The sequence below is a fragment of the Amia ocellicauda genome, chromosome 16, assembly GCF_036373705.1.
Source record: "Amia ocellicauda isolate fAmiCal2 chromosome 16, fAmiCal2.hap1, whole genome shotgun sequence".
Classification (NCBI taxonomy): domain Eukaryota; kingdom Metazoa; phylum Chordata; class Actinopteri; order Amiiformes; family Amiidae; genus Amia; species Amia ocellicauda.
In genome coordinates, this window is record NC_089865.1 from 8,748,429 (window position 1) to 8,991,585 (window position 243,157).

Below are 243,157 nucleotides of genomic sequence, written 5' to 3' on the forward strand. Positions count from 1 at the left end.
CACAAGTAAGCTGTTTATCAGAAGAGTTTCCCTCCAGGCTATGGCAACACGGTTAACTTCACTGTGGAGACAGGAAATTACAAATGAAGAAAATGAGAAAACACAGAAGCGCAATCTTGTGTTAGTCTTTTATTTTTCTATTTAGTTATAATGGGTCTAGCAAGAGCCGGTGTCTTTTTAGCTAATGCATTTTATAAACATACATTTTATGAAACATCGTTTTTGTCTTTTGACTTGCAACAAGCAAATGATCTGTGCATGTTGCAATTCAGATTTACATAACATACACACACATCTTTATACATGTAAACATATAATAAAAAAATACATATACACATGGTAAATATTTCCTAGTGACTCATGCAGAATCTCTCCCTTTAAATATGACCTTGTTGGCAAGCTGTGAGCATCTTGAATGCTAACCCTTAGGTACCTGAAAGAGCATTAAACAAACTGGGATCAAAGTAGCACATGATAGCTATGAATGGGGAGATGATCTTGTTTCTATATGCATTAAGTTCAATTACAAAAACTCTATTATTCTCCATAGATCTGTAGTGAAGACAACTGATTAGTATAGTGCAAAATATATTTGCAAGCTGGTGAATGATACTCTCTCTCCTGAAGTGACATGGGCTTATATGACCAGGACTCATGTTATTATGTGTTTCTCTGGAGTTATCTGATCCAGTCTGTCTGGCAATAGCTGATAAACAAAGATGTTCATAAAATATAAATGACAAATCTAGTACTTGTAATTCATGGACTGACAGGAAATCTTCAGGCAGCTGGAGTTATGAAAGTGTTTGCATATTCGACTACATTGTGTTTGTTGGCTTATTTGATCAGAATACAATGACATTTATCTTAAGAGTCTTTCAGTCATAAGGAAGGATATAATTGTATGAATATTACTCCATTTCTTATCCAGGGTGAATTACAATTGTGATATATTGTAACATTTTTTTGTTTTGTTTACAGCAGTGTCCCCCACCGGGGATTGAACCCATGACCCTCCACTACAGAGTCCAAAGCCATATCCACTACTCCACACTGCTAGTTGTCCTGCTCTTAAAAGCAATGTCTACAGTATATTTTAATACCAGTATATCCGTATAATAAGTTGTATACTTGAAGGGGCCATGCAGAACCCAGCAATAAAATGGATTAATTGACTGATTTTAATATATTGTTTTAATTATAATGAAGGACTGATTTGCCAAAAATCTGCTAGATTCATATCAATATATATTTTATTATATATATTTTGTGAAGTGAATTATTAGCCAAAAGACTCTTATTTCCTATCTAGTCATTGTTTGCTTTCACTTTTAATTTCAGGAATTTTCACAAATTCTACTTAATAATAGGGAGGAGGTCTAGAGGTATTACACCTTCCCAGGGTCATCCATTTATGCTCGATTGTTGTGCAATTTTCTTGATTACAGCAATTATTGGTTCATGGACAACACAACAACCCCCCACCCCCGCCAAACAAAAAAAACCATAAACAATTTAATCATAAATGATGATTGTTATTGCAGCCACAACTAAAACTGATTGTTTCTCGTTAAGATGCCTTTCAGAGCAATTTTTTCTCCAGTGCAGAATTTGGTCCTCTTTTAATCTACAAATGAAATTCTTAAAAGCAAAATATATTAATATTATGCATCCCTTTTCACATCTCTTTCTAGATGTGCAGGTTTCGAAATCTCCCTTTAAATGCACTAATTCTGAACAATTGAATGGCTTTAATCCTCCAGTAAAATCTAATTCCTGCTTTTTTTTAATATAATGTTTAATTTACTTTGATAACATGTTTTATCCCCTTATTACTTTATTCTATTATACAAACCATCCAAAATGGTCAAAATTGAAAAAAGCACCTGATTCTAATGTGAAGTTAGTTTTTCATATTGTGAAATAATTTAAATAGTTAGCGTTTCAGCAGCTTTAGTATCATACTTGAATGATTCTCATGACAATGCTTTATAATTTAATTAAACCACTGTCAATTTATAGTGAATGAAAACACAAATTCAGAACATGACTGAAACCACTTGTCGCTGTTTAAAAACATAAAACAATATTATTGATGATAGTAAACAAAGACAATGCTGTGTGTACTGTTTGTAAAATCTGTGGGACAGGCAGACAATTTGAATTTAATTTTATGAAGCACTACAAACACTATTTTATATGAAAAAATACTGCTACATGTATTCCGGAGCTTTAATAGACACACATTTGTTTTTACAAAAATATCTCAATTTATTGGCAATCAAATGGTCATCCTGGACATTCTGGCATAAAGCTTTAATACTATAGTACTGTCTTTTCCATGGGTTATACTATGTTTTGAGAAGGTTGATACATTTGCATACTTTTCATTATAAACAGTAAATGCTGGCTCTGTGTTGGTTTTTCAGTACAATACAGTGCCTTTAGAAAGTTGACACCCTCTATCAAAATCAAAGGACTTGAATATCCATTGGAGCAGGGTCAAGAGGATTATTACAAAGTCAAAGGTTTATGGCACCACCCAGAACCTGCCTAGATCAGTCCATCCCTTCAAACTGGAAAACCAAACAAGAAGGAGACTGATCAGAGATGCTAGCAAGAGGCCAATAGCAACTTTGCAAGAGCTACAGGCTTTTACGGCCAAGACTGGTCAAAGTGTGCCTGTGACAACAATATCCTGAGCACTCTACAAATCTGGCCTACATGGTACTCAAGAAACCCCACCTTGAATCCTGTTTGACGTATGCAAAAAAACACTTAGCAGACTCTGTTGCCATATGGTCTGATGATACTGAAACCGTTTTTTTTTTTTTTTTACTTAAATGCGAAGCCTTATGTTTGGCGCAAACCCCACACAGCGCATCACCCAAAGAACACCATCCCTACTGTGAAGCATGGTGGCAGCATCATGTTATGGGGATGTTTCTCATTGACAGGGACAGAGACACTTGTCAGGATAAATGGGAAAATGAATGGACCAAAGTATAGAAAAGTCCTTGAGGGAAACCTGCGGCCATCTTCAAGAAAGCTGAAACTGGAATGGAAGTTCACCTTTCAGCATGATGACCTGAAGCACACAGGTAAGTGTCCTTCAGTGGCCCAGTCAGAGCCTTGACCAGCATCCAATGAAAAGATTTGTGGCAAGATTGCTGTTCATAAATGCTTCCCAAGGAACTTGACAGATCTTGGACAGTTTTGTAAAGGAGAACGGTAAAATAGTGTTAAATATTGATAAAGTTGATAGAGACCTACAGACTCACAGTTATAATTGTTGCCAAAGGACTTTACACCAAGTATTAACTCAGGGTGGTGGAGACTATCTAATTATCTATTATCAAATTATGATATTTGAGTTTATTTTTAATATATTTTGTTTTTTCACCAAAAAATACAATTCCCCTTAATAGTGCGGCAAATGGTATAAAAGTAAGTAGTTAAAAAAATCCTTGTTTAAATGCCTGAAGCTGAGGCACTGACACAACAAAATGTGAAACAAGTTCAAGGGGGTATAGACTTTATAGACGCTGTATATTACTGTCTCTATACATGTTTAGTGTATTTCCATGAAAAACACCCATCAAATAAATAAATAAATATTACACATTTTACACATTGCAGGAATATATTGTTTATTAATTTTTAATTAGCAATTTGTACTTTGTGTGTGGACTAGGGCCAGCAGTGCAGTGCAAAGAAAGAAATATGCTTTTTTTAAATCCTCACTGCCTCCTCTCATCTGTACTGCTCACTGGTTCTCTGTATGTCTGTGTTTGTGATTTTATGTATTTTAAACCTTTTAAAGTAATTGTGTTTAAATTGATAAAAAACACGAAAAAAAAAAAAAATCCATGTGAACGGTCTGGCTGCGCCGATGCTCTTATTCTCATCCTGCAGAAACCCTGCGAGGTCCCGGCTGCTACATAGTTTAACTGCACACAGAGGCATTGATGTTGTGTGTGTGGTTCATGACAATGCCAGCAATGTAATATTGTGTAACTTACACTGGTATTTCTTAATGTATTTTGTTATTTTCCTGGCGAGCTATGCAATTGCACGTACACATTAGTTGTTTTCTGTCAGACATGAGCGTATTGTTTGAACTAATGATTAAAAAAAAAAAAAGTAACGTGAATATTAATGAATAATTATCAAAGGTTAAATAATTAAAGTTAGTAGTCGTTCTACCCCTAGTGTGGACAAGACACAGTTGTGCACTTCCATCAGTGAGACAATCTGTATGTTGGTTCTCTACAACTCTTCAGTGGACATCTGATGCTCATGTATTGCAGTACTATGAGCTAGCAATAATAACACTAACTCATATTTTGAGTTAATTCAAGTTTTTGACAAGCCAGAGGATCATCTTCACAACGTTTGTGTTTAAATGCACTATACCACACACAGTATTGATGTAATACTGCTACTATTTATAGCTAGTTCATATTATCAGCATCTTACTCTGCACTGTGAATAAAACATCAGTGAGTTGAATAATTTAGATATGGTAACAAATAAAAGCCATCCTGTTTTATGTCTGGTTCATTTCTCCTGAAGGAAAAGTTCAAGTCATTTGACGAAACATTTCCAAACTGTAGTGTCTTCCAATTTTTTGGTTAATCTTGTTCCACTGCTTATATGAAATATAGCACTCATGAAAGATAATGTTTCAGCACGGATTAGAAATTCTTCAGGTGTAAACTGATCATACTTGTTTTGACTTTTGGATTGAATTTTGCTATCCACCTCTTAATGTAACCTACTTCAGTAAACAACATACCAGGTTAAATATGAGTAATAATGAAAAAGTGAAGACTGTAAAAAGCCATGGCATGTAAAAAGCACAAAAGCACCTTTTAAGCCTCTTTTACTGTACAGTTTCTGATGTGCTTTGCTTTCATTTGCTCACCTGACACTTGAATCTGCCTCTGACACATTGGTGGAGATGTATTTATAAGACTGAAGTTCAAAGTACACCCAGTGTGTTGTAGTGTGTGTGTTAACTTTGAGTAAAACAGCCTTTACAAATATATGCAAATCTTTTCTTGTTCTAATTTAAATTGGAATGTTTCCAACCCACAGAAAAAGATTTATAGCAATGAGCTCTGGGATTTTTGTTTAATTCCACAAAAAATACAACATGCACCATGTCCAAATTCAATTAAACATAAATCATACATTAATTGAATTTTTCCTAAGTATGCTTCCTTTTGTGGAAGTGAACAAAACAGCTAAAGAAATAAACATATTTACGTTAGGTAAAACAGTCTAGATCCCCATAAAAGTTTTATTATTTAATAATTAATAGTATGAAGAATATTGGAAACATATTCAGTACAGAATGACATCTTAAGCAGTTTTTTTTGTACTGTATTAGTTTTTTTTGGTAAAATAAACAGTTCTCACTTATACTTTTTTATCTTAAACTGTACATAATGTCTGCAAACATTAGATATGTTTGTTTAATTAGCATGGTTAGGCACTGATCTTTGATCTTTAATGGAGGGTAAGGAACATCAGAGGCATGTTTACAGTGTTTAAGGTGTTTTTTTATTTTTCTGTCATATCATACGTCTTTAGTATTCTGTTGTCTCTTGATTCTGAATCTGCTGGTGTGCGTACTGAACACAGCTTGAAAGATGTGATGGGTCATTCAGGCACCTCTGTAGACTGCGTGTTACTGGTTTTTGATGTGGATGTTTCTGGTGACACATCTGTGGAAAGATTTAAGACAATACTCTAATCACAGTTGGAGCTGCAAAATAGTCTGTTTTGCAGAGACAAGACCATTCTTTTAACAGGGCGGCATAGGAAAGGGTTGGGTAAAAGTAATTTCAGAAAGCTAATGTCAATCTTATTTTAAAAGACCACTTTCCACAACATAGTTAGAAGCTATATAGATGAAGCAGCTTTTTATCAATTCAAAGATTTGGTATTTGAATAATAGTACTTTTACTAGTAGAATGTGGTGGTATTATTATTATTAGTAGTAGTAGTAGTAGTTGTTTAAATATATTAGCTTTGTGATGGTTATTGCAATGGATGTTGATCAGAATCTCAGAATATATATATATAAGCAAACAACTGATGTTGAAAACACAAAATTGTTTGGTAAAACATCTGCCATTTGTCACTCACCAATTTTTATCTTCATAAACATAATCCACATTTCATAGTAGTAGTTAAATAGGAAGTTATCTCAGCATCATGGTGTACATAATTCCTGCAAACATTAGATATTTAATCTCTATTTTTCATGATGCTGTAACATTGAGTGAGGTGGAATCATTCTGTGTATGAAATCAAGCAGACAGTGGAAGGCGCTGACTTCTAATATAATCATGAGGGGAATGTGTGATAAGCAGAGACTACAAGCATGGGGTTCAGAGAAAATCCTCCTTACGATCCCACCGGGAGCCATTAAGTGCACAGCTCATGCAAGAAACTGATTCAATACGTATAATAATGCTCCTGAATAAGTAATGTAATTGGTTTTAAATGTACACAAATACAATGACTTTATTATACAGGGTGCAAGAGGGGCTGTTTTTACAAATGCTGTGTTCAAAGTGGGCAACGCTTGACAGAGTCTGTTCAATGGAAGATGCTCAGTTAGGATTTAGGAAGGTCTCAAAACCTATATACATTTTTTTTTTTTTCCAATCTAGTCATCTCTGCACCTAGGAGAGAATTAAGCTTTGCCTTTTTTCTTGATTTTATTTCCCTTATATAATTATATTGTTTTCAATTATTTAATTAAATTATTGCAATTTATCAAATATATATATATAACTGAAATGATAATATACATGGGAATGTAGGTTCTATGAGGGTATTAGTTAGTTATTATGTAAGATCTTATTACCAAATTCATGGTGATACTAAAAAATGAGAGGCCAGTCCTGGTCCTTTAATGCCACACCATCTTAAAGTTTTCATTCCGTACAAGCCCATAACTTCTAATTGAATCGATTATTTGCTTGCTTGTTCCTGGAATATAGACATTGGCTGTGTGACATGCCTGACAGTAGAAGCAGTGTCATGACTTATTTAAGGGGGTTATGGTTGCTGACAGCTTTAAATAGTTTTGGTTTATGCTTGAATACAAATTAACCAAAAAGCTACTCTGCAAAGCGTTAAGGTCAAAAGCAGGATTTTTTAAAATGCATGCTTTATTAACTCTGAAATTGTAATCCAGTGGTACCACCTTAAATAGTCATGACACCACCTCTGCTGTCATGACTTTTTACCAGCATGTCAACACAGACAAGATTTAAAGAAACCTAAAAAAGATTGTGAGGTTTGTGGTACTTGAGGACTAGGAGATTAAACATGAAATGACACCCTTGTGTGTGTGCTTTTTTAAAAACTTATGACGTATAATTTTTCTATGCATTCTATTAACCACGTGCCAGTTTAAATAAAAATTTGACCCACCAACTAATTGCAAATTACAACCCAAAAAGCCACTGCCAAGTATTAAGGGATTATAATTTATGATAAAGTTTAATTCCAGACTAGATGTAGACTGTTACTATTTACCTAAATAACATAATAATAATTTTGACTTCAATAAATATCTTTTGAAATTCCTATTTTAAAATCATTATTTTTTATTTGCTATGGTGCAAACTTTGTACTGGCTTAAAAGCTTAGTGAATGTGATCTGTGGATTGTTCCTGCATGTTTGCTTTTAGAAATTAGGTCAGTTGCTTGCAAAGTTTCATTTACAGGGTATGAAGAAGGCTTAAAATACACAGTCTAAACAAAGAAAGGAGAAGGATTGTCAACTTTAAACACAGACCTTTTTTTTTGCATTTTTTGTTTAATTTCATTTATTCTGCTTCTAGGTTTAAATTAATATAAAAATCCATATATAAATGTCATGAAATGACCTTTTGAGTGCCATTCATATTTTAAACCGTATTAATGCAAAGGACACTGGTAACACTATAAGTTTCAAAGACCACTTTAAAAATGTATAGCATGAAAATGAACTAAGTGGTACCTCATGAATAGAAACAAATTGCAGTCCTAAAATATGTTGCTTATTTCTTTTAAGAAGATCCAGATCCAGAACTGCGGAAATCCAATTGACCTTTTAAGGGATATATTTTATGAAGAAATGCTGCCATTAAAAATATTTTTAATAACACCATGCAGTAATGTTTTTTGGGGGATTTTCCTATACAACTAGGATTTACAGATATCACTGTATTGCTGTAAATGTTATAGCCTCATGCTTATTCCTTATTTCCAGCAGTTATTTCTACAGTTGTCTTACCAATTGAGTTTATCAGTTGCTTCAGCCTGATATTAAACATAACCCTACCCAAAAAAGTTTTATTTAAAAAATAATATACCTTATTATATTTTTAATGTAAATAATATTTGTGTTACTCAGATATATTATGTAAAAATGTTTTCTTTCATGCTGAAAAACATAGAAGTTTGTCATCTGACCTTCATCTGCACTATGCCATGGCAGATTGTGTTGTCTTAAATTGAAAGATTAAGTTCATGACCACTTTGTCTATTAACACAACCATCAGATTTCATGTCTTTCTTGTTTTATTGAGCATTTCACGCAGTCAGCCATTTTTATCTGCACGATTGGTACAACTAAAATTGCTACAGCCAACAGATGTCATTTTCTCACACTCTTCCTTCACAATTGAAAATGCCTTAATCTCTTGAGTTATAGGATTTGTATCTTTCGGTGAAGAATGCATTTCTTATTGATGAATGCCAAATTCAGCACCATAGTGACATTTCCAAACACACCCACACACCTCCCCTGCACTCGCCAACTCTCTGACCAATGTGGTGAGTTGGAGATGGGAGGATATAAATCTGTTAACCTATCTCTTATCTCGTTGTATATATACTTGGCCACAATAATGGGGCTACCCAGAGGTGCCTTACAAAAATACATCCAAGAAAATATAATTAGAATAAACTTGATGCATTTGAAAATGTATTTACCTTTGTGAAAGAGAGTATATCAGAGTAACTATACTACCCTGCTTTATCCATCATTTTACCCAAAAAAGGGCTAGTATGCAGTTTTTAATTAAACAGAGGTATATTTTGATACTGCTACAGTTGAATTGTTAAACCAACCCTTCAAAGCATCAAGGTCAAGTAAAGCTGCTTCCATATAATGTTTTATTAAATTTTAATTACGTAAAACAATGAGCAACATAGAACTTGGATATCTACTGAAAAGTATAGATAAACAGATGAGTTTTTTTTTTTAATTCCGATTCATAAAGCTGTCTACACCAGCTCACAATTAGCATTTCTTTTGAAATGGTTCCCACTCCACTATGTTGCTATTGCCTGGCTCTAATATGTTGGCTGAAACATGTCATAAATTATAATTTTTCAGACGCTAACTGGTGTTAGCAACTAGAGTTCAGTATGTTCTGTAAGATATTTAAAACTTTAGGCCTAAATTAAGACCTATTTAGTTTGCGATATTTCATGACATTGCTAGCATGCATATATAACTTTGTTTGCTGTAATTACCTAACCTTTAGTTGATTGCTCTCCTTTTCTAAGTTATTATAACAACATCTTTTATGATTAATTGTGGAAGAAAACAAAATGCAGCTAAAATAAACTGAGCTGTCAGTTCCTGTTTCAGAAATCTATTATTTCAAAAAGGTTTTAAGACTGTAGCGACTGAATCAATTTTGTTTAGGCACTCTCCATCCAAGTAAGTATGTTTACACACACCACTGGGTATAGAACTTGTTACCAGCTGGGAAACAGGAACTTGACATTTATTACTTGCTGTGCACTTTTATCCAGGAATTCTGCATCACAAGAACGGGTCTGAATTCTAACCATTTTCACATACTGGCAGATACAAAACCGTAGAACTGATTTTTAGTGTTCACTGTAATGTTTTTACACTACGAAATATCAATTAAAATATTATGACAGGTAATATAACAATGCTATCACAAAACAATAACAAATACTATAAAGGCATTCATTTTTTTAAAGAGGTTGTCATTACAAGCTCAAATCATTAGTAAATGTAATCTGCAAATAGTTTATTATTAAGAACTGAATATTATTTTATAATTGTAAATAAACTGCTTATATATCTTGATAATTGTTTTCAGTGTTTACAGGAAAGTGTTATTTCAGCAGTGAATACTTGTGTTGAGTTATTGAATTGTCTGAAGAGGTTTCAAGGTTGAAGTGTATACTCTTTCTTTTATAGTAGTCTTTATAAGCTGTTGGCCCCGCTGGTGATGCCAGTAATTGTTTTAGATTATTTTTCTTTTTTTCTTTTCTTTCTGTATAGGATGGTCCTCTTGAGACAAATCAATATTCTTTTAAAGAAAACAATAAACTTGAGAGATGTGACCCACATTAATTTAATACTGTAGGGTAGTTATGTAATTGAAAACTAAACCAAAAAATAAGAAATCTGAAATTCATGGAAGGGAGCTTTTTAATGGAATACTTCTTACCATAAATGGAGCCCCGTGCCCATCAGCTCAGGTTTAAGTGAATGTCATTTGCTGAATTTAATTTGAGGAAGTGCTATCGGTCCAGATAAGCAACTTTTACCTCTGCTTCTGTGAAGAGCTTGCTTCCAATAAAGAAATGTGTTGTTTTTACATCAATTCCTGTATTTTGGCCTTGTTTCTGCGGTTTATTATAGGTTTTACAAGAGTCAGGAGATCCAGAAGATGCATGAAACCTGGTGGAATAGGAAGACCAGGTGAGAACCATGCATAACTACAGTGAGGGAAAAAAGTATTTGATCCCCTGCTGATTTTGTACGTTTGCCCACTGACAAAGAAATGATCAGTCTATCATTTTAATGGTAGGTGTATTTTAACAGTGAGAGACAGAATACCAACAAAAAAATCCAGAAAAACGCATTTCAAAAAAGTTATAAATTGATTTGCATGTTAATGAGGGAAATAAGTATTTGATCCCCTATCAATCAGCAAGATTTCTGGCTCCCAGGTGTCTTTTATACAGGTAACGAGCTGAGATTAGGAGCACTCTCTTAAAGGGAGTGCTCCTAATCTCAGCTCGTTACCTGTATAAAATACACCTGTCCACAGAAGCAATCAATCAATCAGATTCCAAACTCTCCACCATGGCCAAGACAAAAGAGCGGTCCTAGGATGTCAGGGACAAGATTGTAGACCTACACAAGGCTGGAATGGGCTACAAGACCATCGCCAAGCAGCTTGGTGAGAAGGTGACAACAGTTGGTGCGATTATTCGCAAATGGAAGAAACACAAAATAACTGTCAGTCTCCCTCGGTCTGGGGCTCCATGCAAGATCTCACCTCGTGGAGTTTCAATGATCATGAGAACGGTGAGGAATCAGCCCAGAACTACACGGGAGGATCTTGTTAATGATCTCAAGGCAGCTGGGACCATAGTCACCAAGAAAACAATTGGTAACACACTACGCTGTGAAGGACTGAAATCCTGCAGCGCCCGCAAGGTCCCCCTGCTCAAGAAAGCACATGTACAGGCCTGTCTGAAGTTTGCCAATGAACATCTGAATGATTCAGAGGAGAACTGGGTGAAAGTGTTGTGGTCAGATGAGACCAAAATCAAGCTCTTTGGCATCAACTCAACTCGCCGTGTTTGGAGGAGGAGGAATGACCCCAAGAACACCATCCCCACCGTCAAATATGGAGGTGGAAACATTATGCTTTGGGGGTGTTTTTCTGCTAAGGGGACAGGACAACTGCACCGCATCAAAGGGACGATGGACGGGGCCATGTACCGTCAAATCTTGGGTGAGAACCTCCTTCCCTCAGCCAGGGCATTGAAAATGGGTTGTGGATGGGTATTCCAGCATGACAATGACCCAAAACACACAGCCAAGGCAACAAAGGAGTGGCTCCAGAAGAAGCACATTAAGGTCCTGGAGTGGCCTAGCCAGTCTCCAGACCTTAATCCCATAGAAAATCTGTGGAGGGAGCTGAAGGTTCGAGTTGCCAAACGTCAGCCTCGAAACCTTAATGACTTAGGATCTGCAAAGAGGAGTGGGACAAAATCCCTCCTGAGATGTGTGCAAACCTGGTGGCCAACTACAAGAAACGTCTGACCTCTGTGATTGCCAACAAGGGTTTTGCCACCAAGTACTAAGTCGAAGGGGTCAAATACTTATTTCCCTCATTAACATGCAAATCAATTTATAACTTTTTTGAAATGCGTTTTTCTGGATTTTTTTGTTGTTATTCTGTCTCTCACTGTTAAAATACACCTACCATTAAAATTATAGACTGATCATTTCTTTGTCAGTGGGCAAACGTACAAAATCAGCAGGGGATCAAATACTTTTTTCCCTCACTGTATGTACCAGTTTTTCAAATGCATATGCTTTATATGATTTTTGCTGACAATTAATGTTCTGTTTTAAGAATGTGAAAATGTTTCAATCTGTAAAGCGCACTGTGGGTACCCTACAGAGGGTGCCATACTAAATAAAACTTGATTGATTTGTAATGCAGGTTATATGAAAATCAGGCTGCGCCATAAATATGCAGGTGTATACTGGACAGACTTTTTGCCTTACTAAGAAAAAAATACAGAGCTTAATGTGTTATATTTCCCTGGGTTTAGATTTCAATTATTAAGACCAATGATATTGCACTGCTTAACATCAGTCTCATAAGCTATTGTAGGTGGAAAAATATTTTTTTCCATATTACTTTATTTTTGAATGGTGGCACACTTCCAACTTGCATAAACCTGCTACCAATGCCATTTATCCAGTCTTAGAGCACAGTCTGTTTTATAGGCACTTCAAATAATAATGTAACGCAGTAAGTCATTAAATGCAATCAGCCAAAGTTTAAGCGTTTTAAGAGCTACTGTTTTATACTTGTGAATTACAATAATAATAATAATAATAATAATAATAATAATAATAATAATAATAATAATACCACTTTCTACTACTACTACTACTACTAATAATAATAATAATGTGAAAACGGAAGGAGACAATCTGGGGAACGGAGTAAAAACCAAACAGTCTAATTCCTAATTCCAATTCTAATTTATGATGATATTTGACAAATATTAGTTTCTTTGTCTTCTGTATTAGAAGCTTACTCTAGAAGAATACTCTTTGGTATACTTTGCCCCAAAAATTGAGAACTACTTAATGGAAAATAAGTTTGAAAGTTTAAGCTAAACATCTAAATGTGAATTATGTCTGCCAAGAAATAAATAACAATAATTATAATAATAATAAAGCACTCTTAAAGCATCCATAACATTACCTTGTGACAGTTAAAGCAAATAAGAATCTTAGTCAAAAAATAATAAATGGGTTAATATATCGTGTTTCGTGACATTTTCATTTTTTTGTATGGAATTTATTTTTTTTGTAGAACAAAATGAAGGACAATAAATCATTTGTTGTATGTTATTTTTATGCTACATCAAGAAATGTTTGCCATTAAATGCTAAGTAGTTATTTGTTGTAATTTGTAAAATAAAACTTTTCATTTTGTCATTTTGAAAATCACCCATTTTTGCACCTTCCACTTAATGTAAGAGCAGTGGCATAGGTTTGGTTTCAGAACTGGGGGGTACACAGCCACTATGCCTATGGAGCCAGACACATTATTGGGGGCTATTAAACGTTCCCTCAACATTGGTGGGGAACTATGCCTATGTGTAAGAGTAAAGCAGTTTCAGAAACGGACAAATTATGCAACATAAGAACATGAAGTTTACAAAGGAGTGGAGGCCATTCGACCCATCATGCTTGTTTGGTATCCAATAATAACTAAGTGATCCAAGGATCCTATCCAGTCTATTTTTGAATGTTCCCAAATGAGAATTTTTCTTTCAATACCAGCAATAATATTTGATATATCTACACTAATGCTTAAATTATAGCTTTGATAAATCACACGGTGGAAAACATGGTCTGAGTGATCTCTTCATAGCCCGAAACAGTGGCAGTACCGAAAGCTCCCTGATTTAAATGGGGATGCACCTAGTCAATGCAAGAAGCCAAAAGCATGAATTGAGTCTTCTAGGGGTCAGGTCCTTTGTGAAAGATTTCATTTTCTCCCTTTTTGCCAGTTGTGCACATGTGTTGCTGCTGGTAGGCCTGTTGGTAATAGCTATATTCTGTGACAGGTGTTCTGTTGATTACTGTTGCTGAGTGGTTATTCTCATGATCATATCCTGGCCCAGTATTTGCAATCATGCATCACCCAAGTGTTTACCATATACTGGACATTGGTGGTGGTATGAGTGTTGAGCAGACACATGCTATCCTAGTTATGGTGCTTTTCTTGGCACAGGGGTGGTGGGTGGACAATGACCATCTAGTGGCAAGCCAAGATGGCAAAGTCAGTGTGCACATTTTTCATACATTGCCATTTCATACCCTATACTTCCTAGACTAATAAGAACATGAAATTCATATTTAGAGAAACACAAATACACAGTTATTTTGCTGTGGCTCCTGAGAGCTTTTCAATTTTAAGTGCATTTTATAGTAAATACAGCTTGTAACTGTAACACTTTAACAGCATTTAACTGTCTGTGGCACCGATGTGGCTCCAGAGAATAAGAAGAAACTCAGAGGACTCAAATTGTCTCTCCTTGTTTAGGGTGTAACTATCAGAATAAATCTGTATAGGCAGTGCCAGTTTTTTAAATACATGCATGTAAATGTATAGTTCATATAAACACTCGTGTGGTTTTGGGTGTTTAATTACTTGTGATGCTAACAGAGGTTCATAAGCAGGTAGGCTGATTTCAGCAGTGATTAGAGATAAATACCATTTTGAAGATGATTAAATTACAGAATTATTTATAGGCTGTGCATACAAGATCCAAACATAACATTGATTATAAATAAATACATAAATAATAGTTTTAATGCATTTTGCTATACATGATGATACTTTACTATACTGTAACCAACCTCTCATGAAACGGAGGGCTATACCTTCAATTTACATTGGATTAATTTCAAGGCAAAAATTTTCCTCTGTTACTAGTGGAGGTATGGAGAAGATATCACATTTATATTCTTAGATACCCATATTGGTTGCATTTTATATTATTTATTATTGGTATATTTACTTCAGTATACATTTATTAAAAAAAACTGTAATTCAGGTTTTGCATTCAGTCATCCAGTAGCATTGTTATATACGTTAACTGAGATTAATCTACAAAATGTAAATATTTTAGTTTTAAGTCCAAAATACAGCAGCTAGTAGTAGATGAAAACTGTGTAAGACCCCAGTGTAGCCTTGGATTTTCAAAAAGCTTCTTAATGAGATGACTTCTTCAACCTTTACTTCCCCCCTGTCTGCTATGTTGATTTTCTTCTATTCACAATATCAGTCATTTAATACATTTCTTCATTATACATCATTAAAATTCCCCACTGAATTGGCCACCTTAAATACATTATTCATTACGTTTATTTTAATAACTAATCTTAATAACTTATGCTATTGCTGCAAAATGAAAACATCTGCTTGTGACTTTTATTTTCTGAAAATGCTAATGTGATCTGAGAGCTTGAGATCTTCAGTGTCCTTCAACATAAGAATGATTGCAAAAACATAAAACAAATTTGTAGAATTTGAATATCAAATATTTGCAGTCAGTAGAAATATAGTTACTGTTAAGGCCACAACCATACAAAATCATATAGCCTTTTGTATACTGGAGGCAAATTGTTCTACTTTTGAATTGTTCTTTTTTGATCTTGATTTTTTTTTGTTCTTAAACATCCAAATCTTCAGTTAATACAGGTACAACTATAAGCCTAACACCTAAGTATTATTCTGATTCTTTATTCTGAACTGTGATGCTTTTAAATGTCAAACCCTTTAAGGGATGTTAATGAGTGATACTGGAATTCATTCTGTGACTAATATTAAGTTATAATGAATGACTGCAACTGAATGCATGAGATATCACTATAACTAAGTAAAACTATATATACTGAACACAAATGCAACAATTTCAAATATTTTACTGAGTTACAGTTCATATAAGGTTTTCAAGTCTCACGTTTTGAGGGAGCGTGCAATTGGCCTGCTGACTGCAGGAATGTCCATCAGAGCTTCAGTGAGGTCAAGACCCTGGTGAGGACAACGAGCCACAGATGAGCTTCCCTGAGACTGGTGGCTGGTCTCAGATGATCGTGCAGGTGAAGAAGCCGGATGTGGAGGTCCTGGACTGGCATGGTTACACGTAGTCAGTGGTAGTGAGGCCGGTTGGACACACTGCCAAATTCTCCAAAATGACGTTGGAGTCGGCTTACGGTAGAGAAATTAACATGCAGTTCTCTGGCAACAGCTCTGGTGGACATTCCTGCAGTCAGCAGCCAATCGCACGCTCCCTTCAAACTGAGACATTGAGTGACAAAACTGCAAATGTTATAGTGATGTTTGATTGTCCCCAGCTCAAGGCGCACCTGTGTAATGATCATGCCATTTAATCAGCTTCTTGATACGCCACACCTGTGAGGTGGATGTATTATCTTTGCAAAGGAGAAATACCCACTAACAAGGATGTAAACAAATTTGTGCACAAAATTTGAGAAAAATATGCTTTTTTTTTTACTTTTTTTTATAAAGAAATTCTGGGATCTTTAATTTCAGCTCATGAAACATGGGACCAACACTTTACATGTTGCATTTATATTTTTGTTCAGTATGTATGTATGAGAATAGATTTAGGGCCGGATTCAATCAAAACTTTGACCCACCCGCTAATAGAAAACTACAGAACTGTACTCAGTTGCGGCTTCATTTTTAGTTAGATGCCACTTTCTTCTAATCATAAATGTAACTGCTATGATGTACAGGTTTGTAGTTTGCTATTAGCGGGTGGGTCAAAGTTTTGATTTAATCCGACCCTTAGTCATGGAGCAACATTTGTTATTATGTTCTCTTTTAAGATTAATCTTCTACTGGGGGTTGGTAGCAGAGCATGGTATATGAGAAGGGGACTCAAAATCTTCTTTCATCTCGGCAGGCTTGTGGTGATCTCAGTTCAGTATAGATTGCACTTCACCAAAACAACTCACACAGCCTGGTGCAATGTGTCAGTTCTCTTGGCAGTGCTCCAAATCTGTATAGCTGTAGTTCATGTCAGCAGAAAGAGTTGTTGGCAGGAAAAAATTGTGTTTGTGGTACCAAAAAGCTAATAACTGTTGTTTTAGTTTGGGGTCTGTACAGTTTATATGTTAATTGAAAATGTATATTTTTAACCACTGTAGCCAATAGGTGATGTGAGGATTAAAAGGAAATGGATACAAGTCGGCAAAATACCAAATACTCAATACTCAACTACTTAATTTTTTAAATACATCTATATTTATTTTTAAAGATTTTTTGTATTTAAATTTTTACAAAATTACATGTAGGCCGTCCCTTTGTAGACTCTTGTGATGAGCCGCTTCTGAAGGCTGCATACGTTAATACAAGGTTAAAGTCGTTAAAACTACACAGGAGAAATTACTACTGTGCCTAGTATCGTAGATCTGAAAAACTTACAGCATTAGGAATAGAAACCCAGAAAACCTAAAGATGACTGCAGCAATTACTGTTTTCATGCAAAAGGGCACAATTGCTGTGTCCGAAAAAGAAACGAGAATGATGTGCTCTCTACTGTCAAACTTAGACCAGTGTGTGTGTCAGAATATATATATATATATATATATATATATATATATATAATTATTATTATTATTTTTTTAAATGCTTAAATTGATTGATTGGATTGGACAGACTATGGGAAATTTGTAGGACAACATTGCACTGGTAGCCCAGTGTACACAATGAGTCTTGTTAAACTCACCTCTTGCTATCCTCCATTTCAATTGATCCAAATCCCAGTGTGATGTATGAGGTCAGACCTTGGATTTGAACCCCCCTCACAGGCACAGCTCTGACTGGCTAATCCATACAGCCCAGGACAAAGGTAGAAATTGCTACCCCAAAAGACCAATGCTCTACTGTTGAGAGGTCATCTCTAATGTGTGCAGAGGAGAGACATCAGCGTAACAGGCCAATGTACACAATGATCCCTGTGCTTGAATATGTGTCAGACTTTTAAATATTTTAATTACTGAAAGTGTCTTTTATGAAAATCTATCATTCTTGGAGCACTTCTTCCAAACCTTATTTTAATGCTTTGAGGCAAGGCTGCCAGTCAACCAGCCGATCAATGAGACCTCTTGCCAATTCTCCAGAGCATCATGAGGTTGCTGGGCTATTAGAAGATACCACTGCAGTGATATTTTTATATTTTACATCAACATTAAAAAGAAAAGGCTTTTATCTGGTGTATTGCTAGCTCATTTATTTTAATTGATCTAGATATGTGTTTGTGGTAAAGTAATTCTCGGGAAGTTTCTGTTTTCTCCATTTCTGGTAGTGCATTAGAATGGTATCTTTTTAATTGAAAAGTTAATACATATTGCACATGACCTTTTTATGTTTTACAACTTTGCTGTTGATAAGAGTTTAATACTGAATAGGGAATATTATATAATTGATGAGCCCTGCCTACAATCACATGGCATGTGGTAGAATGCTATATAAACCCACGGTTTGGTGTGTTGTAAGTTTTCATTCTTGCTTTGACTCCAGCAGTAGCAATTACAATGGCCGCAGTGTTTAGAAGAAAAACCTTTACCTTACCTGATTGTCACAGCTTTTTTTCAAAAGCCAATTCCAAGGAAATACCGCATGGGACAAGACTGACAAGCCTAGAGGAGTTTGCTAATAGTTCTTCTCTCCACGGTCTTTCACAAGTAGCCACCCCTGGACCCTTCACTGGGAAGCGGTGCATGTGGATAGTGGCTTTTATTGTATGCCTTTCTATTTTGATTTACCACCAAGTTGGCGTGGTCTCAACGTACTTTACGTATCCTCATGTCACCAAACTGGAAGAGATAACTGATGGAGACAAGGTTTTCCCAGCAATAACATTCTGTAACACAAATTCAGTCAGATTTTCTCAGTTACAGACATGTGACTTTAAAGCCCTTGGTTTTACAGAAAGTGATCTTGATTTTTCTATCTTGGATGAAGAGGATGTAAAACGTCTTACTGCGTTGTTTTCTGTGGAAAAAATAAAATACTGTAGATACTGTAATTATAACTGGACAGAGTTTTACGAACGGACAGGCCCTGACCTTTCTTCGATGATGATTCATTGTACATTTGAAAACCTCAAGTGCAAAATGGAAGATTTTCGAGTTGTAAGTAATATATGCATAATTATTACTATTATGGAAAATTTTATTTAGCTGTTGTAGCACTATAATAATAATAAAACAATAATTTACAGGATAAAATATGAAAAAGATTAATGTCAGGTTTTCTCTAAACAATGTCATTGTTCAGATCATATTTTTTAATAGTATATATGAATAAGACTGGGATTAGTATTCATTTTCCTCAAAGGATAAAGCAATCTAACATGAGCTGCAGGGAGTGTAGGATATGGTAACTGTTATTTTCTCTTTTCAGTAGAACTTTAGTTCAGTTAATGAAATGCTACTCAAAAGTTCTAAAGCCTATTGAGAGGTTTAGATATGAAAATTAAGATGCTTCTTAAAAGTTCAAATGATAAATAAAGGAGATGTGGTTTTAGATTAAAATGTAAAGTGTCAGTGAGCAACATAAAGCTGACATTGGAAAATTGCAGATGTAGGCCAGGTTTTATGATTCTTTCGAGAATGACTTACATGCATTTCAAATACAAATATTTAACCTATATTGGAATTCAGCAGTTATAAAACAAATAATCCTTTCTCCTTTCTCTACTGTTTCATTTCAGCCAAAGTGCAGAGACTGCATTTATCTATATTGTTGTTTTCCCCTAGAATCATGAATTAATTGAGACTACATTAGATTATTAAAAAGTACTTGTGGTTCGATTTTCAACATGCAGTCTATGTAAAGATTTTTGTTTAAAATAGCATTCACCCCACTGCTTCCAAAATGTCAGAAACATCAGGAAAATACCCCATGGTGGAGGTTTTGACAAGGACGTCTATTGAAAATACCATGACAACCTCTCTTTTAAATTGCTGCTTTTGTTATCAGAATGTCAAAAATACAGTGAAACATTACATTTTTATGACAATTTTAGTCAAGGCATTTTAACAACTCTGACATAAAAATGGTTAAAAGACTTTTATTCCTAAAAAGTTTGACATTTATACTTTTTGACCAATAAGTTCCATTTACAGTTGATCACATAATTTGCCAAGTTTGAATCCAGACATACAAAGAAAATATGCCTACTTTTATGCTGTAGCTGTAGTTATATTATGTGATTTCCAAAAGCTGAATGCTTGGGAGAAGTCAATTCAATATATACTTGCATATGTTAGCATTTGAAATAGTCAGGCTGACATTTAAAAAATATATAGGCTGGAAGTTCAACAAATACATTAACTGTCCGTGGATTTCTTGCTTTGATCATGAAGAATCCAAAAAGTCAGTTTTATCATTGAAGGGTCTGGGGCTGTTGCCCACCTTGAGCAAGCCTCCTACATTGAACTGTGATGCTTCCAACAAAATGCATGTAGGAACATTTTATATACAGGAGATACAGGTCCAGAAATATTTGGACAAGGAAACAATTTTCATGATTTTGGCTCTGTATGCCACCACAATGGATTTGAAAGGAAACAATCAATATGATCTTTAAGTGTAGACTTTCATCTTTGAGGGTAGTTGCATCCAAACTGGGTGAATGGTGTAGGATTTACACCCATTTCTATATGTGGTCCCCCTAATTTCACGGGCTCAAAAGTAATCTGACAAACTAACATAATCATGAATTAAATTGTGAGTTTCAATACTTGGTAGCAAATCCTGCCCCAAGAACAAGCAGGAACTAAAGCAGGAACTAAAGACAGCCACAGTGCAGGCCTGGCAGAGCATCACCAGGGAAGAAACCTGCATCTGGTGATGTCTATGGGTTCCAGACTTCAGGCAGTCATTGACTGCAAAGGATTTTCCACCAAGTATTGAAACTCAATTTAATTCATGATTATGTTACTTTGTCCAATTACTTTTGAGCCCCTAAAATTGGGGGGACCACATATAAAAATGGGTGTAATTCCTACACCGTTCACCCAATTTGGATGCAACTACCCTCAAAGATGAAAGTCTACACTTAAAGGACATCTTGATTGTTTCCTTTCAAATCCATTGTGGTGGCGTACAGAGCCAAAATTATGACAATTCTGTCACTGTCCAAATATTTATGGACCTAACTGTGTGTGTGTGTGTGTGTGTGTGTGTGTGTGTATATATATATATATATAATATATTTTGTTGAAACTCTGAAGATAGACTTAATTTTGCATGCTTGCTTAATTGCTTTCTAGGATCAAGTAAGGTTTCCTCTTTGTTGAGCTTCAAGACCGAAGGGCAAAGCCAGCCAAATAAATTTTGTGATGAGGCATCACTAAATGGCAGCACTACACCCCACCTCTAAACACACATTTTAAAGTATGTTTTGATATAGAATTAATTACTCAGCATCAGTGAAGTAGAACAGGTTTTAGAAAAATGCAGCAGATGTAATTACTGAAAATGTGAAGCTTATTAATTTAGCATGCTTCAGAAAAACAGCTTTCTAGGCACTGATACTCAAGTTTATGGGGAGACTTGGACAATCTTACTGAAAAAAATATAATTTGGATGGCAGTCTTAAGAGAAAATGCAACAGAGAACATGTTTTCTGACAGTTTACTGCATCCATTTCTAATCAAAATGCACATTCAGTCCTTAGAGCACATTAATGTTGTTAGCACATTTCTTTTGCATTTCCAGTGAAGCTCATCTTATAAACACGTCAAAGGGGTTTAAGTTAAGCGACCAGGGAGGCCATGGATCAATTTCAAAGGCTTTAGTTCTTTACGATTTACCGAATTTAGGATGAGGTCTGGCTGTTTGTTTAGGGTTCCTTTGCATATGAATTTTAAAAATATATATATTTAAAAAACAAATGTCCATAGGTCATTCAAACAAAAACCCTTCAAGTTACAAACTAAATGTTTTAGCATAGGCTCAACACATCAATGTGTTTGTCGATTTTACATACGTTTCCTTAAGGAGAGATGATAAGTTTGTTTTATCCAACAGAAATTGTATGCTGATCTGGGGAATTGCATTGCAGTGCAGTGCAGAATGGAGAAGCTTTTCACTATAACCCATTGTGTTACATCAGTATGCTTAATTCTAGGCAACACCAAAGTTTCATGCCAGGCCAATACAAATATACACTTGATTAAGTAATGTCAGTGGAAAAGTAACTCAACCTTAACCTTCAGTGTATGTTTACCAGGGACCCTAACCCAAACCCTAGCCTGGATCAAAAAGTATCCCTAATTCCATAATTTATCTTAATTTATATGCAGAATTTAGATGAATTTCTGTAAATATTGCACTCCAAACTGCCTGAATGCATCCACTTTCCAATCCTACATAGATTTTGTTTTCCCAAATGAAAACTGATTGATCAAATTTTTTTTCTTTCTGGTAAGGTTTCATAAACATCCAAATCTGCAGTTAATACAGATTGTCGAATTATTTTGCCTTACATCAATAATATTCAGAATCTTTATGCTGAATTTTGTTACTGCATTGTAGTGCAGATTTATTCAGTTTTTACTCCTTTTCACTATAAATAATTTTGAAGTATGTATGTATTTCATTAATGTTTTTTTTCTTTCTACACCTCATTTTCAATGAAATACCTCTTGGCTGACGTCTGTCTCGATACTGGATTACAAGATCAAGATGTTTCGAAATACCTTTTTTAATTAACTAGACATCTAACAGCATCAAAGCAGATAAAGTTTTCCCCAGTGTAAATTACTTTACCTAGTCCTCCATCTCTTCCCAGTGAAGAATCTGACAAGGCATTAGCTTGTGAAGACTCTATCTGCTGTGGCAGTGTGTGGAGTTTAATTAAAAAGTGAACATAGATACAATAGATTGTCCATAATTATATATATATATATATATATATACATATACAGATACATCGAGGGAAAAAAGTATTTGATCCCCTGCTGATTTTGTATGTTTTCCCACTGACAAAGAAATGATCAGTCTATAATTTTAATGGTAGGTGTATTTTAACAGTGAGAGACAGAATAACAGCAAAAAAATCCAGAAAAACGCATTTCAAAAAAGTTATAAATTGATTTGCATGTTAATGAGGGAAATAAGTATTTGATCCCCTATCAATCAGCAAGATTTCTGGCTCCCAGGTGTCTTTTATACAGGTAACGAGCTGAGATTAGGAGCACTCTCTTAAAGGGAGTGCTCCTAATCTCAGCTCGTTACCTGTATAAAATACACCTGTCCACAGAAGCAATCAATCAATCAGATTCCAAACTCTCCACCATGACCAAGACCAAAGAGCTGTCCAGGGATGTCAGGGACAAGATTGTAGACCTACACAAGGCTGGAATGGGCTACAAGACCATCGCCAAGCAGCTTGGTGAGATGGTGACAACAGTTGGTGCGATTATTCGCAAATGGAAGAAACAAAAAATAACTGTCAGTCTCCCTCGGTCTGGGGCTCCATGCACGATCTCACCTCGTGGAGTTTCAATGATCATGAGAACGGTGAGGAATCAGCCCAGAACTACATGGGAGGATCTTGTTAATGATCTCAAGGCAGCTGGGACCATAGTCACCAAGAAAACAATTGGTAACACACTACGCCGTGAAGGACTGAAATCCTGCAGCGCCCGCAAGGTCCCCCTGCTCAAGAAAGCACATGTACAGGCTCGTCTGAAGTTTGCCAATGAACATCTGAATGATTCAGAGGAGAACTGGGTGAAAGTGTTGTGGTCAGATGAGACCAAAATCAAGCTCTTTGGCATCATCACAACTCGCTGTGTTTGGAGGAGGAGGAATGACCCCAAGAACACCATCCCCACCGTCAAACATGGAGGTGGAAACATTATGCTTTGGGGGTGTTTTTCTGCTAAGGGGACAGGACAACTGCACCGCATCAAAGGGACGATGGACGGGGCCATGTACTGTCAAATCTTGGGTGAGTACCTCCTTCCCTCAGCCAGGGCATTGAAAATGGGTCGTGGATGGGTATTCCAGCATGACAATGACCCAAAACACACAGCCAAGGCAACAAAGGAGTGGCTCAAGATGAAGCACATTAAGGTCCTGGAGTGGCCTAGCCAGTCTCCAGACCTTAATCCCATAGAAAATCTGTTGAGGGAGCTGAAGGTTCAAGTTGCCAAACGTCAGCCTCGCAACCTTAATGACTTGGAGAGGATCTGCAAAGAGGAGTGGGACAAAATCCCTCCTGAGATGTGTGCAAACCTGGTGGCCAACTACAAGAAACGTCTGACCTCTTTGATTGCCAGCAAGGGTTTTGCCACCAAGTACTAAGTCCAAGGGGTCAAATACTTATTTCCCTCATTAACATGCAAATCAATGTATAACTTTTTTTAAATGCATTTTTTTTTTTATTTTGTTGTTATTCTGTCTCTCACTGTTAAAATACACCTACCATTAAAATTATAGACTGATCATTTCTTTGTCAGTGGGCAAACTTACAATATCAGCAGGGGATCAAATACTTTTTTCCCCCACTGTATATATATATATATCATATAATATATAGTGGGAGTGTGGAGGTACTACACGCACTTCCGGGAGTCTAAAAGGCAGGGCTCTTGAAACTCAAGACATATTTAGGTGTTAAAATGGTTATTTATTTACAAGACACAGTGCTTGTGAAGCCAAATCAACACAGATAGACAAAAATAAACACCTAGCTTCTCGAGCCTAACTGGACATATAACAGGATCCCTCTCTACATGTTTTAAATATAAACATGAACACACAGCAACCAAGTGTAATTACTTTCTCTTGTTCTCTCTCGCTCGCTCACTCTCCAAGGCTTACCTCCTGTCTTCCCAACCCAGGAAGTCCGGCGCTGGCTATTTTTATGGAGGAGGGGAGCCAGTCATGTAGGGAAAAGCGAGTCCCCGGTAATTCCTTCCCCCAGGATCCAAGGAAGTGCAGGGCAGTTTGGGGTTGTGCCTGACCACCTTTCCCAACACAACGTCACAATATACACTACATGGCCAAAAGTATGCAGACACCTGCTTGTCAAACAACATCTAATTCCAAAATCATGGTTATTAATATGGTGTTGGTCCCCATTTTGCTGCTATGACAGCCTCTACTCTTCTGGGAAGGTTTCCACTAGATGTTGGAACATTGCTGTGGGGATTTGCTTCCATTCAGCCACAAGAGCATTAGTGAGGTCGGGCACTGATGTTGGACTATTTAGGCCTGGCTTGCAGTTGGCATTCCAATTCATCGCAAAGGTGTTTGATGGGGTAGAGGTCAGGGCTCTGTGCAGGCCAGTCAAGTTCTTCCACTCTCAACAAACCATTTCTGTATCGACCTCGCTTTGTGCATGGGGGGGCATTATATGCAATGCAGGAGAGGGCAAGTTGGAAGTGCAGAATCATCTAGAATGTCATTGTGTGCTGTAGCGTTAAGATTTCCCTAGCCCAAACCATGAAAAACAGCCCCAGACCATCATTCCTCCTCCACCAAACTTTACAGTTGGCATTCCCCTGGCATCCGTCAAACCCAGATTCATCCATCGGACTGCCAGACCAGATAGTGAAGTGTGATTCGTCACACCAGAGAATGCATTTCCACTGCTCCAGAGTCCAATGGTGGCGAGCTTCACACCACTCCAACTGATGCTTGCCATTGTGCACAGTGATCTTAGGCTCATGTGTGGCTGCTCGGCCGTGGAAACTAGGGCTGCGACAAACGACTATTTTGATAGTCGATTAATCTGTCGATTACTACTTTGAATGATTGATTTAAAAAAAAAAAGGGTTTTATTCCATACAGTGCATATAGCAACAGGTAACATTGTTCTCAAAACCCAAGCTATTTTACTCTTCACTTTGAAAGGTGCTAAACTTTTCATGAATAATTAAAAATATAGAAAACTCATTAAATTCAGTGTTTACAGGCTTCTCTACATCAATGGCTTCAACAGCAGTCCAGTACTGGACTATGGAGGTAGAATGTTTTTTTCTGAAATGAGAGACAATACGAGTATGCATAGTAGCACAATATTTACATTTCCATGCACACTGGATCTGATGCATCCAATTTTTGCATGAAAAGAGAAAGAGATGAGTGTGTGCATATTGCCTTTCCCACCTTGCACACTGACTGTGAAATTAGTTTGATTCAATCTGATTTTACGTGTGTTAAAAATGACATTGACCAATGAAACACGAGAGAAGGATGTGGATTGGATGAAAAGCTTATCATCTGAGTGTCTAACCACGAATAACTATACAACAGAGCAAATCAATACAGATAGACAATATGGTAAGCTATCACGGAGAAGCTGGGCATGAATGGTACCTACTGTCTGATGTAGATAGAATTCTATAAAGTGGTAGAACAGATAAACAACAAAAATGTGACTTAAGCCCCATTTACACTGAAATGGCGGGAAATTGCATGCAACGTTTACCTGCTTTTTTTCTGTTTCCCCCCATTCACACTAGCTTTGAATGCCGAAAATTGCTGGCAGGGATCCATTCACACAGAAAACCAAGATTGCTGGCAAAAGCGCTGTAGCCATAGGAATGAAATGCTATAGAAGCCTGTGGAGTCGGGAGAGGAGACACGGGCCCATATTCTAGGAATATTTATAAAAGTTCGATCATTTCCCCGTTTTGCCAGTTTCCTTCCATTGTGTTTACTGGTCTATTGATTCTAACCAGGGCAGCGGTTCGGTTCGGACTCACTACTCACTATGAAAATATCCTTTGTTTTATTAATACAAAACAAACCAAGTTCACTTGATCTGAGTCCTGAGAAAACATGGAAGTGAACCACAAAAACAAACCAGAGTTAGTTTCCAAATGAACTGAGCACGTTTGTACACAAGACAATTGTGAACAGCCAGCACACTGATACATTGTTTCAAAACTATCAAATGAAACCGATTTTGTTTGAAACAAACCCAGTGTGAGGGGGTAACACGTTTTCCTGTATAGAGAATATATTTTGCATGGTTTATTGGTATATAACATATGTGTGACAATAGTTAGCATTACATTGCCAACCTTTTGGTTCATCAATAACACTCAGAATTGCTGCGACTATATTATTTTCAACCTCTGCCATTTCTAACGACCCGTTCGGTTTCTTGTTACGGTCACAAGTTCTTGTTCAAAGGTGTCTTAACCTTGTTGTGTTGTAGTCGCAAAAATGCGCCCCTATTCTGATTGGTCACGTCAGTTAGCTGACGCAATGCATGGACAATGCAACGACTTGACGCATCTTTTGCCGGCAATCATTTTCCTGCTCCATTCACACAGACCCGATGCCGGAAAATTGCCGGTAATTTACTAGGACCCTAGTCCGATTTGCTGGCAATAACCCATTCACACAGACCTTGCTGGCAACAAAATGCCACAAAATTGCTGGCAATTGTTTTAGTGTGAATGGGGTTTTACATTATTTACAAAGACTTGCACTTTCATATAAATAGTTTAAAGTTGAAACATGCACTCACCTTTTGTGTCTTTACGGTGAGGTCTTGTAGTTCATATGCGATATATACACTCACCTAAAGGATTATTAGGAACACCTGTTCAATTTCTCATTAATGCAATTATCTAACCAACCAATCACATGGCAGTTGCTTCAATGCATTTAGGGGTGTGGTCCTGGTCAAGACAATCTCCTGAACTCCAAACTGAATGTCTGAATGGGAAAGAAAGGTGATTTAAGCAATTTTGAGCGTGGCATGGTTGTTGGTGCCAGACGGGCCGGTATGAGTATTTCACAATCTGCTCAGTTACTGGGATTTTCACGCACAACCATTTCTATGGTTTACAAAGAATGGTGTGAAAAGGTAAAAACATCCAGTATGCGGCAGTCCTGTGGGCGAAAATGCCTTGTTGATGCTAGAGGTCAGAGGAGAATGGGCCGACTGATTCAAGCTGATAGAAGAGCAACTTTGACTGAAATAACCACTCGTTACAACCGAGGTATGCAGCAAAGCATTTGTGAAGCCACAACACGTACAACCTTGAGGCGGATGGGCTACAACAGCAGAAGACCCCACCGGGTACCACTCATCTCCACTACAAATAGGAAAAAGAGGCTACAATTTGCACAAGCTCACCAAAATTGGACAGTTGAAGACTGGAAAAATGTTGCCTGTTATGTTATGTTCTAGTTGAATTTTTGCCTAATTGAACTAACTTTTTATGTAATTGGGGCTTTTTAAATGTATTTTACCTTCTTAAACAGTTTGAACCAAAGATGTAAGACACAAAAGGCAATTTTTTCCCCCCAGTAAACCATGGTCAAAATTTTCATCTAATTAATTTAGAATGAGGTTGGTAGTTTTTTCCATAGTTTGTACAAAACAAAAAAGGGCAGCAGTATGTTCTTAGTTTTGGCTTTAAGAGGCACAGGGTTATTAACAAAAAAAAAAGCATTACTAGAGCCCAACCATATTCTTGTGAGCCTTCAGATTCCAGACCTAAACAAATAAAATTGACACTATCTTTCCTTCTTTAGCTTTGATAACATTGTGCTTGTGAACTGCTTTCTTCAGTTCCCATCTTTGAGGTCTGGATATTGTGATGGCCGGTCCCTTAACTGACTAACCGTACCATATTCCTAGAATATTAATTATGTTTTTCCTTTTATAAGTTCCTGATGTTCTTTATGGGTTAAGATAAACATTTTGGATTGGTTTGACTTTCCACAACACGGCTTTTGTTTGGAACCAGTCATTGCAAAACAGTGCAGGATTAACTTTTCATTGTAAACCATATCCTAGATTTTTTAAACACAGGAGAGCACTGTAAAGGCAGAACACCTGTATCCAAGCATATTTAATGTTGCGATGCCTTTGGGGAATGCTTTTCTTTTACTGTAACCTTTTTAGCCTTGTGGAAGGATAATTGGTCTCCTGATTATTTTATGTTTGTCACTCAGTCTTTGTACATGTACCTTTGGAGTTTTTAATTGAGGAATATTAAATATTTATTTTGACTATTTGACTTATTCAGCACACACCAATTTACATTGTATAATATTTGTTGGATCCCTTTCTTTGACAGGGTTTTGAGTTTAAGTTGAGTGGAAGTGGTGCAGGGGCACAATTTTGGGAAGCATGGCCAACAGTGCAATCCACTATCAGGGCTTGTACGTTTTTTTTCCTCCATCTGTTTTCAAACACCTTCACAGGAAAACACATTGTTAAGCCTGCCATTTGTACATTGTTCTGTCTGATTTATTAGTAACAAAACAGAAGTGAAAGGTGTGATTAATGCACATATTTACTAAGGAAAACAATCCCCAGGAGACCGAAGCACTTTCCTTACATTATGAATCCAGTATATCATTACAGCAATTAATGTTGAATTCTCTTGCATTTGCGCAAATATTAAGGACAAACCAGGCTAAAAGGTTACAGATTGGTTTTAATTATATTGTACCATTATTAATTGCATCCACTTATTGTAAATGTCATTATTTAGAATTGTTCAGCATCTTCTCACGTCGAGAGGTGTGATCAAATTACAAAAACTGCAGAAGGATATATTGCATGGACTCTTCAATTAGTATAACAAGAAGGATTGATTCTGAAACCATGTTTTATTTATTTCACAGTTTAATAGAAGGGGTATTACTCACAGAGACAACAAAGCCTCATTTTCTGTAAATATCCTGAGGTAAAAGAGTAAGAGCTGCATTAAGAATGGTTTTATCAAAATAATGGCAGCAGCAATTTTAAATGGTAGTAGATTCAATGAAATTTGGTTGCATCTGTCACTGCTATAAATGTATAATTATTCCTAGCTGTTAATCCTAGAGATGATTCTGTATAGTGAGTTGAAAAAAATTTCATACTAACTTTTAAAATTGCTATAATTTCATACTAACTGAGGGATTAGTGTTGGCTGACAATATGTCCTAAATAAGCAAAACATCCTTACAAAACAAAACAAAAAGTATGTACATTATAACTTCATTTGTTAATGTGCATTTATTTTTACAATATTTAATTTAGTACTTTATGCACATAAAAATCTGGCATTCCCTGTCTGTCTTTAGAATATGAATTTAAATGAATATGATCTTAATATAACTAACGGCAGTATTTATATTACACTTTTTTAAAGACTTTTCTTTTTCTATTATGAGAGTGTGCAATGATCAAAACGAGTTTCATGAAAAACTGCAAAATCCATTTGTAAGGAATCAAGAACTTCAGCTTGATTTAAAATTTGACCTCAGACTTTCAGAAACTTTCTGAAGCTGTTTTGTTTTTATTATTTTATGTTGTGCAATGATGCATTGCTTCTCCTGTAAGCATCCTAGTAATACATTTGAAAAGTCACTTCAGATCATATTTCTACTGGAATAATTCTATATCATGATGAATAATAAAATATTTCTCAAACAAGTAGAGGATTCAGATATAGCAAAGAGCAGCAAACTGTAAAGATTCATGTGAATTAACTCAATTTACTCAGTTAGCATGTCGAGCAGGCAGTCGGATGTGCATATAGTTTCTGTAAACCCCTCTGGCCTGTTTTGTGATTTGGTCTTGCATAGTGACCAGTGGTTGGTCCTTGTAGCATATGAAGCTGCTCACAGGTTCATCACACAATAAATTACAACATTTTCAGTTAATTGGATTCAAAGCCATTAGCTGCTGATGAGCAATGACTTATGATAATGATGTGAAAAATTATTCAGAAATTAAATGCTGTGAAAGTGAAGTTAATACAGACCACTGCATAATCACAAGATATTTAACAAGAACAAAACAAATGTGAAACACTTACATCTTTCATGATACTCCTTTAATTTAGGGAAGAATATCTTCAAGGCTTTTGCATTTAAAACGATACACAATAAATAGTATCCTTGGAGAAAATTTGTTGATCGACTGAATGCGAAACACGTCTCTTACTTTATTTAAAAGTTAACTACATTAAAAATAAACTCCCATGTATTTTGGCATATTCACTTCCTTTATTGTTTCCGCCTGAAATTGTGTAATGATTTTGAAAGACATTTACGCTAATTGTTGCTTTTTAAACACATGACTGTTACATACTGTTCTTGATGCAGAATGGTTTAAAGAATTGTTTTTAATTATGTTTTCATTTTGAATGCACCTTTTGTTGCTTATTATATGATTGAATTTGAAAACGATGAACATTCTAAGTAATTTTGTCTCTATTCCGTGTATTTGTTTGTATTTAACATTCTGCAGTGTAGGTTAAATGTGTTATATACACCGATCAGCCATAACATTATGACCACTGACAGGTGAAGTGAATAACACTGATAATCTTGTTATCATGGCACCTGTCAGTGGGTGGGATATATTAGGCAGCAAGTGAACATTTTGTCCTCAAAGTTGATGTGTTAGAAGCAGGAAAAATGGGCAAGCGTAAGGATCTGAGTGACTTAGATAAGGGCCAAATTGTGATGGCTAGACGACTGGGTCAGAGCATCTCCAAAACTGCAGCTCTTGTGGGGTGTTCCCGGTCTGCAGTGGTCAGTACCTATCAAAAGTGGTCCAAGGAAGGAAAAGCGGTGAACCAGCGACAGGGTCATGGGTGGCCAAGGCTCACTGATGCACGTGGGGAGCGAAAGCTGGCCCGTGTGGTCCGATCCAACAGACGAGCTACTGTAGCTCAATTTGCTGAAAATTGCTGAGATTACCTATCAAAATCTCCCATAGGTGTTCAATTGGATTAAGATCTGGTGACTGCGAAGGCCATAGCATTTGATTCACATAATTTTCATACTCCTCAAACCATTCAGTCAGCCCTCGTGCCCTGTGGATGGGGACATTGTCATCCTGGAAGAGACCACTCCCATCAGGATAGAAATGTGTCACCATAGGATAAAAGTGGTCACTCAGAATAACTTCGTAATGATCTGCAGTGACCCTTCCGTCTAAGGGCACAAGTGGACACAAACCATGTCAGGAAAATGCCCCCACAGCATAACAGAGCCTCCGGACCCCCTCACTGTAGGGGTCAAGCAGTCAACCATGTATCGTTCTCTTGTTTATCCCACTCGTCGAAAACACTAACCAGTTGTGCAGTATTTGTGACTGAAATTCCTGCCATTCATGCCCCAATAATGACCCCCTCTTTCAAAGTCACTTAGATCCTTTCCTCTTGCCACCTTGATCTAAAATATAGGTAAACTGGGCCTGCTTAGCATTTTTATACATGCCACAGAGCATGATAGGATGTTAATTTCTTAATTGTATCATGCAGTACAACTGTTTGGAGGCATCTGCATTCGTTATGTTCCGCCACTCATTTATTCAGGTTTTTCCTTACATTTTTAACCTGTCTGTATATATGCTGAGTGGTTAAATATATAGAATAAATACAGAATATATAACTTTTCAATAGCTAAATGTTAAGAACTGTTTTATTTTTCACCCCTTTTAGTGATGAAAATCAGTTCTATATATACAGCAAAACCTCTAAACGATAATGGTTAAACTAACTGATATTCTTGGTAAAGTGTACTGATATTGGATTTATGTTGTATAGCTGCTTTAGCATTTACTGTAAAGTGTCTGTTTTATGCAATGTTCATGAAACATTTCTAGGAACATGTATTCCTAGGTATGTACGAAAGTACGGTCTCTAAACCTAACCGCAGCAATTGTTTGCTTTCAAATGTAAAATGCAAAAAATGTCCAAATATATTTATGTCTGAAGCATTCAACAGAAGACGGTGTAAACTTGTTTAAAAATTGTCCCTTAGGAAGTCCATTGTTACTTTTCCTGGTTCATATTTGATTTACCATGCTTTTATGTTTTTATCAGTTGCTTCATATAAAGGTGCTAGACAGATTCATCAATAATAATTGTTATAATAATAATCATAGTAATTTGCTGAAAAGCATGACAGCTGCTTTAATATGTTGTATCTTTTATTATCTGTGCTGATGAAAACTGAATTGTAATTAAATACATTCTGACTATGCACAGTAATACAGTGTTCTTTCAGAGGAGTTCTCAGCCTCCAGATTGGTAAATACTTGTGTAATGAATAAATTCAGGACTTTGTCATGCTGGGGAACATTCCTATTACTAGCTCTGCAGGTTTCCATGGTAACCCTAATGCTACAGGTACAGCCAGACAGCTGTTGGTAATTGCTTCAAACTGATGCATACTTTTACCAAATTAACCTTTATCAAAACCCTGAGCTATGTTAATCTTCACTTTTGTCTCCATTAGCCCAGCTCTGCAAAGTCATTCTATTTATTGTAGTAAGCTTGCTGTAGGGGTGGAACTGGAATTTCTTTTTTCATTATTTTAATATAGTTTTCAGGGAAGCTTCTCTGGATGAGAAAGGAAAATCTTTGTTATAGTTACATGTTGGTCAGATCTTTAAGAAAACCTTATGCTGCATAATGGACCTGGAATGTACACCGATCAGCCATAACATTATGACCACCTGCCTAATATAGTGTAGGTCCCCCTTTTGCTGCCAAAACAGCCCTGACCTGTCGAGGCATGGACTCCACTAGACCTCTGAAGGTGTGCTGTGGTATCTGGCACCAAGACGTTAGCAGCAGATCCTTCAAGTCCTGTAAGTTGCGAGGTGGGGCCTCCATGGATTGGACTTTTTTGTCCAGCACGTCCCACAGATGCTCGATTGGATTGAGATCTGGGGAATTTGGAGGCCAAGTCAATAACTTGAACTCATGATTCATCAGACCAGGCCACCTTCTTCCATTGCTCTGTGGTCCAGTTCTGATGCTCTGTGTCCATTGTATGCGCTTTCGGCAGTGGACAGGGGTCAGCATGGCCACCCTGACTGGTCTGCGGCTACGCAGCCCCATACGCAACAAACTGCGATGCACTGTGTGTTCTGACACCTTTCTATCAGAACCAGCATGAACTTTTTCAGCATTTTGAGCTACAGTAGCTTGTCTGTTGGATCGGACCACACGGGCCAGCCTTCGCTCCCCACGTGCGAGTGGGGTCAGTGAGCCTTGGCTGCCCTTGACCCTGTCGCCGGTTCACCGCTTTTCCTTCCTTGGACCACTTTTGATAGGTACTGACCACTGCGCACCGGGAACACCCCACAAGAGCTGCAGTTTTGTAGATGCTCTGACCCAGTCGTCCCTTGTCAAAGTCGTTCAGATCCTTACGCTTGCCCATTTTTCCTGCTTCTAACGCATCAACTTTGAGGACAAAATGTTCACTTGCTGCCTAATATATCCCACCCACTGACAGGTGCCATGATAACAAGATTATCAGTGTTATTCACTTCACCTGTCAGTGGTCATAATGTTATGGCTGATCGGTGTATTTAATCTTTTGGTGTAGATCAATCCTTAGATTTTTTTCCCAGTATATAAATAGCAGTAATAATTTAAGTATTTGCAATGTATTTAAACCTAGTAATCGGGTAGACTGATGCTACGTGATGACAAGTTCAGTTAACTCCACCCCCTGCTTGGCTCTGAGAAAGTAATAGGTAAAATTCACGGCCTGGTTCAGGGTCGGCTCAACAAAATTGCCAGTGGGTAGCGTGCCGCACTGCGCCGGCCTGACTCCGGGTTGAATCAGATATGCCAATGTGAAAGGGGTATTAGTTACAGTTTCCTAAGGAGTGTAGATTCAAACCAGCAAACTCTGGATTTGTAGCGCTCTAATACCCCATCTCCACTGGCCACGTTTTGGTTCACTTCCGCATTTGGCAACCCAAATTATCATTTAGAGATATCTGCAAAACATTTACAGATCTAAAAATGACTTCCTGTATGTAGTTCAAGATTATCACTTCCTGGAAACTTGTTCATTAATTTCTATGTAACTGAATGAGGAAACGGGAAGTGATAATCTCAGCTAAAATACAGGAAGTAATTTGAAGATATCTCTAAATGATTTGTAGATATCTTCAAATCCTTTAGAGATATCTGCAAATGATTTAGAGATATTTTTAAAAATATTTAAAATATGGTGTTTGTTAGAAAAAATAAGTGTTAATTTCCACGCTCCCGTTTCATCTAGTAATTCTTTTTTGAGCAGCGCGTTTACATAAAATAAATGTTTGACTACTCCCTGTATCATGATCTGGTTAACATTGACACTATAACAGTGCTGGAACTTAAGTATTTGTGGCACTAGCCAGCTGACTAGTAGCCTGAAATGTTTACTAGCCGAACACAAATTTTACTAGTCCAAATTATTTTCACCACATTGTGAGAAAAACTACGTAAAGTAAATCAGTGCATTTGTTAAAGAAAGGTTTATACACCTGGGAGTCCATAAGAACCACTACATTTAGATAACGCTGGTACTGAAACTACTACCGCCCACCACTAGATTAACGTCATTTTTACACTTCTTTGTGGGTGGACTAGAGAGACTTGGGGGAAAAAACGATGCATCTTTCATGATTTAGCAAAAGTTAGTTACCTCGTCTCACAAGCTGAGAATCCCTAATACAGAGGAAGACTGGGTGAGTTACCGGTAATGGAGTTACAAGGGAAACAAAGGGAAAGCTAAAAACGGGATTTCAGTCCAGGAAATATGGCCACCCTTGTCTTTTATGTTTGCATGTATTTATATTTATAAAAAAAAAACGTATTTTGTCACTGCACACTGTGTTGCAGTCTAATGCAGTCCTTTCTCCATCAGGATTTTCACAATCTTTTCAAACACTTTTTAAATGTCTTTCTGCTCCAAGCAGTTGATCCTGTGTGGGACTTTCCCGTAGATGAATAACTGTTCAAATGTAATAGTCTTCCCAAGGTAAACGCACACATTCCTTCTTGGGGAAAGTTTCTACCGCATCTCTCGAATCGATAGCGGCTGCCGTTATTGTAGTTACAATTTCAAAATGCAGTGACATAGCGTCTGGCTATGTAAGGGGACATAACAGTACATCCCCTAGACCAGTACGGGACTCAGCCGGTACAATGTTGAAAAAAGTGCCTCCTCTAGTTCAGGCACATGCGGAGGTGCACCTGAGCCACAGTGGAAACACCCACCTAAACATGGCCAGTGGTAACAGGGCACACAAGGGGCAGACTTGTGAGTTGTGAGTCTCCAGCAGTCCATGCTTAGATGGAAGAGATAATGAAAGACTATGTAAACCAATCAACTACTGGCTTAGAATGGGTTAATATAATACCGTTTCCTTTAAGATGGTGCTTTTCTGTTACAGAACACTTTTCCACTTTGGAAATTAGATCAGGATAGCACAGCTAGCAATATATATTCCTCAAATGTATGTATGAAAATGGGTGTACAAAAAAAGATTTCAGTTATTTTTTTAACTATGAGGTTTTTTGTACTACAAACAAAAAATCACACTTTACATCTGTTTTATTTCAAATAGTCTCTAGGGTAGGAAGGTTCTAGTCAGGTCATTAATCATTTCTTTTTTTAATCTTTGTGGAGGATTTTTACTGTTTATTTACATTTGATTATTTTCTTAGCACCAGCCTTCCAAAGAACATTTCTCATTTGTGTTTTTATCCTGCAAATGGCAATATTTTTTCTTGAGGATTTAACTACATTGTGGGCTTATTTTAGTATTATCAGTACGATTAAAATAAAGGCTAATTTACTGTTGTCTTATACTACACATTTTGAAATTCTATAGTAAACTTGTATTTTTATATATAACATATAGACAATAAAACCATTACATTTTAGATTTTCTCCTTTCAATTTATTTTTCCTAATAAACATATTTTAGGTGCACCAGGTCAAAGGTTTTCAAGCAGTTTTTGCTCATTTTATCCTACTGTATGAGAGAAACTATTGATAATTATTATTATAAGACTTTTGTCAGCTACTGTTTTTGTCCCCTTTCAAATAAACGAATGGTTGTGGACTGCTTTGTAAAGGAGGATGTTGGCAATAATGAGTTACCTGACTCTGGACTAACTTAGCACATCAGCATATCAGCTTGAGGATAATGACTCTTGTGTACACACCAATTGCTGAATCAAGACATTGACATTATCCTTCTCCTTAGCACCTCTCTGTTTTGATGTTAGAGGTACATTCACATTAGTAATGTCTGGCAAACCCATTTAACCAGCAATGTTTGATCAGAAATTACTACACTGTGTTGTTGTGTTATCTAATGAGATCTATGTGGTTGACAAATCATGCTGTTTAAACATTGTCAAATGTCAGCCAAGAGGGCTGATAGCTTGTTTATAGATAATGATTTTCAAATATTGATGCTGTTATTAACAACAATTCACAAGTTTTTAATGTTATACTCACAAACACCGTGTTCATGTGGCTATAAGGTGCATTTGGCATTTTATTTTTCTTGCTTAGCTTTGACCTAATGCTCTTTATGAACGAGAGAAGTCAAGAAGGGATTCAATTTGCAGAAATAACTTGTTAATTGCATTTAATGAGCTGTGTTTTGGCATGCTGATGTTTTGTAAAGCTTGATTTGTTGTGGGTGGTGATCTGATAACTTCCTTGTAACCTCTGTACAATACTTGCTATGTGACAGGTACTAATCAAGCTGCTTAAATTAGAACTAGCGTAATGAGCACACAAGGCTTCAGTTAGCTGGAGACATATATCACAGTGTGCCACAAACATCAATATGTATTTTATTCTCCATTCCTCCACTTCTGATATCATTCACCCTCCAAATGTACAGCCTATTTAGTATATAACAAAATGGTATAAACTGCTAAATATTAAGACCAATGTTATATAAAGATTGCTCATTGTATGCATTTTCATTTTTTCTGCATCTAGAGGATATTTGAAGTCACTGTCAATTATAGGATTTCATTTCAAAAGTAATGAGCTTGACAGTATGTTCTGTGTTCTGTGCTGAATAAAATTAAACTTTCTATTTTTCTATTTTCCTTAAGAACATGGCACAAAGGGTACAAATCAAAGGAGGCCATTTGTCATGCTGTGCCCATGTTATTGATTTTAGTTAATTGACATAAGAATCCAGCTGTTTTCTGAAGTGAGTCTGCTTCAGCAACATGGCTGGGCACTTTATCTCAGATCCCTAAAACTTTTTTCCTCTAAAATTGTATTAACATTTAAGGGTCCGAAGCAGAGCTCAGCTTGATACATAATATTAATTATTTGAACAAAGAAAAATGTACGTTTCCAAGGGCCAGAATTAAGAATCAATCAGCCACTAGGTTTACAGTTTGTCATTGAATTGTGATTTAATCCACAACAGGTTTTGAAATTGATGCTTAGCTTTCCCCTTTTGGCTTGTCTTAATGCACATGAAATGTTATGATGGGAAATGTTTTAAGTAAAATGCTACAAAAAGTTATTGTTGTTGATCTATTTTGAACAGTTAACTGCTGTTCTTAGTGAATTTGGTAATGTTATTTTATTTAACAAGGGTACTGTAGTAATATTTAAATGATTAACAATTATGTAAATTGTATTCCCCCTAACAGTGTCTTACAACAATTCACTCTTTTGTGAGTAGTTTTTAATATGGGCTGAATCACTCTGCAAGTGCTCACTAAAATCCACTAAGTACTTCTGGGTTATTATATACTTATTCCTTTGTCCTTCTACCCTAATGCAAAACTTGGCCTGTTTGTCAAGTAATTAGAAGTGAGACATATTTAAACATGATAAAATATCTAGTACGTCCATGATTTGTTTTAAACTACCATGAACTTTCAATTTAATAAGCTATTATCAAATAATCTGTGTTATAATTAAATGCAATAACTGCCATCAAAAAACTAATGAGGTTTTTGCATGACACATAGCCTTTCTTTTATTCGGTTCCATTTATAACTGTGGAAAATTGATTTGGCAGATATTATTACATCTACAGGGCCATTGTTTGTGTAGTAATAAAAATAGGATCACCGTTTCTATTACAATGTATCAATACTTAAAATACCTTTACATTTATTAAAGTGACTCCTCCTGAAATCTTTGGTTTTTATTTATTCTCATGAAATGAACATTTTAAGAACATAAGAAAGTTTACAAACAAGAGGAGGCCATTTAACCCATCATGCTCGTTTGGTGTCCATTTATAACTGAGTGATCCAAGGACACTATTCAGTCTATTTTAAAATTTTCCTAAATTTTCAGCTTCAACCACATCGCTGGGGAGTTTGTTCCAGATTGTGACAACTCTGTGTGAAGAAGTGTCTCCTGTTTTCTGTCTTGAATGCCTTGAAGCCCAATTTCCATTTGTGTCCCCAGGTGTGTGTGTCCCTGCTGATCTGGAAAAGCTCCTCTGGTTTGATGTGGTTGATGCTCTTCATGATTTTGAAGACTTGAATCAAGTCCTCAAGTAGTCTCCTCTGTTCCAGGGTGAAAAGGTTCAGTTCCTCAGTCTCTCAGTAGGACATTCCCTTCAGACCTGGAATAAGTCTGGTTGCTCTCCTCTGAACTGCCTCTAGAGCAGCGATTATCTTTCTTGAAGTGTGGAGCCTAGAACTGTCCACAGTATCCAGATGAGCTCTAACTAGTGCATTGTACAGTCTGAACATCACTGCCCTTGTTCTCAATTCTACACTTTTGACAATATACCCTAGCATTGTGTTTGCATTTTTTATCCACATAGACTCCTAGGTCTTTCTCATGCGTTACTTCATCTAGTTCTATTCCTCCCATAGTGCAATTATAGTGGACATTTTTGTTACCTGCATGTAATACCTTGCACTTGTCCCCATTGAATTTCATCTGCCAGGTGGCGGCCCACAACTGAATATTATAAGTCCCTTTGAATAGCCTGTGCTGCCGAGATTGTATCTGCTGAGCCACCTATTTTAGTATCAACTGCAAATTTGACAAATTTGATAACAATCCCAGAGTCCAGATCATTAATATAGATTAGAAAAATTAAAGACCCTAATACTGATCCCTGTGGAACTACACTAACAACCTCACTCTAGTTAGAAGCGACTCCTCTAATCGACACCCTCTGTTTCCTATACATCAACCAGTTCATAATCCATCTACTTACATTACCCTGAATGCCTACAGCTTCCAATTTGAGGATCAGTCTGTGGTGTGGAACCTTATCTAAAGCTTTTTGAAAATGTAACTATATAATATCATATGCTTTCACATGATCTACAGCTGCAGTTGCATGTTCAGAGAACTCTTAATAGATTAGTAAGACATGATCTGCCTTATCTTAACCCTTGTTGACTATCTCCAAGAATATGGTTTTCATTAAGATGCTCCTCTATTTTCTGTCTTATAATTTTTTCCAACATTTTACAAGTGATGCAGGTGAGACTGATTGGTCTGTAATTTCCTGGCTCAGTTTTGTCCCCTTTCTTGTGGATTGGTATGACATTTGCTGTCTTCCAGTCAGTTGGCACATCCCCTGTTCTAAGTGTCATTTGGAATATTTGAGTTAGAGGCCTATAAATAATTTCCCTCATTTCTTTAAGTACTGTTGGAAATATACCATCTGACCCAGGTGATTTGTTTGTTTTTAATTCTGCTAGTCCCTTTAGTACTTCCTTCTCATTTATCCCGATCTATCTTAGGGTTTGACTGGACTGGTTGTTAACCTGTGGCATGTTATCTGTTTTTATTTTGTAAAAACCTCTGTGAAATACTAGAATATTTGCCACATTTTAGAAACAATTGCTAGCAGTGTATACTTTGAAATTGCAGTGGCTTGCTTTTTCTTATTGAACTTGATAGAGAGTGTGGCATAGAAGCTGCCAGAAAATGTTTGACGGATCAATTTTATTGTTCTCTGACAATATAACAAGATTCAGAAGGGACAAGTTATTTTTAAACTTTTCATCAAAACTGAAATGTTCTGTTCACTTACTAGTCTTTTTAAGTAATCTCCACATATATATCTTTTATTTTGTATTTTATTTAGTGATGACAAATTTTGTAAAGATGTAAAGTCACAGGGCCTCTTTTTAAAATATAATGTGTTAAATATTTAAGCAGTTTAAAGCATAGACATGTTTCTGTTGTAAACTATCAGAGTTTATTTAATCAAATAAACACACTAGACAGCACCACTCATTTCTTATTTTATAAAGATGAAAAAGTCTCTAGATGAAAGCATATGGCATTCATTTCTCAAGCAGCTTTTCTGTCAATAATTTACCTGTCTTCCATATGTATGTGGAACTAAGTGAAGTCTAGTTTCAGCAACCTGGTCGATACTCCTTATCTCTGCCTTGTTTTAGCAAAAGCACCCATCAAGCCACAACACTGAATAACAATGTTGATAATAACAGATATTGCTGTAAGGTTTCGCCCTGTAATTCTAGCTGATGGATGCTAATGATGCTAAAAGACTCCATCAGTGACATCTCACTCTTATCTTGATGGATACTGTCTGCATCACTGAACCATTATCACCAGCCTGTCATCATTAACATCAGTGTGCTCATGGAGCATCAAGCCCATTGAAACACATCAGTGACTGTGAATTATTTAGCTGTGGTTTTCTTTGGACATGGTGAAAATTGAACATTTCACAGAGTTCATGTTGGAAAAGTAAGACTGTATCATCTGCACAAACTGAGAAAAACGACCATGTTTTTTTTTTTTAACATTGTTTACAAAAATTGCAGTATGAAAAAAGCAAGGGGTTCCTGTCTCTGCTTGGAAATCAGTTATCTTCCAGCCTGGCTGTTCTGACTCTCATACATATGGAGATTGCATGCTCTGAACTGGGCAGCAGTGGCCACACTGTAATATAAACACTCTTAGGTTATAGGAAGTTTGCACATTCGCAACAGTGTTGTGATGCATTGAGATGAGAGTTGTGTTAGAGGGGGAAACTCTGCTGGTCTTTGTGGTTCAGTGGGTAACAATAATAGTTTGTGTCATGTAGATGGGTAACGCACAGGATAAATATGTAATAAGGCTCCAATAATTTGATGTGGTTTCAGTTATTTGGATTTAGTTGTTTGGAAGTTACTGAGTTTCAGTTGTGTATCTCTCTTTTTTTTCCAGTTAATTTTAAAGATGGAGATTTATTGAACATATAGTATAAATTGTGGTAGAATATTGTATTATGTTTTAAGAATAGAAGTCAAATATCCATTTGTAAGTAAACACGATTTCCAAAAATAATAATACTTCATACTAATAACATATACTACACATTTTGAAAGAACTGGTTTGGCCTAATCTGTCCAATTGAAGTGTGCTCTTTTTAAAGAGAAGCAAATGACAAAATATGCGTTTTAAACAAACTATCAACTGCACAGTAGGAGTCTGCTGCAAAGAGAAATGTGCAGTGATACATAAGTTATCGTGAGATTTCTCTAAACCTGCAATACTTATCTTAGTCTTCCTCAAAATGTGTTTTTTCCCATTTGCTAGTATGGTTCAATCCAACTGCAGAGTGTTCTATTATATACAAACACAGCTGAGAATATCCCCAGGGGGTCCAACATTTTTGTTCAATTATTCATCAAAAACACAGGGGTTAAAATAAAAAACAGATGAGAATGTGTAATAAACGAACATTTAAAGAAGAATTCAATCCACCGGTTATGGAAAAATTACTTTAGTATATATTTTGGGAATATGCTCAGTATTGAGCCTTACATTTATTCAAATTAAATATGCAATACCATGTATGTATGAAATACAATACCATGAATTCAGAACACAAAAACATTTTACACTTTTGTAAAATTGAGAGAGATTAATAAAATCTGGGCAATGAGTCTTGCCGCTTAATAACATTTCATATAAGAAGTATATTTTTGCAACTTTTAGCAGTCTGAGTTGTTTGATCAGCCAGTAGTAGGGTTTTGAAAAATATTCGTAGTTATGCATGACCTCATGTTACTTTTAGTATTTAAGTTACATGCCTGTAATTTTGTATGTTACTATTAATATCCGGCTAAGCTAGTGCTTTCACTTTCAAGATGGGAGCATGGATTTGTTCAGGGGATGAGACCTCCAGGCTGTCCGATATCTCTAGCAGCTGCTGGAAAACAACAACTGCTGAATCTTGAGTTAAAACAATTTGGAGAAAGATGTTGTTATTAACAGTCCACTAAAATTTCACCGTTAAGCACCCTATGACTTACCTAATTGAAACCAAGGTCCAAAAAAACCATTTTCATTCTTATTGTTCTTACCAGGTTGTCACTGCTGAAAATGGAAAGAAAAGCAATGACAAACCATACCAAAATCAGACCCACATGGTTTTGGTCTCACAACTGCATTGATTTGCTTTGAAAACTTGACATGGATTTATCATATACAGTAACCTGTGATTTGAAGACTCACTCACCTCATAGGAAATTAGACAGATTTACTGGAGGTAGTGAATTTTCCAACTCGGATACCCAGTCCAATCTTGGTACTGTTTAGGGTGTGGGGCTTCCATGTTTAGGTGATTTGTCTTTTTTGTAACTTTTTTTGCAAATTAACTTTTATTATTATAAACGACATTTATATTCTATTACGAAGAGATTTGTGGCTAACATTACACCAATTGACAGAAATATGAATGGTCTGCTCCACTAATTGATTTGTGTATTTTGATAGTTTAAGGAAATACATACATAAAAATAATAATACATAAATAAACATTAAATGTAAATCAACTTTCTTCTCTAATTTGAAAATCTATATAATCTTCATTGTATATGCTTTATTTATAATATATTCACAGGACATGAAATTATCTGCTTCATAACACTGATACTATACTAAAGAGTAATAGTTTTCTTTCTGCATTTATGTTAATATTTTGCCCTTAGGAAATTTACTGTGCATTAGCCTTTGCATAAACAATCGTATAATTGTTCTAGTCTGCTTGTTCCGTTATTACCTTCCGATATTATATTAAAAAATTCACCCCCAGTTTAGATTTTTCAGAAATGGTTAGGAAAGGGTGACGGCTCAATAATTGCTGAAATGTAAAAAAAAAGGAAAAAAAAGCCAACTCTATACCTTATCTTAAATATACTTAAGTACACAATTATAATAGAATTATATTGCAATTATACTAATGCATAATATAAAAGAAGTAATTTCATAACTAATTTGCATTTGAAATGGCCTGCTGTTTCCATGCTTATGAATTCTAAAATTGCTTGGCACTGTGCTCACTATGTCTGCAAGGAAGGGCTATGCTGGAGCAACATTTCTACAATGCCATTTACAGTATACCATTTAGTTATTAAATATAGATATGAAGTCATGTTGCAGTGAAGATGGAGAATAGAATCACATTGCAAAATAATAGAAATGTGCTGGTTTGAGACATTTAAAAAATCTGGAGCACATCCCAATATCAAGCAGGATGTTATATAAACTGACAATTCATACATTTTACAAGTTAAGATAGCAAAGTAAATCTTCAGAATCACTTACGATACCATTCTGGCAGCTTACTTGGAGACCATCAGTACTACACCGTGAATACTGGCAGAACTGATAACTTGATTTAAGGTTCCAGTACTTCATTTATAATGTAAAGCACAGTTTGGGTACCTCAAAGAGGTTCTTCCTCAGAAGCCTAAAGATGTTAAAATGATCAGTGATGGGGAATAATTCAAACCATAATGTACTTTGGATTCTATGCGATTTGTGACCCACGATTACTTTGGTTTGTATCCTGAAGTATAGAAATGAACACAGTATAAATACCCTCTCAGAATAACCATGTTATTGAATATCCTTTGAAGAAATGTATATGAATTTCTGTTAATGTCGTTTTATTGTGATTGTTACTTGCATTATAAATTCCTGAACAAATATTTAATTATGGGGAAGTATGGTTCTGAAACCAGTCTTTGCATAGCTTTAGTATGCATTGCTTTACCATTTGGTTTCAAATCTCCTGTAAAGCTTATTTTCTTTCCTACCATATGTCACTTACATTAAATCCTGGAAAATATTGTCAAAAATTGTTATTATTGGCAAGGCAACGTAGAATGTTGAGCAAGAATTTAAACCACTAGCAACCAAACCTATAAATCACCCTTTAATAACTTCAGAAATACTTAGTTACCTTTCAATTCGAAAGACAGCCATTACCTAATGGGAATAGACTTCTGACCTGCCAGTCATTGAAAGCATGTACCAAAGCTGCCCAATAGGGGCCCTGCTGGCAGGAGGAAGACCTGCCTCTGTCCCTGGGTGCAAACGACGATGACCCACAGATACGCCTGACAATTCCACTCTGCCCCCCCCCCCTCCACCTTCAAGGGGGTGCTGACCACTACTCTCAGATGTCCTGAAAGGGCTCAAGCTCTCTCGGTAGATCACTGTGATGCGGGAGAAACAAGAAATACGACTAGTGGCCAATGAAGACTCTCGAGCAGGCTTCTACTCGGGTACTTCCTGGTGCCAAAGAAGGACAGAGGCTTCAGGCCCATTCTCGATCTGAGGGGCCCCAACATGTTTCTGAAGAAAAGACCCTTCCGCATCTTGACGGTGCAGCGTATCTTCCAGTCCCTCCGGCCGGGTGACTGGTTCACGTCAATCCACCTCAGGGACGCTTACTTCCATGTCCCCATCCTCCCGGCACAAAGGGAAATACCTGCGCTTCGCCTTCCGGGGCCAGGTGTACGAGTTCAATGTGCTGCCGTTCAGCCTTTCACTGGCTCCCTGCACATTCTCAAAGTGCATGGACGTAGCTTTGGCCCCCCTCAGGATAAAGGAGATAAGGATCCTGAACTACCTGGACGACTGGCTGGTGTGCGCAGACTCCAGGCTTCAGGTGGAGGAACATACAGCGGAGGTCATACGTCACGTGACTGCACTGGGTCTCACAGTTCACATAGAGAAATGCTCCCTCGAACCCACACAGATGGTGGGCTTCTTGGGAATGAAGCTGGACTCTCAAAAAATGCTTGACTACGTGTCCAGAGACAGAATCGAGTCGTTGGAGAAATGCCTGATGTCATTCAGAAGGGCATTGACTCTCCAGCTGGCCAAATTTTTAAAACTTTTGGGGCTAATGGGGGCCCGCCTTGCATATTCTCCCCTTGGGCCTTCTGCACATGCGCCCATTGCAACACTGGGTAAATGCCCACAAGCTACACCCTACGAGACACAAACACCACCCACTGACAGTGACCTCAACGTGCTGGCAGGCACTGTCCTGGTGGAGAGATCGAAACAATCTGCACCTCACCTTCCCCCTTGGATGCCCGCACAGACGGGAAGTCATCACCACAGATGCCTCTGGAACAGGCTGGGCTGCTGTTTGGAATGGGATGGGAGTTCAAGGAGTGTGGAGTGGCCTCTGGTCAGCCACACACATCAACGTACAGGAGCTGCAAGCGATGCGACTGGCGCTGCACCATTTTCGCCATGGTCTGGCAGACAGACACATCCTGGTTCGGACGGACAACACGTCAGTGGTGGCCTACATCAGCCAACAGGGAGCCCTACACTCCCGCAGACTACATTGTCTACTTCTCCTGTGGGTGCAAGACAATCTCCGCTCCATACGGGCAATACACCTGCCGGGCGTGTCCAAAACAGCGGCGGACATTCTCTCCAGGGGAGGTCCGGACAGCTCCGAGTGGAGACTGAATCCACAGGTGGTGGAGCAGATCTGGAAGAGGCTGTGACAAGCTCAAGTCAACCTCTTCGCCACACAGTTTACGACCCACTCTCCTCTGTGGATCTCTGTGGTATGGACGCCTTTGCTCACCATTGGCCACAGGAACTACTGTATGCCTTCCCCCCACTGCCTCTTCTTCCACTGACAATGGAGAGGATTCGCCAGGAAGGAGCTCAAGTTCTCCTGATTGCCCCCTGGTGGCTGAGACAATTGTGGTTCACAGTACTGGCACAGGTGATCAGCATGGATCCATGGCAGCTTCTGCTTCGACGGGACTTGCTGAGCCGAGCAGAGGGACTGTTATGGCATCCCAACTCAGCACAGCTGCAATTGTGGGTTTGGCCCCTGAAAGGCACTGCCTGATGACTCTGGGGCTGCCTGTTAATGTCGTGGAAACGCTGCAGTTGGCCAGGGCCCCCTCCACCAGGGCCCAATATACTTACAAGTGGTCAGCTTTCCAGAACTGGTGTCTACAGAGACGTGTGGATCTGGTGTCGTGCCCCATAGCGACAATCCTGTGCTTCCTGCAACAGCTGCTTGAAGACGGGAAATCTGCATCCACACTGAAAGTTTATCTGACTGCCATCTCAGCTGGCCATGATAAAATTGACAAATGTCTCACCATGAGCCCATTTCCTGGCGATACAGTTTCTGAAGGGTGCGAGACGCTTGAGACCACCAATAAAGGACACAATTCCAGCCTGGGACTTGGAATTAGTGCTGACAGGACTGAGCGGTGCTCCCTTTGAGCCCATCTCAATGGAGCTCCGCTTCCTCTCGCTCAAGGTAGCTTTCCTGGTAGCGATAACGTCGGAAAGGAGAATTGGGGAAATTCATGCTTGGTCTGTGGATAAAGCCTGTCTGATCTTCTCGGGAAGCAACAACAGTCACTCTCGGGACGAACCAGGCCAGGTGTTCCATATAAACCAACCTATTGTCCTGGAGTCTTTCTATTCCCCTCCACATACATCGGATGAAGACCACAGACTACACACACTTGCCCTGTCCGGGCCGCAAATCCGACCAGCTGTTTGTCTGCTACGGTTCCACCACCAGAGGGAGGTCAGTTTCGAAACAGTGACTGGTGCACTGGGTGGCGGACACAATCCAGCTTACCTATGAGACTGCTAATGTTCCCATGCCTGAACACATCTTAGCGCACTCAACGAGGGGACAAGCCAAGTCGTGTGCTCTTATTCACGATGCCACACTTGGAGATCTGTGCCATGCTGCAACCTGGTCCAGTCAACAGACCTACACAAGGTTCCACTGCCTTAACGTGGCAGACCGGCTGTGACCAAGCTTGGGCTCCCAGGTACTTCAAACTGCTAGCCCTCAGGCGCTGTGAGGCTCTGCTATCCTTGTCATTGTGGGTTTAGGCTTAGTGAGGTGTCAGGACACGCGACAGCTCTGGTATAGTCTTCCCATTAGGTAATGGCTGTCTTTCGATTTGAAAGGGAACGATAGGTTATTATCATAACCCCAGTTCCCTGAAAAAGAAAGACAGCCATTACTCTTCAGGGGTTGCTCGACCAGACGACCTTCCTGATGGAGAAATGGCAGGGAGCTGCAGACTTTTCACAGACGCCAGGGGGCGGGTCTTCCTTCTGCAAGCAGGGCCCCTATTGGGCAGCTTTGATACATGCTTTCAATGATTGGCAGGTCAGAAGGCTCTTCCCATTAGGTAATAGCTGTCTTTCTTTTTCAGGGAACCAGGTTTATGATTATAACCTATCGCTTTAGTGAATACAATCAATAATGTCAGATACCGAGAACTCCAGTAATATGCATTGTGGTATCTCTTGGGGTTGTCTCTAATCATGCAGTAAGTTCCTGACCTCTTTTACCTTGACACTTAGTCACACAACATAATGGCAGAGTGTCCAGGATAGACCAACAATGTGTCAGGAGCTGTCAGTAATCACATGTTTATTTATAGACAGGGGCACTTGATAGATGGGTTTAGCCTTTTTAAAACTATTAATTAATTTATCAGTTCAAGGTTTCCTTAATGTTGGACTGTGGTTTGGCTGGTTTTACGCATACATGTGCACCTCAGTTAAAATATTGCCCTCCTAGCAATCCTAACTCAACCTCACTTCTTTATTGTTATTTTTATTATTTAAGGAAAAAAAATAGTTTCAAAGTGATTTATTGTAGCTTCTGGACACTCAATAATTACTTATGTTAAAATACACACACACATATATCACCTTTACTGTATTTCTGTCATGCTGAAGCAGAGGAATGAAAATGACATGTGATTGATTGCAGGAAGCAAGGGCCTCACCCAAGGGAGAAACCATGCAAGGTCTCACATATAAAAACATCAATCAAGCATCTCAGCCCCTTGATAAGAAACGGAAATGTAAAACACTGACGTTTCATGAGACTGTTGTGATTTTTATATCTCCAGATTGTGCCCCATGAGTTTCCCTGTGTTATATGGCACTCAGACCTGTTTATACTTAAGGCATTTTAATCAAGAGGCTGAGCTGCATACATTTGGCTTTGTGTATATTTTAAAACAGGATTATTTATTTATTAATTTGCCTGGTGCATTCATTAAATAATACATATATTAACTTTTTATTTTTAATATGTAATAAAGTACTATCAACTCACTGGTAGTGTACTTACTAGGTACACATACTAATACACTATGGGAACCACAACAAATAAGGTAAATGATTAAAATACAATATATTTGAACAATGAGCATATAGTACCTCAACAAAAGGTGCTTGTGATATAATCTTCTATAATAGGTGGTGTCAAGTAGGGTAGTGCTAGTGATAACCATTTATAGCTTGCAATTCAGAGAGAGAACATAAGATCTAAAGGAGCATTCTGAATGGGTGTTTTTGAGTGGGTGATGGATGATGGTCAAAGATTGTGCAGATGTTGGCAGGTAATTGTTTCATTCTCATAGGTGCATTGAAGGAGAATGAATGGGCATAGGATGTAGGCCGGGGGATCCCTACTCTACGCTTTCACTTTTCTCCTTTTCCTGTCAAAAGCTTTTGTGCAAATGGGTTGTTCCCAGCTGTCCACCCACATCAATTACCACTCCCTTGCTTTCGAGATGAAGTTTTCAGTGCCATTGGTTTGTTACTTGAAAAGTAACTATCAGTTTCCTATTTTCTATGTCAATGTGCTGCTCTACAAGCCGTCTCATTCTGCATATTCTTCAAACTCATCCTCTACATTTAATTTAAGAAATATACTTCAAAAGGTCAAATGATATTGTCACAATTCTCCAGTGATTGTTACACGGATGTCCTCTGTCTGTCCTGGTTGTTTGAAAAGACAGGATCAATACAAGCACTATTTCTCACTGTAAAATTCACCAGCTCTGTGGTCTCTAGTGGCTCTACAAGGTCCTCCCAACTCATTCTGCATGGCGGTCTCTTGTTGTGGTAGAAGGATATTATGGCAGTGATCACACTCATACTTTAGCTGTACTGACCTGGACACCATTGCGTTGTGAGGACATCCTGTTATTGTTGAAACAATACATAACCCTGACAAACATGGATAGCAATACAAGTTAAAGCACTGCCCTTGACCCTGTGGCGTCGTTAGACCTGGGCTACAGGGGCTTAATCCCCGGGTCTTTTTGTACTAGCCCCGGGTCTTTTCCAAAAATATATTTGTACTCCAATTATTTACCATAACGGCATTGCAGTGCGATTAGATACAGACGTCTACTTGTGTGTCTTGCAATCATACGAAAACACCATCAGCACCCCGCTTACCCCCCCCCCCCCCTCTTAGTGGTGAAAACACTGTCTGCAAAAAAAGAAAATAAATTGAGATCAGGGGATATTCATAAAACATTCGGGGCTGTAGCCCCCCCTAAATCCTGAAGTCTAGCCTTAACCAAAGCAGTATCACACATCGGTTTAAGAGTTTGCAGTCAGTCCTGGTTAAGAATGTGTCTCGGGTAGTCCTGGAAAGTTTGATTATTTGACTTTCAAACATTGCACTGCCTTCCATTACTCGTTTCATGTTCCTTTGATAATGAAATCAAATGTTTCATTTTTCAGTAAAGATGTGATGTAGTTTTATCTCACGCAGCCACCCTCACTAAGCCAGAGATTTATTTTCTGTGTACAGTATACTAAACAGGCTTAGATAAAATATGTACCATAGCAGGTGCAAACAAATGTCTTCTGCAAAACCATGGTGATAACGTCTAATGATACTCTGCCTAGGTCAGCACAGGCTTATTAGACGCATCTCCCAGTGTCGAACCCTGTCATGGCATTAACTGTTTAGCCCTGAAAGGATCAATGTCACATTCACTTCCATTTTTTTTTCTGTTATAGGTTGTGTTCCACCTAAATGCCAGGATAGGGAAATATTTCAAACCTTTTATATATATATATATATATATATATATATATGTATATATATATATGTATATATATATATATATGTGTATATATATGTATATATATATATGTGTATATATGTGTATATATATATGTGTATATATATATGTGTATATATATACACTCACCTAAAGGATTATTAGGAACACCATACTAATACTGTGTTTGACCCCCTTTCGCCTTCAGAACTGCCTTAATTCTACGTGGCATTGATTCAACAAGGTGTTGAAAGCATTCTTTAGAAATGTTGGCCCATATTGATAGGATAGCATCTTGCAGTTGATGGAGATTTGTGGGATGCACATCCAGGGCACGAAGCTCCCGTTCCACCACATCCCAAAGATGCTCTATTGGGTTGAGATCTGGTGACTGTGGGGGCCAATTTAGTACAGTGAACTCATTGTCATGTTCAAGAAACCAATTTGAAATGATTCGACCTTTGTGACATGGTGCATTATCCTGCTGGAAGTAGCCATCAGAGGATGGGTACATGGTGGTCATAAAGGGATGGACATGGTCAGAAACAATGCTCAGGTAGGCCGTGGCATTTAAACGATGCCCAGTTGGCACTAAGGGGCCTAAAGTGTGCCATGAAAACATCCCCCACACAATTACACCACCACCACCAGCCTGCACAGTGGTAACAAGGCATGATGGATCCATGTTCTCATTCTGTTTACGCCAAATTTTGACTCTACCATCTGAATGTCTCAACAGAAATCGAGACTCATCAGACCAGGCAACATTTTTCCAGTCTTCAACTGTCCAATTTTGGTGAGCTTGTGCAAATTGTAGCCTCTTTTTCCTATTTGTAGTGGAGATGAGTGGTACCCGGTGGGGTCTTCTGCTGTTGTAGCCCATCCGCCTCAAGGTTGTACGTGTTGTGGCTTCACAAATGCTTTGCTGCATACCTCGGTTGTAACGAGTGGTTATTTCAGTCAAAGTTGCTCTTCTATCAGCTTGAATCAGTCGGCCCATTCTCCTCTGACCTCTAGCATCAACAAGGCATTTTCGCCCACAGGACTGCCGCATACTGGATGTTTTTCCCTTTTCATAGAAATGGTTGTGCGTGAAAATCCCAGTAACTGAGCAGATTGTGAAATACTCAGACCGGCCCGTCTGGCACCAACAACCATGCCACGCTCAAAATTGCTTAAATCACCTTTCTTTCCCATTCAGACATTCAGTTTGGAGTTCAGGAGATTGTCTTGACCAGGACCACACCCCTAAATGCATTGAAGCAACTGCCATGTGATTGGTTGGTTAGATAATTGCATTAATGAGAAATTGAACAGGTGTTCCTAATAATCCTTTAGGTGAGTGTATATACACAGTGAGGGAAAAAAGTATTTGATCCCCTGCTGATTTTGTAAGTTTGCCCACTGACAAAGAAATGATCAGTCTATAATTTTAATGGTAGGTGTATTTTAACAGTAAGAGACAGAATAACAACAAAAAAATCCAGAAAAACGCATTTCAAAAAAGTTATAAATTGATTTGCATGTTAATGAGGGAAATAAGTATTTGACCCCCTATCAATCAGCAAGATTTCTGGCTCCCAGGTGTCTTTTATACAGGTAACGAGCTGAGATTAGGAGCACTCTCTTAAAGGGAGTGCTCCTAATCTCAGCTCGTTCCTGTATAAAAGACACCTGTCCACAGAAGCAATCAATCAATCAGATTCCAAACTCTCCACCATGGCCAAGACCAAAGAGCTGTCCAAGGATGTCACGGAAAAGATTGTAGACCTACACAAGGCTGGAATGGGCTACAAGACCATCGCCAAGCAGCTTGGTGAGAAGGTGACAACAGTTGGTGCGATTATTCACAAATGGAAGAAACACAAAATAACTGTCAGTCTCCCTCGGTCTGGGGCTCCATGCAAGATCTCACCTCGTGGAGTTTCAATGATCATGAGAACGGTGAGGAATCACCCCAGAACTACACGGGAGGATCTTGTTAATGATCTCAAGGCAGCTGGGACCATAGTCACCAAGAAAACAATTGGTAACACACTACGCCATGAAGGACTGAAACGCAAGGTCCCCCTGCTCAAGAAAGCACATGTACAGGCCCGTCTGAAGTTTGCCAATGAACATCTGAATGATTCAGAGGAGAACTGGGTGAAAGTGTTGTGGTCAGATGAGACCAAAATCAAGCTCATTGGCATCAACTCAACTCGCCGTGTTTGGAGGAGGAGGAATGACCCCAAGAACACCATCCCCACCGTCAAATATGGAGGTGGAAACATTATGCTTTGGGGGTGTTTTTCTGCTAAGGGGACAGGACAACTGCACCGCATCAAAGGGACGATGGACGGGGCCATGTACCGTCAAATCTTGGGTGAGAACCTCCTTCCCTCAGCCAGGGCATTGAAAATGGGTCGTGGATGGGTATTCCAGCATGACAATGACCCAAAACACACAGCCAAGGCAACAAAGGAGTGGCTCAAGAAGAAGCACATTAAGGTCCTGGAGTGGCCTAGCCAGTCTCCAGACCTTAATCCCATAGAAAATCTGTGGAGGGAGCTGAAGGTTCGAGTTGCCAAACGTCAGCCTCGCAACCTTAATGACTTGGAGAGGATCTGCAAAGAGGAGTGGGACAAAATCCCTCCTGAGATGTGTGCAAACCTGGTGGCCAACTACAAGAAACGTCTGACCTCTGTGATTGCCAACAAGGGTTTTGCCACCAAGTACTAAGTCGAAGGGATCAAATACTTATTTCCCTCATTAACATGCAAATCAATTTATAACTTTTTTGAAATGCGTTTTTCTTTTCTTTGTTGTTATTCTGTCTCTCACTGTTAAAATACACCTACCATTAAAATTATAGGCTGATCATTTCTTTGTCAATGGACAAACAAAATCAGCAGGAGATCAAATACTTTTTTCCCTCACTGTATATATTATTTTGTATGTTTTTGCAAACCCAGTCATCCCCCGTCTCTCCCAACTCATTATAGTTTATAGGTTTAGATCTGTATGTTGCTTCATGTTGTGGGCTATTCATCTAAAATGTTTTGTCTAACAATTTAAAACAGCTATACACTGGTATCATAGTCTGACTCATGGTGCTTTCAAAAAATGATTTATGCTTAATGGAGCATCTGCATCTCGGTTGTGTGTAATAGTTTGCAGAATGTATTTTCCTCAGATTGTAAGGCTTGAGTTTGGTGGGCATAGACTGTTTAATCTACAAAGATATAAATCTAAAATGGTCTCTCTCATAATAAGTCCCAGGGTTTATTGTGTCGGACATTGGTATATTTATGACCTGCAAATGTTTTATTTTTTGACAAAGTTAAACAAACAAACAAACAAGAAAAACACCGGCACGGTATAAAACTTTCATGGAATGACGCCATTCTCTTCCATCTGTAACTTTAAGACATGCATTCTTATGAGTCAAACTAATTAGTTTACCTGAAAACACTCTTGCAGAAATATTCCAGACTCATATTAATTTGAGTTGTTTGTTGTGATCAATTGTGCATGTCATTAAGCATCAGCACTTACCGCCTGCGTTATCAAAGTTTCTCTGCAACAGCGGATGTGTCAAAGTGCTGCACTATGTTTGTTTGCTTCTCATTGCTTTGCATGAGATGATGATACAGTAAGAGAAGGGAGAGCTGTGTCAATACATATTTTTATTTATTTAAATTCTAAGCAAAACCACATGAAATTGAACGTGATTATTGCCAGTCATGTCGTTCTTCTGGATTTAAGATACTTTTTTATTATTTATTTACATAGTCTTAATGTTTTGTGAGGTAATGAAACTGAATTCCCAACTAATGTAAAAATATAGTCATTTCTACAGTGGCATAAGAATCCTTACATGTTTCAAAGAAGTCCTACATGGCTGGGGTTATAATCTCCCATTCATCCACTAGGCCTATATAAATGCATTTGGTTAAAATATTTTTTAGAGAGATTCTGACCACCACGGACAACAACAACCACCTTTTCATTTAATTTATAATTATGTCAGTTTCCCTGTGCAAATAACCACATGCAGGGAGAGGTTCTTTACAATAACCTGCTTATTATTTAATTTATTGTGGTTTCATAGGTAATTGTCACATATTAATGTAACCTTTACAAGACCATCTCCTGTGAAATTAACCTAACCCTCAGCAGTCAGAGCACTCTTCTGTGTTGTACTTAGCTGCTGGACAAAAGCATTGTATATCCTGAATTTATAATGATAACAAACCTTGACATTGCAGGATGGGATAACATTGTTTGAAAGAGAAAACAAAATTAAACAAAACATCTGTCTGAGAGATATATTTTCAATCAGCATTTTGGATAAAAGAACATTATATATTTGTGCTTTCTGGTCCAGTAAGCTTGTTTACTGTTAATATATGTGGAAAAAACAAACAACCAAAGGCTTGTGGCTGCTTTGATAAAACGCTGTCATTACTATGATGAATGTGCTTGTCAGATAAAAGACAATTTTATCAAACTCCTTGTTTCCTGTTATAGTTTTCTTCAGTGTATTATATGCACTGATGCAGATGGACTAACCAGCCAGACAAGACAAGACGTTTGCACTGTGTGAAAAAGTGGGACCTTGGGTTTGCGAATGGTAATTATTCTAAATGTTAAGTAGAATTCTATTTTAACACAATTAATCACAGAAGTTAGGCAGACTGCAGTTTTCTCTAGTTCAGTTTGAAGATGTTATTTTAATTTCCCCTGTAATTCAACTGACCATTCCCTAGAAAATGAAGCGGAAGGGCAATTAGCCCAAAGGGAAAATCAGGAACATTGTGCTTTCTGTGTGCTGTTCCTACTGAGTGCCTGATTACTTAATTAAACCTTAAATAATAATGTATCGAGTTAAATATTATAATTGATTTTAGCTCATTATATTTGCTGTTTAAATGAACTGTTTATAAAAAATAAAAACACTTGGGAGACCATTTAAAAATAATGTTTAAATGTTTTATCTATATTTATGAGTTTTGTCCATTGTCTTAATTAGGGTAGCTGTTTAACAGTATTTCACACTACGTGATGTTGGTGTTGGTTTTAGGAAGAAGGAAGAATCCTTTGTCAAACAGCTAAAATATATTGAGAATCTAATTAGAATGTCTCAATTATTACTTCCATGTTAAATCACCATTTCTGTGTTAGATATATTCCTGTCTGGGTCAGTTTCAAAAGCTTTTTTCTGATGACAGATTTTGTTAGATTTGGCATAATTAGTAATATTAATGAATTAAATAATATATTTAATTGTGAAAAAATGTTTTTATTAAGCAGTGTGGGCTTTTACTCTAATCTAATTTGTATTTCTTGACCTTATATTTGTCTCCCTTTTGATCTACTTTTTCATATTTCTAACTGAATTAAATACGAGTTTGTTCTTCAACACATATCTTTGTATGGCTTTAAGCATATCCCCATCTGGGAATTCAGTCACTTGAGGCAACATAAATCTTTATTTTCCCATTTAAAGTTATGCCATGCTGGACAATAACCTATACAAAACTCTTTCAAAAAGGGCCACTTTTGGCCATTACCCAAAGTAATCAGATTCCTCTTAACAATAAATGCTCTTCATCTACAAGGTGGAGCTGTTGTATTTGTGATGGGTTTCACATTATTAAACCTTATAAATATTGAACTTGTCTTTGTGTGGAATTGCTGCTTGACCCTAAGTAAAGACAAGATAAATACTAATAGGGTGCCATTATATGAATTTTGATTAACTGTATATAGATATTAAGGGATTTTTAGTCATTGTTGTTGGCACTGTTACTTTAATGCTACATAAAAAATAAGAGTATAATAGAAAAACAGCTACTTTAAGTTTTATTAAAGCTAGGGTATGCAATCCTGAGAGGCCAGCAGTTAGCAAGCTTGTTTTGAAAGCAGTGTTGCCAGGTCCTCTGCATAAATTCCCCCCAATTTGGTTGTGAAAATCCCCCAAATCACGAATTCATCCCCCCAATTATGATTGCTGGTGAAGTGAGGTCCGGGGGGGAGAAATCGATTGGGCCAAACCCCTAAATTCCCCCAAGTTCAAAATAATATCCCCCAACATTTCCCCCATACAAATGTTGCCACCAAAGTGCCCCCTGGGCTCTTAAAAATCCCCCAAATTTAGGGGAAAATCCCCCGATCTGGCAACAGTGTTTGAAAGCATAGAGCCCGCCCTCGCTTCAGAGGTGCACCAAAGCCACGCCCCCTCTATCACACATGCGCACACACGCAGCAGAGTCTCAGCGCCAGGAGGAGAGTCTCATTCACAGGTCAGACATTACAATAATAATGAACGTAAACATCTTATTTACGGTTATTATGTTTTTAAAAATAGTAGCTGCGGCTCGCCTTCCATTCTCGCACTCACTCTGCACAGCGTCAAGGTTCCCGCGCTGATGACGTGTGATTGTCTGCGTGAACAAGTTGCGCGGCGGTATGCAAATATAGATTGATAGACAGGAAGGACATCCTATCATTACATTCGGACCGAATGCAATGATTGGTCGATCCTTTTTTAGTCCTGTCCCTTCCACAGAAGATATATATATACATACACATTTAGACCACTTAAATTATTGATTTCTATCAGGATGTGAAGAGACTTTCAACCAGTATAACAAAAAATGTTTCTGGAAAAGATTGCATACCCTACCTTTAACTAAAGTATGTTTGCTTTAATTTATATAAGAAAACAACATCAACAAAATCACTATTTTTATCTCACCTCTAGCATTTATTACCATGTTCAAATATAAAGAAATCAGGTATAGGCAAAATACAAAATAAGGGTCCAGATTAGGGCTGGGCGATATGGCCAAAATACAGTATCATGGTATTTTTCACATGTTTGACGGTATGATGGTATTTTTAATGGCCATTTTATACTGTTCGTAAAGCAAAAATAATAGGACACAACTGACATTGAATTACGTTTCCCTGTTCTGTGTCAGTTGTCTTGAAACCAAATCATGTCCACACTCTCAACAACACACCTTTCTTCAGGACAGATTCAATGGGGTCACTTTGCTGTGAAGTTTCACCCACACTACTCTCCTCCATCTCGTCTTCATTCATTGTGCATTGATCACGTTTGTTTGTTTGTCAACACGCAATACACATGGACTTTATTTTCGAGATTCACAGATGCGCGTTCTAGGAGTGTTTCTGCGTGATGCCTCTAAGCCCCGCCCACAGAAATCTGCGCAGAATCGCACAGCGCAGCACAGCTCTGAGACACTGCTGCAGGAGGCGAGTTGCGGCTGTGAGACCCAAGATTATGCAGAAATCAAGAGGGAAGTTTTAAGCAGAATGAAAACTACTACTGCCCCCCCCCCTTGTTAGCGGAGGCGAATGTCAACTTGCATTACACAATGAGGCTGTGAACAGCACTGTCAAAACCATAGATACAGAAATCTAAATCTACACTTTAGCATATGCATTTAGCAATGCTTTATTAAATAATTACATCCATTATTTTTAAAAATATAATGTAAATCTATGATGCACAATAATTAAGTTGTTACTTAAATGATTGGCATTTCTATTTTTTTAATAAAAACTAATGTAAGATATTATTTGTTAGAATGTATTTTTCTATGGGAAATTCTGTTCTATCTGGTTCGGTAGAGGAAACAGACTTCCTCCCTTTTATCTGGTAGCCCTGGTAACCCCTGGTAACCTTATCTGTATGTCCAGAAGACCAAAAGGGACCTGTCCTCTTATTGGCTCCTAGCTAAATTCAAAATGACCCCCACTTCTGAATTACTTTAGCATAAGGCACCCAAGTCATGGTGGTGGCAAAATGCTATTGGTTGGAAGGAAACCTTATAAAAGGGAAAACAAAGAGAAATTTAGTTCTCTTAACTTCTTCATCCTGCAACGAGACACAAGAGAGAGCTGGAGGGAGACAGAGAGACACACATCGCTTCCTGTCTGACCAGACTGACCTATAAGCTGTACTGTGAGAAGAAAGAAGAAAATGGGTATTATCTGTTTCTTACTGTAATCCAGCTTAATATTACTTATTTTCAGTAATATAATTGAATGATTATAGTTTCCTATTTTTGTCAAAATAAATGATTATTGCACATCTGTGACTTGACCACATCTTCCCTCTAAAAAGAATCTTCAAAGAGAAACCAATTGACCTATGAGTTTTTAGTTCAACTATTTATTTAGATTGACTGAAAAACCAAGCATATCAAATTATCTTACACTAAAATCATATAAAAATATCAAATTAAGTCTTCTAATTACATTGATTTCTGCAGGGTTCTTGTAGCGCAGATTTGCACAGTTCTGCGCAGATCTGCAGGATCCAACCGATCCCATTGGTGGAGCCGTGCAGATCTGCGAAAATGTGCGTTACACATCTATTGGCATTCTTTGATCAGATGTGTCTCATGTCAGACTGCGCAGTCTTAAGCAGCTGGCGCAACAAGTTGTGGGATACACGAACGTGATCAAGTTTATTGGTAGCTGAATGCTATGACTGAATTACACAGTAATTACACAGTAATTAGCATAGAAAACTTTAAAATACCGATATGAAGATATAGTAAAAGTCCAAACCGGTCCGTAAATAAACACCGGTATATATTTTTTCTTGGTATACCGCCCAGCCCTAGTCCGGATTACACCAAGAAATTGACACCTCTTGCAAGCGATAGTAATTATATTTCTGAATCGATTAAACATTCATTTCACAAAAAATTAAGCAACCAATGAAAAAAGTTTTTCTCTTAGAAAGTGGGTCAAAGTTTGTTTTAATTTTGCCCAATGATGGTAAGTTATAATACCCATCAACATATACCTTTTACCGTTTTTCCTGATTTTGCTTTTTAAATATGTTTACTAGTTCCCAGGTGGGGGCACACAGCTGGCTGAGCACTGCTGGAAGAGGGTAGGTGCAAACCAGCTGAGGACAAATTGGGTCACCTGCAGGTTCAGAGAGTTTGCTGTTCTATCAGAATGAAATCCTCTGAATGGTGTAATAGGTATTCTGCAATTGCAAGGGAAACCAATTGGGAATGGCTTTACCCGGGTGTGAATGGGGGATATGAGCTTTGTCTCATCTCTTCTGAATCTGCAGATGTTGTAGTGGTGAGCCGAGTTTAGTCATTGACAAACTGAGGAGAAAAATGGGGGAAATAGTAGGAGATTGTAAATGTATATTTAAAAAAATGCTTACTTTGTTCCCACGTTTCATTCTTTGTTTATTTGAACTCAGTTTGGAATTATGTTAATTTTCTCCAGCAGTACTTCTTATGTTTACTGAAATCTGGTAGATAATACAAGCTGTACTTCATGGATATGGACTACTGTTTCTCTTTGGTAACTGCAAATGTCACATAATTATGTTTCCATTTCTTCATTAAATGATTAATTGTTGAACTCCCATGATTGGATTATAATTTAGTTTTAGTTAAGTGTACCAGTAGTCTTGTCTCTTTGCCGAGTCATTTGTTGTTTACCTGTAGTTTCTGAAAGACTTTGAAAATGCTGCTATGTGATGGACAATTAAGTAGTGCAGAATCACTTTGCTGAGAGGCTTGGAGTGTACTTAGCTGGAGCCAGCACGATAGGATGGTACTCATGTCCTTAGAAAGTGACTGTTAGATGAAACCTTTTTTTTCCTCTGCAATGAAAAACTGCATCTAAAGACCTGTTTTTGGAAAAGAAACTGTAAGGAGAGATGGATACACGGTATAATCTTGATCCATTAGAGCTCCATGTTTCAAAGATATCCAGATATGAGCTGATATATTTAGGCCAATCTACAGAGAAGAAAAAGCACATCATGACATTGACAATGTGCCTGATTGTCTCGAACTCCACTGCCATCATGCTATGAAACATACATCACAGGGTATCCATTTGTAACTGTAAGAAAATACATGAAACAAGTGAATGTACTCTATACAGTGCTTTGAAAAATGTTCTATGATTGTACTGTTTTCTGACACAAAAAATGACCTTGATTCATAGCCAGTTATTATTATGTATTAGCACGACCAATTTTAGATTTTAATTGTACACAGTTGTAGGTATAATGTATTTTCCTCAGCCAAGCTGCACTAGTTTGTTTTAAGGGACATACTATCTAAAGATGACAGCTTCTCTGAGAGAAACACAGTTAGCAACATGTTCAAGGTACTGTCATCTGGTTGAGGAAAACTATTTCTGTTCACAGGCACTTTCTTTCTTCACTAACTATGAAAATGGGGACATATAAAACAACTGACACTGCACTACTTTAGTAATTTAATAAAAACCCAGCTACAGAGAATTCGTGCCAGCAAGTCTGGGAGTGTTCTCTCAATTTACACATGGGTTTTAAATCTGCAGAATAGACATGTGTCAGGGTTAATGAAATATGGCTTCATTACAGACATATTTGATTAGTGGAGCCCAAAGAGTTTAGGTCAGTTTATAATGGCCAATCAGAATTGACAGAATTTCATAAAATATTAATTATAACTGTGTGGGATTGCTGCCATGGATTATTTTTCTTTTCCATGCCTGTCCTTTTTCTTACTTATCTGTGCCAGTGTTTAAGTGTTATGTTTTTGCAGCCAAAAAGAAAATGCACAGGAGACACATGGGTCTATAGACTGTAATATCTTCAGTTAAATGGCAAGATATATTCTGACATTCCTATTAAACGCCTTTCAAACATTGGCAAAAACAATTATGTAAGTTGTATGAGAATCCTCTTTATAACACACCTCTACCCCGATATAACGCAATCTGATATAACTCGAAACCAAAAAGCCACGCACATACACAGCATTTTAAAACTTTCACTCAGGTCTTCATTGCATAAAAACTGCAAGATGAAGAAAACATGAAGATCCAATGATTAATGTATGATGAAACTGAGCCCACATGGTTGCATGTAGTTTAGTACCGGTGCTGTTAGTACACTGCATCTTTTATGTAAGCTTATACAATTGTTGTAATTAAAAAAAGGAGATACAATTTAACCATTGTGGAGCAAATGTATTTACTGCATACTCTGTGTCAGCTCTAAAAAACATATTTGCTGACTGGTAATACCGGAAATGCAAGTTCTGCATTATATCAGGGTAGAGGTGTAATAATTAAAGTTTTTATGGTTTTATATGTATGCACTTTCTTGTCTGTTGCAGCTGAAGACCGAAAACCAAGCTACTTTATTATAACATAAATTATTTTCAGGTCAGAGTTCACCGAAAACACTTAACTGTGATGGTTCTTGAGAAAGTGGTGAAAGTATCAATGTGTAAAGCAGGATTTCTGTGCTGCAGAAACAAGACTGGAACACAATGTGACATTTCTGGAGTTTGCATTTAGTGGACTTCAACTGCAGTGCTATCGACTGAAGAAGTCATGCATGTTTGAATAAAAGAGAGAGAGAATCAGGTTTGCAGCCTCACCATAAAAAAGGCCACAGAGAAGTAAAACATGATGAAAACAATACCATAAAAATATGGCATTTACTAGTATATGCTCCAAGACAGCAGAGCAACGAGGACCATCAATTTAATTATAAAATGGTCTCGTGTCACTCTTCTCTGTGCATGTAAACCACCCTGTCCAACTTTCTCCCGAAACAACAGAACAACAGCTCTATGCACGGCTAATGTGTATATTAACTGGTCCTTTCCCCTTAATTTGCACAACATTGGGTTAACAGCTGTTCTTCCTGAGTAAAACAAATGTAGCCTATGTAAACCCTAAGATGGACAGGGTAATGTTGTCTTTGGCTCCTTACATTACTCTTTGTGAATTCCTTACATTAATCTTTTCTTATTGCAGTCTTTATAGTCTGTCATCTCAAAAAACAACATTTTGGCTATCTACAAGAAGAACTGAAATGACTGAATGATCAATATACAGCTTTACAGTATTACAATCTAATTAGTGTGATAATCTTGCCATCTTGCATACAAAACTTGGACCAGGGATGGTGGTGAAACTCTACTTAATTACTTTAACATAATTCAGGTAACTTAGTACAGACAAATCTAATCATGCAAATTTTACCAAAGTTTTTGTCACTTACTCAAGAAAGCAGACAATAGATAAGAATACTAATGATTATTATAATAAAATGAATGTTTGATTCAGTTCTTCTAAGGGCGTAAGTTATTTCTGACATGAAAGTCATAGTTTTGATACATATTTTCTTGGCATGCATCTAGACAGATGTACACCGTTCTTTTGAAGATGCTTGTTTTTCTTGGCACATTTAAAATTATGGACACAGTGTATTTGAAGACAAGTTTTTCTATGCTTACATTTAAAAAAAATGTAGTGTAGCAAGAAAATCCCATTTTGTTTTTAAAGAAATCTTTTTATTTTTTATGCATTGAAAAAGCATCAGTCTTAAAAAAAATTACATGTAACAATACTTGAACATGTGCACTACTTTTTATGTTTTAGTGGTGCATATCAGGGTCAGCATATTTTATGTTGTGAAATTATCACCCACAGCAGTTTTTTCCAACCAGTGCACCATGGTGCACCTTCAGGCATTAAAATGTGACCCAAAATGTAACCCTAATTTCAACACTTGACTGCGTATTTAGATGCAAACCTTTGTCAAATAACTCAAAATAATGCTCTTTATACAAACTAAACATAACTATAGCTAAATTTCCTCAAATTGGGGCTGGTGTGCCACACAACATTTTATGTTAAGAAGGTAGGCTTCAAAAGGTTGTGACATACAGTACACTGTGCTACATGCCAAATCCCAAATGCAGTCTGTTTCAACATCACAGAAGGTGTCAAAATAGGCGTGCAGGTGGAGAGGAGGTCAGGATTAACGTTTGATCATTGAATGGATGCTCTCATCATGTAGTCTAACCAGATGGAATTGTGTCTCATCTTTCATAACAAGCAAACTTTTAGCATCCCTACTAGTTTTAGTGTCCTCGGAGTGACTTCTCAAATGATCATGTACGTTAAATTATATACAGGTAAAGTCGTCAGTAGTTTTGTATGCACTAACTTATCAACCTCTTCTAAATCGACTTGTTCTCATTATTATAGATGGTCTTTGTTAGTCCATCAAATCTCCAAACTGCTTTTGTCTACTTTTCATAACGCCAGTTAAAGGATGGATATGCTTTTTGTTTTTCGTTTCTGAAATGAAATATGCATAGCAGACAGAAGCTGTCATTTACTCCATTCATGTTTCTGACTTGTTGCTTTTAAAGACTATTCAGTTGTCAATTTTAAACATTGCTTTGTTATATCTTTTTAAGTCTTCTTGGTACCAATTATGAATTATTCCAGTTCGTTGCTCCTGCTACTTTGTAAGTGCCTGACTTTACCATGTTTGTTTCTGTTATAGGATGGAGTTTGTTAGCCATAGTTATATGGGTGGATGGAATTTATAAAGTGTGTTAACATAACATATGTTTAAAGTTAGGTCATTGTGATTGTTAAGCTTGGATTTAAAGTGGTCAGCAGTGCAATATAATACTAGTCCATGAATATGTAGACTGGTGGTGGGCAGGTCATTCATACAGAGAAGCAATAAGAGTTGGCTGTGGTAGGGTGCTTGGTGTTTTCAGGAAGGGTGATACATCAGGACACAACTCCTGAAGCCTGTATAAGGGAATTGCACCTTGTAGTTTTTCATGGCAGTTAAAAGACTACAGATCCCAAGATGCAGCTGGATAATGCAAAACACCTGTTGCTGATTGGGATGAGGTTGCTTTATAAGGAAGTGTTTGGGTTTAGATCGGTGAGTGAAATACAAGTAAGTCCTGTGCTTTGTATGTATTGTTGCCAGTGGATTAAGTTTTGTGTATGAGATCACTAATCGAACCTTTGCTATGTGACTCAGACTATGAACAGTGTTTAACCCAAAATAAAGAAACGGGCTGGTGCCCTGCTCATGATAATGAACCTAGTATGGGTGTATGTCAATTCTTATAGAAGTGTAGAAGAGTCTGAAAATAAATAAAATGACTTAAAGTGTGCAGAACAAGGCTGCTTTCCTACAAGGCCTAATATAGATCCTTCAGGAACATCAGTGGAGTTGTGGGGTAGTCAGATATTACAGTATCTATTTTAATGGATAAGGATCAGTTTGTTAGAAAAGAATGCAATGGAAAAGTGAAAATGTTGGAGTTTGGGTAGCAGAAGGCTTTGATTCTTGAAATGTATGACTATATTAGTCATTAGTCAAATTAGTCATTAAAAGATTAGCCTAGATAAACTCAATAAAAAAGACAAACCTGTATCAGTTTTTCCAGATGTCATTTAAACTGCAAGGTGTCATATTAGAACAGAAGAACATAACGAGAGGAGGCATTTGACCCATCGTGCTCGTTTGGTGTCCATTAATAACTGAGTGATCCAAAGATCCTATCCAGTCTGACTTTAAATGTTCCCAAATTTTCAGTTTCAACCACATCGCTGGGGAGTTTGTTCCAGATTGTGACGACTCTGTGTGAAGAAGTGTCTCCTGTTTTCTGTCTTGAATGCCTTGAAGCCCAATTTCCATTTGTGTCCCCGGGTCCGTGTGTCCCTGCTGATCTGGAAAAGCTCCTCTGGTTTGATGTGGTCGATGCTCTTCATGATTTTGAAGACTTGAATCAAGTCCTCACATAGTCTCTTCTGTTCCAGGGTGAAAAGGTTCAGTTCCTCAGTCTCTCAGTAGGACATTCCCTTCAGACCTGGAATAAGTCTGGTTGCTCTCCTCTGAACTGCCTCTAGAGCAGCGATATCTTTCTTGAAGTGTGGAGCCCAGAACTGCACACAGTATCCAGATGAGCTCTAACTAGTGCATTGTACAGTCTGAACATCACTGCCCTTGTTCTCAATTCTACACTTTTGACAATATACCCTAATATTTTTTTATCCACATAGACTCCTAGGTCTTTCTCATGCGTTACTTCATCTAGTTCTATTCCTCCCATAGTGCAATTATAGTGGACATTTTTGTTACCTGCATGTAATACCTTGCACTTGTCCCCATTGAATTTCATCTGCCAGCTGGCGGCCCACAACTGAATATTATAAGTCCCTTTGAATAGCCTGTGCTGCCGAGATTGTATCTGCTGAGCCACCTATTTTAGTATCAACTGCAAATTTGACAAATTTGATAACAATCCCAGAGTCCAGATCATTAATATAGATTAGAAAAATTAAAGGCCCTAATACTGATCCCTGTGGAACTCCACTAACAACCTCACTCCAGTTAGAAGCGACTCCTCTAATCGAAACCCTCTGTTTCCTATAAATCAACCAGTTCATAATCCATCTACTTACATTACCCTGAATGCCTACAGCTTCCAATTTGAGTATCAGTCTTTGGTGTGGAACCTTATCAAAAGCTTTTTGAAAGTCTAAGTATATCATATCATATGCTTTCACATGATCTGCATGTTCAGAGAACTCTTAATAGATTAGTAAGACATGATCTGCCTCATCTAAACCCATGTTGACTATCTCCAAGAATATGGTTTTCATTAAGATGCTCCTCTATTTTCTGTCTAATCATTTTCTCCAACATTTCACAGATGATGCAGGTGAGACTGATTGGTCTGTAATTTCCTGGCTCAGTTTTGTCCCCTTTCTTGTGGATTGGTCTGACATTTGCTGTCTTCCAGTCAGTTGGCACATCCCCTGTTCTAAGTGTCATTTGGAATATTTGAGTTAGAGGCCTATAAATAATTTCCCTCATTTCTTTAAGTACTGTTGGAAATATACCACCTGACCCAGGTGATCTGTTTGTTTTTAATTCTGCTAGTCCCTTTAGTACTTCCTCCTCATTTATCCCGATCTCTCTTAAGGTTTGACTGGACTGGTTGTTAACCTGTGGCATGTTATCTGTTTTTTTATTTTGTAAAAACCTCAATGAAATACTCATTTAGAACATTTGCCACATCTTGTTCATTTTGCAAGATACTTCAATTTTTGCCCTTTATTTGTTTCACTTCCTCCTTTATTGACCTCTTGCTGTTGTAGTATTGAAAAAACCTCTTAGCATTAGTTTTAGATCCAAGAGCTATGTTTCTTTCTATTTCCATATTGTAATATGTAAGCTAATTATTGCATATTGTAATAACTTACATATAACATAATTAACTTACATATAACATTTTGTAATATGTAAGTTAATTTACAGAATTATTGGAGGTGCCTAAATAACATTTGTTAAGAAGTTAAATAATATTTAACATCAAAAATGTACTACTGAAACTTCAGATCAGTTCTGTCTGTTTAGAAGTCACTTTAGCACAAGATGCTGTTTATGATGTTTATGGGTCGAATGTCTACATGACTAATGCATTCATCAGAATTCTTCACAGGGTTCACTCATGCTGGTTCTGGCATTAATGCTCTGAAATTCACATAGCAACTGAACACTTTCTTGACAACCAGATGAATTGACCAGAGAACACATTTAAAACTCCTATTTGTGCTATTCGGTTTCAAATTCCCCCCAAAACATTCTGTGCATATGAGGCTCATGAAAGCTGAATTGTTATGGTATATACCACAGGGGCGGTTTAAAAGTCACAATAATATACAGCTGACAGAACAAATCACAAGAAAAATTGCAAATCATTTTGTTCAAATTTGCTTGGGATATCATTATCACCCACATACTGTGTTTGTTAGATAACGGAGAAGTAACAGCACTTGAATTCGCAACCAGCCATGAAATATTAAAGCTGTGATTCCATAAAGGTAACTGCTTTAATGTCACGCATTCAGAATTTTGAATTTCATTCAACGTGAAGAAAAACACAAAATCCCTGAAGGAGAGGCTTTTTAATCTAAGCTGGGCCAGGCCGAACATTTTTTGTTTCTTATCTCTGGGCTGCAAAGATCAGGTATAAAATGATTTAACACTCTAACTAATAAACAAGAGTAGGCATTAAACAACCAGTATTAAATCTACCATTTGGCAGGCCTTTATATGCAACTGGATTGGAATTTAAAAAAATTGCAAATATGTACTGCTATGATTACACTGGAAAAATACTTGATTTCTTGCTCTATAAATCTCTATAACTCTCTGATTACATGCCTGGAGCAAAATTACTAGGCAATACTTCCTTTATTTAAAAGATAATGTTTAAATACAAATTTAGAGGACTACAACAGGAGGGGGCAGTTGAAAACTTGTACCTCATCACAGTGATGCATTAAAGTCTACTATCATAGAAAGACAAATGCAAGAAGCAACAAACGCTGTGGTGCTTAATTGTAAATTGTACCACTGTTCTTGCATTTATAATGTATTTAGGACTTTTTAGATGTTTTGTACTCAGGCTATATATACACACTGCTCAAAAAATGTTTTGGGTATTGAACTATTTGGCACTGTATTTCCATGAGTGTGTAATTACTGCCAATTGAACTGAAGCCCATTGGAGAAGCCCTGGATCAGATGTTTAATGTTTCTTTTTTCCTCGACAATCTACAGTTTACAGCTGTGAGCTTGATTGTAGAATAATTCCACAATGCAAAATGCCACTAAGTAAAACATTTTTTTTTTTTTTTAATGAAATGCATTTAAATACTACTTAAGGATTAAGCATGCATAGAATTATTTTAGTAGAATGCTGCATTATATAGGTGACTTTTTTTTAATTCGAATCCACATGCTGCCAAGTGGCTAAGTACTTAAAAAATAGATCACAGTCATGGGAGGGGAAATAAAATGTTTTTAAACTTCTAATAACATTTTGACTAACTACCCTAAACTGATTAGTAGCAGTGTCTTAGCAGCAGTGTTAAATCAATGTTCCAAAACACATTGTGAGGAAAGAAATCAATTATTGTTTAAATACTAGCTCGCTTCTGTATCCAGGGATCAATAGAAGAGATGTATTACATTGCACAGAGACTATACTACTAAAAACATTTTTTTGTTTAAGAGTAAAGAAATTGCCCAACACAGGTAAAGATTTGTGTTACAGTTATGAATACTATTATTGTAAGAAACGTCTGTCTTTAATGATTCAAGCTTAAAAACAGTTTAAATGGCTAAGACAGAGTACAAGTTGCTTGGATTGCTTTCAGTTGACAGTGTTTATTATATGAAGGTGAAGTTAACTATTCCCTCAATGTTACCATCTGTGATTTTACATTCACTAAATTAAGAAATAAGTATATAATCGCCAGCCACTGAACTGTTAAACTTACATTTTATGTTTCGATAAACCATCTGTCAATTTATGATGTTTGATACTTTGTTGCAGCAAAGCTTTGACACCAGTATAACACAGTTGCTTGAACATGCTTTGCTTATACATCCTGTAATCAGTGAAATATAGACATATTTTACCTCTAATCTGAAATGATAGAATTTCATGGTTCATTTCCCTACACTGTCTAGCAAAAATAACTTGAAATGAAAATGTAATCTTAAGTTTTAAATTAAAGTTGGTTTGTTTGGTGGACAATACTGCATGTATCTCAGCCATTTTTATCTCTGCAGGAACAGCATGGCTCAATTTCTTGTTCATCACACATATCTAACATTGCTTATGTATTAAGGAGAACACATTTGATGCCTTTATGCTTTGGTAAACTCAAATATGTAACATGGGGACAGTAGACCCTTTCACTAGGTCCTTATTCTGTTTCCAGCTCTACTTGCAGCTTATACAGTATTGGGCTCCAGTAAATGAGTAAAACTGATAAGCTGCATTCATCAGTCTTTTACACTAGTGTAACGTTTGACATCGTTGTAAATGAGAATTGGTACTCAATTGACTAACCTGGCTGAATAATGGTTAAATAAATACAATTAATCTAAACTACACATTTTCAAGAAGTAGGTGCATTGAAAATAATAATCACATGTTAAGGAGGTCTAAAATTCCCCTGTACAACATGTAAGTGCTTACACCCAATAGATGTTTAGCCACTACTGCAAATGAAGCTTTAGAATTAGGCTCTCATGCTATACCCCTTCAGAAGTGCTTACATCTGCTTTTGAAAATCTACCTCGGTGTGTCTCACATGCAGTGGTGTTAAGATTCTAACTATAGATGCAGAATTATACAACATTTTCTCTTTTATTTTAAGCCCTTGCATTGTCTTAACCCATGCCCCAAAGCCATCACATTCTATAGACATGAATTCCAAAACAGGAGGAATGAATCCTACTCAACCAATGACAAAATGGTGATTGTACCATGTGTAGGAGCCAAACGCCTTTCGAATTATGTTTACAAATTATTTATTTATAGATATGTTGTTATGAAGGTCACTAATACACTGAGATAATATTATTAAGGTCATGAAAAGATCTTTGATATGGCTTTGAAACTTCTGAACAAAAATTTAAAAAATTTCAAAAATCACGGAATCATAAAATACTGCATTCAGTTAATAAATAATGTATTCTTTTAGCGAATAAGCATAAACGACATTTTGCCTGAAGCTCTGTAGAATGAAGTGATTAACTGCGAGGAAGAGCTAATGACACAAATTGTGCCCGAAGGAAGGAGCATTAAGTTGTACATTACATTGTAATTCTCTGCAGTGGTCAACATGCTTTTTTGGTATTTCAGTTATATTTGCTAGTCTATGAGACAAGGCAGGGTTTGATAGCATTAGGTTTATAATTTATTATTTTCTGGCAATGAGTGGTTATGTAAAGTATCTTTATTTTAAAAAATCCTAATGACATCTATTAAAATCATGTATGCTCAAGAGAATGCTCCATCAACTAAATCATTTTAAACAGACCATGATTTTTGCGTCTGTAGCAATTTGAATTTAGTCAGACATAAATTTTGCTTGGTTTTCATGTTTGCTGCAATTATGCCGTTGCTGACTTGAGTCAAGATTTTCACTTGAATGGTCTTCTATGATGACCCTAAGATGCTAAGAGTAAGGCAAATCTGAAAGAAAATAAACGTAAGTCAATGTGAATATTTATCTGATTGTATAGTACTCAATTTTCTTTGCAATTCAAGGTCCTCTCCATATCGGTGCCTAGTGTTGTTGATATTCTTTGGTAGGATCAGATGTGCAAGTTCTGATTAAATAAAATGAAATGATGTTGCACAGGAGCCTTGGAGACTCAACCAAAAAGAAAAGTACATCCAAGTATTGTCACACAGGAAAGAACAGAGCCCACTTCCAGTAGGATATCACCCTGTGCTTAAAAATTAAAACCTCTGATATTATTACACTGCTTTTTGTCTCTCTTGTACCACAATGACTATTATCAAGTTACATTTTCCATCTCTGTAGTCTGATGGAAGTCTGTGGCTTATTCTAGAGTTCAATTTGAAATTGAACGATGGCTTTTCTTCAGAATGTATTAGGCTTGTCAGCTCTGGTAGAATGGAGTCTGGAAGGTTTTATTATATGACATTATTGGACAAATCCATGAAAGTTAACTGTCATTTCCATCCGGTAAAAAATAGAATACAAATAAAATGACACGCGTGGACAAAAGTATTCACATTCAATTCTTTGGGTCTTCCGCAGAGTCTGAAAGTTCCCGCCTCCGTTCTCAGCATCTGTGCTGTGAAAGCTTTGTCCATTCTTTTAAAACAAGCAACTTTGACTGCGTTCAGATTGGTGGCTTTCCTAACAGCCACACATTCCTGTAGAGCAATAACACTCCAGATTTAAGTAACATCATTGTAAAGGCCAACACCCCTTTTAGATCCTTCATCCATTACTGATCCTGTTGTTGACTTTGTGCTTGGGTTGCTGTCATGTTGAAATGTGAATTTATATCCAGGTGGTCAACAATCCCCAGCTACTAGCATTTAATACTCTAATAGTTAAATAAATAAAAAGGCTTGTTTTGCACATAGGAGAGCAGATTCTTCTGTTATCTGTATTTGTGATTTTATTTATATTAAAATTAATTATATTCTTATATAAAAAAAAAAAGGTTTGTTTCGAAGCAGCTGTCATATTGTAAGCCTAATTAATTTACGGTACTATTATATAATGAAAAATCTGTGGGTGTAAATTGCTAGATGTGACATTATGTGGGGTTAGAATACATCTCTGACGTGGAAAGTGACTTTTACAATGCAGGACGGAGCCAAGTGACCCAGTGAAACTTACAAAAACTATAATAACTCATAAATAACTACTGATTTACAGAAAAAAATAGATGCACTAAAACAAATGCAGGTGTTTTATGCCTGGTACTTGGATTTGGAATAGCATTTCTTGTAGTCTCGAGAAATAGTGGACCTTTGAAACAAACACAGGCAGCTTGTTTGGTCTAACTTGGTAAATGGAGTTAAACGAGGAGCATGTGTTGTACGTCTTGTATATGACCGATAACATTAACTCTATCAAGTAAAGGTTCCTGCCCTTTCCTTTATACATATACTACTACTGTCAATCTTTCCTCATAGAGTTAACACTGTTTTCTGTTTAGCTTAGATTTGTGTTCATGGATAACCAATAGAAGTTGATTTTTTTTTTTTACTGACTGACATTTTGAGTTGTTCATCGCTCAAAACAATCTGTCAGGTCCCACTCTTTGTCCACTTACAAAGACAGCTGTAATACTACAGGTAAAAATGAACTGTCAGGTTTGAACAAGGAACAGTCACTACTTGTCACTATAACTTGCCAATGTTTCTGACTTGACTTGGTAGGTGTACATAAACCATTGAAACACAAAAGAAAGTGCCCCTAGAATATTTGCGAAATGATTTTATAAGGTTCCATTGGGATGAATATGCTAAATTTAATTAAACAACTAACCAGCATATATAATTTTGTTTGGTATACACTGCTCAAAGCTGTGTGCCTCAGTAACTATCATTAAAATTACATCAAGCTTCCTCTGCAGTTTCATTGACTGGGCAGATACTCCAGAAGAGAATTTAAGTTGTTTAATTACCAATTTATAAAACTGCAAGGTACACTTATTTTCCCTTTCTCCCCTCCTCCCATGTACTGCTTCAGCACTGATATCTGGGCAGGATTGATAATTTCCGAACACAGAGGGCTGTAGCTTATAAAGAGTATAGAGCTCATAGAGTATTTTAATGTATTATTTTTAATATTACTGCATCAACAGCCCCTAATTAGATGTTCTTTAATGCACATCTGCTGCTCAGCTCCATAAACAGCAGGAGGTGATCTCCTGCACCCACTCTTTCCAATTATAATAAAGCTAGTAAGCTAAATAATTAGTAGATCCAAATTATTAAGAGGATGTGGGGGGTCTTCCCCTGCTTGCTGTGAGTTCATTGAGATGAGAGCAAATAAACTTAGAGCAATGTTAGACTGAAGCCACATGCCAATCTATTTACAAATCTGGGTTGATGGCATGTTAATAGGTATGGCTTAGACTCTGCTTCTTTTGGATTTAGATACATCACAAACCATGATATAGTCTAATAAAATACAGTGTGTGACATAACCTGTGAGGAAGGAGATATCCTCCAACACTTAGTGTGATGAACCAATAAATCAGGGTTAATGATGAAGATTTTGACAAAATGTAATGTGACAGATTAAATGGCTATGTAATGGCCAGGGTAATTAAAGAGTACTTTTCTGTAACAAAATTATTTCTGATCTAGACCTTAAGGTGTGTGTGTGTGTGTGTGTGTATGTATGTGTATGCGTGTTTGAGTGTGTGTGTGTGCACGTCTGAAATGAGTTTAATGTTTGAAGAATACATGTTACCAACTTAGGCTAGAGAAACCAGGTGTAAAACCTGTCTACACTGTTTATGATAGATTAAAAATAAATAAGTAAATACATGCATGCATGCATACATACATACCCACCTACATTTGTATATATCTAAACAAACAAACATTAGTTAGGCTAATAGTCAGTTGTAAAGCTGCCAGCAATCTCTAAGCCTGGTTGGATAAAGAAGGAAACTGCGTCTGGGGAATGTGGCTAGAACATTTTTCATGAAACTGAAATATATAGTATAAAGATTCAAAAATGCATTTGGCTTGTTGTGCAATGTTGAAGGAGGTATTCTGTTTTTTTTGTTTGTTTTTTTTCCCCCTCTGCAGCCTAGAGTTTGGAACAATACACAGCCCAAGACTTTAAATATTCCTTCATCTGTAATTTAGGCACACCTTCAAATGTTTTCTATTTGTTAGGAAGTTCAATGGATTCCACTATGAATGTGAATCACACAATGACTGTGCTTTTTATTTTTTTATACTGGGGGTGTTGGAAAGGGCATATTTTGTAGATTTATGGAAAATACAGTAGGGAAATCTCAAGGAAGAATTATGTTAGAATTAAGATATCTTTTAGAAGCAAGAGAACCAGTTTAATGCAATTAATATTTTTTAGTAAACCACTAATAATTGTGTCTGTAAACAGTGACCTGAAGTTCAATATTTTATATTGTTTCATAAGATCTTCCCATAACATTACATAACAGGTCACTTGGAAAGTATTTAAAAACATTAACTGTTTAGCAAACATGGAGCATGATAAAATGCAGCAGAAACGTCTCATTCTTATTCAGAAGGTATTTCTGACACTGAGCTATTATTTGCTACATGAATCATAAATTACTTTTTTAATTGGATTTGCAGTATAGTATGTGGCATTCAATCAGTACATGTACAATTCATTCAAACAGTCTACTTGACATAATAACCCAGTAGGATTAGGATAAGCAAAAATTAACAAGGCTAAAATGAAGTTAAAGACATAGAAGTGAAAACATAACAAGCATATTTAAACAGACAATATGTACCAATCAAAGAGATGTTAAACAAATGCCATATTTATGGTGGGATTTTATTTCTGCACTTCTGGCGCTCAGTTTGTGGTTTGTATTTTAGAAACCATGCGTTTGATTCAGTCATTTTAGTCTCTCTTGTCCCTTGCTCTCCAGACCTACAAATCAGTCGTGGCAGGAGGCGCCCTCGGGAAAGTTTCTTGTGCAACAGCTGGTTCCCGGACACACGGTCCTGAGTGGAAATGCAATAACAGAGACATTGCTGTGTAAAGGTTAATCTTCTCGGGGAAAAAAAGCTGGAGTCGCTTAGGTGACCGTCCACCCCCTTTTCCTCACCTGTTTATGTGTAATGATTTGCAAAACAAAATCTTACCTCAGGCAGCACTGTCTTAGGTACGTCTACTGGAGTCAAATCAAAACAAATAGATGGCAGTTAAAATATAACAACATGTAAAAACAAATTATAGAATTCAAACCTTTGTATTTAAACAACAAAGCAAATCATGAGTTTTCTGTACAATGTTTTTTGAACTAGTTATTAGTTTTGTAATAACCTCCTTTCTCAATGCAGGATAGAATTGCATGTTGGAGTGAAGAGATAGATATCTACTGTTCAGTTTGTTCTCACAGGCATGCATCCAAGAATGTTGCTTGTGAATTTCAGAGTCTCTGTTTACAACTATGGACCAGTGTATCAGGGAATGCTGTTCATAGGATTTAAAAAAATTGTATTCCTTTATTCTTTTTAGCATTCTTAAAAAAGAACAAAAATCAGGATTAAAAGAGAAATGGTTTTACTTCACACTACTATTGCTGTGCTCCTAAGAGTCAGGCTAGAAACCTGTGTTTAAGGACCTTTTTTTACTTGAGGTGTACTTGCAAACTAAAAGTGTAAAAGGTTAACGCAGAACACTACTTGATGTTGCTCACTTCTGGGTGATGTAGTCTTTGTAAGGTACACTTCAGTACCAAGATGTGTCCATGACCAATTGTCATCACTTTGTGCCCCTCGGGAGCACTAAAGCAACATATGTGCACAGTTTCCAGCACTCTAGAATCCCCCCTCAATTAGCCTAACCTCATCTTAATCAGTGTATTTGTATGCTCTTTAGAAAGCTAACATTAAGCTTGTTAACCTGTTAGATTTTATTTTTAATACTGGTGAGACTTAATCTTGGGTATTGTAATTGCATGAAAGCACTATGGTTTTATTGAATTGCAATCAGATATAGAATGCTCTACACAATTAAGACAGTGCTTTTGAATGATCTATAATTAATTTACAGTATCCATTGTCATAATTATTTTTTGCACAAAACTGTTTTATAGATTTAAAAATGTATACATATTTTGGTGTGTGGGGGGATGCTTTTCAGTGGATTATTATTTTGTTTTTCTTCAGATCTCTCTTAAATTAAGTTGCATGTGTTGATTTAAGCTGAAAAAGCGCCCCATGGTGGAAACAGATACTCCTGCCACCTAAGGGCAACTTTAAATGCGTCGCACAATTTATTTAGGAAAAGAGCTAATTATAACAACAGATATTACTTATTGTTATCATGTTCGCTCTGTTGCCACAACTTTTTTAACCAGAATGCTAAATATGTCTAAGGATTTAATTAGATTCAGTGAACAGATCAGTAAGGCGACACATCACCGAAACTTAATGACTTAAAATAAAAGCTAAAAATAAATTAAAAACAAGCTGTTTTCAAGGCAGTTTGCTTGAGGTTTTGGGCAAACAGCCACTTGTGTCTATGCCATATAACTGCTTTAGATACACAGTATATGTTCAGTGGAATGACTTTTGATATAAGGAGAACTTCAGATAGCGGTTTCAATTTGAATCGGACAGTCCACAAATACTGCCCTATTTATATACAGTATACATTAAGCTAATCTGCTACTGCTGAATGTTTCTGTGTTGGAGTTGCTAATCTATTCACATGTTTATGTAATAATTTCTGGTACAGAACCTTTTGAAGCTTTCATTTATGACAATTTATAAATTAATCTGTATCTAAACCAATAATAAGATTTGATCTACGTTTAGCTCACAATTAATATGTATTATGTTGTAGTGTGGCAAACCATTTATATCTAGAAAATGTTTTAAATTAAATTACTTAACAATTTGTCTTGCATACGAAATTTGCAACATGTACCATTTCAGGAGGTTTACTGAATGTATTGTCATTCTTCACTTTTAAATTATTTGCTTGACCATTACTGTATGGCCATTGTTTTGAATGTATTCATAAGCACACTGGCATGCCTTGCTTTCTTAATTCAATCTTTCATTTATTTTTGAATGTCAAAAATGTTACAGCTCCAAGCACTCATAAACATAGTACATAAACTAATCTCAATGAAACCAACCAACAGAATATGTAAAATGCAAGAGCATGTTAACTACACCCTTTGTTTTTACTTTGTTTTTACAATATTTTGAGAGGATTTTCAGAGGGGTTACTGCACTAAGGGATAGAGCAATTCAAAATTGGACCCATCTGTTAATTGCAATTTACCAAGTTATACCATATCACACTTTGGTTTATAAATAGTACTATTTAGAAGATGATAGTGGCTTCTAACAATCAATTAAACTGCGATTTAATTTGTACCTTGTGATTTGTGGGGAGGTCAAAGTTTGATTTGGTCTAGCCCCAAGTCTTCAGTCAGCTTGACAAGGGTGCTGTGCCCTGTATGATTTGAGGTGTTTGTGTCTCTTCTGACATATACATACTGTATATAGTCTGACATCACGTTACTGGCTGGGGCACTGGTTTCCATTTGAGAGCCTTCTTACTCGTTCTCATAATTGCCGTAGTGTTGTTGCCACTGTAGTTAAACGGCTAGAAGTGCCAATGTTTGTTAATGGGATTTGTGGCATAAACTGTTTGCAGAGCTTTTCGAATGGTGCTTCATTGCTTTCCATTTACACTTGAGGTGTATGCATATTTATTACATTTTTATTTTGTCCTGGAATGCAGTTCACATATTCGTAAACATCCCAGTTCTGTTTTCAGGAATGCTGATCTTTTGGCTTATAAACAGATTTAGTTTACACTCTTCTGAGACGTCCTGCTGGAGAAATAAACTTGTCTAAGTGTGTGCTATTTACAAAATTAAATGTAAACAAAATATAAATTGGACAAATATCCAAAATAAGCAAGCAGCTACTCCTACTAATTTCAAAGTAGGACAATTCAAAACCTGACTGAAATAGGTGTCAGCAATCAACCTTCAAAAAAACAATTCTTGGCTGCCAGTTAAATTAATTGGATGTGATGGGAGATAAAGATTGATTCATCACACTTCTCACAGTTGTACATATTAAACTTTAGATTCTAAAGGGTGACTTGTAGCTGGAAATGTACAGTATCACTGGACCTCCCTAATCATAACTTGCTTTGTGTGTGTGTGTTAATTGTGTGACTAAGTCATAACATTTAGCATCTATTGTAAATGGGTCTCTGATTAAGCTACATAAGTACATTATCTTTTTCAAACATACACAAATTCTCTACTTAATTAAATGTAGATATCCAAACAGTCAGGACAGCACACTGAGCCCCACACTTGAAAAATGACTTAACCTCACACATTTTGAAAGTTTTTAACTTTGGAAGAAATGAGAGATGTATTTCTCTAACTTCTTCTTAGACATTCATCTTTAATTTGAGGCTAATTACATCCAAATAGGTTGAATGGTGTAGGAATTACACCCATTTTTATATTTTAGGGCCTCAAAAGTAATTGGACAAACTAACATAATCATTGTTTCAATACTTGGTTGCAAATCTTTTGCAGTCAATGACTGCCTGAAGTCTGGAACCCATAGGCATCACCAGATGCTGGGTTTCTTCCCTGGTGATGCTCTGCCAGGCCTGCACTGCAGCTGTTTTTAGTTCCTGCTTGTTCTTGGGGCGCTAAAAATAAATAATGCACTGGTGAGCTCAGGAACACCAGAAGATCACGGAAAACAACTGTGGTGGATGACAGAAGAATTATTTCCCTGGTGAAGAAAAAACCCTTCACAACAGTTGGCCAGATCAAGAACACCCTCCAGGAGGTAGGCGTATCTGTGTCAAAGTCAACAGAGAAGTGAAGACTTCACTGTAGTAAATAGGGTTTACCACAAGATGGAAACAGGAAACAGGAAGACCAGATTAGAGTTTGCCAAAAAACATCTAAAGAACCCTGTACAGTTCTGGAACAACATCCTATGGACAGATGAGACAAAGATCAGCTTGTACCAGAATGAGAAGAGTATGGAGAAGGGAAGGAACTGCTCATGATCCGAAGCATACCACCTCATCTGTGAAGCATGGTGGAGGTAGTGTTATGGCATGGGCATGTATGGCTGCCAAGGGAACTGGTTCCCTTGTATTTAATGATGATGTGACTGCTGACAAAAGCAGCAGGATGAATTCTGAAGTGTTTAGGGCTATATTATCGGCTCAGATTCAGCCAAATGATTCTAAACTCATTGGATGGCAAAACTCATACTGCAAAAGCAACCCAAGACATTTTTAAGAAGTGGAATGTTCTGCAATGCCAAGTCAATCACCTGACCTGAATCCAATTGAGCAGCATTTCACTTGCTGAAGGCAAAACTGAAGGCAAAACGCCCCAAGAACAAGCAGGAACTAAAGACAGCTGCAGTGCAGGCCTGGCAGAGCATCACCAGGGAAGAAACCCAGCATCTGGTGATGTCTATGGGTTCCAGACTTCAGGCAGTCATTAACTGCAAAGGATTTGCAACCAAGTATTGAAACTCACAATTTAATTCATGATTATGTTAGTTTGTCCAAATACTTTTGAGCCCCGAAAATTGGAGGGACCAGATATAAAAATGGGTGTAATTCCTACACCAATTTGGATGTAACTACCCTCAAATTAAAGAGGAAAGTCTACACTTAAAGCACATCTTGATTGTTTCCTTTCAAATCCATTGTGGTGGGATACAGAGCCAAACATATGATAATTGTGTCGCTGTCCAAATATTTATAGACCTAACAGTGTATGTGTGTGTGTTAGGGGTGTAACGGTACGCAAAACTCATGGTTCGATACGTACCTCAGATTTTAAGTCACGGTTTAGTACGATTTTGGTACAATGGAAAAAAAGACATGGAAAACATAACATTTCTTTTAATGTATTATGAAGTTATAAACTTGAAAACAGTGGCTAATTGTTCATAATTCCCTGAACAAAGGAAGGCACATGAAGGTACATATCTTTCTTTCTTAAATAAAAACATACCTAGGTCTAGGTATTATTTAAAATGTTAGTCAATATTGCTGCAACCTACTAACAAAACATAAAGTGCATCTGAAGGTTTTCAAATAAACTTTCAACATATGTTTAAAACCTGTATTCCCTACAACGGAGTATGGTCGCAGATCCGTTGCGATAAAAACACCTATGGCTCTAGTTACTTCTTTTGCCCTGTCTGAATTAGCAGGGAGAGGTTGCTTAAATGCAACGGGCAGCAGGGTTTGCACTGCATTGTGTTTTCTCTTTGTTCCAGGGATATTCACATGTGGATGATGCTGTCTCAAATGAGTGATCATGTTCGACATACTGCCAGCAACATACCCGATTTCAGTATAACAATGCCGGCACGCTGCCTTCATCTTATCCACTTGTCTTTGCCCATTGCCACTGTAGTTAACTGGAAAGCCGTAATTTTCCCAAATGGGAGACCTGAGGGATACGGGAGGGTCCTCTAGCTCTTGTTGTCATTTGTGTTCACCATATTTATTTACGAGGCTGCATGACATGTGCTCAGCTACTTCAGTTGCTAAGTTATGGCTCCAAGATCTGTCTCCAAGGGAAACTCAGAGTTCACAATTTTAGTTCTGCACACAAAACACTAACGTGCGTGGTTTAAACTACACTATATTCATTCAGACGTCCTGTATCGAACAGTACGGTATGGATACGTGTACCTTTACACCCCTAGTGTGTGTGTGTGTGTGTGTGTGTGTGTGTGTGTGTATATATATATATATATATATATATATAATATATGTGTGTCTGTGTGAGAGAGTATGTGTTACATAAAAATGTAGTCTTTGTAACTGATCATCTGGCTCTACAAGAAATTCACTTGGGAGTGACTTTTCAACACCATTAGGTTAGAGATCTTTTGTACTCCTCAAGACACATGAAAGGAAATTCTTTGACTCCATAATAATGTACTTCACACCGATATGCTGTATAATTTCTGTTTGTAGTAGTATGATCTAAACTGACAGAATAGGAAAGTTTTTTTTTTTTCCTCCCCTTTCCCAACTTCCAACAGCTAACCATACAATTTTAATGCACTGTGTCTCAGCTGTGCTTGTTTTTATCCAATTGTACAAGTAGAACACTCGGTTATTATAGATTGTAATAATAATTAACATTGAGAATTCAGCTGAATTATGCTGTTACTTCTATTGGATTCTTGTTTTTATCAACTTTACCAGCTGGTAAGGTTTTATGTATGATGGGGGGATGCAAGTCAGATTTTGTGTTAAGTTTTTATGTGTGTGTGCTCTAAACATAAGATCATCTTGTGTCTTTTTCTCAAGATTGTAGATTACTGTTATCTTGGCTAATTTTATGCAGTTCTTATCATTAAATTGGACAGGTTAGACTGGTCTCTCATAGGTATACACTTTCTCAGTCTGCAGCAGCTGAACTTCAGGGTATCTGCAGTGCAGTCACTATATTGTATCTCAAGAAGAATGGAGTAGTCCTACTTTCACACTGATGCGGCATATTGATATGGAGCCAATATTAATGTACACAAAGACATTTTTATTCAAACCCAAAAAAGCTGTTATTAATGTGTCATAAATCTCTGATTTCACACAGTCAGGGCTTCTAGCTAAGTATATTTGATTTGTCAAATATTAAAATTAATTTAGGATTGAGCAGCTGAACTGTATAGTCCCCCACCTTCTCCCCCTCCCTTATGCATCATTTTCTCCACGGGACGCAATCCGTTAAATACATGAGAACCCCAATCTAGGCATGAAAGTAGGAATAAATCATCCTGCCAGCTCTGTTTAAAGAGGAACTGATTATTCCATTGCGTGACTTGAAGCAGTGACATTATTTAAAGGCATGCACAGGGGAAATCAGTCCTACAGTGCAATTGATAAATAGAGATTTATTTTATCAAACATTTGGAGATTATTTCATATTAACTGTGAATCTTCAGACGAGAAAATGTTTTATTTGCAGGTCTTTTTTTTCTAATCCAGATTCATACATGCATATATGCAATGTTGTACATGCAAATTTTATTCTTGGTCTGTAAAACATAGCTGGTAACATGGTTTGGAGTTGCTGGTCCACAATGAGTGGATGCAGTTTAAAGCAGAAGGTACATCTGTAACAGGACATTATTATTGCATTCCACAGCATCATGGAAAACCTTCAGGAAGGTTTTGCTTTTCAAAATAATAATACTTTACACACAGCTGTACTCAATTATGTACATCAGGAGAAAGAGCAACAGACTTTGAAATGACCTAGTGGAAGGTTATGGAGTGAGCTGCTGGCATCTTTACAGTTTTTCATAGCCGTAGTCGTCATTCGTAATCAAAGTCCTGTTAACCAAACAATCCTTCTGACTCTCTCTACTCTCCTGCACACCCTCCTCCAGGCTCACCTCCTGCCTACTCAACACAGGAAGTCGGGCGCTGCCTGGTTTTATGGTGGAGGGGAGCCAGTCATGCAGGGAACAGCGGTTCAGCTGTTCCACCGGTTGTTCCCTCCCCCAGGGTCTGGGGAAGTGCCGGGCAGTTCAGGGTGGTACCTGACCACCTTGCCCAGCATGGCGTCACAATGTTCCATCTTAATCTGACCGAATTGTCCACTTCACTTTCACTTGAAATCACAAGTGTCTGCAATTGATCTGGATTGGGCAAAATGATACAACAAGATACATTAACTTTGCATTTAAGATACAACAACCTATAGCTATTTAATTGTATCATTGTTGAATTAATCAAACAAACTATTTTTATGTATCCATGCACTACAAAGAGATTTCATATGGACATTGTTGCTGTGACAGTCCGATCATAGTCTGTCATCTGTATTAAATTTAAGACAAGCAGATAAGGAGGTGATAAAGGGTTCACTTAGCACAGCCTACAGAAAAACACATGTATTCTCTATAGTATGGTTTCTGGGTCAGTGACATTCCTGTTATTTTATCTTGTTTGTTATCATAGAGCTCCCTGCCTATTTGTTTCGCACACTCATTTCTGAAAGAACATTAAGTCATTGACCTAAATCGTTGACTTTCATCCTGAGCTTTTTCATATGTTTACTAATATTTTGTACACTAACCACTGTTTGGTCACTTTTGCAACAGATATGCTATAGTTTCTTTAGGAAGCTACTGTATTTTGGGCTAAATTGGATGCATTGATACATTGTGTTTACACTGAGTAATATTGTTTAAGTACACACAAATTCAATTTTACTTTAAAAATAAATAAAATAAAGCACTACCCTGGGGTATTTTTTTTTTTTTTAACACTGTACTTTGTGGTCTCAAGAGTTGTTGGTCTAATTTAATCAGCCAGTTATTGTCTCTGAAGTGTAGAATGAAAAAAATAGGTAGCTTGAATCTGTTACAGCATTAACCTTGGACACCATAGTGTTGGCATGATATGAACTCTGAGTCACAGTGTTGTTTAATAAAATGTAAATGTAATGCAATACATAATAAAGACACTGTAAATAGAATGAAAGACACAGACATCATGAACTAGCCAAATATTTAAGTTCTGTTTGTACCCTTTCACCTAAATGCACCTAAATATGTTTTGCTTTTTTTCATCTTCCTTTTGTTGTCCGTATGTATATTTTATGGAGATTTTAAAAAATAATCAGGAATTTTAATGGTACCCCTCATAAATAATGCAAATTCATTGTTAAATGTCTCTGAGAAGAGGTGCTTACATAGCAGAAAATCAAATCTAAAAGACTAAGCATCCTATCTGGTCATCAGGTAAAATCCTCTGAGACCAATAAATTGACAGGAACAGGAGGCATTCTGTTATATGGGAGGGACGTGTTTGAGAAATGATTCAGATTGATACTGTATCCAACATAAGTGTCTAGCAGTTTTCTCACAGACTAAAGGGTGAGTCCAGAGCAAACAAAGTATGAAAAACTATTTTGATTATAGAGTATTTCTATTTCATGGGCTTTAACGAGTGAATTAATACTTTTTCTGAATTATGATCATGCAAATCACTTTTAAAAACAATTTTCTAATTAACTGTATAAAATATGTATATTTGAGTTTGTGTATGTGATCATTTTTCTGCATTCATTTGTTTCTCCTGTGTGGAATATAGACTAAGAATAGTTTTTTCCTACACTGGAGTAATTTACAGGGCAGTCTCTTTATGCAGCTGTGTAGTTGTACTTAACATTTTATTTTCTAAAAGTAGACTGTAGACTATTTCTAAGATACTGTACAATTGGGAGTGGACTATGTGATTTAATTGATTCAATGAATGAATCAAGACATCTATTAAGTTTAAACAGAGACTTAATACTGAAAGAGGTAGTCATTGAGTGAAATGTCAGCATTTTATTTTTTTCAGTACAAAACATTGTGTTAGCACAGATAACAGGTTTTGTGATTCACATTACTCAAATGATCAGAACTCAGAATACCCCACCAAAGAAACCAGTATTGAAATCCATTAATTGTATGCTTGTATGCTTGTATGCACTCTCACTAGATATGAAAACTATACCTGGATTTTAAAGTTAATACATTATTCCCATTGCGTATTCAGATTAAACAATTGTACTTATATTCCGTAACTCTCCAACACTATGTATATATAGTGGTAGATGGACAACATCAATTATATTTTTCTGTTTGTTATTTTTTTTGGCTTCACAAAAAACAGAATGGTGCAAATTTAATTATACATGTGTAATCACACTTTTTCAAGAGAAAATAATTAACTAAGTAACAATATAAACATATGTAATAACTGTGATTCTTGAAAATGTTCAGTGCATTTTGGTAATTATAATTTAAGTATATGATCATGTCTTGCTTGACAGGATCCCAGTAATAATAGTGAGCCTGCATTGCCTTCAGACATAACCTCCCTCTAATTCAACACCAGATAACTGAGCTTTTAGCCCTACAATATACAAGCGTGTGCTTTTTGATTTTCCCTTATTCTTTGATGCAGGAAAGTCAAGGTCACGTAACACCATGGCACACAGGCTCATAAATATTAACATGAAACTACAGCCTTCTACTTGAAATCAAAACAAACATGGCATGTTCTCAAGGGGGTGAAATACTTTGATTATCTTTATTATTTGACTTATTCCTATGAATACTACTACTTCTACTGGAATAGAGGTAGCTTTATAGAACAGGGTACATAAGAGAGATGAAATGTCTGTTCTCATTTTTCAAATGCCTAAATGAAGCTGTAAGTAAAAGCAGAGCTTAAAATCTAACTTTTACGAGGGTTCATCAGCAAGCTGTATGGAAGACTGATACTAAACCATTCATTTGGAGCTTAATTAGATTTGTTTTTACCACAGCTAATTATATTTCTTATTAGAAAGTACAATAATTCATTACAGTAGTTACTAATAATGATCAAAATGTCTGCATTATCATTTGATTGATTATTTTCTGTTTGTTAGACAAATGAACTGGCTTAAATTGAAATCAATTGTATTTTTGTTAAAGATTATTTGAGCTCTATTTTAATTAATACATTATTATTATTATTATTATTATTATTATTATTATTATTATTATTATTATTATTATTATTATTATTTATTAACATGGAGTACATTAGTATGGATTACTTTGAACCCAAGACACATTTGCTTAATCTTTCATGGAAAGTACTGTCAACATACAGTAAATAAATTGACCTTGTAAAGGAGGATTAAAATGTAATATTAAAATCAATTAACCCACCCATTTTAATTAGCATTTTTAATTAAATATTTTCAAGTAATTGCCCTAGAGAGTAAAATTTATGAGAAGATACCAGCATGCCAATAATTCAATGCAACTGGATAATGGTTTGTTGTCACATGAACCTTGATAAACCTATAACTACTGGACACCATGATCCTCCATGTGTAATTAGAATCATTTTACAAGCTCACAATCACCTGAATAATGGATACAGGTTGAGGTTATTTGTATCTATACCAACATAATACCACGAGAAAAGGTGGCATTCTTTCAAGTCATGCTCAGTTATGATAAGAAAATACTTACAGATAATTCTCTTCAATTTGTACTTAAAGAACATGGTCCTATCAACCTGGGAGTAATGCCTTTTGCCAAATCCAAGCCACCTCTTCTTGGACAGGCAGACCAGTGGTATAATTGGCATTACATGTGTGTAGCTTATGTTGAGAAGAACATCATCCACTCTGTGAAATATGGAGGTGGACTGGTTTTGCTTTTGGGCTATTTTGCTTCTTCCGATCCTGTTGGATCGCTGAATTCCAAAATACTGTATTGTTCCAATGAACTGACAATCAGATCACTTAAACCACTTAGTAGAAGATTACAAACCAAACTAGACAGCCTATAACATTTTGGAATTAATCATTTATTTTAGTACTTAAATAAAACAAAAAACACTCAAAATAAAACAATTATTACAGCAGTTGACTAGTGCACTTTCACAGTGTACAATCTTGCTTTTACTCAGATTTACATTTTTTAATATGTCCTACTGAATTGCCTTTTGTTGAAGTTTGGGTGGCCAGGTATTATCAGGGAAATGTTTTAAACTTAAGTATGCTGTATCACTGAGTCTTCGTATACGACACAATAGTGCAGGTTTAATGATGGTGCATGTATTTAAAGGGCAGAAATGGAAGCCAAGGATCTTCTGTAGCTTTGTCTATCACTCACGTTAGCGATAGAAAGGAGAGATAAAGATGGTACTCTCTCCTGTTCCTGTGTTTGTGTTCCCCCGACAAGAAATCGATTGCAGAGGCTTCAGAGACTGTTTTACAGTCCAGGCACCTCTCTGCTTAAATGTTTGTCTGTTTTAGTCAATGACACTTCTCAGCAAACTATTACCCACTGGGAATGGAGAACAAACGTGAAACAAATAAACTAGATGCTAGCCCATCTTGGCATTGTTTACGCTTACAGATGGAATTCTGATAGTGTGGAAATTTTCTTTACACAGCCCCAAAGTGAAATCTATCACCGCCAGATCCGGGCTATTATATTACAGGCTCTGAGGAAATATTACTTCTCTGAAGCTGGTTTTATCCTTGATCTTTTTGTCCACTCATCATCATGGAATCGCTTGCCGGCTTGGGGGAAAAAAATGCATACGAGCTTTACTGGGGAGATAAAAGGAGCTGGTTGAGAACACAAACCTGCTATGCCCTCATGACAAAAGAGGATTTCCTACATATTCCTACAATATTATTTAAACCAACCCTGGAAGAAAATGGTAATAATAAGAAAATGTGATTTCAGAGCAAGCTTGTGAAAGAAAGACTATATTGTGTGTGTGTGTGTGTGTGTGTGTGTGTGTGTGTATATATACACCGATCAGCCATAACATTATGACCATTGACAGGTGAAGTGAATAACACTGTTAATCTCGTTATCATGGCACCTGTCAGTGGGTGGGAAATACTAGGCAGCAAGTGAACATTTTGTCCTCAAAGTTGATGTGTTAGAAGCAGGAAAAATGTCCAAGTGTAAGGATCTGAGCGACTTTGACAAGGGCCAAATTGTGATTGACCCCTGGGTCAAGGTATCTCCAAAACTGCAGCTCTTGTGGGGTGTTCCCGGTCTGCAGTGGTCAGTACCTATCAAAAGTGGTCCAGACCAGTCAGGGTGCCCATGCTTTCCCCTGTCCACTGCCGAAAGGGCCTACAATGGGCACGTGAGCATCAGAACTGGACCATGGAGCAATGGAAGAAGGTGACCTGGTCTGATGAATCATGAGTTCAAAGTGTTGACTTGGCCTCCAAATTCCCCAGATCTCAATCCAATCGAGCATCTGTGGGATGTGCTGGACAAACAAGTCTGATCCATGGAGGCCCCACCTCGTAACTTACAGGACTTGAAGGATCTGCTGCTAACGTCTTGGTGCCAGATACCACAGCACACCTTCAGAGGTCTAGTGGAGTCCATGCCTCGACGGGTCAGGGCTGTTTTGGCAGCAAAAGGGGGACCTACACAATATTAGGCAGGTGGTCATAATGTTATGGCTGATCGCTATATATATATATATATATATACACACACACACACACACTGTTAGGTCTATAAATATTTGGACAGTGACATAATTGTCATCATTTTGACTCTGTACACCATTACAATGGATTTGAAAGGAAACAATCAATATATGCTTTAAGTGTAGACTTTCATCTTTAATTTGACGGTAGTTGCATCCAATTCAGGTGGTCCCCCCAAGCAGGAACTGAAGACAGCTGCAGTGCAGGCCTGGTAGAGCATCACCAGGGAAGAAACCCAGCATCTGGTGATGTCTATGGGTTCCAGACTTCAGGCAGTCATTGACTGCAAAGGATTTGCAACCAAGTATTGAAACTCACAATTTAATTCATGATTATGTTAGTTTGTCCAATTACTTTTATAGCCCCTAAAATTGGGGGAACCACATATTAAAATGGGTTTAATTCCTACTCCGTTCACCCAATTTGGATGTAACTACCCTCAAATTAAAGATGAAAGTCTACACTTAAAGGACATCTTGATGGTTTCCTTTCAAATCCATTGTGATGGCATACATGTGTCACTGTCCAAATATTTATGGACCTAACTGTGTGTGTGTGTGTGTGTGTATATATATATATATATTATCATGTCATAAGATGCAGTAAAATAAAGTAAGTGGGGATATATTCACTGTATTTACATTTTTTATACACTAAATGACTAAGGACTATACCAAATCAATGTCATCATGATGTAAAAGTTTATGTGAAAGCTTTCCTGTTATCAAAACAAATGAACAAAACAAAAATGTTCTAAAAAATATAGTCTCTCTCTCTGTTTTTTGCATGTTTCTTCACTGATTCCCACCACCTTTAAATTGTCCAAACTGCCAACTGTGAATTTGTCTACTGGTGTTTAATTTTATCTGTCCACTTCTCTGGCCAGTATAGCAATGCATTTCTGTGGCCTTTTCTCAGGATGTTGTTTTGTTGGCACAATTTAGAAATAGGGTAAATTTGCTGCCTTTCACCCTCATGGGTCAGATAAGGGTTTCATTGAGGTGTAGCCCTAATACAATTAATACACTTTTTTTTTTTTTACTTCATTAGAATTTCATAGCCAATTTAGTTACTACATGTTGAACATGTAATTTTATCAAGAACATAAAATGTCCAAACATCAAGAGTGTATTGATAAGAAGAGTATTCTAATTGAATTATATAAAGGAAGACATGCAGTGGGAGCAAAACATTTTTGCAGTTTATCATCAAATATGTTTCCAGATCTTTTTCCAATCATTTTTCAAAAGGATTTTGCATTAGCTGGGACCATGTGTGCTTTGTTTTTTAGAAAAAGAAATGAAATGGTTATCTTAACTTAATGTAGCTTTTGGCTGAAAATGCCAAAGGCATCTGTCACCCGTAATAACTGCAGAACCTGAATCGTTACTCTTCCATGTCTGGGTTATGGGGATGGTAAGTAAAATTTGAAGTGTAGAAGAAATAGTGATTTGTCTTTTGAAGAGAAATAATTCAATTAATATTAAGTTCAGTTTAATTTTCTGTCTGTGGAATAAATGCATTAATCCGCATCAAAGCTTTATTCTCCACATTTGTGCTTTACCTTTGCATAAGTCTACAGAAAATGTGAATTAAAAATAAATCTCTGAATTGTCTCACCTGAATAAAAGATGGATAAGTTGTCTTTATATACATGTTTGAATTTTAAATGCATTTTAAGCATTTTTCAGAGAGAGAGATATCAATAATGAACACTGTGTTTTTTAGTTATTTTTTTTTTTTACCCAAAGTCATGTGAAGTCAAAATGTGTTGCTCTCAGACCAGTAGCCTGTAGGTGCAGTAGGTGGATGTTAGCCTTTCCAAGGTTCTTTCTTCACAAGAAATCAATACACTCAAAAATGAAGTGTGATTTATATGTGAAGATAGTGAGGCAATAGTGCAAAATGTTAAATATGTGTATAGTGGAAATTAGACCCAGGTTATGATATAATAATGTATGGAATTAAAGAGTCAGAAATATTCATGTGGTTTCTGTTGTTCTGCCATTTCTACTACTGTGACAGTAATCTGAAAAAATAGAAAATCTAAGTTGGAAAATGTGAATATCTCTCATTGCATTGGGCTTAGAAAGCTAAGGATAGTAGTAGGTACATTTGTTTTTGGTATGGCTTAAACTTGTCACACTCCTAAATTAGCAATACTAAAAAAAGACAACTTCAGTAGGAACACAAAGGGCCTTCACAAAGGTGGTATGATTTTTTCTGCTATAATGTTTTGTATAACAGCAGTAAAGTATTCAAACAAATGTTTTGACTCAAAAGCTATCCTCAGAGTTGGGGCTGAGCAATAGAAAATAATAGATAAACTCCAGCTTGCGTCTCTCACTTGAGTTCCAGGCAGGATATAAATAGAAGTAAAAGCTCTTTCTTCCTTTCCTTTCTGTTCTTTTGCATCCTTCTGCCTTTCCCATTATCGCTCTTGCTGCTAACCCTTGGCTAACCTCTCAAGGGGGTTCTCATCCCCATGGTGAAGCTCTCATCTCTCTGCCCAGCATGTTTTAACCACTGAACCTCTGCAATCGTAAAAACCTATTAATATACCTGCGTCTGTACTGCTAATTGATTATGGCTTTGTAGTTTTCCTTAATAATGGATGTTATATTGTACACCTCTTTATTATATTTTTTTGTAAGTGATGAGCTATTTAACCTTATACAGGGTATATTTAGGAAATGTGAGTGAAATCCAACATGTAGGCGTAGGTAAGTCAACAGTGTGTAGTGATACCGATCAACACATAACTTCTATTCTACAAGGTTAAACATGTTAAGAAATTATGATTATGCAGTTGGAGTAAATAAAGAGCGCAAATAAAACATGCTGAAAATCGTCTTGAATCTGAAATTTGGCTTAATTTTATTTTAACTTAGTGTCTTCCTTTAAGCAGATAAAACCATGAGTGCAGCAAACTGAATCCTTTCGGCACACATAACAATGGAAAATCCCCAGGCCTAATTGGTGTCTGTCTGCAGGGAATCTAAATAATTGACTGATAAGCCTGAATTTGAGGATTGTTGTTAGTGATTGGCTGGTCAGCTAATCAGCTGCCTGCTTTAGACAGAGTAAAAAAAGGCCTGAAATGGAAAGACGCTTTTAGTTGAGGTTTGAATTCAGAGGAACTGCAGCTCTGAATTCCAGCTCCAGCTTCTGTTTTTTAATTGAAGTATTTGATTATGAAGAATAGATGTATTCTGTTAGATTGAGATAATGGACAGCTACTAGTGTCTTAGTCCAAATATTGGCCAGATAATATGCCTGGTTTCGATCATAATATAGACTTATATTATAGATTGCTCTACAGCTCAATATGGGATCGGCTCAGTATCTCTCCGGGTACAAAGTAAAACTTTGTGAAAGGAAAAGACCACCCTCATACTGAGTCAGTTCCTATCACAAATAGACTTGAATTATACACTATATGTATACACTATCTACATGTTCAAGAAAGTTGCAGATTGTTAAATCACTCAGGAAATATTTTATTCACGATGTACAGCTCATTGTGATGTCATTGGCCCCCAGTACCCATTTGTTGTCAATCTGACAAAAAAAAAAATCCTGATACATGATAGTGTAGGTTGTTTTAACAGAAAGTCTAGGCAGACCAGGGCGGAAAAGTGGGTGTTTAGGATTCGGGTTAGGTTTACTGTATGGGTTTGAAATTCAATGAGATGCATCACAGATGCCTTCAGCACATCTCCACAATGTATTCTACCAATTCTGTAGTTAGGTAGGAATGTACAGTACTGTGTAAAAGTTTTAGACAGGTGTGAAAAAATGCTATAAAGTAAGAATGCTTCAAAAATAGACGTTAATAGATTATATTTATCAATTAACTAAATGTAAAGTGAGTGAACGGAAGAAAAATCTAAATCAAATCCATATTTGATGTGACCACCCTTTGCCTTCAAAACAGCATCAATTCTTCTAGGTTCACTTGCACACAGTTTTTGAAGGAACTCAGCAGGTAGGTTGGCCCAAACATCTTGGAGATCTAACCACAGTTCTTCTGTGGATTTAGGCAGCCTCAGTTGCTTCTCTCTCTTCATGTAATCCCAGACAGACTTGATGATGTTGAAATCAGGGCTCTGTGGGGACAATACCATCACTTCCAGGACTCATTGTTCTTCTTTACACTGAAGATAGTTCTTAATGACTGCCGCTGTATGTTTGGGGTCGTTGTCATGCTGCAGAATAAATTTGGGGCCAATCAGATGCCTCCCTGATGGTATTGCATGATGGATAATCTGCCTGTACTTCTCAGGATTGATGAGACTATTAATTCTGACCAAATCCCCAACTCCATTTGCAGAAATGCAGCCCCAAACTTGCAAGGAACCTCCACCATGCTTCACTGTTGCCTGCAGACACTCATTCATGTACTGCTCTCCAGCCCTTCAGCGAACAAACTGCCTTCTGCTACAGCCAGATATTTCAAATTTTGACTCATCAGTCCAGAGCACCTGCTGCCATTTTTCTGCACCCCAGTTCCTGTGTTTTCATGCATAGTTGAGTCACTTGGCCTTGTTGCCACATCGGAGTTATGGCTTTTTGGCCGCATGTCTTCCATGAAGGCCACTTCTGAGCAGGTTTCTCCGGACAGTAGATGAGTGTACCAGGGTCCCACTGTTTTCTGCCAATTCTGAGCTGATGGAACTGCTGGACATCTTCCGATTGCGAAGGGAAGTAAGCATGATGTGTCTTTCATCTGCTGCAGTAAGTTTCCTTGGCCGACCACTGCGTCTACAGTCCTCAACGTTGCCCGTTTCTTTTTGGTTCTTCAAAAGAGCTTGGACAGCACATCTGGAAACCCCTGTCTGCCTTGAAATTTCCACCTGGGAGGTTGTTGCTGTGCTCAGTCTTGCCATGGTGTATGACTTTTGACAGTAAACTGTCTTCAGCAACCTCACCTTGTTAGCTGAGTTTGGCTGTTCCTCACCCAGTTTTATTCCTCCTACACAGCTGTTTCTGTTTCAGTTAATGATTGTGTTTCAACCTACATATTGAATTGATGATCATTAGCACCTGTTTGGTGTAATTGTTTAATCACACACCTGACTATATGCCTATAAAATCCCTGACTTTGTGCAAGTGTACCTAGAAGAACTGATGCTGTTTGAAGGCAAAGGGTGGTCACACCAAATATGGATTTGATGTAGATTTTTCTTCTGTTCACTCACTTTGCATTTAGTTAATTGATAAATATAATCTATTGACGTCTATTTTTGAAAGCATTCTTACTTTACAGCATTTTTTCACACCTTCCTAAAACGTTTGCACAGTACTGTATGAAACATGTTGTCCTATTTTATATTTATCAATTTGTATACCTCAGATTTATTATTGATCTTTCTCAAAGTAGCATTTCTCCATTTTATATCACTTTAAAAAAAAAAAAGAAAAAAGTCACAAATAAGTTTGTCTCAATTGTGATCTAACAAATACAATCTATGAAGCACATTTAATGGGAAACCATATTCACTCCAGACCTGATTTTGGATTGCTTTCTTTTTTGTTTACATATGATGACTGTGTTTTGCTTTTTCTCCCACTCTTTTTCTTATTTTACAGAAATTCAGTGGCTTTTATTTAACTTTGTTTTTGTATGGTCTTAAATGCTACCCTCCCCCACAGTCCTCTAATTGTGTGCTTTTGTTGGCTTCTCTTATTGTTTGTATTGTATTGTTTGGTTTTGATAACTGTTTTGGTTTTAGGCCTCTATTTTTTTCACAGTGGTGACAGTGCTTTTTCCGTTCCTTTGTGTTTTTGCACTTATTTACTAGTCATGTCCATTAAAAGCACACTTTCTTTGATGAATGACATGGCTCAAGGAATCTGATCCTGTATTTTACAGGTAATAGAATCTTGCTCAATTTTTCTTGCTTCACTGTATTTCAGAGGTGCATTATTTGGGGCACCAGCTCACTCACCAAAATTATGTTAGTAGGAGTATATGAAGGAGAGTATCTGTGATTTTTCTCATCTATTTTAACCTTTTTTTTGTGAATTTTTAAATTAAAAACTTTCATCACAATGCTACTTTAAATACCCCAGAGGAGGGCTCTTTCTGTGCTTCAGAATGTGATGTTTTAACATTTACCGGATAGCAGAAAGAAACATCTTCAAGAACACAGGATTTGTTGCAGCTGCGCTACTGTGACACTTTGGCTCTGTGTTCACCGGGACACTTTGAGATGGGGCTGGATTTTTAAGAAGTCTTGTCTTTTCTACTATCTGGTAAATGTTGAAACATCATATCCTGAAACACAGAAGAGCTCTCCTTTGGGGTATTACAGTAGCCATGATTGCTCTAGTTAAGACCAGTACTCCTTCAACACAACTTACAAATATGAAAATAGGAGGTGGTACATATCTCATTTTTTACTTCAGGCCTTATACTACAGGAAAATTGTTTTATATTTTTAAAGTTCAAGCTAAAAAGTTGCAGATTTTGTATGTATTAAAAAAAAAAATCAATAGTGCACCCCATTGATGCTGACATTTATGATGAAAATTGAAACCGCACATTTATGATACGTTTACAGGCATTTAATACATGTGCTACTTCTTGGATGTTCATTCATATTGTTCCATCATTGTTTATTCCTTGTCCAATGCTTAAAAAGTATATTTACTGATTCCATTCACACTGAAAACAGTTGGCCTGCACTTGTCTGTCAGCAACACAATTGAAAAAACAAAGGAATTCATAATTATTTGAGCAACTGTATAGCTTAGCTCCAGAGCAAATTCAATTTGCTATAATGAAAGTCTTGTTGAAAAACAATGGAAAAATATACTCTAAGTGTGTATTATGTAGAACTTGGTCCATAACTTCAAACAATAATAATGTTGTATAACTAATGGACACTTTGAAAGGTTTAGCTAATTTTATGAGGTTTCTAGTTGCAGGATTGATTTCAAACATAAACACGATTCCTGCATTGTCAAGGAAATCTAAAATGTTTAAGTTAATGGCTGTATTTTATTTCTTTTAATTTTAAATGTCTTTTATAAGTTATTAGGCACAGTCATATAATGAACATATTGGGGCTGTAGTTTTCATTTCATGGCTTACTGCATTTCTAACAAAGTATTTAATGTACTTTAAATGCAGAAAGTATGCTTTCTTCAAATCCTCTTATTCTGTCTCTCTTTTTAACTTTTGTGTTCTGTTTTTCCTGTCCAAAACCAAATAATTGCTACTGCATAAAAGAGGCAAAACTAATAATGCAGACATAATTATGTTGTATACCAGCAAATTAACACATGTTTCTTTCATATGGTCAATACTGAAAACTGTCAAGTCAACATATATCAAACTACAACAAAGCTCATTTTGAACCCCTAATGTTGTCCAAAAAGAATGAATTGGTAACACACATACTCAGGAATTCACTATCAGTTTTCAAACCAGTGCTGTGTATTGATCTCTGAAGCGATATTCTTAAAGACGATGTGTCAGTAGAGCTGATACAGATGCCACCTTCCTTGTTCTTAATTCACAATTTACACACAATGATATTACAGGTTTACTGTCAGCAATTTGGCTGCATGTTCCCTATTTACACAGATGGTATATATTCTTCCATTAAAATATTTGTTTTAGTGCTCTGACATTGTAGCAGAACTGGAAATTCAGAAAAGCAATGGCAGAGTAATTCACAGTAATGGTAGGCTATTAAAAAGTTGAAGTAAACAAATTATTTGTGAAGATGCTGCTGGATGTACAGTACAATGGTATGTTGCATTATCTAGTGTTCTGGAATTCAGTACCAAACAGTCATTAAATAAGGTTCTGTTACAGAGGTCTATCCACCCATATGCAATAACCACTGCTTCCAGTACTGGGTCACAGTGAGCCAGAGTCTATCCCAACAGAGACAGGGCACAGGGCTTGGTGCACCCTGGAGGAGAAACCAGTCCATCATAACGCAGCACTAACACACACATTCACACCACGCTCCATGGCTTCAGGGCAATTTAGAGTTGCCAGTCAACCGAGGCAGTCTGTCTTTAGGATGCTGGAGGAAATCAGAGCCCTGGGAGAAAACCCACACAGCTATGGGTAGAACACGCACACTCCACACAAGCAGACACCCAAACCCAAGGCTGTAATCGAACCTTGGTCCTAGACAGCTGGGCCATTTTTATTACAAAAGTCCAATACACAAACTAATCAGTCTGCAACTTTTCTGGTTAATGAGTCAATTACAAAGTGCAAAATAATGATGTATTCCAGTAGCGTACATAGCTTGACTTTGAAAACCTTAGTATAACTGTGATGCAATTAAGTATGCGCTGTAATCTGTATACATCATACAGAGCTGCTCTGTTAGAGAGGGGGTGCCGCGTTCTTCATTCCCATTCATCCATTTTAGTCCAGACCTTGTTAAATATTTGCACAGCACATTAAAGAGCCATAGCACCATCCCCATAACAAATTAGATAGTCCCTCCTTTTAAATGTTAATTGCCTTCCCCTGTGCCTTCTCATTAAGCCCATTCTAATGGATGCACTGTATGCTTAGGCAAAGCATTTTCATTTATTCGAAGAATGGCATTAGGATCCACAATATTATATTCCCACCATGTATTTGGCATAAAGAAAGAAAAATGCACCCAAATTATTGTGCATGCCCTTGTTGATATTGAATGGTTTTGCAGAAAGTTATCAATGTTGTCTGTTGGAAAAGCCATTATTTTTATTTCAGCACAATGAAAAGATCCCCACTGTGTCCTGAATGACCTCATGCATAATAGAATGTATAATCTCATTAGACTGGCATTGGAATGCTTGAAACCTATAATACTGCTCTTGCTCTCTCTAGTTTTTTGTGATATATTGGCAGAAAAAAATTAAGATCAGCATTTTTGAATATATATATTAAAATTGATTTGATTTTAAATTTATAGGCCATATATTTTAGAGAAATAGCCTTCTGTGTTCTGAAGTAAAATGCTTAAAGTATGCCTTAACAAATTGAGAAATGACTTCAGCGGACTGTCATTACTATGGTTCAGTGATTGAAATAGTCCTTTAAACTTGTGGGAGATCTTACTGCACAATAAAGAGAACACATATTGCTGTTTACTTGTAACTTCTTGTATGGGTTGTATTTATTATACTAAATTGAATTAACCTCGAAAGCAAAACAGTTTAATAAAGCAAAATCATGTGTTATATTAAAAGAAAAGCATGATGTAGGCTATACATTGGTAGTTGTCATGGGGGAAAATATGGAATTGGGCACATGGTTTATGTTTTCAAAGACCCCGGTTTCCTCTTTCTTTTGCAAACAAGTTTAAATGTATTATGGCTTGTTAGCATGTTAGATCATTATCTTAAGGCATAAAGTTTGGACCAATAAGTCCAGTGAGTTCAAATGTGTTGGTTGGTGCTGCAGTCACTGCACCCATGTATTCCTATGTGATACACAGTTGTGTATCACATATGAATACAACATGAAAATCTCTCAGTACACTCTTTGCAACTTTTTGGTCACACACTTGGTATCGTATTGTAAGGAGCAAACATAAAAAATATATACCCCTGCAATAGAGCCAGCATTAAAACCTGTAGCACAAATTGTGAAAACATTCAAATGATATGTTATGAAAATGTTCCAATATTTGAATGGAAAGCCATGACTTTCTCTCAACACAATTTGCTTTTATGAAATTCCTGACTTTCAAACCTCTTAAACCTATATTAATAGTTTGTTTCTCCGTAATTCAGCATAATGGTACTGCTCACAGGTTCACAAGTGCTCCCTCTCATGTCATGCTACTGTGATGGGGTGATTTCAGTTGCTATGGCAGCTTGCTTTACATAAATCCAAAAGAGGGCTAGCAGTACACTTAATGTCATTACAATTGTTCGAGCTCTAAAGACATATTTTAGAGGAAAAATACATTTAAGAGATGCATAAAGCAATAGCACCACAGAACTCAAACCAATATCACCATCCTTCACGACACCTGTACACGACATATCCTAGTTATATGAAGAGCTAGTCAGATGTTTATAATACAGATGACAGGATAGCAGCCAGTGTCTTTCTCCGAGCTGCTGTTCAACGTTTCCATTTAACAAAATTATGCACTGAAAGCTGTCAGTTGTTTTTCTCAAGAAAACCGCAATCTGTGTCATTTTATGTATAAAGTGAGATGTAGTTATATGCAATACTGACACCAGTGACACACTGTTATAACAGTAGATGTTTGAAAAGGCCTTACTCTTTAGTTTTAAATGTGAGAATAGGGAGATAGGTATGCCCTTATTTGGAGGAAGCTATGATTTGTGTCACTGTAATGATTTTAACAATTTCCTTGTGACTAGTTATATTAATTAATTGCATTCTATTTTAAATAAAATGCACAATTGTTTTTAATGCCAATGTGTATATACAGTTAGGTCCATAAATATTTGGACAGTGACACAATTGTCATCATTTTGGCTCTGTACGCCACCACATTGGATTTGAAAGGAAGCTTTAAGTGTAGACTTTCATCTTTTAATTTGACGGTAGTTACATCCAAATTGGGTGAACGGTGTAGGAATTACACCCATTTTTATATCTGGTCCCCCCAATTTTCGGGGCTCAAAAGTATTTGGACAAACCAACATAATCATGAATTAAATTGTGAGTTTCAATACTTGGTTGCAAATCCTTTGCAGTCAATGACTGCCTGAAGTCTGGATCCCATAGACATCACCAGATGCTGGGTTTCTTCCCTGGTGATGCTCTGCCAGGCCTGCACTGCAGCCGTATTTAGTTCCTGCTTGTTCTTGGGGCGTTTTGCCTTCAGTTTTGCCTTAGAAATCAAAACAAACTAATCAGAGAGAAAGCAAAAACATTAGGTGTGGCCAAATCAACTATTTGATACATTCTTAAAAAGAAAGAACGCACTGGTGAGCTCAGGAACACCAAAAGGCCAGGAAGACCATGGAAAACAACTGTGGTGGATGACAGAAGAATTATTTCCCTGGTGAAGCAAAACCCCTTCACAACAGTTGGCCAGATCAAGAACACCCTCCAGGAGGTAGGCATATCTATGTCAAAGTCAACAATCAAGAGAACACTTCACCACAGTAGTCATGGCATGGGCATGTATGGCTGCCAAGGGAACTGGTTCCCTTGTATTTATTGATGATGTGACTGCTGACAAAAGCAGCAGGATGAATTCTGAAGTGTTTAGAGCTATATTATCTGCTCAGATTCAGCCAAATGCTTCAAAACTCATTGGATGGCTCTTCACAGTGCAGATGGACAATGACCTGAAGCATACTGCGAAAGCAACCCAAGACTTTTAAGGTGAAGAAGTGGAATGTTCTGCAATGCCAAGTCAATGACCTGACCTGAACCCAATTGAGCAGCATTTCACTTGCTGAAGGCAAAATTAAAGGCAAAAAAACAAGAACAAGCAGGAACTAAATACGGCTGCAGTGCAGGCCTGGCAGAGCATCACCAGGGAAGAAACCCAGCATCTAGTGATGTCTATGGGTTCCAGACTTCAGGCAGTCATTGACTGCAAAGGATTTGCCACAAAGTATTGAAACTCACAATTTAATTCATGATTATGTTAGTTTGTCCAAATACATTTGAGCTCCTAAAATTGGGGGGGGCACATATACAAATTGGTGTAATTCCTACACCGTTCACCCAATTTGGATGTAACTACCCTCAAATTAAAGATGAAAGTCTACACTTAAATGATTGTTGATCGTGATTGTTTCCTTTCAAATCCATTGTGGTGGCGTACAGAGCCAAAATTGACAATTGTGTCACTGCCTCCACACTGGACACATACTGAAAAGTCTCTGCATATATCAAAGGTACACTTAGAAAATCAGTAATACACAAGTGTATAATGAAGTCATTGATGAACACCTGAAAGACTGAATTGGGTTTAATTGTCCTGGACTGAAAGGAGCGAACAATGGAGTGAATTAGAGCTATGAGCCAGTGGAGATAAAGAATGGAAACTGTATCCATTGTTTAGTTGAAAGGGTGTGCTTTCTGCAAAAATGCAGTAAAAATAATGAAAATCACTGTCCTTGTCCTGCTACACTAAGATGTTTTTTTCCACACCGTTTTCTGGTTGGGGATATAGTAATTGGAATTTGTATTTGATTTTGTTGTTTATGTTGTTATGTAGGGTTACTGCTACATCAAAATTAGTTCTTCCACTAAAATCACTGCTGTGGTAAATTGTATATTATCATTCAGTACTTTGTGTTGCCTGAATACAATTCAAAGAATATAGGTTCTGTTGTGGAAAATACACATAACTACTTTAATTAGAGCATAAATGTCTTTATTGTAATGATTAGATTGCCCTAGATAGAATGATGTGTCCCTTTACTGACACGGCTGTGCTGGCCTCATGTGTGTATTAAACCCAAATTTTGTAACATAATATTGCAGTTATATACAGTATAATGATAACATCCAATTAATTGTATTGTTATCATGATATACTGTATATTTCTTGTATAAAGAGTAAGGAATCAGTACATGCAGTCTTGTCAATATCCATACCCCATCATTGGCAGAATGGTGTGAGTGTGTGTTGGATAGTGTATATCTGATAAATCTATTCCTATTTGGATAAATGTAATATATAATTAAAAACTAACAAATTCAAATAAAAAACAAATGAACTTAAAATTAACTTGAGTAAGACCAAAGTTATGTTCAACAGCTCTGTTAAGAAAATTTGACGCTGATCAAAAGATACTTGAAGAAGTCCAAAGTTACATCTAACGTGAACAACAAATTAATGCAGATGAAGATCTTATGGAAGAAATCAAAAGAACAGTGGGGTGTACACATCCAATGGGATGGAGTGCTTTTGGAAGAAACCACATACTATTGACCCACTTACCTGAAGAGTAAAGTCTTTGATCAGTGCTCACTTATGGCTCTGAAACCTGGTCACTAAATGCAAACATTTTATAGAAACTGCAGACAGTACAAAGAAGCATGGAATGTTTGGAATAGCAAGAAGAGAAAGAGAAACAATTAAATGGATCAAAAAAACAAACAAAAAAAAACACAGCAAGAGTGAAAATGTTAAAATGGCAATGGGCTAATGTACGCATGTAAGAAGAACAGAGCAAAGATGGACAAAACCGCTATAGAATGGATCCTGAGAGATGAATAAAGACCTTGAAGAAAATCACATAAAAGATGGGAAGATGAAATAAGAAGCTTTACTGGCGTGACCTGGAACAGAGACACTGTATGTTGAAACAAGTGGAAACATGATGGGGAGGCCTTCATCCAGCAGTGTAGTGATAAAGGTGGCGGCTGCTGATGATGATATAGAATGCTAATGTTCTTTCATTGAACACTAACCTAATGTTTCAATTCAGAAGCAAGTTATACCGGTAGAAAGATATACATTATACAAATATATATATTTGAACAATGTTTCTTGTTTCTTTAACAAAACAACACCGGTAGATCAGGTTTTCTCAGTCTCATAATATATTCTGACAGGATGATAAATGTGTCTGTTTTAACTGACTGCAGTGTACCTCACCCTACAAGATGGTTTGGAATCTGATGTAGTACCATCTGGTATAAAGGTCACAACCTTCCTATTTGCACTAAGGGCATTGGGGAAAAAACTCACCTCAAGGCTTGCATGATCAAATGAACTGCTTTGTGCATCAAACTGAGTAGAAACTGGCATTTAGCAGTTTGCTGAATACTGCTATTATATGTATATTTTCTTCTGTTTGCCAGAAGTTGGGGGAGCAGTAGGCAATATTTTTGTCTATGAATGAAAGACTATAATAATCTTTGTTATTCGAAAGTCTTAATTTTTATTAGGTGTTTTGACCTTCGCAGTATACTGCATTGTTTTCCACCAATTTAATAAGTAATTAACCTGAATGAAACATTTGGGTTGAAATTATTAAAGAGGTAAAAGCAGTTGCAACTTGCTTAATGCTAGTTGCCTTGGAAACCTTGGATTCAAGCATCAAGTGTTGGGCAAGGTTGATGTTCAGAATGGCATTACCACAAAACAAGTTAATTGCTTTTGTAAATTCAACTGAAACCCGCGAGACGAGATCTTGAAGGTATAATTTTAGAAAAAGGTATAATAAAAAGGTTATAATCCTTCTCTTATAACAAATATAAATATATATAATTGATTTACCTCTTTTTGACTCCTATGACGAGTATGAATAGGGATTTTAAACAAATTAGGTTGCAGTGGCCATATGGATTAAGGATCAGGATTGATACAGTATGAGCAACAATACATGGGTCTGAAAAGTCTAGATCTGCCATGAAAAGCACAAACATGAAAAAAATAGAAACCCATGGTACAAAAGAAGCCGGAGAAAAAGGCAGTTATTTAACCAGATCCCAGACTCAGCAGTGTTGGGATTAAAACACACTTCTGCTTATCTTGCTATAAGACCTTGACTTTCAAATCACAGGTTCCCACAAAACATTGTGGCAAGGTCATCCTTTTATTAGTTTGCTTTTGTGTGGTAATGAGAGTGAACAACGACTCTGCATTTTAGAAAAGGGATTAAGGTTTTCACTTACTTTCCCTTTTATTGAACCTGGTGTATAATAAGGTGAAGAAATACAAGGCTTGTGACGAGCAGCTTCTGTGTTAAACAATGCCAAAAAAAGACTTGGATGCAGCCTTTTCTTCTGTGACAACTGATAAGGAGCACTGTGGAAGTATATTGTGTGAGGTCAATATGAAGATATGCGAACCAAACACGATTCTTAGTTCATTTTTTAGATAAAGGGTAAATTGAAGGCTCAGGAAGAAAGAAAAGCACACAACATGTCTTTGTTAGACACAGTACTCCAAGTACACAGTTTTGTGTTACTGCTTTCTCAAAAAGATAATTTAAAAATATAGTTTTAACCTAACTGTTATTACTGCATATTCCAAACATGCTGCATTACTTAAAAATACTGTTTGATAAATGCAAAAGGCAATGAGAAGATTAATTGCTTCAAGTAAATACAATTCAAGCAATCACTGCTTCCTTAAAATTGAAATGAATAAAACAGAATCATTCCTCCAGGGCATCACTTATTTTGTAGGTATTTTTAAATCTTCACATACTTTACATCCTGATGCAATATTTGATTCTTCCACTTCAGCAAATAAGTGATTCAGTAAAGCAATAGGACAACTAAGGGGGGAGCCAAAACCCAGAGAACCTGCTGAAGACTGGATTTGGTCACCCCTGATATATAGCCGGAGACAAAGTACTACCTTAGGTTAAGTATATGTGGTCTGTTCTGATTTTGTGGCAGATAAAAGCTGTAGGCCTAGGTCTTGAGCTGATTTCAGGCTGCGGTTAAAAACATTGTGCCACCCCCTGTGCACGTAGTGCAGGTTGTTTAGTGTAATATTGCATCCTGCCCTCCAGAGAACTACATAAGCTTTTCTCCCTCAAGCCTTATTCTGTGGCTGTTCATTTCAATTTCCATTTCATTCTTTCCTCCTTTTGCAGTCATGAAAACTGGGGAAAAAATAACATTTATAAAGAATAGCGGTGCAAGTGACCAGAAAACTTGTTGACCTGATTCACTATAGCTTATTCTACATAATCCTGGAGTACACTGGGTTTAGGTATTTTCTGCATCTTGCTATCTGGCCAATGATAACAGACACAGCACAGTTAAAAATTTGGTCCCACTTCATCTGTTGTATTTATCTGATTCTAAAAATATGAATAATAAGCAAGGAATAAACAGGTGAGTAATCAGATAGGATACCTTTATTTTGGTTGGATGTATGTTTAAAGATGAAACATTAATGACATTTGATTAGTTTTGGCTACTGCTAAGATTTTAAGCTGTGCTCATTCTGCTAGTCTTTGCATGCAGAAACGGTACAGTTGACTAAAAAGCATCTGCTGTATGCTTTCATACACACCTATAGGCATAATGTAAATCATTAGGTAAATCATTATTATCTATTATAGGTATTAAAAATATACATTTTAGTTTTCCTCGGCTATAGACGATATACTACATTTCACACTTAAAATGCTTTTTTGTTTGTTTTTAAACAGAGGGATTAACGTCCCTTTACCCTCTGAAATGCAATGACCTTACATGAGAAATACATTTCAAATGACAGTGTTTCATACATCACATGAATCTGCACTGACTGTTATTTGTCACTTGAATATGAATAGGTCGCGTTTTTTTTTTTTTTTCTGTAATACAGGATTGGAAGCTTTTCCTTCAAAATGAAAACAACAACAAAAAATTTATATTTTTAGTGTATATATTAGATTAATTGGGGCTTCCATAGAATAAACAATCAATGCAATTTATATAGCTTTGTTGTTCATTGTTTTATTATCTTTTATGCCAAGTGAAAGATGCCCCTTTAAAACATTTAGAATATGTACTTTTCACATCTATACATTTGTAATTTTATTAGCAATTAAAATGGAATCAATGCTAACTGTACATTGTCTTAAATATCACAAAACCTCTTAGGGGTCCTGGAGCCAGGTTTGTTACATTACTATTGACAATATATCTATATACAATTTGTATGTAGATTAACTGAATTCTGGAAGTGAATGCAGTTAGCAGTATTTTTGTACTGGATTTCACCTTGAGACAGTTTTGAATTTGCAGGAGCGAAGTTATAACCTGCTCTGAGCTCTTAAGGTTTTTCTAAGAGCTTGCTTTTGATGTACATACTTACTACAAACTACCAGTTCTGTTGTTTAAGATTTTCTTAAAGGTCATAGCGACTGTTTTTGACACAGATGTTTCTATGTGCTCGAAAGCATTAAATGATGTTATTTCAAGGTTTACGTTTCATACTATACAGCTTCATTCCTTATTCATTCCTTATTACTCTGCTGGTTTGAAACGAAAGTTAGACAAAGTTCCAAGTTGGTGCGTATGCATATTTACAAACCAGATAAAAAAAAAAGCAAGTCCTATTATTGCCTCTGAGATTTAATAGGTCCACATGCAGCAGTTCGATATCAGTGTTAATGTATTCATTTTCAAATATTTTTCTTGAGCGGTTCAACAATGGCATTCAACATCTCATTTAAAACACCCCTATGAGCCTGAGGCACTGTGATAAACACTCATTATTTGCATAATTACGGAATACCAACATTTTGGAAAGCACGATAATAAATAATAAATGTTATTTCATAAAAGAACGGAAAGCACAGTAACATACATGGATTCCATAGAACCCAGTAGGACATTTTTGCATAGTTATAGGCAAAGTAGGATTATGAATGATTACAATTGTTTGCAGTGAATACATATTGCTGTAATTTTTTGATGTAATTTGATGAGTTTATTTTTCTCAGTTAAATTCTTCAGAAAAAAAAAAAGCAAAAAAAAAAGCAATTTGAATCCAACAAGAAAAGAGCCCAATATTTAGTTCTCGATCTTTGCTTTTGTAGATAATGGCAGCTATTAACTAAAATGTATGCTGAGAGGAGTGATAAGTAAATAAATCCAGCTGTAATATTCTGATTAGCTTGCATTATAACATAAAGGAAATGTTAAAAATGAAATGCTGAAACAAACATGTATTGTGCATTATGTTTAACCTTTATATTTATCTCGATTTAAAATTGTAATTAAATATGAAGAATATGTTACAGTAATTATTACGTCTGCCTGTATGTTTGGTAAACGTGGTCATGTCTGTGGAGATACAGAATGTCCCTGGTCTTAAGAACATGAACTTTTGTCTATAGCTGCAGCCCAGTTGTTTCCTGTCTAATTCTGCTTTGCTTCCCGATTATAATTCCTATTCTCTGCACGTCCTCTATTGGCTCTGAGCAATGGATAATGAATTATGGGTGAGGTTTATGCTGTAGGTAAGGCCAGAGAGCATTAATCTTTCATTTTCTGTCAATACTTTGGCACTATAAATGATGGAAGAAGGATCAGGCAATGGTAAACACAACAAAACATTAGCAGCAACAGTGTACATAGGCAAGGTCATTATATATACTATATACTATATACTATCTACATATATAGTCTCTCTATTTTATTTGTTGTATTGTCTATTGTATATGAATTGTTTCTGAAGGCATTTTCTGTCATATTGTATTTGAACATTGTATTCAATCAATACATAAAATTATATATTCTATTGGTTTATGTAGATTGAATATATGACAAATAACATTCCATTTCTTTATTTAGTCAGTTCAGCAAATTATGTTTGTCTACTTGTGACTCACCATATGGAGTATGCATGGTTTCATCATAAATTAAGTAATAGCTATAGTATCTAGCAGACTAGTAAGTGATCCTAATACCCCAGATAAAATGCATAAGTATGTCAACCCCTTTTTCCTTTTTCCACTACTGACAATGTGCTGAAAACATGTAATTCAAGTTAACTGCACTCAAACTTACATTCTGCATATTTTCAGATACACAATATATACGTATACACTATATATACGTTTGCAGTCGGCAGTGTTTTTGATGATTAAGTGGGACTGGTGGTGGTGTTTTCATACTGACATTACAGCTTTTATGGTACTGTGTTTCCACAAAATAGAATAGTTTGTTTTTCTATCCAACTATAAATGTCTAATGTAAAAGTAAAATGTCCTAACTGATTAATACATATATCTTATTATTATCCCACTTTCATAGTTAGCTGTACTTAATCTTGTCACTCATTTTTCATAAGCATCCAAATCATCATATTAATACAGGGATAACATTGAACTATCCAGGCATTTAAATAATATTCAGAACCTATGTTCTGAACTGTGAAATTGCATTGCAGTGCCAGACAGACACTTCACACTACACACCATTATACTACATCCACAGGATACTTACCCTGCTTTTAACCCTTAAAACAGCCTGAACCCCAATACTTAAATTTGAAGCTAGGCACATCTATGCCCAACTGAGTTAACTCGCTAGGAGAGCAACGCTAACCTTAATAGAAGTCTTTGTTTAGTGTCTCTAACTGGAACCCTAGCCTGGACCAAAATGTAACCTTAATTTGATCACTAAATTTCACCTCTGTCTCTAAGTTATGTCCCAGTTGCCAAATTGTCTTATTTAGCAACTTATTCTTGAACATTCACATTTTCAAATGAATAGAGAAATAACGTTTAAATAGGCAAGCACCTAATTGATATTTGGTAACTTTATTCTCAGATGTGATACTGAATCTCAGTGCCACACAGAGAGACTTGATAGTACAGGCATTCCTCAGCTTACATCATTTCGACTTACAGCGGTACACACTTGCAACTCTCCTCCATTTACACCCACGTTAGTACTTATGGTGCTGGATACTAGCACTTACAGCATGACGGTAACTCAGAAATGTCACCCATTCAGACTGCATCCTGTGGCTTTTAGGATGCCTAATGCTGGGGTCACACTACACGATTTTAAGCCCGATTTGGCCCTCACGACAGATCAGCAGCACTGATCGTGACGACAAGCTGCCTGGTCGCTCGCCCTCCGATCCGATTGTAAGCACGTCGGAGCCGCTACAATTTTATTAAACATGTTTAATATTTACGACTCGATCGGCACCGATCATGGAGAGTGACGTGATCAGCAGCCAATGAGAGCTGAGCTGACTGAAGAAGAGAAAAGAAACAGAATAAAGATGACAGGAGAATAAGATTTTCATACGTATTTATTAAAATACTTTAAATACCAATGGTTGTTTTGGGGCACATTATTTTTAAATACTATACGCTTTTTTGTGTTTGTCCACACAGACGAACTCAAACAACAACAGCGGCTTGTGGTCGCGTTCTTTCTGCAGTTTTGGACAGATCTACAGAAATCCACTATTTCACGACACAAAATACATACATTTGGTGCAAAATAGTCATTAATTATGAGCTGTGCACTGTTCCCAAAATCAGGTCGGATTGTAGAAATCTTGTAGTGTGACCCCAGCATAAGAATGGCAATGATCGGTCTGCTGCAGAAACTACGTTTATGAGACAAAGTTTGAAAGACATGAAAATTATCAATATATCGATGTGTGCCATCAATATGTGTGCTAATAATTTGAATCAAATTGGTATTGTGGTACACTAATTCTTGTTTTTTCGCCTTCTAATGTTCAATAAGTGCATGAGGAGAATATTTTGCTGAGCCTGTCGAAATTTCAAAAATATTAGAAATGCAAGTAGGCTTACTGTGTACAGCACGTGATACTTGTTACAAGAATACAAGAATGTTATGAGCTTTTTGTTGTCATAGTAAGCTTGACACATGTGCAAGAAATGAATTCTCATTACATCCCTTGTACATATAAACAGATACCTCCAACCTTATGTTAGTCTACATATAAACAGTTCATTCGGAATATTCAATCAGAATGAATTAATTCGGATTGATGAAATTCTCTGCATGTAAACATAACCAGTGATGGTGATAAATCCACAGCGAGTCGTACGTTATTTTAATCATTTGATCTGCTTTCTACCAGCAACCACATAGAGGAAAATTTCAAAAAAAAAAAGCTAGTACAAAAAGACTGTCAATAAAATATTATTCAATATGAATAAATTACTCCTAAGAAATTATCAGGCCCCTGCAATATATACCAGGTAACCATAAGCAGCCTACCTCACCAGGTTGTGGGGTTGTTCTACAGGGTATAGCAGACAAAGTGATAGATCGACATTTCGTAAAGATTATCAGGGGTCGATCTTAACGCTAGCCCGCTAGCCAATTGAAATCTACGGATTTTTAAACATTATAGATTTCTTCGTCAGTACGCTGCTTCCAGTGCGCTAGTTTCGCACATGCGCGCTACCGACCACGTGCTAGCGGTCGCGTTCGGTTTGTGTTCTCCAGCCTGGGGTCACACTACACAATTTCTACAATCCGACCCGATTTTGTGAACGGTGGGCAGTTCACACTTAATGACTATTTTGCAACCAATGTATGTCTTTTGTGTCGTGAAGGAGTGCACACTATACGATCGTTAAGTACAGAGGAACTTTTTCGTGGGGATCTCCACCACAGCCTCTAAACTCCCCACATCTCGCAGAAACACGCGTGGTCCATTGAGAGAAAAGGTAAACAAACATGGACGTGGACATTTAAAGGTAGCGCAGATCTATCGGTGGCGGGGACACGCCCTGACCAGGCAGCTTATCGTGACAATCAGTGCCGATTTGTCGTGAGGCCCAAATCAGGCTCAAATCGGGCTTAAAATCATGTAGTGTGACCCCAGCGACTCCAGTAGTATTTTATTTAGAAATGTACAGGACACAATCGCTACTCATGCAAATGTAATAATCGAATATACCACTTAATAAATATTACAGTTCTGCCGAAATGGCAGCTGGAATTTGAATACTGGAATTTTTAATATTTCATGTGTTTTAAGTGGTATTGTTCAAATACAGCACATTTAGAAGCCTGAATGATGCAGCAAATTGACAAAACATTGACAGTGACAGTGAATGCAAATTAAATAAGAAAACCTAACTCATGCATCAGGTGGTTAAGGTCAAACATTTTTTAATCTTGAAGCATTCCATTTACAAAGCAGTAATCAGGTGAAAATCATGCACTCAGTTTTCACAGGCACCCAACAGAAATATTTCCACCAGGTTATTTTGTGCAACTATATCCATTAAAAAGGAAAGTTCCAGTGCTTAATTCTGTCACAAAGTCATGCAATGCACAGCCACCATATTTTATACTGTGCAGGGAGTATTTAAACTCACCCAGGTCAAACTGTCACTGTTAATGTGCTTTTGGCAAGCAAGGGTGGACTAATCAATTTCACTCACCTACAACAGAAAATCATACAACATGTGAGCACAAAGAAGCAGCAGATTAATCATTATCTACATATTTGCAGTAATGTTTTATTCCTTTCAGGGAAACAAAGTTTGTTACAGTTTTAAATTAACACAATTTGTCAATATTTTCAACAATTTTCTTTTTCTGGCAATAATTTAAAATAATGACTGGATCCGAATTGGCGGGCTAGTGCAACTAGAGACACTAGACCTGCTGGCTAGTGGGGAAAAAAAGTTAAGATCTACCCCTGATTATGTATACATTTACATACACTTGGTGAATCTATACTCATTGTAGCTATATCATACAAGTTAGATATACAAGCTTGTCAAATATGGTGTCTAAGATCAATTCTATTCATAAATGGACATCAGGCCCTTGGTGGGGAACGTAACCCCTCATTACGACTGTGTTTCTACAGGTTAATAAGATTCGACTGACATAATTTCGACATATAGTGCCTTTTCCCGGTATATAACCTGCTGTAAGTATAAGGACTGCTTGTGTATACCAATGTATTATATCTATACCTTACCCAACCCATTATAAGCCCCAACACCATCTTGAATTATGTCATGTCAAAAGTAAATGTATTTTATCGTAAATAGGTTGAATAACTCATATTGATCAGTTCATAAGTGGAGAGTTTAAGATTTTGGTAATTGAATTACTTTCTCATGCAATAAGTACTCATTTCCTCTTGTGCATTATGAGGAATACATTTAGTAAAGCATTGTCAAAGGGATGGAAGTCTATTTATAGGCACTTTGTAAAGTAGTTTCCTAGGCGCCTGTGTCCATTAGCAGCTGTGTTAAAATATATTTGAATGCAGTAGCCATGGTTGTTCCTCAAATCCCCAGTGGTTATGGTGTGCTGATCTCATGTTTCCCACAGCCCTTGGTTCTTCTTTTTAAGACTCTTAATTCTGTAAATCTCGATGACTGTAAAAGCTAAAAATGTGTGCAGTACCAAGTCTGATTCAGAGTTAGACAGATTAAAAGCATCAGTACTAAACGATTTTAGTGACCTAATGCACTTACTGTATTATCTTCTCGTTTTAACAAACATGTACAGACATCAGTATAAATGAATAGAGATCGGTCTAAAGAGGTCACTCACTCTTTCAACAACTTAGAAAGAGGAGAAAGAAAATGGAAGAATTCATTGCCCGAGACTAGCTGTGTATTTGTCAATTTTTGATTGCAGAACCATTTCCTAACTACCTATCCTATGATTAACTAACTAGCTATCCTAGCTGACACCACACTTTAAAACTATGCAAGATCACCTCAATCATTTGTGATAAATCAGATAATTGTCTGACCCTAATGGATGTCAAAAATGTATACAAAATGTGGGCAAACCCTAGCCAAACCCAAACTTAAATGTAATGCAAATATTAGCCTTAAAGAGCAATTGAATAATATTTGCAAAATGTGCTGTATTTCCTTAGTTTATTGAAACTGTGTTTACTTCATTAAATTCTGCAGCTCTGCTTTTAATTATTATTAAATTAAAAAATGAGTACAGTAGATAGTATGTCATTTGTTTCTGAACCTTTTTATATTCTCTGTTTAATTGTGTGATTATTTAAAAGTTTTCTTTGCATTTTGTTGACACATAGCTAATGGCTTAATTGTTTGTGTACTAATAAATTGCTGCTTTGATTAAAACGAATTAAAGAATGAATTTTAAAATCATTAAAATACCATGTGTAAATGTTCTGCAAATAAGTGATTGGTGAGTGTATTGTGTTCCGTTAAGTTCTCAAAAACAAAGTTTTTATGATATTTACCAATTATCAGTATCCATACTTAATTCAAACATTGATGGTTCCTTTAATAGATACTTCACTTCCTGTCTAGAAACGTATCTGTTCTTTTGAGCAAAAAGGTCAATATCAATTTAATTTTAAGTGAGATGTTTTAAGCTGTCAGCTGTTTGATAGGTTTAAGGAAGAAAACCAAATGCATTACCTTCCATTGTCATCGCAATTGCTAGCAAACCTGAGTTTTAATATCTCATTCTGGGTCGGTATCCTGATTTAACCTTTCTACGTTAAAGTTTTTGGACAAAAAATGAAATGACAGAATTTCTCTTTTCAATCAAAGAGGTTGTCCTAGAAGCATAGAAGCAGCTGTTGGATTGGAAAATGTGTTTTTTTTTTTGTTTTTTTTTATTATGTTGACTGACAAAATTCATTCTGCTGGTGAAGACATGTTTTTGATGTTTTTGACTTCTTGTATTTTCTATTCACTTCAGTGAATGGTGGGGGGGTGTAATTTGGTAATTTTGAGTAAGGCTATAATATTATATATTATTTGTGTAATCATATTTATATTCATTATAGTTCCCATTATTTTGAACTATACTAATGTATATTTTGACCCTCTTTTCTGCACCTCTAAATGGAGGTACTAGCTTGGGCATCTCAGAAACCTTTGTTGAAAAAAGGTAAAAATGTCTTAGACATTTGAGTTTCCTTTTCAAATGTTTATATCTCTCGTGAGATTCATCATGTTGTATGGGGCTGTCAATGTTATATCCTAAAGGGAATTTCATTATTTATAGCCATGCAGATGTAGCCGTGTGAGATTTGTTTAATAGAAAGTCTGTTTGTACTGTGCTATACACTTCCATATTACTTGCCCTCCAGTGAAATAAGTAGGCGGGATTTACCTTTTTTCGTTTTAAATGTCTTTATGAACATTTTTCTGTGTTATTTCATTCATATGACAAGGTACAAAAGCAATGTAATCTTTGGACAGTTGTACAGTTTCCTAAAGTTAATATTGTTTGGTCAAAAACAATAAGATTTCTAGTGAAACTTAATTAAATTTTGATATACTCTTATCTGGTAATAGGGTACTAATACTTATACCACAAGTATACTAGTGTATACAAAGTATACTTCAAAAAGGATGTACCTCATAGATAATCCTGCCTTGCAGAATGCCTCTGAATAAATATCTTTAGCAACAATTAAATGTATGTTTGCCAATAAAAGGGTAGGTCTTTTGCAATACTGGAAATTTAGTTTAATTTAATATATTTAAACAGTTGTTACTTTCACATAAATTTCACATATTTTATCACTAGCATGGCAAGACAATACAAATTTCATTATACAATTAGTATTTATGTTTTTTATGACATTTTGTGATTGCCACTGAAAAGAGAAATCGGCTGCAAAATGCATATCCTTATACTACTTTTAAGTCATATTTCATTTGTTTAGTAAAAAGAAGGAAACTGTGGAATTCATGATCGTTGTTTTGGTTTTATTGTACTTTAAAACTTTAGTTGGCACTGGTGTTTTGCGCATCTGCCTCTGCTTTTCTTTTTGCAACAACATGCCTTTTTTAGCCCCTAGAAAGTTGATGTCACATTTAAATGATAAAAGTTGCTTATTCTTGATAAAGGCTCTATTCCCCTTCTATATCTCAGTACAGTGCAGAACCCAGGCATAAGAGATTTATACCATTGAGCCATTGTACCAGCTGTAAGTGATAGATTTAGTACGAAGTGGCGAATGGCAAAAAAAAAAATAATCTCCTCAGAATAAGACATGACAAGTGAACAGGCATAAAAATGCCTTAGCTGCAAAGAAAATTGGTTTTGCTAGAATGCCTGTCTTACAAAAAAATGACCAGTCGGATGGTGTTAGTGAAACAGCCCGATTTTCATTAAGCCAATCATTTAGTGCTATTGAACCATGCAGATAGCTAAGTGATATTATGTTAACCTCCTGTTTTACATCTAAACTGAAGATTAAATGTAATTAGAGAGCCACAGTACTTTCTGTAATTAACGACTGACTCAAAACAGTCGTTAACACGTGTTTGGATTCTAGACCACGGCAGCTAACATTTAGCACCTCATGATCTTTATTCATGATCATCACCAAGGATGGAAATTCATGTTTTAGTCTATGTCCTTTCCCACTTTCATTTCTACATTTCCTGAGGCCTTTTCACAGTCTTTCTGAGTAGTCCTAGTCCAAGTCTTACTGCTTGTAGTGAACTGCTAAATTGACAGAAGCAAATGAAGAGCTATCGCAGATCTCTACATTTAAGAAAGAGAAATTCAACTAGATTCTGCTGTCTGAAACTGTTGACTTTTAGGTTGCTTTGAAATACAAAAAATACACGATACCACCCCTTCATATTCAATTGACATTCCTCTAGTTTACAATTGGATTGAAGTTGCAGATTACGAGAAATGTATTTAATCTCATCTTCACATTATGTACTCACATATGTTTTATATTGTTTATATAACCATGAGCTATAGATTAACTATGGTATCTGTCCTAGTTACGTGCGATGTTTAAATTATAGGGTGAGAAATATACCTTTTCTACCAGCCGTTCAATGCTGTGGTCTTCACTGTTGGACTTTTTGGGAAATGTTTATAGCAGCACTGTGAACTAGTATTGCTGCTGTCCAATAATTAATATGTATAATTACACCCAAGTGATTTGATGTGATATGACAGTAATCATTTGCATTTCAAGAACCTAAAGAGTATTTTTGCTACAGGCATTCATTTTCATCACATGATCATAATGTTTATTTGTTCTTCTTGTTACATAATAACAACCCACATTTTCCTTTTTGTCTATTTGTGATGCAAGTTCAAGAACATACACTTCATAAGCAGGTATAGGATATCATCTCTTACTCTTACGCTACAACAATCATCTGACCTCCCAGTTCCCTAGAAACATGATCCCCAAACCATTTTGATTAAGAACTGAAAACATGCTGAATTCCTATGACAAGTTTAAGTCCCCCAGTGAGACTGGGAGTGAAAAGCAATAGAGTGAACAAGATTGTCTCACCACTGCAGAGTGCTTCAGTGCTCAAGTCACATACATTGAGTTCTGTGTTTTGTTTTATTTGTTTCTTTAATTATTATTACCCCGCATGGAAGGCTGTACCTGAAAGATAATTGGCCATAGCAACCGCTAAATGTCCCACTTTGAGGGCAAAAGCACAAAACACAAGATACTGTAATGTGTTTTGCTGATTAAATAAATGGTTATGCCCATTAATACAGGTATGTTAACACACATGTGTGTATATATATATATATATATATATATATATATATATATATATAGAGAGAGAGAGAGAGAGAGAGAGAGAGAGAGAGAGAGAGAGAGAGAGAGAGAGATATATTAGGTTATTGTTTTGTTAAGCCTGATTCTTTGGATGAATTCAGATCAACAAACAAACAATATCAGCAACAGTAAATGCATACAAATAAAAAGTATTTTATTTATGCTGAAATGTATATGTATACACAATGATATACAGTGCATGGTCTTTTCAACATGAAGAGTACAGCTCATCAAATAACATTTAAAATAATGTGTTAGAAACCTGACCTTTACTAAACCTTTAAGGTAGAAAACATGCACACACACACACACAATATATTATATAATATATATATATATATATATATATATATATATATATATATATATATATATATATATATATATATATATATATATATAATCCCCTTCCCCTCTAATCTAGAACTACCAAGCAAACAAGACACATCTGTGATTCTTTATAATATAAATGGATAATATATAAATAATATAATATATAAATACATAAAATGAAACTGAAGCTATAGTGTAGTACTACTTAGAAATTGATCCAGCTTTCATCACTATCACAGAAATGTCATTATCAGGTAAAAATAAAAATACAATCTCCCATAATGTCTTTGTCCTACTGGAATACCTTCTGTTAGCACAAGTTTGTCACTTGGTATTGTTAATAAATGAGTCTAAGATCAGAGCTCCTATCCTTCAGATATTGTGACGAAAGACTAAATTATTGATCTGATAAGATTGATCAGCCTAGAGATGATACAGCAATATTATATGATTTATTCAAACCCTAATATATTGTGGCATTTTGGTCTCCTGGGAGGGTGTTTCATAGCCATCAAATTATTTTATAATTTTAAATATCAGAACCTGTTTATAATATGCAGACATAATTTTTCAGTGAGAACATGCACTACACACTTCACTTTACATAAAATCTGACTTATTTCCATGAATCTGAAATATCATATTTTTATTGGGATCATAATGGGTTTAATATGTAACAAGATATTTACAGTATAGTGTGTGCATGCACTCATTAATGATTTTGGAAATTAGAGAACAGCCTATATATATATATATATATATATATATAATATAAATAAAACTGCAGTTTCCTGCCCACAAAATAATTAAAATAAGATTAGCAGTTTTAGCCAATATCTTTGAATAGAAATGAACCAAAAAAATTAAAACTTCCTTTCATAGTCTCACTGAGCAGCTGACCGGGGCTGTGGTGCACAGCTGTTGTGGATAAATGTCCTCTTGTAGCGTAGATGTCATGGGGAACACAAGGTTTTTCAAGACAGCAAACAAGGCACACTCTGATGTATTGCTGTTTCTGTTCTTGATGGGGAGGTGTAGGGGTCACCGGTTCCTCCCAGACTTTGCTCATCACACAGGCTACACAAGATGTCCCATCTGTCCTGTGTTTCAGTATGTGAACAGAATAATAAGTCAGAATTTATGTAATTTAATGAGTTTCCCAGCTTTGTATCGAGCCATCAGCTAAAACAGGTTGATAAAAAAAAAAAAAACATCATGTACCAATCAGTAAAGTTTGTCTTTGAAAATTAAGATGCCCTTATTAAGGTGGAAGATTCCCTGCCCATTCTTCTGAGAGGGTTGTTTTGATTTCAAATAGTACATTTTTTCCACCTAATGAGCTCTCCAAATCTTGTTTGTATGTTTGATTTATGCTGTATTACATATATACAAATATAAGTTTGAAAACTTATAAAAGCATTTTCAATTGTAAATATTAGTAATAACTTTCAAGCAAAGCACTTAAAAAGTATTACAATTATTTAAACTCTCCCCTTCCTTATATTATTATAGCAAGAAGTAATTTGCAATGCTTTTCTAAAATCAAGCCGGTGAAATACTAGCCTTAGGTAGATTAATTTCCTGAAAATACTATGCAAATATAATATTTTTTCCTATGATATATTAAGCTCATGATATGTGTTTTATACACTGTGAGTAATACACACACCATTTCAGAGTGTGCAGGTGCCCCCATATACTGTTTGTGTTTATATCCTATGTGTTTGTCCCATGCACTGACCATAAATCTATCTATCCTGCAGTGGGGTTTTGAAATTTGATGGATACTTGCCTCCAGGGATGAAAGTGGAGATACTTATTAACTTTCTTCAGGTATAGGTGTTTGGCTCTTTCCCCTGGCATTCCAAACCACTGTCATTTCATTTTATATGTAATAACAGTGACTTTCCTGTGAACCTTTAAAAAAAAAAAAGAAAATATATATTTTTATCAAGAAGAGCTTAAAACAAAGGTACATGTATTATTTAGAAGACATTGCGCATGAATGATTTTGTCATAAAACATCCAGACTTGACATTTAGCTTTTGTTTCAGATGCTTAGGGTAAAGTGCCTTTCACTCATATATGAAGGGAAAAAACAACAAAACAGTGATCACAAGGAATCTTACTTCTTGTAGTTCTCTGTTGCTTTTACTTTGATGTGGTTTTGATGGTTCGAATGTAAGGGTAGGTAAATAACACCATAACTAAAAATGGTTAAAAGTTCATAACAAAATATTGTAGAAAGTCTCAGTGTGGCAAAATGGTGTGAAGCGGCACATCATGTTGCTGGCTGTAAATTTCAAGGTCCTGGGTTGGATTCCAGTCTTAGGTGTCTGCCCATGTGGACATAGCAGTCGTGTGCTCTCAGTACCACCTTACACCCTGCGTTTCTGGGCTAGATTCCAGCTTCATTGTGACTCCTGCCGGGATAAGCGGCTTTCTAAAAATGTTATGTTTGGCTACTAACAAGTTTCATGTTGGTTTTGTTTCCTATTGGACTGTCTAATATTTTCTTATTTTAAGAAAAGATAGGAACATTCCAAACACATAAAAAAGCATCCTTAAGTTAAAATTATGTATTTTAAATTAAGCTAAATGCACGTCAATCTATTTAATAACCAAGCAGTATAGGTATGATGTGAGTAGCTATTTTATATAATGTTCACAACATAGTATTTGTCCCATGGTTACATAATAGGTTAATTAAGTAATAATCCGTATTAAATAAACTCACTAAACATTTATCTTTAATATTCTTATCATATTGTTGTGGCTCACCAATTTGTGACAACCAAATGTAGGAAAAACAATTATATTAAAGTTTACTTAAAAATGTGAGCTGTCATTGTTGTTTATAGAGTCTGACTTGCCCCCCTTAGTTATAACAATAGATTGTACATTAACCCTGTTTTCATACCCTCTTGACTCACTGTAAATGATTAAGTGTAGTATTTCAGACATGTTTGTCAGCTTCTGTCACTTTGAATACCAGTTAGACAACTATCTGAATTCCAGGCAACTGAGTTCTGAGGAAGCATGATGCATGTAGTTCAAAGTACAAAAAACATTGTTGGGGATCCGTTATTGTTAAAGTTAATCCTTTCAGACAACAGGGGGATCTTGTATGTTTTTTGTTTTGTTTTGATTCCTTGCCCCCCAGAGTGTTTATGAACATTTATATAGAAGACCAGCAAGTCTGTGCTTGACAAAAGGGATGTGATGTTAGTATCTTTCTTTTGCAATAGGCTTCAAAAGATACTTTTTTACTCAACAACACCACCACCAACAAATATTCTTAAACAAAATGACAGCACTATTTCTGACAGTTCTATTTATAATAAGTCTACAGCAAAAGGTCAGGAAATGAACTTAAAATAAGTTTAAAATCAGTTATATGTTTAATGATGGTTTGATGCCAAAAACATTGCTTATTTCTACCCTTTTGTGCTGTTAAAAGTCAAAAGTTGAAAGTTGCTTCTGCTTCAACATTTTGATTTAGAAAATGACTAGTGATTTATTATCCTTTCTTAAATTTGGTTTAAAACCGATGTTTACTTTTTTAGCAAACGTATCCCATAGGGATTTAAACAAGATAAAAGTGCATCCTGACCTTTAAGGCAGATTGTATTTTGTTTTTAACGGATCAGATAGTCTCCAAGGAAAATACCAGTATGTGTGATTGGAGTATTTTCTTTAAATATCAGATGTAAAACATTTTTATCCCATCAACACACAATCCATCAGGATTTGGGAGAAATGGGCACTACATGAAATAGTATTTTTTCCCCAATCTTTATCTTAGATGTGCCACTGACTAGCCTAAGTGTGCTGGAACTGTGTTGCTCTTTTGGCTTTTCTCCATCACCTGGTAGGGAAAACAATGTTGGCTTATATCATGATTGTGGCTTACTCTACATGCCAAGGAGGCACAAAGTTAAACGATCCATGAGGAAGGATTAGTCTGTGCATGTTCTAATCTTAAAGCTGTAGAGATCTCAGTACAAACTGAAAAGGGTCATCTGGTCATCACTGTTAACTGATGCAGAGAACGGGCAGTATGGTTTGTTTGCTGCCCCTACCCAGTTACCCTATGTATAACTAAAGGAGAACGCCTACGACAGAAATGTTAGTTGAGGTCAATTCTCTCTCACTCCTGGCTACAACTTTTCTGCCAACTGCTGCCTCTTAAAGCAATGTTTTGGGTGACCTGCAGGCCTTGTTGGCATCACCACTTTGCCTTTTCTCTGAGAAGCCATGTAGTGAGGTGACTCCAAATGCCCCGTTTGAGCCCAGGTGTCTGTCATCTCTCAATGTGTATCCACATAAAATTTTGGAGGCGTTTACACCACCCTCTCATGGCTGCTGGGCAGGTTCCCTCCTACACAATGTCCTGATAGGGCCCTCCTACATAACCCTAACTAAAGACTAGAATAACAATGCCCAGCTTTTTGTTTCTTACTACTCTAGAGCAGTGGCTCCCAACCCTGGGGTCGTGACCCTATCTGGGGTCGCAGCATAAAGAAATGGGGTCACAATGTCAGGGTGATTGTGTTTTTTTTTGTTTTTTTTTGCTAAAATTAAATGAAAAATATGATACAATTCTATTTTAAACGACTTACATTTAATTTATAAGCCACTTAACATATACAATGCATCATTTATGATAAAAAGACATGACAAAGCATTTTGGGGGTCAGAGACAAATTTCACAACATTTAAATGGTGTCTCGCCAATTGTAAAAGTGGAAAGCCCTACTCTGTGACCTCTAGTTATGGGTCCTATACTGGAATGAATGTTATTAAAATCAGTCTATGTTTTGCTCAGTGACCCTTTTCCAGATGGGTGACTTGGCACACGTTAATAATGGCAGCTGTTTGCAGTTTGTCAGGTAATGTCAGGTTCCTTCTGTAACTGTTGCAAAAGTTTAGAAGATCACTGGGACTCATTGGACAGCAATGGTAACATGTCTAAGGAGGCTTCTCTGCAATGTGTCAGTTGTATTACCAGCATGGAAGTGACATATTGGGGTGAGGGTCCCAGTGACATTTTGAACATACTTACACTTGCTCATCTGTGTGAGGGACAGGTGAAGATCTTTTCTTCTCCTTAAGTGAACCATTGTAGTAGGAGCAAACAATCTAAAGTTTATTTTCCATTTGAAATTCACAGCAGCATTTTACCTCTAGCAGGGTTTTAATTACTGAATTTATGTTTTATATGGAATACTATTACCCAATTTTTCTTGTCTTTTTAAGTGTTCTGAACTCTATCTATTTAGCAATGTTCACAAACCCTGACAGCAATGGCAAAAAAATAAATAAATCAGGTATTAAAGGGAAAGCAAGTTGGGTGCATGTGTAGACTTGCAGGCCTTACCTACTAATATGATTTAGCAACCATGTTTTAGTGCCCTCCTGGACAGTGTCAGTGCTGGACATGGGCTGAACCTTTTAGTTTCTTATGAGTCCTTATTAACACTCAATTGTAGTGATTTAGCAATATATTAGCAGTATATTATTGTGTGACAAGTTGAGATACCTATTTCAAAGGATCACTGACCATTACTCACCTTACTCCTCCCACTGTGCATTGGTTTACTGTTTTATGTGTGTTGGCCCATGCCTGACACCCGGTTTCTAAATCACGTTTCCGTACACTATCGCAGCAGTTTGCCACTGCAGTCAATTTTGCCCTGGCGACAGCAGCTGCATCCATCCTACATCCTTTTTTGTTGTTGTTAGGCTTTCTTCATCAATATATATTTTTTTTGCTTTCAGGCTAAAAATAACCGAAGAACCTTGAGCATTTTCCCTATCTCTGTTTTACTCTGCCCAAGGTTTTTGCATACTTATGTTAAATAATCATAGCCACTTTGAAATGAGGGCTTACTAAATTCACTATCAACACAGCTGACCTTCTTTATAGTTCACACAGTGCAATGTTTAACATTTTGGTTTCCTTTCTAGAGGTTCGCTAACATGCACTAAAATAAATCTGCATATTTTCCATTTGTATATCATGTCATTTAATTAATTAAAATGTTCATCAGTCATCAGTTGTATTCCTCTTCCTGTGGTATTAACCCATGACCACAATGAATTTCATTGCTAAGTAGTACTGAACTACATGCCTCAACCCAACCTTATCAATTGAAATAATGACAGCACAAATCTAAGCTGACATGTACTATTTTTAAACCCTGTGGTAAATTGCAATCTAGCATGGCTAAAAGAAAAATGTGAAATACAAATACAAAATGGAACAGGATGAAAAACAAGAATGCCATTTTAAGGTTTGACTGTGAGGTACGTCTGCCACATTCCTCGGTAAAATGTACGCTACAATACGCAATTAAATGTAGTAAGTGCAGTGGCTGAAACTGCCATACTGTGAGAGGATGCATACTTTTTCATCTGATAAGGTTTAGTTCAAGTCAAAATGTCCCCGTATCAGCATTATCGCAACAAGGAAACCTTTCAAATGCACAGTAATAAGAGGGTTCTTATTCCAATGCATTTGAAAAGCTTCCTCCTTGCAATCATGCTTAACTGTTATCCACATGTGCCATACACCTCTCTTTGATCGTACAGTCACTGATGAAAAACCAACATAGATACTTTATCGATTGTCATTAAAACTATTGTTAACACTAGTATTACTAGCAAATTGTATGTATTTATTATATGTTAATTGATTACTGAATCACATTTGTTTAATATTGAGACACATCCAGGGTAAAACCAGAATTTGTTGATGATCTTTTAAAGGACACATGAGAATACTACTGATATAACCGTAATCATTGAGTAAAGCCATTTGATATCTTGAAATGAGCTTTTATGCTTACTTATTTTTACGTTTTGTTTTGTGGTATTTAAATTTCCACTGGGCATGGCTGGATATGGTTGTATAAGAACCTCTCTTTATAAAGTGCATGTCGCTGTCCAGTACAGTTATAACTACATATATTGTTACATCATACTTGGTCAGGGAACATCAATTCTGCCACCTAACATTTAGTTTTCTTTTTCCAGAGCAGCACTCTGAATTGTGGAAATATGACTTCTTAAATATATGGGCTTTTTTTTTGTTAAAAGAAAATTAATCCTGTCATATTCTGTTTAAAAAGATATTCCTGCATTGTAGCCCTTGCCTCCTCAGCATTAATTTAACTAGGCTTCTGCAGTACACACACATTTTCCCCTCCAAATAACAGTCATCAGGAAATGTCATATTTGCATAAAGGTTACAAGATTTTCTATACAGTAGTCTCCTAAACTTGCAATCAAAGTACTGTATATATTTAATACAAATAATAATACATTCTCTTATTTATAAATACATTTTGAAAATGTGAATGGTAGGAAGTTAACATTTAAGAACAATTCTGTGGAAAATGTTTTAGCTGCATCAGTGCGTTTGCCATGATTGGTTCCATTCCATTAACATAATTAAGATATGCATCATCTTAAAGAAGAAACTGGATAGATATCTTAGTTACATTTTTTTATAACACCAAACATTTCTGTGTTAGTAGTTGTCTCTCGTTATTGCCCTGGTTAATATTTACAGAGTTGTCCACAGTGAAGTTATTGACATAGAATTTGCCTTTGATATAAGCTTGAGGGATAGAGACAGGTACACTGGCTAGCTAGGATTTCCAGGATATTCTCCAAGTAAAGCTAACCATATGTATAATTTGTATCCACTTCTCTGTCTACAGTTGATTTCACATCAGCGTCTAATGTAGCATAGTATCCAAAATGAAAGGAATATTATCCTTTTCCAAGAACTTTAATAAAGCACCACACAAGACAATACAAAACAGGGTACCAAGATAGGAGTATATTGACAGATATTAATACGCATATATTTTTAGTTGAAAATGATCATGCAAAACACGGTGGAGATCCGATCTTGGAAGCTGTTAGAAACCGATTTAAAACTTCCGCAATTCTCCGAATTGTATTGGAAGAGAAGAAAACAATCTTGTATGTTTTATTATTGAATTCAAAAATGTATCTAGAATAAACTCAATTTATTTCATTTAACTTACTGTAAAGTTTATTTTAAATTGCTTATTGGAAGGTAAGTCTTTAAAAGGTTCCGGAGAGCCCAAGGCCATTTTGTGACATTTACGTAGACTTTAGATGAGATCCATATTTACAGAAGGTTGGTGGAAGTCAATAAGCATACAATAAGCATGCTTTTTATATAAGCATACAGACACAAACACAGTATGTGTCCAAAACAAACAGACCAACAAGAAAACAGAAAACATATTGATATGTATCAATGTATATACAACATATAGAGCATATTATTGACTTGATATCAAGTTTACAGACTGCGGTGATGTGGAGATCTAATAGTTTTGTTGTTCCAAACATCAACTAACCATTAAATGCAAACATGGATAATAGTATGTTATTATATGTTATTATATCTTGTCACATCTTCATACAACATTACCAGATGGACAAAGGACTGAAATGATCTACAGCTTATGAAGGATTTACATGATATAATGCAGATCAGACATAGATTTTCAGTGAAGTAGGGACACATTTCAGTAAATCCTTTTAATATAATTCATGCATATCTAATGGGCTACATGGAAGTCAATGGCTCTGTAACCTAAGCTTATCATTAAGTACAATCACTGTCACGTGAATCTCAAACTATTTGTATGCTTAAATTGAGTAATATATGTAAATACAATTTGGAGGAATACATCAATATGTGAAAGTAATACATTATGTATAACAACCATGATCTCAGTCTTGCAAATTGTGAACTAATACTATTTATAATGTATATCTTTGTATTCATACTATTGAATATGTTCTGGTATTGTTGAGATTTTCCTCCTTTTCTTTTCGCTAAGTAAATAGAAGTCACTTAATACTGTAGTGTGGGAGAAACACTTCACAATCCTTTCTCATCATCACTTTACAGGACAACGTAGATCGGACATTATTTTTTAATATTTGCATATCCGCATAATAAAATATAGGCTCTCAGAGGTGCTAATGTACAATACTTTTTATTCCAAATTTGGGTGTATTATGAAAACCCTGTTTACTCTTTAGTTATCCTTTCCTCTAAGGCTCCAAGCATATGATTGCCTACAACAAAGTCCTCTAGGATGGGCAGGACTGGAGTGATTCCATGTATCCCGTGTCGATATCTAGTCAGTGTAAACAACCTTAACGAGTCCATCCCTCCAGGGACCCTGCATATGAATAAATGAGGGAACAACTGAATTGGACATTAGTACATTCTTTCAGAACCCTAATTTAATAGCTCAGTTTAAGCTCCTAGTAAAACAATATCCTGAGGTATATCTGTCCTGAATAAAATGAAGCCCATGACTGTTGTATTTATTTATTTTTACATCTGACACATTATGTCCAAGGGGGGGGGGGGGGGAGTAGACAGTGACTCAGACCCCAGCACAGAACTGTCTGGAATCTGCCCTGTAGTTGCTGGAATGCACTACTTTAGTTTGCCTGTATTGGGAACAGGGTATTCCCCGGGGTCTCATGCAAGCATGGTGGTTTCCATTTTATATGAAGCATAAATACTTAACTTGCATCTGTCAAAATAATACAATTTGTTTGTGGGTAGAAAGCAAAACAGAAAAACAACAGCCTTCAGTGGTGAAACTTTTATTTTATTATTAAAACAATTATTTTCTCATCAAGATGTTATACATCTTTCAAACAGCTACAAGTTCCAGCTCTGCAATTTATTGCAGCGTAGCGTGTAGCCACAGGAAGGGTTTTAACCCAATAATGGCAAAAAGCACTTTAAGAATTTTCTGCTTTAATGAACATGTCATGTTATTTTACTGTGTTTGCTTCTGTAGTCTGCCATTGTGTTGAGTGGAGAGAACAGAAAGAGCAGCTGGGTTTTTAACCGGTTATAGCCCTCTGTACTGGCTTATTTTTTTAATGTGTACAATGGTGATGGATTTTATGGAGGAAACTATTAACTGCTGAAAGGGGATGGGGCACAAGCAAAAGCTATTTAATTCACATATGTATGTATGTATGTATGTATGTATGTATGTATGTATGTTTATATGCATGTATTTGGTTGGTTGGTTGTTTGCTTTTTTATTGTATGCCTCTCAGAACATGAGCAGCACGACTAAACCCATTTGAAGAATAAACACTGCATTAGTATGTGCGCTTTTATGTGTTTCCTATTTACATAATTTTGTTTGGCAATCTAGGTAAAAAGCCATTAACACAACGAAAGCACACTGTAAAAAAAAAAAAAGAGAGAAATCAATACTTTATTTAAACATCTCTAACGTCATCTGGTTACAAATCAGAAGACGGACACTAATTTAAATTCGTGCTGGAGCTTGGTGATGCTACCATTAATTCCTGATAAGAAAGGAGCGTTGTACTGCCTTCCTTAATCCCTGACAGATGCTTTAGCCAGATCAATAGTCTTTCACTTTTTTTTTTGTTCCGACGAGAAGATTGATCGCTAAGAGTTGCCTTGTGCTCGTTTCCACTTCCCTCACTCTTCATTATTGCTCCAATTAGTCACTCACTGGGGACCTCGGGGGGAACATTAGAAACTAGTGACCCTCTGGGATTACCATCAAGGGGCAGCTTTTGGTGGAGATCCTTTGGCACAAACTTATTATTGTTTGAGAGAAAGAAAGCCACTCAAACAAGTGGATTAAGCAGTTGTTCCCGGGAAGAGACGAGAACAGAAGCGGAGAAGTTGCGACTCTTGCTACTGAGGGAGAAATAATCACAATGTTGCCTTCTCATGAATTATTAAGTAGCCCCCGGCTTCTTTTAGCACTGGTCTAAATGCTGCATTTTTATCCATGGGTCTGAAGCGGAGAGCAAGGGTGTTTTTTTGACAGCTGTATTACTGCTGATAAGCAAGACTCAGCGAGCTGATCAAGTACAGAGACAAGGAGCTGGCGCAGCCACTGCAAGCAGCAGCACAGTTCCCTTTTTTTCTTTTAGTAGTTCAGATCTGTTTGGAAGACAAAAGCCAGGGAGAGGGCAAGCAGAGCAAGGTTGATATCTGTTATTAAAGTATCAGGACGCAGACCTGGCTGCCCACATGCCGATCGAATTTGTTTGCAAAATTAAATTTGCAGAGGAGGATGAGAAGCAGAAAGGCAAGCAGGAAGGGGACAAGGAGAGTCTGATTGAGGAGACCTGTACACCTCAAGCAAAGGACCTGGCTGGCTTTGCCAACTCCTGCACCCTTCACGGGATTAATCACATTTTTGTCTCTGGCCGGCTAGGTGTCAAGCAGACCCTCTGGGCGCTGGCCTTTTTGTTGTCACTCGCATTGTTTTTGTACCAAGCAGCTAAGAGTGCCATTAGTTACTTGGAGCACTCCCACATCACGGCACTGGACGAGGAGGTTATCCGGGAGATGGTCTTCCCTGCCGTGACCATCTGTAATATCAACCGCTTTCGCTTTTCTGCACTCACCGACGCCGACATTTACCACCTGGCTAACTTGACCGGGTTACCGCCGAAAAACAAGGATGGGCACAAGGAGAAAGATTTGCAGTATCCGGACCCCAACATGGAAGATATCTTTAATAGGACAGGGCACCAGCTGGAGGAGATGCTGATGAGCTGTAACTTTAGTGGAGACAACTGCTCTACCAAAGACTTTACTGTGGTAAGTTGGCAAGTTTTTGACCTGACACAAATCTTAAAATAGTTAAAATCGTCATCAAGTATACTGAAGTGTCATTCTCTGTAGTTAGAAAAGTATAAAATAATAAGCATCAATATTAGGCAAGACATCACAAATGTGTGTGTGCATGAACTGAGCTGAGGTCATGAAGTATAACTAGCAAATGAATGTCAATACCTTTTGAAAGAGAGCTATTAAGAACTTAAATTAATAGCAGCCGAGCTCAAGTTCATTACCCTAGCAATCTGTTTAATACAGCTATAATGGCAGCAAATCAAGGATTCAGTCAGAGGTATCCAGTAAAACAAATTGAACTTCCGTTTACTAGATTTCCTCCGAGAGTCACAGTACTGTTTATTTTGGCATGCTAATATAAATCGAATTTTGGTAATGTTGTCGCTTGCACCGTATGCAGGACTGCACCCATGCTAATATGTCTTAGAGCTCTAATTATTTTAAAACATGTAATAGTGCTCTGCACTCAGATAGAAGAGCATGCTCGTTGTGTTTACTTTCTCAAACAAATCGTGGTTTTATACTGCCTCTAATGCCAGTGCTGGAAAAAGAGCATGGGAACACAAATATCTTTCAGACACAGTTCTCCCTCTCCACCAAAGAAGAACTGCAGCAGCTTTCTTCCATAGCTGCACCTCTCATGAGGAGAGAAGTGATGTTTTACTAATGGTGGAATTTCAGTCTTGGTGCTATAAGTATGAAATATTTAAAAGCTGAAATACATAATTTGTGCATTAGAAAAATTGGTGAATTTCAAATTGGTGCAAAGGAGGAAGGATTTTCATGTTTTTCAATTCTGGACTGGAAAACCCCTTCTCTGTGCGTGTGTGTGTGTGTGCTTAAAGACATTCTGTTTAGAAAATAGATTTTTACCTTTCAAGAATAAGCGCAATACACAATTGCTTTACTAATGATTAACTGCTCTTGTCAATTGTTAATAGGATATGTTGTCCATTGATTAATTTGCTTACCTCAATGACTGATATGTTTTCTTCCTATCTTTCCCATTATCTAACATTTGTTTTCATTTGCCATGTTAACTATAGAAACAAACAAACAAACAAAAACAGTTGGATACTCATCTTTCTCTTTCAATATAAAAGCATGGGGCAGGGTTATTTTCAGTTTTTCAGACTTCACTAATGAAACATCACTAATGTATATTCCAGTATAATACTTATAGCTTCATCCTGTTGTAGTATGTATTCACTTAGAGAGAAATCTTCCCAAGAAATAATATTGTCAAGAGTAAATAGTAGCATGCATTCATATTTAGATTTGTAATTAAAATTTTTACTTGAATTCTATAAGCCTTCTGTCTGAATTAAAACTGCTTTTGAAAACACATATGCCTAGCTTTATACCATGTTAGAATTTGTAAACACGTAACACTTCCTCATTACATTTAAGCTGTTATACTTTTATGGAACATTATCTCAACTGACTTTACTGGGAATTATGACAGCTTAGGAAAGTTTCTGCACTTCCTGTTATTGCTGGCTTCTGATCTGCATCTGTGTGGCTGTCAGTTAGATTTGTTACAGACATCTAGCTCCCTCTCCGCATGACAAGTCATTTACCCCATCCCTATGGGCAATACAACTGGGACACAGAAATGTGCCAGTGCTCAGAGTATACGAATACAAAAAGGATCTTAGTCTGATAACAGATGTTCCAGCCTCCATCTTCAACGTTTTACAATGGACTTTCTTTAAGTAGCACTCTACCTAGTTTCCTTTCAATGAGCTTAGAAATTTTGGAGGAATACTAAACGGAAGAATATTGTCATATAAGAGAAACCGTGAAAAAACAGAATGTTCACAGACTTTCTCTTTAATACTGAACATGTTTTGTAGCCAGGTTAGATTGAATTCTGTTTTAAAACATCCAACAGCATTGCATTGTTGTTTGGTCTCAGTGTTTATTATATTCCTTTCTTAATGTATACTACTTTTTGTCTTCTGTTTCCAACTGAATGTGTGACAGTTTCATGATGGTGCAATTACTTCTGTTTATTTTAAATGTCATTGCCAGTCATTTAGTTCACTGAAAGTAATCACATTTGAATTGCAAACAGGGCTTTAGAGAATGACAACATTTATGTGCAGAAAAAGGATACATTATGTTTCATTGCTATTGCAGTCATTATTTGACAACTGTGATGCATAGTGCAAGACAATAAGGTATCTTACAGTGCGATTTTGTGTTTGCACGAATACTTTCAAGCGTACCTTTTGAATGTAGTATTTGTTGTACTATTTCTGTTTCTCCCACCATTTCTTTAATAATATAGTGCTTCACTGACATTTCACTCATTTCCCCTCAAGAAATAACAATAACGTTGCTTATTCCCCCAGCATGGCAAGAAGCTATACTGATTTTTAAGTTATACATTAAGCCCATCATGACATTTCTATACCAGTAAATAGATTAACATAAATAAAAGGTCTCAGCTTAATGTGTCAGATGTGCTCAGAGATTTGTCAGATACCCATTACAGATCCTTTTGCCTTTTTTCTTTAATTTTTAGAATGGGCTGCCACTTAGTATTCCACACCCCCTCCCCATTATGATAGGATAGGACAGAATTCATCAATTTCCTGAAAAGGGAACTAAAGGCAATGGTAACAGTTGTTGAGATCTTTCAATTTATCTTTTCAAATTAGCTTTTTTTTACATTGTGAAAGAGGGCCATTTTATCTATCAGTAGAATTATATTCATTGCAGAAGTCGCTAATAATAGATCAGAGTATACAGTGTAATTTTCTGAAGAGCTGGAATAATAAATAATCACACCCATTAACTGGTATTTGCTCTTACATGGTACTATATACATTGCAACTACCAAATCACTACCTGAATAATTAATATTTTCAGAAATATTCAGTATGTAAATTACTGCAGAAATACTATGTATTTGAACACTACTTAACATTCTAGAACCTCAATGTTTGGTAATAATAAATTGCTTGAAATCTGGCATTTACTGCCCATTTAAAGTCAATTGTTAAACTCAGGCACTAAATTACCGGCATCAGTTTTTTTTGTATAACTAAAAACATCATTGCTTAATAGGTAGGAAAATAAATATTAGAGTTTATTTATTTCTTGCTACACTAGAAGGTATGGACTTAGTAAGTTAACGTCTCCCTCCTTTACTGATAAAAATAGGACGTCATAGACTGTTAACTTCCCTCCTGGTTTATTACTTGAAATTGAAATGTTATAATATGTGTTCAGACAGTATTAATAAATAATTAATTAAAACATCTTTAGAAAGCATGTTGTTTCATAGCATTGCTTTGTGAGGATTATCACTGCAAAAATAGCTGTATTAAGAAAACATAAACTTATTATTATTATTTTGCTTTCACAATGCAAGTCACATGAAAACAAGATTGAACTCTTCCAAAGCTAACGTGTAACATTTTCTATTGAAGTAAAAGTAAAGTCATAATGAAAAATAAAGTAAACCTTTCTATTTGTAGCTCATAAAAATATGCCTTCATCTCTTTATGATTTTGCCCTGAAAATGTAATTTAGGTTTTAGTTTCTGCTTACTAATGGAAAAGGATAGCCGTTTGATTTTAAATTAGTAGGTCTTATTGGAATCGGCGAGGAACTTTCACTTTCAAGCAGTGCCTTTCAGAGTTTCCTTATTACCATGCCTTGTTCGTCAGTAATCAGATTTCGCTTTTAGCAAGGACAGATTTGCTCTGAATATATGCATGGTGTTAACAAACTGGTCGAAAGAAGTTGAAAACCAATCTATAAAACCTCATTTAGCACTGAAAGCAGGGGGACATTGCACAGCTTCCTCTTGCTACTTTAGTATGTAAGGTTACGCTTACAAAGCAGGATTGGGTTAATGCATTTGAAAAGATAATTGAATATTTAATAACATGCAAAGACCCTTTTAATGGAGACATATCCATGGTAACTTCATCTTTTAGATAACAATTATAGCATTAGCATTGAAATATGAGTGATTTATATCTATCTCTGTCTATTCTCTGCACTTGATACTGTGTAAGAGTTTACTATATTGGAGCACAGACTACCAATTAAAGCAGCCAGGTTGTTACCTCTGCTCTGGATCTGCATGAATTGTATACTGTGGCCAATCCATTTTCAGCTTTAAATGTCACATGTAATTAAGTTACTAAGAGTTATGTACATGCACACACACATCGACAGGGCTGCCAGGACTAGGTATTCTATTGTGTCCTTTTTATTCTACAGACTGAAGTGCTTAAACAAGAAGCACAAGGGGAGGTAAGAGTCATTACCTCCAATATTATTGTTTCAGATGTCTGTGCAAGTATAGTATATTATTTCTATTACGGAAAGCTTGAAAATTACAATGCTCTTCCTAAGATACCAAGTTCAACCTATTGAGGAGTTCTACAATAGTATGGTACAGATTATTTATTTGAATGTGTGTCCAGGTTGTGGACATGTGGAACAAATGGTATAGGCCTAACTGTTAACGTACTGTACACAACCAACAAGTCTTCAAGGATTCTGCTTTTTAACATTGCATAGCAGATTACGATTTTCTCATTAGGGCCGACCCTGGCATTTTCCCTTCATGTGGTGTATCTCAGGGGACAGTGTTATACTTTAAAAATGCCTCTCCTAATATACCGAAGCAATATTTCTTGTGCTGTACGCTGTGCAGAGAAATTCAACTGTTAACCCAGGGGAGTAATTTACCCAGAAAAAACATTTGTTTGCTTTTGACGAGGGCCACTGCATTTCTTCACTCTAGAAAAGGTAGACTTTGTTTTGTAAGATGGATAATTACACCTAAGTTTTCATTATTTTTCTCCTCTCAGATCAATATATCTCTCAGTCAAATGGGTTTCTAGCCCTTAAGCTTGATGTGTGATTAGTTTTGTTATGCCTGCACTTTGGTTCCAGTTGGAGTGGAGATTCAGGATTCCCACTTGCATTTATTAACATCAACAGCTGGCCAAGATTTGAACTTCTCTGTTCAGTTACTGTATGTGTAAACCTCATTAAGGCTCCCAGCTAAATGTACGTGAAAGTGTTTAATACACTACTGGCTCTTATCCCATCATGGTTAATGTCTTACTATTTGGGCCATAACTCTTCAGTCTTTGTAGTGTCAAAATGACTTTTTTGGTGGTGTTATTATCCAAACAGCAATGGCTCTCTAAAAACTGCAATGAAAAATAATGTGATAGGGTATAATAATGACAAACATGCTGTATTCATATAATAATACTCTTTCTGCACAGAGATAAAGATTGGCCCAAGGAATCACTTGGTTTCATCAAGTAGTTTAAAATGACATTGCAAGAAAACAAATAACAAACGGGCTACTTTCACATTTGCCCAAATATTGTTTTGCCATTTTGGTAACACTCATTAACCGATTTTAAATGGACAGAATGTTTTTCACATTAGGGAGTATCAAATGTTAACACCGGCATGTGGCAATCTGCTTAACGAGTACAATATTTAGGGCAAGTCCTGCTGTGACCAAGAGTTTGATTGAATAGAACCACAAAACCAGTAAATAATGAAGTCCATAAATGCCACGATATTAAATGCACCTCCAGGTGTTTAGGGATGACAAACTAGTGCATTTGCTCATGCAGACAGCTGACTTGTGTCTGTGAGTGATTTTTAATGTGACATGCGTGGCTTTTCTTTTTAGTTTATTTTAATGTATGCATGGATAGTTCATTACCTGGGGCATTCCTGTATTTGATCTACACAGCTCTTAGTGTGAATACATTGTTTATTATGGATGTGTTTTGCACCCCTTGGTACTTGGTGAAACTTTAAGGTAAAAAGTGTACATCCCAAACTTGAATTAAAATATAGGTTGGTTCCATTTACACCACTTTTTCATCTGAAGAAGAGGAGAATTGTTTTAGATGATTATGTATATGTGCGTTTAATTGATGTTAATGTGTATGTGTGGTCAGCTCTGAACTACTATGAAATCTTATAACACTGTCAATGTTTAAAACAATATAAATAAGTAAATAATGAAAATCCTAAGGCGGCAGGGCTATAACCAGTGTAAATGTCTCTGCTGTACTTTAAAATTATATTTGTTTTCCTTTACTGTGCAGTACAGCTGTTACAATATAAAGCTCATGGAAAACATGACACTGAAAATGAAGCCTTTTTTCAATAGACAAGCACAAGAGAAACACACACCTGCTTTCTATGCTGCTGTCTTGTATTCTGTGCTTTTGTTGTGTTTTCTGTATCCATCAATCCTTCCTTTCTATTTGACATTTTCATACACCATTAGTACAGCAAAGATCCTATGATCTGTATCATTACATTTCATTATATTAAGTTTTCATATTTAATTGCCTCTCGTTCAGAATAATTTCAAATACTTGGGAGTATTTCTGGATCCAAGCTGAGATTCTGCACTAGCCATTGGAAGAATTTCAACATTGTTTTGTCTATACTGTGGACTGGCACATCACAATAATGCAAGATGTAGTATGATGTTGGTTGAGTCGAAGCCAAGGGATAATGTGTTGTCTGTATAATTTGAGTTAAACTAGTGCTTCCCCCCCACCTTCTCTTGAATAAACCGTTTCAAACACATTTGTCTTTCAGTTAATATTAGAAACTGAGACGTTTTCAAACAACTACAAAGGTATCCTTTTGAAAATGATATAACCGATAAAACCGTACTCTGCCTGAGGATATGGTTGCTAGCAGCAAAATTATTTAAACTAACTATAATGTTCATTGGAAGTGGAAATTAAATAATCCCAGAGCTATTAAAGCAAATTAGATGTTATGTTGCCAGCTGGATTGTCATTGGATTAAAGTGAAAACATCCCCAGACAAAGAGCACATACATTATAAAATATGAAAAAGATTTTTATCAGAGATCTATTTAGTAGTGCCAGCCTCATAGATGGCATACAAATGTATTTCACAGTAAATCAATCTTATCAATGTTGAAACAGAATATTTGTATGTGAGTATGTATTTGTATATTTGTAACATGGGAAACTTGCTACACTATATACATATATAAATAAAAAAGAAGGAATGAAACAATAAAATGTTTTAGTTTATAGAACAACTGCAACATGAATTAGCTTATTGTCAATGTTTCTAATAACTCTTATTGTACACTGAGTGTGTTTGTCATGTGTTGGAATTCTAATGATATTTGGTTGTCTGTTTACATCTCCTGTGTAACCCACATTTTGACTAGTGGGTTGTATTAACTTTGCATCACACTGGCTGTTAAACGTAGCAAGGTGAATAGCTTAATAGAGAGTCATTCAGTCACGTGGTTTGGAGGAAGTCAACAAACCACTTGACCTTCACTTTATCAGAATATGTCATCTGAATCATCACATTGTATTTCATTCGTAGCCATCCATTAAACTAACTGAGGAAAAATTCAGTTACAAAAATGCTTATGATTGATTCAATAAATCAAAGTATAATCTATGTATAAAAAGGACAAAATGGCAACAAAGAATTGTAAAGCTACTAAAGCATTCAGTTTCTTATAACTAGGCTTGCTTATTACTTCTTTCCCTACCTGTCTTCCAAGCTGTAATCAACACTGATCATTCATGGCCATTTCTTAATTTATTCACAGAGATCCGCCGATTCACACATTCATTAATAATTTGTTTCCATTAAAAGTACTCTCTTTAAATTGCAATCAAGTGATACTGAGCAGTGCACCTGTTAGATAAAGTAGCAGTCAGTGTGCCATCCTATCATTCGTTGACTAAAAGAAAGAGTTATTCAGATAAGATCAGAAAATAAAAATTGTCAACATAAGTCAACTAACGAGATTCGCATCAATTGGTACTTTCTTTTCACTCACATAATTATGCAACAGTGCACTAATTTGATGCATTAGACATGGTCTAGCTACCCTAATAATACACCCAGCGTTTTGCAGTTTTGTCATAGTGATTGGACCATGTGACATCACCATTCAGTTGGCTGTATCCTCATAGAGCTATCAGTCCCTGTCAATACTTTTTTCTATATGAATGTATTGGCATATACCCCACCCTCTTCTGCACTCTTATGCACTAATTGGAGATAAAAAGCCTGAATCAGAATAGGAATAGAACAGGAATTGAATTTCAACAATTTGAAATGATCTAGTTTTGCCAGTGCTCCCTAAATACTGCCCTATGCATGTTATATTCTCATTAGAGCAATAGCTAATATGACTTCTGGATGTTCAATATTTGTTTGCAATGTATGCAGTTTAATGGTTTGCTAGGTTTAAAGTAGGGTCAGAGGAAATTATTTAAATTTAATGTACATAGTTTCTCTGTATATCACCCTTCACGAAAGGGCATTCACACCACAGGGTGAAAACAGTGCACTGACAAAAAACAGATCAATTTTCTATTGACCTTATTAAAATCTGCATATATATACACCTTATATAACCTTAATTTGTTGATCACATTTTTAATCGGTCCCAAAATGAAGAATTGAGCATTCCACTTTTATTATGAATAAACCCTGTGTGTTTAATCTCTATTTCTTAATAAATGTATCCATATACATGCATATATTTTATTTGGCTTTTCCATTCAAGAAAAAGACTCCCAAGCTGCTGACAAGTGTGTGGCTCATTTTGTCAGTAGTGTCTTTTTGTTTTTCTCAAAGTATTTGCAAGATAATTAATATCGCCAAAGTGTCCCCACACGAATTGCTTTGTCATTCTAAAAATGTAATTTAAACAATCTTGATGGAACAATTTACACACGGGCGGCAGGTTTCTCATATGCGTTTCCAGTTTCAATACACGTTGTTTAACATGTTCACGACCTCTTCTATTCACGCTACTTAATGCTGTAATCATGATTTGAATCCTGATGAGAGTTTCTGCTGTACAACCTCAAGCAGAAATTCAACTTAACTATTCACAAGCAGCACAAACTAAAAGATTGTAAATTGGCAAAAAAAAAAAGCACTATCTCGGCATACAATTCAAAATAATTGTCCAAATTTCTCAGGACCAGTTTTATGAATTTGTCCCTTAACTAACACTTTCAATATACATATGTTTGAAATAATGTGCTTAGACATTGAGTCATTCATAGAAACCTCTGTATCATCTTTGTGATTAAAATAGACATTAACCCTTTAAACTACATCAGCAATCTTAATATTTCTCAACTTATGAAGAGACCTGGAACTTGCTTAAAAACTGTACATAAAAAAAACCACCCACTCCCAAACTTGCTAAATGAGTTAGACTACATGAACAATCTCCTAGGAAAAGCAACATAGAATAGGGCTTCCATATAATTTTGCTGTATTACACAATATAGAAAAATAGTAATACATGTTTTTGTGGAAAAAATAATAACTGCAATTTATTAGTACATCATGTCCCTGCATTTCTGTAAATTTCTTTGACACTAATCAGAGCGCAGGTACAATTTGAGCAGGTAACAAAATAATGAGAAAATGTAATGAGATTTTGACTGGGTTACTGCTGTAAAAAAAATACCCAGTTTGCAGAAAGACTGTGTTGTTGTTCTCGGGGCTGTGCCGTACCCCTTGGGCATGTCCCTTGTCTACATCCAGAAGGGGGTGGGGGGGACAACAATACAGCTATACCTTCCTTTTTCCCTTTGATGTCATTGATTGTTAGTGTTTTCTAATGAGCTCATAGTCATGGGCAATAGTAAGAAAAACATTATTTTTCTTTGTTTCTTTCTTTATAATCAATTGTTCTTTGACAAGGGATCAACAGGCAGCTCATGCCCCAGCCCCCCCTTACTGAAAATAAGGAGCAGTACAGTCAGACCATTGTGCTGTGAAAGGGGTTTTCAGCATGTTCACTATGAAAACCAGTTACACATGACACTTAAAAAGCCTTAGCAACATGTGTGGATTTGGGGAATATTTTGACTGCAGTGCTACGGCCTAAATCTCTCCCACTGAGACCTTTAAGAGAGAAAGGAACTTAAGCTGAGCCACACACATAAGTAAACAGAACATTGAGTAGAAGGTAGATCTAGTGACATAACCAAGATTAAGGGATTACTTTATCTCTCACAAATTAATGGACATAGATTTTTGTAACAGAATATCACCCTCAGTGTTCTCTAGCTGCTCAGATGTTTAGTGTGGAATTTCTTCGCCTGAAGGGTGATTACTTCCCCATCCCGTCCACTGCCCCTAACGTGACCCACAGATTTATTTTAATCTATTTATGTATCCCTTGGATGTGGAGAACAGATATTGAAGTGACATTAGCACTGCTGCTTATCAATGACTCCAAGGGCATCTACATCAGTTGTATATATTAAGGCAATCCAGCAACAGCTGGGCAAATACATAATGCCTTGCAGGGATGTTGCATAGAAAAAATATAGAAATGGATTTCTTTGCATTCACAGAATATGTATTTTAATCTCAATATGTGAGAATATTGTTTAGGCATTTAAACAAGTCATTGAAATTCACAGCTTTGAATTTTAAGTGAAATGCAAACTGTGTTTATTTTCTCTTGTTTCACAGGAGTCTTTGAAAACACCAAACAAAGACGTGTACCTGTGAACTGATTATAACAATAAGAATAATCCGACACACATTTTGTAGAAGTTTAGATTACTAATAATCATTATTATTATGTCACCCAGATAAAAAATAATTGAAAATGTTAGCTCAATAGTTTTTTTTCCCGTTTTTGTCGGTTTCACCACTAGTTAAAGCAAGTTCTAAACTGAAAACAACAGATTACACACACACGGCCTACAAGAGTTTCAGAGGAGAGTCTACCCAAACTTATATATTAATTATTTGAAATAGACTCCAACCTAATTAAACCTGTTGTTATATCAGTATGTTGCTCCAGTTCTATTCATTGAGCACTCCATTGCAGAATATTTCTGAACTATTATATTCTTCTTTAACCTACTGTTAAATAAATTAGATACTGCTTCCAATTATGTTCCATAAATGGAAAAGAAAAGCCTGCAGGATTGGTTGGCCAGCCCTTTTACGCTAGGGCTATCCTACGATTAACAACTGCTGGCATGAGTAGAATTGTCAATATGAAAGAGATTCACAGTTCTCATTGTAAGTAACAAAACCTGTAGTATTTTTTTTTTCTATATTTGGATTGTGTTCTACATTGAAGAATATTATTAAAATACAAATCTGCCTGAAAATAATCCAAATGTAGTCCTTATTCTGCCAGTCAGTGCTTGTTAGGTGCCACGGATAGGCCTTTGCATAACTATGTTTCAGGAAAATAAAAAAGTGTATGTAATTAGAATCAACCGCTGATCAATACAAACTTCCTGGAGAAGGAGCTTTGCAGGTTTGGTGGAAAAGGGTCATGATGAAAGATCGGTCTGCATGAGGAGATTGGTAAACATCCATTGATCATTAGCTGTACCAGTGGTAAATAGAAAAATAAATGTGTGAAACATAAAATAGAAAAATCATCCAGTATGGAAAAGGCACTTCCAATACAAGAAATAAGTACCTTTACCTTTTAACTTCACTTCTCTACCTATTTTTTGCGGAATCAAAATCTTTTCATTTGTGTTCTGCATTGTGCACAGCAAATGTTTGTATCCTAGGACTTGACTGAAATGCAAATTGCTGATCTAACCGATTCCAGTTAGCATTTTTTCTGACTCCTCTTTGACTGCAGTGACCTCTCTTTCTCTAGTTACTGTCCCTCACTCTCCCCTGACAGTGCAGCAAAGATTAATTTTGTTTGTCCTAATGTATGTTAATGAGAAAGTTGTGTGGATTTGATTGTCGATAACTTGAAATACAGCCTTGCTCCCTAAATGCTGTACCGTTCAATAACCTATTAAAGTTGAATCACAGATAACTTGGCACACATCAGGAAAGCAATCTGAAATCTTCGCTGACATTGATCCATGAGGAAGAGGACCCAATGTGTCCGTTAACACTTTCATCCCTAGAGGGAAGTTTGAGACTTTTAAAAGCGTGTGTCCTCAAGAGTCACCATTAACAGATAAAGTTAACAATGTTATTTATAGGGAAGTAAAGAAGTCAACGTATGCTAAAAGGTGTTTTATTAGTTCAGTATTTTCTGACTTTTAAAAAATAAACCACAATAAATAATTATATGCATTAATTGTTGTTGTTGTTATTAAAAATAATAATAACAATTGAGAGAAAAAAACAAGGAAAATATAGGGTGATTGCTGAAATAAATAAGCTAAATTAAAATTATAAGATCAGTACAAGTCCTTCATAGGAACATAAAAAATATAACAGTATATTTGTTGAAACAATATTTTTTACTTCTTCTGTTTGTAATAACATTCCAAATGACCATTTCACATTCAGACACCTCTGAATATATTGTTTGTTACACTAAGCTGCATCTAAACCTGATTTGTCTGTCACTTATAAAATGCAATATACAAATCTCGATTTAAATGCTAATTTGATCTCTGTGTGGTGGCGTACTTAACACTATTAAAAAATAGTTTCATGTAAATGCCACATTTAGAAAATTGTATTTTCAGGCCTTTGGAGTTTTTGTGCATTGTGTTTATTCAGAAAGTAAAATGATGATGTGAATCATGAAGATTTGCTTGGATACTTTATAAAATAAAAGAATAGGCCTAAAGCAAACGATGAATGTTTTCCAACTTTCCGTTTCCGTTTTCTTACAAACACCCGTCGCATCATTGTGAATAAATAGGGGTATTAATGAGCAAAAGCATCTTGATCACGTTAATGCCTGTCCTTGACATTCTCATTGCATATAACTGAAGGATAATAACAGGCCTCTGAACAGAACTTCGAAGTCCTGAGAAGAAATAAATGTCAAAGCTCTGAACTCGCAAATCATGTGCTCACTTTTCTGCATGACCTTCACGGTCATATTCTCTAAAAAATGCATTTGTGCCATATTAAGGGAATTATATCTGACTATGAAAAGCTGAAGTTTATAGGAGCATAATTAATATCTATCAGAATATATATTATGACTAAAATGGGACAGCTACTGTTCAATAAATTTTTTAATTATATTTTGTCCCAAGGTGTTTAATGCATATGTGTATTCCAAGCACAATTTAAAAACTTACTGATGCAAAACCTGTGTTAATTTTAGTCAGTTATCTCTTTGTTCATTTATTTGAGTAGATTTGGTCAGTTGTTGGTTGCATTAACATACTTTAAAACTGTAAGGACAGTTTTTTTTAAATAAATCAATATAGACAATACAATAAATAAATACACATACACATTCCATATTGATAGTTCTCAAAAAAAAAATGTGGAAGTCTCTCATTTATTAAGCTATACATTATATTGTATGAAATAGTATATCTCGTGTTACTGTTATTGTAGATATTCACTATCAAAACTAACAACCTTAATAAATCGGAACTGGTCATCATATAGTACAATAATTGAATAATTTTATCGGATGTTATAAGATGCTAATACAGATTCTGACTACCAAATATATGTCTCTCTATACCATTGAAACACTAGCTCCATCACTGTTAAATGTAACCTACTACTAGAAAAGAACACAAAACACAGTAGCAGAGTGCTTATATCCTGTACTGCGAAAACAATTAAAGAATGATAAAAATCTATAGAGAAATCGATAGCTGTACTGTGCCTTGGATCATATTATGTGTTCCAGAGATTATTGGGCACAGTTCTGCACGGTGTACTGTTGTACTGTGTGACAGTAGGGCCATTAAAACAATGCTACAACAATAAATAAAAAATGGAACTGCATCCCTCCTGAAGATATTTAAGAAGAAAGTTAGTAAGAGATTAACAAACCCAACAAAAACAAGTGGACTTTTGGCCATTCTCTTCCTTGTGTACGAATATCCATACAAGTATGTTTAACAAGAACTATTGATAATAGTAATAATAGTCAATGATCAATAGAATATATCTGTGTAGTGTATAACTCATTTTTATTATACTTTACATTGGCTATGAAAAATCATCTGAAAACTATGTTTGAAGCTGGAAATGCTCCTTTGTCTTCTGCTAGCAACAGCTGACACTTTAGTAAGTGGCACTGACTGTCCTCATCGTGAAAGAAAGTAGCAGAGGCAGCCAGGGAGATTGCATTTGGGTCCCGACTGTCCGGGGCTATGGTTGAGCAGCTGTATCGGCAGCTAAATTGGAACTGTCCTGGGTCCTGAACTGTCTTGCACTCGACTGAATCAAACTGAACCTCCTCAGCTCATGGTTCTTGCCTGTCTCCACCATTTTTATGGCTAAACTGTTTTCCTAATAACTGATGCATTTTTGTTTTCAAAACCATGAGCTAAGCCTTTTGGGTAAAAAAAAAAACACTAAACAAAAACAAGGCAACAAACAAATACATATAAATAAACCATGTTAAACAGGTTAATTCTTTATAGATGACATTGTGATTTTAAGGAATTAAATTGGATTTATTGTTTTGTTTCTGAATGTTTATTTGGTGCTTTTCTTGAATGTGTAGTGTGCATGAATACATTCTTAATTTGGATCTGAACTTCTGTGATATGAATAATTCATTGTAGCATATACCTGGTGGATCCTCGCTACTTAAAATAATGTAAATAATGAAAGGCTATACTTTTCTTAGATGCACTTATAAATAGTCAGTTTAAATATACAAGGACTATGGTGTAGACAGCCATACTCAGCCATGGCTGTTGACATTGACGGCAGCTTTAAAATCCCTTCCTCAAAGGTTATTCAAAAATAAATGTAGTCCCTTTTTGCACCTAGATTCAGTGTAATATCCAGAGGTATTTTAGCATACAAGATGTGCTCTTAAATGTTGATCAAAGGAAGTCACATTGGCAGTGGAGCGTTTGAAATCCTACAGTCCATTGTTGTGATGGTTTAGGAACAGACGTCTTCCTTCGGATTGTGACATCAGTCCTACTTTTCTTAATGTATTTCCCCGTTTAATGTCACAGATGATGTTTATCTTTCTAATGTTCATGTAGCACGCAGGACTTTGCCGTTGTAATTGAAATTGCACTAGTGGTGCCTTCATTTTATTTTATTGTTTACAACCTGCCGGACCCATTACTTTTATAAATGTGTGTAAGAGTAACAAATATCCACATACTCCAATACATAAATACCATATGATTCGGAATAAAAATCCCATGAATAAAGACTTTATGTGCCACATCAATTGGTAGTGCAGCTGTAAAAAGTGTAGCCAATACAGTTACCATTAAATAGAGCCATAGAGCATGGAAATTGGAGGGAGAACAGAAATCTGCAGAAAATAGATAAAACCTACCAGAATAATGAAGCACTGAAGAGGTCACCTTTAACCATCATTCAACCATCAATATCATTATTCTTACTTACAGGAGGTCTCCAGGAATAAGGCATGATCTCAGTACACATAACATGTATAAAGTTATTGAATAAATAAAACCCAGAGTAACCCAAATAGCTGAATAAAGAGAAGAGGATTAGCATCTCATTAAAATATCACTGGTGCAGGCTAAAGTTGGGGAAAGTAAAACCCAACTGGGGACATCAAGGTCTTTGGTCTCCGAGCCTACAGTGCGAATGCAAAAGTGAGTGCTAGTGTTGCATAAAAAGAAACTAGAAGAGAACTTAACGATGAAAATATGGATTTCCAGCTGCAGGACAAGCATGATTTAAACGATTTAAAAGTTTAATTGAAAGTATTTTTTTTATTTTCTTATTATTATTCACACGAGTGATATAGAAATTGAAGGCCAATTACTGGACATAAGTTACTTCTTACTAATAGCAAGTTATGAGACTAATTCCATTTCTTCCTTTTTTTCTGTCAGTTTTCCATTTGGGCATATGTGAGTTTCAATGGTTGAAAAGCCTGAGAATATTTTACATTTAATGATGTTTCCATGTCCTTATACCACATTTTCAGCTGAATTCTATGCATAATCTCTGTCAGGTACTTTATAATATGACATCTAATTTAGGAAAAAAAATGGATCCTGGAGGAATATGGAGCAAAAACCAAATCCTTGAGTACATTAAAAGGAGAGATTAATATCTTACTTGATAGACAGAAGAAAAAAAAAACTAACCTACTGGAGACTTAAGTGGACAAGTTGGAGACGGTCTGCTGCAGAAATAAATTGGCAACAGTAAAACTCATGCTGTTCACCAGTCTGTGTTATCTTTAGTATGAACATGCAATCACCCCTTGATTTTCTTCCTTAAAGATAAGTGTACGTGTTCAGTGGTGCTGAAACTGAAGGAGTCAAGGGATTCACTGACTGATTGGAGACTCAATCAGAAACGTACCATAAGGAGTTATAATTGAAGTAAGAAGTGTTTTGACCTCATTAAATATTCATAGTAAACTCAGCTGATTGGTCAGTGATGTTTTTTGTGAGATCTGCTTTGACCTGGTGCACTTATATACTTCACTTTTCTGTCTGAATTGAGTTCCTGTCGGAGTTTGATGGGTATACATAATGTGATATATCTAGAAATCAAAATATCTGGTTATAAGTGCCGTCTTCCTAGATGTTCTGAAATTAACGAGTGGGTGTGTGGTAAGGTAAAATGATTTATGATTTTAAAATATACATTTTGGATGCAGAATGTGAATAATGTTATCATAGATATTTAATTTATCATAAAATAAATATTTTTAGGTTATTTTCACAAGCCCTTGACTTCACCACTCAACCTTTATTTTTCGTGGTTCCTTTGATGTTGTAAGGCAGTGTTCTCGCACAATCTAGGGCATCTGCAAGCATTCAGCTAGTTTCGCATTAATATATACGATGGTATGGAAGTGGATTGCGTGTGCTGATAAAAAATAAATAAATACAACAGTTAGTGATTGGCAAAGCCTAGCTTCAAGCAAGCCATCTTCAGGTTACAGGGCTGTATACATCATATAGTCCAGGCCGTGTTTTTTTGCTGGGTGAGCTACTTGGTAATTGCCAGAAATGTTTCATTTCAAAACTCTTTAAAGTGAGATTCATTCCCATGTTGCCATACTCCATTGCACCTGATGCATCCTGAAATAATTTCCAGTGACGCTGCTATTGGTGATTTATCATGCGTCCTTTTAAATTATACTCTAGGCTACTGATAATTCCTTAAATCCCTCTACAATGTGTGTAGTTGGTGTGTGTTCAATTGGATTACAGGTGGCATAGGAGAAAGCTATTAAACACAGAATTTATTTTTCGTAACCTTGACAATTGTTTAAAGCTAGGATGAATATAAACCCTTCTGTCATCTGTTTTGGGCTGCAGTACAGTGTTTCATTCAATGTAATTCAGGAGTTATAAATACAATTTCACCTTTTTTAATCATATTTACATTTTAAAAGAAAACATTTAAACCAATACCAGTTCATTATAATTATACTTACAGCAAGGATGTCTTAAGATCTTTAATAAAACAATACAATTTATATTTATTATATTTGTTTTCTTAAAAACAAAACTAAAACAGTTTCTCAATGGCCCATTTCTTGCCTCAAAGTATGTCAATTCATAGAGTATATACCTTATATAAAATATTGACCTAGAGATTTTCAAAATGATGTTCTAAGATTCACTTCACATATTCTGTTTTTTTGATCACCTAGCTAGGAGACAGTCTGGTCCTATGATTTATTCTTCATCTCTTATCCTTATGATCATCTATCTAGGAGAGCATATGGAGTTCTGATTCTTCCTATATATTTAATCTTTCTGATTACCGAGGTTCTGGGGCTGTCATTCTTCCTCAATGTCAGCAAGACCTGACACATAACGAGAAGGGAATCTGAAGGATTAATACTTGCTTTCTGAGAAATTAGGAGCTCTGTTCTCTCACTCACACGAACCGCTTTGATCACCCCGTTGTGTGATTAGAGTCTGACCCTGATGTGACATGCAAGAGACTTGTAAAGAGGCATAAAAACTCATCAGATTTCTTAGTTGAAGTTTAAGGCACCAGAATTATTCTGAAAGTGTTGTTCCTTCTTGGTGTCTTATGGGTAATAAAGTTTTCATACATTCATTTTACCAGGGAAAAAAAATGCTCTCTGTAATGACCTGACATTTATTATTTTAAAACTAGGTAGAGGCCTCGTGATTTGAATATTTAGTGTGATCTAATTTTGCTGCAGGTATAAAGTAAAGCACAGAAAATGCTTACGTATTGTATATCTTGTTATGGATTGTACTGCACATGTTTAATAAGCTTTATGAAAACAGAAGAGTCAAACTTAACAAAGCTCAATGTAAGGTTTAAAAGGTTCAAAGAGACACAATGGTGCTATTTACTTAGCGGTATCTGTTTTTTATGATAACCTTATTATATATACAATCCTTTTGTCCTTATTTGTAGCCTTTAATTGTTTGTCATCCTGTTCAGGGTATGGCTGTCTATAAATTCAAGGTTCTTCTGGCCTGTTGCCCATCTTATAACTATGAATGTGCTTATCGTCTGAATTTCTAGGTCTGTCTATTTACTTGTGTCACGTTTCCACGTGTGCAACTTAAATGTAATGAAATGTATTAGATGCACTAGGAAGTTGAAAGTTTATCATTTTGTATTCTGTTTGGTATTTCTTTTAACTTGGGGTTACATAAAATACTTTAATGCCTATAAGAATCTCTTTAATGTATATTTCATCCCTAGGTAGTTCAATTTCAGTAACCCACATAGCCTCGCCCTGCAGTTTATAATCTCCATTGGTAATGAGATCTGCATGGCTCAAGAGGAGTGTTTTGCCAAGAATCCCCTTACTGACTTTGTATGCATACACTTTTTTTCTGTGAGGCTGAATCTCTCCATATTAGGGGATACATGTCAGATATAAAGTAAGTATTAATCTGGAATCTTGGAAGAGTAAAGCCATCAAGCAGAAATGCATAGGATTTTGAAGACGTATGCAAGTTTGTGTAAAAGTTTTTAATTTATCTTTAATTTAGTGTTTGTGTGAGGGTTTTTTGAGTATTCAAACTGGTTGTGGAACAGGGTCCCTAAGCAATAGATTTAGCTTCTACACATATTTCTAGTTTTCAGCATAATAAGACAAGTGTTGAGGGACCTAATTTCACCTTTAGCCATTTATATGCTTGCTTCAATGCTACAGGAGTGTGTAGATGTGTGAGGGATATGAGAAATATCTGCTGTATAATTGATCAGCAGATGGAGGAGATCTTAAACCTCAAGGGTTCCCTGAACATTTGCTCCACAGTGAGATCTGCAGGTACATGCATGAGACAGGGGAGGCTTTTCTCATGCCCCTTTGAAATGCAAGAAGCGGAAGCTTCTTCCCAGTAATTCCTGTTTTAAAATATATTATTGCATATGAATTTGAAAGGAAAAAAATGTTAATCAACTAACTATTAGCACACATCTGTAAATACTCAGCAATATGCACAGACACCATATAAATATGTACTTCCTTTCAGACTTGTATTATTGTATTTGAAGCTCATTGTCTTTGCACAGTGTCCTTGTGGTGTATTTTCTGCTTTTTCCTGATGCAAACTAGTCCCTAAAGAAGGTAATTATGTTTTTGTTTGACCCAGAAAACATCCTCCACAAACTATGGGCTAAACATGTAAAACAGGGATAGAATTGTGAGGTGAAGGTTCAGATCTCTCACATGAATCTATTGATCAGTTTTAAAATCAGCCCAAACTTCCAAACAGTCCTGTATTATTCCTGTCTGTCTGTTTTGATCATTTTGTAACTTTGCTTCAGCTGATTGTGTATTTTAGATAAGAAGTAAACTGAAGACACTATGTGATGCAGTAGGCGGCCTAATATTCAGTTCAGGGTTTCTCAATCTGACATATCAACACACCCTATCCGACTTATGATTCCTCTTGTGATTCCTCAAGTAAAACTGCACTTTAGTGGTTTAAATGTGGCTGCATCCTACAATCCCAGAGGATCCAACGGTGACTCAATTCTACCCATCAAGCACTATGGGATTGTTTGCACCATATAAGGACACACACAGAGACACTTATGTAAATATTGCAGAACTGCAAAAATAAAACATTAATTGTTATTAAAAAAAAAAAAAATCCTGCTCTGATGTTAATTATAGTTTCCAGCAAAAGAAATGTCATCCTCAATTTTTATTTATTTATTTATTTAAATTAAAATAGTACATGAAAAAAACATTAGGGAGCCAGCATGTGGAACAAATGTGCTTAGTTAATGATAAAACAAAGACATTATTAATACAGATAGGTACTGACATAAAAAAATTACATGGGGAAACATCAAGGGCTAAAATCAAAGTTAATACCAGTCTGAAGATAAGCATGTAGCCGTACTGATTTCACAAACAATGAGCGCCTGATATTTTCTGCTTATGTTTACTTCAATATTTTCTATTTGTATTGCTAAACAAGATGGAGCGTTTAGTCTGATGGGCCACAGAGTTGGAAAATAAGCTCCCCTTTCTTGTTCGTCTTCATTTGTTCTCGGTGGAAAAATGCCACAGACTTTGTTTCCTCCTTTCCTCCCAGTGCCAACATGCATAGAGCTGGCAACAGCCGGAGAGACAGTATGCAGTTCTGTTACGTGGGAAGACAATCAAAATCTCTTCCCAGACGGTTGTTTCACAAATTCAGAGTTATACATTTACCATGGATTTCCCAGATAATACTTCACAGTAGTTGATGAGTGATGTTGAAATCTGTAGACTGTCTTCTGAGAGATGCAGGGAAGTGCACAATACACTAAACAGGTGAATTTATAATTGGAAGAACGTAGGCATTTGCTTTTGTTGGTGTTCTGCCTCAAACCTCCTTCTTTTCTCCATAGCACATTCATTTGAATTTAAAGTACAGCTGCACCACATATGCAACCAGTAATGTATTCAGTTCTCGTGTGTGATTCCACTGTTTCCATCAATTAGAACCCCTTTCCCCGGGTCGCAGCAGTCTCACCATTAAAAAGCGTTCAAAAATAGTTATTCAGTGCAAGTATAAAAGGACCTGTGGAAAGATACCATATATTGAAATTTTCCAAAGTAGAACAAATTGCAGGTTGGAGTTTAGAGCAATCTGTGAGAAACATTCCTTCGCCTCCACTAGCACAGCATCATTTTTGCCTTGTGTTTTTATCCCCCTGATTTCTCATCCTAAAGTAGTCCTCATACACTTAGAAGGATCGCTTATTATGAAATGTCTTCAACTATTTAGTGGTTAAATATTTGTTTTATGTAAATTTACGATATCACATATTCAGACCAGTAAATCACTGCAGAAGTACATAAAACAGTAACCAATTTAACAGCAATGATCAATTTAATGTTTGAATTGTGTTGTTAATAATGCTACATTAATTCTCACTCAGAATCTCATTAAAGATGTCTCTTTCATAAGAGCTACTATATTAGTAAGCTTTTACTAGGATTTTTTATTTTTTTGTAGATGGATATTTTTAAACAACATGGTTCAGACATGTTCACAAACGTATTGGGCTACTTGAAAGAACTTTTTGAAAATATGAGGAAACATCTTTATGAAGAGGGAGTTTGATGCATTTAAGTTGATATTTCTTCAGGAAAACACTGTAAATGAACAGCGAATCAGTTTGTTCTGTAAGGTATTACGTACAATTTAATTGTTGAATACAAATTAATTCACAAGATTAATTTAAAGATACGTTTGTTAAAAATATGCATTGTTGCATCACATATGAAAAACGAATGAGCCTGACATTTAAAATCCTCATTGTATAGACTTAAATGTAATGGGTGATTATTAATTCAATTTATTTTACCATTTTATTGTGAGTTTTGAAGCATTCAGGTAATTTTGCACGTCACTTCCAGACATTTCTAATTTATTTTAATGAACACGGTACAGGGAATCTATTTCTGGAGAATGCTATATATATATATATATATATATATATATATATATATATATATATATCCTTTGTTATATTTAATGATATTAAAGGGGTCAAAAGAGTGGACTTAACAAGCAGTCTAATTAATTCCTACCTGGATAGATAAAAGTTGGGAGACAGCATAGACAAAGGAATCAGGGAGCTGAATGAAATGAAAGGGCCTTCGCTGATTGTTCTCTTGTTAATTGTCCAGTTGTGTAATACTTCATGTGTCATGATGAAGTAACAAGAACTCTTTTAAATTAACTTTAAAGTTCTAGGAAAATAATTGATGTAGAAACCTGCCATTCCATAAAAGTCATAGTGCTGCATTTTGTTCTAGGCATGCCCTAGAATAGATTATTGTACTTGTAGAAAGTTAGAAACGGGAACACACACTGCTTAATTTCAACGCTAACTTTAATTTGTACTGGAAAATCGGTGTATGTTATTGAGGGAGTTTTATTAAATACATGATGCAGTACACGTTGTTATGCATTAATTCCTCATGGGTATCCCAATGTTATTTTAATTTTTTTCTATTATGCAAAATTAAAGCATTATTCAAGTGCTGGTAGATCGAGATCCTTTTATATTTTATATTTGACTCGCAGCTAAGAGACAGAAAAGAGAAGCAGACTTGGCCAGTAATCTGGCCAAAAGATTAGTGACTCACATCACAGTTATACACATAGGACTGAAATATGCAAGTTGTGTTATTTATTGATGCAACCAAATACCTGGGTAGCTGCTAATTAATGGCTAATATGAGATCATGAATTATGGCTGCTTTCCCCTTTGGAGTTTGAATGATATCAAACTTTTTTTTTTTTTAAACCAATGGCTCCTTATGTTGACTTTAATAACTATACATCTGATTTATCTAATTTTAATTTTTAATTCAGCAATGCCCTAGTGGGACATTTTTGACAAAAACTTTCATACCAGATATACAACAGTTCCAGCAAATATTGTATAATTATTTTTACCCATAATCATACTATGAAGCATCAGTTTATATTGTGATGTACAATATATGTGTAGCACCATGGGTATTGTTGAATTTGGCATTGAGGAGGCATGCTTATTTATTTTTGGTTTTGTGCTTCTTCAGCTATTGGTAAATTGTAATATCTTCTGCTTAGCTGTTTTTTCCCCTATCTTGACCCTAATTATGCAAACGAGTTTCTAATCCTCTGGATTTAAAGGCTATATTGGGGTTATTAAAGGTTAATGGTGGCCAGATTTAGAGAATATTTTTTGCTGTAACTTCAAAAAGTCTGTTGTGTAATTTCTACAGTACTGTGTGGTTATAAGCAGATTGTTTTATTCATTTTGTAAAGGGAACCATTTGTTTCATGTTGCATTGCAGATCTGAGGTCAGAATTTTTTTCTGTTGTGATTGATCTTGTTGATTTTGCATGTGGTTCGTGTCCAGTTTATTTATTTATTTATTTATTTATAAGGTCCCAGTGGACAGCAAGAATCCTTTATAGCACAGAAGAACAAACTGAACAAAATAATCTATATAATCTATCAGATAGTGAATTCTGTTTTTCATCTTCGTAATGTTGCATGCTTTCATTCCTGTCTCTCTCAAGACGCCCTCAACAAATTACTTATTTTGCATTTCTGCAGTCCTGTCTCAGACCATTTTCTTTCAAATTTGCAATAAGTTCAAACATGTTACATATATAATTCACTTCTATTCTAGTTATACTGGCTGCACATGCAGATTTAAAAAAGCTGAACATGGACTTCCCAAACTAGCCAGTTCTTACATGTCTGAGTGGCTGTCTCACCCTCTCAGGTTTTGTGAGCATTGTTTATTGGTCGTCACACCAATTGAATGCAAATCCCTTGGTTACTGTGTTTAGTGGCTGTACTTTTAAACTCTGAAACTCTCTTCATTCTCTGATAGTAGAGGATCTACATCTCAAACAATGTTTATAACAAAACCAAAAATAATGAATTTACAGAGATCATATGATGCATTTCTGTATTGTGTGTCTACCATTTTATGTCTGTAATACATTTAGATGTATCGTTTTCCTCTTTCTTTTACTTTGTACAGCACAGTGGGATGTCATTGTGACATAAAGCATGCTCTATAAATAAACACATGATGATGATGATGATGATGATGATGATGTTTCTCTGGTTGGTGAAAGTGGCCCATTCTCTCTAAACCCCCGCTGCCAGCCTGCTTTGGCTTTTTTAAGTACTTCTTGAATGATGGTAGTGTATGTAATGTAAAGTAAAATGGTGCTTGAGTAATTCTGGAAAGTGTACTTTAGTGTCTCTTTTTTACTCTGATTGTACAAATGATGCAAGATTACATGTATACCAAAAAAGAGCTATATTTTTAACCTTTTGCTTTTGCTTTATCGTTTTAAACCAAATACAGAACCCAATATTAATGTATTTGTTTATTTATTTTGATGTAGGAAAGAAAAGCTAATATAAATAATTCAAGAATTGCACCTGGTATTTTTTTTTTTTTTCTGGATTATTTTGTAACAAAGTTTTTTTTTTCGCAGACAGTGGCATGGGTTTTGCATTTGGCTGGGATTAAATCAAAACTATGACCCACCCACTAATAGAAAACTACAGAACTGTACTCAGTTGCAGCTTCATTTTTATTAAGATGCCACTTTATTCTAATCAGAAATGTAACCGCTATAATATACAGGTTTTTAGTTTGCTATTAGCGGGTGGGTCAAAGTTTTGATTTAATCCGGCCCTTTGTGTTAATTAAGAACTTGTATGTGTAATGCTGTACTAGATGTGAAGTAGTTTTGAGTGACCCAAAGCTTCTGCCACATATGACATGGACACAACCGAAAAGGTTTGGCATAAGTGCTGCTGCCAATTTGCCAACAAATTCATGGAATTATATTCATGATATGATTTGAAGATGCCTGATCTTGGTGCACATTTTTTTTCAGAATTGTATGATTTCTGAAGGGTAATGAATGGAAATCGCAACATTATGTGAAATAAATCATGTGAAAAGAAATAAAACTGGTTGATAGACTTGACTATTTGTTTGATTGAAAGGCAAATTCTGTGGATTCAAAAGCGAGACAAAAAGAAAGTCAAGGGTACAGCAAATAAGCTATTATATATTGGTATTATTATAATGAAATCAAAAATGTGTACATGCTTTGCATCTCCATGTGTGAATTGCCTGCGGCACAGTATTAGGGTTAAAGAATGGTCAGTTTATGTGGAAGTGTAATTATTAGTATCATCAATTACAAGTGTGTGTTTAGCCGTGGCTAAGACAGGATGTTTATAGGTAATATGTATTTTATAAAGAGTAATGTAGATTGTATGTGTTATTAGAGTGCATGGCAAAGGCAAAGGAAAAGGGTTGTATATAATCCCAAGGGGAATTTCCCATCAACTGTTTTACAGCTGAGAACATGTTGTTCACAGACCCAGTGGCACTTCCTGTTCACCACTGGAGTTAGAAAACAACAAAGATGGCATCCTTAGTGACCAGATCAAATTGATTTGTGTCACAGACTCCGTTCTACCAAACATACAACTGTGCATTTAGACTATAGGCTACATCATATCTTCTGACAGAAAATATGCATGATTAATTCAATTCAATACTAACAACATATGTTTCAATTATGGAAATGTAATTTACCAAATGCATAAGCTTTTTGTTGTAAAGCTTTTTCCTATTATTATTATTATTATTATTATTATTATTATTATTATTATTATTATTATTATTATTTTGTTTCAGCACTTACACCAGTCATTAAAAATACTTCAATATTTGAACTAGGTAACTGCTGGTTGGTTATAGGTACTAATATGTAGATATGTTTTTGAATGGTTAATATTATTTAATTTAACAACTTAAAAATATGTATACAGAACAATATAAAGAAGTCTGTTGTCATGTAAACTCCAGTAATAGTGTGGGGTATATATACTTTTCTCCCTGGAATTTGAACGCCTGACATCATATGATTAACCATTGTTTCCAGGAAGTTCAAACATGGTATCCTTATATCCATGTTTTATCCTACAAATTAAAATTATTGATTGAACTGTAGCTTGTTATAGATACTGTTGTATTTGTGTTCTAGATAGGAGTAGAAAACAGCACAATGAGGTAGTTTATTTGTGCATCTTATAGGTTAAGTAAGCAAGAGAGAAATGTTGTGGAAATAAATGGAAATGTATTTTGAATGCATTATGCATTATTGGTTCCACACCTCACATCAGTTAGGGTAATTGGGTTATTTTTCTTGTTCATTGTTGATCGTATTTTGCAGCCAATTCATTCATTTGATCAAATATTTGCATTTTTCCAGAAGGACTACTTTCACATGGTTTTGATATATAAACCTTAATTATTTCATTGATCCTAACATTCGAAACAACACATTTGGGACCAGACTGAAATAAAATCAAAATCATAGCTGGATTTATTTAGGTAGGTACAATAGTGACACCCTATGATGCAAGCAACACTTTCCTTTCACAATGTATTTTTCATATGTGTAGGATTATATATGTTATGGTTTGTGTAGGTGTAAATCCCACCCTCCCCTGGATTATATTAGAGATGCTTCGCCTCCCCATTGCATATTGCAATGTGCCAGTGGATTAAGTGTGGATTATTGATGCCATTGAGCACCGACATTTGCAGCCCGATGTGCAATATAGTGGGTCTACAAATTCATGCTGCGTCTTATTAAATCCAGTCAGGAAATCAAAATACTTTTTTAGAAAAGGAATTCTGTTGTGCTAGGTAATTTTACCATGTGAGAAAGGCTATACAGTATTATGATACAAAAACATGTTCAAATTCAAATCATTTATTTTGGAGGAAGTGATTTTCTAGTTCCCGAATGGATCAGATCAGAGAGCAGGAAAAGAAGACTAAAAAAACATGATTGTTAGAACTCACAGAACCTTTTATAAATATAGAGTGAAAATGATTGTGCTTCAGTCCTCATGTTTTCAGAAGGACACTCAACTTAGATGCAGTGGAATGGAAGCTAAGACAACGGTGTGAATATAAAGCATGGGTGTTTTGGCTGCAGCTGACATGGTAATAAAATATCCTTCCAGTGGTTGGGTTGCTTTAGTATTTCACATGAGCAACAATTCCCTGTGGCTTTTGTAAAATTGGTTTACAGATCCTGTCTCTCTCGTAATGTAGCCGAGTTCGGGATTAAAACATAGACAAACTAGGTATCACTAGGTTGTTCACAAAACAACAAATCAATCAACTGAAGCTTGATACAGTGCACTTTAATTTAGTAACTTAAAACTGCTGTTTAATATCAGGATGTTGTTTTGCAGCATTTTGGAATATTTCGAAAAGTGAATGGTTATTTTTTAGGGATATATATTTCATCTGCTTTTTTCCATTAAAAGCAGAAAGGTGCCCAACGGTGGTAATTTGGCCGGGGCCCAATCAAGGGTTATTTCTCTGCCAGTCTAACCTAATTGTGTCAGCTTCATAATACACTAATTTAATAAAATAAAAATTAAAAAACACAGTAGTATATAGCTTTCTGTTAATAAGCAGGAATGATACATGGCCCAGATGCTATTATATTTCCTACAAGAAAATATGAAGATTTTAAAAAATATTTAATTTACCATGTATTGAATGACACAAGCGGGCTTTAGAACCCATATTAAATGACTTTTATTTTTTTTAATTGCACTATGGAGACAAATCTGGTTCCTGCCATCCATTGTCCCTTTCAGGTAGTGTCCTCCCAGAATGCCAAGGGACGTATGAAGGATGTGTTAGCAATGGAGCTCCCAGGATTAGCAAAGCTAGACGGTGACGCAGAATTTTATAATATTAAAATAAACGTTACAAGCTGCAAAAGTTGAGAAAAATGATTATAATAAAAAAATACATTGACCTTTTCTTGTCCTGCTTTCAAGGAAAGATATGCAGACAAATACTAATTAACATTTCAGTCTAGCAGCTGAGGACATGTCTGGGGGAAACCTTAAATAGAACAAGAGTGTTTAAGTTGTGTAGAACACCACAAAGGCCATCAGTTCATCTGTTCGGGCCAAGATTGTGCATTCCAAAAATCCATTTCTTCAGGGGGAAAATAGTGACCAGCTGTTCATGCATAATAGCCAATTTGTGATAACATTTCCTCGATTCTGGAAAATGAGGAAATTTCTTAAGTCTCAGTAAATCTAGACTATTAATAGTTTATTTAAAATTATACAGTGAAGGGCTTCTCACTTGATTTTGTTTTGCAGTTATGCTAAATTCCCAATTCTAGATGAAATACATGTATTTAATCTCTTACCAAGACTGATTTTAAACCATAATTTTAAGGGTCCAGTTTGCCCACAAAGGCATTGTAAGTGGATGAAACTGTGGGAAGAACATACAATTTAAATTACGTAAATTTTTATTATTTTAAACATTTGCAGTATTGTGTTTAGTAACGGAAGCTTCTTTTCGCCCGTAACTCGCCTGCCATTTCTTCATTGTAAAATCAATACCCTTTTACCGGACACAGCTGGAGGCCTCATTTTCATCATTGTCTTATTGGTTTTCTCAGAGACTGTGTGTGTGTGTGTGTGTGTGTGTGTGTGTGTATGTATGTATGTATGTATGTGTGTGTGTGTGGTACACTAATGTGTGATTCTTTTTCATTTTCAGCCAAGGTTAGCTATCCACACTTTCATGATAGGCTACTGACCATAAGATAATTCTGGGCTACTGGGACGTGTGAGATGTTGTCATGTTGTGTTGGAAATATTTGTGTGCATGAATGTTAATGCTTGTTTTGAATTAAATGTGCACAATATGGGATATTATTGAGCCAAATAGTGTGCATATTATATGGGGTTTCAATCACAGTTTCCTGTAAATTCCTGATTAAGAGCAGATGCTGATATGAAGTGTGTTAAAGTTAAGTGGTGTAACTATATAACCCACTCAAGGAAAAATCACCTTTCAAAATAACAGATTTGTTTCCCAAGCAGGAAGAACCTGGTTAGTATTTATAATGGTTTTCTAGGAGGGATACAGCTGTAAGATTTTCTTTTATGACCTTCCATTTCAGACATGTGTAATAAATATATAGCGGTACATTTGATATCTAATGACATTGTCAAGTCTGGTCATTCCAAAATCTAGGGTAAAATTTCAGTTCTAAAGCTTTTAAGGTAGAATTTATGTCAAGTGACAGGTGGGTCCAAGCGTAAAGGGTACATGTATCCAGTCATCCATGCTTGATCCAAACATTGTGGGTTACATTTTTCTTTTATTTTTTCTTTATTAATTACGTATCTCAGTACTGTAAATAAAACCAACTGTATACTGCATACTCATCCTGTTATATTAGTTTTTGGGTTGCTTCTGTCAATCAATCAGTGATTCCCTGTGAAATTATTGATAATTTTGGATTGTTGGTCACAAAATCAAACCCAGATGTAAGAGTGCTTTTAGGCACCCCAAATAAATCTTCAAGACACAGACTTGCATATTCATGTATTGTTTGTCTCTGCAGTCATATTATTTGACAGATGTGTTAGTCGTGTTTGACAGTGATTTGCAAATGTACCATTTCTCACAGGTATTACTAGATATTTGCACTTGAAGTTTCCAAAGTATCAACTTTGTTGCAACAAAATTATTTTATATAAGTTGGAGAATGCTGAAATTTGCCCCATGCATGAGTACAATGGATCTCTTCTCTGCCTCTTCAAATGCTACTGGCACAGAGTTAAAAATTGAGGAATTGTTATTTTAAACAGTCTGTTTGAATAGTTTATTTTCTTTTTTAAGAGTCTATATTTAGCTGAAATGAAAATGTTTAACGTAAACAAACAACAAAATATGTTAACAATACCTTTAATGTGCTGTTTAAATATTAAGGAAGATAATTGCTCATTGATCATTCATGGTGATTAGCAGTATTTGGGGTTTGTCCTCTGGCTCTTATAGATTGATAGTGTTCTGTCCTGCTTGTTGAGCCGATTTAATTTGAGCTTTCTGGTAGCATCTCTGCACACTGATTACAAATATATATATATATATATATATATATATATATATAATCTCATTATGAAGTCAGCAGCTAGAGAGTAAAAACACCCAAATGATATTTATACCATGTCTGTAAATTTTTGATAATAGATAACTTTGATAAAATAGCATCTGGGATTGATTTTAATATGATCTAGCAGTACAGTTGTTGAGGTTTTGTATCTAGTTGTTGATTTTATCTTAATGGATTTGGTTTCCAAATATTCATTTTTTTTCCTCTGCCTTGGAGCCTTGCCTATATACTGGCTTCCCTGGGCCTTCCATGACATCCTGTTTCTGCAGTTTGACATTGCCTCGGTCAACTCAGCTGCTTACATCCATTCTAGGCTTGACTTTTCAGGTTTGCATTCATGAGAAAAGGAAATAAAATTCATACTTTTTAATGATTTCCTTCCCCTTTCTGGTACATATTATTTCTTGGCCGATGCCCTTACCCAACATATATCATATTTATATAAGTAAATAACTATGTATCTGACTGGTTACTATATGCCAGGGATATCTTTTAACATATCATATGGTCAAATTATGTATGGAATTTAAGACATATTTTACATGTATTGATTTGCTAAAGGAGTACATGAATTGATCTATTTCATTGTTCTATCTGTAGATAAAAATCTCACATTAATCATCATTCAGCATGATTGCACTGTTGCTCAGTTATTTATGAGACGTTATATTTCTGGTGGTGTATCGGTCTACCTAAGAATGTTTCAATTAGGTTAAACCTTATAATCTGACAACAGCCAAGTGTCTATGGGTTGGTGGCTTTAGTGGTAGACGAGCTTCAAATAAATGGAATGTGTGACCAGTGGCCACTTTTAATACCGCAAGGTCAAGCAAAGCACTCAGGCCCTTGTGTGTGTACTGACAACCCAATCTCATCACTCATACACAATGTGTGGAATCGTGTTTTATCTGGGAACGTCAAGTAATCACTGGGTTCTCAACTCTGCCTTAATGGGTGAAAAGGATGGAGTTCCAGTGTTTTTCTACCCAAAACATTTTACTCAAGACCTTGTGTTTCTGTCGGCCCAATTTATTGTGCACGAGCCCTCTCAATTTCATTCAAATGATGAAGTCATAAGTTTATGAAGAAAACATATAAACAAAAGTTAAAATACATTTTAAATCAGTATAATTCAAAGTGATGTACTATGCTTGTGCTTTCATGTAATCTCAGCCATTCAACTAATATCTTTAGCAGAAAACTCTGAGTTTCTGAAAAGTTTTTCACGGTATCTCTAGGCGCTGTTTGAAACTAAATGCTAAAATATCTCTGCTGTATTCCAGCCAAGATACGTATATTGCTGTAATGGAAATCGATGAAACCACTGGCATTTAAAAAGTTGCTTGATGAAATGTGTAAACTAGCCAAGGATAAGGAAATAAATTGATCTAGGAAGCAGGTACAGAGAGACTTATAAAATGAGGAGCAAGTAGCAAATCCTTTGTGTAGACCAGGATGGATGAAGTACTCGGATTAAACATAGCTAGTGTTAAAGAATTTCACGTCTATGATCATGCAAAGATCGTATGGCTAGAGCTGCAAGTATTTAGAACACATGTATAGTGCTGTATTATAAGGACAGAAAAAATATATATATTTTGACTGATTGATGGTGTCAAAGAGAGACAAGAGAGTTCAGGAGAAAGGAGAGGGAGGCTGCCCGAGCAGTTAGTGAATGGAAGGGAGTTAGTGACCGCTAGGAGAGGAGTTTCAGTGGAAAGCTGTGAGGAATCCAGATTGCAGAGGATCAGTGAGTGAATGATGGGATAGAGGGCTGATGGTGATGGTTGACACGTTTTTGAGAGGAAGGGAGGTCATTCTGAGGAGAAGTAGGGTCGAGGAAAGCTTGTTTGGAAGCAGAGGGGAAACAGCCAGAGAGGAGTGAGGAGTTGAAGGGGAGCAGGCCAGGAGCAGGTCGCCTGGAGGAGGCGAGTGAGGAGGGGGTCCAGGGCGCATGTGGTGGAAGTCGGAGAGAGGTGAGAGAGAAGAAAAAGTTCACTTAGGAAGAAGAGGGGGGTGTTGAAGAGTTTGCAGATTTAGAGAGTCAGCGATTTTAGAGGAGAAGAAGGAGGAGGAGGGGGGACAGGGCAAAGAGGGAGGAGAAGGTGGAGAAAAGTTTGCGGGGGTTATTGGCAGAGGATTCAAAGAGTAATTGAACGGGAGACTTTTTGGCTGAAATCCTAAAGTATGAATTACCACCGGCCTTTCTTTCTTACTTGCTGTACATTTGGAAAATATTCAAAAATAATCTTACGAGAAATTATAAAGACAAATTTTCTAATTTCAAAGATGTAGTTTCACAGAAAACTACATCAGAAGTTTTTTCCAGTTAATAAAAAGCATTTTCTTGCTAGTACTTTGTGCTCTGATGTAATTCCAAAACCCACGAAGCGCCTTACTTGAATAATCAGTCAGAAGACAAACGCTGAAAGCCCAGGTCACTTTTACTGTCCTTTCTGCAGAGAATTATGATAATGTTTTCAATTTTCACTCCTAGATCCTATCCTCAGTAAATATTTTCAATGCTGATCATGTTTTGACACCCACATCTCAGCACCTGCCACATCATTCTGTATAGAGTCCTTCAGTCCTTGAGTTTGTTCTATTTTATGAGTGTATACATGCCCTGTGTGTGTGTACTGTATGCATGTTTGTATAAGTAAATGTTTTGCCATATGCAGGTTCATATGGAACAAATGACTAGATGGTTTTGGATTTAGCAGTATTTCTGTATTAATTACTTATTAATTAATGAAACAGTCAATGAAGTGAGGTCACTTGAATGGGGGGCAGAAGCATAATTTTAGCAGGATCCGTATTTTTCATTCTTAAATATTCAATGGATATGCGGGTTTCTGCAGGCTACACAAATTGTAGCAGCTGTAGTCATTCAGATCACCCAGTGTTTATGTGAGCAAACAGAACGTGTGTGTTTTTGCTCTTGATGTAGAGAAAATTGTATGTGTGGTCTTGTAAGTGTAGCTTTTGAAAGGAAATATAAAGATAAACACAAGGCAAAGACTTCATAACCACACTAGCAATACATTACCTACAGTTGTCAAGTGGCCATTTATAAATATGGCTTTCACTAAAATGTTAAATATTTACATGCTTGTAAACAGTATCCATTTCTACATCCTGCTCTACAATATAATTTAAAGACTAAGGACTAAGGATGGGTGTGTATTTATTCAGATGTTCCCTCTTCTAAATGCTTACAAAAGATTAACAAAACACTTTGGTTCCATTGAAAATGTTACACGTTTTCTCAACTTGAAACACAAACATGAAAATTGTAGTAGTTAATCTAGTTTGCATTTGTATATAAAACGCTCACTAGCAACACAATGCAGGGTAAGTTAATTTCTGTGTATGTGTTCATTCTCACGTTTCAATCTCAAAGCTGATAGAGTTCACTAAATTGTCTTAAACTGTTTGGTATTGAGGCTTTTGGTAGAATTAGATATTTTTTATATACCTCATGCTGTTGATTTATTAGGCAGAGGCTGCAGTTTATTTGGTTTACCAGCAATAACTTCTAGTAACACCCAATGTTCTACCCACTCTTATAAACTTAATTTGAGTTCTGCCGTTACTCACATGTATGACAGGAAAGGGAAGAGTTATAGACAATGGTCAATGTCAGAAGTCAGTGGAAATGTATGATGCATTCATATGATAATCCTATGGGATTTACACATAATTGCATTAAGCATACTAAATGTTACTGATATTTTACATATCATTTATACTTCCTTACAGATCGATTTTAATTCTTGGGTAATCATTATTCTTTGTTTAACTTTGGATGAAGTACACTTTTAGACCCTTACAGTCCTATACACAATTATCTCTTGTTATCTAGTAGCGAGAGATTATGACAGCTCGCCCTATTTCCTCAAACCGATAAACTGATTTTCACATAATACACTGTCCTGCAGTTGGTAATAAGTGTTTAATTAGCAACAGCATATGGAATCAATGCTGTCAATTGTGATACACATCATCATTTTTAATTATTGAATTCTCGTAACTTTGGCAGGATTAATACATTTCCCTAAAATAATTTATTTCATAATCAATTAAACAAGTGCAACACAAAAATCGAGATGCATTGTTTACTTTGAGAAATGGCATGTAGAGATCTTATGAGTTATATTCTGATATTCTGATACTGGCATCTGAGCTTGCATTATCACACTGAAAGAAGTAGAGAATTCCTCGAATTGTTTTCATGCAATATGTTTATATATCATAAGCAAATGAGGGCCTACAGTTGTCTCTGTGGGTGTGAAAAGTCAGGGAAGAAAACTAATCAGCATATGTATAATATTAAACCCATGAGTGATGTCCTGCACAATTAAGCTTTTGTAAAGTTCTACAGGTATTCTAGTTTATAAATGTGAGCCTGAGCAAAAGATGTACATTTGATAGTAAGACAGCTGCAAAAGACAATCTCAATGGAGCTGCATTGACTTCTTCTTCAAGGGTCAGAGATAAGTGGCTATTAAAATGCTATGATCACTTAATATACCTGTCATTAGCAATAGGCTGTGCATTAAAGCAATACAAATTACCATTATGCTTCAAGTGAATGCAAAACAAAGAGGGGCATGGCTGGTAACGGAGTAAAAAGTAGTAAAACAAAAGGTGGTTAAATATCAAAGCTATTAATAAATAATGTAGCAAAACTATTACGAATATCCATTCAATTATGCTCTAACTTAGTAAAGCCATTAAAGTCTGTTAATGGAACATAAAATAGTCTAGCGATTGCTGTTTTGGCACAATTCCCTAGAACTTAGTGTTAATATGTTTTGTTTGTTTTTTAATGTTCCTGCATTCAAGGAAAGGAAGCAAATCATAAATGACGGTATTAGGACCTTGGTGAGTTGATTGAATGTTATCTTAACAGACTCATTAAAAAAGGTGGCAGGATGTAGAAATGGATTTTCTGGTAATTGTTTTTGTAGCTGGAGGCCAGAAATGCAGAATTCCATTGTTGTTTGGGCAGACTATTTATTTCTCAGAATATTAAAGTGAAAGATTTCCTATATCTAATCCCACACAATTGGAAGGCCAGAGTGAATTTGCTCTTGATGTGATACGTAGCAAAAGGCTTTACCAAGAAAGAAGAATTAACTTATTCCTGTCCAGAGAAGTTAAAGTTATTTATTTGTACACCTTCAACTAAATTCACAGACCTGAAATGGCAATAATCTTGGACTGCTCTACCTGAAATAACTTTGGCTCGCCCAAGACTATTGCTAATCCAGGTCTTTGAAACCAGCCCTGTGATGTTTAAATTCCTATCTCTTAAAGCAGTAGAAACAAAATCATTATAATATATTAAACTGTGTGTAATCAAGCCTATTATAAGATGATGCGTAAAGGGCTGGTTTCACAGACCCAGATTAGTACTAGTCGTGGATTATCCAATGACATTTTAGGTAGGATCGTGTTAGATTAGTTCTTAGGTCTGTGAAACCAGTAGTATATGTAATTTTTGGGAATACAAATTCAAGCACTATAGATTAATTTGAAGTAAAAATGACTAGTAACTAAAAAAAGCAATGCCTTACTTTTCTTAAATAGATTATTTTTCAATACAATCCTGTTCTTACTAGGGCCTATATTATGGGCTCAAATTAGTGCCATAAGTAACGAATTAAAAAAAAAATATATATATATATATATATATACACTCACCTAAAGGATTATTAGGAACACCATACTAATACTGTGTTTGACCCCCTTTCGCCTTCAGAACTGCCTTAATTCTACGTGGCATTGATTCAACAAGGTGCTGAAAGCATTCTTTAGAAATGCTGGCCCATATTGATAGGATAGCATCTTGCAGTTGATGGAGATTTGTGGGATGCACATCCAGGGCACGAAGCTCCCGTTCCACCACATCCCAAAGATGCTCCATTGGGTTGAGATCTGGTGACTGTGGGGGCCAGTTTAGTACAGTGAACTCATTGTCATGTTCAAGAAACCAATTTGAAATGATTCGACCTTTGTGACATGGTGCATTATCCTGCTGGAAGTAGCCATCAGAGGATGGGTACATGCTGGTCATAAAGGGATGGACATGGTCAGAAACAATGCTCAGGTAGGCCGTGGCATTTAAACGATGCCCAATTGGCACTAAGGGGCCTAAAGTGTGCCAAGAAAACATCCCCCACACCATTACACCACCACCACCAGCCTGCACAGTGGTAACAAGGCATGATGGATCCATGTTCTCATTCTGTTTACGCCAAATTCTGACTCTACCATCTGAATGTCTCAACAGAAATCGAGACTCATCAGACCAGGCAACATTTTTCCAGTCTTCAACTGTCCAATTTTGGTGAGCTTGTGCAAATTGTAGCCTCTTTTTCCTATTTGTAGTGGAGATGAGTTGTACCCGGTGGGGTCTTCTGCTGTTGTAGCCCATCCGCCTCAAGGTTGTACGTGTTGTGGCTTCACAAATGCTTTGCTGCATACCTTGGTTGTAACGAGTGGTTATTTCAGTCAAAGTTGCTCTTCTATCAGCTTGAATCAGTTGGCCCATTCTCCTCTGACCTCTAGCATCAACAAGGCATTTTCGCCCACAGGACTGCCGCATACTGGATGTTTTTCCCTTTTCACACCATTCTTTGTAAACCCTAGAAATGGTTGTGCGTGAAAATCCCAGTAACTGAGCAGATTGTGAAATACTTAGACCGTCCCATCTGGCACCAACAACCATGCCACGCTCAAAATTGCTTAAATCACCTTTCTTTCCCATTCAGACATTCAGTTTGGAGTTCAGGAGATTGTCTTGACCAGGACCACACCCCTAAATGCATTGAAGCAACTGCCATGTGATTGGTTGGTTAGATAATTGCATTAATGAGAAATTGAACAGGTGTTCCTAATAATCCTTTAGGTCAGTGTATATATATATATATATATATATATATATATATGTAATTTTTTGTGTTTACAATTCTATACATTTTGCTTTCGATTTTTTTAATTTTTGATCTCAACATCAATTTTTTCTCAACTTTTTTTTGTTTGTTTACAATATATATTTTTTGGAATTCCTTACTTATGATGCTAATTTGAGCCCATACTATATACCCACTTGTCCAGTTAGTTGAAATGGATGTATATGGTTTTATTTTAAATCCCCTATTTTCTTTTGTAAAACTAAGGTACATTCTGGTTAGTGTACAAATCTTAGAAATCTGAACTTGTCTGTCATTGGGATACTGCAAATACCTTGAAACCTAAATAACTCAATTTAGTTATATATTAGCCCATTTCTTTAGTGACATTAATTGACTTGCTTCATGCTGTGCCAATTTCATAGGAAAGTGGTCTATTTTAAGCCTAGTGACGCTTTTTATTAATGCTATCAAGTGGCATTAAAGATGACAGCCTGGAAATACACATAAAACATTTCAAATAATAAGTCGATCCATGGGCATATCAAAGCATTTATTGTAAGGCTAAGTGTGAGACATTGACAAACATAGGTTTCAAAATAATGTTGTCATTATTTTCAATTCTAGGCTGATTACCTGATCCCCTGCTGATGTTAATGCACCATTTCTGTATTTGGCAGGCTTTAAAATAGCCATTGATGAACTGAGTCCCTGCTGATACATGTGTGATATTTTATAGTCATCTAGAGTCTAATCAGGACTTTAATGCCAGGTTGAGAGACATTGTCTGGTTAAGAATTTACCTGCTGTGGAAATCAGTGACTGCATGAACTGAATTTCCCGAGTGGTCACATTTAAGTAAATAGGATGCATTTCAGATTTATTGGTATGGGTACCATAAGACAATTCAGTGCCTTTAAATGAAGTGAATCCCTTCCTTAATTATGTCATATTGTGCTTTGGTTTAATTAACAAATAGCGGGTGCCTGAAAAATAAAGTGTTATGTCGCCAAGTGTCGTTTCAGCTGTTTAGGTAATGGGCCTGTAATTTTTTATTTGTATTGTTCACATCCTGATGAGTTTTCACTTTACACATGTCAGCTTGCATTTGATCAGGGGATGTGGCCTCAAGGCTCCTGTCCCTCTGACGTCACGCTGTGCTGCTGGAGAAATAGTTTTCTCCAAATTTGTGATGGGATGGAAGTGATTGTAACTACAAAGCTTTTTTCTCCTACTGCAAAATGTACTCTTTTCAAACACGCACGCACGCACACACGCTAACAAACTTTACACAGGTCATCTGTCAAATCTATATTTAAGTGAAAATATCCATTTGTCTTATTTCAGTTTTCTTATTTTATGTGTAGTTTTAAAAACAAATTGAAGTAAATTGTGCTCTGGAGTCAGAAGTTTTGAAAATCACCTTGTATGTGTGCAGGTAATGTTATGGAAAACATACCCCTTATCTCCTGGCATTACATCGTCGCTGCTTTGTTTTATGGCCTACTTTTCCTTATATGCACCTTTGTTCAAGTGTCTGTAGTTACATTAATATTTATGTTTTACTAAGGAACTTCAATGTCAATTTAATTTAACAATCTATAATAGAGTTCCATAAAAACATATGTAACATCAAATACTGTTCCTGCCTTCAGATTGGTTCTAACACAGAGAGGGAGAGGGAGACAGAGAGAGACAGACAGAGACAGAGAGAGACAGAGAGAGACAGACAGAGACAGACAGACTGGTGGGTTTTCACAATTTAGAATTATATGTATGTCCTGTAACATATGGAATCCCTAAAATGAATTAGGATACAAAGCGGGGCTACAACAGGCCTACCTTCCACCCTTCTTGTCAATCTTTATCTGAACAATTTCTGAAATATTAGATTTTTCTCTTTGCTACACTCTTATTTTCAGAGTCACAGATGCAGAATTCCTCTTGAAGTCTGGTGTTAAAAATTGAACCGAATGATCAGCGGAAAACCTGGGGGCACTTTGATGACTTAAATTCATCATGCAAAGTTGAAAGCAAAATGAATGACCCACAGGTCCTCGATAGAGATCTCTAGAGTCATTTTCTCCATCCCCTTCACAGTTGAAATACTGGACTATCATAAGCTTTTTAAGTCTTTAGGGCAGCAAAGCGGAGGGCTCACATTGTACATTTCCTTCACTCCTGAATGATTACAGCGAGACAGGCTCTGTGCTGAATAAGCGTACGTTTGCAGCAGGAAGCAGAGATAAGGCTGTTCCCATACCTCGACAGATTAAACAGCAGGATTAACCTCGCTACCGTGCAAAGTTTTTCCTTTTTATCTCTCCCCTTTTTCTCTTAGATTTGCCACCATACATTTGTACAAATGTCATGGTGGGGAAATTGCTTTTTAACCCTTCGTTTGCACTGTGCTTTAGAATAGGGTAATAACACCTAAATGGGCACTGATCTCCTTCTGAGGATTTTCTTGAATTTTGATGGATTTACAAATGATACTATACCACCAAAAAGTTCCAGGTAAAGGTTGGTGGGACAGAATCAGATGGATTCTGTCAATTTTGTTTAAGCAAAAGCAAAGTTGCAGGAGATCTGAAGGAAGCCACGCAGAAGGAGATTGAAGGAGAGGTAAAAGCAATAAGCCATGGATTACAAAAAAAAATGATCATCCTTGTTTTTTTTTTCCCCACAGCTTTAATAACTTTGAGGTTTTGGTTGCATATTCGAGTTATTCCTGTTCAAAGGAATAAGGATGCCGGCAGCTCCAATAAATTGTGGATGAGATAATGCTGTCCTCAGCTGTACTACCCTGAAGCAACGTAGATGAAATTATTTTTATTTATTTATTTTGCACTACAAGGCACATAACTGCAACGCTAACATATAAATGAGTTGCTTTGCAAAACTCCTACCTATTACTGATGGCCTTTCTGTTTTTTGCAATTAATGGCAACCTTTTAAATTCAGTCTGTTCAATTTTATGGATTCTGAATGTGAAATGTATTGATAATATACTTTTTTTTTTCTTATTTTAATTTTGGATTAGCTGTTGTGTTTCTGTTATCTTATTATCTTGTTATTTTACTGTGAGAATCATGGAATATGTAAGTAAATATCAATGATGTTTTCATTAAAAAACATAAGGATGAGTTTCCCCATGATGAGATTTTGTGAGAGTATTCACTGTGTTCTACAAATATGTGCTCAGTAAATAAGTAGCCTATATTGTAAGTAAAAAATGTATTATAAGTGATAACATGTATAGTATAGCAGATATATCAGTTAAAACAATGTGTGTATATGTCTACAACTATGAATTCAAGCCATTAATAAAATGACACATTTCATAAAGGACTTATTTTACTATGATGGTAGACATGGCTGATCAGAGGCATTACAATTTTGACTCCTTGAATTGCTAAAGCTCATTACCAGATCTATCTATATATATATATATATATATATATATATATTTTTTTTTTTTTTTTTTTTTTTTTACCAAGGCACCAAAGTACTAGTGCTGCTCACAGTAATCTGTTCTCAGAATGCTTCCAGTCCCTTAGAGGTTAATGCCTCCAAAGTGAACTGCACAAACATGAAATTGCTTGGCATTATCACCTCTGAGAAATGGGACAGTACCTTGCTGTATAAAATGTGCATTTTTTTTCCTCTGCTGATTAGCATAGCTGCCTTTGCTGTAGGTACCTGTGATAAGAAAGCAAGCGACCGGACAAGCTATGACATTCCATTGATCCAGAAAATTGCTGCGGAGCCAGCCTTGAAATTAGTTTAAATTGCTGAATCAAAAAATGTTATCCCCCGGTGCCGGCAAGGCCACTATAAGCCGTTTTCTCTAATCCCCTTCTGATTTGAAAAGTTGTCAGGGATCGTGTATTCCACTGCCCGCTTGATGGGGATATTTGGATTGGTTGTGACAGAGAGACACACATGCAAGCAAGGGGGATTCGACTCGGATGACACTTAGGCTACCAAGGTTGTGACTTGGTTTTTAATTTAGGGGCTTGTGGAATTTTGAATGTGATCTGCAAAGCTTTGTGTCATTCAAGTCAATGACATGCTGCCACATTTTCTCCGGCCAACCTTGGATACTCTATTAGTTGTTTGTTTAGTTGTACAATCGCACAGCCCCACTCACATAAACATCACTCTGCAAGCAAATGTACTGGAACCAACTGCCAGAGAAGGATTATTTAATATTTGTCTGCTTATGAGAGGCTTTCTTTCTGCAATTAAAAGTATAGATTTTTAAGAAATTATTGTCAATCTTCAAAGGCTTCCTTGTCAATTCAGTAAATAACGAGTAAGAGTTAGCCAGGAGTAATAGAAAAGGCAGCCTGCTACAATTATTTTGATAAGAAACAGCTAGACTCTCGCTATTCTTTTGCATGATACATTAGTAATATAGCATTTTCTAATTGGAAAATAGAAATCTATTGTTGTTTTGTGACTCACAGTATAGATATGTAGACTTCAGGGTATCATACTGTTCCCTTATGTATACTGCATAAGAATTACTTCAAAATGTAAAAAAAATGAATGCCTAAATTTTTTTTGCCGTTTATTCTTTTCTCTTTAGTTTATATAAGATCCTGCAGTATGAAAAGATATAATAAGAGAAGTTGTCAAGCAACTGTGGTGGGTCATATGCTTTAAAACATGTAAAGATATTTTTGATGTTATACACAATATATCAAAGTAGTTTAACATTTTGATCATGGTTTATTTTATTAATTTATTTGTACAGGTATGTACTAGTACAACTGAGTGGAAGATGTCAAAAACTTATGACACTTGAGAAATAGTATTTTAAGCACTTTTCTTGTGATATTTTATTTCATGTGTACTGTGCTTTACTGGGCATAATGTTCTTTTCATGTAGTTTAAACAATCCATTAAAAAAGTTTAATGTGACCTAGTCGCTTAAATGTTAGAAAGGATGCATGTATAAAATACTGTTTCATCATTTCAAAATATATTGTTATTTCAATTGTACATGATGAAACAGTATTTTATACATGCATTCTTTCTAACATTTAAGCAACTAGGTCACATTAAACGTTTTCTGTTTTTTGAGTGAGAAAATAGCCGTAATATATTTTTTCACCCTTTATAATTTTATCATGGATACAAAATACTAGTAACAACGATGATGCCTGTATATCACCTTAACCTAACAAAAACTCAAAACTAGACAAAATGTGTGACATTCATCCCAACACAAATCAGGAAACCAGTGAACATGTTGACTGATACACAACACCTTGCACTACTCGTACTGGTCCTGCTCCAGTGGCTTTGACTGCCAAGCTGCTGAGTCATGTGGAGGTTTTTTTCTGCCTTTGTCAGACCATCTCTTCTTCTGCTTAAAAGTAACTAGCACCACAGTTCTGACCTGCTGTTCTTCTTTCATTTTACAACAACAGGACGTAAACACAAATATCAGGGTTCCCAATTCCCAAGATTCCCTATGGGGCATGCTTTGTCATACTACACCAGCAAGTCCTTTTGCAGCCAAGGAAATTAATTGCCAGCAGGGGCGATCCCTGGTGTCTAACAAAGAACAATAAGGTCACTATAATGAAAAAGTAGAAGTTGTATCATGTGTATGAGAGACCAACATGGCAAAACCCAAGAATTCAGTTTGTGGAATGCTTCAAAGATGTAACACTGTCATTGCTGGTCAGATCAAAAATGCAGAGGTTGAGGACGATTGTGAGATTATACTCCGATTCCAAATGTATATTAAAAAAAACGAAATGCTATTGTCTGCAATTTTTTTTTTTTTTAATGCCAGTGAAAACGGAAAGCAGATGGTCTTTCATCTGTTAGTTTGATAGCAAATTATTCTCCTTTTATTTGTGTTTCATAAATCATGTTCTGGAAGTTTGCCAGAGTGAAAAATGCAAAGCGCTGTCTATTGAACATTTGCCTTCCTTTGTTTTAAGCACATCTAGGCAGGAGCAGAAAATGTGAAGTTAGAAAGCTGGAATCCTAACAACTCTCGAGTAATCCCCTGCTGTGCTATCAGGAATTATAAGTCTGTCCTACAGACCATTCAAAGGGTTTTAAGGTAGTAGTATAAAATCCTTAAGGATAAAATAATGCCCTGTTGGATATTTAGGGATTAGAATGTCCTTTAAAAATCTATTGATCTATGTCAGTGCTAGAATAACAGGCAGTGTATTACAGTCAGATTAACTGCCAGTATCTGACAATATCGGAGTTTAAAAGAAAAGAAAAACAGCTACTCATTAGAGATTAATTATGAGAGTAAATTAAAAAAATAATCTCTCGAAGGATTTACATATTTTAGGAGTTGAAAAGGTTTTTCCATTGGCATCAAAATCTAAGTATTGATAAAATGATTACAAAAGTGGTTGGCAGTGGTGCTGGTGGGGCCTGGTTGAAAATAAACTATAACTATACAGTCTAAACAATTTTAAGAGGTCTTTCAATATACCTTTTTATATACATTTGGTAACAATCAAACAAGCATTTGTCTTCATTTCTCTTAAGGAGCACACCTACCTTGCGATTGATAAACTAATTTTCTATATTGTTTGCTTAAAGCCCTGTGGAACTGTGGAAGTTTGTGTCTGTGCTCTTGATTACATGTGGCTTGCCATAAAAATAAAAATAAATCTTTAAAAGCTAGTCTTTTTTGCTTTGTTTTTTTTGTTTTGTTTTTTTGGTGGGAAATCAGTGGAAATAATCATAATTAAATGTGAGACTGAGCTTCATCAGGTATGGGTCCTATCTCTGCCAGGCTGTCGGTTCAGGACCTTTGCTAATGATCTTTGGCAGTACATTAGCAGCTGCATGATTGTGGCTACCACCTCTAACATTAACAGAGATCAGCTTGTATCTGGCAGCTAGCTCTGTCTAGCAAATCGTGTTGTACATCCTAGACAGGTTGTTTCATTGCTGTTTAACTCGACTTGTCATGCCGCAAATCTTACCCTCCACTCAATTTCAAGGGCCTTGGAGGCAGTTTAAACAGTCAGTGTCCTTTGTTTTCTTTACCTTAACTGATAAGTAGACAATATCTGGGTTAATGTGCTTGTTAGTGTTTTTATCTTGCATACCTTTTTAAAGTTAAGTACATTCAGTCCTATTTCGGTGCTGTGGAAGATATGACTGGATATGTGTTAGTATGGAATTTGTAAGTCAATCAGTATTGATTAGACTACTAGATACAATACCTCTGTTTGACCTTTAATTTAAATTGCATTGGGCCACAGCCATGCAATACTGTGGAGTCGGGGTATGCGTTTGTGCGGCTTTATAAGTGCACGGCAAAAGATGTGTACTTTATAATAACTCAGGGGCTTGTTTGTAACCATATACTTCCACTTTCTACCATTCGACCATCAGTGACTTTATTTTTTTAGAATCATAAAAGCTGAGGAGACCTTGTAAACAAATACCTCAGTTTCTGCACAGTCTCATTAAGGTTATCAGTTTAAATATGTATATGTTAGGATGAAAGCATTTAACTGCTTTCACAGTTTGGGCTTCAAACGGGAGCTTCTTCGTTGAAGAACAGATATAGGAAGGAATTAATGTAGCCGAATGCCATCAGAAGTGCCGGCACCACTGGCCCTGAGACTGTCCAGTCCTTCAGTTGACTGGACAGTCACTGAGTGGTCACAGACCCTCTACCAAAGTCAGTCCTGACTGGACTAAGGGCAACTCTGAGTCTGCACACCCACTGGGAATCAAGTGTATCCCCCCCAAACAAGCAAACAACTTGAGTTATTTAAGGTTAATTTTAGACGAGGAGAATGGATATATATATGGAAGATCATGTTATCACCTTAGACGCTGTTGCTCATGAAACATCGGCAAGTTGTGCTGTCTCGGTCACTGAAGTTCTTCCCAAATGCACCCCAACTATCACCCCTCTTTCACAGTCGCTGAGGTCTTCTCTTGCACCCATGCAACCGACCAGCATTTTCACACATGACCCTAATAATGCTGGGATGTTATTTGCTTAATAACACGTGAGACACAGCTGTGTGGACACAGCTTTTGGTCCATATTTATATACCTATATATATACACCGATCAGTCATAACTTTTTGACCACTGACAGGTGAAGTGAATAACACTGATAATCTCGTTATCATGGCACCTGTCAGTGGGTGGGATATATTAGGCAGCAAGTGAACATTTTGTCCTCAAAGTTGATGTGTTAGAAGCAGGAAAAATGGGCAAGCGTAAGGATCTGAGCGACTTTGACAAGGGCCAAATTGTGATGGCTAGACGACTGGGTCAGAGCATCTCCAGAACTGCAGCTCTTGTGGGGTGTTCCCGGTCTACAGTGGTCAGTACCTATCAAAAGTGGTCCAAGGAAGGAAAAGCGCTGAACCGGCGACACGGTCATGGGCGGCCAAGGCTCATTGATGCATGTGAGGATGCAACAGACGAGCTACTGTAGCTCAAGTTGCTGAAAAATTTAATGCTGGTTCTGATAGAAAGGTGTCAGAACACACAGTGCATCACAGTTTGTTGCGTATGGGGCTGCATAGCCGCAGACCAGTCAGGGTGCCCATGCTGACCCCTGTCCACTGCCGAAAGCGCCTACAATGGGCACATGAGCATCAGAACTGGACCACGGAGCAATGGAAGAAGGTGGCCTGGTCTGATGAATCACGAGTTCAAGGTGTTGACTTGGCCTCCAAATTCCCTAGATCTCAATCCAATCGAGCATCTGTGGGATGCGCTGGACAAACAAGTCCGATCCATGGAGGCCCCACCTCGCAACTTACAGGACTTAAAGGATCTGCTGCTAATGTCTTGGTGCCAGATACCACAGCACACCTTCAGAGGTCTAGTGGAGTCCATGCCTCGACGGGTCAGGGCTGTTTTGGCAGCAAAATTGGGACCTACACAATATTAGGCAGGTGGTCATAATGTTATGGCTGATCGGTGTATATAGTGTATGTATATGTTCTATGGCTCTACAGTAAGTTAATGCACTCATGGTTACAAATGCTCATGTGGAGAATGTATGATGCGGGCATATTGTGAGGACAAATTGTGATGGGGGCCAATTGTCATGGACCCAATAATGAGTGCCATTGTTAATCGATACAACATGAAGCTCTGGGTATTTATAGAAGATTGTGTACAGATTCTGCAAAACTGTACATGGCCTGCTATCGGGAATTGTATATGTTTTCCATGCCCATTCATTTTGTAAAATACAGTGTAAGTACAACTTAATGTATATATGATATAGCAAGTAACGAATAGCACATACACGGTAATATGATTTCCATTCAGTACAACACTAATACAAATGTAACTCAAAAGCAATTAACAGACTTGTCATCACAGAAAGATAAAGAGCAGTAAAATTCAGAAGGGCTTAAAATTACATTTGGCTTTCATATACAAAAGAGTTATGCAAAGATGATTCTGGGAATTTGTGATAAAACATAATATAATTAAATATGAACTTTAAGCTTGTTTTCAATTTGATGTATCACTTATTTATTTTATATGGTAATTGTTTTAAAGTTTTGAAGGCAAACTGGCAAATGAAACAACTTTCCTTGGACCAAACTGTAGGCATATATGTAATATATAAAAGAAATACAGACTTCGTTTGAAATCCTATTATTTTGTACAAACCTTTCATCTACCATGGCATAACACTCAGAATAACTTTCATATCAAAAAAGGCAGGAATTATACAAAATGTAAAGAGCGTTAACGTGGACACCACACCAGATGTGTGAGAGAAGACACCTGGCTTTTTATTAAAAAGAAAAAGAGGAAATTGAGTTATAGATTTTCTTTTTAGCTATCTTGAGGCTTTAACAGCAAAAATCATTGACCATGAAATACAAGTCATTTGCTGAATGCTGCCAGGCTCCTCCAGGAATACCACGCAGCCCAGATCGCACCAGGAGCGCGTCCATACAGGAATCAGCTTGTCTCTGCACATCAAACAAACCATGAAGTCCATTTCTGAGCTGTCCTTTGTGTCCTTAATGTCCCTAATTATTAATTAACACTAATGTGGCTGGAAAAGTATGCATTACAGCTTTTTAATATAGTTGCTTGCCTACATGTCGTCTAAAACAGCCCTTGAATTAATTTTCTATACTCTTCAGCTTACTTTTCAAGCATGACCGACATGTTTTTCTCCCCCGCAAATCTGTTTTCATGACAATTCTTACTACGAATAGGAGACGATTGTGTCGTATTTAACATTACCTAAATCCCAGCACTTGTGTTCTGTCTGATTTTACCAAGTGAATAAGGATCCTTAAATTCAAAAAAATTGAAGTGTTTTTCTTTGTATTTTAAAAATATATTATTAAAATGTTAATACAGTATTATTTGACACATGTATTTGCCCCCTTCACTTACTGTACTGAATTAACAAAGAGATTGGTGGCATTACTCATTGTAATGACTTTCTATATAATTGGCCTTTTAAGTTAAAATATCCAGAGTCTAGTGGGAGTTTGCTGTCAATTGGGAGGCAATAGGAACAAACAGGTTTAATATGCATTAAAAAGCTCATCATATAAATCTACAATCCAGAGCCCACGATACACAGCCTGGAGATTGGTAGTTTGAATCCAGGCTTAGTCATTTTCTGTCTGTTACTGGGAGGTGTTTTTGGCAGTTTTTCATTCCTACCTGAGGGCCAAACAAGGAACTGTTACTGTTACAGTTAATACTCAAATGTTTTTTTTTTAATCTGTACTGCAGCTCTGCAACTCAAAATGTAATCTGCATAGCAAAACTTTGGATTTGTATAGCAATTTCAAAATGTACATTTAAAATATATTTTCAACTTCTGTGATTGCATATACCATGTGTAGAATTTGTACTAATTGCTATCTTTATTCTGAAATGTGATATTATATTATGGGTGCCAGACTGAGAGACTTGACACTGTACACCATTGTACTACATCAACAGATTTCCTAAACCTTTTTAAGCCCTAACAGCAGCCCGAACCAGAGCCCTAGTCAACACAAACATTTGAAGCTAGGCCCATACAAATCTCCACACAATAGAGTTAACGGAGTAAAAACGCATTCCTAACACCAGTGACTGCAAAAATAGATCCATATAAATTCCCCACTATATAAACATTCTTAAGTGTATTGAATATGCAATTGCTGCGATGGAATGAGGCTGTGCTTTTAATAACCTTTACATTTAAATTGAGAAAAACACTGGATGAACAAATCTAAATATGAGCTCTGAACATACTGCATCAAAATATTATACATTTTCAAGTTCAGGCTCCAGGTATCTTGGGTATCTCTTACATTACAGTTTTTACATTATGATTCACATTATTTGGTTGGAATTAAAGCTCTTGTTTTGGTATTCAAGGTTCATAATACAAATAAGTTAATAGCTTGGCAATACACATTTCTCATAGGACATTATTTCTATTGTCTTTGTCTCACAGACTGGCACTGAATTTTAGTGGTCATTTGGGTTGAATAACAAATGCATATTCCAAAACTAGAGATAAAAAGGTAATATGTTTTTGTTAAATGCAGTTAAATTGTTTTTATAGTTTGATTTAGTTTGTCCTTATGTTTGTAACTGAAATACATGGTATTCTTTTATATATATAAAACTAATCCTAGTTTATTGTGCTCTGTGATGAAGTGTATCCGTCAGTGTCAGTTCTCCAGTGTCCGGACAGATCTTCAATGCTCTCTTAGGCTAGCTTTTTTTAGCAGAAGCTAAAGATGAGATTGCTCTTGATATCTTTAATGGTCTACTGTAATTGAATTTGGCCACAAACCATTTCAATAGTGAGGACAATAAACATAGTGATAAAGGGTGCCATAGAAGACCTGGAAAACATGAACATTGTATTTTACTTGTCCTGTTGTAAACACACTAAAATGGTTCCCACAATATTTCCTTTGGGAAATTAAAAACATATTATATACTTCTTGAACAGTTTCACAGAGACTTATGGACTCACAGAAGAGAATGGCGTTTAATTTTTTTAATAAAGTTGAAGTCTACGCTAGATGCAACCGATTAAAGAACAGGAGACTGCTCTAATTAAACTGGGATTTGGGAAGGGTGAAGTGGGGTCATTTATGTGCAGTTTGTCTGCTTCCTTATATTAAATAGTGTGATACTGAAAGATAGGTAATCGATCAATTAAAAAAAAAAAAGTGTTGTATTTCATAGGTCTGTTGTATGCTTACCACTGGCTCTTGAAGGTGTACACATGGCTCCTTTTAACATACAGCACTGGAAAAAATTAAGAGACCACTGCAAAATTATCAGTTTCTCTGGTTTTACTATTTATAGGTATGTGTTTGGGTAAAATGAACATTTTTGTTTTATACTATAAACTACTGACAACATGAAATGCAGTGGCTGCCATACATGTAGAGATGCTGATTGAAGAAAAAATTGCAGTGGTCTCTTAATTTTTTCCAGAGCTATACATAAGCTAATTATTAATGTACAATCGTTATACATTTGGTAAAATGTGCATTCTGAGCTGTATTTCACAATTGAATTCACATCTGGGATCAAGATCCATTTCCATTTTCTTCTTTGTGATGGTTTTTCATGTACTGCATTTGATGGCAAAATGTTATAATTGGAACAGGAACAAAGTTTAACATTTTGTGTTTATTTAATTTGGTTCAGGTTGGTTACTCTTTGATAAATCTCAAAAAAAAAATCTGCAAATGTAATATTTTGATTATTTCCTAGGCCAGTCTCCATCAGTTTCCCCCTCTTTGTCTGCAAACTGATTCAGTGAGGGCTTGAGGCATTTATACATAACTTTATACATACATTTGTGCGATTATAGAATCTTGTTGCACCCAGATACTGCACTATGTCTGTATTGGTGACTCAGAATGTATTTTATTTCTTGAATAATATATCTGCTAACAATGCATGCTGTAAATAAATACATTCAACAAATAATAAATACATAACATTCCTTGCCACAGTTAGAAACATTTAATAGGATTTGTGGGTTCTGTTAAAAAGAGACTCTGAGAAGATATTCTCTTAAAATAAAATTCCCTCGTTCAGATTTATTTTTGTATGGATGTTCGTTGCTTTTAAAAATCTTGGATACGCTTCAGAATGGAAGATCTTAGTGATCCCGTAAATAATGATTGTTTACGATTTATTACATAGAGTTGTTCTATACTCCTGTCTTCCTTGTTCTTAATCTTATTCTAAATCCTAATTAATTTCTCAACTATCTTATTGGCATTTTATTGCCAATGTCCTCTTCTTGTCCCATTGGTGTTCTATCTTCGTCCCTGCAGATTTTGTATTTTTTTTTTTCGTAGCTTCCCTGTGTCTTTATATTTCTTGCTGCCATAGACTGTGTTTCATAAAGTCAATATGAGATTACTAATAACTTCTTAGTTCTTTCTTTTTTTAGCCTTTAGCATATTTGTTTAAACGCTCAGTATGTAACCACTGAAGTATGTAAAAAATCCCCTCTGTGGAAGTGGGGCTATCATTTAATCTTTCCAATCAGCTGGTATTTGTGCTGACTCCATCAGTTTGTTATATACGTCTGTAATAGTCTTCCATCATTACTCTAACATTTCTTTTATCCCTTATATCCCTGCAGCTTTCCCATTCTGTAACCCCTCACTGCATGTTACACCTTCACCTCTGTCCTTTCTCCAACCCAGTATTGAAGTTGTTTAGTGGTATTATTGAAGCTGTGTATCATTTGCACGCTGGATAGTTTGCAGGTGTTTGTAGAATCTCCCTGTGTCTTGATTACATGCTGACTTCTTCTGTACTCTCATTTGAACTAGTGAACCATGGGTTGGCCTGTTTGAAGTCTTACTGTATTTATGATATACTTTACATTGACCTTCATTGAGCTCCAGCAGTTTCTTGCTTACACACACCCTCCTCATGTTGACCTCCTTTATAGTACAGGAACGTTTTCCCCAATGAGTTTTCCAGGGACAATTCACTTTATTTCTCTTATAACCTCTGATGGATACATGTATCAAGTAAGGATTCTAAATTTAAATCTCTTATTCAGATATTTCTTTCTTGAAAACAGGTTGTACAATATAATTCACAACTCTGTCTTGATCCTCTGAAATTACTCCACTGCTGTGTTCATTCTGATCCAAAAAGGTATTTTTACCTGTGTGCTGCATCATTCCAGGCTATGAATTGAATAATCGAAAATTGCATCTAAGTTATTAAGGGAAATGTAATGTATGAAGGTAAATTTTACAACTTTCTAATATCGAAATGTACACACACCACAGTATTAAGCTTTGTGTTCTATTTCTCCCATATAATTATTATTAACAGATTAAAATAAACCGAAGCATGAGCTTACTTTTTGCACATAAACATGAACCGATTAACTGAAATTATAGAGTCTGTTTGCAGTGTATTTAAAACAAGGAAAAGGATTTAAATTATATATTGGCAAAGTTGTATTAAAGAATCATTATGCTTTGTGGTTAAAATGTTCAATGTCTTCTAAAAGCACATATGAAAGTATTAAAGTTTTAAGATCTTCATAGTTGGTGGAATATAGCTTGGAAATATTTTACTGCAGAATTAAATTTTCATGACTTCCTTTTTAAATAATACATATGCTCACCTGCATGCACAAGTGAGACTTGGGAAGCTTTGGTCAAAGATAAAAAAAATAACTGCATTGCTTTTCCTGTCCAAGTAAGTCAATATGGATCATATTTTCTTTTCTCCTTTTTTATTTGCATATCATACATACAACTTCAAACAATTATGTTGATTCTATATTTTAAAAATAAGTTAAAAATGTTCTGTAGAACGCCATTTGGAAATAATGCTGCATATTGCTAAATAATTAATAAAGCTTTCTCAGTGATTGTTTCGCCTCCCTGTACCCTCCACAGGGGTTGTTTTAGTTGTAAGCACTTTGTTTTGTCTTAGATATTTGACCCTGTTCTCTCATATTCCTCAAATCCCCAGCTGACGAAAATGGCTCTTTAATATCTATCTCTTTGTTGCTTTCTGTCTTTGTTGTTTAAAACCAATAATGGGTATACTTTTTAATGTAATAGTATAGCTTTAAGAAAAATAAAAATGTTGCAACATATGTACTCAATGTAATTTTGATAAAAATAAGCTGAAAATAAATTGTTTATTTATGTTTAGTCTTGACACTGTGATTAAGTCAAGTAATCGTAGCTTGTTAAAGTGGTCAAAAAGGACAGATCAAAATAATCTATTGTCAACCAGTGCTGCAGCTCTTGCATTTTCCTATACAAAGTGTGCTCACATGCTATCATTTTATTATAAATTAGTAAAGACAATTCTGAACACTGAAAATAAATATTTATGTGCTGCTGAGTTTTCTGGATTTTTGACAAAGCAAGAAAGAGACACTGAAGACATTCAGTCTGAAAAAAAACATATATACTAGTGGAGTACCACAGACAAAGTGTAATGATGCTGAAAGGCTTCTGGGAATGAAGTGGTATTTTATGTATTATAACTGGTCTGCTTTATTTTTAAAATAAACAGGTTCAACTTTTCACATGCACTTGCCGACCCAGAAACTACTCTCGTGACCCCCTATACACTTCTTGTACGCTTTTTTTATTTATTTCGGAAATCACAGGATTGTCATCAGCCTAGATTGGAAACAGTCAATGCTACTTGTGTTTCTCATGCAATAAAAAAGCTAAAGAGCACACATTCACATTCTTCTTGAGTGCATGTTAAGCAGTATAACTTCATTTCTTAGAAGATTCACTTGGAAATGTTGTATAAGTAATAAACAAAGCCATCTACAATATTGTGACCATTTGAATACACTCAACAAGGACTATACATAGGGGCTCTGATTGTAAGGATTTACATGATTTAACTCCATTTTGCTCCAGAAAATGACCTAAATAGACACAAGGCTATATATGAAAGGACACTTTTGCAGTTGTTGGCCATTTAAATGCAACAATAAAGAGGTGGAACCGATGATGATAAACCAATTTACCTTTTAGAAAAATGGAAATTCTTATTTTCATATTTCAATTATTGCAGAAATAATGCCTTGAGGTATGTGCATTCTCTCCCTTGTTGTTTGTTTCCAATATAGATATAATAGTCAGGGTTTTGTGTTTGTAAAATGACATGGAGGGAGGAAGAGCATTTCTCCTTTATGTTCTGTCTGCTGTTAATATCTGGGAGTAGCCCTCTGCACCCTTAGTTGGTGCCCTTTGTTTTTTTTCAGACTGATGGTGTTAGTTAGGTGTATGTTATTTGTATTTAAGCATTTTTTGTTTGTTGTCAATATTATACTTTTCTTATTAAATCTGATTTCAAGCTGAATATTTAATGTTTTCATGATCATATCTAAAAAAATCACAATGTTTAAAAATGTTGGTCAAAATTTGACACAAAACTCAGAAACCCTTAACTGTACTTTGTTGATGTCGTGAATCACATTAGGTGAATTTACACTGCCATTTCTGATCCGGATCAAATGCATCAGTAGCATTTAATCTGGATCAGAAATGGCAGTGTAAACGCTCAGCGATCAGATCAAATGTTCCTCTCAGGGAGATGGTACAGATCCGGATCAAATGGATCGGTAGCATTTGATCCTGGCAGTGTAAACGCTCAACCGGCTCAAGTTCTGGCATGCACTGCGGCCTTCACATCAGTGGAGCAGATAGGAGAACACTTCCCTACTGCCTGTATTATAAATAAAAGACTGTTAAAACTAACACTAAATTGCTTGTTATTTTATGTTAGCAAAAATATATAATTATATTTTATTTTCAGTGCTTCTATTTTGAAAAGTACGTTATTTTATGTTTGCAAAAAATGTTTGCATATGTATTCAAAATGTGTAGGTTGTGAAAACTATGCAAATGCATTGGTTTTACTTGTTAAAATAATTTGCAACAAGATAAAACGACAGTTATTGATATAGCCGTGTTATAAAGGACTAATTTAAGATATCCACATAATGAAGTTTGGATATGCATGCTAGTGCGCATGCGAGGACCCCTGTGGTGGCTGAAAGTTGATCCTGATCAAAACGCGACACCACTGATCTTGAGTGTAAATGCGCCTGTAAATGTGCTTGTAACGCTTTAACGTCTTCCTCTATATTAAGTGCCCTTTGCGTAGATAACCTAAAGACATGCACCGTATATATGTATATACACTCACCTAAAGGATTATTAGGAACACCTGTTCAATTTCTCATTAATGCAATTATCTAAACAACCAATCACATGGTAGTTGATTCAATGCATTTAGGGGTGTGGTCCTGGTCAAGACAATCTCCTGAACTCCAAACTGAATGTCTGAATGGGAAAGAAAGGTGATTTAAGCAATTTTGAGCGTGGCATGGTTGTTGGTGCCAGACGGGCCGGTCTGAGTATTTCACAATCTGCTCAGTTACTGGGATTTTCACGCACAACCATTTCTAAGGTTTACAAAGAATGGTGTGAAAAGGGAAAAACATCCAGTATGCGGCAGTCCTGTGGGCGAAAATGCCTTGTTGATGCTAGAGGTCAGAGGAGAATGGGCCGACTGATTCAAGCCGATAGAAGAGCAACTTTGACTGAAATAACCACTCGTTACAACTGAGGTATGCAGCCAAGCATTTGTGAAGCCACAACACGTACAACCTTGAGGCGGATGGGCTACAACAGCAGAAGACCCCACCGGGTACCACTCATCTCCACTACAAATAGGAAAAAGAGGCTACAATTTGCACAAGCTCACCAAAATTGGACAGTTGAAGACTTGAAAAATGTTGCCTGGTCTGATGAGTCTCGATTTCTGTTGAGACATTCAGATGGTAGAGTCAGAATTTGGCATATACAGAATGAGAACATGGATCCATCATGCCTTGTTACCACTGTGCAGGCTGGTGGTGGTGGTGTAATGGTGTGGGGGATGTTTTCTTGGCACACTTTAGGCCCCTTAGTGCCAATTGGGCATCGTTTAAATGCCACGGCCTACCTGAGCATTGTTTCTGACCATGTCCATCCCTTTATGACCACCATGTACCCATCCTCTGATGGCTACTTCCAGCAGGATAATGCACCATGTCACAAAGGTCGCATCATTTCAAATTGGTTTCTTGAACATGACAATGAGTTCACTGTACTAAACTGGCCCCCACAGTCACCAGATCTAAACCCAATAGAGCATCTTTGGGATGTGGTGGAACGGGAGCTTCGTGCCCTGGATGTGCATCCCACAAATCTACATCAACTGCAAGATGCTATCCTATCAATATGGGCCAACATTTCTAAAGAATGCTTTCAGCACCTTGTTGAATCAATGCCATGTAGAATTAAGGCAGTTCTGAAGGCGAAAGGGGGTCAAACACAGTATTAGTATGGTGTTCCTAATAATCCTTTAGGTGAGTGTATAATTGATTGTTTAGATTCCTATAGCAGAGTTCCAGCACATTTTTGCAAAATCCAGGATGTTTGAAATGAGTGTTACTATGCTTCTCTGGCTGTTCTCCAAGTTGCCCTTGGAAATGGGAAAGCATTTCGTCTAATGGGTTCTTAGACAGTAAAAGGTTTTAATTAATTAGCTGGTTAACTGCACATTGAGCTCCTTACAACTCCCAGCAGCTTTGAACTGTTTGTTTTAACTTCTTTTTCTGAGATCGTTTAGTTCTTAGTATGATTATAAAAGTTCTTAATGTTCTCACACAATGACACCTCTTTATCTCGTCAAATGAAATCATCTGACAGGTGTCTCTTTGCTGTGCAATTGTAACTGTGCAATATGTTGTTAAACTGGTTTTGTTGTCATTGGAGAAACATGGGGCGGATAAAAGGAAGCCCAGTAAAGAAAACACATGAGCATTGTTAAGATCTATTATTTGTGTATTATAATCTACTTAACAATGCCTGTGCATATGTAGTTAATACAGCGTTAGGTCAGCTGGTGCACACTGGCAGGCAAAACTATGGAGCCACCTGGAAACCATACTGGAATATATCTGAGAAGGCCAGTTGGTCTCTTTGTTTCAGTGAGATCTTAGTCGTCTCTCTAACCATCAGATTAATTGGTAAATGTACTATCTGAAGTAAAAAATAATAGTTGGGTGGGTGTAACTGAGGTAAAATGTCAGTAAAAAGTAACCATGGTTGCATTTTCCTTTCAAGCATTATATCATAAGCATTTTTTTTTGTCTTAGTAGGGTTTCAGAGTAAGAGTATAATCCCTCAATGTAACTAATGTTATGAATCACAATTGCAAATTCCATTATCATAAAAAATATTATGCTTCTCCTGGTAGGTGGCATGAAAATAGTAAGAATTATTTTATTTATTGGGTTTTAATTGAGTGCACATGTCATTTTCTTGAAACCTGTACCATGACCAGGTCTTTTTAGGTCACTGCAAATAACTGGTTTCTTTTGTATACATTTTATTGGAAGTCAGGATTAATAATAATAATATACAACCTTGTTAAAATCCACTTCTAGCAATATAGCCATATCACTTGACAGGAGTATACTTGAAGGTTGGTCTTCTACAAGGATTTTTTTTTTTTTTTTTTGCAGCCGCAGTGTTTGAAATTATTCAGTAGGTAGCCCCATTGAGGTAAGCAATGTGTTACAGTGCCAAAGGACATCAGAGCTTGAGCAGTCCTTAACCATTGCTCTTACAAGCGTTTCACCAGAAATCAACACCAGAAATCCTTCACACATCAATACTAACTGTCAAATATTCCCTCTGGGTATTTCCTGGGGAAAAAAGCTGAGGTTTTCCCTGCAGCATTGCTGACAGACACTCGGATGAGAATCGTAGCATATTTATTATTTTATATAGTTCTCTACTGTCTATCAGATGTTACATTACAGTACTATTTAAACAAATGGCAGATAGAGATTTTTTTAATGTACAATCCATGTATTTAATAAATACTTTCCTTTTCTGAACTTCTGCAATGAAAATGTAGTAGTAGTAGTTTAGTAGTTTACATGCCAATATAGGCTGTGAAACTGAATAGAAGTGTGGTTTGTTATTTATATCTGTGGGAGTTTACAACTTAAATGTTTTTAAACTGATACTACCTTATACTGCCTTGACAGCTCCTACAGAAAATTGTCTTTAAAGACATATAATTTATAATGAATAAATGTATCCTGGCATCTGACTTTTTATTGCTCTAAGACTACATTTATGAAGTGCAATTAAGTCTTGTATTGGATTGGAACTAAAACGTACACTTAACTGTATTAGTTACTCGCTTATCCGGTTGGTTGGGTAGAGTAAATGGGACATAACCAGCAGGACATCTACAATATCGATGTGCTAGTAAAAGTGCAAGCCTCCATTCAACACAGGGGATCTGTCATCATCGAGTCTTAGTCAATCATTTAAAACAATGTACATGTGCCAAAGAAAGTCAAATAGCGGTAAATAAAGATTGTAGGAGTATATTCACAGAAAGTAAGTGTGCTGAAACTGAAACATACAGCAATGCAAAGTGTGTTTCTTTTTTCAGTCCATTCTTTCTTTTCAGTGACCTCTGAGGAGGGTAGACAGCATTGTAAAATTAAATCCAATACCCAGTCTTTTAAGGTTTCATGGGGATCAGAGATAGAGGTGTAAAAACTGTAATTGAACATAATGCCTGACAGGCAGGAGCTGAGTGTAAAATTAAAATCAAACCTCCTATTATCTTTTTTTTGCCTTGCATTGGCCTTTCATTTCCCCTTCTTACTAGAGGCAGTGCTTGTATTGGTTCAGGGCTTTTCTCCAGCAGGTGGAGGCAGTGATGTGAAACATGGAAGAAAGAAGCATTGGCTCGCTTACAAAATGTTTACTCTACATAAGATGGTTCCTGTGTTCTCTTGAACGCTTATTACCAAGTACAGTGTACCTGTTCTTTTGTTGTTGTTGTTTTTTTTGTTGTTTTTTTACCACTTCTGAAAATAATTTCATATTTATTATTTTATTTTGTACAGCTGCACCCTCAGTCTGAAGCTGGGGAAGTTGCAAAAAACACCATCTGTAGAAACCAAGCTGTTCAAACTGGGAGCTGTGGCATGAAATGGAAAGAGTTCTTTCTCCCTCACTGAGCTGCTCCTGACCTTGAGATGAGCAGGAATAATAATCAAATGAGCGCTGTGCTTAAAGGGCAGATCCCAAATTAAAATACACAAATTTAATATGATTACATTTTTCTTTTCATTTTCCACAAATTAAATGGAATGTCTGTACAGCTCATCTGATAGTGTAATTTAATTTTCTTTTCAAAACAGAAGGTAAGCATGGGTCTCATTTAATGATTTTTTTTCCCTCCCCATATAGACTACAAAGGAAAGTGGGGGCAGTGTGAAAAAGGTCTCAAAAATTGCTATTAAAGTGTCATGATATATGTCAGACTTAGTCAATTGTAACTCTTTAGCTTACCTATACTTCAGAGGTAATTCGTGTTTGGTGTGTGTCTGTTTTCACGCTTCTTGCACAGTCAAAGTCAAAGGCTAACTCGCCAGAAATTAATTTGATGTGGGGCTTGTACATGAGAAATCATGAATTCGGGTTGTGCAATGAGAATCTCAATATATATTGGCACTGTATGCTAATTCTGTGCAGAGGACAAAGAAGTGATTGTTTACTGACCCTATGATATCTGGTTATTTTTTCCCTGATTAAAATAAGATGACTGCTTTCTTTCATTTCTCAAATTCATTTTTTAAGGACTGTTTTGCTTAAATGTCTGATTAAAATCCTTTAACTGACATCATAGTCTAAAAGGCAGATGAATGAAAACATATCAAAGGCTTCCTAGGTTAACAAAATAACTGACTAAAGCTTTAACACCAAATGAGTATTTCTGAATACATAATTAGATAACCTGCAGTGTGTTAAAACACATTTGTGAGCTTCATAGTTTTAATTTGTTGCTTCTTGTTATTATGTCTGAAACCACAGAATGAAGGAAGTGCACAGCATGATACTTAAATATATTTATTTATTTATTTTTCCATTTAAGAGGGGTTGTAGTCTCTGATGGTGTTTGTGTGTGCATGTCTATAAAATTTCCCAAATATTACAGTACTTTCTTCAGGACCTTTTTTCCAAACGAAGCAGCAATACCCATTATTTAATGTTGGTTTTATTACCGGCAGCTTTATTTGACCTAACTCTGCATAACACAAGTCACTTCTGGTCTTCAAATGTGATGACTGGCAGCTCATCCTTAGCAAATTTGGGAAAGCACTGTGTTGCATCTCTTATCTGCACAATTATGAGAACATTATTAAAATCAATGTAGTCATTATCTTCTCTGTTGCTATCCCTGGTTGGATAGACTGTGGTGAATATACATAGATGTAATCTGTAATTAATGCCAGGAATATCCAGCCCTCATTGACAATATACATTGACTGAAACTGCCTAAGTGACAATAATAATATCATTTAAGATCATTATGTATTTAGGTATATGATTATGTACTTGTAGATGTAGCAGTGCTGTATTATTTATCACTACTAGAACATGCAAGCATTACAAATAGTCCAAAAAAAATTCTGTTTTCAAAAAAATTATATAAAGATTGTTTTGCTTTTTGATTATACTTAATATAATATACTTGGATGTTGTTTGTATGCACCCCTGTACATATGATGGGTATTAAAGATTAAACAATTATAAATTATTTTTGTATTAAAACCCACATATACTAGCATTTACACCGATCAGCCATAACTTTTTGACCACTGACAGGTGAAGTGAATAACACTGATTATCTTGTTATCATGGCACCTGTCAGTGGGTGGGATATATTAGGCAGCAAGTGAACATTTTGTCCTCAAAGTTGATGAAGCAGGAACAATGGGCAAGCGTAAGGATCTGAGCGACTTTGACAAGGGCCAAATTGTGATGGCTAGACGACTGGGTCAGAGCATCTCCAAAACTGCAGCTCTTGTGGGGTGTTCCCAGTCTGCAGTGGTCAGTACCTATCAAAAGTGGTCCAAGGAAGGAAAAGCGGTAAACCAGCTACAGGGTCATGGGCGGCCAAGGCTCATTGATGCACGTGGGGAGCGAAGGCTGGCCCGTGTGGTCCAATCCAACAGACGAGCTACTGTAGCTCAAGTTGCTGAAAAAGTTAATGCTGGTTCTGATAGAAAGGTGTCAGAACACACAATGCATCACAGTTTGTTGCGTATGGGGCTGCGTAGCCGCAGACCAGTCAGGGTGCCCATGCTGACCCCTGTCCACTGCCGAAAGTGCCTACAATGGGCACGTGAGCATCAGAACTGGACCACGGAGCAATGGAAGAAGGTGGCCTGGTCTGATGAATCACGAGTTCAAGGTGTTGACTTGGCCTCCAAATTCCCTAGATCTCAATCCAATCGAGCATCTGTGGGATGCGCTGGACAAACAAGTCCGATCCATGGAGGCCCCACCTCGCAACTTACAGGACTTAAAGGATCTGCTGCTAACGTCTTGGTGCCAGATACCACAGCACACCTTCAGAGGTCTAGTGGAGTCCATGCCTCGATGGGTCAGGGCTGTTTTGGCAGCAAAATGGGGACCTACACAATATTAGGCAGGTGGTCATAATGTTATGGCTGATCGGTGTATTTTATTTAAATACCACTTGACACCTGGGATAGCATCCACATAATGTAGCCAGCTCATTGTTTGAGTGTCTGAAAGATATGAGGTCTTTCCCCTCCTGATGCAGGTGCCCTTCATGTCAGAAACATCTCTAGTTTCTTGGTGATGGTCTGCAGGGTTCATAGTTCACAAGGTGGCCTATAACGCTTTGACAAATCATTGAAAACAGCTTTCTTCTCTTACACTTCTCTGCACTGTAGAAATGGTTCAGAAATGGCACCTCAATTTGTGTATGGATTTCATTAATAAGAGTGACATCCTCTATTTGTAATTTGTAGACATCAATATTAATTTAAATAATAAATCAATAATATATTTTATTTATATGAGCTTATTGCACCACCTGGTGAATGTCTAACATTGTTACAGGCTTGTCAAGATACTACATTATCAATAACTTTAACCTTTGGTAAAAAAATATCTTAACTTATACATCACCTTCATTTTATTTGAAACATCTGTTATGTAGTTTTAGTTGTTCTTCTGTTGGTTTTTGATCAAGAAGTTAGCATAAAACATAAGAATGATTTACAACATAGTTATAACATAGCTAAATAACAGCAATCATTAGTCAAGTTAACTGTAGGTCAGAAAAACACTGGTCATAGATTTTGTCTAGGGACAAGTCTCTAAGAATAGTTTTTAAAAGCTTAAAAAAAAAAAAAAGTAATTTTTCAATCGGAACCAGCAACAGCAACAATAATAACAATAAGCCCACAGGACTGCGATAAGATTATTTAAATTGCTGTTAAATCAATGTCAATCTCACGTGTGTCAATTAAGAGCTAACCCAGTAAAGAAAGTAAGCCAAAAAGAACTTTTAATATGATCCGTCAATCATAATATGGAACAGAATGTGTAACCGCATACATTAAATTAATGTCGTATGCATTATTGATTAGGAACATTATTCAGTATGTGTACGTTTTAGTAATTCTATCAGCTAATATTATTTGATAGAGATATCATTACACCAGAATAATATTCATAATATTTTAATTGTCTTTTCACTTCAAATGTTGTGTCTGTGTATGTGTGTGTGTATATATATAATATAGTGTGTGTGTGTGTGTATGTATGTATGTATTACAGCAACTTCACCCAAGCCTGCTTTTTAATGCTTTCTAAATGTGTACTTATATATTTTATGTTACATATATGTATGTTCATATAATGAGTATTTCCTTTGTCCTTTACTGAAAGTAACCCAGGATTCAATGTTTTTTTGAACATGTATTATTCTCTTTGAAGTGAGGTTGATTGGGTAAAAAGAATAGAGCAGGTATCCAGCATCTAATGAATAACAATCTAAACCCCACCATCTAAACACACCTCCAGTGCACAGATATTATATTGCACAAAAGAGATCTTAAAAAATATTAAGGAAACTGAAGGGAAAGATAGAAAGAAGGGATCATGAAAACCAATGTTAGTGTTTAAATTAGGGGGGGACAAGTCTAATGGTGCTGCAAAACTTGATGTTTTGCCTCAGGCAATAATGTCGGAAACTACCTAACCCAGTGAAAATGTGTGTCTGAATCAATCAATTGCAAAAAACAGAATAAATGATAAGAACAAACCACAAATTGGCCCAAAAGTGCAAAACACATACATGTCTCTGTGAACATTTTCTCACTGTTTGAAGATCTGACAGCAAAATGGATGCACAAGGTTACTTGTGATGTGGTTTTTCCATCCTTCTTGTAACTCCTGTTGCCAGTAGAAAAAGAAATGCCATAGGCAAATATGGAGATAAAGCCAAAACTGCTAGTGCACTATACATGTGTAGAATGTAGGTATAGTTTTGTATGAAATATGATAATGTTATTTCGAAACAGTCAACTGAAAGATGAATAGCATAGTTACAAACAATATATATCTTTACAGATATGGATTATTTTGTGACATACAATTTGTTTAGTTGCCTTACCTAACTTCTGAATTTGTCTGGATGCATGTGCTACAGGATATGTGGGAATTCGAAGAAAACTGTCTCAGGGCTATGAAAAGGTACAATATACAAGATAGTAAAGAAAAAAGTTTTTATCTTGTATGATTAAGACTCCCAAATAGCTCATTAGGTAATATATGATTTGACTGTTACATTTATCTTTCCTAAAAAGCCACACAGGATTTCACTGGGGTTTGTTCATATCTAATACATTTGAGAAACCGCTAAATATGATTTTATCACAAGATGTGATGTGTGCTGGAAAATCTGTATTTTAAATCCTAATAAATTCTTCCATGCATTATGTAATACCCTCTGTCCTTATTTTTTTCACTGGTCCTCATCCAGAAAAAGGTTGCTTTGAATGCCACCTGTCCTGCCTGCTGGCATTTACTCATTTCTTTTTCACACATTGACTTATTCATTTAATTTAGTCAGCCACCATGTAGAGATAGCACAGTGAGCTCCAATGGACAAGGCCAAGGGCCAAAAATTCGCTTTATTTGTGTTAGATTTGTGGCTACACTCCAGTAACACTTTACTTGTCCATTTGCTTATATGTGGATGCCTTCTTTGTGGATAACTGAAATGGTGTCCCAGTCTGCCTTGCAGAAATGACTCCTTCAAGGGCACCAAACTACTGTTACAAAGCTTCCACTGATTATCAGCAGTATAATTATTCTTTCTTTGAGGTAAAAGAGCACAGCCTATATTTCTGTTAATTGACTTGGCATTCTACAGTCTCTTAAATCTGTATTCTTGTTCTTCTTATTCTCATTATTATATTGGATAGTAGAATGGTAAATCATTGTATTGAAAGCTATTGATATCTGGAAAATTGTGTTTTATGTTCCATAGGTTAATATCCTAATATAGAAATATCTGACAGAAAATTGTTCACTGAGGAATAATAATTCTGGCATCAGTTTTTATTCATTCATTCATTCATTCTCATCTTGATCTTTTCAGTGCAGTTCAGGAAAGGTATTTTACATGCTTAGATACAATTTAAGCTTAGGTTATGTTTTTCAGGGATGAATGCTCCTAAGACGCATATGTTTTCTGTTTCTTTTGTCGACATTTAGAAAGGATAGTGCATAATATTGGTGCAGTGAATTGAAACTCTGTTGGGGATCCTTTGGGATGAAAAGTGTTAAAAGCAACATATTAAATGCAAGGTATTACTTGGTGTTAGCAGGTGCCACAGGGATATTTTTTGCCCAGAACACCATTTGCCATGCAGTCCAGGGCCTGCTGATCTGAAGTAAATTTACTGAGTTGTGTGGTTGTTTATGTTATGTCATTTTCCTCAAGGATTTAAGGTGAGACATTTAAATTAATTCCTCTTGTGACCTAGATGGTTTTGAACCCAGTTACTAGAAAAAATGAAATTATAGCAAGCAAACGGCTTAAATCAAATACGGTAACTCCCTTAAAAACTTATCCCACACAAACCGGTATATCCTCCCAGGTTGGGAGTGGACGGTTGGGAGATGGAGGCAAGGGAGTTGAGTTGCTCTCTATATAAGGTATCGTTATACATACATTTCAGTTATATTTGACATTGGCATTTTATTTCTGCTCCCCTATAGGATTGAAGTACTTGTGATTCTGTATACATCAATGTAAATCAGGTTTACCTCCAGTGAGTGATACAAGAGCTTGTAGTTTTATCTGGCTAGTGTATTGGTTTCAAGGGAGAACCAAGAAGGATAGAGATGCATTTCTGCATTCTTCATGTCAGAATGATTCAAAAGCACAGATTAGTATAGATGTCAAGGTAGAGAATAAAACACGGTGTTCTGCTGCTTCTGGGCTTCTTGTATAACAGCACAGGGAAATAACATGTGGAGAGATGAAGCACAACACATCCGATCCTAATGCAGTCGTACATCTCTCCCTCTTACACGATTCCATGGAACCAATTAATGGTAATTAATGAAGGACATGGCCAAAAATCACATTAAGCACACTGCTTTCTTTTTTTATTTATTTTTACATCACAAAATCAATGGGCATTCAGCTAATAAGTATACATATAAATGTTTAATAATCACCTTGTGGTTATCTAACTGAACTTAGTGTAGTAAAAAAGCTATTTAGACTGAAGAAAAAAAGGAACGCCATAAGTGCATCAGATAAAACAACATAAAATTCTGCCCATTTACAGGAGAGAAAAAAAAAACATGCACCAGGCTTTTTACTGTAAAACAATACATTTTTAATTCTCACTGTACTTGTACTGGCTGCTTTCCACTTAAGTGTGGTGAAGTGGGATTAACCTGACATCTTATTATCAAGAGATATGAATTATTAGTCTGTTGCCTGTGATTCTATGTATACTGTGGTTATGGCTGGAAAAGTACTATTTTGCAAAGGAAATACTTCAGAGACAAAGCGCATCTTAGAGCAATATATGCAAGAAAAATAAGCCACTTAAAATGATACCGGCAGTCAGTTGTTTAATGAAGTTAAGAATTGATATACAATAAAAGTAATATGTTTGATACTCGGCCAACCTTCTGCAGATGTGCTGAACTGATGGCTAAGCATGAGAGGAGTTTAGATGAAGCATACATGTGCATATTCATAATTCAGTTTAAAATTGTTTACATTATTATGTTTTATATCAATTGTGGTTGTATAGGTGTTGTATATTATTTAAGTAAATCTGCTTTATTGAACTGCATTCCTTATTACTATGGTTTGTATTCCTCTGCACACGCTGTACTGAATCATAAAGATATGGCAGCTATTGCAATGCCTCATGGCCAATCTAATTGATTTCATATGGAGATATAAATTAAGCTGTTCATCATCCATTATTCTATAATGATATACTTAGTTGTGGTTATTATGATGTTAAGTACAAAATCTGGAACTGGTTTTCAATGTTTAATAAAGTAGATTTAAAATATGATCTGCCTATAATTGCACACCATTGGTCATATATATTCTGACCACTTGAAGCTGTTTTTTATGAAAGTAAAGAACAGTTGTATGCCTTCATTTGCCAGAAATTTGCAAACTATGAATAGTAATTTTATGGCATTTTTTGCTTAATTGGGCTTGTTAATAATTGCTTTTAGAACTGTGAAATTCAATTTAGAGATTTTTATTATGATTGAATCCTATGGACTTGGACTTATCACGTACACAAATTAATCACATATGGAAAATACCCATTTTTAATATAAAAAGAAAAAAAAAGTACAGTATTGAGTATTGATATAAACTTACCTAGAAAAGGGCCTTTCTAATTCATGCTCCTTTTCTATTTTTATTATATTCCTTGACAGACACCCTTGTCCAGGGTGCATTACAATTGTTACAATATATCACATTATTTTACAAAACAGCTGGGTTTTTACAGGAGATATCTAAGTAAAGTAACTTGCTCAAGGGTAAAATAGCAGTGTCCCCCACCTGGGATTGAACCCACGACCCTCCGCTCAGATCCTATTTTTAGGATCAAACTTATTGGCTTTCCAGTGGGCATTTGGCTCATGTCCATTACTGCCAAAGGCTTGTATGTAAACTGTAGTAATTCCCTCCATGAAAAGCAGTTATTTTTGCTTAATTGTGTAGTTAAACCCAGATGGAGTGTTTTACCCTTATCAGAGTATCCCTGTGACTCTAATAATGGAAACAAGCTGCCAATCAGTTCACCAGCATGTTCTGCCACATTCAGCAAATTTGCCTTATTAGACAAATCAAAGGCTTTGTACATAACAACACAATGCGGTGGTCTTAAAAACATGAACATTTGGAAAAGCAGCATAGTATCTCTTCTGTTGCATCAAGTGAGTTTGCAAACAACATTTAAAAATGGAGAAATATATATATTTATGATAAAATATTGCCAAACGATGTTTAATGACCAGACATTAAGCTCAATTAAGTTGAGTACACAAAGGAGGAACAGATTTATGCAAAGTAGATGCATCCAGGCATCTTTCCAAAATAGGGTTAGTGCATGGGACATGGTTTGCATCATTAGGTAGCAGAAACAAAATGTTTTTCACTATTTTAATATGACACTATCTATCGATTCACTTTTTGTATTTAATTATATATAGAACATTTCTGAGAAGGTAACTAGTGTCTTAGAACAGACTTTTTTTGTATTTTCTTTCTTTTAGTATGCTTTTTTAAATGTATGCACACACTAAGGATCTTAAGACTTCACATTAACTTTATGATATGAGGAAGTGAACTGAATTGTTTATTGATTGTGTTGCAATCCCTCTGTGTGTCTTGTGTACATATGGTCTATAGAACAGAGTAGAACCCATAAGGAAATAATTTTCAAGTTTTTAGACCTGAATAGAATTATGTAAACAAGTAAAACCTGTCATCCTGTGGTTTCTTTTGCAACAGACTTCTGGCTCAGTCTCTAAATCAAATCACATATTTTTCAGCATTTTCTGTTATTGTATTATGCAAAACAACATTCCAAAGCCCTATGGAGCAATGAGGTTAATGTATATTATCTTATGTGTTTTTATGTGAGAACATAAGAAGAACATAAGAGTTTACATTCGACCCATCGTGCTCGTTTGGTGTTCATTAATATCTAAGTGATCCAAGGATCCCATCCAGTCTATTTTTAAATGTTCCCAAATTTTCAGCTTCAACCACATTGCTGGGGAGTTTGTTCCAGATTGTGACGCCTCTCTGTGTGAAGAAGTGTCTCCTGTTTTCTGTCTTGAATGCCTTGAAGCCCAATTTCCATTTGTGTCCCCGGGGGCGTGTGTCCCTGCTGATCTGGAAAAGCTCCTCTGGTTTGATGTGGTCGATGCCCTTCATGATTTTGAAGACTTGAATCAAGTCCCCACGTAGTCTGTTCCAGGGTGAAAAGGTTCAGTTCCTCAGTCTCTCAGTAGGACATTCCCTTCAGACCTGGAATAAGTCTGGTTGCTCTCCTCTGAACTGCCTCTAGAGCAGCGATATCTTTCTTGAAATGTGGAGCCCAGAACTGTCCACAGTATCCAGATGAGCTCTAACTTGTTCATTGTACAGTCTGAACATTACTGCCCTTGTTCTCAATTCTACACTTTTGACAATATACCATAACAGTCTGTTTGTCTTTTTTATTGCTTGCCCACATTGTTTGGATGGAGAAAGTAAGGAGTCCACGTAGACTCCTAGGTCTTTCTCATGCGATACTTCATTGAGTTCTATTCCTCCCATAGTGTAATTATAGTGGACATTTTTGTGACCTGCGTGTATTACCTTGCACTTTTCATCTGCCAGGTGTCGGCCCACAACTGAATATTATCTAAGTCCCTTTGAATAACCTGTGCTGCTGAGATTGTATCGGCTGAGCCACCTATTTTAGGATAATCTGCAAATTTGACAACTTTGCTAGCTATCCCAGAGTCCAGATCATTAATATAGATTAGAAAAAGCAAAGGCCCTAATACTGATCCCTGTGGAACTCCACTAACAACCTCACTCCAGTTAGAAGAGACTCCTCTAATCGACACCCTCTGTTTCCTATAAATCAACCAGTTCATAATCTACTTACATGACCCTGAATGCCTACAGCTTCCAATTTGAGGATCAGTCTTTGGTGTGGAACCTTATCAAAAGCTTTTTGAAAGTCTAAGTATATCATATCATATGCTTTCACATGATCTACAGCTGCAGTTGCATGTTCAAAAAATTCTAATAAATTAGTAAGAGATGATCTGCCTCGTCTAAACCCGTGTTGACTATCTCCAAGAATATGGTTTTCATTAAGATGCTCCTCTATTTTCTGTAAAATCATAAGTCGCCTGTTGAGAGGGCATGCATAATATTAAAACCTTTAAAATAGACACGTAATGCAATTGTAAATCATAAGCATGAAAGAAATGTCAGTCTAAAATGTGATTTTAAATGTCTTTATTAGTATTGATCTGCTGTCTGCATACTTTCATTCTAATGAAAATAAGATCAAATAGTTCATGACCAAAAAATAGATTTTTCATTTAATGAATGTTCCAAATCTCTACATATATTTCTAGTATATTTATAAATATAATGAAATTGCCTTTAATCATACAACTGTTCTAGTCAATAGACCCAGTACTTCCACTACCTGTGTATGCATAAAACACAATCTGAGGTATTTGTTGTATTCAGCTTACTATATGAAATAACGTATTTTATAGCTTAATGAGAATGAAAAATAACAAACAATATTCCTATTGGGGATCAAGCTGTTACAAATAAATTATTCTTACTTTTAGCACTTTTGTCTTTTCTGTGATAGGACTACAGGAATTAAAAAATACAACAACAACAACAAAACAATCTTCACAGAATACAACATGTCTGTATAAAGTGAGACAATCTTGTTCTGTGATTTGTCAGCATTTATTTTCTCTGCCATCTGCCTCTGTGAACAAACAGGGGTGAATCAATCCTATGCAAGCTGCATGTGTCCATTAATTTAATTAGATTATAAGTCATAATTAGAGAATGTTTTTAGATGTTCCATATTCACTATTGTTTTTTACTGGTTAAGTATGATATAGCCTACATTAAAAAAAATACAAGAGAAGTATACCTTATGTTTGAAAACTGCACAAGAATATATTCAGTATTAGAGAATAATATTTAGAAGAAATGTTGTTTCCTGCCCAGGCATGTCTCATTTTTTTCTCAAACTATTGATGCAAACATGTTATGCTGAGTTTTGGGACATCGTCTAAATAAATTCTTAGATATAGTCACAGATGCTATTCCTTGAGGATTTAAATTGATAGCTGATAGAAACAGGGATTTACAAAAAGATGTGGAATGTTATGTTCATTTTCAAAGTGTTACAAAAGTATGTTCTGTTCCTTCAGAAGATGTTAGCAGGCAGTGTCATCAGTGTCATCTTGAATGAACTAGACAGTTTAATTCATTGTTTGCCTCTATCAGTGAAAATACTTTATCTCAATCTAATCAAGTTTAAACTGTTATTGCCTCTTAACTTTAACAAGATAAAAGAACATTGAGCATCCCTGTATTCATTACATTGGGTTTCTTTGCATTTGTATGATTATATTTCAGACCTGATTTTGCTACACTAGGCTATTCTTCTAGTTACATTATAAATCGTTCTCCTTGAAGTTCTGTCGTCTAGATTGTTTGGGTTTACTTATTTATTTTAGTTTCTTTTTGCATCAGAAACCAAATCATTCCCTTTTGTTTGTAAAGCATATACAACATATTGTAGTACTTTGGTGTTTTTTTCAATGGCCTCTCCTAGAATTGTTATTCACTGTTTTGCATATGATATATTTCCCTGTTGTGCTTTAGAACACAATAGAATACAATTATTTACAATACAATTCTTAAATATTGATGTTTCAAATGTACCCTTAATGTGAAATTTCACAACTATCATTATGTATTGAAAAGCTATAGATATTTTCTGCTATTGTTTAATTCCCTTTACTTTTTCTAGTGTAGGTAGAGAGATAACACTTAAAAATACAGACATTCTGTGATATCCCAAATCCTAGATTTTATAATACATAGCAATACAGTAGATCTCTCTGGTAACTGTCTCTGCTGTATTGTTTGGCCTGGAAGAAGTGCAGTTATAGTGTCCTCTGCTGGAAGGTAGTAGAGATGCACCTACGATTAACAACAGGAGACAACAGTTCACATGCTGCCTTTGGTGGTTGCAATCCTCAGGTACTAAGGGTATCTTTAAATCCTTACCTGCTTTTAACCTGGAAAAATGGGTCAACTGAGTCAGCTCAGTGAGTAATGAGTTTTGTTAATTCAAGTCCTCCTTGTGGACTGGAGGAACAGTGCAATGGAAGAAAAAAGGAAAACCCACCTGCAGGCCAGCCTATTGGAGATGCTGGAGACCTGAGGCTCAATCCCACTGGGTTGGTGGCCTCTCAAAAACTCTTGGAGAGCACGACATAATGGCACCAACCTTAAGTGCAGCCGGTTTGATTGTAAATCTGCAATGCAGCTGAATACTATGCATATTTATGTTTAGTCTAAAGCTTTGATCTTTTTATCTGACCAACCTTTGGCAGCTACTTTATGATTGATAATTATATTATCTTTGCCTGATTGTATGATGAATTCTGTGCTTCACGAAGTAAATTCATTTCCACAAGCAATTGTTTTGACATTTAATACCCTGTGCGAGACACTCTGCTGAAATCCTGTTGGGAAAGTCTGCTTCTTTCAACCTTGAGATGGAAATGGAGATTGACACTGATAGAATATAAGAGCCCTTTGCTTGCTCTTCTTAAACAGCCTAGGTCAAACGCGCTAGAAATGTATCTGCAGCTCTGACAGCTTTACAAGCCGAATCTAAAACTGATGTTTCTTTTCTTCTCTTCTCTCTTCCCCCCCCCCCTCTCTCTCATGGTATACTGTATAGCAGTTTCACATATAATGTACCACAGTGCTTTTCAGCTCTGTATTAAGACTTAAAATACTTTGTTGTTCATCAAAAAAAAATTTAAAAGTGGATATTATGTTCTAGTAAAATAATGAACATATAGCTTAGTGTTCTGGCATCCAGTTTATTCCTCCTGAAGATTAGAAGCCCTAACTACATTTCTGTTAAAAGCTACTTACGTTTCTATGTTATTGCTGTTTAGGTTTACACTCGATATGGGAAATGCTACACCTTCAATGGGCAGAAGAGTTTACTTAAGAAGACCAAGCAAGGGGGGATGGGAAATGGACTGGAGATAATGCTTGACATACAGCAGGACGACTATCTGCCCATTTGGAAAGAGACAAGTAAGACTAGATTTTACTCTTAAATAAATACATATTGCATGTAAGTCTTTTTATTTTGTTTTTAGCAAGACGTTTAGTGAGATAAGTGTATTTCTTGTCACCATTTTATTTCAAATAGATACACAAGTATGACAATGTTTTAAAAGTTTATTTCAGACCTAAGACAACTCCTGCAGTAACATTACAGATTATAATGCTGTGTACATTCATTGATCCATGTGTTTCTGTGGAAATGAGAAATTAGACTCTCATCTTTAAGGCATCCATATTTGACAGTATTACTAGTATGGATGGTTTCTGTTTTATTTTTAAGACCAAACCTCACTAGAAGCTGGGTTACGTGTTCAAATACACAGCCAGGACGAACCACCTTACATTCATCAGCTTGGATTTGGCGTCTCTCCGGGATTTCAGACATTTGTTTCATGTCAGGAACAAAGGGTATGGTCACTCCTTCTTAACAGCATTTTAATATATATATATATATATATATACACACTCACCTAAAGGATTATTAGGAACACCTGTTCAATTTCTCATTAATGCAATTATCTAACCAACCAGTCACATGGCAGTTGCTTCAATGCATTTAGGGGTGTGGTCCTGGTCAAGACAATCTCCTGAACTCCAAACTGAATGTCTGAATGGGAAAGAAAGGTGATTTAAGCAATTTTGAGCGTGGCATGGTTGTTGGTGCCAGACGGGCCGATCTGAGTATTTCACAATCTGCTCAGTTACTGGGATTTTCACGCACAACCATTTCTAGGGTTTACAAAGAATGGTGTGAAAAGGGAAAAACATCCAGTATGCGGCAGTCCTGTGGGCGAAAATGCCTTGTTGATGCTAGAGGTCAGAGGAGAATGGGCCGACTGATTCAAGCTGATAGAAGAGCAACTTTGACTGAAATAACCACTCGTTACAACCGAGGTATGCAGCAAAGCATTTGTGAAGCCACAACACGTACAACCTTGAGGCGGATGGGCTACAACAGCAGAAGACCCCACCGGGTACCACTCATCTCCACTACAAATAGGAAAAAGAGGCTACAATTTGCACAAGCTCACCAAAATTGGACAGTTGAAGACTGGAAAAATGTCGCCTGGTCTGATGAGTCTCGATTTCTGTTGAGACATTCAGATGGTAGAGTCAGAATTTGGCGTAAACAGAATGAGAACATGGATCCATCATGCCTTGTTACCACTGTGCAGGCTGGTGGTGGTGGTGTAATGGTGTGGGGGATGTTTTCTTGGCACACTTTAGGCCCCTTAGTGCCAATTGGGCATCGTTTAAATGCCACGGCCTACCTGAGCATTGTTTCTGACCATGTCCATCCCTTTATGACCACCATGTACCCATCCTCTGATGGCTACTTCCAGCAGGATAATGCACCATGTCACAAAGGTCGAATCATTTCAAATTGGTTTCTTGAACATGACAATGAGTTCACTGTACTAAACTGGCCCCCACAGTCACCAGATCTCAACCCAATAGAGCATCTTTGGGATGTGGTGGAACAGGAGCTTCGTGCCCTGGATGTGCATCCCACAAATCTCCATCAACTGCAAGATGCTATCCTATCAATATGGGCCAGTATTTCTAAACAATGCTTTCAGCACCTTGTTGAATCAATGCCACGTAGAATTAAGGCAGTTCTGAAGGCGAAAGGGGGTCAAACACAGTATTAGTATGGTGTTCCTAATAATCCTTTAGATGAGTGTATATGTATATATGTATATGTATAAGTTTTGCTTTTGACCTCTGTATGTATGATCTCTGAATATTTTTGATTTTCTTTATGAAGCTTTCCAATTGTATTTTTTTCCTTTTTCGGTTTCCAGCTGACATACCTACCTCAGCCATGGGGAAACTGCAGACCAAACGGTGACACATTGATTCCTGGGTATGAAACGTACAGCATCAGTGCCTGTCGGCTGAAGTGCGAGGCAGAAGACGTGATAAAAAGGTGTCACTGCAGAATGGTGCACATGCCAGGTATCTAAGATATTTCATTCTTTAATTGTTTACAGCAGTGTTTTTTTTTCCCACAAACAGTTAATACTTAAGATCTAATCTAAATGTTATGCTTTAGTGAAAAGAAAACAGGCTTTGGCTTGAAATTCAGACATGCTATTTTTCTTCTAAAATGCAAGTTCCCCGATAGCAGGTTTGTTGATTTCTGTTACAAGAACCAGATGGGATTGAAATGAGATGGTTTAATAAACATAGGAACGGATACGGTTGTGATAAATGTTGCACTGGTTTCTTCCCAGGGGTTCTCTTTTTTTGCTCTCTAATAACAATTTATTAAGGTTATTAGTTTAAATAAGACTTGGCTCTAGTGTTGATTCTCTCCTGACATTTTTCTGCTAATAATGAAGTCAGGGAAGTCAACAGCAAAGATGCCATTATTGTCAATCCCCAAATACTCTTTTTGAATTCTTCTTTCTTATTGCAGTAGAAACATAATTACTGAATATAAGAGAATCTCAAAGCCCCACTCAAAAGAATAGGCTGTCTTTTTTCCCATTATTTGTTTGGATGATTAATTTTGGAGATGATGAATGCCCCACATTAGTGGGTCCTGAAAAGTGGTTGCTTGTGATTGCATATGATTCATTCATTGTTTTATAAGTATTTTGCATTAATGTATTGTTTATTTTTATGTTTGTGATGCTTATACTGTAAAATGCATTGTACTTGAAAATAATTTTTAGTAAGTGGACTACATCCTTACATCTTATAACATGTATTAAATATTTATATACGATGGGCCGGATTAAATCAAAACATCGAACCATCCGCTAATAGAAAACTACAAACCTGTACATCATAGTGGTTATATTCGTGATTAGAAGAAAGTGGCATCTTACTAAAAATGAAACCGCTACTGAGTACAATTTTGTAGTTTTCCATTAGCGGTTGCGTCAATGTTTTGATTTAATCTGGCCCTATGTTTAGTTGATAGCCTTTTTAGTGAAAAGCACCAAGCCCAGGGATTTTTAAGTGTAATGTGTAAGGAATAACTTTTTAAATATTACTGGAAATGCTATAAATGTAATCTAAGGTGATTTTATCCCCCCCTTCTTATTTTTGTATTAATCTGTCTTATTTTTAGGGAATGCAAAAATCTGTACTCCCAATGATATAGAATGTGTCGAGGAGGCCTTGTGTAAGATATTTTTACTTTTTCAAAAACAATGTATTGTCCAGTAATAGATTTTGTCATAACTTTGGCAACAATGCTAAATAAAAAAAAATATGATATGTTTGTATGAAAGAAGAATATTGTATAGCAAAACCAGGTGTGTCTCATAAATCAATTACTAAAAATAGTAATGTTTTTCTTACCAACTTTTAAGAATTATTTATTTAATTAGAAACCTGAGATTCCCTCTTTTGGAGATTCCATTATAAGACTTGCAGTCTATTGTTTTCTTGAAACTTATTTAAAGTTTTATATTTAGGCAGACAGATCATACCAAAATTCAAGACACATGCATATTAGAACAAAGAACAGTGACAGCTGTTATAAAACACTTCTGGAAATGTGCTATTTGAAGGACACACTGATTAATTTTTTTTAATAGAAAACACAAAAAACGATGATACTTTCAAGAGCTTAATTGTGCTCAACAGTCTGTGTTTTGTAGAATATGAAATGGTTCTGTACAGTATTTTAGATATTTAACTACACACAATTTTCAGGCGTAACAGGGCAGAGATTCAATTAAATTTTCAAAAGAAAGAAGAACCCATTTAACGGGTGGCTGAGTGTTATCTGGATATATCCAACCTGAATAGTGACTATTTATATTGCCTGTATTGAAACACATTTTCAAAAGTATCTCCATATAAGATGTAATAAGCTGCCACCTTATTTTATTTTATTAAATATCATTTTAAAAGTATTTTTTCTTGCTCAAATACATACAGATAGCTTTTCTTACTAATGCTATATTTATTAAATGTGCACTTTTACCATTTTATTTAGTTGATTTATTTTTTTCCTGGGAATTTAAAATATTGAGAGCAGATTTGTCCAGCATGCACTTGGGGAGGGGAAGGGCACATTGCAAACTAACTTAGAGTATAACAGTTGTTACATTGACAGTATATTTTATGTGTATTTTACTGCTTGTAACTTTATTCAGATGTTGGTGTTTTATGTTCCAGCTGGTTTTCAGAAGAAGACCAATGATTCTTGTTCCTGTGAAACACCTTGCAATCTGACCCGCTATGGGAAGGAACTTTCTATGGTGAAAATCCCCAGCAAGGGGTCTGCTCGATACTTATCAAAAAAATTCAACAAGACAGAGGCATACATTAGGTACTGCAATTATAACTTCTTGATGTTATATTTTTGATTGTATGTACAGTATAATATAAAGTATATGCTTCATCATATAACTTCATCAGATCAGATCAGATCACCAGCAAAACACAATACATTTTCTTAAGTCCAAATCAACAAACAAAAGATAGAACTCAACCTTCACTAATACTAAACACTGACATTCTCATACAATGAAACCATTATCAGAGTACTTTGCACTTTTGGGAACATATTAATATTGTAACATAATGTCAAACATTCTGACAAAGTTGTGTTTGAGGTGTGAAGATATGATAAGACTATTGTAGGTTGGCATCTTGTATTGTTGTTTATTTGTCTGATTATTTGTTTTCTACAGAGATAATTTTCTTGTTCTGGATATTTTTTTTGAAGCCCTTAACTACGAAACAATAGAACAAAAGAAAGCATATGATGTGACAGGCTTATTGAGTAAGTACATTTTGAGTATAGTGTTTTTTTGTTTAGTTCTTCCATTTATATTCAGAGTTCTGATAAAATAATAATTTGTTCTTTGCTCATCAGGTGACATTGGAGGTCAAATGGGATTGTTTATTGGGGCCAGCATTCTTACCATTTTGGAAATACTTGACTACATCTATGAGGTAAATTAACCCTTTGCATGCAGTTTAAGATAAAGGAACATTTGAATTAAACCTTCTGTACGCTACTTTCTTCAGCAATCTCCAAGCATTTATATTTGAAAGAACTTCAAATGTTTTTGTCTGTAGCAGAAACCAGGATGAGAGCAAAGAAAAGGTTGGTAATGTAACAGCTGTACGTGACTTTCACTGCATTCATTTAAGACAGTGGATTAAATAATTTGTCTGATTTAGAAATCACTTTTAATAAAGTTAGTTATTTGCTGAAGTCAGTATTTTAAACATATATATTTTGAAACAAAATAATGTTTTTCAGTGCTAAATAAACATGTACTTCTTCTACACCTGCTGGAATCTCAACTGAAATTCAGAAAGAAGCTGCTCACATACAGTGAGGGAAAAAAGTATTTGATCCCCTGCTGATTTTGTACGTTTGCCCACTGACAAAGAAATGATCAGTCTATAATTTTAATGGTAGGTGTATTTGATTTGCATGTTAATGAGGGAAATAAGTATTTGACCCCTTCGACTTAGTACTTGGTGGCAAAACCCTTGTTGGCAATCACAGAGGTCAGACGTTTCTTGTAGTTGGCCACCAGGTTTGCACACATCTCAGGAGGGATTTTGTCCCACTCCTCTTTGCAGATCCTCTCCAAGTCATTAAGGTTTCGAGGCTGACGTTTGGTAACTCGAACCTTCAGCTCCCTCCACAGATTTTCTATGGGATTAAGGTCTGGAGACTGGTTAGGCCACTCCAGGACCTTAATGTGCTTCTTCTTGAGCCACTCCTTTGTTGTCTTGGCTGTGTGTTTTGGATCATTGTCATGCTGGAATACCCATCCACAACCCATTTTCAATGCCCTGGCTGAGGGAAGGAGGTTCTCACCCAAGATTTGACGGTACATGGCCCCATCCATCGTCCCTTTGATGCGGTGCAGTTGTCCTGTCCCCTTAGCACCCCCAAAGCATAATGTTTCCACCTCCATGTTTAACGGTGGGGATGATGTTCTTGGGGTCATTCCTCCTCCTCCAAACACGGCGAGTTGAGTTGATGCCAAAGAGCTCGATTTTGGTCTCATCTGACCACAACACTTTCACCCAGTTCTCCTCTGAATCATTCAGATGTTCATTGGCAAACTTCAGACGGGCCTGTACATGTGCTTTCTTGAGCAGGGGGACCTTACGGGCGCTGCAGGATTTCAGTCCTTCACAGTGTAGTGTGTTACCAATTGTTTTCTTGGTGACTATGGTCCCAGCTGCCTTGAGATCATTAACAAGATCCTCCCGTGTAGTTCTGGGCTGATTCCTCACCGTTCTCATGATCACTGAAACTCCACGAGGTGAGATCTTGCATGGAGCCCCAGACCGAGGGAGACTGACAGTTATTTTGTGTTTCTTCCATTTGCGAATAATCACACCAACTGTTGTCACCTTCTCACCAAGCTGCTTGGCGATGGTCTTGTAGCCCATTCCAGCCTTGTGTAGGTCTACAATGTTGTCCCTGACATCCTTGGACAGCTCTTTGGTCTTGGCCATGGTGGAGAGTTTGGAATCTGATTGAATGATTGCTTCTGTGGACAGGTGTCTTTTATACAGGTAACGAGCTGAGATTAGGAGAGTCCCTTTAAGAGAGTGCTCCTAATCTCAGCTCGTTACCTGTATAAAAGACACCTGGGATCCAGAAATCTTGCTGATTGATAGGGGATCAAATACTTATTTCCCTCATTAACATGCAAATCAATGTATAACTTTTTTGAAATGTGTTTTTCTGGATTTTTTTTGTTGTTACTCTCACTGTTAAAATACACCTACCATTAAAATTATAGACTGATCATTTCTTTGTCAGTGGGCAAACGTACAAAATCAGCAGGGGATCAAATACTTTTTTCCCTCACTGTACCTACTACTGTAAAATCTCATATGTTAGTGAATGGCTTTTCATACTCTGCTTGGGGAATAAATGGACTCATCCTGTTTGCTCTGTAATTGAAGACTACTGTGTTAAACCATTGAACCCACAGCGAACTGCTCAACTCTCAGGCATGAAATCGGTTTCTCTAATGTAAATCTCACACTGTTTACAGTGGTACTCATGAGTTGCTCTTGTTCAACACCAGGTGATGAAAGATAGGCTTCAGCGACTTATGAAGCCCCAGAAAGATGAAAACAAGAAGCAGTCTGGCAGCATAGCAACTCTGGGATTGGAAGATATGAAAGCCCAGGTAAGTTAGAAAACACAAAATCTATTTTTGTGCTGCATCTTGTAATGAAAAGTAAACCGTGAAATGGCAGGATGGGGCTCATTAATTAAAAATATGTAAATAACTTCCTGCATGTATCTTTCACTTGTCTTGCTTTTTCAGCTTTTGTAGTTTTGTGGAGAAACAAAATCCCAAATGCTCCTTCACTTCACACTATGGTCAAATTGCATGTTTTTGTTTAAGCTCTCCTTGACAATTAACTTTAGTGTCTTTTCTTTGGCTAACCTATTTCTTATAGATTATTATTTCTGGTATATAAAATAATACAGCCAGTACATTATTGGAGTTGAGTAGTAGAGGGTGGTTCACAAATGGACAGGTGAGTGTGGGAATGACAAGTGAAGACCAGGCAGGTGTGGTAAACACAGGGACACTTGCATTTATACACTGACTGGCAAAGGTTGTACACAAGTAAAACATTAACCTTTGAACATGGCTGTATGTGCATCGTACTGTGCAGTGTAGGTTTCTAACATGTATAATGCATCATCCCTACCATCACCACCTGCCCGTGCCACCCTCACACACAGGACACCTGCGAAATGATCAGAAGCCACCCAGAAGGAACGTACGCGGCCACAATCCTTCCGAACCACCACCACCATCCGCACCACGGTGTCTTCGAAGATTTTGCCTGCTAGAGCTCCGGGATATATTTTTTCTCAACAATAAAATACTGTTTCTGTGCTGGAAGTGGGCTTTACTACAGACCCTTGGACATAAGATTTCAGTTCTACCTTTTTGCTGTCACCAGTGAAAGCTACAGCCAAAGTCTAACACCAAGCCTGTGCTGCTAACAGACTTACTCAACAGCACAGATTGGATTACACAACGTGGTCCTACTGAATACTTGTACCTTTTGTTCTCCTCTTCTGGAAAGCTATCTTCTCAGTTCCTTTACAGTTTCTATACTGTGGATTTTGCTATGGTCACTATTGAAATACAAAACAAGGACTGCATGTCACCTAGATACAATTTATACTTTTTAAAATAACCTAAAACGTAGATATGTCTGACTTCTTATGTCACATTTTGATTTTGTATATGTATGTATTCTGAAATGCATACTATATTTAATGAAGGTTCTCATCCAATTTATTTTCATGTTCAATTGACATTTTCTCTGTCCCTTTACCAGAAGAAACAAAACCATTTAAAACGAGTGGTGAAAATAAAGAAGGTTCTGCATTAGCTGCGGTCATTACAGTTCCCTGCGGAAGACATTCTGGCTGATTGAAATGATGACTACATTAATCAGCACTTAATTTATGAAAACAATTAAATATTTTTTTATTTGGTGTAAGTTAAATGTAATGAATATATAATACATATGAAAGTAAATTAGAGGCTTGATATTGTTTGTTTATTTTCTAATGTAATTTATAAATAAGGGAGAACAATATTTTTAAATGAAAAGATAAATGATCTAAAGCAGTCACATTGAAGTCTTCTATTACATTTGTTTATGAATGTTTTAAAATGCTTGGTCTCACCAACAATTATGACATTACAGTTCAGTGAAAACAAAACCAAACAAATCAATGTAATATAGTTATCTATATACATAACCCTCGAATATATAGAACTGTTCCTGTCCTGCCTCATAGTAGCTGCTGTAGCTGTGGCCTCATTGCCCGGGGACCGGTTCCAAATCAGTCGCGTTCAAGCAGGATTTTCTTGTATCCAGGAAAACGACCACTTGTGCCATTGTAATTAGTGCATTTAGTGTGATTTCTCCTCATGCCATAACTTCACGCCCACCCTCGATGTCTCCGTCAGAGATCAGAGCTCAGAAATGGCAACGATCAAGTTCCACTGCTCCATGGTCCAACACATGATTCGCTACATCTCCCCAAATAAGACTATAACTGGTTGTCTGGAGCTGATATTTGTGTAGCCAATGCCTCATTTATTTGAATTGATTCTAAACTTCAAAGTGCCTCTCATGGGGTCAGTATTAAACTCCTCTGTGTTGCCCCCTAAGTCTCTTCTGCTGTCACCAAGCCCAAGTATTTCAGAGAATGGCCTGCCACCATCATACCAATGTTTCTGCACAGAAATAAATACATTTCTTTCTGACACACCAGAGATAGATATGTAAAAATATGTCTTCTCCTTGGATTTTCTTTTAAATTATATCTTGCTGTGCAGCGTACTTTACAGCAAGTAGTGATATTGAACAAATCAGAAGTATTAAATGTAAAATACTTGAATTTTGCCAAAGTATACTCCTAAACCCAGATTAAAAACAAAACTTGTATACTAAAGTAGAAAAACAGAAAATAGAAAACTACAATCGTGTACTCAGTGGCGGCTTAATGTGTTGTCAGATGCTTTTTTCTTCTACTCATAAATATAACTGCTATAAAGTATAAATGTGTAGTTTTCTATTAGTGGGTGGGTCAACTTTTTTGACGTTTTTATGGTCAGATTGTTCAAGTTTTCATTGGGCTTTTACATACAGGCCCATTTTTATGTACTCGTATATGACAAAATACAGAAAGCTAGGTAGGCAGATTTTTATTTTTATTTTATTTTATTTTTGGATGAAAAGAACCTATAGACTGATTTCAAACAATATTGTATCATCTTCCATATCACTGTGTATCGACCATATTTACAGTTATGAACCTTATATATTACACTGCCAAGCTATCATTTTCATTTGCATCATTGTTCTTGCAACACAGTTTATTGCTTCAGCAAATCCTGTTGTGTATTCATAGTAAACAGGAAATCATTATATTAATACATAATCAGTGTCTGTATATGTAATCATATATATTTAAATTATATTTCCATGTATCCTTTTCTTTTTCAAATTTAAATTTACAAAACTGTTAATCAATATAATTTCATTAAAACATATATCAATTCACTGTATGCACCATTTATAACTAACATTGCATGTGTACCGGTTATCCATGAACACTGCATGGCTGTAACATTTAGAAATCATACACCTAAAAGCGACCTCTGTAGAGGGTCTTCTTCATATGCAAGCCTCTATTGGCACAATAAACTGGAAATGCTTATTTAAGTAATCTCATCACATGCATAATCATATATTCACAACAGGTGAAATGCACAGAATGATGAATATTTCATGGGAAAAGGGTTTGGGTACTATTTGACTTCTGCTTTATTTTGTACTTCCTTCCTAACAGAATGAAAATGATTCTATGCTAACCAATCTCGCAATTAGACAGATGCTTTATAGAACCAATGTTTTTTTGTTTTTGTTTTTTAGATCCACCATCGGTAATTAATATCATACCTTCTAGAAAACTGTGGCTGAAAAATATTTTATTAAGGAGTTGTATTGATTGTTGTGCATATAACTGTGTTTGATTTCAAAATCCTAAACCTTGAGTAGCAATCTGTATCTTATTTCTATACAACGGTACACCTGGTGTCAAAATTGTAGCCTTTTCCTGATTTTCTTGGTTGATCATAAACATTTATAAATGTGTAAAATATCTGTCTTAATTGTACACTCCTTTTTATTTATTTTGAAGAATTGTTTGTAATCCAAACTTCTGATAAATTAAACTGTACACATTGTATTTTTTTACCAATTTGTGCATTTGGTTGTCTTTCTATGTAATGTATTTTTGTTTTATTTTTTACTTGAGTGTCACCATGTACAACAAAAGAGAGCAAGAAAGTCATATAGTAAGATGCCAGTGGGGCACACAGCATATCACTGTTAAGATTACAAGCAGAGGGTTAACGACAAATTATACGCTAAACTTTTAAGTTGGGAAAAGGAATGGACTTTACATTGCAAAGAATGGGAAATGCATTTTGTACAGAAGTCTACTGTTGTGACTGTGAATTATTTAGTTTAAACACATTGTATAAATGTAATAGCAAATTAAACCGATTAAATATTAAAACTAAAATGGCTATGTTATGTGTTTCCAGTATTTATCTAGTCAATAAATATTTAATTTTCTTCTGCATGTTTCAGTTTGCATTGGGCCTGTATTTTTGCTTTTTGAGGCTCTGTTTATTGATGTAAAAAAAAAAAAAAACATTTTGCATATTGCTGCCCTATAATAGTGTCAAACATACCAACTGATATTCACCTTTCCATTCCATTTTCATATTTCATATTTTTTGAGAAAAAAAGCAGACATTTTAACTTACTTTATCTGTGCATAGGAATTTATGTTTTGACCATCTCTGTGGCTGCAATGTTTTCTCTCAATTAATTAATGAACTCAATTATAATCATAATCATTATCATCATACTTAATTAACTATTTTTCTGTAATCATTGGATATACTAAGATAGTGTTTAAATAAGAGTTGTATCTATTGACAGACAGGTATTGTACATGAGACTATGCATAGTGACCCCAAAGCAGTTGGCTGTGCCTTTTGGATATGTTTTATATGGTTATTTAATTGTTTATTTGTTTGTTTTTTAAATTACTATTTAATTTTAGTTATCTGAACACAAGTGAAAGCTTTTAGACACGTTCATTTCATATTAATTACAGATTTATTTATTTTTAAACCTATTTTGATCTGTTATACCTTTTTTTAACAAATAAAATGGAATTGGAAGAAAGCTTTTATTTTATTTTTATCATTCTTTTAAGAATTAAATAACAATGGGTTTGTGTCACTGTCGATCAAAGCCACCAGGAAGTCTCTGCAGAGCGGAATCACAATAATCCACTTCAGCTGAGGTGCCGTACCTTTGGATTTCTGTAGAGGCAATTCACTGCAAACAATAATTTCCTCAGCAAGATATCATCAAAACATTGCTGTTATTGATGAACAACACAAGCTTAAATATCCGCCGTGAAGTGTCTATACTGTCTTATTGATTAAAACTACCTGGGATACAGAGTACATCTCCAACACCGTCGGAAATCAGTGAGCCCCCTACAACAAGGTTATCGTATTTCGTCATATACTATTTGTGTTCCTTATTTAGTTTCGTTTAGTGAATACAAATATATTTGCTTCCATATAGCATAATATGTATTGTGCCACTGAAGTATAACGCATCTGTTGAGTTCCTTTGTTCTTTAATTCCTTTTGTATTCTTTAAATACTGAATTAGAACATAAGAAACATAAGAGATTACAAGTGAGTTTGGTGTCCATTAATAACTGAGTGATCCAAGCATCCTATCCAGTCTGACTTCTCAATTCACAATGATCTGTTTAGCCAGAGAGAATAATTTGGGTTTTCCCCAAACCATCAACAGGTATGATCCAGGACTATGCTCTATTGTGTGTAATTATAATCTAGACCACAATATCTAATGTTATAGTTCTCATCACTTTTTCTAAGCCTTTTTAATGTTTTTGTTTTTTGTGGGAATAGAAAGAAAATCTAGCAAATGCATGAATCTCAATGAACTGGTTCAAGTTGTGTTTTTTACAGTCCCTAGCCTTTTCATTGCGTTATGACAGGAAGGCCATTGTGTGAAGGAGAGCAGCTGCTTTGACAGGCAGGTCCCACGCCTCTCCCTCCTGTCATTAACCTGGAGCAGGGCCGGGCGTGCGGCGTCTCGTAACACTCGAAGGCCGTGTCATTCGGAAAAATCACAACTCACTCATTCACACAAACTGTAGCAAGGCTTGAACATTAAAACAAGGAGTTGCTGCAAAGGAGCACAGTTTGACGCATCACTTTTCACCTCCATGAACATAAGCAGTTAAAATAAAACCACTGCTGTGTTATAGCAGGGCCCCCTGGGTGGTAGACTGAGAGAGATAAACAGTTTATATTTTCTGTCCCTGAGTGCTACCAGTGTATGCTTTAAAGCCTGAATATAATTTTATGTTTAACTTTTGGAATAAAGCCCTGTTGTTGATTCCTTAACCTGCCAATTACCAGGGTACGTTTCAGCAGTTATTTCACAAGGCATTGCAGTGGCATCAGCCTTTGTGTATTTAATATCTAGAACTGCTATATAACAAAGTAGACAATGAATAGGTTTTCAAGCAAATCTATTTTATATGTATTAATTTTTCATGGCTGAAAAGATTCGGCTTTTGAACGTAAATTGGAATTTGTTGGAAAACAAACTTTGTTGGGGGATGATTTAGGACTGTGTTTTCATGAATGCTTTACTAGCCACCATCATCATCGTCTTGTGGAATAGAAGAATGCCAGGTCCACCCTATCTCTAGTGTTTTAATATTATTAATTTAAAGTTGCACTCTTGAAGTAACAATCAGATGGTAAACATTTCATTAAATAAGTGGAACTGGTAGGAGTGCTTTAACCACAGAAGGCCCAAATACAATTCTCTGAAAACAAGCATCACATGTTCAGATCTAAGATTACAGACTTAATCCATCAGAGGTATCCTTCTGAGGCTGTGGATCAAATGGAAAATTGTCTCCTTGAGCTGCTTCAAAGCCCAGGAGTGATGTTCCCAAAATATACTGAATTCTACTATTAAAAGACTTAATTTAAAAAAAAATCTAATAAAAAGTGTGAGTTTTTTTTCCCTTTTCAGAAAACTGGTTCTTGCGTCTCCATGAATTTATATTTTCCTTTACAATCTGCCATTGTTGTTAAATAAAAATGGGTTGAAAGCACAGGAGATCTTTACAGAAATCTGTGGCCTGGGATGCAAACTAGTTCCATTATTTATTTTTTCATATGAAGTTTATTTCTATTCCAGGCTGTGCCAGAAATATGTCAAGTAATATAAAGTAAGAAAATGTTGTTTGGCAAGGATATTGGAATTGCTTAATTTGTAAAATAAGGATTTAACAGGTAAGTGTGAGAGTTTGGAGATTATTATTTTTTTATCATATATATCATACATATGATGTAATCATTCTTCATCACTGGCAATATCACCAATATAAATATTCATAAATTTGGAAGAAAAAAAAAAAAAAAACACTAAACTACATTTACCATAATTTGCTAATATTTTTAAGGTTAGCAAAATCTACTTTTTCATGCAATGTATTTCAATGAATGCAGACATGGTACATTTATACATTTTGCATTGCTTCAAACAATCCAGCAATGCTCTTCTGCTGACACCTAATGGCAGAAAATAGATCTGCTTCGACAGTTTTAGTTCCCACACACAAACGCATCTTGTACTTTGGAAAGGGAATCGTTTGAATTGGCATCAGGACAAAGGTTTGTTTTAAACACCTCAGAATAACCTCATTTCCTATGCTTAAAAAAATAAACCTACTATAACTATAGACCTAAAGCATTTGGACACTTCAGAGGCCAGAAATTGTGTTAAGCTGATTGTGTTTTTGTTTTAGAAGAAAATATTCTCCTTAATCATTTTTCAGCAGTGCGTTGAATAAAAGAAGCAGGCAAATATTTAATATGTATAAAAATCCTCATCAGTCTTTGACAATCCACTGCTGGATGAAGGTCTCCGAGATGTTTCTACTTCTGTCACTCTACAAGATCTGTTTGCCAGTTTAGACCAGAAATGCTACCGATCTCATTCCCATATCTTATGTGGTCACCTTATTTTTGTCTCTTGCGACCCATTCCGTAGCTTCTTTAATCCATCGCTCATCTGATGGCTTATCATCTCTCATCTCATCTTCTTGCAGTCTGTCAGTAATATACATATGGGTTACTGGTTCCACACATTCTGTTGCCATAAAACATGAATTGTGCTTCGAACAAATTGAGGAAAACAACACACAGCTTATTATTAAATATTGTTTATTGTTTTATAATTACAAAAAATTCACAGTAATTCAGATTCGTACCCCCTCCCCATTTTCTTTTAAACTACTAAAAAAAACTGGACATTGCATTGATGCACAAAATGATCCTGACACAATGCAGAGAAATACACTTTTTGTAGCATTATAGATACACAAACTAATTCAAGTTTTCATTAAGAGTTAAATTATGCTTACAAAAACTGTCCATCTTGCTTATCTTAGCCTTGTCACACCTACATCAATAATTAAACGTCTTAAATAAAACCCAACTGTTAGCACAGTTTGAAGTAAAATGTAGATCTATGTCTAAACTGGAACTCGTAGTAAGCAACTAATTTCAGAAAGGCTCGCCACCACAATAAGGAAGACAATGATATAACATTTACATTTAACATACAAGACTTATTTAGAAACACTGTAACAGGGAAACACTGATCCTCTTAATCTTGTGGGGGAATAAGACTCTCTTTAAGGCACTGAGGTATTGACCACTCCTTCAGCACACTGATCAGTTAGTTAGTCTGCTGTATTTTCCACAATATAATCCATAAAAACCAAGAGGATAACTGCCCAGTACTATTCCAAAGTCTATGAACACACACAAACACATACATACATACATACAGGTTACATATTCTGGTCTTTACATAAAAATCCCTCTCTGTATTTTTGTTTTGTCCCCCCCTCCCCCCCAACAGAATGCTTGAATGGACATTACGGGAGAAACTGAACATCCGATAACCGATAATTATAGAACTAATTAGCAGCAGTCTAAATGAGATTCTAATAACCGCCAGGTTTAATAGTGGAATCATCATGAATGATTTACTTTTCAAAATGCCTGGTCACTAAGCCCAAAAAGTACCATATACAATTCTGCACCCTTCCCAGATAAGTGCAAAAGACAAAGTTGCAATAATACTTTATTACAGGTGTACCATATGGTATACAATGTTGGGATGTTTGCATCAGGATCATTTGTACGCCAAAGTCCCAGTTCACACAAACTAACTGCTGCTTTACATTCTGAAGTATAAAAAAGGTATTGCAGTACATGTGTATACATGTAAAACACTGAACAGTGTCCAGAAAATGAACTGGTATACTACCAAAAAAAAAAAAAAAGAAATACTATTACAAATTCTACTGCAGTGTTAATCGTAAATGTACATATGACTTTAAGCAGATTACAAAATATGGAAACCATATATAGATTTTTTAAAAGTGCCCACAGTGTGACTTTTTATTAGCACCACTCCACATAATGGAGTTCCTACTATTACAGTGTACTTATTTAACACTAATACATTATTAACAATAAAATTGTACTGATTAAAGTTGAACCCTAGGTCTCTACATCCAGAATGTATCTTATGTTTACAATTATTAGACGTATTTTGCTTCTTGCAACAGCATGATCCATTACTAGTCAAAACTATTTAATCTTCACAAAACCAATCTGCAATACTCGCAATTAAAAATGATAACATTTTGGTAATTACTCACAATACTGGAAGTTTTGCACTTTTTTTCCTGCCATAATCTATTGTAAAGTACACAAAGTTGCAATCGTATATTCTTATGAAGTCTTCTCATGCCATACTTTATTAAGATATTGTATGTGTAACAGTATAATATATTAATGTTATCCAGGGCTGAGGTCCAGACTGTGCCAGACAGCTCATCTAACTAAAAATATTTTTACAAACATGGTAACATTATTTTTGCAAAATGGTAAATGTGGCTTCTCTAAGCAATGTGGTTTTAATCACCTCATTGCTGCCAGCTGCGTTTTATACACAGGTGTGATAAACTGGATTAGTTTATTCATTGAATGATATTGAGAGCATTTTAAAATGTCTTTTTGTTTTGTTTTGTTTGTTTTTATATGAAACAATTTAGGTACAGAGTATATGCAAGCTAATTACTGCAGCAATATACAAGTATACATTGTTTCATTTTCTAGGAAAAATGCTTTAAAGCATTACTGACAAAATATGCATATGATTTACTGGACTACAATGTCATTGATCACCATATGTAAGGATCTCAAGGACATAAATGTTATAGATGTTTAGTTGCTGGTCACTCACAGAATGCAGAATATCGTTCAGAAAGTTACAAAAAGATCCCAGTGAGTCAAGTTACAGTACATACCATTTAAATTGGGACAATATATTATTTTAAACAATACTTATGCATTTGATGCTGTGAACGTCTCATGAAAAGTCAGTCACCTATTGCTATATTGATGAAGATATATTGCTATATCCTGATTCTGTCCTGTAGGTATATCATATATCGATGGCAATGGAGTGCTAAATAACTACTACTTCATCTACTCATCTTTCTTGCACTTTCATCTATCTTCCAGATCAGACCATTCATTGTGATTTTGTTTCCATCTCTTTGGAAGACATCCCTGGCTCACTACACAATTCCTATTATATAGGAAAAAAAAAAAAAAAAACGAAACGCTGACAGTATGGCAGCATACTTCTCCAACATAAAATTAAATTGTCTCTTTAAACCAAGACCTATGCAAGTTACATGAGACCCTTTCCTTCAAATTTGACTGTAAAAATATACTTTGCTATGGATTGAAAATAAATATTAATGGAATTTAACTTCTTTGGAATGCATTTCATTCACATTTGCTAGCTGATCAAATTAAGTGTTTAAACCTAAACAAAGACAGCCTTCCCAGAAAGACTACAGCCCATGGTTACATTTTTGACAGATACAGGTTATGGTTGGTAACTGTTTCTTTGTTATTTAGTTTTTGGTAGAATTTAATGTTAATTAGTAGCCAATTGTGGAAAAAAATAATAGTTTTAAGGTCTGCGTTTCCTTGTATGTACAGGCATACCAAGATTTCAAAAATCACAGCATGTTTGAGTAGGGGTTACACAATCCACTCAATGTCAGGGATCTACCGAGCAGATTGGGGGGAAAAAAACATGCGTCATCTCTCTGGATTAAATTAAATATTTAAACAACCACTTTAAGTATTTTCTCTGCTATTACCAGTGAAAGAGTGTTCACCACAACATATGGGGAAAAAACAAACAAAACTGTTTAAAAAAAAATCCATCTTGGAAGTAAAATCTGTTTCATTAAATTAAGATTGGGAGCCAAATAATGTGAGATTGTTTGCCCAGGGACTGTTGATAAAGTCGGTGTACCCATCACTTAACTGATAAGTTCAGAGAAATATCATGAAAAGCAGAGCTGTGAAAGATAATTTCCACACATTTAATTCCTGAAACTCTGTGTTCAAGGATGTGAAAAAAACATTATAATAATGACAGGTTCTTGGTTTATGTCAGGAAACCTTAGTAATGCTTTCTGAATTTGTTCCAACTCAATAGTCAAGACCACTAAGTTGGAATTGTATCTTGTAATTTGTTTCCTAGAGTAGAACTGTCTGCTCTTTTAAATAAGTGTAGTGAAAAGGCAAGTCCCATTTATACATTCAAAAACAATATTGGTTACGTTAGGTTGGAAATTCTATGAAGATACACCTGTCAATTTGCCACTGTTCCAGCTTTGGCAATATGGGATGGGTTTGTGTCTCAAAAGGGAAGAAAGCGGTCTAGACATTTTTATTTGAACACTACTAACCTCAAACTGCACATACCGATACCTCCCATTATACTTCCAAGAATTAACAGGTCAGTGCCCGTGTGGGTTTAAATTAACTAAAAAGCAGCACTCCTTAAAGTAAACATTTACAGGTGCAAACCACAAAATGTAAAAGAACAAAGAAAAATGAACTACAGCTGTAAATGTTAAAAGAATAGAAACAAAACATTTAACTTCCATTATTGCACAAGACAATAATGAAAGCAAGTCAATTAAATACATATTGGAAAAGAAATATATAAATACATGTATTCAATAAACAGCATATTGAATAAAATTGGTGTCCTCAAATATTGGCAACACGTTTTAACTTCTGTCTTCCAACATAAATATTCCTGCTTTCTCTTTGCTTTCACGGTGCTGACCAATCAAATTATACCAAGGGGAAAACAAGCCATCAGAATAAATTTGCAATTCACAGGCACCAGTATTTAAGTCTGCCTCTTTAGAGATTATAAAAACAGACGCCAGCATCTTGCACCCAATTGCTTAAAAGGTAGCTGCAATAGACTCTAACTTGCCCTCATACTGTTCTGTCCTGTCACTGTGCCCACCACATAAGATAACAGTAAAAGAAAAGGGTGGGAAGGATTAGATTAGGATTTTGCAGCCAAAAGATAAAAAAGGAAAATAAGACCTTACAAAGACCAGAAGTTTCCCCTTCAGAAAATAAGACACTGGAAAGCAACTAAAAGCAAAAAAAAAAAAAAATCATGCATAAAACAAAAGATTTGGCGAGGAAATGTGCAGCAAGACGGCTGTTGCACTTTTTGTTTTTTGATACAGGAAAAAAAAAAAATGTTTTCATGCAAATGGAATATTCTTCTGGAATGTACAGTATTGTAAACTTTTAATCGAGAAAAACAAATATGATTATTTGTTTCAAGGAAAAATCCTAGATCTTTCCGTTTTTGGTATTTGGTCAAGTACTGTTCCCCTGCTCTTGCTCAAATAATAGCATGGCCAGCTGGGACCGCGATCCAAGGCCCTCAAGGTTGCTTTGAACACACCTGTGATAGATCTCCTCACTTAGTCGAGGGTTACACACCCTGTGCCGATACTTCTGGTGCAACGCAGGCTCCACTGCTCGGAACACGTGGAGGTTAGAGTACTTTATGAACATGTCGTAGATGTCGAGGGTTTCCAGGATCTCCTCATTCTCCTGAACATCAGCCGACATCTTGGTTCTGGCGGTCATGTAGTCGGAATTATAGAAGCAAGCCTCGTCAAAGACACTTCGGTCAAAGTGGCCGGCATCTTTGATCAAGTCAATTTTGGCTGGAATTGGCTGGTTGTGATATGCAACATCAGGATTGAAGTCTTGGAAATGGATGGGGAAAAATACCTGCCAGTTGTTAATGGTGTTCATCCTACAGCGGTTGAGAAACTCGGAATTGACATTAGTGTTGACGTTGGCCACAAAGAACAGAGTGTCGACGGGATGTTTCTTCGAGATGATGTCCATTATCTTCATCTGGGATGGAGCTTCAGTCTTTACACTGATCCATGGGATTTTGGTCGCAGGGTACTGGCGCTCATAGGTATTGATCTTGGCTTTGACATTCGCAAAAATGTCATTTTGACTGACCTGCTGAGCCTCAAGAGGGTCGTAGATGAACAAAAAAGACAGAACCGAATTCTCGCTCGTCTCAAAGCAGTTTGCTGCGTATACCTCCAGAAAGTTGTTGACATAGTCACGGTCATGGGTAGTTATAGGCAGGATTATGTTAACTCTGGTAGCTTCTGTGACGTAAGGCATGGGTATGATCTCAATCTCACTCAGAGGCCGAACCAGGTAAACTCGTTTAGTAATGGAACGGCTCCTTCCTTTCTGATTGACAACCTCCAGCTGAAGGTCGAGCGTGTACTCCATGCCCCGCGTTGGATCGAAGCGCCTGTAGCCATTGACGAGCTGCTGTTTCTTCAGATGGAGAACTGGCTTATATTTCTTGTTAAGTTCTCCCATGGCAGTTTCAATAACATCAATGACATCTGCTTTATCAATCCCGTGTAGCTCACATTTTGGGGACCCATCATTACATGAGTAGACCTGATCTTCAGTGAAATAATCCCACCGGAGAACTTCAAAACGCGTTTTTGGTTCAAATGGTGGACTGATCCCAATAGGCCACAGAGAGCTTCGATTGCCTTCCGCAGCAACTTCACTGATATTTTTTATTTCTGCCTGTGGGGGAAAAAAGACAAGTGACAGCTGTGTTCAGATGGACTGTGCCTTAGAACAAGAAGGTTCATAATGATAAAAAGATCAATTATATTATTCTGAAAGGTCATATGTGAATTGTCAGAGGAATGTTAATTACTACTGAGGTCATACATACCCTTTAATCAAATGTAAGGACAAAAGGCAGCTTTGTGCTTAAAATGTCAGATAATACTGGAATGCCAAGGTACTGTATATACAAATTTTAACTTCAAATGTAGCTAAATATGTAATGTTGGCTTGTTTAACACTTAACTGTGTTTTTAAGCTTACCTGTAATGTTTCAATCTCTGCATAGGTCCTCTGAAGTTCAATTTCAGTGAAGTGTTTATGCAGTCTGTACATCTGTGCTGGATCAGAGACGGGGTGAACAGTGAAGGCGTTCTTAAAGCGAGCATCTTCTTCCTTACTGGGATCAGAGTTTTTTCCCATTTCAAAGCGATGGTAGCGGAGTCCCTGGGGAAGGGCCAAGGACGCGATTAATGTAACATCAAAATAAATGTCCTATAGAAGAATTACTGATGTAAAGCTAATGAGTAAGAAGCTAGTAATTGGCCAAATCCAATCCAGATCTCTATTCAATGTAAACATATTCACCCGAGTGAATCCTCTAATGGGGAGATTGTCCAGGGACCTGTTTTTAAAATGTGGATAATAGAGATTCATGTTTTTAATCCAGCTTACTTTTTAATACATACATACTTAATTTGTGTATGTTATTTTAATAAAATGTCTATCATCTAGCAGACATGGCTAAATTTAGCAGCAGCTTATAAAAATATTACTTTAATCCATTTTAAAGTAAAACCATTCAGTAAGTCTGGAATCCAGATCACTATTGTCCACAATAAAAGTTGTGTATAACTGGCTCTTTGGAATTAGGCAGATTTATAATTCTCGCAGAGTTAGAAATCCGATACTGAATCGTGATCGTAACCTCACACTACATGAATGCCTGAACAGAATATCAAAGGTATAGGACCTATCAAGTCTGACCAGCCCCTTCAAAAAGGGGGTGTTTCTTAGTAAATATGTACTATTAGGTTTAAATATTTGGTCTGATTTCATACATGACCTACATCTTCCAGTTTAAGAGAATATGAGCAAAAATCTAAATGTTGAGATGGGAATGACTATATTTTGGTGCATTTGACATGGAATGATTGTTCTCAAGAATGAAAAACATTTCTTTTCTAAATAAACCAGCCTCTTGGAAAGTAAACTCATGCAAAGAGAGCAATAAGTCCTTACCCTATGAAGCAGTTTAGTTAGTCTAAATAGTTATTGTATTTCCTCTACAATGGTGTAATAACTGGCCAATAAATGCCTGAAAACCCCCCAGCTGTGGTAGAAACCCCCTGCAGGTATTCCTCATTGCTGTTCATATTACATGATAAGTAGAAGTCATTAAAGTAATTATCTACTCATTCTACTAAAATGCACCTCTAGCTAAATTAATTCCCACTGGAACACAGTTTACAGCATTATTTCATTTTCCCCTGTCTTTGTCAGCTTTAATCGGTTTTTTTTAAACTAAGAATGATCTGGGTGGACACATGAACACCACATTTATTTTTATTTTTGATAAGCATAGCAAAGGTGAAAATGTGTATTCTATTTAAATTGTACATGATTTAAAAATATATGGTTAGATAAAAAGTGAAATGTTTACTGCAGTTAAATAGATTTATTTTTGGCTATATTCTTATGAACATGAATTTCAGTCGTGCTGTGGCGATGCTAGGCTGACTGAATGGAAGCATTAAAAGTGGAAAGTAAAAAAACGCCCCCAACCTCCAGCCTCTCAGCTATCAAGATACATCACATAGCTTATTCATATCACCCAACAAGAGTTAATTAGCAGACGTCACTCGACAATCCTTTTTGAACCACATTTAAACAGTCTGTTTGTTCATCAGTGATACTCTCTAAATATTTACTTTGGAAATATTTGGTTTTTAAAAGACTAGTCTTGCAATCTTGAAGTGACACTGCAGAGACACCAGGGTGAAGTGAATTAGATAAGTGGGCTCCCGAGACACTCGGAGAAGTGAAGCCAATCAATGAATGGCTCAAACTCAACTCAACTCAAACTACTTCACTAAGATGCCAGGGAATGTTGTAGGGCATTTACCACATTTTACCCCACAAAAATATTTTTTATCCATTTTGAAAAGGTACTACAACAGTTAATTTTGGTGCAAATACATTTTGGCAAATGTGCTTAATCGTTATAAAGAGAACTGCGTTACAACTTTTAAAAGAAGTCTGCTGAAGATCTGAAGTTCCAGCTGGCGTCACCAATCTGTACTGGGCCTCAGCTATCAATATCACCTCAGACTGCTGACAGATGATCCCCCTGGTTGAGACTTGAGGCCTTCTTGTAGCTTTACAGGGCTTTATTGACTCACTAAAAGCCCTCTGGAGAGCAGAGCCTAGTAAACAGGGCCTGTGTGTGCACGTACCACAGGGGTGAGCCTGTATTATAACCCTCACCAGCTTCTAACTTAAATGTGTTTTGCAAAACTAAAAAGGACACGAGGTTCTGTTGAGTCATAATTTATTTAGTAGGTTCGCATGAAGAGTGCGAGACTTTCTAAAATGGCAACGTTTCCCAGCCCCCACAGGCCTGCGTGATGTGGGAACGGTGAAATAAGGCCCTGTGTTCATGTTTAGGTAATGGCTCGAGTAACTTGGTTTCCTGCTGAAACTGGAGACCACAGGCAAGAAAATAGGAGTTTGTTGTAAGGAAAAGAAAACTAACATTAAACAGATTACATTATTAATTCACTGTTTTGGAGTGCGCACTTTTTTCCTGACTGTCTTTTTATGGATTGGATATTGCTTCAAAAGTAATTAACCATTTGTACTCATTTTTAATTGACTAAAACTAGCATAACAACCAATGAGGGTTCATGAACATGATCAAACCCTTAGGCGCATGAGAATACGAATGGCAAATACATTGTCTGAGACTAGCCTGCAAAGGAAAGGGAGAAAAGTCTTCAGGAGACTTCCAATTGTATTGTGCATCAAATTGTACTGAAACATCAATTGAACTAGGGTTACTATTGTGCATTTAGGTCAGCTTTCACAGGTTGAGTTTCTATGGTAGACCACACTTGAGTGTTTTCAGTTCTGGTATCTGGCCTTGACATGTGATACACACTTATTAGCAACCACAGAGAGAGCTGCTTACCTCAGGGCTTAGGAAGAAGCCCCAAGGCTTTTAAAGACAACAGAGAGAACAGCGAAGGTCTTGACTGGTTAATTTAGTAAAGTGGATTAAATACAAACAATTGCAGTTTGTGCTCGGGGTAAGTTAAATATAAAAGATAATTAAAATAGTTCCAACTGTATTGTGACTTTGAAAAGGTACACCATCTGTGTTAGGGGACACCATGTGTGTGTAAATAGCATCTGTGCCTTCAGGAAGAAATTAACAAAGTGATGGAGGGAGAGAGTGCATGCACTGCAAATACATGGTCATTTAGACAAGGTCCTTGTTACGTTGCGGATGTCTGAACAGAACAGCCTAAAGCAATTCAAACTCACAAGGATTACACTAAACACACACTTTTCCAACTATTGCATTGTTGTGCTTGAAGGGAGGTCTCCTTAAAATCTATATAGGGAAATCAGGGTTACACTGAGGGGTGCATCTTCTCAGCGATACTCAGGGAGCATTCCCGATCCACGACCCAATGGCAAAAAGTTAAGATACAATGAAAAATAACTTACCTCATGCTCATCTACACAGTTCACTTTGGCATAATCAATGATGCACCTGCCCAGCCACTCATCCGGCCTGGCACTGAGGATGTCATTGCGGCAATTCTCCAAATAGGCCTGCAGTTTCAAAAGCAAAGTCCGGGATAGAAGGTATCCAAACCCACCATAGCAGTATCTCCCCTCTGTCTCTCCTCCAATGAACTCTTCTGGGCTGCCCATATACAAATCTGTATCAATGCTCAGGTGCCCTACGAACGATTTGATGCGATCTGCCTCAGTGTAGGTGTCGTCTTGGACAAAGTAAAACCAGTCGTATTCGTTGATGTAATGCTCTAGAACATATTTAATGGTCTGGAACATGTTCCAGATGCGTCTCTCATCGCCGTGGGCCACGACCATCATTCCATGGGGGAGTTTTCGGTTGCGCATCCCTGTGAAGTAGACAACATTGTCCAGGTGGTGGCTGATGGTCCTGTTGACTGCGACAGCTAGGGTATTAAGTGTATTTTTGGACGTCAGAACCCCCACAAAAAGACGTTCCCGCATTCCAAGTTCTGTACTGATGTACTTTGCCCTGAAAATGAAAACATACACTAATGAGTTCATTCAACACACAAGGCTGGTTTTCAATTTACAATTTTCTAAAAACAAAAAAAAATGATACATACAGGACCATAACCAAAGGGAATTAGAGACTATGGGAAAAGTACTATACAAACACTAAACAACGAAAGATCATGAACGGCAAACTAAATGATGTTGTTTGCTGCCGTAATTACTAGCTAAAACACCAAGCACATAAACAACATTCATCTTCTGCATGTTCGGACAGATACACTCTGCTTTATAGCAGGCCAGTCCTCTGCCTTTCTGCATATGCTGTTTATGGACATAAAAAAAACTAATCATCTTCTTGTTTTGTTGTGCGTTCTGTTTAGGACCTGCTTTTGAAAGGGCAGATATTACTACGATAAGATCTTGTTAAGCACCACCTGCTGACTTCAGCTGCCAGGCTAATGTAGTGCTCCAAAGAGGACAATGACTCGAGACAGACCTGTACATCAACATCACATCAAACTTGTACTTGGATACCAATTCCTGTTTTAAGGGACACATGCAGAAATCAAGGAAATTAGAGGTTGGGGATTAATTACTCCAATGATTTTAATAATTAATGCAAAAATACCCAATACACTCATCTCCTCTACTGGTCTATGAGAAACAACTTTAACTTATATGAACAAATCTCTAATATTGACTATTCTGTTTTGACCGCTTATTTTACAGCTGCTTGAAATTTAACTCACCATTTAATTTAATTGGCAATTGTTATAACTTCCTATGAATGCTCTAATGTGTAATTTAGATGCTAATGCACTGCAATCACAGTTACATTCCAATCTCTCTGTACCCCTGTGCTTTTCAAAAGCTTTCTATTTCAATTCAATAAGTATAAATGAAATGCTACAAATGCCAGGTCTGCACTAGTGTATAGAATTTAAACAAAACTTTTGTAACCAGGAAACAATGATATATGTGGGAATGCTATGAATTTGCAGTTGCCTTCAACCTAATCTATACTATGGGGGAGAAATGTTTGTGCATTAATGGTTGAAACATTAACAAGCATAACTACTACACATTGTGTTTTAAAAGCAACAGAAAGTTGGAGAAATTACCATTTTGAATTCTACCTTGGGACTCATCCCTGCCACCTACTAAGTAGCTGTGAGGCCTTCTATAAAATCTGGCTTAGTTACTGTCTTTGTTATTCAAACAGCTGTTACTAACACTCCCAAACCAACCCCTAAAGTGTTCAGAAACAATTAAAGGAAGTCTGAATTAATTTCTACAAACAAAGATATTTTGATACTTTAACTACCTAAAGAACAGTAATAAATGATTTAGGAGTGGAGGGGCAGATGTAGCCAACTGAATTCTGTACTTGAAAGTGACAAACTCGGTTGTTTTCAGTTATGGAGGGGTAAACTATGGCCCAGTGATTTATTAATTATTACTCAGGTGTGCTGTACATATCACACAGTTGAACACACATTTCCAAGATTTGTCTTATAACCAATAATTTGGTTAAATGTGCATTTAGCATGAAATGTGTTGCAAAATCAGAAAACAGTGTATTACACAATGGTTAAGTCACATTGCAATGCTTGATTATGCACAAATATTTCCTTCCTTACACACACTATCAGTCATGCATAGAAGAAGCTTGTCAAGTCCTTAAAAATAATACTATTTAGTCAGTGTATTGTTCTCTAAGTGTCCTATTGATTTGGATGAATACTTTTACAAACAATACAAAGAATTTGCATTCAATCCATTTACCCCTTCCTTCCCACTTACTGTGTAAAGATAGGAAAAAAAACATTGTAACTGGATATTTACACTGCCAACATCTCCAAGCCTAAAAGTGGAATTTACCGATTTTATGTAAAGATACGCACAGCATATAATAAAATAAGGGCTGATCATACCAGTTGCCATAGTAAAAAATTATGTTGGTTTGTGCTACATTTTCACATTTCAATACTAACCATTTTTGTGGGATCAAATTTTATTCTGGAGCTTAAATCTCTTATCAAACACAATATTAGTCCTGAAAGAATTTGAGATGTACAAGATACCCAGAGACATTGAGGGTTCAAACAGCAATTTTCTTATGTTCAAATAATTAACAGTAAGAATGCAGCACCATTATACACCACGTTAAACCACTTTTGGCATGAATTATTCACAATTTGAAGAGGCACCCAGGACCATTTCATATTAATTGCATTTGACCTGGACAACAGTGAATTTCAAACTACTAATAGTGAATTAAAACAGTAACCTTAAATGAATATACACTGGTTAGGTTCTTAATATAATTCAATATGAAAATGCAGACTAATCATTTTAGACCTTTTACAACTGTGGCGTCATTAATATTTGATATCATTAAGTGCGTTATGCTACTAACCTTTAAAGAAAGCATCGATCATTTTCCAAGGTCTTGTGAAAATCAATTCTGTTCTCTCGCTGTTCACATTTAATTCAGTGTTAATAAGTTCACCCATAACATTTAAAAAGGTCATTAATGGTTTCAGCATTTTTTTTCCCATCAGAAATGTACACTGTTCCTGTGGTTTGTAATTGATGTACAGAAAAGCTTTGAACTTCTCCACTAAAATGCACCTTGCTCAAATCTGCAAACCCTTGAACACTTTTTTCCTTTTCCTTTTTATAATGGGCAGACACACCTTCTTGAAAATGTGATCAATTATAAACAAGTTTATAATACTTTTCTACATTCACTGCCTGAAAACATAGTTAACATATATTTTGCAGTGTTGTGCAGCCACATAGTGACCGATCAGAGACCACATTCCTCAGTTCCTGTTTTATACTGTGTCCAAGCTAGCGTCAGACAAATATCTGGGACAGAAAAGGGAACTCTAATGAACTCCTTTAGACCGCACAGACACCTTTTTTCCATTCTGAAGTCTACAACAGTCTCACAAACAACGCAAACAGTAACTTCTCTATGCATGTCAAATGGCAGAAGAGCTTTATTTATATAGAGAATCAACCACTTTCATTACGCTCACCCCACTAGGTATCTGACAAGGATTATCTACAGTTCGTTTCTACAGGATGTCACAGAATATTAAACATTCCCATTAAGATCTATAATGTTTAAGCTGGAAAACAAAACATGTAGGTGTACTTGTAAATTAGCTGATATGCCCTTTCTAATTTACAAAATCCACAACAGCTGTATCTCTGTAACCTTGATGGGGTGTCTGCTGGGTCAAATGCTGCACAATGCTTTTAAGGATTCAGCAGCCATTTAAAGAATAGCCTAGATGTCTGATCTGTTTAGTCTCTTAAATCAGTCTCATGGTGATATAATAAACAAGGCCTTCTTCGATTTCAAACAGCAGCTGAACCTTTGGTTTTAAATATATCTGAATGAATCCACAAGTTTCCCTTCATTTAGACTTTCCTTTAAACCATAATCTTATCAGTGCTGAATGAATAATTACATAAATAAATAAATGAACAGTAGGCTACTACACTTTCGTCATAAAAGATTTGATTTAAAAGTGTCCAAGTAATAAGATCCATAACGTCTCCATAATGCGCCTGTTTGAAACTTGATCTGCTTGTTAGTCACAGTACTTTTTTTAAAGAATAAAACTGCAGTGTAGGTTTTACCAGAATGGGCAGATTCCTGTCTGCATTTTTTCAAAACACACAATTTAGCAGACGCCCTCTGAAAGGGCAAGGACGAGCCACAAACTTTTATAAAAGCGTGTATATAAATCATACTATCTGAATGCCTAATCAAATGCCATCTTGCAAGCGATCTTAATCAAGAATGAGTTTAAAGAAACCATCACAGACTTTGGACAATTGCAATGATTGATCTACACACACCTACAATGTTAAAGGTGACCAAACATCACAAATCTGCTTATTTATACATATATATATATATATATATAAAGTAAACCCCTTCAAATAATCTAACACTGAAACACTGTATGAGCCTGAAACACTGTATACATCCACCACAGGGCTACACTGGGCTGTAATTAAAGGTGGATATAAATAAATAAGCAAACAAACAAACTGAATGGTCTTTTAAATGGCTGGGTCTAAGAGTGCAGGACATTAAAGGAAATAAACCAGTCTGAGCTCAGATGCACAATAATAGACAGCAGTAAAACACACAGCCCTATTCAACGTGCACGGCTCCTTACCTGAAGAACTTCTTGGGGGTGGTCTGCTGCTCTACCTGCTTATAGGGCACAATCTTGGGCTCAAAATCCTCCGAAGCATCCCCGTTCTCCGTGGTGCCAGCGGGGAGAGAGTTGGGCTTCCGTGCCCCCTTCAGCTGCCCCTCCTCGGTCAACACATCTCCGTCGTCCCCTTCTCCGGCGGCGCCGCACGGCTCCTCGACCCAGTTCACACTGAGCAAACTCAGGGTAAAGCCCAGCGAGATGCCAATAACGACCGGGCCGATCGGCCTGAGCAGAGAAATGAACATTGAAAACCTCATCGTGTCCCCCCGGCTGTGCACAGTAATTCTGCACAGTTTCTGGTTGCTTCACACGTGGGTTGCCTGCGCCAGAAATAAAAAGACAAACGCCGCTGTGAGAAAGGTGTCTTTGAAGCCGCTCCCAGTGGCCCACGGCGGACAGTCTGCCTCACATTTATGGTTACACTGTTACGTGTCACCCCGCGGAGCTCCGCCCACTCCAGCCCAGCGTCAGCAAGGCAGAGCCGGGCCGAGCGGACACCCTTTCTGCGCCGCCGCAGAGGCGCTGCTCCCGGACAGCGTGTTTTCAATATTAAAGTAAGCAAAACGACCCCAAAAAAGTAACTTAACCTGACTTACAGGCCTCTCCAGCCTCTTATTATCGTCGCTCACCAGAGGGCGAGCTGTGACCACTGCAGTGCTGTCGTGGTATCATTTGAATATATCAGAAAAGTTTAAAACCCCAAAAGATCAAAGTAAGTCTCTTACATCCTTATATCTCTTAGTGTTGCAAACTCTGACAAAGGGAGCTGACAGAAATCTGGTGCATGGTTCCCCTTTGCCTAACCACTGTAATATGTATTGTTTTTTTTTGGGGGGGGGAAAGCTTCAGGTAAACATGACAGCATATATGAAAAAAAGTCCCATATGAATCTGTAGTGTTCCTGATGATCCCTGACATTTATATATTCTGTATATGAAAATGCATGCAAGATAGTTTTTTCCATTTGGTTACTTCAGCCGTTTCATGAAATATGTCTGGTGCAATGTGTGACAAAATTAGTAACTAGGCAGATTTGGCTATTGGGAAAATGACAGCGAAATAACCTGAACAAGAACAACAAATACCCATCTATATGAGCTAACAAAATAGGAAACAACTAGCGGGAAGAGATTATATATTTCATTCATATAAATATGTGCATTTATGTTTGTGTAATTCATCTGTAGAGGTGAATATATTTATGTTTGTTAAGAGCATGGATCTGAAGCATCATTCTGAATTTTAACCCAATTCAGCAAATAGATCCATGTCCTCAACAGAAAAAATGCACATCTGGTTATCATTATCAAAAGGTCAAAGAAGCAGCCTTTTTTTTTTCTTTTCTTGTCTTGGCCAAGCAAGATTGAACAACACTTGAGGAAAAAAACAAAAACAAAAAACATATACATAGATAAGAACTGATTTTCCCCTTGGTAATTTGTGACTATATTAGTTGAACATATCCTGTCTGAATTAACATTTAAAGTTTAATGTACCATAAATCATCAAAGTGAACTGCTGGTAAAACTCCAAGACTCCAAGGCTTGAAATCCCTGTACAGTTATTACACCTGACCTAGAACTGAATCTATACATCAAGCAGACACTAATTTTCACCAACTTTTTACAGTGGTAATGAAACCATTAATCTTTCTTAGATTTAGCAAATACATTTTTTTTTCTTTTTTTGATGTTCCCCCACCGGCTCTCTGGTGTCAGCAGCAGGTATTTACTTAATAGATAGCTACTTTTGTTATTTGAGAAACAGCTATTCCATTTCATTTTGAACATCTCATTTGTTTTAACAGAAACAAATGCACTGATATAGGATGTAAGTTGTGCTCAAAAAGCATTTGCAAATGAGCACTTACACTGTGCATATGCTTCTTATTATCTCCTTTGAACATTATTTCACACATATGTAAATTATGGGGCAGTGGTGATGCAACACGTAATTACTAATCACTGTTTTCTTCTTCTCAATAGCTGTTTATAGATTACTTCATCAACAGAGTATCATGCTAAATGTATACTTCAATGAAACAGAACTGTTGCATAAATATCAGTCACTTTTACCAGGTATTTGTTCTTCATATAAACTACTTTAAAAACAAAACAACAGCCTCTTTCCACTCCAAGACCTGTTTAATAAAGGACAGTTCAAATACAGGAACAGGAGTTTGGAAGCTTTCTAACAATGGGGATATATGAATATTATATATATTTGACATACACATAATAAAATGCAGCTGCAGAGAACTGTCCTGTGTTGTATGTGTATAAAATCAGATGATTATAAAAAATAAAATACAAAATTAGTATCTATTAAGGTTAGACAAATCTTTCATACATATAGTGATTTAAGACTGATCACATTTATTCACATTTTGTTCCAAGTTATGATTATTTTGGATGAGGAGATTAGCTAGTGAACTGTCTCAAACAAGTAATATCCTTCCAGAAATTTGGCCTTTCACTCATCAATAAGCAGACCAGATTACTCACTCACTGTAAAGTGTTTAAAAACATGGTTAAGTAAGTTAATATAATAGGAAACATCTGTTTAAGATTTAGTAAACAGTGTGTTATTTTGTATAACATACACACACACACATATATCATAAGTTTGCACTTCAATGTTTTTCCCACAATAAAGAATGGAAATTACTTAAAACTGGTCAAATATGTCTCTTAATAACTGTAGTAGGGCCTCAAAAATGGTATTACTCATTATATCCACTTTGTGAATGTAAACCTCAGTTTGAGCTTCGGTCCCAAAACTCCAGATTTACGGGAGCTCCGGGGACTATCAGGATCCTAGTCTTCGGAAAAATCGGTTTCAATTTGGAATCCATTTTGATTTGAAAGTGCTTCAACAGCTGTAACAGAGGGAAATGGGGGGGAAAAAATTATAAATCATATTAACATTACTTTTATTATATGAAAGGGTAAGCTTCCTGCAATAATTCATTGTCTCTCAAAATACAATTAATTAACTTTAAATTTGTTTGAAAAATAATGGAACTTCATTGGAAGAAACCCTGTTCCCTTTTTTCTTGTACATGTACCTAAAGCCTAAAGACTATTAGAATACATTTGGAATAACTATATTATACATTACATTAATATATTAAGTTTACCATACATTTTACTTACCCTTGATAAGGTCAGATACATTTCCAGCTCTGCTATCCTGCGACCTATGCAACCTCGGACTCCATATCCAAAAGGTATTGAGCTGAAGGGATGTGCTTTATGGACTTGACTTGCTTTAATCCATCGTTCGGGCTTGAAAGCTAATGGATCGGGAAACTGTGACCCATCTAGTGATGCAGCGTAGTGGCAAAGGACAACAAGAACCTAGAGGCATATGACAGTAACACTTAATGACAAAGACACACTAAAGTTAACTGACATGAATACCAACATTAATGTACCATACATTATGCCTCTTGAATTCAATTCAGATATCTGTGTAAAAGCTTATGTTTACAAAGAATGTGTTTTGAATGAAAAATGTCTAATTCCATTCCAAGTTAACTGTTTAACTGTATTTATGTATGTGTATATAACACTTCTATAAGATATGTACTCCTATGTATAAAAATGTATATAAAAGTGGAAAGAAAGGCAATTCAAGTATTAATAATAGTTAACCTCAGATGGTAGATGGTAGTCTTCAAGAACAATGTCTTTTTGCAAAACCCTAGCATTTGCAGGAACCACAGGATACAATCTTAAATAAACAAAGAAAGCTTAAATGCAACCAACTACATTATAGGTTTGGACATACACAACAGGTTTGTCTACAGTAAGTCAATAAAACATGGTTCATAAATCTTCCATAAGGAACCTAAGAGGCAGCACAGAGGTATAGCAAAAACAGACAGTCTTTTGTTGTAAAACACTGTGTAGATAGCGTCAAACCGTACCGCAGATTACAGCTGCTGTAAACAATTATGAATACTGTGCAATTACTATTAAGACTAGCTAAACTACACCAGCATAAGCTTTACATACTGGTAAAGAACACACATAAAATTCTACAATATATCTCATATATCAATATAAATATAAAGGACAAATTCCTATTCTGTCCAAACGTGCAACTTCTTCCTTGGTTGATGAACAAAAACCTTTTTAGAAGAAAATGAAATACCTTTATTTTTTTAGAATGCTGCTAATGACAATAAATATTTGCTCTTAAGCGACACGTACCTAAGAACTTCCTTAATAACTGCCTTGACAAGTGGCATTTGTTCCAGGTCCTCGGCTGTAGGTATCTGGTCACCAGCAGTGACACCTGACACCTCTCTGTAGACGGATTCCTGTAGCTGTTGGTCTCTCGCCAAGTGATAGAGAGCCCAGGTCAGGGTATTTGATGTCTGAATTTGATGAAGATCCATTTAAATCATGTCAAGCTACAAATAAAGTGGAGTGCTATGTACATTTCCACACAAACACCCACACGTGTTCTTATTGTCTTATAAGTTTTAACTCTCACTTTTTTATATAGCCAGTGCAATAATCTTATTATCCTATTTGCCCACAGCTTTGTAACCTGCTTACTTATTATGCATGTGTGAATATTACACTAACTTACTGACTACAAATAGTTAATATCTTGAACACATTATTAAATTATTCACATCTGTACATGACAAAATAATTAAATACTGTATGCATGGCTAACAACATGTTTTTCTCTTTTTTTATATCTTGTGGAAGGCTTATATCTATTGTCAGGTTAAAGGAGTCTTTCATTATTATTTTTGTCACTGCTTCATATCAAAATACATTGTGTAGTGCTGTTGGGTTGGAATTTCTACTATTCCAAATGCGGGAGTTATTCTCATGAGAAATCACTGAAATTCATATAGTGGTGCAAAACAGGAGGAACAACATCACTGAAAAGCAGACATTGCAGGCATTTGTTTTTTGTTTCATTTCTGCTGCTGTACTTACAGTATCCACCCCAGCCAGCAGCAGATCAGTGACACTGCTATAGATCTCTGGCAGAGTCAGTTTCTGAGATGTTAATAAATAAGTCAGGTAATCTTCTTCAATTGGATCACTTCTCTCAAGCTGGGTCTGAAGATCAGCCAATCTTTGATCAACTTTCATTATGGCTGTGACAATTAAAAATAAAGAGAAAATAAACTTTCTGTCATCAATAAGTCTTTGAGGTTGAATATATTTGACATGCCTTTATATTAAACATAGAAATAGTCAACATCAAGTTCACTTACACCAATAAACAATGATCTTTGAATAGAATAGTGATACGGAGGGCTAGACCAAATCAGAACTTTGACCCACTTGCAAATTGTAAATTACAAACTTGTACCCTATTGTGTTTTAATTCATAAGTAGAAGAAAATGACTTCTAACAATACATTAAAACCCGATAGGATACAGGTTTGTACTTTGCGATTCGTGGGTAGGTCAAAGATGTGACTGAAGCATATTAATTGAACAGATTGGTTTCTACTTAAAAAAACGATTCTTATACTGTTCAGTAGACTGTTTTAGCACATTTCAGCATCAGATTCATTGTATATGATAATAAAATGATTCAAACAGTTCTCACCAAAACTGAACATGGTATCCCAGGCTTTATTGTGCTTTTTCCAGAATGGAAGAAAGGATCGAGTCCACTTTGGCAGCACATTGACAATAGCGAACATTTGGAGCATGGTGCCAACAGCATTAATAAACTCCTGTGTTTCTTTAGGGATGTTGGGTTGCAGGCATCCCAGTCGAGAGCCCAGTACAATAGAAGACACACCTGACAGAAACAAAGATCCAAACACAGCAGTCCAATCCAAACTTCATATAGTTCATTAAATCACACAAAATGTGCACACTTTACAATTCAGCCCAACAATCCCCCAGAGACAAAATTACACTGATTAATTTAGGATTTTTAGTGCATTAAACTTTTCTTAACCTTTAAATGATGTCATTGGTTTACAATTTACATTTCACTGAAATGTCTTTCTTTGAAATTATACTATGCAATCTACCTTGCATTACCTTCAAATGAAAATCGGTACATTTCATTTGCAAGATCATAAACCATGATTCCAGACCCTTTTGTTTCCTTTAGGAACTGAATTCTTCCGATCAGGTCGGTAACAACTCTGTTGATAGTTGTGTCGTATAACTTGGCCTCTCTGGGTTTTAATATTCGCTGATTAAGAACAGCACGAAGCCTGTGCCAGTCTTCACCTTCCCTAAAAAGAAAAGGATAAATCTGGTAGTGGTAGTGAAAAAGTTAGGGAAATATATTACTTTATACTTCCCATATAACTACCATTTTTGTATTAAATGGCAAAGGAAGACATACCTGAGAACAGGTCCAAATTCCAAATTGTTTTGCACACGATATTCCTTCCACTCTTTAATGTCTCCTCTGCTGGGAAACGTCCCCTCATTCCTTAACACCTTTTCAATCAACTGTGCATCGGCAACATTCACCACATCCCGACCTTTAAATGTCATCTTCCATAGATTACCATACTTCTGCTTGTTGATGAGCTGCATTGCAAATATAATATCAGATGACATTTTCTCAGTCCAATGCCCATTTTTTTTCTTAGCAATTGGGCAACCAGATGAATATGCTTCTTACTGATTATTATAAATGCAAATTGATCAACAAACAAAAAGACAGCTATTTTCCTTCATGTATCAAATAAGAGACTAAAAAGGAAATCATACCTGAATCTCCTGTGATTTATTCAAGTATCCTCTCATAATCCAGAAGACTGTCTCCCATACACCAGATCCAGGCATTTCTGTTAAAGACTTGGCTTGAACGTGATCATTCACCGTTTTCTCATTCCCTACTGCTGCTGATGAAATACATTTGAAAGAGGAGCTTGGATGGGAGAAAGCTGCCGAATTTCGTAGAATTCTTGGAACAGTCCCACTCAGTCCAATATATTTTCTCATCTTGATCTAATTCTCCCTGTCAGTAAAGAATAAAAGACATGAAGATACTTAATTGTCATGCTTTCAATGCCTAATGATAATATTTCTGAGCTAAAGTACATCTGATTTCAAATCTGACCCCTGTAATTGAGAGATGCAATATGACGAACATCATATATTTACTAACTGGCCTACATGGGTAAGGTGTCTGCTAATCAATCAATCAATCAATCAATAAAATAAAAAGTACAAAATCTGGATATACTGTTTAAAGGTTGCTTAGGTTTTAATTCAAAGGACATTGTGTACTTATTGCTAAATATTTGCATCACCCCCCCCAAGGAATCAAACAAGTTGTCAGACCAGATTATTTCCGGAAGTCTGAGCCTGCAGAACTCTGGTGTCTTTATCTGTGACGTAGTTTGCACTCGTAACATACACGGCTTTAATCGTACCGCAGTCGTGCATTTTAAATTGAAACTTGTTTCTAGTTTTTTGCTAGTTTCACATCATGTTTCCAGGACAAAGTACTTTTTAGATATATGAGCAATAACAAGCCTGGCATAAACAGAAACTTTGGCACAACGAAACCAATGCGTATCCCGTCATTAAAGAACAAGAACTGGGTGTTAGTTTGCTTGAATGATGTATAATAATGCACATATGTTGGTAGTGACAATAATATGAATATGAATACTATATCACGGTATGTGCAGCCACACGCCTACCTGCAGACGTCTGTACAGCGGCAGTACTCGCACTTTGTCCCGCAGCTGCAGGCGTCTGCGGGCGGCCGAGGACGGGGACATTCGCCCGGTCCTAAATCCGGACGATTTCTATTAGAGAGCTGGCGTGTAATCTCAGCATCAGGGTTGGAAATGGAAATGATGTCCCTGAGTGAGTCAGAGAGTCTATACACAACCTCTGGCTGAAGTGAAGATGAGCCAGATGTTGTTTTGTAATACTGTGGGAAGGGAAGCCAAGAAAGAAAGCATAACAGTTGCATGTAACCATTTTCAGGGTCATGTATGGTTGTTGAAAACTGTTGTACAAATTAACAAGAGTACGTTTATAATATGCATATTCTCTAGGTACTAGACAAATCCCCCCAGCCCACCTCCAGAATAAATCCGACAGATAAGGAGCCTTATTGCATGCTCAATTAAAATGGGCATACAAATGCCCTTTTGTAACTCCTATACAATGATCAAAAGTCAAATTGTGAAGCAGGCTTCTGCACTGTATGGTGTATAACTTCCTGAGGATGACTCATTCAGGCCCTGACAATAGTCTGATCCTCATCACTAACCTACCCTAAAATGTAAAGCCTCTGCAAATCTACATACAATTCAGTTGAGTCAGAAGCCTCCCAAACCTTTACAAAACATTTTGAGACTATAATCCATTGTTTTACATTAGTGGATTACCCACCCCTATTTAAAATGAACCATTGTCACATTTTCTCATTTTGGGTGTGCCAAAATTGGACATGCCTGAGGAAAATACATTGTGAAATAAATAAATAAATTAATACATATTTCTTGCCAGCATTAAACAACTACATAAACCTAATAATTTCATGTTTCACCTGGGGCAAATTGCGACAGAAGGGTTGGTGTGCCACACACCTTTCCAACACACCTTGAGCATGAAGAGGGTGGGTCCCAGTTGTACAGTGTAAATGCTACTTTTCTCAGGAAAGGAAATGTCATATCATCTATTTTGTGCAAAGAATATGAATGTGTTTTTAAAATTAATATTATTATTATTATTACTACTACTACTACTACTACTACTACTACTACTACTACTACTACTACTAGGTGACTTGTTTTGCCAAGTTTACTGACCCCTTATTATATATTAAGTTATTTATTTAATCCAAAGCTTAGTTATTATCACAATGGTACAAATATATCCTTTCCCATTTTTTCCAGAAGTTATAAAAGGTAAAATTAACCACTAGAGGGAAGTGTTAAGCTATAAAAGACTTCACAGTTTTGTAAGTACAGCATTTATGTGTGTGCATGTGTTACATATTGTATAATTTATCAATATGCTGCATGCATAAGCACTCACATCTCTTTTTTATAAGAAAACATGAATTAGATCATTTACACAAACATGTTGTTTCTTATTTGAACCCTTTTATAAGGATGACAAATATTTGATTGAGATGGTATCTATTTTTATAATTTATTTGGATTACAAATAAACATTTTATAAATTCACTGCTTATTTAAGTATTTAAAAAAATATTTACTAATACAAATTATTTTTATTTTCACAGTGCATGATAATACATCCATCCACTTTATGTGCTAAAATAAAGTAGTACACATTAATGATTACAATATAAACATCCCCAACAACTAAAAGGTATATAAGACAAAGTAAAGGTCAAAGCAATGCGATCTAAAGCATCACATTCTAATAAATTGGTGCAGTTATAGATTCACACACTATGTAAAATATTAAAAGAAAGGTGAGTTGTTGTTTTTTTTTACCTCATTCACTATTGGAGTTAGTGACATTATACAAAAGTCTGCTGAAAGCATACAAGTTTTAAAGTGAGCAGAATTCAGTCTTGTGACTTTGCCAGATCTACATCATGGTATGGTTGAGAAATGGATTTACTGGCCTAGACACTGAAACTGTGGTAAGAATAACACATGGCTAGATGGTCCAGTAAAACTAGGCCAGGAGCTCTGTTTTAAAAAGTCACACCGCAGTCTAGAGGGATGAAAGCAGTTCACAGCTGCACCCAATCAGTCACGGCCGTCTAACTTTTGTTTAAGACATGATAAAGTTTAAGCATAATCACCGTTTATATATATATATATAAAGAAATGGCACAGACTTGAAACTACTAATCAGCATATTGTAAGAAATATATTTTTAAGTTTACTACATACACAATTTAAACACTGCTATAAGTGGGTTCATGAGTAGATGGTGTGTGTGTGTGTGTGTTTGTCTTTTTTTTTTTTTTAGAGCAGCACACCCTGCTACAGACAAGTATACATTAACTAGTAACTAGTTTCTTCAGATTCATGTCTGACCTTTATGATTAAAAGACTTGTGTAGTGATTTTTGAGATAGTGGAGCTATTTTGAACAATAATTCAATTAAAAACACATCCAGGTCTTGGCTGAGGTTGATAGAAAACAAGAGCGAGATAACAACTTTAAGTGCTTTAAGAATGACAGAGAAGGGCCTTGTCTCATCTGATCACAGGGCGGCCTCGTCGGCAGACTCCTCTCCCGCTCCCCAGGGGATTTCAGTCTGACTGCCGAAAGATTTCATCTCGGAAGTGCTAAACTTGAGATGGGTCCTGATCACAGCATTCTGTTGTATTCCTTCACTAAAGAAGAAGTGCTTATTTTCTCCCTGACTAGATCTCGGCAGGGAAATAAATATCTTTCAAGTAACAATGCCTTTTAAGAAGACGAACCCCCACCACCACCACCACCACCACCACCACCACCACACGCACACACATACAAACTTTGAACTTAAAACATTCACAGAAGTTGTTTTATTATTGTATGCTTTAATCAATAAGAAACTATGACTCACATACTACCTTGCCCCCCGCTCTCTGTATATCAAACAAATTGTCACCCCTTTGTATTTTTGAAGTGAATCCTTTATTTTCGTGCGAAAGGTCAACACCTTCATGTAGTTTGCCTTACTATGTTGATATTGCTCTGACAATGCCTATGTGAAAGCGCAGGGGAAGGCTTCTCCAGGGTCAGAGTGCTCTCACACTTCTTATTAATATGTTGGCAGATGCCTATGGCACTCAGCCATGCTCTGCGCTCCCGTTCTCCACCCACAGATCCATAAATGTGCTCTTACATGTCAGGGAGCTGCCTGCCACAACGTCCTACCCTACGAAAGAGGACATGTGAAAGCACAGGCCCCAGAGAGCCTTCAGTCAGGATTTACTCCCTGCTGATGAACTTGTAGGCTGTCACACACCTTATATAATGTCAGCTAGTTACTGAAGGGTTCGGTGCATTTATAGTTTAATAGAAATAATTGCTTTCGAGAGGTATGCATAACTCACAAGTGAATAATCCCTCCACCCTCTTTTTTTTTGCCTTTTGTTTTGTTGCTCAATGTTTTTTTTTTTTTTAAATGCCTAGCAATGCCCTCCCCTTATAGGTTCAGAAAGTAATGTTGTACGTTAAATTGTGTTCATATAGAGAGGCTATTTCAACAGGGCGTTATTCTTGATTAAAGACTTGTATTGTGGTGCAAAAGTCTGAAACATTTGAAATAATTTTATCCAAAACCAAACTTATCGGGAGTCTGTTCAAGTTTGTTGTTGCTTTTCTGCCCTTTGGCATTGCTCGGGGCTCTTTAGGAGGATCCTTTAATCCTCAACGAAACCATAAAAAAGGTGTTTGTTTCTGCAGTTTATGATGTGTGCCTTTAATTGCAGGCAATCTTTATGGGTGTGGTAACATTTTAAATAAGAAAATCAGTTACTGTAAAGCTATACACACACTTGAAAAATACCCACAAGAAAACGTCTGCATGCAATTCAATCACTTAATTTGATCAAACCAATTTCCAAAATATCTTGGTTTCCATGATTGAAAAACTAAAGAGTTGTGTGTAGATTAACTAATGGGATAAACTGTAATTGTAAGAATATTTATGGTTATACAGAAGACATGGGGTGTGGTGTTGTGTAAACTGTTCTCTTACACTATACATATTGGCATCAGAAAACTCTTTCCACCTCCACCTGAGGTGTTGACAGGCAAGAGGAAAACTCCAGAACAGGTGTTGTGGTGGGTAACACAAGTCTTGCGCATAGACCATTTTATGTGAAATACCCCTTTTGGATCAGGATGGGTCTGGCAAGCTTGTGCTTGTGATTATGATGCCGTTGCCAAATGCTCATGTCTTTAAGGCAGGGCACAAGGCATCCAATTTTCTTTATTAAATGTCAAATTTTTAAATATTTCCAATTAAGAGTTTTTTTTTTTAACATTTATAGAAAACATGAACATTTCATAGCCTGAAGACAGAAAGGAGAGGTATGAATTTAATGGAAAGAGGGTTCATATTAAGATTAATCAATCCTGAGCTCTACAATCCTCATTTCTGCTGACGCTTATCTTTGTCTTGTAATTACATTTTTTTCCTTCTTAATAATTTCCAGCTTGGCAGAAAAGCCAAGACAAATGCCTTGACAGATGTTGTTGTGTTCTTCCCCTATGTTCAAAGGTTCCATTCTGAACGAGTCCATGCTTATTAAATGTATTTATGATTTCAAACATTCAATAGTAATTAGAAATATAATAGAAATAATTTATATTTTACATTATTAAGTTGCTTTTATTGAAGAACAGCAGATTTGCAAGAGGCCTGGTGTATCAGAAGGTATAATCTATACTGCCCTGCTTATTCTCATTCCTCCTTTTCAAAAATACCAAAACTACCAAATATGAACAGTTTACAATTATACTCTAAACATGTCTAAATTAAGTAATTATAATATTTATGGTAACTTTATAACATGAATTAAGAAAATGTGAGCCTCTACAATTTGACCATAACTGAATTTACGTTATATCAGTGCTTTTCTGTGTGACATCATATCTAGTTGAAGTTGTCTGAATGGCATATGTGCTATAATGTTATATTATATTCCAAAAGAGATTATAATTGCAGAAAAAAGTGAACAAGTATGTATGTATTATTGTTTAATGTTTTAATACTTTAAGTTAATGGAGTATTAGTACAGAGAATGTGCTTTAAATTCAACAAACATTTCACATTGTTTGAGATATGCTGTTAAAATATCAGAAATACTTTTACCCTGACATAGTAGTATGTTTAAATCATACTTCATAACTACAGTGTAGGTAATACAGTAATTACTGTACCACAGCATTACTCTAATTCCTACCAGTACATGTAAATATTCTGTTTGCCACAAGGTGGCGATGTTAACTTAAAAACCCAACCATTCCATATTTCAAACTGAATATTTTAGTCAGTATAAAGTCGAAAGAAATGTACAAAGAGCTCTTTAAATCATTCATAATTAATCCACAGCCTAATTACCTTCTAAATATTGTCAATGCAATGGCAAGTTGAGCCTTCTGGACAAATGCTGAACAAAGTGTCAATTTCAGTGTTTGAGTACAATTTCCAGTGATACGTTCATCGGTATGTCCACTAAACAGTTACAGTATTATTATAATTATACATTTAAAAGATTATTTCACTAAATATTTATGTTTTACTCAGATACAAATTGATATGGTTATACGTATATGTATACAGTTTGCTTAAATATGAATGTAACATTTTTCAGTGAGATATGCACTGCATTCTTGTAGTGAAGGACAAATTTAAACTTGGGAAACTGATGATTATCACCAGCAATGCAATGTGAAGTACAGTATCTCCCTGATTCTAATTTCAAGGACCACTGCTGAACACGATATATCATCTCAGCAATCAGCTGGTAGTTAACAGTCTTCAGAAAGCATCTCCCTCAAAATGAAAAAAATAACAAGAGCACAGTGAGGACAGAGCTTGTCCCAAGTCATTATTCATTAGCTCACATTTTACAATAGTAGCATTTGTTCTGCTGTCATAATAAATTGGTTTAATTTGGTCTGTCCTTTCAAATGAAGAATTTAGGATCTTTCTTTGCTGGAAATATAACAATGACCTTTAGGACAGTGTGTGTATGAAATTGTAAAAATTCAAAACCAACTAAGTATGTATATATATATATATATATATATATATATATATATATATATATATATATATATGTACATTTTTTTTTCCTTTTACAAACACAATGGGTAAAACCAATGACAGGGCCAGATGTAACCTAATAAAGGAAAGTTCAGCAGTGATGTTATTGTGGAGAATTAAATCTGACGCACTTGGAAGATGCCACGACTGCTGGAATTAATTACGTTTCCAATAACCTGACCCATTTTTTTGTGTTGAATATTTGGTGGTTAAAGGGTGATCTCATAATCAGTAAAAACCTAACACATTTTATGGTTTAAGCATGTAATGTGCATATGATTTACACTAAGGTAGCATGGACTTTTCATTTGGATTCTCTGAAAGGTCAAAGGTGAAATTATTTTTTTTTAAGGCAGAATAAAAGACGAGATACATTCCTGCCACCACAGATATGCCTCAAACATTGGGATAGTATTAATAAAGAGACAGGATGGAACACAAATTGTTGTAATTAATGTATATATTACATTTACTATTGATTATAAGAATATGCACTAAGAACACTATTACACACACACACACATATAAACCCATGCCATTCACATCTACTGCTGTCTTTAATTTTCATATGCCGTGAAATTCATTATTATTTACAGAATTCAGAAATCTTATGGCAAGATCAAGATTTTATGATACAGGTCCACTGCCAGTTGCTAAGGAATTCTATGAACTTGACTTTCATACAGATTCCAGAAATGACTGTGGTTTATTTATAAAGGTTATGGCATATAACCATCATATGTTTTTGATTTGGCTTCAAACTTGACTTAACATTAAAAAATATTATATGTATCAGGATTTCCAATCAGTAAGCATGGTAATCTGGTGGGATTTTACCCACATCCTTGCTGCCAATGAAAAGTCTGAAATACAAAATCGCGAAAAACTAAAAGAGGACGAAACATGGACAATGCGATACGATAGTGAAAATGAAAATAAATAATAATTGAACTTTGTTGGAAGAGTCAGCAAATTCACCTTGGACAATGCGATCACAATTGAAGAATGATTGCTTGTATAGTACAATAAGGGAAGGTGAGATGTCAAGAATGTAACGGCCTCCCTGAGAACTCTTAATACTACATCAGTTAAAGACATCCACTGTATCCACAGAGGCTATTCCCCAGCACGGTTTGCCAGGACCCCAGGCTTAACACCATGCTGTACTTTGAAATGAGATCTTTATTGTCCTGAAAGTTTAAGCCAAGAATGAAAAATGTCTCCTCCCTAACAACACACACATACACACACACCTACACACCCATACACACATTCACACTTCTGTCTTCCTGCTACCAAAGTCCTTTTGAGGTCTCAAATGAAAGAGCTAAATATATCTACATTCCTATATCTTGATTTTTGTATAGCTGACATCAGAAAAAATATTTAAATTAGAATGTATTACATAAAATATTCCCCGCTTAATATTTAATAATAATATGCTTATATAGTAGTGATGAAGAGATACCATACACATAGACATATATTGAGAACTAAGCATTTGAATACCCATCACTATGTTATTAGCCATGAATAGTTACATATCTCAAGTCAAGTCAAGCACATTGCAATTTTTCATTTGCTAAGAAAACTTCCACTTCAAATATTTTTAATTGCCTAGGAAAACACTTATTTACAATGAGTTTGATCAGTACAATCTTTGACATTCTTGTTTGTCTTTTGTTTGTATCTCATACTTTAATTTATAGGCACTCTGAGTTCAGGTTTATGAATAGTAAATAGATTTAAAAACATTTAAGGATGAAATGGACAAAAATGATTCAACAAGAGATCTCTTTATAAAATGAGAATATAAAAGTATACTAAAGTCAGCATGATCCAAGGAAAAACA

At 36.2% G+C, this 243,157-nt stretch overlaps 3 protein-coding genes across 4 annotated transcripts; 1 reads left to right on the forward strand and 2 right to left on the reverse strand.

Annotated features, from left to right (window-relative positions):
- Positions 1 to 18,686: 18,686 nt before the first annotated feature.
- On the forward strand, positions 18,687 to 209,386 carry asic4a (acid-sensing (proton-gated) ion channel family member 4a). 2 transcript variants are annotated; one of them, XM_066688387.1, is made up of 10 exons: positions 18,687 to 19,276; positions 198,123 to 198,267; positions 198,581 to 198,708; positions 200,106 to 200,259; positions 201,383 to 201,436; positions 202,441 to 202,594; positions 202,959 to 203,050; positions 203,144 to 203,223; positions 205,338 to 205,442; positions 206,012 to 209,386. In XM_066688387.1, exons 1-10 carry the CDS (start codon positions 18,863 to 18,865, stop codon positions 206,120 to 206,122), a joined length of 1,437 nt encoding a protein of 478 aa, XP_066544484.1. In that variant the 5' UTR covers positions 18,687 to 18,862; the 3' UTR covers positions 206,123 to 209,386. The 2 variants fall into 2 exon arrangements, with proteins under 2 accessions (XP_066544484.1, XP_066544485.1); XM_066688388.1 differs by lacking the exon at positions 18,687 to 19,276 and adding an exon at positions 125,873 to 127,013.
- A 3,764-nt stretch (positions 209,387 to 213,150) lies between these two features.
- On the reverse strand, positions 213,151 to 227,985 carry chpfa (chondroitin polymerizing factor a). The gene is made up of 4 exons (XM_066688389.1): positions 227,534 to 227,985; positions 222,780 to 223,344; positions 219,312 to 219,494; positions 213,151 to 219,002 (listed from the first exon to the last, which is right to left on the reverse strand). The coding sequence occupies exons 1-4, from the start codon at positions 227,830 to 227,832 to the stop codon at positions 217,740 to 217,742; spliced, it is 2,310 nt and encodes a 769-aa protein (XP_066544486.1). The 5' UTR covers positions 227,833 to 227,985; the 3' UTR covers positions 213,151 to 217,739.
- A 1,715-nt stretch (positions 227,986 to 229,700) lies between these two features.
- On the reverse strand, positions 229,701 to 235,489 carry LOC136711626 (sterol 26-hydroxylase, mitochondrial). Its single transcript, XM_066687993.1, has 10 exons — positions 235,239 to 235,489; positions 234,298 to 234,547; positions 233,924 to 234,114; positions 233,611 to 233,810; positions 233,165 to 233,362; positions 232,540 to 232,703; positions 231,793 to 231,959; positions 231,232 to 231,310; positions 230,731 to 230,934; positions 229,701 to 230,453 (listed from the first exon to the last, which is right to left on the reverse strand). The coding sequence occupies exons 2-10, from the start codon at positions 234,529 to 234,531 to the stop codon at positions 230,331 to 230,333; spliced, it is 1,560 nt and encodes a 519-aa protein (XP_066544090.1). The 5' UTR covers positions 234,532 to 234,547; positions 235,239 to 235,489; the 3' UTR covers positions 229,701 to 230,330.
- Positions 235,490 to 243,157: the final 7,668 nt, after the last annotated feature.

What these genes read in the sequence shown, in the direction of transcription:
- asic4a (XM_066688388.1), top strand. Translation starts at nt 126,438, where the DNA reads ATGCCGATCGAATTTGTTTGCAAAATTAAATTTGCAGAGGAGGATGAG. An exon ending in CAGAATGGTGCACATGCCAG is followed by an intron (nt 200,260 to 201,382) that starts GTATCTAAGATA and finishes TCTTATTTTTAG; the next exon opens with GGAATGCAAAAATCTGTACT. An exon ending in TGATGTGACAGGCTTATTGA is followed by an intron (nt 203,051 to 203,143) that starts GTAAGTACATTT and finishes TTTGCTCATCAG; the next exon opens with GTGACATTGGAGGTCAAATG.
- chpfa (XM_066688389.1), bottom strand. Translation starts at nt 227,832, where the DNA reads ATGAGGTTTTCAATGTTCATTTCTCTGCTCAGGCCGATCGGCCCGGTC. An exon ending in ACCCCCAAGAAGTTCTTCAG is followed by an intron (nt 223,345 to 227,533) that starts GTAAGGAGCCGT and finishes TTTCATTTTCAG; the next exon opens with GGCAAAGTACATCAGTACAG. An exon ending in CAGAGATTGAAACATTACAG is followed by an intron (nt 219,003 to 219,311) that starts GTAAGCTTAAAA and finishes TTTCCCCCACAG; the next exon opens with GCAGAAATAAAAAATATCAG.
- LOC136711626 (XM_066687993.1), bottom strand. Translation starts at nt 234,531, where the DNA reads ATGAGAAAATATATTGGACTGAGTGGGACTGTTCCAAGAATTCTACGA. An exon ending in GTACCGATTTTCATTTGAAG is followed by an intron (nt 233,363 to 233,610) that starts GTAATGCAAGGT and finishes TGTTTCTGTCAG; the next exon opens with GTGTGTCTTCTATTGTACTG. An exon ending in ACTACCATCTACCATCTGAG is followed by an intron (nt 230,935 to 231,231) that starts GTTAACTATTAT and finishes ATATGCCTCTAG; the next exon opens with GTTCTTGTTGTCCTTTGCCA.